At 42.6% G+C, this 288,358-nt stretch overlaps 14 protein-coding genes and 1 pseudogene across 39 annotated transcripts in view; 11 read left to right on the top strand and 4 right to left on the bottom strand.

Moving 5' to 3' along the window:
• LOC110537608 (zinc finger and BTB domain-containing protein 16-A) overlaps positions 1-7,743 on the top strand; it is a 121,812-nt gene extending 114,069 nt beyond the window's left edge. The window contains exons 6-7 of one of the 2 annotated variants that reach the window (XM_036937566.2): positions 113-283; positions 2,763-7,743. In XM_036937566.2, the coding sequence (XP_036793461.1) occupies positions 113-283; positions 2,763-2,992 (401 nt within the window). In that variant the 3' untranslated portion in view covers positions 2,993-7,743. The remainder of the gene's footprint in view (positions 1-112; positions 284-2,762) is intronic. The other variant, XM_036937568.2, reaches the window with a different exon arrangement.
• A 4,739-nt stretch (positions 7,744-12,482) lies between these two features.
• htr3a (5-hydroxytryptamine receptor 3A) lies at positions 12,483-19,932 on the bottom strand. The gene is made up of 9 exons (XM_021625871.3): positions 19,758-19,932; positions 19,434-19,597; positions 19,283-19,327; positions 18,894-19,003; positions 18,463-18,632; positions 17,523-17,683; positions 16,426-16,636; positions 14,263-14,499; positions 12,483-13,835 (listed from the first exon to the last, which is right to left on the bottom strand). Exons 1-9 carry the CDS (start codon positions 19,825-19,827, stop codon positions 13,522-13,524), a joined length of 1,482 nt encoding a protein of 493 aa, XP_021481546.3. The 5' UTR covers positions 19,828-19,932; the 3' UTR covers positions 12,483-13,521.
• A 911-nt stretch (positions 19,933-20,843) lies between these two features.
• Positions 20,844-28,710, bottom strand: LOC110538895 (5-hydroxytryptamine receptor 3B). Its single transcript, XM_036937565.2, has 8 exons — positions 28,516-28,710; positions 28,197-28,241; positions 27,069-27,178; positions 26,116-26,285; positions 24,082-24,239; positions 22,913-23,123; positions 22,411-22,620; positions 20,844-22,010 (listed from the first exon to the last, which is right to left on the bottom strand). Exons 1-8 carry the CDS (start codon positions 28,708-28,710, stop codon positions 21,745-21,747), a joined length of 1,365 nt encoding a protein of 454 aa, XP_036793460.2. The 3' UTR covers positions 20,844-21,744.
• Positions 28,711-29,930: 1,220 nt separating this feature from the next.
• Positions 29,931-57,676, top strand: LOC110537607 (ubiquitin carboxyl-terminal hydrolase 28). Of its 16 annotated transcripts, none has more exons than XM_021623763.3 (25): positions 29,931-30,450; positions 36,783-36,897; positions 37,049-37,130; positions 37,508-37,658; positions 39,477-39,563; positions 39,948-40,085; positions 40,195-40,265; positions 40,503-40,579; positions 40,850-40,998; positions 42,485-42,612; positions 45,812-45,907; positions 46,249-46,434; positions 46,814-47,037; positions 47,466-47,536; positions 47,823-48,051; positions 49,414-49,728; positions 49,989-50,152; positions 51,771-52,073; positions 53,718-53,813; positions 54,651-54,829; positions 55,056-55,134; positions 55,924-56,003; positions 56,150-56,273; positions 56,619-56,817; positions 57,095-57,676. In XM_021623763.3, the coding sequence occupies exons 1-25, from the start codon at positions 30,430-30,432 to the stop codon at positions 57,268-57,270; spliced, it is 3,540 nt and encodes a 1,179-aa protein (XP_021479438.3). In that variant the 5' UTR covers positions 29,931-30,429; the 3' UTR covers positions 57,271-57,676. The 16 variants fall into 16 exon arrangements, 12 of the variants coding, with proteins under 12 accessions (XP_021479438.3, XP_090048616.1, XP_090048611.1 ...); XR_016485081.1 differs by having other exon boundaries at positions 30,220-30,450; positions 40,506-40,579; positions 49,989-50,161; positions 54,651-54,864; XM_090192490.1 differs by having other exon boundaries at positions 30,220-30,450; positions 40,506-40,579.
• A 10,959-nt stretch (positions 57,677-68,635) lies between these two features.
• Positions 68,636-72,745, top strand: LOC110537606 (G protein-activated inward rectifier potassium channel 4-like). The gene is made up of 3 exons (XM_021623760.3): positions 68,636-68,940; positions 69,117-70,332; positions 70,484-72,745. Exons 1-3 carry the CDS (start codon positions 68,752-68,754, stop codon positions 70,678-70,680), a joined length of 1,602 nt encoding a protein of 533 aa, XP_021479435.1. The 5' UTR covers positions 68,636-68,751; the 3' UTR covers positions 70,681-72,745.
• Positions 72,746-73,988: 1,243 nt separating this feature from the next.
• zw10 (zw10 kinetochore protein) lies at positions 73,989-82,117 on the top strand. The gene is made up of 15 exons (XM_036937558.2): positions 73,989-74,231; positions 76,044-76,178; positions 76,282-76,383; positions 76,599-76,836; positions 77,494-77,646; positions 77,912-78,106; positions 78,400-78,551; positions 79,081-79,263; positions 79,531-79,760; positions 79,892-79,963; positions 80,048-80,217; positions 80,444-80,574; positions 81,069-81,200; positions 81,330-81,532; positions 81,701-82,117. The coding sequence occupies exons 1-15, from the start codon at positions 74,127-74,129 to the stop codon at positions 81,825-81,827; spliced, it is 2,328 nt and encodes a 775-aa protein (XP_036793453.1). The 5' UTR covers positions 73,989-74,126; the 3' UTR covers positions 81,828-82,117.
• A 641-nt stretch (positions 82,118-82,758) lies between these two features.
• On the top strand, positions 82,759-151,576 carry ddx10 (DEAD-box helicase 10). Of its 2 annotated transcripts, none has more exons than XM_036937557.2 (18): positions 82,759-83,139; positions 83,985-84,045; positions 84,144-84,274; positions 84,409-84,567; positions 84,714-84,834; positions 85,057-85,246; positions 88,754-88,880; positions 88,992-89,154; positions 92,810-92,894; positions 96,490-96,591; positions 108,460-108,547; positions 109,989-110,077; positions 110,437-110,797; positions 125,436-125,555; positions 126,393-126,563; positions 132,724-132,780; positions 147,069-147,202; positions 151,081-151,576. In XM_036937557.2, the coding sequence occupies exons 1-18, from the start codon at positions 82,924-82,926 to the stop codon at positions 151,292-151,294; spliced, it is 2,589 nt and encodes an 862-aa protein (XP_036793452.2). In that variant the 5' UTR covers positions 82,759-82,923; the 3' UTR covers positions 151,295-151,576. The 2 variants fall into 2 exon arrangements, with proteins under 2 accessions (XP_036793452.2, XP_036793451.2); XM_036937556.2 differs by having other exon boundaries at positions 147,063-147,202.
• Positions 151,577-167,278: 15,702 nt separating this feature from the next.
• On the top strand, positions 167,279-169,974 carry si:dkey-183i3.9 (uncharacterized protein C11orf87 homolog). The gene is made up of 2 exons (XM_021623754.3): positions 167,279-167,393; positions 167,864-169,974. The coding sequence occupies exon 2, from the start codon at positions 167,975-167,977 to the stop codon at positions 168,458-168,460; it is 486 nt and encodes a 161-aa protein (XP_021479429.1). The 5' UTR covers positions 167,279-167,393; positions 167,864-167,974; the 3' UTR covers positions 168,461-169,974.
• A 1,165-nt stretch (positions 169,975-171,139) lies between these two features.
• si:dkey-183i3.5 (thread biopolymer filament subunit alpha) lies at positions 171,140-177,799 on the top strand. Of its 3 annotated transcripts, XM_090192482.1 has the most exons (11): positions 171,140-171,959; positions 173,182-173,393; positions 173,901-173,961; positions 174,073-174,168; positions 174,916-175,092; positions 175,716-175,841; positions 176,006-176,119; positions 176,241-176,347; positions 176,470-176,552; positions 176,601-176,858; positions 177,624-177,799. In XM_090192482.1, exons 1-11 carry the CDS (start codon positions 171,324-171,326, stop codon positions 177,641-177,643), a joined length of 1,890 nt encoding a protein of 629 aa, XP_090048608.1. In that variant the 5' UTR covers positions 171,140-171,323; the 3' UTR covers positions 177,644-177,799. The 3 variants fall into 3 exon arrangements, with proteins under 3 accessions (XP_090048608.1, XP_090048607.1, XP_090048609.1); XM_090192481.1 differs by having other exon boundaries at positions 176,470-176,858; XM_090192483.1 differs by lacking the exons at positions 175,716-175,841; positions 176,006-176,119; positions 176,241-176,347; ... (1 more) ...; positions 176,601-176,858; positions 177,624-177,799 and adding an exon at positions 175,473-175,583.
• Positions 177,800-178,062: 263 nt separating this feature from the next.
• On the bottom strand, positions 178,063-194,614 carry LOC110537603 (myb-binding protein 1A-like protein). Its single transcript, XM_090191379.1, is given in 27 exon segments — positions 178,063-178,499; positions 179,271-179,395; positions 179,484-179,588; positions 180,115-180,228; positions 180,453-180,521; positions 180,713-180,844; positions 180,989-181,390; positions 183,699-183,872; positions 184,133-184,264; positions 185,920-185,949; positions 185,951-186,040; positions 186,201-186,367; positions 187,380-187,473; positions 187,603-187,711; positions 187,812-188,018; positions 190,118-190,243; positions 190,489-190,599; positions 190,702-190,991; positions 191,172-191,289; positions 192,042-192,209; positions 192,331-192,521; positions 192,651-192,758; positions 192,963-193,037; positions 193,410-193,493; positions 193,636-193,701; positions 193,703-193,732; positions 194,151-194,614. Coding segments are annotated over 27 exon segments (3,798 nt in total). The 5' UTR covers positions 194,322-194,614; the 3' UTR covers positions 178,063-178,189.
• A 4,048-nt stretch (positions 194,615-198,662) lies between these two features.
• si:dkey-183i3.6 (LAT2 domain-containing protein) lies at positions 198,663-204,426 on the top strand. Its single transcript, XM_021623753.3, has 12 exons — positions 198,663-198,859; positions 200,083-200,187; positions 200,436-200,478; positions 200,748-200,791; positions 201,053-201,098; positions 201,583-201,599; positions 202,310-202,351; positions 202,520-202,550; positions 202,666-202,739; positions 203,180-203,236; positions 203,395-203,463; positions 203,601-204,426. Exons 2-12 carry the CDS (start codon positions 200,085-200,087, stop codon positions 203,630-203,632), a joined length of 558 nt encoding a protein of 185 aa, XP_021479428.2. The 5' UTR covers positions 198,663-198,859; positions 200,083-200,084; the 3' UTR covers positions 203,633-204,426.
• Positions 204,427-204,434: 8 nt separating this feature from the next.
• On the bottom strand, positions 204,435-216,509 carry LOC110538893 (replication factor C subunit 2-like; annotated as a pseudogene). Its single transcript, XR_016485079.1, has 11 exons — positions 216,400-216,509; positions 212,131-212,208; positions 212,003-212,044; positions 211,768-211,867; positions 209,130-209,231; positions 208,942-209,042; positions 208,090-208,250; positions 206,087-206,152; positions 205,917-205,995; positions 205,619-205,732; positions 204,435-204,928 (listed from the first exon to the last, which is right to left on the bottom strand). The product of XR_016485079.1 is annotated as a replication factor C subunit 2-like (transcript).
• A 62-nt stretch (positions 216,510-216,571) lies between these two features.
• zgc:171740 (RING-HC_CARP domain-containing protein) lies at positions 216,572-231,900 on the top strand. 4 transcript variants are annotated; one of them, XM_090192479.1, is made up of 8 exons: positions 216,572-216,781; positions 219,525-219,703; positions 223,140-223,210; positions 225,672-225,809; positions 226,148-226,453; positions 226,754-226,964; positions 227,203-227,226; positions 227,496-231,900. In XM_090192479.1, the coding sequence occupies exons 3-8, from the start codon at positions 223,205-223,207 to the stop codon at positions 227,675-227,677; spliced, it is 867 nt and encodes a 288-aa protein (XP_090048605.1). In that variant the 5' UTR covers positions 216,572-216,781; positions 219,525-219,703; positions 223,140-223,204; the 3' UTR covers positions 227,678-231,900. The 4 variants fall into 4 exon arrangements, with proteins under 4 accessions (XP_090048605.1, XP_021479424.1, XP_021479422.1 ...); XM_090192478.1 differs by lacking the exon at positions 216,572-216,781 and adding an exon at positions 217,745-217,916; XM_021623749.3 differs by lacking the exon at positions 223,140-223,210 and having other exon boundaries at positions 216,580-216,781.
• Positions 231,901-232,323: 423 nt separating this feature from the next.
• fkbp6 (FKBP prolyl isomerase 6) lies at positions 232,324-239,180 on the top strand. Of its 3 annotated transcripts, none has more exons than XM_021623752.3 (9): positions 232,324-232,509; positions 232,998-233,115; positions 234,390-234,479; positions 234,561-234,763; positions 235,038-235,157; positions 236,626-236,823; positions 237,330-237,439; positions 237,522-237,596; positions 238,909-239,180. In XM_021623752.3, the coding sequence occupies exons 1-8, from the start codon at positions 232,438-232,440 to the stop codon at positions 237,592-237,594; spliced, it is 984 nt and encodes a 327-aa protein (XP_021479427.3). In that variant the 5' UTR covers positions 232,324-232,437; the 3' UTR covers positions 237,595-237,596; positions 238,909-239,180. The 3 variants fall into 3 exon arrangements, with proteins under 3 accessions (XP_021479427.3, XP_021479426.3, XP_090048606.1); XM_021623751.3 differs by having other exon boundaries at positions 237,303-237,439; XM_090192480.1 differs by lacking the exon at positions 237,330-237,439.
• Positions 239,181-264,933: 25,753 nt separating this feature from the next.
• On the top strand, positions 264,934-267,975 carry LOC110537598 (frizzled-9-like). Its single transcript, XM_021623746.3, has one exon. It carries the CDS (start codon positions 265,678-265,680, stop codon positions 267,430-267,432), a length of 1,755 nt encoding a protein of 584 aa, XP_021479421.3. The 5' UTR covers positions 264,934-265,677; the 3' UTR covers positions 267,433-267,975.
• Positions 267,976-288,358: the final 20,383 nt, after the last annotated feature.

Here is a 288,358-nt window from a genome sequence, read left to right as displayed (position 1 = left end):
GTTGTCTATTTATTTTTTTGCATTTACATTTTGTCTATTTGCAGCCATAACACAAAGATATGAGTGGACTCCAATAGTTTTTTTTCCCCCTTCCCTTATCCCCCGTGTTCAGCAGGTGACCATCCATATGAGTGCGAGTTCTGCGGGAGCTGCTTCCGTGACGAGAGCACTCTGAAGGGCCACAAGCGCATCCACACCGGGGAAAAGCCCTACGAATGTAACGGCTGTGGGAAGAAGTTCAGCCTCAAGCACCAGCTGGAGACCCACTACCGTGTGCACACAGGTACTGTATGCATTGTTAGGTTCACAATGGACAGGAAAATCCACTCCATTTACACTGGAAATATGCCAATAGAATGTCAGCTTCCTAACACGGATAAAAATGTCGGCTCTGTTGCAGTGGGAAAATGTCAGCTATGATACACAGAAGAGCTTTCAACGAATAGAGTTAGTGTACTATACTAATAGTTTCTACCAGTAGTTCCCACTGGACACTAAGTCAAGACACTAGAGATCCGCCTCGGCTCCATAACTGATTGAGTTCACAGAAGGAGGGGAAGTGTATGTAAAATTGGCAATCTAATGTATGTGTTCGATAGTGTTATACTGGGCATTAAGAAGGGCTGGGATCAGTGTGTGTAGTAGAATGCGTACAGTAGATTGCTACAAGGCATGCTTTAAGCAGACTGTTTTTATGAATGATTCCAAGGGCCAGTAAACAGAACCTTGGTGAGGATCCTCTAAATTGACACCAGGTCTTTACAGCTTCATAAAGGTGTCAACCAGGTGTCAGTCAGTCTCAGGGACTTGTCACTCTTGTGTTGGCTGAATTTACATCCCCAAACATTAGGATTAGGGACATGTGCTGTTACTCTGGATTACTCAGGTTGCCTCGATGGGGGCACGCACACACACACAAACACACACACACACACACACACACACACACACACACACACACATACACCACCTAGCCTCCAAGGGCTGCTGTTGAGCCAAGGCTTTACCCGCTCCAACCCCCCACCAAAACTCACCCCCGTCTTCCATTCAATAAGCCAGCTGTTAAGCCGCACTATCAAGGCAGCCTGTCAAATAATTGGCTTTTTCTCTCCCACCCCCCTTTTCCCTTTTGTGGGGGCCAGGGGCCTTCTTTTGCGGTGAGCCGGAGCGCACTGGAGATAACAAGAGCTAGTGACAAGCTCACAGTCAAAGGCCACCGCGCACAAAAGGGAGCCGCTTGATGAATCATCGACATTGGCAACCTCCCACCCTCCTTCCCCCTTCCCCCTTCCCGAGTCCCACCTGTCAATTGCAGATCAATACCAAGCCTCATTTGCAATTCATTATTGCCCGGTTATCTGAGGCGACCCTGTTTACAGTGTGGTTATTGTCAACACTGCTGACGTGTGAGGCCTCTGCAGGCAGCACGCCCCGTAATGACAGTCTTTTTGGCGTGGCTATTTGCATAGGCGGGTAAACACAACCTTGACCCCCTTTTCCTACGGGGGTCAGGTCCAATGCGTCGAAAAAATCAAACTATAAGAGTAGATGCAGCGACACACATATCCATCGGCAAGAAGCCTCTCTCTCTGTAACGTGGCACGAGCGTTGGCATCGTTCACGGCCCGATCACATGCGACACCTCATTTCAAATGCCGTTGGTAAAGGTCGGCATTTACATGTCTAATTTGCGCCTGTCGGATTCAGCGCTGGGGATTATTCCTCGCCATCACTCTAGTCATTTGCACGTTTAGGAGTTCTGGTCCTGAATATCACATGCACAGGAATGTAGAGGTTTTGGAACCGCCGAGAATCAAATGTAATCAAATTGAAGTTGTGATTTGGTGTTTAAAAATGGCATAGGTCCTTTTGTAATTGAAGTGTTAGCCATGTAGACGTGACAAAATGTACATCTGTATAATTGAATGCAGGGTTTGTAAAGGGTTTGGTTTGTAAAGCACATTATAGGGGCAGTTGAGAGATTTGATTTTAAAGCCATTTCTGCACAGCACCACTATATGAAATACCATTATCTACGATGACATACACTTTTCAATTTGGTCGTGGGGATTTTATAGACATGATAGTCATTGCTAATTGAGACCACTAGATATTTTTTATCTTCCTGCTAGCAAAAGTGTAGGAAGCTCTAAAAGAAAGTTGATACTTCAAGTCTGCCTTGTAAATGTATACTAAACAGTATACCCCCCTTTGCCCTCAGAACAGCCTCAATTCGTTGGGGTATGGATTCTACAAGGTGTTGAAAGCGTTCCACAGGGATGCTGGCCCATGTTGACTCCAATGCTTCCCACAGTTGTGTCAAGTTGGCTGGATGTCCTTTGGGTGGTGGACCATTCTTAATACCCACCGGAAACTGTTGTGCGTGAAAAACCCAGCAGCGTTGCAGTTCTTGGCACACTCAAACTGGTGCGCCTGGCACCTACAGTACTACCATACCCCGTTAAAAAGCTCGTACATTTTTTTGTCTTGCCCATTCACCCTCTGAATTGCACACATACACAATCCATGTCTCAAAAATCCTATTTTAATGTGTCCTCCCCTTCATCTACACTGATTGAAGTGGATTTAACAAGTGACATCAATAAGGGATCATAGTTTTCACCTGGATTCACCTGGTCAGTCTGTCATAGATAAAGCAGGTGTTCTTAATGTTTTGTACACTCAGTGTACATCGTCATATAGAGTTCCCTTCCTCAGCCTGACGTTGTTCTTGTTGTTGTTGTTGTCGTCACCCTCCCCAGGTGAGAAGCCGTTTGAGTGCAAGCTGTGCCACCAGCGATCTAGGGACTACTCGGCCATGATCAAACACCTGCGCACCCACAACGGAGCGTCGCCCTACCAATGCACCATCTGCCTTGAGTACTGCCCCAGCCTCTCGGCCATGCAGAAGCACATGAAGGGCCACAAGCCCGAAGATGTCCCCCCAGACTGGAGGATAGAGAAGACCTACCTGTACCTCTGCTATGTCTGAGACCTCCAGACGACAGCCCGGGGGAAGGAAGACAGGCAGAGGAGGAGGATGGGGCTGAGGAAGGAAGGGGCTGAGGAAGGAAGGGGAGGATGAGGAGAAGGAGGAGGAGGACGAGGCCTGTGGCGAAGAAGTCAAGCGAGATAATCCATGAGATGGAAGCACAGGCGGTTTTTGAATGCGAAGAGAGCGAATGAGCAGAGGGCAAAGGTGGACACAGTGAGGAAAAGGGCTGGGCTAGGCGCAGGAAAACTGAGGTTCTGACCGAGAGGACATTTCCCCTTAAAATTCATGTCGTTCAGTACATCTATCTATGTTTTGTTTGGAGTTGTCAAATTGCCTAACACAGAACCCGTCGGTATGTCGATGGAGTTGTCCTTAAGTCTACCCACAGACTTAAGAGATGTCACCCAAGCCACACTTGTAACTGAACTGATTCTCAAAGGCTATCTGAACCCACACCTCCCCATCATTTTGACCACTGGCTCTCCCTAAATGTAGTTTTGACATGGAATGGAATTGTATCCTACTGTAACTTGGGTGGGTCATTGCTCTCGTTCCATGACACAGTACTACAGATCCCCTCCTGATTTGATTGGATTAAACTGGACACCAAGTCATGTTCTGCTTGAGGAACATGTTGCAGTTGGCCACTACCCAAGCCATTGTTTACCAGAGTGCTCCAAAATGGAGTCTTCAGACCTGGTGGAGAGCACTGGGGGAGAGCACACAGAGCACTTAGGACCCTATAGTGGAGTAGTGCCATTCAGATAGCCCCCGAGAATCAGAGCCTACGGGCCAGACCATGTGGCACATTTCAGCCAGCCCTATGGAAAAATAGCACCATTTATTGTACTGCATTAGCCGAAGCGAAGTTGAATTTGATTGGGGCACAACACCTTCGTACCCACGCAGAGGGTTGTCTTTTGTACAGCAAGGGAGATGAACAGAGGATGATATTCCCATATCGGTCAGGTTTCACCGGGAACCTCTTGAGAGTCAAACCATGACTGTCAATTTTTTCATCTCTGTATCTTTGGCTCCGCATCATAGTTTATCATAGCTTCATTGCACAGGTAAAGACACATTACGACGACAGTCTCTGTTTGATGTTTATATCAGATCTATTTTTGAGGGGTTTGCTCGCTGCGAAGCCGCTGTTCTTTTATCTCTTAAACCATAAATCTCTATACAGCATTAACTGGAGATGTTAATTTTTTCCCCGTTATAGATACTGGACTGATATTAATATACGTTTAACCAGATTATCATCAATTACACTAAGATTTAGTACATGGACTGACTCATAACATTTAACGATTTTCTCACATTAATAATCTCATAATCTCTATATGCCATTGTGATGGAGACCAAAATGACAAAGGCTGCTGTGGATTGCTCCAAGGGGTGGTCGTAATGCCTTCATAATGCAATTATAAGGAGATATGGCACCTGTTACAACAGGACATATATACTGTTATGTCGCGTGAAACCATAAATGTGACACCAGGTGGAAAATTGTGTTTCATGCGCAATTGTAACAGTGCTATATCAGTTGTCATAAGTGTCAAATATGTTGTCATAAGTTGTCGTAACCTGTTACGACAAGCATTATATCTGTTCATATGGCAGCATAATGAAGACATTATGAGCACCACTGTCAGTTCAGTGTTACCATGGTAATCACATATCTGAATGATTAGCGGGAGAGGGGGGTGGGTGGCTTCACTGATTGGAAGAGACATGGCCTGCCCAGCCCAGGGGGCGACCAGTAAGAAGACAGAATAAATCAACTCTTTATATATGGTTTTGTTCCTTCGCTTTGTCTGTGTTTCCTATTATGTCTTGATTTAGCTCAGCACATTGTACTTGAATTACCTCGTTTTTTTGTGACCTCATGTGCTTGTGTTTTTATTTCTTGTATTGTTTTTTGTGTGTGTGTGTGTGTGTGTGTGTGTGTGTGTGTGTGTGTGTGTGTGTGTGTGTCCGAAAGCTGCGTTGTTGCGCGAGGGAGATGTGACAAAGCAATGTGTACGCGAAAATTAAGTGCCACGGTGAAAAGAGATTTTTATTGTTGTGTATTTTTGTGCATTATTGTTACCAAACTTGGTATTTTTTTATGAACCTTGCTTGTTGAAAAGCTGGTGGGATCGGTCATTGTTTAAAAGCTACCTCTAAGTTGTTTTGTTTGAATTTTTGCAAAAGCACATTTGTTTTCTGTGTGTTTTGCATTATTGCATCATTGCAACTTCATCTCATGCTTTCAAGTGTTGATTTATTGTCTTTTCACATCTGTAAGTGACATTTATATAAAGGGTAAGAGATGGTAGATATTGTTAGAAAAAAATTAAAATTAAACAAGTGTTTATTCTTCTCTTACAGTCTGCGTCCGTCCTCCCCTTACAGTAACCTTAAGAGCAGAGAAGAGATTTTAAGGCCTTAAGTATGGGGTAAGAGGGATGAACGCAGTAGAAGAAGAAATAGTACTTATAAGAGTTTAAAAAAGCATTAAACTTGAAAATATGTGAATAGAATTGTAGTTTTGTAATGTGAAAAAAAGAAGGTCATGTACACAGCGATGTAGTGTGCCCTGGACAATTGGGACTGCAAGTGGTAATCAAAGAAGAAAGGAAGGTTAGGAAAAAAAGAGATCCTCTTGGTCGACAATTTCTCTCAAAGGAGTGTATTCCTGAACAAGAGCCAACAGAGGCAGTTTGATATATAAAAATGGTGATATTTTTGTATTCGGTGTCAGTCCCTTCCCATTTGTCGAGTTTCAGCAGGGCAAATATTTGTATTTCTTCTTTTTTTTACCTCGTTTTTTTTCCTCTGGTTTTGAATCTTTTGCCTTGCTCCTCTTTGGTAATGTTGGACGTATGTATGTGTGTGTGTGTGTGTGTGTGTGTGAACATGTTGTATGTAGTAAGTGTTGCTTTCTGGATGTCAATGCATTGTAGGTGAAGGACTAAATCTGCCAAAAAAAATAAAAGAGATCATTCAAAATGGATGGCTGGGAGGCTGCCGTCGATCAATTAGTACACGTCATTCACAGTTTTATTGTCAACATTTAGTTTTTGTACTTGAAGTGACAAAAAAAGGATGACATGGTCATAGTGGCCCATGGTTGTCTCGTCACTGATTCTCCAACACTGTGAGCTGAGGGCTTTCCCTCGTCCAATTTTCACCAGAATAATAACTTCAGTCACCATTCAGTGTGGCAGGCCAGAGAGCCCGAAACGATCACATCACACTTCAATGACTAGAGGTATTCAATCACATGCTCTTATTGTTGTCTGAATGTTTTATACTTTTTGGTGTGTGTGTGTGTGTGTGTGTGTGCATAAATGAAAGTGCGTGTGCGTGTATTAATGAAAAATGCACTAATCAGATACAAAATAAAAAACAATGCTCTATGCTACTTTTCTCTCGACATGTTGAAAGAAAACACATTGGTATTGATATAGTTCTTCCCTCAATGTTACTCTGTTTCTGTAATATCTTTGTGCCTAAAATGGAAATTGTTCAACAAAAATGTCCATCTATATCTGCTTAGTTTCTGTACTTTCAGAAGATAATAAATGGTGTCTCCAGCACTCTAGGGATGTCATGACGATTTGAGATGACCTGATTTTCTGATTTAGAATCAAAAAGGAGCTGTCATCTAGGACTGCTTTAGCCTAAAATTGGTAGTGGGCAAAACCACCTTTTGATGTTTAGTTTTTTGTTCTTCGTCTGTAATTGACACCCAAAAGCAATGTAATTCATTTACGCACAAACAGCAAGGAAGAAAAATGTCAATTTAAAGATGATAGAACAGTCCCGGGCCATGGAAATAGTATGCATTTTTTGTTTTCAATCTGTTCTGAAGGACATTTGCCTGTTCATTTTGGAAATCAAAGTCAAAGTTTGTTTTTCATTTGATAATATTTTGTTGTCAGCAACAGGTTTGCTGAGCAGTTAATGTCCTTCCAACCACTTTGGCAGCTTGTCAAAACCATAGTGTTGCCCCAGCTTAACATTAGGACTTTTCTGTTAAGTACTTGTTTCCAAATTGCATTAAAAAAATATATTTTTTAAAGCTGTACGAAATCATGGCATCCCTGGAGTAGGCACTCTGTGTTTCAGTGTGGTGTTCTAGAACGAGTAGCCATTTTATGCAGTGTTGCCATGCATGTGCCATTTGAGGTCTAAACTAAACTGTTTGAGTAACAAAGCACCAAGACATTGTCTTTTTTATATTGGCACTGAGGACCAATTGCCCTGTCGGACCAAGCATTACAAAGCTTTTTATGTAACAAAGCTTTCTCTCTCTTTCTCTGGCTTGTCTGTGATTTTGTTTCTTTCTTCCTTGTTGTGACAGCACAAGTGCCAGTCGAGTTGCTCTGTATTAAGAAAATAGTGTTTTTATGATTTGAATTGTTATAGTTTTCGTCTACCTCAGCACCTAATCTTAGCCTAATCTTAGAAGGTGCCCAATTATTATTTTATTTTTCTCTTTTTTTTGTTGTCATTTGTATAAAAATGATTTTGTTTTGCATTAGAGCTTTGCCAAGGTCCTCTGTCTTTTCCAGCGACGTGCTGTGTCTGTGATCCTGCTTCCCATGTGCGAGTTGTGCCACGGATCCCAGCATCTGTCTGTTGATTTAGAGTGGTTTTTCTTTCAGTTTAGGATCAGACACATCTCTTTGTAACATTTCAGTGTTCTCTGATGGAGTGTAAAAAAAAAAAAAATAAATAAAAGAGATTAAATGCTGCAGGTTTTCTTCTCCATGTTGTCACTAAGTACATTTTGTGCCTTCGATAGTGAAAGATAATATTTTTTACATCCTAACAGTAGATTGTTTTGTAGTGAACATTTTTTGTATTTTTATTTATGAGTCTCATATGGAAAATAACAATGTTCAGTTGTATACCTTCAATCTGCAGTTAGAAAATAAATAAAAAATCGACTTGAGTTTGTCTGCCTGTTTTCTAATGTGGTGCTTCCCTTCTCGTTCTGGGTGACCCATTCCTGATATGCTATGTGGACTCTTCAGGTGCCTACCATACGTTGTTGATGCTAAGAATAATGACAGGTTTACAGAATACACAGCATCTTGGAGAGCCATACTGCAGGTATGTTTTGTTATGCAGAACTGTGAGTGTCTGTCTGGCTGTCTACATGTGTGCTCTTTTGTGCGTTTGTGAGAGTGTGTGTGTGTGTGTGTGTGTTGCTTTGGAGTGTACGTCATCCCTTTCACTGTTTTCCATTCCAGAGAGTTTCAAGAGCGTCTGCCGCCGGGCTTTCAAAAGCATCTCTGTAAACAGGGGTAACAACCATGAAGTCTCTTGGAAGACTGATGCTGCGGCTGAAAAATGAAGATGCATAGACCTTCCCCCGTGAGATTCTGCCCAGCTTCACCACCTCTCACATCTGAAGGCAGCAGCTTTTCTAATTCAACACTTCTCTCCTCATCTACCATCCCACTTTTTTCTGCACACCCAAAAAATATTGGTCTTGATCCTCACCCCTCTTGTCAATAGTGGAGTTCTTTCACCCCTTTAGTCAATTTCTTTAAGAGCACCAGAGGAACTGGAATTACGGTGATTTGAATAAGTCAGTTGGTCTACGGAGGTAGTTCCATATTACACTGGTGTTGGGGAAGACACATATTGTACTCACTGCCCAGGTCTTATATGCCTTTAGTCACTTAAGTCCCCTAATGCCAGAAAAGCCATGCGAAGCAGAAGGTATTAAATCAAGTCCAATAAATTGAGTAATATGCTGCAGCTGCCACTTCTTTGACTAGTGTCCCTATATTCCCTGTGGCTGCTTTGAAATGGCTCTCCACTACCGGAGCTCTGTTGGATATGGTGTGAGTGGGCTGTTAAGTGCAGCACTGACTAGATGATCCACTACAGGAGGCTGATGCAAAGCCATGTTACACTGCATCTGAAGAGGTCATTTGTGTTGGTCACAGCAGCATCCCCTGCTGTTGAGCTGTAGCGAAAAGCCTCTTGAGTAAGAACATGGCCAGTGTTGTGTCTGGAATACATCTACCAGTTAGCAGACAGTAGTGCCATGGGTGGATGTGTTCCGCATGTTGAATGACCAGATCGGTATTTTCTAACCGAGACAGTAGTCTGTTAAAATGGAACCGAACGTGTCGGTGCTTGACTCACCAACCATGTCTGTCCTATATTCCTCTCCCATTATGAGGTCATAAATGCTATCATTAGATATGCAGGGCGCAAGCCATTATTGCTGCCGCCCTGATCGTTGCTAGAGGGGAAACGAGGCGAGACACAAATGGTTCTGCTTTTCTGTGCTTGTATGAAGAGATACAAACATTAACCAAACTGAGCTGCCTCTTTCTGCTGGGCTTTAGTTGTCCTTATGACGCAGCTCACTTTCTATCCATCTTCCTCTCTCTCGAATATATAATATTCTTCTTTATGTATATGCCGTTTATCGGACGGTTTTATCCAAAGCGTCTAACAGTCATGCGCATATACATTTTACGTATGGGTGGCCCCGGGAATCAAACCAACAATCCTGACATTTGCAAGCGCCATGCTTTACCAACTGAGCCATACAGGATCATCTCGCTCTATTTTCCTCTTTCTATCATTCTTCCTTCCCCAACTGTCTCACTCTGTTTATTTGGAACCATGTTGCTTTGAAAGGTCTGTCCAGTTGGCCCAGCCAAACAACATTACACCTCAGAGCAGCACCCCAACAGACTGATGAGCAACTTGTCTAGACACTCCAAACACCACAGAACAGACTTAGACATCCTTATTTTCCAAACCACTACCATCACATTCACTTCAACATTATTATTTCAAAGTGCTGTGCTCATTAGACAGGTATTATAATATATAGTATTACAGTATTATAGCAACCTGCATAATAGGGGTCACCATTGTTTCTCCTCCCAGAGATGTGAGCGCTTTCAACTCCCTTATAGCTGACCTAACCAGGTTAATAAAGCCAGGAGAACTCGCCGTCTGTTTTGGCGCAAACAAGAGACCAGAGGTTCTCCTTCGACTCCCCATTATAGCTGGCAGCCCTCTCCCTTCCCAGCATGCTTTGAGGAATATGGGCAGCATATGCAGGCCCTGACCTTTCCCTTCAGAAGGATCAGCTAATGAGGTACCTCTCTTTTGCTATCCACTCCCTCCTCCAACGACCTCTGCATATCAAACCCAATGTGGCGAGTTGGCCTATCTTGGTTGTTTTAAGAGTATTTGGCAATTTAGGGAAAGAGTGGGAAATGATCAGCTGTTGCTGATTATGTTCCTTCATGAACAGGACACCATGAGTTTGGTTTGATCCCAGGTCACATGGGCCCAATCAACCAACATCCCCACTCTGCTCTGTATTAGAAACAGAGCAGAGTGGGGATGTTGGTTCATTGGGCCCATGTGACCCTGAGAGGGCGCGGGGCTTTGTGTGTGTGTGTGTGTGGGGCCAGGGGGTCCCATATTTATGTGCTCTTTGACACCAGTATGATCGAATGGATAGAGAAGGGTTCAGACAGTAGGTCTGTTGAATGGAGGGCAAACAGTCTTGTCCAAATCACTGGGATTGTTTTCTCAGCTAAGCCTGGCCTGTAGGCGTGAACCTCCCCCTACCCCAGGCATTGATCCAGCCTCGGAGAGGAGAGAGCCAAACAATATGACTACCGCTGTAAATTTACTGTACTACAGCAAGCGACCTGAGCAACATGGAACTGAACTGTTCTGTGTTGTTCATGTTGTTGCTGTTGTGGTAGATCTAGTTTTGCATGGTTTTTGTAATCACTGAACTGGTTGGTGAATGTGTTGGATGAGGATTAAAAAGTTACATTCAATGGCCACAATATGAAGTTATAATGCATGACAAAAAAGTTGTGAGGCTTCAATTTTTTATTTGTAGTTTATTTAAAGATGTTCTTTATGGAGATGATAACAGAACAAGAGGTCTATAGCTTCATTGCAATTTGGAGTTGTCTTATGAACTAACTTACCTGTTGCATTGTTTTAGTAACACTGGTGTGAAAATGACTTGTCCCTCTATGTGTTCCTGCACTCCTTCGGGGTAGTACTGGTTAATGCTGGTAATAGGTCCCTCTAGTGTTGATTTGGTGTACTATCGTATATTTGTATAGATGGTAGGCTAAAGTCAGATGTAGGGATAAAACATTTGGTTAACTTTCTAAAAAAAAAAATGTAAAAGGTTTGAAAGATTTCCCAGTTGGAAGATTCCCGGAATCAGGAGGGAATAATCAGGAAATCTGGAATTCTTCAAACAGGATTTGTGTAAAATTGATAGTTACCAGAATTGTGCAGCCCCAGTCCACCCTATTTGGTTTTAACTGAATTATTTTCCCAAAAATAGACAAGCTATTAAACGTTTGGGACCATGCTTATTTATGGCAATACTCATAAGATTTTCTGTGTTGTTTTTTATTACCATTTCGGAATGTTTACTGTCATTTGTTTTAGAATTGCAGAATAAGAACAGTGATAGCAGGAGTCATTAAAACACAATTTATACATATCAGACATTTCAGAGATGTTCTTATCCAAGCTTCACACTGATAAACTTCTTTATAGCTAAAAATCAACCCCCAGGGGAAATAAAACAGTCAACTGTATCCCTAAACCATTTTATGAGTACATCTTTAACTGTCTATTGAGTGACAAGCACATAGTCTTTTTCCTCTGTCTGTATCAGCCAGCCAGGCAGAGTACTGAACTAAAAGGCCCAGACCCAGTGCCCGCTTCAGCCTGGATCCTCATTGATTGTATTGGGATCGATGCTCCCATTAACTGTGGAACAGTTTTAGGCTTTAATTATGTAGGGTGTCAATGGCATTTATCCTATCAGGGCACACCCGCCGAGTGTATTTTCCAGTAAGGCCAAAATCTTTACGATTAGTACATTAGTGTCAGTCTGCGGGCTAGGGCCATCCCTGGGAGGGATTAATAATACCCATACCACAGCTGGACTAGAGCATGAGGGGGGGGGGGGGGGTAGTGCTGGGCAGAGAACTACTGTGCCACCCTGTGGTTAGTGTGGTGTATTGTAGTCACTTCTCTGGCGCCTTAAACCCTAACCGACAATGTCCACATAAGGTGGACAATTACTTTATTTTCACCTCCCACTTAAATGTGGACATTGGCCATATTAAGGAAATTCAGACCTTCAACGGAAAAGCTTAAAACAAACAAACTGTGTCCAGGATTCAATTCAAAACCACGCTATAGACCACTTGACATTTAAAGGCAATTTCCAATTGAGCCGACATCTGCAGCATTTTCCTTGAATGCGTTCTCCGCAAGGGGGGGAACGTGGTAACATTGCCTTTAAAAACTGCTTGGCCTACAAGGGCGATTGGATTGAATCCCGTCTGTCATCATTGTATCCCGATATAATGATGAGACAGACAGGATTCAATCCAATCGTGCTTGGAGACCAAGCAGCTTTTAAAGGCAATGTTACATATAAGGAACATAATGCATATAAGGAACATAACTCACTTTAATAGTTACACTTTTCATAATGTCAGAGTGAACACCAGGTGAACGAGTATTGCAGTTACTTTAGCACAAGTTAATATTCGCTATCTATTTAAATGTGATGTTATATGTTTCGTATATTTTATTAACAATATTAACACTTTAACTGAAGGAGTGAAGTTGATCTTGGAATATACAGACTATGCAATTTAAAAGCAAATGCAAGCAAATCGCAAAACCTCTCCTCCATAAGTAAATAAAGCTTGAAGAGATATAAAAAAACAGGAAATATGCAGGGGAGCTCATTGCTCCCCAACTATATTAAACATTATTGGACATACAAAATCTAAGGTATGGCATATTTATTCATTTTATGTGCATGGTACCATGTCGACTATTATAAAGATATGGTTTCCTTCACATCAATACAGCTGTTGGTACACATTAGTAGATGATTTTGAAAAAAAGTGAATAATGCATGAAATATTGTGCCATTATCAAGTAGCATACTTTATTTTGTAGTTGTACTGTGAGTATTTCGTTGTATTTTAAATGTGTGTGACTGTCCTTGTCTATCAGTGTTTTGTCACTTGTCATGTGTTGTGTTTTTCTGGACTCCTGGAAGAGTAGCTGTGTCTGCAAAAGCTAATGGGGATCCAAATAAACAAATATAAATACACCTGTATGCTGACAAAGGATACAATATCTGAACTTTTTCAACAGTTCTTTAGGCCATTCCTAGGTAATCAAGACCTGAACAATACACAGAGCAGTAAGATAGACAGTGTTAGAAAGGGGCAACTGGCTAAGGGAAATGAGTGTAAACTATACCAACATCCAATCTATCATCTTCCCCCTCGTTCCTCTACTCCCGAGAATTACCCCAGACTCAAACGACCCCCTACTTTATCTCCACCATGAGGCTCAACTAAATAGATCGACCTCAATAAAACGCTTTTGTATCAGGCACGCTTTAGCCCTCTGTCCCCTTCTCCACAGTGAGGCCCTCCACCTTCACCGTCAGGCCCTCCTCCACTGTGAGGCCCTCAGGCGTACTGCCACACGGACCAGAGGGTCCCCAGGGTGATGCTGTAGGCCAGCATGGCCACCAGGTAGACCCTGAAGAGCAGGACGTCCAGCACGTAGCCCACCTGCAGCCACTCCTTGGCGATGTCCCGGGACTCGTCCCTCTTCTCCAGGAAGCCACGGATAGATGAGATTTCCTGCAGGATGTTGTCCATGACGGGCGGCGTGTTGTCACGCACCACAGACAGGCCCCCCAGACCCCGCTCCATGATGTCCCCGCCACCACGGCCACTCTCGCAGGTGTGGTGAAGGTGGTGGTGGTGATTGCATCGAGCTGCAAGATGTCACACAGGGAGAGAGTGTGTGGGGGGGGGGGGGGGGTCATATAACATTATTTATTTGTATGTTGAGTATCCAATGTTGTGTTGAGCTTGTGGAGCTAAATGTATATATTGGCTCAAAACGAGAGACATTGTACCGTATATTGACTATTTCCAAAGTGGGAAAACAAAACTGTAAATTTGTATCCTTTTCTCTCTCTCGCTCTACGATAGGTGTCGTAATGCTGCTGTATTTTTTTCAATCAATGAATACAGCTGAGAGAGAGAATTCTATAGTGCCTTAGATCCTTCAGCTCACCATGATCTACTGCCCAGGTCTTTCTTGTCCCTCTCCCTCCCTTCCTTTCTCCTTCCCTTCCTTCCTTCCTGCCCCTTCTTTCATACCCTTCTTCCTACCCAACCCTCCTGTAGATGTATTACCTGGACTGATGTTGTTCTCTTTGTAGTGGCCCAGACGGTCAGAGTCCCTGGACAGCATGGAGCACAGGCTGTGTTTGTTGCGGATGCAGAGGAGGACTGTGGCCCGCTCCAGCACCAAGTGTTTGAGCCACTGGGGTACGTGGGGCTGCAGGTCCTGCTTATGCACCAGTCGCACTATCAACACTGTCTCTGTCAGGCTGATCACCAACAGGGCCATGCACACTACAAAGTATACACCTGGAGAGAGAAGGAAAGATCGATATTACCTCTGCACACTGCAAGGTACAGCCTAAAAAAGCAATGTGCATCCCAAATGGCATCCTAATCCCTATGTAGTACACTACTTTTGATGAGGGCCTTTTGACCAGGGCCCCAACAAACATTAGTCCTTCACCACTTACTCAAGCTTGCAATCCCAACCTTAATGACAAATCTGAGCCACAAATGCACCAGCTGCATTTCCAATGGTGTAAAAATTATTCCAAGTACTACTCACGTATTTTTTGGGAGATATCTGTACTTTACTAGTTATATATTTTTTTACTTTTACTCCAATACTTTTCTAAAGAAAATATGTACTTTTTGCTCCCATATATTTTCCCTGACACCCAAAAGTACTTTCATTTCAAATGCTTAGCAGGAGAGGAAATTATCAAATTCATGAATTTATCAGGAGAACATGTGGTCATCCCTACTGCCTCTGATCTGACGACACTAAACACATGCTTCATTTGTAAATTATGTTGGAGTGTGCCCCTGGCTATCTGTAAACAACAACAAAACAACCATCTGGTTTGCTTAATATATTTGAAATGATTTATAGCGTTTGCGTTTGATACTTTAGTATATTTAAAACCAAATAATTTGACACTTTTACTCAAGTTGTATTTTATTGGGTGGCTTTCACTTGAGTCATTTTCTATTAAAGTTCTAACCACGTTTCCATCTGCAGTTTTTATGCTAGCAAAGTCATACGGTAAAAAAAAATTAAAAATCAGGACAGCTGTGATGGAAACCGGAAGTTTCGGTACAATTTTATAAATACAGACAGATAATTTGTTTGTCCGACATGGTGGACTCTTTTTGTCTGTAAAAAATTACTTATGCGAGAAATGGTGGTGGAAATACCTTTATGCGCAAATATTGACGTAATAACCATTATATCAAAGTAAACTTGGAGTCACGAGACGATATGTTGTGTGGTCCTCCAACTATGGCTCGGGGAAACCATGCAGTTTATTAGTCTACAGATTTAAATAAGTGATGAACTTCACAAGGTGGTGAAAGTGCATGGTGATGAGCTTGATGCTCATTTCCAATAAATATCAAGGGTCTTATTCTGGTGACATGAAGATTGATGCTTTACTGCCATTTGACAAATATTCTCACTATTATCCATAATCATGTATACTAGCCTACCCGCACAACCTAATCGCACTGTATCTGCGAACTGTTGCCTAGAGCGTACGTAACACCAAAGTAGGCACATTTGCTATTATTTGTGACAAAACTATCAGTTGAGTTGAAAAGGCGATGGAAACACATTGAACTTTCGATTTTTATTCGGTACAAGACAACGGAAAATTACATTTTGTGTGCTCCACGTTATCACGCACTGATTTATCCACAACAAGTTTGTTTGGTGGAAACACCACTGGCGGGAAAATGTGCATATTTTATTTATGCATATTTTAGAATATTTGCATGGAAGTCGATCGCCAACTGGATGGAATAGCTACTGTGATTGTTTCAATTAAAATTGTAAAAAATAAACAAATAGCTTCTTAGCTAAGAGCAATTTCTCAAGCAAGAATTTGAGTGGGGAATACAGAAAATGTGCCGTTATTGGGCAGAGAGGTTTGGAACTCTTTCGTATTGGTCTAATAACTCATTTACCGCATGGTGATATCATCGTGGAAGGCCAAAATGTCCTCCCACCAAAACAGGTTGACATTTCAGGCTTTTCAAACAGCTCTTACACTAAAAGAGCATTATCATCTTTTTACAATTTCAGGGTATTATTCCAACCTCATAGTATGAAAATGTATATAAAACACAGGTAAATCATGTTTTTGACTGCACTGAGTCTTTAAGATATCTTTGCTTTTACTCAAGTATGACAATTGGGTACTTTTCCAACCACTGTGCATTTCTCTATCTGACCTATGAGCGGCGTCCCGATGGCGGTGGCGGGCAGCGTGTCAGAGACGATGATGAGGAAGACGGAGTATCCCAGAAGCAGGGTGATCTTGAAGGACACCCTCTCTCCACTGTCCGGAGGGAGATAGAAGCCCACCAGGTCCATCACCATCAGGAAGATGCTGGGCAGCAGCAGGTTCACAGTGTAGAACAGAGGTCTGCGTCGGATCACCACCTGATCACGTTCATCATGATCATCATCATCAATAGAGCAGTAATTAACATAAATGAGTCATGAACAGGTAGGTACGCACTTCCACATCTATAGTAGTTACAGATATCTGGCAGAACAATGTTTTGATGGTAGACTACAATATACCCACAGATTCTAGCAATGACCCTGAAAGTGAGGTGGGAGTGCACACTCTATAGATCACCTATAGATCCTCAGTCATATGCTTTTGTTAATTTTCAGAAAAGTAAGCCTGTTTTCTTTTTGACACATAAGAAAAACAGCCATTCTCAATACATATTTAATGCAGCTCAAGATGTTCTAATAAAGCCTCTTGCAGTAGAGGTCAAAGTTAATATCTCATATAGTTCTATATTTTTATATTATAGTATCTAGTATATCTCCTTACTGAAGGTCTTGCCTTTCTGTCATGTTCAGTTGGCTTTGAATAAATGGATTAAGCGAAGATATTGTGTATATGCAGGTGTTGAGGGGGTTTTGAATAATTGAAAAGTATACCATACTGCATATAATTTGAACAGGTGTAGATACTTGCTAAATTGATGTGGTGATCTTTGCCAACCCAATATTGTGCTCTTTTAACTATTGACATTTATTTAATCATCACACACAGGGTTGCAAGATAACTTTCTGCAAATTCTCAGGTTTTCCAGAAACTCTGGTTGGAAGATTCCTGGAATCAGGAGGGAATAAGCACAAAAACCAGGATTTCTGGGAAACCTGGGAATTTGGCGATACTTTTTTCAACAAAAATTTTGCAACCCTAACCATTCTTCTACTTGACTAGGTCAGTCTTTGCCAAATAATATATTTCCATAACCTGTCTTGAATACATAAATACAAGGTAATGAATATTATGCATACTCACATTGAACTTCATCTCTGCATAGGAGTCAATGTTGTCCAGACTGAAGCGCTTGTATTTAGACAGGACGTGAAGAAGCTCCCACTCCCCCTGGTTCATGAATACACTCTTGTCCACCTTGAGTTCCTCTGCGCTCCTCATCAGCTTGAGATCGATGTCATTAACTACAGACACAGAGGAGAAAGAGACCAGTGGGCTATGTAATGGACATTATCAACTGTACCCTGCCACAGATTATTTTTTAGTTTTTCAGCGGGGTGAAAATGGTGAAGCATGTAGCATCTGGCACTGATGACATAGAATACATTTATATTGAGGTTACTTTGAAACAAAAGGAAAAGACAAATTACATCTGTACTTCCTAATTCCAGAAACTATCAAGATGGAAGTAACAAAACAATAGAGGACTAAGACTGAGTGAGGGCATGAAAGGGCATTCTTACTTTAAAGTACTACTTAAGTAGTTTTGGGGGGTATCTGTACTTTACTATTTATATTTTTGACAACTTTTACTTTTACTTCACTACATGAAAATAATGTAGTTTTTACTCCATACATTTTCCTTGACTTCCAAAAGTGTTGGCGTGGGCCGCTGGCTATCTGTAAACTTTTTTTAAAAACAAGAGAATTGTGCCGTCTGGTTTGCTTAATATAAGGAATTTGAAACGATTTATACTTTTACTTTTGATACATTAAGTCTATTTTTTGCAATTCAATTTACTTGTGGTACTTATGTATATTTAAAACCAAATGCTTTGTATTTTACTCAAGTAGTATTTTACTGGGTGACATTCACTTTTACTTGGAGTCATTTTCTATTAAGGTATCTTTACTTTTACTCAAGTATGACAATCGGGTACTTTTTCCACCACTGCTGTATGTGCAGTTGAAAAGCCTTACCTCACATGCAAATTACTATACAACTAAATAACACATGTCTTACGGGTATGGAGCCAGCTCTGAAAGGTCAGGCTGCAGTTCTGGACGTCGAATGGGAAGTTGTAGATGTTGAGAGTGCAGGCGGTCACCACCTGGATAGGCTTGTAGTTGCGCACTAGTCCATAATGGGTCACGTACACATAGGGAATGTCCGGAGACTTCCCCACATCCACACTGAGAGATTACGAAACACAACAACTCAAAGCAAAAAGATGTTTGTGGCTGATTCAGACAACTAATATTTTAGCGTAGGCTAAGTCACACTTTACATGTTACTTTAGTAATGCTTTATCAAAGTATCCAATTTTGTCAGTTTACATCAGAAGATAAATTATGTATAAAAAAATATAATTTTACTTGACTAAAATTATGTTATCTGTATGGCCTCATGCGTTGTCCTACCCCCACAATAACAAAACACTGCAGGCTACTTACAACTCGTTGATTAGTATGTCAGGCACCCACACATTCGCAGTCGGTATGGACATTTGATTCACATCATCAAAATCCTCTGGGTTCCATACCAAGAATTCGTCTGTCCATTCCTGATAAAGACTTGTAGCATTATTTCCTGATACAGAGTTATAGCATAAGCGCAATAAGCATGGTCTAGTATTAATCATGAATTAATGAATGAATAAGTATTGTATAAAGGCTTATAACTAACTAGTTCCTCTGATAAGATGTTTGATACATGTCCAAAGGTGAGGATATCCAATGTTCTGCTGTACTTTTAGGAATGTTTTAAATGCTTGGAAACGTTTATTCAACAAAATCCATTAGTTGAAATAGTTATTATACTGTTACAAATAGTTATGTCTTACCTGCCTGTACCATATATATGTTGTCAGAACCTGGTTCTTCTCATCCTGTTGTAAAACACAGCAGCACACAGAGGAAATAGTGAAGATCTACATAGGCTACACACTATCTCAGTATACTGAACTCTTCTACTATGTGATTTATACGGCATACCACACTGAGGATAGAGTACACCATAAGGTCGATGGCCACCATTGTGCAATTTCGCCAGTTGCGCACGGGTCGCACACCCTTCTTGTACCCAGCACTCAAGTATTCGGAGAGGCGTACCAAGGTGGCATTGGCAAAGCGTCCGGTATTATTGCTCAGTTTCTTGACTAAAACAAGTAAAACACATTGTTACAGCATATGGATTTAAACATAATGCTATCCACTAAAATGCAACATCTTAAGGGTTGTACAATTATTATGTTGTGTTAGCCTATAGAAAATAGCAACCTCCGTCAAAAACGCCACAGCCTATATGGAATGATTTACCTGTGCAGGCTCTCGCGGTGCCTTGAATCAGAAGCAAGACCAGCGCTGTCCAGAGTGCTGAAACTCTCATTGTGACCAAAGTTTCACTTCACTGCCTTAAGCTTGCCAAGAATGAGCAGCGCTCAGCTTTGAGATGTAGCGGTCAACTGGCGCCGCCCGAGACCCATATTCAGGATTGTTGACTGTAGCCCAATGTCTACTGTATCATATATTAGTTAAATTAGGTTTCCTGCATTCTGGATAAGGCTGGCTTAGCCAGCTGATGCAACTATGAATATGAGGGTGTGTTCATCGTTAATTTGATGATGGGGATTGGAAGCAGTGGAGGTTATGTCACCACCTGCCCTGAGCAGATAACTCAGAGCAATCATACTATTTACAGTATCTGATCGTGTAGCCAGATGTCTCTGTCTGGATCAAGTTTCATGTGGGATATTGGCATTTTTCCTTCAACGCAATCCTCAATATATCTTTCATACCGTGGGGAAATTATTGATCTCTATAAAATTCCAAACATAGTATGATGTAGGCCAAGTCTATGATCTAGTTGTATGTAACCTACAACTGTGTTAAGACATTGATTTCCTGAACATACAGAAGAGCATAGGCCTATTTTCTCTTGAGCTTGCTTTTCAACATTGGCATATGAGGGTGGTCAAATGCAGATTGGTTTTCTATTCTCTCACTAACAAGACCGAACTGACATTTGATACTGATGTTAGACATCCTTTTGTTCATTTTGTTCTCTAGGTTAGCCTATCATTTAAATCAGTTGATATCTTAAACTGTGTATGTTGGGGAAATACATACTGTAAGCAATAAGAAATAGAGTCGCATCATTATATTTAACTCCCAGTAATTTATTTGGTAAAACGCCAACATTTCGGCATCACTGTGCCTTCTTCAGGGTAATGACATTACACTAAATAATTTTCTCTGGGTGTGCGCCAGCTCATGCTTTTAATTAGGGGAAACACGTACTGAAATCTACAACAACATTGAATTTATGACTTTTATTGTGTGATTGGACGAGATAATACGATTGAAAAATAATGTCCATTTATGACACACACAAAAACACTTGAAAAGATGTAGTCTCTTTTATTAAGGATTAACATTGCAGGCTATGTTAAAAGCGTACAGGTGTATTAAGAGCAAACCAGCCATTTTCTTGGATAGAAACTTTTACTCACTGTACTGGCTGGAGGCTTTGATATGATTCCAAAACATCTATATCCCTGTATAACACCAGCTAAAAACAGGATAAACAATCAAACCAAGAGCCACAGTTGATTTAAAAAAAAACTTGCAACAGGACTTGCTTGATATGATGGGGAATAAAAAGTTACATCACAAGTATGAATGTACAACATAACATACAACATAACATCACAACATAACATTACAGCAAACAATAACCATTATTAATTTCTCTCCTCAACTCAGAGGTGTCCATACAACCGGTTGTAATGTGATCTGCTCAAAGAAAAATGTCTGCTGTTCAAGTGAAAATTCTATTTACAAAGATTGTTCCCAGCCAAGGGTTTTATGAGTAGCTCATGTGTCTTTTTATGACTATCAGTGAACCAACAGGGAATGCAGTTGCCTAAGCTTTGAATGTGCTTTATTGATTTGGTACGAGTTTCAGGGGAGCATGGTGATTCAAGTTAATGTGGAATAACATCACATTGACGTTGCGGAATGTGCCCGGAGAATAGGAGTAAGATATCTTTTTATGAAGATCTTCAGTTGAAGGAATATGTTAATAAATCAGCCCATATTGATTTATGGGCACCATCTTCCAATTGTAAATGGGAATACAGTGTTCACTCAATAGCTTCTAGCTACAGTATCAAAAGAAAGGGGGAGAAAAGGGATTAAGTCGCCCTCATCAATAACCCTAAAAAGACTTAAAAATATGTATTTTTCTGCAATAAAATGTTTTCTCCTCATGCCGATAACATTTGAACAACAATTCCTCCTCTCCTCATGCAGAGCTCCAGCTGGCCCACAGTAGCAGCAGAGTGCTGGCGTAGACAACCAGGATGAACAGGTAGACTCGGAAAAGAAGGATGTCCACCTTGCAGCAGAGGGCCACCCAGTCGGCCTGGGCCAAATCGTCACTCTCCCCTTCTTGCAGGTAGAGCCGCAGGGCCACCACCTCCTGGAGCAGCCTCTCCAGCCGTGGAGCACTCTCCTGGAGCTCGCTCAGGGACAGTAGGTCCTCCTCTGGAGCCAGGTCAAACTCATAGCCTGGTAGGACAACATGAACGGTAAGTGGGGGGATAAAGGGTGATGATGGGGTTGGACAAATTAATGTCCAAAGAGAACATATCTATTTTTACCCCAAAGACAAGATTTTGTTGCTACATCGCAATCAATGTAAATGATTAGGTGTATGTGTAGACATACTGTAAAGATGTATAATTTATATGATTCATTTGATGTTAACACAGAGGAAGCTAGAGATGTTGTCAACATGCAAATGAAAGGGAATCAGAAATCTGAGGTAAGTAAATCTGTGTTAAGTTAGGAAAACAACCACCTGCTAAGTGTTTGTTTCTCATACCCTAGTCACTCTCTTATGTCCTATGACCTAGAAATACAAAGCTTCTCAACAACACATCCTCCCTCTCACCCCTCTCCCTCTCACCCCCACACTGATCCACGTCAACCAGCGTTTTGACAGAGGTGAAGTTGCTCTCGAGGAAGGTCTGGCTGGAAGAGCCGTACTTGTCGAGGAGGCAGGCGGACACTGACATCTCCTTGACCTCCTTCTCGTTGTGGTGGAGGAGCTTCACCACAAAGATGGAGATGGATAAATTCAGCACAAGCAGCGCCATGCAGACCGCAAAGAACACACCTGTAGGATGGAGAACACCAAACAACAACACCTCAACAACACCTGTTAGAAAAGGAAGACATGTCTCAAGATGTCTTCATAAATATGTCTCAAGACATTTCACAAAGCATTGGCCATGGCTGGGTATGAATGGCATGCTTGGTGTGTCAAACCATATTAGAGAAAGTTCAAAACAAAGATGAGGAAAGGAGCTGGTGTAGGATACCTCAAATCAAATCAAATCAAATTTTATTTGTCACATACACATGGTTAGCAGATGTTAATGCGAGTGTAGCGAAATGCTTGTGCTTACCTATGAGTGGTGTTCTGATGGCGGTGGCAGGCATCTCGTTCATCAGGTTGACCCTGAAGACAGTGTAGCCCAGGAGGATGCTGGTCTTAAAGGTGATACGGGTGCCACTGTTGGGCGGCAGATAGAAGCTGATGACGTCCACCACCATTAGGAAGATGCTGGGGATGAGCAGACTCACCACGTACAGCAGGGGGCGCCGGCGGATCAACACCTGACCAGTGGGGGGGAGCAAGATGGAGAGAGAGAGCGGGAAAGAGTGAGAGCGGGAAAGAGTGGGAAAGAGTGAGAGTGGGAAAGAGTGAGAGCGGGAAAGAGTGAGAGCAGGAAAGAGTGAGAGCGGGAAAGAGTGAGAGCGGGAAAGAGTGAGAGCGGGAAAGAGTGAGAGCGGGAAAGAGTGAGCGAATTTGACTTTGATTGATTTCAACTCACTTTCCTCAACTGAACCCACAAGAAAACTCTATTCGATAGTATTACCCTCCTATTCTCCTCCGGTGCCCAAAAACACACAAATCCCCTCAACAAACACTTTTACAATGAGTCATAGTGTAAATGTAACCCAAGAAGTCCTGCTGGATAGACAATCCATCATTAAGTGCCCTTCTGAGCTGAATGTAGAACAGCAGCCCTGCCTAGCCTATCTTCTCAGACCCACCTGTGCCGGGCCAAGAGCCCATTTCTCTGGCAGAACAAGACGGCCATTGATCAGCTGCCACAGAGACAGCCTCATTATGGTGCCTCTCTCTCTCTCAGCATGCTGGACGCGCCTCAGCCTCATCTATTAGCATTAGCGCTTAATCCCGTCTGTGAAGCCCTGGCTGATCCCTTTAACTTCCTCACAGCAGGAGGACAAGGAGGATGGGATGGCAAAAAAACTACTGTCGCTACTCAATCTGCTTTAGTTGTCATTGTACAGTCACATTCTCCCTACAAGAGAAGTGTGTACTTTTTTTGTTGCATAGACATCAAGCCATTTAGAAAATCCCACTATCACACCTATTCACATATTCTATATTTACCGACTGGCTGGATATGCATTGCTGTGTAAGTCGATACAGATGGCACTAGACGCATAGGTCATATTTGTATTCCTTAAATGACTTTCATTCAAATCGAGTATCTAAAGTATCTAAAGGGAAACAAAAGAGATCTGGTAAACGGTAGGTACACACGTTGAACTGGATGTGGGCGTAGTCTCTGTCGTCCAGGCGGAGATGCCAGTAGCGGGAGGGCACAGACAACAGTTCCCACTCGCCATCGTCCATAAATGACTTCTGATCATTTGCGATCTCCTCCGCACTCCTCCACAGTGTCAGGTTCACCTCAGTCACTGCATACACGATGGTAAAGGTCAAGGGACGGAGTTTAATGACACAAGCCTTAATGACACTCAGTCAATATGACCTGCTATTGATTTGATACTACACTGCTCAAAAAAATAAAGGGAACACTAAAATAACACATCCTAGATCTGAATGAATGAAATATTCTTATTAAATACTTTTTTCTTTACATAGTTGAATGTGCTGACAACAAAATCACATAAATTTGATTTCCATTGATAATTTTTATCAACCCATGGAGGTCTGGATTTGGAGTCACACTCAAAATTAAAGTGGAAAACCACACTACAGGCTGATCCAACTTTGATGTAATGTCCTTAAAAAAAAGTCAAAATGAGGCTCAGTAGTGAGTGTGGCCTCCACGTGCCTGTATGACTTCCCTACAACACCTGGGCATGCTCCTGATGAGGTGGCAGATGGTCTCCTGAGGGATCTCCTCCCAGACCTGGACTAAAGCATCCGCCAACTCCTGGACAGTCTGTGGTACAACGTGGCGTTGGTGGATGGAGCGAGACATGATGTCCCAGATGTGTTCAATTGGATTCAGGTCTAGGGAACGGGCGGGCCAGTCCATAGCATCAATGCCTTCCTCTTGCAGGAACTGCTGACACACTCCAGCCACATGAGGTCTAGCATTGTCTTGCATTAGGAGGAACCCAGGGCCAACCGCACCAGCATATGGTCTCACAAGGGGTCTGAGGATCTCATCTCGGTACCTAATGGCAGTCAGGCTACCTCTGGTGAGCACATGGAGGGCTGTGCGGCCCCCAAAAGAAATGCCACCCCACACCATGACTGACCCACCGCCAAACCGGTCATGCTGGAGGATGTTGCAGGCAGCAGAACGTTCTCCACGGCGTCTCCAGACTGTCACGTCTGTCACGTGCTCAGTGTGAACCTGCTTTCATCTGTGAAGAGCACAGGGCGCCAGTGGCGAATTTGCCAATCTTGGTGTTCTCTGGCAAATGCCAAACGTCCTGCACGGTGTTGGGCTGTAAGCACAACCCCCACCTGTGGACGTCGGGCCCTCATACCACCCTAATGGAGACTGTTGCTGACCGTTTGAGCAGACACATGCACATTTGTGGCCTGCTGGAGGTCATTTTGCAGGGCTCTGGCAGTACTCCTCCTGCTCCTCCTTGCACAAAGGCGGAGGTAGCGGTCCTGCTGCTGGGTTGTTGCCCTCCTACGGCCTCCTCCACGTCTCTTGATGTACTGGCCTGTCTCCTGGTAGCGCCTCCATGCTCTGGACACTACGCTGACAGACACAGCAAACCTTCTTGCCACAGCTCGCATTGATGTACCATCCTGGATGAGCTGCACTACCTGAGCCACTTGTGTGGGTTGTAGACTCCGTCTCATGCTACCACTAGAGTGAAAAAAACGCCAGCATTCAAAAGTGATCAAAACATCAGCCAGGAAGCATAGGAACTGAGAAGTGGTCTGTGGTCACCACCTGCAGAACCACTCCTTTATTGGGGGTGTCTTGCTAATTGCCTGTAATTTCCACCTGTTGTCTATTCCATTTGCACAGCAGCATGTGAAATTTATTGTCAATCTGTTTTGCTTCCTAAGTGGACAGTTTGTTTTCACAGAAGTGTGATTGACTTGGAGTTACATTGTGTTGTTTAAGTGTTCCCTTTATTTTTTTGAGCCGTGTACATCAAATGACTAACTACTGTAATTTACTAAATACTGTATGCATGATAGCCTAATGCATGCATTTTGTCTATGAAAATATATTCCATTATTATTTTGCACTTCTAATTGTGTGTTACTGCCACGTCATCCATCTGTGCAGATCCAGATGTGTAGTCATTTGACTGGGTAGCTACATGTTTACATCTCTCTCTCTAGGCTAACCTGAGTGAAGCCAGCTGCGGAAGGTCAGAGTGCAGTTCTGCTTATCGAAAGGGAAGGCGTACAGCTCCAGGTCACATGCAGACACCACCTGGATGGGTTTGTTGTTCTTCACCATCCCGGACGAGTTGACATACACATAGGGGATGGCAGGGGACTCCCCTACATCCACACTAACAGGGGGAAGACCACAGACTTATGGGTAAGATGGGAGTTCCAGCTGCTTACAGTATGTTGAACATGAGACACGGACCCCAACATGCTGACCAGACCGCGTGTGTGCCATTGTGTGCATGTTAATTTTGTCCATCCACACCAGACGCGATCAGGACACGCAGGTTGAAATATGAAAACAAACTCTGAATCAACTATATTAATTTGGGGACAGGTCGAAAAGCAAACATTTATGGCAATTTAGCGAACTAGCTTGCTGTTGATAGCTAATTTGTCCTGGGATATAAACATTGTGTTGTTATTTTGCCTGAAATGCACTAGGTCCTCTACTCCGACAATTAATCCACAGATAAAAGGGTAAACCGAGTTTGTTTCTAGTAATCTCTCCTCCTTCAGGTTTCTTCTTCTTCATTGGACTTTATATGGTGGTTGGCAACCAACTCTAAGGTGCATTACCACCACCGACTGGAGTGTGGACCTCAGTTCATCTTTCAATAACCCACATGGGTGAGGAGATGGGAGAGGTGGGACTTGCAGTGCATCAAGCATCACAAATAGAACCAAGTTCTACTTTAGCGCCTGAATGCAATGATTTAATAACATGTATGTGTAAATGTATTTTTCAACGCACGAGTGGTCAGCATGTTAGGGTCAGCACACTTGTCTGTCATTTTAAAGTAAAAGGCCAAATATTTAACATTTCTGAGAAGAGTGAGGGTATTGAGTAATCCAATGACATGTTATGCAATTTGAACAGGAATACATATGGTGTCAAATCTTACAATTCACTGATGATGAGATCGGGCACCCATATAGCATCAGAGGACAGGGAGATCTCAGTGATCCCGTCAAACTCCTCGGGGTCCCACACCAGGAACTCATCGGTCCAGATCTGACATCACAAACGGGAAACGCATCACAAGACCATTCATATGAAGTACAGTACATGCCAGATGGGTACATGACTGTTTTGGCATTCAACAACGCAATTGTTGCATGCCAAACAAGGTTGAAGTTGCATTTGCTGAAGCAGGCTCCCTGTTTTCCAGACATGTTATACAGTGCCTTCAGAAAGTATTCATACCCATTGACTTATTTTGTGTTATAGCCTGAATTCAAAATGGATTACATCTTTTTTTTTCTCTCACCCATCTTCACACTACCCCATAATAGCAAACTGAAATCATGTGTTTAGAAATGTTTGCAAATTTATTGAAAATGAAATACAGAAATATCTCATTTACGTAAGTATTCAAATACATGTTAGAATAATATTTGGCAGTGATTACAACAGCTGTGAGTCTTTCTGGGTAAGTCTCTAAGAGCTTTGCACACCTGGATTGTACAATATTTGCCTGTTATTGTTTTCAAAATTCTTCAAGCTCTGTCAAATTGGTTGTTGGTCATTGCTAGACAACCATTTTCAAGTTTTTACATATATTTTCAATCAAATTTAAGTCAAAACTGTGACTCAGCCACTTGAGAATATTTGCTGTTTTCTTGGTAAGCAACTCAAGTGTAGATTTGGCCTTGTGTTTTAGGTTATTGTCCTGCTGAAAGGTGAATTCATCTCTGTGTCTGATGGAAAGCAGACTGAACCAGGTTTTCCTCTAGGACTGCCTATGCTTAGCTCCATTCCGTTTCTTTTTTTATCCTGAAAAACTCCCCAGTACTTAAAGGAAAATTCCACCCAAAAACTACCTTTTGGTATTTGTTTCATTTGTCCATTGTTGACATAGTCCCAAACGGTTTTGCTTCTCAGCAATCAAGTTTTCAATATATGTAACTTTCAAAATGCGTATTTAGATGTTTTGAAAGTTACATACAGTATATTGAAGACTTGATTGCTGACAAGCAAAACCATTTGGGACTATCATTAACACCAATAGAAGAAGACAATTCATACCAACCTGCCGGTACCAAATGCTTGTGGTTACTTGCTGGGTCTTTCCATCCTGTAAAAAGTAGATTTGTATTATATTTTTGTGTGTAAATTGTTTGGGCAGATTATTGAAATGTTTAAATACAAATGGTCAAAATGTATTTATTGAAACAAGATTAACATTTCATACAAATTGTATGAAATGTTAATCTTTTAAATGATCATTTTGACAATGTTTTCATTTCTTGTGTTACATATTACCAGAAGCATGGCAGGTAATTGTATTGTATTTTATATTTAAATAATGAAGGATTTAGATGAGGCCATATAGAGTTATTTTTCTTTACCACATCAAGGACCGACTGCAGTATGAGGTCTATGTGGATTAGCGTGGGTCTGGTCCAGTTCTGAACAGGTCTCACTCCACAGTCGTATTTACGCAGGAGGGTCCTGGTGAGCTGGTTCAGAGCAGACCTCTTGGGTTTATCTGCTACCTGTTCAGCTAGAGGGGCTGAATGGAAGTCAAGTAGTAAATCAATCATCTGAAATTCAACTCATTGATATATAGGGTTACTGTCCAGGTTTTCCAGAAATCCTGGTTGGAGCATTCAGAATTTCCTGCTTATTCCCTCCTGTTTCCAGGAATCTTCCAACTGGGATTTCTGGAAAACCTGGGAAAGTTAACTGAATTGAGCAACTCTATCTCTATCAAATAAAATGCAAACCCTGCCCGTCTTGTATATGACTACCTGATAATTTACAGTATAATCTATTCTCAACATGATTATTGTGTCACAAATGTTAATGTAAGACCATTAATTCAATGTGCTACGTTTACAGACATTGTGACATGTCTCCACAATGATTAACTCCACTACTAAGAATGAAAAACATGTATATTAAACATAATGAAGAAACAGATTATTATTAAATAAAATATATTTTACCATCCATGCATTAAATCTTTATTTTTCTGTCTCACATGAAAAATAATTGTCTGTTTCAGATTGGGTTGCAAAATTCCAGTAACTTTCCCCAAATTCCCAGGTTTTCCAGAAATCCCAGTTGGAATATTCCTGGAATCAGGAAGGAATAAACAGGAAATCCAGGAATCCTCCAGCCAGGATTTCTGGGAATTTTGAGGAAATTATCGGAATTTTGCAACCCTAGTTTCAGAGTTAGTTAAAACACTGAGATTCAAAGGGATGGACTGCCTGTGATCATCTAATTGGATTTACAGGATAGGAAGCTCAAAGAAGGGTTCCATTAAGTCATACATTTGCAATAACATGTCAATCATCTTTAAATGTAAAGTTGCTTGTTTCATGTAGACAATTCTTAATAGCACTGACTGGTAAACTGGTATTTAATGTTTTATTTAATTCATATTTATGGATATTTAATCCAAAACTGATTGTAGAAGAGGAAAACTGTGAGTAAATCTTACCTGAGCTTAGTAGAAGCCAGAGAATAGATATCATGTTGAGCAACCAGTTGCAGATCCCCAATCAGTTTTATACACCTAAGTCTCCCCTTCAAAATGTTGTAATGTCAGATGATCTTCAAAGTAATTTTCCTTTCTTTCTGTTTCTTTTCGTTCTGAAATGTATTCTGGATAGTTTGATGTCTCTTCTTTACTCGCTTTCAACAGTAAATGGACCTGTGTGGGAAAGTTTGAGTGGCATCTGTATTGATTTTCTATTAACATGGTAAGATGATACTTGTTTTAAGGAGTGAGGCAGACCCACTCCTTTGGTATTGTGGCAGTGCAGAGGTGAAAGATGGCTGTAGATGGCTAGTTACATAACTGCTGATTGATTTACTAAAGTAGAGTTTGTAGAATGTTATGTTCCTTGTCGACTGAGGTGAAGGAAGCTGGGGTCATTTTTGCTTGTTTTTTCTCTTCTCCAAAAACCAGTTTAGAGTTTTTAAATTGAGTAGAAATGCAGTAAATGAGCTTGAACTAAAGATTCCTTGCACATATTTCAAAACAGTTTAGGCTAACGTTTATTTATCCTTAATAATGATAATGATGTATCAATAATTTGCCTGAACGTTATTTGTCCATTGCCGTGACCGCGCGCATCCACGTTGGTTGCGCGCGTCCGTTTTTTGGACAGGCGAAAACGCTCTTCTCAGCTCTGCTTGGGTGTGGCTGTTTGAGAGATGAACTTTTTTTCAAATCCGAAGTGTAGGCGTCTGGGGGAAATAAACAAGACATTCGGCCTTTTCTGCCATGAGAGTTGAACAACAGAGTGAACATGGGGAAAACAACGAATTCGGTGAGCACTAAGTAACGGAGTGGAATGAAAATGCAACAAGTGACATTTCAAAAAAACTTCAACCTTCCATGAGATCGGTAACAACTAACCAAAAGAGATACATCCTACATTTTCTGTGTGGATAGCCACTAAATAATTTCACAACACGACCTTCCTTATTCCTTTGTGAAACAGTGAATGACACATTTGTTTCAATGTATCTCAAGTGTGGGAGATTATATTTGTTTCTAAACTGTTGTCACGAAGTATTCTGTTTGACCTACAAATATGTTTGAAATGGCGTCTCGTTCAACGTATCACAACAACCAGGTGGAAAAATAGTTATGTTATTGTCATAAATCTTTGCAATAACTGTAATTAGCTAAAGGTAGTCTGTCAAAAGCACTAACAACATGCATAGCCTACCCATAGTTTTGGAATATACCTGTATCCTACTAGTGTACTAAACTCCACTCCATGGTGAAGAAAGTTTATGATGAACTTCACCATGGAGTGGAGTTTAGTCCGCTAGTATTCTACAAACTGGACAAAACCCGACTAGCTTCAACTCATTATGCTTCATCATAAACAATTCCCATTTGTTGTGTTTCACACTAATTTGCTCACTGTATCTATTGGTTATTTATTCTATTTTGTAACAGTGGAATGCAAGACAAGGCAAATTACACATTACGTATCGCACAGTACAAAGTAAGTACATGATCAGATTTATGGCATTTGGGATAGAGTTTTAGTGAGTTCGTCCACTATTTGGCTAGTAATTAATCAACATGTCTCTAGCCCATTTATAGCTTGACATAACTGTGTTCATGTCCTATCTACAGTAATATGGGTCAGGGTTCAAGTGGCTTTTTGTGTATGTCAGAAAAACATCCACTGCCTTTTTCACTTAAACCCTGGTAGCGTTGTAAATTGAATAATAAACAGAGGCACCAGCTATCATTTCAGGGCCCAAAATAGGGGCTGACCAAGACCACAGCTCTCCATATATGTCTTCCACACTGTTACCCTGACATTTCCACCTGCTGCTTCTATTGGGGGGGACTTTATATAGCCTCATGCCTCTCAGCTGACACACACACACACACACACATATACATATATATATATTATTTGAACTGTTTGGCCACTACTGTTCTGGTGTATCATTTCAAAACCTTAAGGATACTTTAAGGTATATTGTATTAAGGAAAAATGGATCATGACTCCTGTACACTATGAGTGAGTGATGTTGAACATATTTGCCAGGCTGGGGACTTACGTGAGACTTATCTGAGCTTGCAAACTGGCAAACAATGTGCATAGCAAAGTTTTAGTTGGTTCCATCCCATTCATGTAGTACCATTGTAATTGTTTTGGGCAATGTTTCCCGAACTGATTCTTGTGACCCTCAGCCTTTCTACATATTTGATCTAATCCACTAGCACACCTGATTCAACTAGACAACTAATCAGGTGTTTTAGTGTTGGAATAGATCAAATATGTGCAGGGCCAGGACCGGTTCAGGAAACATTGGGTTAGAGTACCCACGTGGTGGAACATATAGCCTCACATAGACTCCTATTTACTTCCAATGACACTACTCCAGTTAAAAATTGACCTCGAAATATGGACTAGAAATGAAATCCGCACAAATCATATTTCTTTGTTCCCTCATCCTGGCCCTGCCCATATGGAAAATAATCATACAAATCAAATAAAAAAAATTGTATGGCCGAAGAACATTATTTGTACAAAATCTAATAAGGATCTGGATAAGAAGCGAAATTGGAGTGAAGGCCATTCTGCTCCAGCTCCACTCCGCTCACTTTCTCTGCATACCATCCCATCAAATCCACATTGACATTATCCCACACCTAATATCCGTAATTGGCTTAAAAAGCCAAAGGTAACATTATCTACCAATTAATTCCCAGCAATATTGCCTCTGTATGTCTGTGTGGCACATGCGTTTGTCTATCATTCTCTTCGAGGAGCCAGTTAGCGATCATGATAACTATCTTCTGGGTTGACAGAAAGACTACCCAAAACCTTCTGTTTGAGACAATCAGTTGTGTTGTGACAATGTAGGGATGGTATACAGAAGATAATATGGACTTGGTCTTTTACCAAATAGGGTTATGTCAAGAACAGCTCAAATAAGCAAAGAGAGATGGCAGTCCATCATTACTTTAAGACATGAAGGTCAGTCAATATGGAACATTTTAAGATCTTTAAAAGTTTCTTCAAGTGGAGTCTCAAAAACCATCAAGCGCTATGATGAAACTGGCTCTCATGAGGACCGCCACAGGAATGGAAAACCCAGAGTTACCTCTACTGAAGAGGATAAGTTCATTAGAGTTACCAGCCTCAGAAATTGCAGCCCAAATAAATGCTTCACAGAGTTCAAGTAACAGACACATCTCAACATCAACTGTTCATAAATCAGGCCTTCATTGTCAGATTGCTGAAAAGAAACCACTACTAAAGTCCACCAATAACAAGATACTTGCTTGGGCCAAGAAACACAAGAAATGGACATTAGACAGGTGGAAATCTGTCCTTTTGTCTGATGTGTCAAAATTGGAGATTTTTGGATCACTTCGCCATGTCTTTGAGAGACGCAGAGTAGGTGAATGGATGATCTTTGCATGTGTGGTTCCCAGTGTGAATCATGGAGGCGGAGGTGTAATGGTGTGGGGGTGCTTTGCTGGTGACACTGTCTATGATTTATTTAGAATTCAAGGCACTCTTAACCAGCATGGCTATCACAGCATTCTGAAGCGATATGCCATCCCATCTGGTTTGCGCTTAGTGGGGCAATCATTTGTTTTTCAACAGGACAATAACCCAACACACCAGGCTATTTTCCAGGCTATTTGACCAAGAAGGAGAGTGATAGAGTGCTGCATCAGATGACCTGACCTCTACAATCACCTGACCTCAACTCAATTGAGATGGTTTGGGATGAGTTGGATCGCAGAGTGAAGGAAAAGCAGCCAACAAGTGCTCATCTTATGTGGGAACTCCTTCAAGACTGTTGGAAGAGCATTCCATGTGAAGCTGGTTAAGAGAATGCCAAGAGTGTGCAAAGCTGTTAAGGCAAAAGGTGGCTACTTTGAAGAATCTAAAATATATTTTGATTTGTTTAACACTTTTTTGGTTACTACATGATTCAATATGTGTTATTTCATAGTTCTGATGTCTTAACTAATATTCTACAATGTAGAAAATAGTAAAAGTAAAGAAAAACCCTTGAATGAGTAGGTGTGTCCAAACTTTTGACGGTACTGTATACAGTGCATTCGGAAATGATTCAGATCCCTTGATTTTTTTCCACATTTTGTTACGTTACAGTTTTATACCAAAATCTATTAAATTGCTTTTTTTTTATAAACACAAAACCTCAATGACAAAACAAAAAATGTTTTTTATATTTTTTGTCAATGTGTGTGTGTGTATGTATCTCTATCTATCTACATACATACAGTGGGGCAAAAAAAATATTTAGTCAGCCACCAATTGTGCAAGTTCTCCCACTTAAAAAGATGAGAGGCCTGTAATTTTCATCATAGGTATACTTCAACTATGACAGACAAAATGAGAAAAAAAATCCAGAAAATCACATTGTAGGATTTTTTTGCAAATTATAGTGGAAAATAAGTATTTGGTCACCTACAAACAAGCAAGATTTCTTCTTCTTTAAGAGGCTCCTCTGTCCTCCACTCGTTACCTGTATTAATGGCACCTGTTTGAACTTGTTATCAGTATAAAAGACCTGTCCACAACCTCAAACAGTCACACTCCAAACTCCACTATGGCCAAGACCAAAGAGCTGTCAAAGTACACCAGAAACAAAATTGTAGACCTGCACCAGGCTGGGAAGACTGAACCTGCAATAGGTAAGCAGCTTGGTTGGAAGAAATCAACTGTAGGAGCAACTATTAGGAAATGGAAGACATACAAGACCACTGATAATCTCCCTCGATCTGGGGCTCCACGCAAGATCTCACCCCGTGGGGTCAAAATGATCACAAGAACGGTGAGCAAAAATCCCAGAACCACACGGGGGGGACCTAGTGATTGACCTGCAGAGCGCTGGGACCAAAGTAACAAAGCCTACCATCAGTAACACACTACGCTGCCAGGGACTCAAAACCTGCAGTGCCAGACGTGTCCCCCTGCTTAAGCCAGTACATGTCCAGGCCCATCTGAAGTTTGCTAGAGAGCATTTTGATGATCCAGAAGAAGATTGGGAGAATGTCATATGGTCAGATGAAACCAAAATATAAATTGTGGTCGTGTTTGGGGGACAAAGAATGTTGAGTTGCATCCAAAGAACCATACCTACTGTGAAGCATAGGGGTGGAAACATCATGCTTTGGGGCTGTTTTTCTGCAAAGGGACCAGGACGACTGATCCGTGTAAAGGAAAGAATGAATGGGGCCATGTATCGTGAGATTTTGAGTGAAAACCTCCTTCCATCAGCAAGGGCATTGAAGATGAAACGTTGCTGGGTCTTTCAGCATGACAATGATCCCAAACACACCGCCCGGGCAACGAAGGAGTGGCTTCGTAAGAAGCATTTCAATGTCCTGGAGTGGCCTAGCCAGTCTCCAGATCTCAACCCCATAGAAAATCTTTGGAGGGAGTTGAAAGTCCGTGTTGCCCAGCAACAGCCCCAAAACATCACTGCTTTAGAGGAGATCTGCATGGAGGAATGGGCCAAAATACCAGCAACAGTGTGTGAACCTTGTGAAGACTTACAGAAAACGTTTGACCTCTGTCATTGCCAACAAAGGGTATATAACAAAGTATTGAGAAACTTTAGTTATTGACCAAATACTTATTTTCCACCATAATTTACAAATAAATTCATAAAAAATCCTACAATGTGATTTTCTGGATTTTTCTTCTCATTTTGTCTGTCATAGTTGAAGTGTACTATGATATAAATTACAGACCTCATCTTTTTAAGTGGGAGAACTTGCACAATTGGTGGCTGACTAAATACTTTGTTTGCCCCAGTGTATATAGTACAGAGCAAAGTGTCTGAATACTTATGTAAATGTGACATATATATATCACATTTACATAAGTATTCAGACACTTTGCTCTGTACTTTGTTGAAGCACCTTTGGCAGCGGTTACTGCCTCGAGTCTTCTTGGGTATGACGTTAAGGTTGGCACACCTGTATTTGGGGAGTTTCTCACATTCTTCGCTGCAGATCCTCTCAAGCTCTGTCAGGTTGGATGGGGAGCGTCACTGCACAGATGTTTTCAGGTCTCTCCAGGGATGTTAGATCGGGTTCAAGTCCGGGCTCTGGCTGGGCCACTCAAGGACATTCAGAGACTTGTCCTAAAGCCACTCCTGCATTGTCTTGGCTGTGTGCTTAGGGTCATTGTCCTGTTAGAAGGTGAAGCTTCACCCCAGTCTGAGGTCCTGAGTGCTCTGAAGCAGGTTTTCATCAAGGATCTCTCTGTACTTTGTTCTGTTCATCTTTCTCTCGATCCTGACTAGTCTCCCAGTCCCTGCTGCTGCCACCACCATGCTTCACCGTAGGGATGGTCCCAGGTTTCCTCCGTCCCTTTTGATTTAAAAATAACTTTCCATACTAGTTTGCACATGGAAGATGTAGTCAGAAAGTGACTTTTTTGACCTGAATGCCAATACATTCAGGAGATAAAGGTGCTCATAGTTTACCCATTTTGCATACCATACCATGATACATCCATGTCTTCGTCACTGGAAAAGATAGTTGTTTGTTATCATTTAAAAGCTTATGAACAGGTTTGTCAAACTATTTGATCATTTCTTGCCTTAAACGTCAATTATCTAAAAACACTTGTGTTGTGCCCTCCATCAGTTGAAACTCATGCTCTTGAATACACTCTTTGTTTACCATATGTTTGACACCCCAGAATTAGTGTCTAAGATTACAACTGTGAGATGTCATGCTTACACCATTAGTCAATGAGTATGAACTAGTTGAAGGGAAAACCTGCATATTGTACATATGAGCTATGAAGATTTCAGGTCGTTATTGCTAATGAGTTCTCAGTGACTTACCTGCTTAAATGGTCAAATAAAGTCCCTTGTCCCGGACATCTTTGTCAGCTGGCTCCCTCACCAGGCTTATGACTCTTTAGATAATATATTTATCTCTCTCCCCATTGGAACAGATCCTTTAGAAGGACTCAGTCACGTAGGGGTGAAACTTAAGGTGCAGGTTTATCTCTGCTTGAGCTGCCATGTCTTTAGTCAGAGTTATCAGAAACAGACTGGCACAAGGCCAGGGTAGAGCTATAGTTCTTGGAAAGGTCCCATTGTAATGTCCACTCTCTGATACCAGGTCAGCCAGGGGGACATCAGCCATGCTGTTGGACTGCTGACCACACAGCCTCCAGAGGAGGGCCAGGGGACTGAGGAGACCGCAGACACAGAAGCCAACAGGGAGACCCAGAAAAGTAGGCCGGAAGTTGGGAAGGAAAGGAGAAAAATGCTGAGGGTCTGGTGATAAACAAAGACGATTATTTGTTTCCCAATGCAAACTGATATCTGATGTTGAATACATAAAATCTGTGCTTTGTATTGTGACTCATTCTAAAATGTTCTCAGGGGCTCCACCTAAAGATGACCTTCAGACAGCCATCGAGCTCAGCTTGCAAAAATCCCAGGCAGAGGAGATAGAGCTCAACAGGTATTGTAGTCCAGTACCTCACCATCGCCCCTTAGCTTGCTGTTTTCTTGCTGAACAAAGTCACCAATTAAGTAATCTCTCAATTAAAAAGTGATAATATCTGAAGTGAACACAGTGGTATGAGCAATAAATAACGTAAACAAAAATGGATGACTGTGAAATACCAGGGTCTTGTTCATAGGGGCACGCAACAGAAAATGTTTTGAAACATTTCGCAACAGAACTAAAATTAGCATTTCTCATTGGACAAGTTCATGTACTCCCTCCCCATTTGAGTCAGTTTTCTTCCATTTGGTGCCCAATGAACACAACCCAGGTGTAACTCATTGTAGACCATTGCCTACAGTTGATGAGTGACATGTGTTGGTGTGTACCAGAGCACAGGAGGACAGGGCTGCACGAGTGAAGAGGAAGAGCTGCGAGGCCCAGGGAGAGAGCTGCAGCCCTGCAGACTGGATCCGCCAGGATGGGTGGCCTGTGGGCATCCACAACATGGGCAACACCTGCTGGTTCAGTGCCGTTATACAGGTGAGATAACACACACAGTATTCACAAAAAGTTATTAAGAGAGTCTGTTCTAGAGCTTGCACTGCAAAATATACACAAAATATATGCACAGTAAAAGAGAATTGTGCCAGTGAGATGAGAACCCCAATATGAACAGGATAAAAAGTTTAGTGGAAAATTCTGGGTTTGTGCTGTGTATCTTAATGCTGTGCCATTTAGGCCCACCTGTTATCACCAGTCAGGCCCTGGCTGTGACTCTCTCTTTCAGTCTGTCTCAGTGTCTCACACACCTGTTTTTTTTCCCCTATGAGCTTCTTCCCTTGGCTGTTAACAAGCATTTGCATTATGTAAAGGTTATATGGTTATCAAGTTTGGAACTTTGGGGAGTTGGTAATTGCAAACCTTAATTTGAAGCCTCTGGAGACAATTACCAAAGTTGATATCATACAGTAAAGGTTGTATTTGAATTTTGTGTTGGTCTGCAGAATCCCTAGGACTCCTCTGGTCTCTGTAATACGACCTTGACTTTCTACACCACCTCCTAAGTGGTGCATATGTGGTGGCCATGTGTACAACTTCTCTCTGTTTTCTGAAACCTTTCAAGACTTTTCGTGTGACTTGGTTCAAAATATTACAACTAGGAGAGAAGGCCCCTAACACGTTTGTTTGTGTCCAATTCGCTGAACGATGTCGACTTCTGTCGAGATATTACCTGACTTCTCCCCTGCTCTCTCAACTGAAACCAAACATTTCAGGAAAAAAAAATCAACCAGTTTTCACACAATCAAGCCATATTGTACTAATTGAGTTATCGGTAATACCAGGAGGATGGGGAAAGATGAGGTGCGGTGGTGGGGTTTTTACTTTCCTAACGCAAAAGCTTCTTGCTACTCTAATACTATTAAGTGTCCATTCCAGACTGAATTTAGCTGGGCCTATCAGGTGGCCCCGCTGAAATTCAAGCCTTCATTGATATTGATAGACTGCAAGGGTAATTAAATAGTGCAGTGTTGTGATGATAGAGCAGGCGATGAACTCTGTAGCCTGGACTGAAATTAGTTTATATCGGTAGATTAGGCCGAATGGGAACGCTCATTTGTCTTAATTTCATTCAGATATGGGTCACATCGAAAAAGCACTAAAATCCCAGAGGAATATCATCAGGGGATTGGAAGGAATGCACACATTTTGAGTGGCTGGGAAGTTGTTTGAAATAGTTGCATTCTAAATCCAACCTTTTCTTTAGCTAACCCTGATGACATATTCTGTTGATTGTACTTGTTTGTGCTTTAAAAAAAAAAAAAACATCACAATTTGCTCATAGAAAGTTTGATTGAGACCTCCATGTGGCTGTGTACTCATATTTCTGTGGTATCTGATGTGGTACGCTTTCCAGTAAGATTGTGATAAGCTGTAATTGGGTTTCTGGGAAACAAGAAAGTTGAGAAGACACATGGGCATAATGCGATCAAAAACTCTGGTATATTGTTGTCGCTTCGAAACTGCACGTAAGGCTCCATTATTTTGTGTTGTATATGTTACACAGAGTTAAGACTTAGCAATAAAACATACTACAGCTCGCCAGCATCAATGAAGCATCATGTCACTCATTTGTATAAATAGAAAACAATCACATTGGTTTGGCTTGTTATGAGAGGAAAATCACCATCTCCCCGTATCACACAAAAAAGTTATATTATTTTCAGTGGCATTTTCTTTTGTTTGCTTAACTGTGACTCTTGTGTGTTAAACCCTCCTTAAGTATCCTCGACAGTTACATTTTACAAATGAAAAGACGGTGTTAAGGAAAGGTGACCAATCTCATCTTTGTTATTTCAGTCCCTTTTCCACCTGCCCGTGTTCCGCAGATTGGTACTCAACTACTGCCTGTCTGAGCGAATCCTGGAGAAGTGTAAGAGCCACTCGGTGAGTGTCCAATGGAGGGCCAGGAGCCCTGAGGAATAGAGTAGGGAACCTTTGGATCCCAGAGACTGAAGAGTCAGTGGAAGGCTGGCTGGTGTTAGAGAGGAAACTAGACTAGAGGGTTATAGAGTGTGCATAAAGATAAAGTTAACACTCTATGCTAACTTCCTTGAATAAGCATTGATAAACCATTTATAAACGGTGTACATGTTATAAGCAAATGTTATACAAATGTAAATACATTTTATATTTATATTTGCTCGTGAAAGTTGGGCTGAACAACTCCTTTGCATATAGAAATATTGTTGAAAACTGTAAAGGGTTATGCAGGTTTTCCATTGCAGCTCTGTGAAGTGAGAGAAGCCTAACATATGCCTGTGTTCTCAGGACAAGAGGAACATAGCCTTCTTGCAGGAGCTGCGCTGTCTCTTTGCTCTCATGGTGGGCTCCACTCGCAGGTTTGTGGACCCGTCTGCTGCCGTCGAGCTTTTGAGAGAGGCTTTCAGATCCAGTGAGGCCCAACAGGTACACACTGAGGCCCAACCGGTACACACAAACTCCTGTCAATGCGTACACACACTTGGGTCATTGCCACGACTTTACAACAACTACTGTGTATACGTGTTAATTCTAGGATGTGAGTGAGTGCACCCACAAACTCCTTGACTGGCTTGAAGATGCCTTTCAGCTGGCTGCCAATGGAAAGTAAGTCAAGGATTTGATCATTAACAGACAGCGCTGTACGAGAGCACTTAAAGTACATATTGTCATAGCTAACTAAGATGCCATAGCTACAGTATTTTTTTGTTGTTGTAGTTGGTTCAACTAGTGTATGTGACATTGACATTCCATAAAATCCTGTTCCAGTATTATCTCTGTATTGAAGTACAGTACGTCAGATACTGAGTTGCTTGAGGTATGAACGTGACATCTTATCTTCAGCAGCCTAGAAGATAAAAAAGAAAATCCAATGGTTCAGCTTTTCTATGGGACGTTTGTGGCAGAGAGAACACATGAGGGTAAGTATAGAATGAACATTTTAATTTTGGTTATACATACTGAGGGGCCTCAAGTATTTCCTGATCACATGAGCTGATCAGGAAAAACTCTAGTTATTAGGCTATGACTCTTCACTATCAAGGGCTGTGACTTTTGTCATAACCTGATATAGCCTTTAACTAGGCCCCAGAGATTTTCCTGGAGGTCCCATCATGAAGAAAAACTCCTGACCCTTCTTATTCCATCAGTATTTCTTCTATCAATTTATATTGATGTTTGACCATGTTTAGGCAAGACCTTATCCAACATCGAGCAGTTTGGCCAGTACCCCTTACAAGTCAACGGTTTCAACAACTTGGAGGAATGTCTGGAAGGTGCCATGGTAGAGGGGGAGATTGAAGCCCTCCATCCGGATCAAACCATTTCATCTGGCAGCAAGGTGAGCATACCAAATTCCTAGCTTTATGTTTACTTTGTATGTTGTTGTGAATGTTAAGCCAAATCTAAATGTTAATGTAATATACACTACCGTTCAAAAGTTTGGGGTCACTTAGAAATGTCCTTGTTTTTGAAAGAAAAGCTAATTTTTTGCCCATTAAAATAACATAAAATGTATCATAAATACAGTGTAGACATTGTTAATGTTGTAAATGACTATTGTAGCTGGAAATGGCAGATTTTTTTTTATGGAATATCTACATAGACGTACAGAGGCCCATTATCAGCAACCATCACTCCTGTGTTCCAATGGCACATTGTGTTAGCTAATCCAAGTTTATCATTTAAAAAGGCTAATTGATCATTAGAAAACGCTTTTGCAATTATGTTAGCACAGCTGAAAACTGTTGATCTGATTAAAGAAGCAATACAACTGGCCTTCTTTAGACCAGTTGAGTATCTGGAGCATCAGCATTTGTGGGTTTGATTACAGGCTCAAAATGGCCAGAAGCAAATAACTTTCTTCTGAAACTCGTCAGTCCATTCTTGTTCTGAGAAATGAAGGCTATTCCATGCGAGAAATTGCCAAGAAACTAAAGATCTCGTACAACGCTGTGTACTACTCCCTTCACAGAACAGCGCAAACTGGCTCTAACAGAATAGAAAGAGGAGTGGGAGGCCCCAGTGCACAAATTAGCAAGAGGACAAATATATTAGAGTGTCTAGTTTGAGAAACAAACACCTCACCTGTCCTCAACTGGCAGCTTCATTAAATAGTACCCGCAAAACACCAGTCTCAACGTCAACAGTGAAGAGGCGACTCCGCGATGCTGGCCTTCTAGGTAGAGTTGCAAAGAAAAAGCTGTATCTCAGACTGGCCAATAAAAGGAAAAGAAAATATTAAAATGGGCAAAAGAACACAGACACTGGACAGAGGAACTTTGCCTAGAAGGCCAGCATCCCAGAGTTGCATGGAATAGCTTTCATTTCTCAGAACAAGAATAGACTGAGTTTCTTGCCATTTTGAGCCTGTAATCAAACCCACAAATGCTGATGCTCAAGATACTAGTTTAAAGAAGGCCAGTTTTATTGCTTCAGCACAACAATTTTCAGCTGTGCTAACATCATTGCAAAAGGGTTTTCTAATGATCAATTAGCCTTTTAAAATGATAAACTTGGATTAGCTAACACAACGTGCCATTGGAACACAGGAGTGATGGTTGCTGATAATGGGCCTCTGTACGCCTATGTTGATATTCCATAAACAATCTGCCGTTTCCAGCTACAATAGTCATTTACAGCATTAACAATGTCTACACTGTATTTCTGATCAATTTGATGTGATTTTAATGGACAAAAAAAATATATTTTCTTTCAAAAACAAAGACATTTCTAAGTGACCCCAAACTTTTGAACGGTAGTGTAGATATACATAGAAATGTACAGTATATGGGAATATTCATGTGGGTGGGAATTCTATGTTTCAGAGATGGTTCTCAAAGTTACCACCAGTGTTGACCTTTGAACTGTCCAGGTTTGAGTTCAACCAGTCGTTAGGACGCCCAGAGAAGATTCACAAGAAACTGGAGTTCCCACAAATCATTTATATGGACAGGTGAGCTGCTTGATATTAATTTGTGGAAAAGCTAAAACTGTGTACACGACCAGTCAAAAGTATTAGAACATCTCACAAAGACACTGCGGTTTGAACCAAAAAATCTCAAATTGGACTCATCAGACCAAATTCCCACCGGTCTAATGTCCATTGCTCGTCTTTCTTGGCCCAAGCAAGTCTCTTCTAATTATCGGTTTACTTTAGTAGTGGTTTCTTTGCAGCAATTCGACCATGGAAGCCTGATTCACGCAGTGTCCTCTGAACAGTTGATTTTGAGATGTCTGTTACTTGAACTCTGTGAAGCATTTATTTGGGCTGCAATTTCTGAGGCTGGTAACTCTAATGAACTTATCCTCTGCAGCAGAGGTAACTCTGGGTCTTCCATTCCTGTGGTGGTCCTCATGAGACAGTTTCATCATAGCGCTTTATGTTTTTTGTGACTACACTTGAAGAAACTTACAAAGTTCGTGAAATTTTCCGTATTGACTGACCTTCATGTCTTAAAGTAATGATAGACTGTCGTTTCTTTTTGCTTATTTGAGGTGTTCTTGCCAAAATATGGACTTGGTCTTTTTCCAAATAGGGCTTTCTTCTGTATATCACCCCTACCTTGTCACAACACAGGCTCAAACTATTGTAGATTGGCTCAAACGCATTAAGAAGGAAAGAAATTACACAAATTAACTTTAAACAAGGCACTGTTCATTGAAATGCATTCCAGGTAACTACCTCATGAAGCTGGTTGAGAGAATGCCAAGAGTGTGCAAAGCTGTCATCAAGGCAAAGGATGGATATATATTGACACTTTTTTTTTTTTTTTTTTTTGGTTACTACATTATTCCATATATTTAATAGTTTTAATGTCTTCACTATTTTTCTACAATGTAGAAAATAGTAAATATAAAGAAACCCTTGAATGAGTAGGTGTTCTAAAACTTTTGACCGGTAGTGCATGTGTTATAATATGTATCTAAACATATACACTGCTCAAAAAAAACACTAAAATAACACATCCTAGATCTGAATGAATGAAATATTCTTATTAAATACTTTTTTCTTTACATAATTGAATGTGCTGACAACAAAATCACACACAAATTATCAATGGAAATCAAATTTATCAACCCATGGAGGTCTGGATTTGGAGTCACACTCAAAATTAAAGTGGAAAACCACACTACAGGCTGATCCAACTTTGATGTAATGTCCTTAAAACAAGTCAAAATTAGGCTCAGTAGTGTGTGTGGCCTCAACGTGCCTGTATGACCTCCCTACAACGCCTGGGCATGCTCCTGATGAGGTGGCGGATGGTCTCCTGAGGGATCTCCTCCCAGACCTGGACTAAAGCATCCGCCAACTCCTGGACAGTCTGTGGTGCAACGTGGCGTTGGTGGATGGAGCGAGACATGATGTCCCAGATGTGCTCAATTGGATTAAGGTCTGGGGAACGGGCGGGCCAGTCCATAGCATCAATGCCTTCCTCTTGCAGGAACTGCTGACCGACTCCAGCCACATGAGGTCTAGCATTGTCTTGCATTAGGAGGAACCCAGGGCCAACCGCACCAGCATATGGTCTCACAAGGGGTCTGAGGATCTCATCTCGGTACCTAATGGCAGTCAGGCTACCTCTGGCGAGCACATGGAGGGCTGTGCGGCCCCCCAAACAAAAAATGCCACCCCACACCATGACTGACCCACCGCCAAACCGGTCATGCTGGAGGATGTTGCAGGCAGCAGAACGTTCTCCACGGCGTCTCCAGACTCTGTCACGTCTGTCACATGTGCTCAGTGTGAACCTGCTTTCATCTGTGAAGAGCACAGGGCGCTATTGGCGAATTTGCCAATCTTGGTGTTCTCTGGCAAATGCCAAACGTCCTGCACGGTGTTGGGCTGTAAGCAAACCCCCACCTGTGGACGTCGGGCCCTCATACCACCCTCATGGAGTCTGTTTCTGACCGTTTGAGCAGACACATGCACATTTGTGGCCTGCTGGAGGTCATTTTGCAGGGCTCTGGCAGTGCTCCTCCTGATCCTCCTTGCACAAAGGTGAAGGTAGTGGTCCTGCTGCTGGGTTGTTGCCCTCCTACGGCCTCCTCCACGTCTCTTGATGTACTGGCCTGTCTCCTGGTAGCGCCTCCATGCTCTGGACACTACGCTGACAGACACAGCAAACCTTCTTGCCACAGCTCGCATTGATGTACCATCCTGGATGAGCTGCACTACCTGAACCACTTGTGTGGGTTGTAGACTCCGTCTCATGCTACCACTAGAGTGAAAGCACCGCCAGCATTCAAAAGTGACCAAAACATCAGCCAGGAAACATAGGAACTGAGAAGTGCTCTGTGGTCACCACCTGCAGAACCACTCCTTTATTGGGGGTGTCTTGCTAATTGCCTATAATTTCCACCTGTTGTCTATTCCATTTGCACAGCAGCATGTGAAATGTATTGTCAATCAGTGTTGCTTCCTAAGTGGACAGTTTGATTTCACAGAAGTGTGATTGACTTGGAGTTACATTGTGTTGTTTAAGTGTTCCCTTTATTTTTTTGAGCAGTGTATATTCATATGAAGAGTATATTCCCAAACGCTACGGTATGTGATATACTGTATGAGGTTGTTTCACTTAGCTATCTGAAGATGAATGCACTAACTGTAAGTCACTCTGAATAAGAGCATCTGCTAAATGACTAAAATGTCAGTGTTTCACAAACAGATCTCATATTACTATATTGATTATTATTTTATTTGTTTAATTGTTGATGTCACAAATGTGTCATTTATACCGTTCTTTATATATTTAATATAATATATAAGTAGTTATTTGTTACATTTGACTGTGTAAAACCTAGCAGTACTACTTTATTTTTTCTCAAAAAACACATGTTTCTCTGAAATTAAACCTTCAAGTGATTATTATTTTTATTTTTTTCACCTTGTCATTTGAACAACCTCATGCCTTGATTAGTTAGTGAAAAAACACACCAATCTCTTTCATAAATCCTTTAAATAAAAGCTCATTTACCATGGTTTCTGAAAATGGAAATATAGCTTTTTGGATAGAAACTCTTCAAAGATATTGAGTACCAGCATGCATTTACAGTAGACTGAGCATTGTATTGCATTGTAATGATGATACTGTAATTGGGGAATCAGAGTCAAACTCTTATTGTGGTAAACTAAGTTTACTGTATGCAAACAGATACCTTCACAAGAACAATGAGCAGACCCACAACAGGAGAGGAGAGGTGAAGCGACTGAAGGAGCATCTTACGGTCCTGCAGCAGAAACTGGAATGGTGAGTTCACTATTGAGTTTACTGTTTGTAAAAGCAGTGTGGCACATCAGGTACACGCCAATACACATTTTGGAGGACAACTGTGCTCTTTTAGCTAATCATTTTTGATTGAAGAATTCACTGACTGCACCAGGATGGGTACCTCCAAGTGTGTCCACTGAGAGTGAATAAACCATGAGTTAGTAGAAAAACTGACGTACACACAGTGTTTCTCTAATATGAGTATTTTGATTCACGTAGGAAATGTCCTGCTCGTGAATCACGACTGACATTTTTTTAAATGAAATCTGTTTGTCACCAATTTACCACGAGTTCAACCTTTTGTCTCCTTCTTTTTCCAGCTACAGAAGCTATGGCTCCGGACCGACAAACTATCCCCTGGCAGACATGTTACAGTACATGTTGGAGTTCGCCTGCACTAAGCCCACCAGTGTGTCCCCTGCTGAAGACCCGAGGCTGGCTGCCTCTTCCCCCACTCCCCCCAGCAGCAACCCCCAGCACACAGACGCCAACCCTGACGATACCAGGCAATGACCTCTGGGACAACTATGTGTACATGTAGAAGTTTCTAGTGCTTACACGATATCTAGTCCTGTCACGACTTATTAGTCAATGTGACAGCAGTGACAGCTGCAGTCACAGAGTAAACACTTTGATGTGTTCCTACCTAGAATGTCAGTGTGAAGTCAGTCAATTCAGGGGATAATTGAAAATCAAAGAATACAATTTGAAAATCCTAGTAAAAAATGATGGGTAATATTAAAATGATTTCAGATATGAGATTTACCAAATCGCCCCTGTAATGTTTTACCTGTTAGCCTATGTATAGTACATCACCCACTCTGTCTTCAATGTATGCCAACCCCATTTGTTGACATCTTGCCTTTCCTCTGTGGGTCTCCTCAGTCAGTGTCATGAGCCAGGAGACGCAGGCCCGTCCGACAGCTCCACCTGTCAGCAGAAGCACTCCTCGAGCCAGAGGATGCCCGTCTACAAGCCCTTCACCCAGTGCAGACCCCCCATGGACGCCCCACCTCATCCCGCCCCCCACAGTGTGACGGAGGAGGAGCTGCGATTCGTCAAGACCTGCCTGCAGCGCTGGAGGACAGAGATGGAGAACAACATGGACGGTACGGTCACTTACACCTGGATTCACTAATGATAACCTCTCTGCAATTGTGTTCAAGTTTAAATGTATTGTTGTCCATTACAGCTATGCATAGCACAGGCAAAGTGTGAACAATGGATCTTCTACATCCTGTGACATTTTCACATGCAAATAGCCCTTCATTTCTGTGATAGCTCTGTAGTGATTGCGAGATTCTCTTCCATTAGAGCATGTTGACCTGTTTAAACATGATTAGATGCATTATGTGATAATACTCATTTACTGTACATATCTAGTGATAATTCTTCATTTGGATGTATATTATGAGCAGACAGCCTACCCTAGCTGTCAGTCAGTTATCCCAGAGAGAGAGAGTGTGTGTGTGTGTGTGTGTCTGGCCCGGCCCCAGGTGCACTGCATTGATCTGTGTGTCTGTGTCTCGGTGCTCAGAGCTAAAGGCCAGCATCGACAGGGTCAGCCAAGCGCTGGAGGGCGTGTACTCGGATAACCGTCTGTGTCAGGTAAGATCCCATCTATCTGACAGTCCATGTCAGGTTAAAGCATGTGATACACTAATAGAACTTTGTTAGATTGAACATGTGTCACAAGCATTGCATAATGATTCATCTCGGAACCCAGAACCAAATCTTGTCAGGTACTCGATTTGGCATTATGTTACCGCTCTGTCACAAGAGACTATAATGATTCATGGTTTGTGCTAAAACTTTACTTTTCTAGTCCTAATCTCTTGTTTGATGTGTGCACATGCCAATACAGAAAGTTTCTCTTGTTTTGATGTGTGTGAAGGTTCCGTACAGGCTTCACGCTGTCCTCGTCCACGAGGGCCAAGCCTTGGCTGGCCACTACTGGGCCTATATCTACGACCACAGCAACCAGTGCTGGATGAAGTACAACGACGTCATCGTCAGCGAGTCCTCCTGGGAGGAGCTGGTCAGGGACTCGTACGGAGGCATGACCAACGCCAGCGCCTATTGTCTCATGTATATCGACAACAGGCTGCCTCACCTAATTGCAGGTACCTGTATCCCTCCTCCCCATTCTCCTGAGAAACGAGTTATGTTTGCAAGGTGAACATTTTTATGTACAATATATTGTGAAGTGAGCACTCAGTCCGTTTGACCTGAAGGAGATCCGTGTTGGATCGAAACGTTGTCAATAAAGGTGGTAATTGGGAGCAAATTCAGTGTGCAGGCCTTTCTGTTCTCTTCAGGTATCCTTCCTTAGGCCAGCACCTTCATTTTTGAAGGATGTGTGTATGACCACAAACTGAACTAGCGATGTATGCCAGGGACCAAAAACATGAAGCCAGTCGTGCTCTGCAACGTCGGAAATGTTTTTGTGTCAACATGTGCAAGTTGACATGTCACAGTGCTGTTTATATATGGTGCATTGGAAAGTATTCAGACCCCTTGACTTTTCACACATTTTGTTTCAGCCTTATTCTAAAATTGATTAAATAAATAAATATTCAGCAATCTACACACAATACCCCATAATGACAAAGCAAAAACAGGTTTAGAAATGTTTGCAAATGTATAAAAAAGGCAAAGATGAACATAGCAAAGTACAGAGAGGAATCTTGATGAAAACCTGTTCAGGACCTCTGACTGGGGTGAAGGTTCACCTTCCAACAGGACTACAACTAAGCACACAGCCAAGACAATGCAGGTGTGGCTTCGGGACAAGTCTCTGAATGTCCTTGAGTGGCCCAGACAGAGCCCGATCTTGAACCCGATCGAACATCTCTGGAGAGACCTGAAAAGTGCTGTGCAGCGATGCTCCCCATCCAACCTGACAGAGCTTGAGAGGATCTGCAGAGAAGAATGTGTAACTCCCCAAATACAGGTGTGCCAACCTTGTAACGTCATACCCAAGAAGACTCGAGGCTGTAACCACCTGCCAAAGGTGCTTCAACAAAGTATTGAGCAAAGGGTCTGAATACTTATGTGATGTTTTTTTTATATATACATTTACAAAAAAATCTAAACATTTTTTTCTTTGTCATTATCGGTTGTTGTGTGTAGATTTATGAAGATTTTTATATTTTTTTATTATAATTTTTAGAATAAGGCTGTAATGTAACAAAATTTGGAAAACGTGCAGGGATCTGAATACTGTCTGAATGGCCTGTATATCTGGCCACACCTATACTGTATACCTGCTATATATGTGCACACTGTAACTGTTGCTCAGGATGTATACATAAATACATTCATGATTATCCAAATCATAGCCTGAACAGGTGTTTTTTTCCATAATGTTTTTTAGTGTGTTTTGCTTGTCTTTTCAGGGTATGCTGCTTAGTTTATGTTACTATTGAATGTGATCAGTTAGCTCATTGTGATGTTGTTTATATTTATGATATTTCTGTCCACAGAAGACACAGATGACGAGACGGGCCAGGTCATGCAGGGCATGGACTCTCTGCCACCCATCCTCGGGCGCTACGTGCGCGAGGACAACCACTGGTTCCAGCAAGAGCTCAGGGAGTGGGAAGAGCAGTTATACCAGCCGCCACAGGAGGAGCCGGCCGCTCCCACAGCAGCCTCCACCTCCACTCGTGTTCCCAGTAAAAAAAAAGACGAGGCAGCAGAACCAGTCCCCCAACCTGGACCTGCCCAGGAACCCACTGGGGAGCAGGGACAGGAACCAGAGGCAGAGTTTGCTGTTAAACCGGCAGTGGAATCTGAAAGTCAGTCTGGACATCAATTTATATGGCAGGGTTACATGATAATGCTCTTTGAGGGTGGCGGTGTTTGTTGGTTTTTGTCCTTGTCTTTTAGTCAGATACTGAATGATATGGTCACCACATTTGGCCAAGCCCTATTGTCCCTGTCTGTCTACCGATGGGGACAAATCAATTTCCCTCTTCATAAAATGTATTAAATTCAATTGTTCAATTAAGCACTAGCAAATATTTCAGATCTGAAACAGGTCCTTGTCCTGTTTCAGAGCCTGTCCCAACAAGCCAGCCCCAGTCCCCAGTACCTGTGTCCCCAGTACCTGTGTCCCTGGAGAACGCTGGCAGCAGCCCAGAGGAGAGCGACCACCAGACTGTCACGCCAGAGCCCTGCCAACATACCAGCGAGGACAAGGAGGGGCAGCAACACAGTCAAGTGGGCAGGGTGAAAAGAGGGGTCTGGGGTTGTCATCTGAGCACCAATTGAATATCGGTCACATACTCTTATCTAGGCCACGGTACACATATAGACCTAGGCCTATATCTCTTACTGTTGCATAGTGATAGCTTCTGCTACTAGATGTTTTGGGAGCGAGTCATTCAGTTTTATATAAACAACATATAAGAAAGGAGTGTGTTATTCTCAGAGTTATTGTTTATCTTTTAGACAGTGGCTAAAGGCAGCTGTGTTTACCACTGGGCTAACCTACCTATCTTGTCTGAGTTTTAACCAAGTCTTTTGTGAGATTGTACTGGTGAGTTTAATTTTTGTTTTAGTATGCCATTTTCATGCTAGATGTGTTGTGACTAAACAGATTCTGTAGTTAGTATACCCCAAGTGTTTGGCCAAAGTCCTTCCCACCCACATCCCACCCCCTCCCTGGAGGCGATACGGCCTTAGCAGTCAGTCACTGCACACCCTCCCCCGGTCATCCCAGCAGCATTCCACACAGTCAGTTGGTTTACCACTGGGGGTTCTTGCGGACACTGTCAGGAGGACACAGGAGCTGTGGCCAGTCTTTAAGTAGAACAGGAGCTTTTTATTCCTCTTACTGTACTTTACGGTCGGTTAGTTGGAGAGATTCTGGCGTATTAAAAGGGGGATGTTGTACATTCAACTGAAATGTGTCTACCGCATTTAACCCAACCCCTCTGAATCTGAGAGGTGCGGGGGGCTGCCTTAATCGACATCCACGTCTCTGGTGCCCGGGGAACAGTGGGCCAAAACACTCAGGGGCAGAAGGACAGATTTTTACCTTGTCAGCTCTGGGATTCGATCCAGCAACCTTTCGGTTACTGGCCCAACACTCTAACCACTAGGCAACCTGCCAAGCCGTAGGTTGATTGATTGGACCGATGCTCTTTTTCAGGCCTGTGAAATGTTATGAGAATGTTTCTGATGTGGCTGTTGTCAACATTGCGTAACAGCAGAATTTTGTGATTGTGTATGAAACAGAATGGGTGTATTCCTGGTTGCTCTTTGTTGTCTAATTTTTGGTAGAAAGTTGTCCAAGTAGTATCAGTAGTATCTGAATGTTATGTCTAGATTTTACCCACCTTATGTTAAATATAACTGTAATCCGCTTGGCGTGTGTCACATTCCATTACTTGCCAGACAGACTACCTGCCTGTGCAAACGTCAAACGTATTCATAAATGGTGTACATACGACCTCTAGTGGTGATATATGGTATACAGTCCTGAATGAATCCCAATGTAGTGAAGTGCTTTTGGTTTTGTTTATGGTCATTCCATTATTTTAATAATCCAGCTATGTTAATGCACAGTAAATGTACATTTTACGACTCAGTTTGTCAATCAAAAGGGGATCCAGTCAGAAAAATCATTCTATTTTCTTTAAATTATATATGCTGCAATTAAGCTTTTTATTGTGTAAGCATAATAAAACAAATTGTTTGGGAGAGGTGACAACTTTTTTTATTATCAGACAAGTACCAGACAAGAATGCATGTTAGGTCTCTATATGCCTTAGACTTGGCATTAACCAGCTAACTTGATCTATCTAACTTAATGTCAACTTCATATGCCCAGCAGCTCCCCCCACCACAGTCTCCCAGCCCTGCAGCAGAGATGAATGGCCAGGCCCAGACTGCAGCTGTGACCCATGACCCCTCCACAGAGTTCACCACTGAGACCGACAGCGAGACTGGAGTCAGAGAGGCAGGGGCGGAAGCTGCGGCAGCGCCCGACACCCAGGCAGACAGCGAGGATGGTCAGGACGCCCTGCCGGCACCTTGTCGCCAGCAGCAGCAACCAGAGAACGTGGTGTTGGAGGTGGAGATCCCCAACGTGGGCAGGATCCTGGTGCAGGCTGACAATGACGGCTACAATGAAGAGGTAGAGATTCGCCCCATACATAATTTAAATAAATACACTGCCTTCAGATAGTATTCAGATCCCTTGAATTTTCCACATTCCTCTCGTCAATCTACACACTATACCTCATAATGAAAAGCAAAAACAGTTAAACATTTTTTTGAAATATTAAATTTACGTAAGTATTCAGACCTTTTACATAGTACTTTGTTGAAACACCTTTGGCAATGATTACAGCATCAAGTCTTCTTGGGTATGACGCTACAAGCTTGGCGCACCTGTATTTGGGGAGTTTCTCCCATTCTCCTCTGCAGATCCTCTCAAGCTCTGTCAGATTGGATGGGGAGCGTTGCTGCACAGCTGTTTTCAGGTCTCTCCATAGATGTTCGATCGGGTTCAAGTCCGGGCTCTGGATGGGCCATTCAAGGACATTCAAAAACTTGTCCCGAAGCTACTCCTGCGTTGTTTTGTCACTTGTAGGGTCGTTGTCCCGTTGGAAGGTGACCCGTCTCCCCAGTCTGAGGTTGTGAGCACTCTGGAGCATGTTTTCGTCAAGATTCCTCTCTGTACTTTGCTCCGTTCATCTTTGCCTTGATCCTGACCAGTCTCCCAGTCCCTGCAGCTGAAAAACCTCCCAACAGCATGATACTGCCACCACCATGCTTCACAGTGGGGATGATGCCAGGTTTCCTCCAGATGTGACACTTCGAATTCAGGCCAAGTAGTTCACTCTTAGTTTCATCAGACCAGAGAATCTTGTTTCTCATGGTCTGAGTCTTTAGGTGCCTTTTGGCAAACTCCAAGTGGGCTGTCATGTGCCTTTTACTGAGGAGTGGCTTCCGTCTGGCCGCTCTACCATAACGGTCTGATTGGTGGAGTGCTGCAGAGATGGTTGTCCTTCTGGACAACCATAAAGGCCCTTCTCCCCTGTCTGCTCAGTTTGACCTGGCGGCCAGCTCTCGGAAGAGTCTTGGTGGTTCCAAACGTCTTCCATTTAAGAATGATGGAGGCCACTTTGTTCTTGGGGACCTTCAATGCTGCAGAAATGTTTTGTTGCCCATCATCAGATTTGTGCCTCCACACAATCCTGTCTCAGAGCTCTATGGACAATTTCTTCGACCTCATGACTTGGTTTTTGCTCAGGATGTACCTGAGCTAAATTAAGAGTCTCATAGCAAAGGGTCTGAATACTTATGTAAATAATGTATTTCTGTTTTTTATATTTAAGACCGTTTTTAAAAATATATAAAAACCTGTTTTCGCTTTGTCATTATGGGGTATTGTGTGTAGATTGCTGAGGAACATTGTTTTATTTAATCCATTTTAGAACAAAGCTGTAATGTAACAATGTTCAAAAAGTCAAGGGGGTCTGAATACTTTCCGAAGGCACATATATAAATCCAACTCCAATACTTTGAAAGCATGCTGTTCCTTGGTCGATGACTTCTATTGATTATTGGTTAGAAAATCATTTGGATACATTTTGGGCAATGCCACTCTTTTGACTGTGGCTTCAATTTATAATACGATCGTTTGCATCAATCCAATGAATGGATACAGCATACATGACTCCCTGAAAGGTGCATCATTGCTATAGTAGTTTATTTGTGCATGGCCTCGCCCTAATGCCCATTCTTTGTACTTCTCTGTGGTTCTGTGTTTCAGATGATGCTCACTCCAGCTATGCAGGGAATCATTATGGCCATAGCCAAAGCCAGACAGGCATTCGACAATGAAGGCCCTGAGGCTGGCCTCATCAAGGTAAAGTTGTTTGTGCAATCTCACTAGTCTATGTCCTTCTACCATGCTATACTTGTAAATATTCTGTCAGTCTCCTCTTGTAGAGACAGATGTATGTACATTAAGGGGAGAGGTAGAGTCTTGGCAGACATAATTTCATGGACAGTATATTTTACAGTTCATAAACCATGTGCCATGGAATCGGTACATCAAAAATCTCCTCCCAACTATTTTGCAACCTGTATGGCACAGCTGTCAATTGTTTGGTCCTTAAATGAAACTGGTATACTTTTTTTATTTCTCACAATTTTCTTTAGCCAATTATGGCCTTTAATGCAGGGGCCAACAGACAAGTTCCTTACCTTCTCCCCTTTCCACTTGCCTGCCTTCTCCATTTTTGCGGTAATGCTGCAATTAGTTGTTTGTAATTTTGGATAGAGCAGACATTTATTTGTTAACTGCATGTGTGACATAACTCCACCAGTCCTATTTATGATATAATTTACGAAGATTATACAATTTTTATAAATGTTTTTCAAAAATAATGTTTTTTTAATCAATTTATATATTTCTGTTTAACCATAATATTTGTTGTAATATTTGTTCTGTCTCTTTCTGGTGGATTAAACTGAAAATGAAACCAACTTTCTATTGCTTGTTATAAAAATAGCGATATTTTGGAGATTATTTCATTTTCAAATAACCAAAAGTGAGAGGTAGTAATCTGAATGGAGGGAAAAAATGACATTATTGAACACTGGGTGAGTTGACAACTCAACCAAATTTAAATCAAAACTGTACGTTGAGATGACGTCTATGCCCAGTGGGCTCTAACATCTCTCACACCCCTCTCCTCAGGCGTTCCAGGAGGAGTACTCCCGTCTGTTTGAGTTGTCCCAGGAGGAGACCACTGCCCAGCAGGACCCACGCCTGCACCACGCCCTGGTCTACTTCTTCCAGAACAAGGCGCCCAATCGCGTCATCGAGAGGACCCTGCTGGATGGCTTCACCGACCGCAACCTCAGCTTCGACGACATGTCAGTCAGCACCACTCTCTGACATGCGATGAAATGTATATTTAAAAACTTTTAAATGTGTTCATGTTTTGTCATTTCATTGTAAATTGTACATGCAATTCAGCTTGTTGCTGCTATTTTTACAATTATTTGTTGAACAATTAAAAAGCATTTCATCAACATTATCAAGTTGACAGTATTATTCATACGTTTATTTCTGTGGGGCAAATCATCACTTCCTGTGTAGGTCCATCAGTATCATGAGAGAGGCCCGCGCCAAACTACGCCTCATCAAGCCAGAGGATATGGATATGGAGGAATATATGGTATGTGTCAATAGCTAGGTTTCCCTTAGCTATGCCCCTGGAGGCTGGATTTAGATTGACTAACTTTCAACCAACCTTTACTGCTGATACTTTCTTTATTCTTGATTTTGAAGGCATTTGTCTTATAAATACCTGTTTTCAGTTGCAGGTGGAACTCGGGTAACGGGAGAATATTCCCAAAAAATATTAAATCCACTTTTTGTTCCGAGTAAGAAATGCCTCTGGCATGTGTATAGATCTTTGTTTGTGTTGTTTGAGTTATACTGTGTGACACGCTGTCATTCTTCTACATGTGGCTGTGGAGCTTAGAAATGACTACTTCAAGCAAAATTTTGGGAAATGCAAGATGTCCGGCAGCTAGAATGGCGCGGGAACCTCTCACTCTGTGCAAAAAGTAGATTTAATATTTTTCTGGTTATTGGAGTTCATTTTTAGTTGAAAATTGGCAGCCAGGCAACCGATCATCATGTCGCCAGCATACACATTTTTACTGGCATAAAAATGGTTGGAGTATGAATGATCCATTACCTGTGATGTTCCAAAATGTTGTCCCCACTGTTAAGCAGTTTGTTCCAACAATCATAAATAATCTAAGATCAGTGATTACTGGTCCTTTGTGTCATTACACATGTGGACAAGCTAAACACTATAAAATGCTTAATTGAGCATAAACCTACATTACACAGGCCTTGATGGATGGATTTATACCAAGACTCTAGGTAGGCTTTTTTCTCCATTGGAAATCAGACCAAACTTGCATTGATTGTGTCTGTGTGCTCTTCTCCTCAGCAATGGCATGACGACTACAGCCTGTTCCGGACAGTGTTTGTCTACCTGCTGACGGGCTTGGAACAGTACCAGCATGGAAAGTAGGTGTTGTCATGGCGACCGGGGTTCTACCCCTACGTGATCAGCCTGTATGGTGGTTTGAGTGAATGAGTGGGCTGACTGTCTGATGTGATGTCATCAGTGGGCTGACTGGCTGACGTGGCGTGATATCATTGTGTTCCACCAGGGTGAGAGAGGCGCTGAATTACCTCAACCACGCCTACAAAGACAACACCATGCTACTGAGAAGAGGGGAGAAGAGAGGGGTGGAGCAGTCACTTATTGCACTTTACAGGAGGAGATGTCTCAAAGTGAGTGCTACTGATGATGCAGATGCATCACTGTAAAAGACCTGGTTGTGAAGATTTGGGACATGAGACTGATATTGTCAGTTGGGAATATAAAAATCAAGATGTATTAAAGGTTAATAAAATGGAGAATAAGAAGGCTAAACTTCAGTGTGAGTGAAAGTTTCACAGGGCTGAAGTTAATAGCCCTGCTATATAGTATATTAACACTTTGTCTGTGTATAGACCACTTATCTCTATACATTTTATTTGGCTACAGATTGGTCATTTTGCATATGCTCTTATCCAAAAAGACTCCATAGTGACACTGCATATGCATATCCCCTCCCCCTTCTACCCTCTTCCTAGGAATTGAATGACAATGCGGCCACCCTGTTCCGGAGCAGCGAGGTGAGCGGCGCAGAGGAGGGCGTGATCATCATGAACGAGGCGGTTATCCCCTGCATGCACCTGATGAGCCGGCCGGACATGATCAGCCAGGAGGACCTGGACACCATGGAGGCTATCCGCAGCCACTGGTGCTCCTACCTGGAAGTGGACCTGGATGGTGAGGACAGAGGGAGGGGAAGAGGTTCTTACTGGGCTTTATCCAAGCGGTGCTAAATGTTTATCTACATCAACACTGCTGTCATTTGCAGAATTCAGTAACACCTTACTTAAAGCTGAGAGGTATAATTGCGTTATTATAAGGCTTATAATTAAAATAAATTCTCTCTGTAGCACATTTTCCTCTCATCTAATTTATCACACATCTTAACTGTATTTTACTCCTCTTATGGAAGCTCTGTTTTTCTCTTCCTCTCCCCCCTTCCTCTCATTCTCAGACTCCCTACAGTTAAAGCTGGGTGAGTTTCTGCCCAGGGTTCTGGACTGCTCAACAGAGAGGGTGTTCTTAAAAGATCCACCAACGGTGCTCTCCAAAGTGCCCCACGACTTGTGCAGCCGCCTGGCCGCCATCATGGAGTCTATCACCAACACCTCTGTGGTCGCTGTCAAGTAAGACCAAGGGGTCACAGAACATTAAGTAGATTCTGAGTGACTTGAGGCAGAGTTTATATGGTCATATGATACTCGCAGACACATCAAGAGGAGAGAGAGAAATGTCTTTATTATACATTAATAAGGTATTATTGCTTTGAACCTATTTACGTATGTTTTAAGAAAGTGAAAACACAAGAAATAAGAGTTTGTTATTGTTTGTTAGATATTTTACATGTACCATGATACATTAGGATTGCAGTGAACAACAGGCTCTTGAAGATTTAGGTGTTTAGAAATTCAGCTTCCTTTGTCTTGTTTTGTATTTTCCTGTTTATATATGTAAGCCTTTCCTTCCACTCCTGTTTTCCACTTCTTGAAAACTGTGTTGACGCTCAATAAACTTTCTGTTCTTCTTTTCTCCTTGATTTGCGCTCAAGGCTTCTTTTGTGCCTGACCCATTTTTCAATCTATATTTCTGTCTCACCTTATCACACCCCTCGTCACCCCTCCACACACAGAGAAAACACGATCAATAATTGAATGAACACTGTACATTGGATCTAGCATCCAATTTAAAACTTACAGTATGTATTGTACAGTGCATTCGGAAAGTAGACCTCAGACCTCTTGACTTTTTCCACATTTTGGAAATCGTTTCTTTTCCTCATCAATTTACACACAATAGCCCATAATGGCAATGCAAAAACAGTTTTTTTTTTTTTTTTTTCGTAAATGTATTACAAATAAAAACTGATATCACATTTACATAAGTATTCAGACCCTTTACGCAGTACTTTGTTGAAGGACCTTTGGCAGCGATTACAGCCTCGAGTCTTCTTGGGTATGACGCTACAAGCTGGGCACACCTTTATTTGGGAGTTTCTTCCATTCTTCTCTGCAGATCTTCTCAAGCTCTGTCAGGTTGGATGGGGAGAGTTGCTGCAGCTATTTTCAGATCTCTCCAGAGATGTTTGATTAGATTCAAATCCGGGCTCTGGCTGGGCCACTCAATGACATTCAGAGACTTGTCCTGAAGCCACTCCCTGTTATCTTGGCTGTGAGCTTAGGGTCATGGTCCTGTTGGAAGGTGAACGTTCGCCCCAGTCTGAGGTCCTGAGTGCTCTGGAGCAGGTTTTCGTCAAGGATCTCTCTGTACTTTGCTCCGTTCATCTTTCCCTCGATCCTGACTAGTCTCCCAGTCCCTGCCGCTGAAAAACATCTCAACAGCATGATGCTGCCACCCCCATTCTTCACTGTAGGGATGGTGCCAGGTTTCTTCCAGACATTATGTGGGGCATTCAGGCCAGAGAGTTCAGTCTTGGTTTCATCAGACCAGAGAATCTTGTTTTTCATGGTCTGAGTGTCTTTTGGCAAACTCCAAGCGGGCTGTCATATGCCTTTTACTGAGGAGTGGCTTCCCTCTGGCCTTTCTACCATAAAGGCCTGATTGGTGGAAGGCTCTCACATCTCCACAGAGGAACTCTGGAGCTCTGTCAGAGTGACCATCAGGTTCTTGGTCACCTCGCTGACCAAGGCCCTTCTCCCCCGATTGCTCAGTTTGGCCAGGCGGCCAGCTCTAGGAAGAGTCTTGGTGGTTCCAAATTTCTTCCATTTAAGAATGATGGAGGCCACTGTGTTCTTGGGGACATTTAATGCTGTAGAATTTTTATGTTACCCTTCACCAGATCTGTGCCTCGACACAATCCTGTATTGGAGCTCTACGGACAATGACCTCATGGCTTGGTTTTTGCTCTTACATGCACTGTCAACTGTGGGACCTTATATAGACAGGTGTGTGCTTTTCCAAGTCATGTCCAGTCAAGTTGTAGAAACTTCTCAAGGATGATCAGTTGAAACAGTATGCACCTGAGCTCAATTTCGAGTCTCATAGCAAAGGGTCTGAATACGTAAATAAGGTACTTCTGTTTTTTATTTTTTATTATGAACAAACATTTCAAAAAACCTGTTTACACTTTGTCATTATGGGGTACTGTCTGTAGATTGATGAGGGGAAAACATTATTTAATCCATTTTAGAATAAGGCTGTATCCAGGGTTAGGCAGGTTACTTTCTAAATGTAATCTGTTACAGGTACTAGTTATCTGTCAAATTGTAATCAAATTAAAATAACATTTTATTGGTCACATGCGCCGAATAAAATGGGTAATACAACCTTAGTGAAATGCTTACTTACAAGCCCCTAACCAACAATGCAGTTTAAAAAATACGAATAAGAAATTAAATGAACAAGTAATTGAAGAGCAGCAGTAAAATAACAATGGTGAGACTATATACAGGGGGTGAGTTTTGAGGGCACAATGGTGTTGAACGCTGAGCTGTAGTCAAGGAATAGCATTCTTACATAGGTGTTCCTTTTGTCCGGGTGGTTAAGGGCAGTGTGGAGTGCAATAGAGATTGCATCATCTGTGGAACTATTAGGGTGGTATGCAAATTGTAGTGGGTCTAGGGTTTTTGGGATAATGGTGTTGATGTGAGCCATGACCAACCTTTCAAAGCACTTCATGGCTACAGATGTGTGTGCTACGGGTCAGTAGTCATTTAGGCAGATTACCTTAGTGTTCTTGGGCACAGGGACTAGGGTGGTCTGGTCGAAACATGTTGGTATTACAGACTTGGACAGGGAGAGGTTGAAAATGTCAGTGAAGACACTTGCCAATTGGTCAGCGCATGCTCGCAGTACACGTCCTGGTAATCCATCTGGCCCTGCAGCCTTGTGAATGTTGGCCTGTTTAAAGGTCTTACTCACATCGGCTGCGGAGAGTGTGATCACACAGTCATCCGGAACAGCTGATGCGCTCATGCATGTTTCAATGTTACTTGCCTCAAAGCGAGCATAGAAATTATTTAGCTCGTCTGGCAGGCTTGTGTCACTGCGGCTGTACTTCCCTTTTGTAGTCTGTAATAGCTTGCAAGCCCCGCCACATCCGACGAGCGTCGGATCACGATTCGATCTTAGTCCTGCATTGACGCTTTGCCTGTTTGATGGTTCGTCGGCGGGCATAGCGGAATTTCGTATAAGCTTCCGAGTTATAGTCCCGCTCCTCGGCAGCTGTACCCTTTAGCTCAGTGCGGATGTTGCTTTTAATCCATGGCTTCTGGTTGGGGTATGTACGTACTAGAGGTCGACCGATTTTAATTAGGGCCGATTTTTACGTTTTCATAACAATCGGTAATCTGAATTTTTGGATGCTGATTACATGAGGAAACTGCGTGGCAGGCTGACCACCTGTTACACGAGTGCAGCAAGGAGCCAAGGTAAGTTGCTAGCTAGCATTAAACTTATCCTATAAAAAAACAATCAATCAATCTTCACATAATTTCTAGTTAACTACACATGGTTGATGATATTACTAGGTTAACTAGCTTATCCTGCGTTGCATATAATCAATGCGGTGCCTGTTAATTTATCATCGAATCACAGCCTACTTGCCAAATGGGTGATGATTTAACAAAAGCACAATCGCTACACATATGTACCTAACTATAAACATTAATGCCTTTCTTAAAAATAATACATAGAAGTATAGTTTTTAAAACCTGTATATTTAGTTAAAGGAAATTCATGTTAGCAGGCAATATTAACTATGGAAATTGTCACTTCTCTTGCGTTCATTGCACGCAGAGTCAGGGTATATGCAACAATTTGGGCCGCCTGGCTCGTCGCAAACTAATTGTCTAGAATTGTACATAATTATGACATAACATTGAAGGTTGTGCAATGTAACAGTAATATTTAGACTTAGGGTTGCCACCCGTTCGATAAAATACGGAACGGTTCCGTATTTCACTGAAAGAATAAACGTTTTGTTTTCGAAATGGGTTTCCAGATTTGACCATATTAATGACCAAAGGCTCATATTTCTGTGTTTGTTATATTATAATTAAGTCTATGATTTGATAGAGCAGTCTGACTGAGCAGTAGCAGGCTCGTAATCATTCATTCAAACTTTACTCTGTTTGCCAGCAGCTCTTAGCAATGCTTGATGCACAGTGCTGTTTATGACTTCAAGCCTATCAACTCCTGAGATTAGGCTGGCAATACTAAAGTGCCTATTTAGACTTCCAATAGTCAAAGGTGTATGAAATACAAATGGTATAGAGCGAAATAGTCGGCGTGTCATAATAATAACTACAACTTAAAACTTTTTAACTGGGAATATTGAAGAATTGCGAATATTGAACCACCAGCTTTCATATGTTCTGAGCAAGGAACTTAAACGTTAGCTTTTTTACATGGCACATATTGCACTTTTTTTGCATTATTTAAACCAAATTGACATGTTTCATTATTTATTTGAGACTAAATAGATTTCATTTATGTATTAAGTTAAAATAAAAATGTAAATTCAGTATTGTTGTAATTGTCATTATTACAAATCCTCTTTTTCTCCGTCTTCTCTTCACGTAAACGACGGGGATTTGGGCCTGTTCCCAGGAAAGCAGTATGTCCTTCACATCGGGCTCGTCTGATTTATTAAAGGAAAAAAAAAACTTCTGCCAGTTCGTGTTGAGTAATCGCTGTTCTGATGTCCAGGAGTTATTTTCGGTCATAAGAGACGGTAGCAGCAACATTATGTACAGAATAAGTAAAAAAATGATTGACAAACAATGCAAAAAAATGATTGAAAAAACAGTTGCTTAGGAGCACGTAAAACATCAGCGGTCTTCACCGGTGCCATGATGACATCAGTAACACAATTTTTGGATTACCCAAACTCAGTAATGTAATCTGATTACATTCAGTTACTTTTAGATTACGTTCCCCTTAAGAGACATTAGAGGACAACAAAAATGTATGTTACCACTTGAATGACATATATTGCAAGATAAATCAATGTTAAAGTTTAAATAGCTGGCCATATATAGATGTTAATTTTTACTTTATGGGTTGGTTATGTAGGCTTCTTCTAACCCATCGCTTTCTACTACATACAATTAATTATACGATTCAATTATATGTTTACATTAACCAAAGTCTATCAGAATTCCAGGCATTCCAATATATGTAATAACCCTTGATCTTCAGTAATAGGACTTGGGAATATGGAAGTATTGGTTAGGCAAATTGTTTTTCCTGAGCATAACCACACAACTAAGGATGTATTAGCCAGCTCTACACTGTTGTTTATGAAACAATAACAAAAACGGCCACCCCGCCTCTGTTTCATCTTTGGATTTGCCATTTAAACAGCTGCATATTCTCAAAATATCTGTGTCACCAACAAAAAGTAAACAATTGGCCTATAGCAAATGCTGCATATGGAATTCATTTTTCACATGTAAATAGCACTTTTCAGTAGCGCTCAAAGCATGCCATTCCATGAGAGCGGCATTTATTTTTCAACTCGAATCAATGAGTCCAATCAGTCCTCCATGACAACAAAAAGTAATACCTTTTTTGCACTATTGGTTAGAGCCTGTAAGTAAGCATTTCACCTGTTGTATTTGGCGCACATGACAAATAAACTTTGATTTGAAAATCATATACAGAGTAGGGCTGGCTAATAAATCCTTAATTTTGTGGTTATGCTCAGGTAAAGCAATTTGGCTAGCCTAAACTTCCATATTTCCAAGTCATATTATTGAAAATCAAGGGGGGTGGACCTGGAGAAATGTATCCACTCTCAGATTAATAGACAGCTATGGAGGTAAGAACTGACCATCCATGATATCAAAATTATTGTTTTAACCATGTTATGAGGCAGTGTTTTGTTTACATTTATAATGTTTACAAACATTGAAGAAAAACAAGCATATATTTTGGGTTCTCGTGGAGTGTGAAAGTTTAACTAAACTCATGAGGCAATTATAAATGTTATTCTTCCAGAATCAATGGATATATATATATATATATATATATATATATATATATATATATATAATTTAGAAGTCAAAAAATGGATGTAGCAACTACAAATTGCCCCTTTACTTCTATCAAAAGGGTGTGAGTTTGAGCATTTGTCCATTAGGCCTATGGATTTATTTTAATTTTAAATCAGCATGAATTAGATGAGCAATAAAAGCCCCACTTTTATTCCATAGGCTGGGATCTTCACTATGCAGCTGCTGCAAGAGCACATTTTTCACTGGCTGTCCACTGGTTTCAAAAACAATGATTGATAGGCAGCTTAACTTCTTGAATTCAACCATTATTGGGTTCAAATACACATTTACTTTTGTGAACAGCCATCCACAACAGCCACAATCCGAAAAGCGCAAATAGCTAAATGAGAGCAGCAGTGCAATTCACATCAATGACCTATGTTGATATCAATAATAAGTGATATCCGTATCCCCGTAGACTACACCACTGCTGTCATCCTTACCGCCAAGCATTTATTCAAGTTGGATAATCTTTTGGAAGACATAGCTTGGACTGTAGCCTACAAGTCTATTCATGCTCTTTTGCCATGATCCATCTAACACATTTGGTGTGTCATCATAGTGGTCTCTGACTTGTGGTCAGACTCTCAGTTGGAACAAACTTAAAAGTTGTGCCTTTTTTCAATGCTGATTTGAATGTTATTGAGAAAACAGAGAAGTGTCAGATTTTTTTCCACAAATATCCTTTCTGATTTTAAAAGTGATCTAGTTTTTCAAAAGTATTTATAATCTGATTACAATATTTTAGCTGGTAAAAGACTACAGTTGCCGTTTTTTTGTCATCCCTTCATTGTAACTGATTACATGTAACCATTATTTTAGGGATGCAGATATATTGGTGTTATAATATTCTGTTATAATCTCCACCCGGCACAGCCAGAAGAGGACTGGCCATCCCACATATGCTCTCTCTAATTCTCTCTTTCTTTCTCTCTCTCGGAGGACCTGAGCCCTAGGACCATGCCCCAGGAATACCTGACATGATGACTCCTTGCTGTCCCCAGTCCACCTGACTGTGCTGCTGCTCCAGTTTCAACTATTCTGCCTTATTATTATTCGACCATGCTGGTCATTTATGAACATTTGAACATCTTGACCATGTTTTGTTATAATCTCCACCCGGCACAGCCAGAAGAGGACTGGCCACCCCACATAGCCTGGTTCCTCTCTAGGTTTCTTCCTAGGTTTTGGCCTTTCTAGGGAGTTTTTCCTAGCCACCGTGCTTCTTCACCTGCATTGCTTGCTGTTTGGGGTTTTAGGCTGGGTTTCTGTACAGCACTTTGAGATATCAGCTGATGTACGAAGGGCTATATAAAATAAATTTGATTGATTGATTGATTGAACATATCGGAATCTGCGATATTAGCTGAAAATCGGTATCGGCCTGATGTCTACTTTAACCAATGTGCAAAACCTATTTCAAAGCTGACATGCATACCTATATAAGGTGCAACACAGCATTCCTAACTTAGCCCACAATGTATCCTGTGTGGATCAAGCAGTCTTTTGAAAGAGTAAGAACATTTCAGCAAGACAACTGCAAAGGCGAAATCCATTAAGGCCAAGATAATGGAATTCATTGCCCTTGACAGTCAACCATACTCTGTAGTGGGTAATATTGGCTTTCGTGACTGGTCGAGTACCAGTACACACTACCAAGTGGCTATTTTTCCAGATGTTGCCCTACCGGAGTTGCACAGTAGTCACTGCTATTAGCTTTACAACATATTATGGAACGGTCTTTGCGTGTCAAAAAATGATACACGTCAAATAACACTATTTGATGTGCCGAAAAAGCTTTTAATATGAACGTCAAATAACACCGTTGTATTATAGAATGTTGTGTTCTGAATTTGCACTTGCAAGCCAAGCGCCACCACTACTATTAGTACTATCAAAGCTGTACAAAAACGTCTGCAAACAAGCAAACACTGGCCTCGAACGATGCGTTACAATACCGCGTTGGTAAAAAAGCCTTATTTGTTCGACAGCAACTTTTGGGGTAGCTCCAATACAACCAGCCTGAAAACAATGACCAGTAGAAACTGCAGTCATTAACATTACTCTTAGCAATGATTTAGGAATCCTTGAGTAAGTATCGCCTATTGAAAATTAACTTCAGTTCATGAAAATAAATAGCTGGCCAGCTACTTAACCCGGTTACCCAAAGCTATAAGCAGTCAGCTAGCTTCATCTGGCTAGTGAGGCTCCACCGGACCGGGTTATGTGTTGTAAAGCTAGCCACAATAAGGATTAGGCACAATAGTGGAATTTGCGGTTTGCCTTCAAAATAAAAGTAGCTATTTGAAAGTGGAGGTTACAATTGGTGGATTCATACCATATTTAGACTAGGTAATGTTAAACAATGAAAATGGGTATCAAGTCTACTCTGTGACACACACAGAACACAACTGTGAAGAGTTTATGCAAATATTAGCGTTGTAGCTCTTATCACGGGACTGACTGTGAAATCCCCTCCCAGTCAGTCAATTGTGTGTATTGACATTCAAATTGCACTGTACAGCTTTACCTAACAATTGGGTATCAATGAAATGGGATATCAGTCTACTCAATACCCAATATATTTTTCCCCAATGTCCTCCTCAGTTATCAGACTCCAAAACATCCACTCAGTATTGTTTTTCCTCGGGAATAGTGTTCAATACACATAGGTTGACAATAAACGTGGCTCAATTCACAGTTGTTTCAGAGTTCCGCAATAAGAGTTACGACGCTAATGTTTTCTTGGTGTCACTGAGTAGACTGATACCTTCATTGATCAACAATCCATAGGTAAGGCTGTACAGTGGAATAAGAATGCTGCCAATGCAATTCTAAAGTATATTGCATCCAGTGTGATTTCAACAGATTTGTGAAATTAACAAATGGTCTTTTGTTGATTTTTATATAACATTCCAACCTCGTTTAGCATGATCTATGGCATAATTCTATTTGTATTAATTTGCATCACTTTCAATGACACTTTGATTTTGAAGGCTAACCGCAAATTCCACTCTTGTGGCTCATCCTTATTGTTGCTAGCTACACATAGATGGGTCCGACCACCATTAATGAAATAATAAATGTTATAAATTAGGGTTGTTTTAGATGATGACACCTACTGAATCAATTTGTCGTTTTTCTATCTTTTTGGAGAACAATGTTTGCATCCATGAGCTAGCTAGCTTTTTTTATGACCAGCACTGTAGGCGCGCGAGACAACTTTACCTGCATCATAGCATACATATCGATGAATCGTTGTGACATATGAAATACGAGTGATAGTGTAATCAATGTGTAATAACTACGTAAAACAAATTAAGTAAGGCGTTAAATTATGTGATGTGCAGTCATATTCAGGTCCTGATTGGTCAACAAGTTTATTTGACACGTCAAATACGTCTATCTTTTTTGACATGCAAAGACTCAGACGGCGTTCCATAGAAATCCTGGTTGAGAATGAAACAACAGAACAAATGAACACCAAAACAGCACTGCAAGTTAGTGAAATAAATAGGTTTTGATTGTTTTTTTACTGGTAATGGAGACATACGTGAATGCCAACAAAATAACTTTTTGGTCAGTGTGGTGTGTGTGTAACCTTTATTTAACTAGGCAAAATAAAGTATATAGCTAGGTATCATCATCTAACAATTACATTTTGGGCTGATACCAATATTTTCCTTGCCCCAAAAAAAACGATACCTATAACTGATATTTAAAATTTTAGCAGCCTTTAAAGCATTCTAGTAGTTAAATAGTTAACACACACATGGGCGCAGCGGTCTACGGCACTGCATCTCGGTGCAAGAGGCATCACTACAGTTCCTGGTTCGAGTCCAGGATGTATCACATCCGCCCGTGATTGTGCCCAGCGTCGTCCGGGTTTGGCCAGGGTAGGCCGTCATTGTAAATAAGAATTTGTTCTTAATCGACTTGCCTAGTTAAATAAAGGTTAAATAAAATAATAAACATGTAATCCGTTACTCCCCAACCCTGGCTGTAACGTAACAAAATGTGGAAAAGGTCAAGGGGTCTGAATACTTTCCGAATGCACTGTACATTGTGTTTGTTTATTTCTCACTTCCCATGGTGTTGCACTACTTCCTGGCTGCACAGTTTACCAGCCCTGCTGACCTCACGAGCAGATTAACAGCTGACCTCCCTGTGTGATCAGACCAATGGCTGGGGGGACTGTGGGGGTGGGTGGGGGGGCCTCTGGTCCGCAGCTGGACAGCAGGCGCCCTGCCAGTTCGCCTTGACATCACCGGAGAGGCACCACAGCACCAGCTTTACCACTCAAAAAGCTATCCTGCTTCTTTTTTTTTGTTGATAGCTGCTCGTTATATCTCATGTGGAAGATGATCTGAAACTGAGAACAAATACTAGCATCTCTATTCAGGTATGGTTTAGTTTCTTTCTTTCTTTTGGCAGTTAGTTGTGATGACTCTCCTTAATGTACAGACATACATACCTCCATCCTCTACTTTCCTCCTCTGTTTGTATTTTTATAGTTTCCCTGGTTGTTCTAGCTAATTCCTTCTCGTGTTGGTCTGGTTATATGGAGGTTGTTGTAAGGTTACAACTGAAAAAGGGACTTTTTATTTTTTTTACAGTTATGTAACTTTTAGTAATGGGCCACACATCTCAGAATTGGTGAAGCCCCATCTGTGTAAAATCAACACATTTATGAAGATGTTGTTAAACATTAGCGACACATCATAAATGTCGCATCTCAACTATTCTACAGATAAGGGTTTATTATACATCTCTAGATTTTCCTCTACATCATTCGGAGTGCAAGCCTTAATTAGCGCTGTTGATTACAATGCCTTGGGCAGTTCATGGTCTACTGCACTCTGGAGTCAGAGTCGATATTGACGTGTTCCAAAATCCTACACGCAGCACGTCTGCTGCTACGAGCTGCTGCTACGAGCTGTTTGGCGGACCAGTAGAGGATAGAGTGACAACACAAACAGTAACAGTGACCGCAATAAATAATAGAGACTTGCCCAGGGTTTATTTGACCACATCTGGGAAAAAACAATTACCTAAACCCTCGTAACTAAGAGAAAGACCGTAATCTCCTCAAAATCCATCACCGTGCTCCTTGGTTGTTCCCAGATTAATTTAAAGGGATTAGTCATAATCCTGGATGTTTAATTAGATCCAGCAGAGACCGATGATATCACACGACACACGTCACATTAGAATGATCTGAAAGGTCATCGGGTTGGGATGAGAGGGGGGGGATGATGTAAGAAATTATACTGAGGGAGAGGTAACCATCTGGTGGAAGAAGTCCCTCCGTATCAGAGATCTGTCATACACCCACTGACACACAGCTGGATTTAACGTTCTAGCAATCCCTACAGCGTATGACTAAATTATCAGGACAAAAGGAAGTAAGTTCAACCAGTATTGCCTGGTGGAAGAGTTTCATTTAGTCTCCTCTTTCCTCTGTGGTGGTGGTTGTTAATTGTGTGACAACTCTCAATCAGATTCTATTGCTTCAACAGGAACACGAAATCAACTTCCTGAGCCCTCGGCAGCTCAGCTGCCACACAGAGCACAGGAATCTACAGTAGTCTCTGTGATGGTTTCCACCATGATGTGCAGCAGGGTGACATTACACGAGCCCCATAATGGAGACTACAGGAGTCCTATGAGAATTGTCCCTCGCAGGAACTCTATTCCCCCAACAAAGGCTCTCACAGCCAAACATCTCCTGGCATACCCTAGACCACCCCCAGAGTCAACGCGCTTTACCCCATATCCAAAGAAGGTAACTATTGCAGAGTCAATTTCATTCATTTGTGTTTTGGGATATTGTTCAGTGGGTTGTGTTTACACTGGACACTCTGTTTCCATCACAAATACATTGTAGATCATGTATGTAATGTACAAGTCAGTCAATTGATATATTTATATATATATATATATGTATATAATTTTTTTTAGGTTGCAGCAAAAACCAACATGGCCGTGATGATGCTCCACTCCAGAAGAGCCTCTCTCTTCACCAGCACAAATAACAACTTCCCAGCTCTCCCACCCCAGCTAGTCCCCTCTGCATCCCCCCAGTCACATCCCAAGAGCCCAGCCCCCCATAGGGTTGTTGCAGGATTGATCAGCCGGGAGGTAGACACCGGCCAGTACATCATTCCCACTGAGGAGCCAGAGGAGCCTGTCACTGCTCATCATGCTCACCGCAGACGCCACCTCAAGCGCTTCAGCTCCAGGTGGTACTCAGGCGCTCCTTCTGGTGGCCCCTTTGATAGCACCCATAGCCCCAACCAAGGCACAAGTGGTGAGAACAAGCCCCACAAGCCGCGCTGCAAACTTCTAGGTGAAGGGAGGCCAAATTACGGTACCGCCAACAAGCAGCGTCAACGCTACGTCACCAAAGACGGGAAGTGCCAGGTGAACCTGGGCCCCATCGAGGACAAGAGCCGTTTCCTCTCGGACATCTTCACCACTTTGGTGGACCTGAAGTACCGCTGGTTCCTCTTTGTCTTTACCATGTGCTACATTGTTACGTGGGTGGCCTTCGCAGAGATCTACTTCCTAGACGCCTGGCTGAGGGATGACGTGGCCCACGTCCATGACCCGCAATGGCAGCCGTGCTTCGAGAACGTGGACAGTTTCATCTCCGCCCTGCTTCTGTCGGTGGAGAGCCAGAGGACCATTGGCTACGGCTCCAGATTGGTGACGGCCAACTGCATGGAGGGAGTGGTTCTCCTCATGGCCCAGTCTATCATTGGCTCAATCATTGACGCCCTCATGGTCGGCTGTATGTTCGTCAAAATCTCCAGGCCTCAGAAAAGGGCCCAGACTCTGATCTTCAGCAAACACTGTGTCATATCGGAGCGTGACGAGAAACTCTGCCTTCTCTTCCGCATTGGAGACCTGAGGGCGAGTCACATGGTGGACGCCAAGATTCGAGCCAAGCTTATTAAGTCCAGACAGACCAAGGAAGGGGAGTTCATACCACTGGAGCAGTCAGAGATCAACCTGGGCTACGATACCGGAGGAGACAGGCTTCTGTTGGTTGAGCCTCAGACCATCACCCATGTCATCAATGAAAGCAGTCCCTTCTGGGAAATAGGGGCTGAGCGTCTGACAAGGGAGAGATTTGAGATCATCATCATTCTGGAGGGAATCGTGGAGGCATCAGGTTGGTTGGCTTTGAATGTTAGAATGTGATATGTCAAATCATTTGAACAAGTTTTAATGTCTTCATGTCTGTGACTGTAGCATAAGAGCTAGATGTGTAAAGATGAAACATTTCATAATTGCCTTGCTGTGCTGTCTCCTTTGTGTTGTAGGTATGACATGCCAAGCCAGAACTTCCTATACTGAGGAGGAGATTCTGTGGGGCCACAGATTTGAATCCTGCATGTCTCTGGAGAAAGGGTCTTACCGGGTGGACAATGGTGCATTTGATAAAACCTTCCCAGTACATACCCTCACCCTTAGTGCTAAAGAGAAGAGTGATGAAAAAGAAGACGAGGTCCTCTTTTAGATCAGTACTATACACACTGAGCAAACAGCCCTTGTATTAATGGAATTTCAAGGCCAATACTTGTGAATGACTAGGTTTCTCTCCTTAAAATTAACTTTCCTGTTGTCTCTAATATTGTGGACAAACATTCTCCAAGAATTACACATTGACATGCTAATCTACAGTGCATTCGGAAAGTATTCAGACCCCTTGACTTTTTCCACATTTTGTTACATAACAGCCTTATTCTAAAATGTATTAAATTGTTTTTTTCCCCTCAATCTACACACAATACCCCATAAGGACAAAGCAAAAGTTTTTTTTGTCAATTTGTAAATATCACATTTACATAAGTATTTAGACCCTTTATTAAGTACTTTGTTGAAGTACCTTTGACAAAGATTACAGACTAGAGTCTTCTTGGGTATGACGCTACAAGCTTGGCACACCTGTATTTGGGAGTTTCTCCCATTCTCCTCTGCGGATCCTCTCAAGCTCTCAGGTTGGATGGGGACCATCGCGGCATAGCTATTTTCAGGTATCTCCAGAGATGTTTGATCGGTTTCAAGTTCGGGCTCTGGCTGCGCCATTCAAAGACATTCAGAGACTTGTCCCGACGCCACTCCTGAGTTGTCTTGGCTGTGTGCTTAGGGTCGTTGTCCTGTTGGAAGGTGAACCTTCACCCCAGTCTGAGGTCCTGAGAGCTATGGAGCAGGTTTTCATCAAGGATCTCTCTGTACTTTGCACCGTTCATCTTTCCCTCGATCCTGACTAGTCTCCCAGTCCCTGCTGCTGAAAAACATCCCCACAGCATGATGCTGCCACCACCATGCTTCACTGTAGGGATGGTGCCAGGTTTACTCCAGATGTGACGCTTGGCATTCAGGCCAAAGAGTTCAATCTTTGTTTTCAAGGCCCTTCTCCCCTGATTGCTCAGTTTGGCCGGGCGGCCAGCTCCAGGAAGAGTTTTAGTGTTATCCAATTCTTAACTTTAAGAAGGATGGAGGCCACTGTGTTCTTGGGGACCTTCAATTCTGCAGAAAGGTTTTGGTACCCTTCCCTAGATCTGTGCCTTCGACACAATCCTGTCTCGGAGCTCTATGCACAATTCCTTTGATTTCATGGCTTGGTTTTTGCTCTGACATGCAATGTCAACTGTGGGAACTTATATAGACAGGTGTGTGCCTTTCCAAATCATGTCGCGGGTGGACTCCAACCAAGTTATAGAAATATCAAGGATGATCAATGGAAACAGGATGCAATTTTGAGTCTCATAGCAAAGGGTCTGAATATCTATGTAAATAAGGTATTTATGTGTTTTATTTTTAATACATTTGCAAAAATGTCTACAACCATGTTTTCTCTCTGTCATGGGGTATTGTGTGTAGATTGATGATTTATTTTTATTTATTCACTTTTAGAATAATGCTTTAACGTAACAAAATGTAGTGAAAGGGAAGGGGTCTGAATACTCACCGAATACACTGTACACTCTTAACCATAATTTGAACTTTGTTGACAGTGACAGCATTCATGTGGGTGATTTACAAAGAAGTTATCCAATCCTGGTTAAGTGTAGAAATGAGTATGCAGCCATGACTCCATGCGTTGTTACTTTACAATACTGTTTATTTATCTGTGTGTCTAGTTTATGGTTTATAATGGATAGTTGTAGTTATGTGTTAACTGCTACCTCCTAAATCATAGAATTATGTCTCCTGCTCCCCTCTTGTTTTTGTCAGTTTTGTTGTTGTTTTGAAGACTTGTTACATCTTAAGTCTGTTTGTTTTGAAATCATAATGTGCTAAGTACTGCACAAATATTGTTCCTTATTTGTAGTCACTTGTATTTTCATGGTGATCATGAATGCATGATGATGTAGTGATACGGCCATTATGATTCAAAATGTGATACATTTTGAAGGATGTCAGTGTCGTTAATCTGTTTCTATATTATATGTACTCTATCCTAATACGCAAATGTATTACACATATCAGTCCTATGCAGTGCCTTGAATGTGTCCTCCCACAGTTTTCAAATGTGCCTTTTGACACATTAAACTTGGATTTTTGTCCTTTCACATAAAGGGACTCATGATTTATAGTTTATAATAGGTTCCAGCTCTGTATATCCAAGAAAAAGTTGTGAAATACACCAAATGCTGCTTTTATCACATAAATGGCCCTCCGCTTGAGAGTACAACTCTACTCCAATTATCTACTGTAGTTGCTGATTTATCAATAGATTAGAATAGATAAATTATTGTCAATTTGATTCGAACATAGAAATAAAAAGAGTAACACTCCCAGTCCAGACATGCACAGGGTCAGTCAGTCATGGTGCAGCACCCCTGGTAGGAGAGCCATTTGCCTTGCTCAAGGGCACAACAGTAGTGATTCATAGCTGGGATCAGACCAGCAGCCCTCCAATTTCCTATTTTTCTTGCACGTAGCAACATTATTTGTTGGGCCATTGTGTCTTATCAGGTTTCTAACCTGTCCACAGGTAAGACAACTGAACAATACCATGATGTTGGGGCGGCAGGTAGCCTAGTGGTTTGAGCGTTGGACTAGTAACCGATAGGTTGCCAGATCGAATCCCCGAGCTGACAAGGTAAAAATCTGTTGTTCTGCCCCTGAACAAGGTCCTAGGCTGTCATTGAAAATAAGAATTTGTTTGTAAATGATACTTGACATGTTATGGACCATGGTATTGTTCATTATTGCTTTTTTGGTTCAGTATAACTTCTACTGAAAATGCATTTCCACACTCAAGTCATGATATTAGTCCTTTCACATTATTTGGTAGTTGAAGTTTTGGAAATATTTCTGCCCTAGTCTAGACAAGGGGTTCCTAAACTTTTTCACTCAGGCCCCCCTTCCAGCATTGAGGAATCTCGTGTGTGTCTATTTCTATGGGCACAAGCACTGTTCATGACACAAACTGTTCACACCCTTCTTGTTGGAGACATTTTTGCAGTTTAAAGCTCTTTCTTGCAATTTTATACATTTTGCCATGTCTGTGTATTCGAGTAAATGAAACATTACAACAAAATCTAGGTAAAAAAAACAATCGCTGACATGGGCTAGTCGATCTGGACATGTCTGCAAGTTATCGATGGCTCTCTAAGGTATGCAATGACTAACACATGACAACAGGAAAACTGAAGATGCACTACCCAATTTCGAAATTGCACCTTGTGCATTTTACTAAGCCCTTTTTGCCCTCAGAACAGCCTTTAAAAAAAATTATAATCCAAACTTGATAATGAGTTGGTTATTTCAGTCGGCTGTGGAGTGCTAGGGCAAAAAAAACAAGGGGACAGGACCGAGTTTGGCAAACCCTCCTCTAGGCTGGGCGTATAACGAAGTGGAACGCAGATTTGATTGGTTATTGTGAGCGGGCTTCTTCAACCTGCACACAGCCCTGAAGGATTTTGGTGCTAGCCAGCTAGCTGTTCTTCAACTATGGCATCTTTCGTGACAGAAGTCCTTGCTAGTTCTGGTAAACTTGAAAAAGAAGATCTCAATTGTAAAATAAGCAAGCTGTCACGGAAAGTAGAAGAAACTAAGGTAAGCAAGCGATTTAGCTAACGTTACCTAGCCCGCGAAATAATCAAAACATTCGGCTAACTTTTACACAAAGCTATCTAGCTCATTGTATATAACGTGATTTTATCGTTCGAACTCGTTTAAAATATTTGGTTTCATCGTTCGAAACAGTCTTGCTAAATTGTTATGCTAACTACCCCGATTGGCTGTCTTAAGTAATTGTTAGCTGCTAACTATGGTTAGCTAGATGCTGTTAGCTAGATGCAACAGCCTTGTTGGTGGCAGCTAGGTGTCCCATTGTGTGGTGAACAACATTACATTAGCTCGAGCATAGTGGAAATTCTGGAATCGGCGGGTTGTCTTCAAAATAAAAGTCCCCATTGAAACAGATGCAAACGTATAATAAAGAATCGAATCATGCCACAATTGACCCTTCGCTAAGCCCCGCCCCAGAATATTTGGAAACCAATCGCAGCTGTGACAAACTGTCATCCAGTCCAACATTTCCGTAGTCGTGCACAGTCAACTCCGACTACTGTGGTTGCTGTCAACTCTTGCTCGACTCCCAAAACACGCTAAAATGAATGCGCGCACACAAACTCCACGTCATTATTGCCGAATACTACTCGTAAGACTACGTTTGCGTTTTAGAGTACTGACATGAGCAACCTGCGATTGGCATGATGTTGCTCATTAACTTAGCCTATAAAATGCCTATTTTGACTATAGGTGATGTGTAGGAACTATAACGTAAATTCGTACATCTCCTTGGTCTGTACAATTGCCCCTATTTAAAATAAAATAAACAATTGCCCTTATTTTAGCGCACCAAAAACGTAATACTTCCAGATCAACTGTAATGTCAATACCATTGTAAAGCACAATTTCTCCCCTTTCCAACAGAATCAATTACATGACCTAAACGCTGCCCGTTTTTGCATAATTCAAGCAGGCAATGAGCCCCGTCAGGTCTTTTTAAAAATGGCGGGTGGGGAAGCGAAACTAATGGTGCTAGTGAGAAGGAGAGATGATGTGTGGGAAAATTGCTTTTTTTCACTCGATCTGTCCACCTTATCGCAGAGCAAGTGACGTCACCGATTGAAACGCCACTAGCTCGCACCACCACTAACTAGCTAGCCATTTCACATCGGCTACATCTCTGGCAACCGAACTGAAAGAACCAACGACCAGCCGGCTTGGGTAGCAACCCTAGATTTGTGTCGGGACTATATCTTGTGGAAAGATGAAATATTATGGATAAATTAATAAAAATAAAGTTTTCAATGAAAATGTAAATTATTATTTGTCTTGGGCGTAACACCCGTGCCAATATATCCTCAACACCAGCTTTTATTTTTAAGGCGAACCACCAATTCCACTGTTGCTCATACTCTTGTTCACGACACACACGTCTAGTTGACTACACTAAAGTTGCTAGCTAGTTACAAACTAGTAGCTATAACGTTACAGATGAGGATCGTGTCAGAAGTAGCTGTACCTACCTAGCTAGCCACGCTAGCGCCTTACTAAGCACTTGTCTAGCAATGTGTTCTGAACAAGTTAGCTTAGTAAGAAGCTAGGTTACTAGTTTACTCTCGCACACTATACAACTTTTGATCACTCGTGACCATTCTACCTAGACACCACTGTTCACTGTTCAATGACGTGTCATGGTAGTGCCTACGTACTCTGCCCAAATTGAAAAATACTGTATTGTGCCTCTTTTTTTACCAGGGGTATATTTATGCAATGTTGTATAGCTTTGACTCTTCTCGTCTTTGCCTCACACTTTGATTCTTTCCCTCAATCTCACCATCTGCGTTTCTTCCATAGGAAGAGGTATGTGACATTATTAACAAGAGGTACAATGAGTTCCTACCTAGCATGCAGGGGGCAGAGGCACTTATGGGACAGGCCGAAGAGGTCTCTAAAGAAATTGACATCCTCAAAAGCTGCATTGAGACAGAGGTAAGCTTCACTAACTACTCATGGGTCATGGTTCGCTTTGTGTTTTTGACAGTTGGCAGAGATCTACTGTTGACTGTGTGTGTGTGTGTGTGTGTGTATACAGGTGCAGCATAATCTACATACAGCTGTGACAGAACATGCCAAGCTGAAGCAGCAGCTGGAGAGAAACACTACTGTCATTGCCATGCTCAGGCACCTAGAAGAGGTAGCCTACATCCCTCCTAACTGTAGCTCTAATCTGGTCTCCACTGATATCTACACATGGCCCTGTTTCAACTGAATGTAATTTATAATAATGCACAGATTTAGCGCTTGAGTTCGGTCCCTGTGTACCTGGCCCGAGACACGAATTTGGGATGATCGTCAATAATATTGGTACATGTCAAAGCATATTTATATGTCTTTCTGTTGTCGATTTAGTTTCACATTGCTATGGAGGAGTTTCACAAAGCCCTACTGGAGAAGAAGTATGTCATTTCGGCCACGCAGTTAGAAAAGGCCCGGCACAGTGCAGACGCTCTGAAGGCGTGGAAAGGCTCTGACCTGCCCCTGCTGAGAGCCCTCAGCTCAGAGCTCACTGTCCAGAGGGAGAACCTCATCTACCATCTGGGGGATGAGTGGAAGAGACTGGCTGTCTGGAAACTGCCTCCTTCCAAAGGTAAAAAGACTCTCCGAGGCATTGTGGGGGGGACCCTGGTCTGATGCTTGGGCTCCTAAGCACACGGCTTAATTTATTGACCATGCGATGTTAGTAAGTAGTAGGTAGCCATTCTAGGGCACTTGTATTGAGGATAAGTAAGTTTCCTGAGGGGTATCAGTTGGGGATATAGCATGGAATCCCCTGATATAAATGTATTATTTAAAACATTTTATTTGACTTATTGTGGTAAATTGCACTCTTCTAGTGATTGGGGGGGGGGGGTAATCAATTGTTACGTGTTTGGATATTATATAATATCGTTTCGACAATATCCAATATGATTTTTTCACTAGTTGGCTATACCTGCATAGCTTGTTATCTTCTTTTTAAATAAGAAGCCAATCATTTATTTCCATGACTGATCAAAACTGGTTTCTCATGGCTCTCTTGTCCCTATACAGCAGACATATGGTGAGCAATATGTTTGGAACATCGAATCGCAATAAAATCACAATATCGAAATACATATCGTATCGGCACCTAACTTATTGTGATAATATCGTGTCTTGAGGTCCCTGGCAATTCCCAGCCCTGCTTGATTCATGTTAACTCAGGTGAACAGTGGTACTGTGTTATGCCACCACAGACACTGATTGTGTGTCCATCTGTCCTCAGAGTCGACGGGGATGAAGTCGTTCCTGAAGATGGAGCTAAAGCTGACCCTAGGCGGGACCAAGGAGCCCCAGCAGAGCCCTCCCCCTCTGCTTTCCTGTATCCTCCAGGCCCTGGCCATCCAAGGGGAACTCCAACACAAGATCAAACTCTTCAGTAAGACCCAGTGTCCAGTCAATTAAAACATTTAAAATAAATGTTTTACTCTAAAGCTGACTACATTTTATTGAAGTTGAACTTGTTGAAACCACCTTGTGAAATACCCCCTTATTATTTGAATAAGGATGATTTTCTGTTTGTTAAAACTCAATAGTCTGATTAATACAATGTGGACCGCCTCTGTTCTGTACATACACTGCGAGGCTGCTTCCATAGCATCCTGTTAGTCCATCATGAGACAGCCAGCCTCTCCCTGCTCTAGGCCAGGTGCTGCTGAAGTACCTGCTGAAGCCCCTGATTACGTACCCCTCTCTGAACGTGGATGTGTCGGAGCAGCAAGGCGAGGGCATCCTACTCTCTCTCCAGTGTGCCGAGACCCCCGAGGAGCACCCAAGTCCCTCGCAGGTCTACACCAAAGTCCTGGTGGTACTCAAGACCCTACACACACACCTGCTAGGTAGGCACTCCTGGTTCCCCACACACAGATTAAGCCTAGTCCGAGACTAAAAAGCTACAGTATTTTAATGGAGAATCTCCATTGGTCATGCTTTTTAGTCCCAAGACTAGGCTTTATCTGTATCTGGGAAACTGGCCCCATGGTCTCCTGTTTAGAAGGATTATTGAGTTTCAATTGAACTAAAAAATATCCTTTGGTCACAGCAAATATGAAAGGAGTTGATATGCCAGCCGCCATTTTAGAGCTGTGCCATTGGCACTATAACGATGCATCTCTTTTGTTTTGCTTTGCAGACGTATCCGTTGCAGATGTATCAGTTGGCAGGAGAAAAGTGTCTGTCATACTGGGAGACCTGGTATGGCAGGAGATGTCTCACTGCATCATCCATGAGTGCCTCCTGCACTCCATCCCAACCAATAGCAGTCAGCTTGAACAGTACAGTGTGGTATGTATCAAAGGCTAACCACGTACTCTGAATACACCCTTATCAGTCCCTCCAGGATTCTGAGATCAGAATTTTTGTCTCAAAATCAACAATTCCCCGCATATTATGCAAAGGCTTGTAAATTTGACCAATGACCACACTATTTCCGAATCAAATAGCAAAATTCTCACTATTATTGCATATAACTGACTCATCACAGCAGTACAAAAAGAGGGCTCCCCATTTCAACCAATCTCCACATTTACTGCATAAAATGGCTCAATCAAGCCACACGTCAACCAACTTTTTTCCCCTCGTCAGCAGATATGTGACAAATTAGACAATCTTTGCATTTTGCCATGCAAAAGGTCAGAATTGATGAAGCAATGCAGTTTGTTCCTGTTGGTTTTATTGAAGAGATACAAATAACTATATTTTTCAAATGAATAACTTGATATAGACTGTGTAAAGAACATTAGCTGCAAAGATGTGCTCGAAAGGAGACTTTTCATTTTGTCATTCATACCACCCTGTATGTTCTCACCCCCAGGTGATCAAAGAGACTGAGGAGTTTGAGAAGTCCCTGAAGGAGATGCAGTACCTCAGGGGAGACGCCACCGAGCTGCTCAAGTACGCCCGGGACATCAACTGCCACTTTGCCAGCAAGAAATGCAAAGACGTGATTGTGGCGGCACGCAAGCTGATGACCTCTGAGATGCACAACACCGTCAAAGTGTGTGATGTTCTCCTACAGTCTATCCATGGTCTTATATGTGTGGTTTCTATTTATTAGGTACACAGTCACACAGATGACTCCCGATGTACAGTATGTGGTTTCTTGCCACTGCAACATGTGAATGCATGCACTAAATCAGAACCTACAGATACCCAGAGAAAATGAACACAACTAGGACAGGTGAACTGCTTTGTATCTTGCACTGCAGGTAAATGCACAGAGGTTGGACTTGATTGTAATTCTAACATCACTTCCTGACAACAGATCACACCAGATTCTAAGCTCTCAGTCCCCAAGCTACCCAGCCCAGGCTCTGGAGACAACAAGGGCAAGCAGAAGGCCAAGAAGCTTGAGGCGCCCCGGTTGGAGAACGAGAAGCAGCTGGGTGCACTGACGCTGTGTCTGCCTGTGTGTCGCATCAGCGAGTCGGTGCAGCAGCTGATGGAGCTGGCCCTGCACACGCTGTCCGAGGCCGTGGGCAGCTCCAGCCAATGGTACGCTCTCATGTTACCCACTGCACATGATGACATAATATTAATAACTCTTCAGCTTTAGCCCAGTGTTTCCCTGAAGTTTTTAGTTTTGCTAAAAAAGTCCCCCCCCCCCTCTCATTTGTCCCTCGAAGTGCTACCCAACTGTTCTTCACGGTGCGGAATATATTCCAGCTGTTCTATGATGTTGTGCCTACATACCATAAGTGAGTATAGTTAATTTATACTATATTAACGTTTCCCCCCGAGACCGTCTGTCTCACTGACTTCTCTCTGTGTCTGCTCTCCAGAGGGAACCTACTCAAGTTCCCCCACCTGGCAGCCATCCAGCACAACAACTGCATGTACATCGCCCACCACCTGCTCACCCTCGGCCACCAGTTCAGGCCACACCTGCCCGACCCCCTCAGCGAGGGCGCTGCCACCTTCGTGGACCTGGTGCCCGGCTTCAGGAAACTGGGTAAGGGAATGAGCGTGTCCCATGGCTTGCCGAGCATTAGAATGGCTACACTCCTGATGGGCTTTTGTGGGGGTTGAACTGCTGTTGTTTTTATTTCCAAAAAGGATGAGGATGAGGATGAGACCAGGGAGATTTGAGACAAATCATCTTCTAGAGACATCCCAACTCCAGTTTTGGTGAAAGGAGAATACATTTCTAGCTATCTGACTGTAGCTGTGTTCCCCAGGCGCTCAGTGTTTCCTGGCCCAGCTGAACGTCCAGAGAGCAGAGATGCTGGAGCGTCTCTCCACGGCACGCAACTTCTCCAACCTGGATGACGAGGAGAACTACTCCGCAGCCAGCAAGGCTGTCAGGCAGGTCGGTGTTCAAGTGAACCAGCAGTATAGCTGAAAGATCTACAATTGTTCATATGATGACTGTTGCCACAAATATGGCATTAGATATCCAGTATTTTCAAAGAAGTTGTCTCAAATGGCAACTATCAAAGATTCTAGAATGGTGAGTTAAGCATCAGTTAAAGGGATAGTTCAGGGGAAATGTATGTTTTGGTCAAACTTTGAAGGAAGCGTGATTAGCATAGCAGGAGGCCATCAATTGTTGGGACGATGCTAATTATACTAACTCGTGCCTGTGGCAAAAGTAAAAAACGGATGATTGTGGATGTTGTCCCTACTGGCCTACAAGACAACTCAAGGTAAGAGGAATTTGCCCCAAACAACTTTTGGCTGAACTATCTCTTTAAGCTTCAGATCAAAAGTTAGAAATGCTTGGCTTGTATCAAATGCACAGTTAGAATTCTTACAGGATGTGGTCACTGTTCCATTACTGAAAATGACTTGTTTCATTTGCAGGTCATCCATCAGCTGAAGAGGCTGGGCACAGTCTGGCAAGATGTTCTACCAGTCAACATATACTGTAAAGCCATAGGGACTCTACTCAACACTGCCATCTCAGAGCTGATTGCCAAAATCATGATGCTGGAGGTGAGGACAGGTTCTTATTTGATCATGTGACTTGTTTTCTCCATGATTTTAGAGGGCACATTATTGTTAATCTTGGTTGAATGAGTGGTCTTCCTCATCCTATGGTTTCTATGCAATTTGCTCCTCTAGGATATCTCCACTGAAGATGGGGAGCACCTACACATCCTCTGTCAGACTATTATCGAGGAAGGACCCCTGGTGTTCATTCCTCTGCCTGAGGAGAGCAAGAACAAGAAGTACCAGGAGGAGGTATCCGTGTACGTGACAAAGTGGATCACCTTCAAGGAGCTGGTCATAGTGCTGCGAGCTAACCTGCAGGAGATAGTTGACAGGTACAAAAAAAGGGAGCTTCTCAAATCACCATTAAAGCGATTTTATTTTCATCATCATAAAAAAGTAAATGTATCTATAGTAGTCGTGTGTACACTTTTGGAATTGTGGTTGTTGTTTTATTGGTATACCACTGAGTACTCTGATTTGTCTTTGTTTCCTGTCTGAAGGTGGGCGGAGGGCAAAGGACCTCTGGCACTGGAGTTCTGTAGTTCCGAGATGAAGAGCCTGATTCGAGCTTTGTTCCAGAACACTGAGAGGCGGGCGGTGGCTCTCAGCAAAATCAAAGACTCTTGATTCCAACAAACAACCCTAATATGCGCAGCACTTTCCTTCACTGCTGTGGAAAAGTGTTCATTAATATCTTAATGCCTAGTTGTGAACTTAAATGCAATATGCCATTGTATACGATAACTGTGGCATATAAACTGCTGTTTTAAAATCCCAATAACGCTTCTACTTTCAGCAAAGCCATTAATGCAATGAGGACAAGCTCTACCACATTACTGCAAAAGGCTCGGGCTATTGCCTTTCATGAAACTGTGTTTTCTTTCTCCAATATTTCATAAAGTTATTTGTACCTGAAACTGCATTCTGAATGAGCACTATGTGAACTGAAACGTTCAGATGGGACATTTCTACATGTCTCTTCTACCATGATAATCCAAATGCTTTACTATTTTTCTTAATGTTTCGTGCTTGGATTTTTTTTGTTGTGTACTTAGAAATTACATTGTGAATTGATAATGCAGGAATATGGTTGAAGAAGTGCTGGTAGCTACATGGAGCAACCGGTACATCTATCAGTTAATGTATATTTTAGTTATGCGATAAATTATAATTTCCTATCAAATTCAACAAGCTAGGGTAGTATTCATTAAGTTGAAAAACTTTTCGTCTGTTGCAAAAATGTTGCAACAAATAATTTACGCAACCCTCATCAGCGTGACAAACTGTTGTGTTGGTCAATGGAAGTTGTAGTAAATTTACATTTTATGGTTTCTACTCATTGTAATTTCAATCCATATAGTCTGCGACGTGTTTGGCGTGAAGTTCACATCTATAAATGATTGATTCTTCCATGCTAAGAAGTGGAGTGAAGTCTGCGTTTCTTTCAACTTATTCCACTCTTTTTTCCTGAAGAACAACGACTGAACTACTACAACTTCCGCTTAAGAAAAAAACGGAATTCAACAGCGTTTGGAGTAAACTGTTTCCGGAGTAATAGCTCATTTGATCAGTTTTCGTTGAACTACGTCCCATGTGGAAATTTCCGGGTTGCGTTGACGTCATATTTATGCGTCTACATGCTTGTGCGCCAGCGTTTACATGCGGTTTAGCTGAATCACCAAATATTTATTTTTAAAACATTCTTGAATTGGTTTATTTAACCATGGAGAAGGGCAAACGACCAAACGTGTCCCTCAATAAAAAAACAAGAAAGAAAAACCCAACCGACACTATTGATCCGGTGAAGAACTTCGAGCGATGGAAGAAGAAATACAACAAGACGAAAACACGAGTTAAACAAGAGAAAAGACAGAAAAGGAGACCTGAATGGCAGGTGGAGAAAGAAGCTATTCAAAGGCTTGTCAACAAATATAACGAGGTAAGCAACGTTTGTTTTAGCCTACGAAGTTGGGCGAGGCTAGATGGCTAGATAATTGCCTAATAAATCAGACCGATACCAATTCATGGTATAACATTAGTCTGAAACAAAACAATGCAAAAACGTAAGTTTCTTCACAGGTCAGAATGTTGAGTAAAATACACTTTAGTGGTTGTCTGTGCGATTGGTCCTTCAGCTGTTCAAAATTTGAGGTAAAATATCCACAGGAAATGATTTGCCCGATTTGAGTGCCAGTAACGTTACCAAAGATATGTACTGCCTGTACTGTTATTTCTATCACATGCGCAAAACCTTCCATGTAAACACATGCTAGACTAACGTTATGAATCGCGTGCATGTACTTCTGTGCACATTCCTTAAGTTATTTATTTAACTAGGCAAGTCAGTTAATTAAGAACAATTTCTTATGTACAATGACGGCCTACCTCCGTAACTGCCTTGTTCAGGGGCAGAACGACAGATTCTTTTTTTTTACCTTGTCAGCTCGGAGATTTGATCTACCCACTTGGCTACCTGCCGCCCAAATAATTGTATTCAATATTGATGACTGACAAGTGACGTTTAGGTTTTTGCTATGTAAATCTGCATGGCTATGCTGTACATGCAATGGAAAGCATCGCCACAAACGGCACAAGAACTGCAAATAGGCTATCACGTTTTCAGTTTTATCAAAGCAATCTCCTGTCCTGTACATTTCACGATTTCCTAGGCTAGGTAACGTTTATATTGTAATGTTAGCTAAATTATTTATTTTGACAATGATTTCATTATATTACTCTTCAGTGTGTGTGAGAGAGAGAGAAACTAACACCTTTGTCATCTAGATAAATGCCAAGGATGCTGAGAGGTTTTCAGATTTCCCCATCTCAAAGAATACCCTGCGAGGTAAATATCAATTGGTTATGAAATTACCTTGACTGTGCCATGCAATATGGACCAACATGCCACTGTTATGCCATTGACAGTTTTGTTGTTTACTCCAGGTCTGATGGAAGCACAGTATCGTCAGCCCACAGAAATACAGAGACAGACCATTGGCTTTGCGTTGCAAGGTAAAGATGTTCTGGGTGCTGCAAAGACGGGCTCTGGAAAAACACTGGCCTTTCTCATTCCTGTGAGTACCCAATTGTTTTCTACTGTATAGCTGTGCAATATTGCTAGCTGATATGAAGGCAGATGCAGTGTGCATCCATTATTTGAGGCTATTGATGTGTCATTGCTGTTCACACGTGTTGGTGTTATTTCCAGGTTTTGGAGTGTTTGTATCGTCAGCAGTGGACAGCCATGGATGGCCTGGGGGCCCTCATCATCTCCCCGACACGAGAGCTGGCCTATCAGACCTTCGAAGTACTCCGTAAAGTGGGCAAGAACCACGAGTTCTCTGCCGGCCTCATCATTGGCGGAAAGGTACTTTATTTACTTTCAAGTGCCGGTATTGGCAGTTAATTTCATGTTGGTTTTGACACCTGTTGGTGTTGTTTGAAATTAAAGGTTTGTGCCTGGTTATTTTGTTGGAATCCAGAGTGTAACCTCTGTGGTATGGTTTTTTGTAGGACCTGAAAAATGAGTCTGAGAAGATCCACCGCACCAACATCATCATCTGCACGCCAGGACGCCTGCTCCAGCACATGGACGAGACTGCTGCGTTCCATGCCTCCGATCTGCACATGCTAGGTACATGCGGTAGAGTTACCCCTTAGCTACTAGGCCATCATAAAAATAGTTTCACTGTGGTATGAGCTCAAAGTTGTTTATGGGCATTTTACATTCTTACTGTTAATGTTAAGCAACTTTCATTTAGTAGCTCTGTTTGTTTTGATCTGTAGTCAGATCATTGGTTAAAAAAAAGATGGATTTCTGACATGGTTGACATCATGTGATTTTAATTATTTTTAGTTTTGGATGAGGCGGATCGTATCCTGGACATGGGTTTTGCCGACACTATCAACGCCATAGTGGAGAACCTCCCCAAGACCCGTCAGACACTGCTGTTCTCAGCCACACAGACCAAGTCAGTGAAAGACCTGGCCCGCCTCAGCCTCAAAGACCCAGAGTACGTCTGGGTGCACGAGAAGGCCAAGTTCAGGTAGGGGCTCTATTATATCACACACCACAACAACGCCACTATAGTCCTGTGTCTGTAGACTCTTAGTCTTAGCGTTTACAAATCTGTCAGTTGGTGTTAACGTCACTTGGATTTCTATGAACTCTGGAAATGAAACATGATATCACAGTTAAAAATGATTGTGCAGGGTGATGTTTGAATTCTGTTGGGATTTCAGTGAGTCTCCTAAGCCACTGTTAGGTCATGTGAATGTTATTACTCAGCAATTGCAGGGAGCTTACATTGATTGCTTATACTTTTGTATATACAGTGCCTTGCGAAAGTATTCGGCCCCCTTGAACTTTGCGACCTTTTGCCACATTTCAGGCTTCAAACATAAAGATATAAAACTGTATTTTTTTTGTGAAGAATCAACAACAAGTGGGACACAATCATATATATTTTAAACTTTTTTAACAAATCAAAAACTGAAAAATTGGGCGTGCAAAATTATTCAGCCCCCTTAAGTTAATACTTTGTAGCGCCACCTTTTGCTGCAATTACAGCTGTAAGTCGCTTGGGGTATGTCTCTATCAGTTCTGCACATCGAGAGACTGAAATTTTTTCCCATTCCTCCTTGCAAAACAGCTCGAGCTCAGTGAGGTTGGATGGAGAGCATTTGTGAACAGCAGTTTTCAGTTCTTTCCACAGATTCTCGATTGGATTCAGGTCTGGACTTTGACTTGGCCATTCTAACACCTGGATATGTTTATTTGTTAACCATTCCATTGTAGATTTTGCTTTATGTTTTGAATCATTGTCTTGTTGGAAGACAAATCTCCGTCCCAGTCTCAGGTCTTTTGCAGACTCCATCAGGTTTTCTTCCAGAATGGTCTTGTATTTGGCTCCATCCATCTTCCCATCAATTTTAACCATCTTCCCTGTCCCTGCTGAAGAAAAGCAGGCCCAAACCATGATGCTGCCACCACCATGTTTGACAGTGGGGATGGTGTGTTCAGCTGTGTTGCTTTTACGCCAAACATAACGTTTTGCATTGTTGCCAAAAAGTTCAATTTTGGTTTCATGTGACCAGAGCACCTTCTTCCACATGTTTGGTGTGTCTCCCAGGTGGCTTGTGGCAAACTTTAAACAACACTTTTTATGGATATGTTTAAGAAATGGCTTTCTTCTTGCCACTCTTCCATAAAGGCCAGATTTGTGCAATATACGACTGATTGTTGTCCTATGGACAGAGTCTCCCACCTCAGCTGTAGATCTCTGCAGTTCATCCAGAGTGATCATGGGCCTCTTGACTGCATCTCTGATCAGTCTTCTCCTTGTATGAGCTGAAAGTTTAGAGGGACGGCCAGGTCTTGGTAGATTTGCAGTGGTCTGATACTCCTTCCATTTCAATATTATCGCTTGCACAGTGCTCCTTGGGATGTTTAAAGCTTGGGAAATATTTTTGTATCGAAATCCGGCTTTAAACTTCTTCACAACAGTATCTCGGACCTGCCTGGTGTGTTCCTTGTTCTTCATGATGCTCTCTGCGCTTTTAACGGACCTCTGAGACTATCACAGTGCAGGTGCATTTATACGGAGACTTGATTACACACAGGTGGATTGTATTTATCATCATTAGTCATTTAGGTCAACATTGGATCATTCAGAGATCCTCACTGAACTTCTGGAGAGAGTTTGCTGCACTGAAAGTAAAGGGGCTGAATAATTTTGCACGCCCAATTTTTCAGTTTTTGATTTGTTAAAAAAGTTTGAAATATCCAATAAATGTCGTTCCACTTCATGATTGTGTCCCACTTGTTGTTGATTCTTCACAAAAAAATATGTTTTATATGTTTATGTTTGAAGCCTGAAATGTGGCAAAAGGTCGCAAAGTTCAAGGGGGCCGAATACTTTCACAAGGCACTGTATAGTGTATGTGGACACGCCTTCAAATTAGTGGATTTTGCTATTTCAGCCACACCCGTTGCTGACAGTTTTGTACAATTAATCACACAGCCATGCAATCTCCATAGAAAAATGTTGGCAGTAGAATGGCCTTAAGCTCTGTGACTTTCAACGAGGCACTGTCATAGGATGCCGCCTTTCCAGCAAGGCAGTTCATCAAATTTCTGCGGAGGAGAAATAACGGTCTGGGGCTGTTTTTATGGTTCGGGCTAGGACTGAAGGGAAATATTAACTCTACACCATAGAATTATGTTCTAGACGATTCTGTGCTTCCAACTTTGTGGCAACAGTTTGGCCATTTTACTGTTTCAGTGTGACAATGCCCCCGTGCACAAATCGAGGTCCATACAGAAATGGTTTGTCGAGATCAGTGTGGAAGAACTTGACTGGCCTAAGCAGAGACCTAACCGCAACCCCATCAAACACCTTTTGGATAAATTGGAATGCCGACTTCGAGCCAGACCTAATCGCCCAACATCAGTGCCCGACCTCACTAATGCTTGTGGCTGAATGGAAGCGAGTCCCTGCAGCAATGTTCCAACATCTAGTGGAAAGCCTTCCCAGATGAGTGGAGGCTGTTATAGCAAGAAAGGGGGGATCAACTCCATATTAATGCCCATGATTTTGGAATGAGATGTTCATCGAGCAGGTGTCCACAAACGTTTGGTCATGTAGTGTGTTTGGACAAACTGACATCCAGTATGTGGTATGAATTCAGGGGAGGTAAAAGTGGGCCGGGACATGCAACAAATACGAGTGCTGTCATGGAGGCTCTGTGAAGTCCCTTGCTCTACTAAATAATGACATGTCACTGTGCAGCCAGGTGCTGATTTAATAGGGCGGATTCTCTCCCACTTTCAGGACCGCATGCTAATTGGGTCGACCGTTAACATAGACTGTTTTTATCTGAATGTCAGCTACTTCAATTCAGGTTTAGAGGCACCAGCTGACACTTTCTTTTTATCATACTACTCTTGTTTTATGCTCCTTCTTTTTGCTCCAGCTGTACTTCTTTTTCGATGAGTCTTTGCTGATAGGCTGGTTTAGAGTTTATGCTTTTATAGCTTTGTCCTCGACTTTGAAGCTGTTTTGTTATATGGGAGAGATGAAAGAGAACTCTTTGCTTCCTCTGATTCAGCCTTATCAGGGCTCCTCAGTGCACGTCAGTGTTTTAAACCACATTTGACCTGAAACCTGTTAGGAGCAAAGCAGGAGCACTGCACAACAGACATGCCTTGGATATAGCCTACTATTTGAAATTTCAAATACTTGTGAGTTTGCTTTAGCCTGCCTGGAGTGCCAGGTCGCCGTGGATGAGGTTTGCACTTTTGGGACTTTCCCATTGGCTCGTTGCAAAAGGCAAGTTCAGTCAAGCTCAACTCAAGTTTTTGAAATTATTTAAATTCTTGCCTTTTTGAACCCAGGTCTGCTGTACAATCAAATGCAACCCCAGCTTTAAACATTCTTTTAAGGCACACAATTCCTTAGTTCTCTGTCCTCAGTAGCAACAAGTTCAAGTACAACACAAACGACCTGAAAGAGACCAATTAAAAGACTACATGTTTCTGTGTCCCCATGCAGCACGCCGGCCACGCTGGAGCAGAACTACGTGGTGTGTGAGCTGCACCAGAAAGTCAACATGCTCTTCTCCTTCATCAGGAGCCACCTGCAGAAGAAAGTCATTGTCTTCTTTGCCTGTTGCAAAGAGGTGAGGCTTCGCTAGTTTGTGCAAACGTTCCTCCATTAGGCTTATCGCTTCACGGTCTAGTCGTAGTCTTGGCTGCAAACATGAAGCCTCTTTTTCTCTCTCCCTCCGTAGGTGCAATACCTGTTCCGGGTGTTCTGTCGGCTGCGTCCGGGCATGCCCATCCTGGCCCTGCATGGGAAGCAACAGCAGATGAAGAGGGTGGAGGTCTACAATGACTTCATCAAGAAGAAGAATGCTGTGCTCTTCGCCACAGACATTGCAGCCAGAGGCCTAGGTACTAACACATCAGCAGCCTACTCTACAGACTATCTGGATGTCTCTAGTCAGTAGGGACAGATGCTACTCTACAGACTGTCTGGATGTCTCTAGTCAGTAGGGACAGATTCTACTCTACAGACTGTCTGGATGTCTCTAGTCAGTAGGGACAGATGCTACTCTACAGACTGTCTGGATGTCTCTAGTCAGTAGGGACAGAGATGCTACTCTACAGACTGTCTAGATGTCTCTAGTCAGTAGGGACAGAGATGCTACTCTACAGACTATCTGGATGTCTCTAGTCAGTAGGGACAGATGCTACTCTACAGACTATCTGGATGTCTCTAGTCAGTAGGGACAGATGCTACTCTACAGACTGTCTGGATGTCTCTAGTCAGTAGGGACAGATGCTACTCTACAGACTGTCTGGATGTCTCTAGTCAGTAGGGACAGAGCTGCTACTCTACAGACTGTCTAGATGTCTCTAGTCAGTAGGGACAGAGATGCTACTCTACAGACTGTCTGGATGTCTCTAGTCAGTAGGGACAGATGCTACTCTACAGACTATCTGGATGTCTCTAGTCAGTAGGGACAGAGATGCTACTCTACAGACTGTCTGGATGTCTCTAGTCAGTAGGGACAGATGCTACTCTACAGACTGTCTGGATGTCTCTAGTCAGTAGGGACAGATGCTACTCTACAGACTGTCTGGATGTCTCTAGTCAGTAGGGACAGATGCTACTCTACAGACTGTCTGGATGTCTCTAGTCAGTAGGGACAGATGCTACTCTACAGACTGTCTGGATGTCTCTAGTCAGTAGGGACAGATGCTACTCTACAGACTGTCTGGATGTCTCTAGTCAGTAGGGACAGATTCTACTCTACAGACTGTCTGGATGTCTCTAGTCAGTAGGGACAGAGATGCTACTCTAAGGACTGTCTGGATGTCTCCAGTCAGTAGGGACAGAGATGCTACTCTAAGGACTGTCTGGATGTCTCTAGTCAGTAGGGACAGAGATGCTACTCTAAGGACTGTCTGGATGTCTCTAGTCAGTAGGGACAGATGCTACTCTACAGACTGTCTGGATGTCTCTAGTCAGTAGGGACAGAGATGCTACTCTACAGACTGTCTGGATGTCTAGTCAGTAGGGACAGATGCTACTCTACAGACTGTATGGATGTCTCTAGTCAGTAGGGACAGAGATGCTACTCTAAGGACTGTCTGGATGTCTCTAGTCAGTAGGGACAGATGCTACTCTACAGACTGTCTGGATGTCTCTAGTCAGTAGGGACAGAGATGATACTCTACAGACTGTCTGGATGTCTAGTCAGTAGGGACAGATGCTACTCTACAGACTGTATGGATGTCTCTAGTCAGTAGGGACAGAGATGCTACTCTACAGACTGTCTGGATGTCTCTAGTCAGTAGGGACAGAGATGCTACTCTACAGACTGTCTGGATGTCTCTAGTCAGTAGGGACAGATGCTACTCTACAGACTGTCTGGATGTCTCTAGTCAGTAGGGACAGATGCTACTCTACAGACTGTCTGGATGTCTCTAGTCAGTAGGGACAGATGCTACTCTACAGACTGTCTGGATGTCTCTAGTCAGTAGGGACAGATGCTACTCTACAGACTGTCTGGATGTCTCTAGTCAGTAGGGACAGATGCTACTCTACAGACTGTCTGGATGTCTCTAGTCAGTAGGGACAGATTCTACTCTACAGACTGTCTGGATGTCTCTAGTCAGTAGGGACAGAGATGCTACTCTAAGGACTGTCTGGATGTCTCCAGTCAGTAGGGACAGAGATGCTACTCTAAGGACTGTCTGGATGTCTCTAGTCAGTAGGGACAGAGATGCTACTCTAAGGACTGTCTGGATGTCTCTAGTCAGTAGGGACAGATGCTACTCTACAGACTGTCTGGATGTCTCTAGTCAGTAGGGACAGAGATGCTACTCTACAGACTGTCTGGATGTCTAGTCAGTAGGGACAGATGCTACTCTACAGACTGTATGGATGTCTCTAGTCAGTAGGGACAGAGATGCTACTCTAAGGACTGTCTGGATGTCTCTAGTCAGTAGGGACAGATGCTACTCTACAGACTGTCTGGATGTCTCTAGTCAGTAGGGACAGAGATGATACTCTACAGACTGTCTGGATGTCTAGTCAGTAGGGACAGATGCTACTCTACAGACTGTATGGATGTCTCTAGTCAGTAGGGACAGAGATGCTACTCTACAGACTGTCTGGATGTCTCTAGTCAGTAGGGACAGAGATGCTACTCTACAGACTGTCTGGATGTCTCTAGTCAGTAGGGACAGATGCTACTCTACAGACTGTCTGGATGTCTCTAGTCAGTAGGGACAGATGCTACTCTACAGACTGTCTGGATGTCTCTAGTCAGTAGGGACAGATGCTACTCTACAGACTGTCTGGATGTCTCTAGTCAGTAGGGACAGATGCTACTCTACAGACTGTCTGGATGTCTCTAGTCAGTAGGGACAGATGCTACTCTACAGACTGTCTGGATGTCTCTAGTCAGTAGGGACAGATTCTACTCTACAGACTGTCTGGATGTCTCTAGTCAGTAGGGACAGAGATGCTACTCTAAGGACTGTCTGGATGTCTCCAGTCAGTAGGGACAGAGATGCTACTCTAAGGACTGTCTGGATGTCTCTAGTCAGTAGGGACAGAGATGCTACTCTAAGGACTGTCTGGATGTCTCTAGTCAGTAGGGACAGATGCTACTCTACAGACTGTCTGGATGTCTCTAGTCAGTAGGGACAGAGATGCTACTCTACAGACTGTCTGGATGTCTAGTCAGTAGGGACAGATGCTACTCTACAGACTGTATGGATGTCTCTAGTCAGTAGGGACAGAGATGCTACTCTAAGGACTGTCTGGATGTCTCTAGTCAGTAGGGACAGATGCTACTCTACAGACTGTCTGGATGTCTCTAGTCAGTAGGGACAGAGATGATACTCTACAGACTGTCTGGATGTCTAGTCAGTAGGGACAGATGCTACTCTACAGACTGTATGGATGTCTCTAGTCAGTAGGGACAGAGATGCTACTCTACAGACTGTCTGGATGTCTCTAGTCAGTAGGGACAGAGATGCTACTCTACAGACTGTCTAGATGTCTCTAGTCAGTAGGGACAGAGATGCTACTCTACAGACTGTCTGGATGTCTAGTCAGTAGGGACAGAGATGCTACTCTACAGACTGTCTGGATGTCTCTAGTCAGTAGGGACAGAGATGCTACTCTACAGACTGTCTGGATGTCTAGTCAGTAGGGACAGATGCTACTCTACAGACTGTCTGGATGTCTCTAGTCAGTAGGGACAGAGATGCTACTCTACAGACTGTCTGGATGTCTCTAGTCAGTAGGGACAGAGATGCTACTCTACAGACTGTCTGGATGTCTCTAGTCAATAGGGACAGAGATGCTACTCTACAGACTGTCTGGATGTCTCCAGTCAGTAGGGACAGAGATGCTACTCTACAGACTGCCTGGATGTCTCTAGTCAGTAGTGACAAAGATTACATTTTGGGGCACAGCTCAAACACGAACCCTAAAATTAAATAAATATGTACTGCTCTGACACTAGAGCCAAAAGGTTGTTGCTTGTGGTGAATAATAATAATTCCGTTTTCTCCTCCCACTTTGCAGACTTCCCTGCCGTGAACTGGGTGTTGCAGTTTGACTGTCCAGAGGATGCCAACACATACATCCACAGAGTGGGACGAACCGCCAGGTAATAAACCCTCTTAACTGGACCTAGAGCGAAAGGAAAGACATTGACTGTGTTTGCAGTCTATGCATCGTCTCCTTTAAGGGCATGTTTTCATTGTATATGCAGAGTGAGTCTATACATACCTCCTGAAAATACTATGTTTCTCCAACAGTAGTATTAAAGTGAAGTTATCACCGTGTAGTACTACTGAATCTTACAGGGACACTGCCATTTACACATGTACCCACAACAAGCCACCATTATAGTTATTGTACGGTGTGCAACAGTTGAAGGTTCCTTCAAAGTCGAGCCATTATCCTATCGCTTCATCTCACAATCTCTCCTCTCAACAGTTGGTTGACCTACTCACTAGATGGCAGTGTTGTTGTATGTTCCACCTCTCACGCTATCTCTCCCCGAAGCCTACAGCCTCACACAGTCATTATAGACACACATTTTATCAGCCTGGCTTTCAAATGTGTTCCAAAATCCAGAGCTACCTACTATGATGCTGTGGGGTATTGTTCTCTGCTAGTACAATGGTGAGTTGGTACCATTTGCAGTGCTGATAGAGAGAAAAAATAGCTTAAGCAGAGAACTTGCGTCCAGCTATGTTGATTCTGAACATGCAGTTCATTGGCCACGTGGTACAAACCATGTTTACCTCCGGTTGGTAGTGTTGTGTAAACTGAACTTCCTTTGGATAACACTTGGGAGCAGTAGTGTAGTGGGGGGAATATCTCTCAGCTTTGGCCATGTTTGCCAACTGCAGTGCTGACTCATGGGGCTGTGTGTGATCTCTCACCGGTAGCACCCGGTAATTGCATCAGTGTGAAAATGAGAGGGAGTGTGTGTCTGAGACAGGAAAACAACGGATATTAGTGTGCTTTGCTTCTATGGCGCTCTGTGCAGCACACTTTCCGACAGCCGCAATGTGCATCTTAAGCAGACAGGATGTGCTTCGAGTCGCTGCGCTGCCACAGTGATTAGTGAGCTGCTAAAACCTCTGTGCTGCTCTTCTCTCAATTTCTTTTGCTTTTGTGTTGCCGTACCCCTTGACAAACCTCTTGCGTGTCGGTTCTTTTGTGTGGCGTGACAGGACTGAAGGGTAATCCTTTCTGGGCTTATTGCAATCAGCCATTTGTATATGTTGGGAGGCTTTCAGCATCCTGCTGCTGTTGGAGTGAGATGTCCCCTAGCTGCCTGGTGTTATTCCATTTTGGGAGTCAGTGAGTTTGAAGGAAGGCCAAGTGCTCATCATGTGCACTCTACCAACCAGGACTGTAGTCTCGCCCGCCCTCTCGCTCGCTCTCCTGCTTGCTCTCGCTCGCTCTCCTGCTTGCTCTCGCTCGCTCTCCTGCTTGCTCTCGCTCGCTCTCCTGCTTGCTCTCGCTCGCTCTCCTGCTTGCGCTCGCTCGCTCTCCTGCTTGCTCTCGCTCGCTCGCTCTCCTGCTTGCTCTCGCTCGCTCGCTCTCCTGCTTGCTCTCGCTCGCTCGCTCTCCTGCTTGCTCTCGCTCGCTCGCTCTCCTGCTTGCTCTCGCTCGCTCGCTCTCCTGCTTGCTCTCGCTCGCTCGCTCTCCTGCTTGCTCTCGCTCGCTCGCTCTCCTGCTTGCTCTCGCTCGCTCTCCTGCTTGCTCTCGCTCGCTCGCTCTCCTGCTTGCTCTCGCTCGCTCGCTCTCCTGCTTGCTCTCGCTCGCTCGCTCTCCTGCTTGCTCTCGCTCGCTCGCTCTCCTGCTTGCTCTCGCTCGCTCGCTCTCCTGCTTGCTCTCGCTCTCGCTCCTGCTTGCTCTCGCTCTCGCTCCTGCTTGCTCTCGCCCGCTCTCTCCTGCTTGCTCTCGCCCGCTCTCTCTTGCTTGCTCTCTCTTGCTTGCTCTCTCTTGCTTGCTCTCTCTCCTGCTTGCTCTCTCTTGCTTGCTCGCTCTCGCCCTCTTGCTCTCGCCCGCGCTCTCTCGCCCTCTTGCTCTCGCCCGCTCGCTCTCCCTCTCGCCCGCTCGCTCTCGCCCGCTCGCTCTCCTGCTCGCTCTCGCCCGCTCGCTCTCCTGCTTGCTCTCGCCCGCTCGCTCTCCTGCTTGCTCTCGCCCGCTCGCTCTCCTGCTTGCTCTCGCCCGCTCGCTCTCCTGCTTGCTCTCGCCTGCTCGCTCTCCTGCTTGCTCTCGCCCGCTCGCTCTCTTGCTTGCTCTCTCTCCTGCTTGCTCTCTCCTGCTTGCTCTCTCCTGCTTGCTCTCTCCTGCTTGCTCTCTCCTGCTTGCTCTCTCCTGCTTGCTCTCTCTCCTGCTTGCTCTCTTGCTTGCTCTCTCTCTTGCTTGCTCGCTCTCTCCTGCTCGCTCTCTCTTGCTCGTGCTCTCTTGCTCGCGCTCTCTCTTGCTTGCGCTCTCTCTTGCTCGCGCTCTCTCTTGCTTGCGCTCTCTCTTGCTTGCGCTCTCTCTTGCTTGCGCTCTCTCTTGCTTGCGCTCTCTCTTGCTTGCGCTCTCTTGCTTGCGCTCTCTCTTGCTTGCGCTCTCTCTTGCTTGCGCTCTCTCTTGCTTGCTCTCTCTCTTGCTTGCTCTCTCTCTTGCTCGCTCTCTCTCTTGCTCGCTCTCTCTCTTGCTCGCTCTCTTGCTCGCTCTCTTGCTCGCTCTCTCTTGCTCGCTCTCTTGCTCGCTCGCTCTCTCTTGCTCGCTCTCTCTTGCTCGCTCTCTCTTGCTCGCTCTCTCTTGCTCGCTCTCTCTTGCTCGCTCTCTCTTGCTCGCTCTCTCTTGCTCGCTCTCTCTTGCTCGCTCTCTCTTGCTCGCTCTCTCTCCTGCTCGCTCTCTCTCCTGCTCGCTCTCTCTTTCTCTCGTGTGCTTGCGCTCTCTCGCACGCGCTCTCACTTGTGTGTTTGCTCTCTCTCTCGAAATTGAAAATAAAAGTATCAAATTAATTAAACAGCAGCAGTAAAATATCCACCGAGGCTATATAAAGGGGGTTCCTTAGTTGAGGTAATATCTCTCTCTCTGTCTGACTGCATGTATTTCACAGCTCCTCTTGGTGTGAGGAGGAACATAGCTCTCTGCCACCTCTCTCTCTTCCTCTTGCACCCCATCTGTCTCCCTGTGCCTCTAACTTGTTCACGAAACCATACAAAGGAGTCGTTCATGATCGTAAGAAGCGAACCATTAACTGTGCAGATTTTGCAGATTGATTGCACAAGTTATGTACGCATTTGAGTTTGAGCCGTATCATTATTTTACATTATTACACCCACTCCTCTGCACTATTGGCCAATTGCAACGTATTCATACATTTAGGAAATAAAATAAGAATTAGGGATGTGACGATTATGGAATTTGGGGTAACGATTAATTGTCTTGCACATGGCCACGGTTATTGTCATAATTGGCATTTTTCGCCTTTAATGCATTTTTTAAAATTACCTACGACATACCTAATGAATACCACACAGCTTTGGTGACACGCCTGTCCCCCCCCAAAAAAGTGCTGACCGCTTGGAACTTCTGGAAATGAACCTTCTCATCCCAAGTGCCGCTCTGCTCGTAAAATGAGTGCCAACTTTACCCACTTCATGTAAATATGAAAAGCTGGTTACACAATAATTGCGCCAGCCCAAATAAGAATGCAATTGTTTTTTCCCGACTAGGTATAAGGAGGGAGGAGAGGCTCTGCTTGTCCTGCTGCCCTCAGAAGAGAAGGACATGGTATCTCAGCTCCAGGAGAAGAAAGTCCCCATCAACAGAATTCAGTGAGTTCACCTACAACCTCTTGTATTTCACTGGGACTGGGAAGGCTGTTGGCTGTGGAGATCTTCTGTATGTGAGGAATTAATACAGAACAGGTGGTGGTCTTGTAGTTTGTTTTGTCTCTTACTGTTTTAGAGCTTTATTCCCTTAACTCCATCTTCCCACCTGCTCTTTCATCTCCCCCCCCAAAAAAAAAACAACAACAACAAATAAACAAACAGAGGCCCTGTGAGAATGTTCTACATAATACCATATGCTTCAAAATAATATTTCACCTTACCAGATGCATTGGACAGATGGGGGGAGATTTCACAAAGCAGGCATGGCCATCAAGTGAGCCAGCTGATTTTCCTCACATTTCTGATTCTGAAACAATCTCATATTGTGTCTGGTAGTTCTAATATGTTGTAGATGCGTGCTATATAGATGCTATATAGATGTCGAACCTGTCCCCTTGTCCTGTCCGCTGTGTGTGCCTGACACCATCAGTTACTTGTTGTCACAGTAAGTTGTAATAACGAGGGGCCTGATGTCCTGTTTGTTGGAGTTGTGTGTGTGAGACGGGGAGAGACTGAGTGGATTTGGGGGGAGCTGAGGGGCTGTGAGCGATGCAGTAAATAGGCCAATTGTGTGTATGGTGTGTGTGAGAGAGAGAGACTGGCTCTGCCATCACAGAGGACACCAGGCCTAAGCCCCTCTGGCTAAATGCTGATAAGCAGCAGACCCAGCTTGATGCCCCCACAGCACATATACACACACACTCTCTCTTCCACATGCACAAATTTGTTTACAAACACACACACACACACACACATCACTCTTTTTCACACTTGCGTATTACACACTTGTGTAATATTGGCTCGCTTGCGCTGAGGTGGGAGGGGAGGCAATATTTGAGGTGCACCCTTGAAAACAGGCGCAAAAGTCACAATTTCTCGCAGCACATATCGGAAGATTTAAGACCGACGAAAAGCAGGTCTCAGCGGTAACACTGGTCATGGGATGGATGTGACGCAAGCTATCCAGCCACAACACACTGCCCTTATGCTGCTGGAATCCTTGTATTAATAAACATGAACAAATCAACACCCTGTGTTGTAATAAAATCAATCGGCTTTATGCACTGAGCTTGTCTGGTGCTTTAAGCGCGCTGTTTGATGAAATTAAGAGACACAAATGACACGCGGAGGAGCCAGAGATCAAGATTTTTATTTAAAAAAATGTAATAACATATTTTTTGTTCTATTGCCAACTAGGTAAAAATAGCATACATAAAGCCAACAAATACAAACTCTGCAGGTAGAAAATATCCTGTAAATCACATGGCTTTGCATGGAGGTTTGTTCATGTTCTTTCAGTCACATTTGTCTCTCTACTTGCCTGTCTGCAACAAACTTAAAACACTGAGTTTCCCGCTCCAGTGAGCTCTGGACCACTAGTGTTACGTGGGTAAAATCACCGGGGAAGCCAATCCAGGGGGGGAAAAAACGTGTTGTGATAATTTAGTCGTTTGCTCGATAACCTGTTGGTTCATATGCTTTGACACTGATATATACAGTGGGGAGAACAAGTATTTGATACACTGCCGATTTTGCAGGTTTTTTGCATGTTATTGGTCTGTAATTTTCATCATAGGTACACTTCAACTGTGAGAGACGGAATCTAAAACAAAAATCCAGAAAATCACATCATATGATTTTTAAGTAATTAATTTGCATTGTATTGCATGACAAGTATTTGATACATCAGAAAAGCAGAACTTAATATTTGGTACAGAAACCTTTGTTTGCAATTACAGAGATCATACGTTTCCTGTAGTTCTTGACCAGGGTTGCACACACTGCAGCAGGGATTTTGGCCCACTCCTCCATACAGACCTTCTCCAGATCCTTCAGGTTTCGGGGCTGTCGCTGGGCAATACGGACTTTCCGCTCCCTCCAAAGATTTTCTATTGGGTTCAGGTCTGGAGACTGGCTAGGCCACTCCAGGACCTTGAGATGCTTCTTACAGAGCCGCTCCTTAGTTGCCCTGGCTGTGTTTTTCGGGTCGTTGTCATGCTGGAAGACACAACCACGACCCATCTTCAATGCTCTTACTGAGGGAAGGAGGTTGTTGGCCAAGATCTCGTGATACCTGGCCCCATCCATCCTCCCCTCAATACGATGCAGTCGTCCTGTCCCCTTTGCAGAAAAGCATCCCCAAAGAATGATGTTTCCACCTCCATGCTTCACGGTTGGGATGGTGTTCTTGGGGTTGTACTCATCCTTCTTCCTCCACCAACACGGTGAGTGGAGTTTAGACCAAAAAGCTCTATTTTTGTCTCGTCAGACCACATGACCTTCTCTCATTCCTCCTCTGGATCATCCAGATGGTCATTGGCAAACTTCAGACGGGCCTGGACATGCGCTGGCTTGAGCAGGGGGACCTTGCGTGCGCTGCAGGATTTTAATCCATGACGGCGTAGTGTGTTACTAATGGTTTTCTTTGAGACTGTGGTCCCAGCTCTCTTCAGGTCATTGACCAGGTCCTGCCGTGTAGTTCTGGGCTGATTCCTCACCTTCCTCATGATCATTGATGCCCCACGAGGTGAGATCTTGCATGGAGCCCCAGACCGAGGGTGATTGACCGTCATCTTGAACTTCTTCCATTTTCTAATAATTGCGCCAACAGTTGTTGCCTTTTCACCAAGCTGCTTGCCTATTGTCCTGTAGCCCATCCCAGCCTTGTGCACGTCTACAATTGTATCCCTGATGTCCTTACACAGCTCTCTGGTCTTGGCCATTGTGGAGAGGTTGGAGTCTGTTTGATTGAGGGTGTGGACAGGTGTCTTTTATACAGGTAACGAGTTCAAACGGGTGCAGTTAATACAGGTAATGAGTGGAGAGCAGGAGGGCTTCTTAACTTGTTATGGCTGCAATCCCACTAACGGGATAAGTGTCATCAACAACCGCTGAATAGCATAGCGCTACATTCAATAAATATTACTAAAAAAAATTATATTCATGAAATCAAATCAAATTTTATTTGTCACATACACATGGTTAGCAGATGTTAATGCGAGTGTAGCGAAATGCTTGTGCTTCTAGTTCCGACAATGCAGTAATAACCAACAAGTAATCTAGCTAACAATTCCAAAACTACTACCTTATAGACACAAGTGTAAGGGGATAAAGAATATGTACATAAAGATATATGAATGAGTGATGGTACAGAGCGGCATAGGCAAGATACAGTAGATGGTATTGAGTGAAATATATACATATGAGATGAGTATGTAAACAAAGTGGCATAGTTAGTGGCTAGTGATACATGTATTACATAAAGATGCAGTAGATGATATAGAGTACAGTATATACATATGAGATGAATAATGTAGGGTATGTAAACATTATATTAGGTAGCATTGTTTAAAGTGGCTAGTGATATATTTTACATAATTTCCCATCAATTCCCATTATTAAAGTGGCTGGAGTTGAGTCAGTGTGTTGGCAGCAGCCACTCAATGTTAGTGGTGGCTGTTTAACAGTCTGATGGCCTTGAGATAGAAGCTGTTTTTCAGTCTCTCGGTCCCAGCTTTGATGCACCTGTACTGACCTCACCTTCTGGATGATAGCGGGGTGAACAGGCAGTGGCTCGGGTGGTTGTTGTCCTTGATGATCTTTATGGCCTTCCTTTAACATCGGGTGGTGTAGGTGTCCTGGAGGGCAGGTAGTTTGCCCCCGGTGATGCGTTGTGCAGACCTCACTACCCTCTGGAGAGCCTTACGGTTGTGGGCGGAGCAGTTGCCGTACCAGGCGGTGATACAGCCCGCCAGGATGCTCTCGATTGTGCATCTGTAGAAGTTTGTGAGTGCTTTTGGTGACAAGCCGAATTTCTTCAGCCTCCTGAGGTTGAAGAGGCGCTGCTGCGCCTTCTTCACGATGCTGTCTGTGTGGGTGGACCAATTCAGTTTGTCTGTGATGTGTACGCCGAGGAACTTAACTTACTACCCTCTCCACTACTGTTCCATCGACGTGGATAGGGGGGTGTTCCCTCCGCTGTTTCCTGAAGTCCACAATCATCTCCTTAGTTTTGTTGACGTTGAGTGTGAGGTTATTTTCCTGACACCACACTCCGAGGGCCCTCACCTCCTCCCTGTAGGCCGTCTCGTCGTTGTTGGTAATCAAGCCTACCACTGTTGTGTCGTCCGCAAACTTGATGATTGAGTTGGAGGCGTGCGTGGCCACGCAGTCGTGGGTGAACAGGGAGTACAGGAGAGGGCTCAGAACGTACCCTTGTGGGGCCCCAGTGTTGAGGATCAGCGGGGTGGAGATGTTGTTGCCTACCCTCACCACCTGGGGGTGGCCCGTCAGGAAGTCCAGTACCCAGTTGCACAGGGCGGGGTCGAGACCCAGGGTCTCGAGCTTGATGACGAGCTTGGAGTGCACTATGGTGTTAAATGCCGAGCTGTAGTCGATGAACAGCATTCTCACATAGGTATTCCTCTTGTCCAGATGGGTTAGGGCAGTGTGCAGTGTGGTTGAGATTGCATCGTCTGTGGACCTATTTGGGCGGTAAGCAAATTGGAGTGGGTCTAGGGTGTCAGGTAGGGTGGAGGTGATATGGTCCTTGACTAGTCTCTCAAAGCACTTCATGATGACGGAAGTGAGTGCTACTCACTGGGAACAGGAACAATGGTGGCCCTCTTGAAGCATGTGGGAACAACAGACTGGGATAGGGATTGATTGAATATGTCCGTAAACACACCAGCCAGCTGGTCTGCGCATGCTCTGAGGGCGCGGCTGGGGATGCCGTCTGGGCCTGCAGCCTTGCGAGGGTTGACACGTTTAAATGTTTTCCTCACGTCGGCTGCAGTGAAGGATAGTCCGCATGTTTTAGTTGCGGGCTGTGTCAGTGGCACTGTATTGTCCTCAAAGCGGGCAAAAAAGTTATTTAGTCTGCCTGGGAACAAGACATCCTGGTCCGTGACGGGGCTGGTTTTCTTTTTGTAATCCGTGATTGACTGTAGACCCTGCCACATACCTCTTGTGTCTGAGCCGTTGAATTGAGATTCTACTTTGTCTCTATACTGACGCTTAGCTTGTTTGATTGCCTTGCGGAGGGAATAGTTACACTGTTTGTATTCGGTCATGTTTCCGGTCACCTTGCCCTGATTAAAAGCAGTGGTTCGCGCTTTCAGTTTCACGCGAATGCTGCCATCAATCCACGGTTTCTGGTTTGGGAATGTTTTAATCGTTGCTATGGGAATGACATCTTCAACGCACGTTCTAATGAACTCGCTCACCGAATCAGCGTATTCGTCAATGTTGTTGTCTGACGCAATACGAAACATATCCCAGTCCACGTGATGGAAGCAGTCTTGGAGTGTGGAAACAGATTGGTCGGACCAGCGTTGAACAGACCTCAGCGCGGGAGCTTCTCGTTTTAGTTTCTGTCTGTAGGCAGGGATCAACAAAATGGAGTCGTGGTCAGCTTTTCCGAAAGGAGAGCGGAGCAGGGCCTTATATGCGTCACGGAAGTTAGAATAGCAATGATCCAAGGTTTTTCCAGCCCTGGTTGCACAATCGATATGCTGATACAATTTAGGGAGTCTTGTTTTCAGATTAGCCTTGTTAAAATCCCCAGCTACAATGAATGCAGCCTCCGGATATATGGATTCCAGTTTGCAAAGAGTCAAATAAAGTTCGTTCAGAGCCATCGATGTGTCTGCTTGGGGGGGGGGGGAATATATACGGCTGTGATTATAATCAAAGAGAATTCCCTTGGTAGATAATGCAGTCAACATTTGATTGTGAGGAATTCTAAATCTGGTGAACAGAAGGACTTGAGTTCCTGTATGTTGTTGTGGCCACACCACATCACGTTAACCATGAAGCATACGCCCCCACCCCTCTTCTTACCAGAAAGATGTTTGTTTCTGTCGGCGCGATGCGTGGAGAAACCAGCTGGCTGCACCGACTCCGATAGCGTCTCTCCAGTGAGCCATGTTTCCGTGAAGCAAAGAAAGTTACAGTCTCTGATGTCCCTCTGTAATGCTACCCTTGCTCGGATTTCATCAACCTTGTTGTCAAGAGACTGGACATTGGCGAGAAGAATGCTAGGGAGTGGTGCACGATGTGCCCGTCTCCGGAGTCTGACCAGAAGACCGCTTCGTTTCCCCCTTTTACGAAGTCGTTTTTTTCGGTCGCCGGCTGGGATCCATTCCGTTGTCCTGGGTGAAAGGCAGAACACAGGATCCGCTTCGCGAAAGTCATATTCTTGGTCGTACTGATGGTGAGTTGACGCTGCTCTTATGTTCAGTAGTTCTTCTCGACTGTATGTAATGAAACCTAAGATGACCTGGGGTACCAATGTAAGAAATAACACGTAAAAAAAACAAAAAACTGCATAGTTTCCTAGGAACGCGAAGCGAGGCGGCCATCTCTGTCGGCGCCGGAAGTTAGAATTACAAGTGCATTATAGGAAAACACATTTGAGCCTTTTGTAAATCCACCTTTCGTGTCTGATTTTGAAATTATGCTTTACAGCGAAAGCAATCCAAGCGTTTGTGTAAGTTTATCGATCGCACGACAAAACATTAAGTACACTTAGCATCAGGTAGCTTGGTCACGAAAATCAGAAAAGCAATCAAATTAATCGTTTACCTTTGATCTTCGGATGTTTTCACTCACGAGACTCTGTTACACAACAAATGTTCCTTTTGTTCCATTAAGATTATTTTTATATCCAAAATACCAGTTTGTTTGGCGCGTTATGTTCAGAAATCCGCAGGAAAGAGCGGTCATGAAAACATAGACAAAAATTCCAAATAGTTTCCATAATGTCCACAGAAACATGTTAAACTTTTTTTTATAATCAATCCTCAGGTTGTTTTAAAAATATATAATCGATAATATATCAACCGCAAATGTCTTTCACAGTAGGAGAGGGAAAAGCAATACCTATCCAAACTCTATTGCGTGAGCAAAACTCATGTGACCACTTGATGCGATGTTATCGTTCTGGCTCATTTTTCAAAATAAAAGCCTTTAACTGTGTCTGAAGACTGTTGACACCTTGAGGAAGCGATAGGAAAAGGAATCTGGTTCATATCCCTTTAAATCCAGCAACGGGAGGCTATGGAACATGGAGTTTTCAAAATAGAAGCCACTTCCTGTTTTGATTTTCCTCAGGGTTTCGCCTCTAATGTTCTGTTATACTCACATACAATATTTTGACAGTTTTGGAAACTTCAGAGTGTTTTCTATCCAATACTACTACTAATATGCATATATTAGCAACTGAGACTGAGGAGCTGGCTGTTTACAATGGGCACCTTTTCATCCAAGCTACTCAATACTGCCCCTGCAGCCATAAAAAGTTAAAGAAAAACGAACAGGTCTGTGAGAGCCGGAATTCTTACTGATTGGTAGGTGATCAAATACTTATGTCATGCAATAAAAGGCAAATTAATTACTTAATCATACAATGTGATTTTCTTGATTTTTGTTTTAGATTCCGTCTCTCACAGTTGAAGTGTACCTATGATAAAAATGACAGACCGTACATGCTTTGTAAGTAGGAAACACTGCCGATTTTGCAGGTTATCAAATACTTGTTCTCCGCACTGTATATGCAAAGGCCGAGAAAATAATATGTTCAACCACACCTTTGTTTCATCACAAAACTGGAGAGCAACATCTGTCCGTGGGAGTCCACAAATCATATTGCATGTAACAAACAGTTACAAGACCTACAGCATGGTCAAGCAAAGTAATGTTTCCAATGTTTTTTTTTAGACAACTAAACAACTATTGATTTCAAACCACGGAGAGTTACTGCAGGTCACATAGAAAACAGGAGCTGCCTCCACTATTCCAGCACCATTTCAACATCATCTTAAACATCTATGCTTAGTCTAATACAGTGACAACTAAAAGATGGCAAAAACTATTTAGTCCAATCAACATAAGCTAAATATGATGTGGCTGTCCATGGTACTGATTTCTGTAGTAGAAAAATACATGTTGACTCACCCTACTTGTAGAGAAACGCCAGTGCCATCCTCCCCTGTTTTAATTGATTTTTTTATTCAACCTTTTTTTTAACTAGGCAAGTCGGTTGTGAGCTGTCAGAGCAGATCACAGATCATTGCACCTGTACATAGCCCATCTATAAATACCCCACCAAACTACCTCATCCCCATACTGTATTTATTTATTTTGCTCCTTTGCACCACAGTATCTTTACTTGCACATTCTTCTTCTGGACATCAATCTCTCCAGTGTTTAATTGCTATATCGTTATTACCTCGCCACCATGGCCTATTTATTGCCTTACCTCATTTGCACACACTGTATATAAACTTTTTCTACTGTATTATTAACTGCATATTTGTTTATTCCATGTGTAACTTTGTGCTGTTGTATGTGTTTCGAACTGCTTTGCTTTATCTTGGCTAGGTCGCAGTTGTAAATGAGAACTTGTTCTCAACTAGCCTACCCGGTTAAATAAAGTTGAAATAAAAAAAATAAAAGTTACTAACAAATTCTTATTTACAAAGACGGCCTACCCCGGCCAAACCCTAACCCAAACGACGCTGGGCCTATTTTGCGCTGCCCTATGGGACTCCCGATCACGGCCAGCTGTGATACAGCCTGGAATTGGTGCCTTAGATCGCTGCACCACTCGGAAGCCCAAGCGGTTTCTGACTGTCATACAGTACGCGCTTTTAGTTTTTGTTGTCCTAGTTTATCTGTCTAAAATACTTTCTCTAGTTTAACTTCCTTTCAGGGGCAACAATACACCAGGCCAGCTAGTTAACATTATCATGCTACACATTGAACCTCCATCCTCTCAGGCCAGGGGTACAATGTATGAATTTATAATCATTGGCCAGTACGTAAAACCTCAAGTCCAAATCCCTATCTCCATCCATGGCTAATTTATGAAAGGGATGATTCTAGCCACTGGAGGACAACAACACTATGAGACTCAACAATTTGTTTTTTTCCGTCAATAATGACGTTTGGCTTGTGATGTAATTGGTCTGAAGCCAAATCCAAACGGGTTTCCTTTGACTTTTATGTTGTTGTTGGTGAGCCAGGACCATTCATAGCTGAGCTCACTCAGTTTAGCGCAAAGCTGATTGAACTCGATAATTGAAAGAAAATAATAGCCAATCTTGGTTTCATCATAATCTTGTTTCTCGTGGTCTGAGAGTCCTTTAATTTCCTTTTGGCCAACCTCAAGCGGTTTGTTGTGCCTTTTACTGAGGAGTGGCTTCTGCCTGGTGTGCTGCAGAGATGGTTGTCCGTCTGGAAGGTTCTCCCATCCCAACAGAGGAACTCTGAAGCTCTGTCAGTGACCTTTTGGTCACCTGCCAAAGGAACCTAAAGATCTCTGATCATGAGAATCAAGACCTTTTCTCACAAGTGTAACACAGGTTGTGAGCTCTGTGAACAACGTGTCCACTCCGACAATGAGAACGACTGTAATAATACATGTAATGCATTAACATAAGTAAGCATAACCAAAGAAACATTGTAGATTAGAAATGATGGGAATGAATGGTAAATTTACTACTGGAGATTTACTACTGAATGCGCACCAATTGGCGGGAGAGAACGCATTCCTGAACCGCGTGACTTGTGCATCTAAGCCACACTCCCCTTCTTGACTCAACATTTAACATTTATACCCAAGACACATTATCTTCACACATTACTGTAGGCCTAAGAAATACTCTCACAACCAGTGTTGGGTCCAAAGCAGTAGCCGTTTATGAAAAACCAACAGCCTATCGACCAAACATTTAGTCAACTAAATGGAGGGGGGTCAACCCGAAGTTAGGCCTACATCATTTTAGCCGTCTAAAAAATGTCAGTTTAGGCTACATGTCCGTATGCTCATCATCGAGAGATGAGATGATGCTGGTAAACCTTGTATTTAGAACTTATTTTCCTGTAAAAATTGCTTGGTTTCTGTTTCATATTATTACAAACCAAGCCTTCTGTAGGTTTCCTGTAACCTAGCCCTATAGCAGTGTTTTCCACCAGCCAAATAGAAAAAGTAGCCAGCGAGGGAGTTCCGGGCTGAGGGGTTTGAGAATTTTGTTTGTTTGTTGACGAACAAGCTCTATTTTGGTGGCCTCTAGTACATTATTATGCCTTGATGCCATCCAAAAGACAAAGCTAAATTATTGAGGACTTGACTGACTTTACCTCCCAGATTGGTACTGAGTTGTGGTATTGAGTAGAAAGTCATGACCTTTGAATTCATGCATTTTCAGTCATTCAAATTCTGTTTGTTTCTTGAAATGATGTATTTAATTGTCTCAGCTGCTGTGGACAGTTAGGTAAGGAAAACAGCGTCATTTTGTAATTTGGGTGAACCATCCCTTTAACAGTTTGACCTGTCAATCAATCACTGTGGAGGGGGCAGGATGTTTGTGTCAAAGCGTTGGTAGGATTTCAGACGTCAATCAATCACTGTGGGTGGGACTTTGAGGGAAGGCGGTAGATTAGTATTCTAGTCAGAAAAACTGGATCTCCAGACCCCCCCAACAGTGTGTGAACCACCACTTTTATTCAAAGTCAGGCACCCATGACATACAGGTATGATTAAAGAATTAAGCAGGTGTTAAACTTGGTCTTAGCTACACAGAAAACAGCATTGACTACTCCATTGTCGACACTGTAGTCAAACCTATATCAATATCTTTAATAATGCCATAATAAGTATCATGACATTGTCCACTCTGACAATGAGAACGATAAAAGACTGGAATAATATTATATTGAACGCATTAACACATTACCGTAACCAAACAAACATTTTGTAGATTAGAATTTATAGGAATTAACAGTAAATGTACTACTGGTGATATATGTAATAGGGAATTGATAGACACTAACAATCAAACAACTTACACAATGAAGTTACGAAACAATGAATGTGCACAAAATGGCTGGAGAGAGTGCATTCTGGAGAGGGAAGTGCATTGTGCAGCCGTACTCTGAAAGATGGACAATAGTGAGTGCCCCCCAATTAACCTACGAGTGTCTTTTTTATGAACTCTCCCTGACTTCCAAAAGACCTGACAGCTAATATGCTCTAGACGGGTTGATTTAATTTTCCCCGAAGTTGGCACTCATTCACTCCCCCTCATTGATGGACTGGTGTAATAAATATTGTGGGAACTCACTCTGGTTTATGCTAACACCCAACCAATGGCTTCTAAATCTATTAGGGGAGGGAACAAGTGTAGTGAGCAAGTACACACTTTTAGCTAAGGGGTAGGGAATTGGAATGCAGCCCTGGTTTTTACCTCAAAACAAAGAACATCCTTATTTCAGCCTGACTGGTTGTTAATGTTGTCATTGGACAGTTAGGGGGACAGTTGCTCATTTCCATGTCATCCCCACTATACGATTCCCCTTCAGTCTCCTGTTGCCTCTGTGACACTGAGGTGGGCAATGGAGAGGAAAATTGACATTTTAGATGTGCCCCTTCTCTCACGCAAAGCTGCCTGGCACAGAGGGCCACTAGACCTTGACAGAGAAGAAGTCCATCCATCACAGTGCTACAAATGGACTTAGCTGGGCTAGCTTTTTCAACGAAGGAGATAATGCTAGATATGACATGCTGTGACCTAAATAGCTTTGACTGTTTTTGGGGGGCTGAAATGATCTCTTGTCCAATATGATAATGATGATAGGGCAACTGTTTTCAGGCTCATCACGTGTGCAAATATATGACCTTTTGATATGAATGGCAAGTTTTGTTACGGACCACTAATAACCTGTGTGGGGAGGGGGGGTTTAAAAAATAGTTTTTTCCATGAGCGTGTCCATGCATCTGTGACCTTTTTTTGAATTTCTTGTTGCCAGGGTGAACCCAGAGAAGCTGACGAGCGTGCAGCAGAAGCTGGAGGCTTTCCTGGCCCAGGAGAAGGAACAGAAGGAGCGAGCTCAGAGGGTCAGTATCCTGGGAGGGGGTTAAGGGCAGGGGGGGCGAGACCATTACAGGATTGGGATGGATCAGGGGTCAAGCCATTAGCTTTCCAGGACAGGAGTTATTTTCAGCCATAGTGCTTACACCCATAACATCCAGAGTTGTCACCGGGATGATAATGCAGGGTCCGACATTAACGATGGCCCACTGGCCCGGGGACAGTAAAAACATGTCGTGCCAGTGGATCTTGTCAACTTCTGTGTGCGTTTTTGCATTCCAGTTCAACGTTTGCCTCCTCTGTTTTAGTCTACCATTTTGAAGACTACGCACGGAAATGTATTTACATTTGAGTAATATGATTGGCCTTTCATTTAAGCACCACCACGCGCCCACGCGTCGCAGCTACTCGAGCAGTACATGAGTTGATGCCTTCACATAGCACACGCTGTCAGGAGCAAAAAGAAGCTACTCACTCACTGAGCTGATTGTATTTTGAGCTAGGGAAAGCGATTTACAGAAGTAAACCTTCAATAGTGAACATACTAGAAATATGCTGGCTACTGTTGATAATCTGCACAAAGAAAGCTACAAAAAGACATCTAGCGTTTGTCTTGGCTAGCCAACTGTAGCCAGGTCAACATCTCTTTTGGAACACAATTGTCTTAAAGGGGCGCAGCGTCTGATTTTGAGATTGTTTTTCCTTCTTAAAATGACATAATTTACAAACAAAAAATGAATGCAATTAATAAAAATGCTATTCTAAAGAATAAAGACTAATTTCTAAATTATTCGTTTTTTTAATACATATCATAGGAATCAAATGTAGCTTAATAGCTGAATATAGAGAGGGCGCATGCCAACCTATAGGCCCTGGATGACCCCAATGCATTTAAAAAGGACACCATGTCCGGGCCAGTAGAAATTTTGTTAGGCCGGTAGATTTTTGGACAACATGCCCAACCTGTAATGGACTGCATTTACATACTGCATTATTTACACTTCTGACTAAGTAACTAAAATGTGATTGAAAATGGAAATTACACATGTTATTTTTGTGTGTTTTTGGCTCTGTCATTAACACCCTCGTTGCCTAGACGGTGCAATTGTTATACCCACTTTTTGCCATTTCATGCGTCAACAGATTGTTTAATCATAATTTCACGTTTGTAATGTATGTGCACAAGTACCGCAGTATTAATTTCTTGCCAGCTCCAAACCCAGCAGTGCTGTAATCAATATCAATGTAGCACTAAAAACAAGAGGAAAAAAAGAACAAATAATTTGAAACAGGCAACACATTTCTCCTGAGGAGAGAGCCCACTTGAAGAGGGTCCCTTATCACCATCTTGCACCATCCCATGTGATTCATCGCCTCCCTCGGCTGGCTGTTCAAGGAGATGGCAGTTGTCGATATCGCTCACCCCCCCCCCCCCCCCCACCACTCTCTCCCTCTTTCTCTGTGCAGTGTTTCGTCTCCTACCTGCGCTCCGTCTACCTCATGAAAAACAAAGACGTCTTTGATGTGTTCCAGCTCAAGCTCCAGGAGTATGCAGCGTGAGTAGAAGGGACACGGGCCATTTTGACCACTAATCTGTCTCCTAGCGGTGGAGCGTTTTCCTTAGATCTGCTCCAGTTGTTTAGGGCTTCCCAATCCCGAAAGAATGTCAACCAGGCCACAATATGCCTGTTTGTTGTGCATGTGAGGGGACTTGGACATCATTATCCACAAGGCCTTAACAGAGAATATGGTGTGGGGCATCATTAGAAGAAGCTGTGTCATCCCCTCATTCAAGCATAGAGTAGCTTAGCTTTAGCCACTGCTAGCTATTTTAGCCTTTTTAGACCATGATGAACCATACATTTCAGTAAAATTCCAACTTGATGTCATTCTTCCCTTTTGGTACTTTTGCTAGTTCTCTGGGCCTCGCTGTTGCTCCAAGGGTGCGTTTTCTCAACAAAGTCCAGAAGCAGAGAGCAGACCCTGGACAGAGTGGCGGGCTGGGAGATGTGGCCCCGCATGAGGAGGAGAAGGAACTAAAGAGCTTCAAGGCTCAGCTCAGAGGAGACGGGCTCAAGTCCGAAGCTCAAGAATCCCAAAGCTCAGATGAGGAAGATGATGAGGAGGAGGATGAGGAAAAGGTACAGCCCGGTCCTAAGGGTCTCATCTTCGGGGAAGATGAAACCGAGGAGGATGAAGATATGAGGGACTTGGACCTGCTCACAGTGAAGAGAAAAGATGTCTTCAGTCTGGAGGAAGTTGACCAGGATGATGAGGTGAGGTGCTCCTGCCTGTGGTGGTGCCAGTTCTGTGGACACCAGTGTCTCTTAATTCTGGACCTGGGGACCCAAAGGGGTGCAGGTTCTTGCCATGGCTCTACACACCTGATTCCACTAATCAACTCATCAAACCTTTTGATTAGTGGAATCAGGTGTGTAGTGCTTGGGCACAAAAAACTAAATATGAATCCCTTTGGATTTCCAGGACCATGATTAGGAAACACTGGTGTCCACTTAACGCATTACGCAAGTTGCATTTACTTATTTAAAGGTCCAATGCAGCAGTTTTTATCTCAATATTAAATCAAATATAGCTTTTTAGCAAAGAGCAATTTCTCAAGCAGGGAGGGGAAAACTAGCTCTTATTGGCAGAGGTTTGGAACTCTTTCTTATTGATCTATTGACTCATTTACTGCCTGGGGATGTCAGGCAAAAACTCTTAAGTTGGAATACTGTGAAATTTCAGATTTTCTTTTCAAACAGCACTTACACTAAAAGTGCCTTATCATTTTCACAGTATTCCAACTTAGACTGTATATATCCACACTTCGATCTCATGAAAATCATGTTTTTGACTGCACTGTGCCTTTAATTTTTTTTTGCTAAATGCAATTACTCCATGTTGTTCAACATAGTATATATAAACCCTCCATAGATGTTAAACAAGCCATTGGGGCTTTTGTTCGACTTAGATGTGTTGCTGTGTGTGCTTTTCTGCCTAATTCTGGAAAAGCAGCGGCGTCTGTGTGTGTGAACAATGCAAGCGGGAAAAGGTAGAATTAGCATGCCCAAATAAGTGAGCAACCACAATCAAAGCTGTCGGAGCTCAGTCAGGAGCCACGCTGCCAACAGAGACATATTCGTCTCTACAGTCAAGCACAACAAGCATCTGTTTACAGTCACGGCCAATTTCAGGTAGAAAAATGGTTCTGGAAACTGCCAAAATGGCCAATTTGTGGAAACCCAGATGGCTATATACATGCCTAGCCTAGGTGCACTTTGTTTACATGCATATGTTTCGTCTCCAGTTGGACAAGCGGTTCAGTTCCATCTCCAACCATCTGTTTTCTACTGAGTTGCCAACTTGCAATGCCTTTGTCTCATATACAGTTATGACCGAAATTACTGGCACCCTTGATAAAGATGAGCAAAAAAAGACTATACAAATGTAAATATAATCCTGCGCTTTAGCCTGGCTTTGCTCTGTGTTTCTGTAGAGTTCACTTTGTTTCTATAAAAGTTGGGAACAACATGTTCCAGGAGCCTCAATCACTACACGCATACCTGGCATACTCATCGATGTCAGATTTCATTTAGGGCAGATGGTTCCTCTCTGCTGGAGAGAGAACCTCTAAATCACTGTTTGCGCCCCGTTCCCACCTACGTGTACGTTCCTTAACAGGGGATGTAGATGCTGAAGTGGTGACCTCATCACAGTAATAACGCTGGTTTGGGTGATGAGCTTCTAATCTAATTCAATGGCTGAGACAAATCTGTCTGTTGCACTCGTCTTTATTGTTAAGTGAGGAGTCAGGCAGCTACAGCTCTTAAACCCCTGCACACAACTAGTGTGACTCAGTGTAAACTTTCTGCTCCTTTCTCTGGAATTGGTGTCAACTGATTCGAAATAGGTCCTTCCAAGCTTTTTCTCGTCTTATATTTAGTTTCTGTGCACCTTGGGACAAACAAATTGGGCTAGCTCCCATGTGAAGTTGAAAATAAAACATCCTAGTTTTCCCTTAAAAAAAGGCCGCTGTAGGGTAGAAACGGTTTGGAGAAGAGGTGTTTGAACAGAGGTCAGGGTGAGTTTAGCTAGCCCAGGCTAGCTATTTCATTGACTCCTCTGCAGTGGGCTATGAATATGCTGTAGGTGGCTGGGGTCACATCTACTGTGCCTTCAGCTGGAGTGTGGGAGGCTGCGGAGTGCTGGCTTTCCATCTAGTCCGACATGAATCACTCTCTTTAAATGGGGTGAGAATCCTTTATTTTTATTTTTTGCCCTTCAAAACATTATGAACACCTTCCTAATATTGAGTTGCAGCCCCCCTCTTTGCCCTCAGAACAGCCTTAGTTTGTCAGAGGATAGACTCTACAAGGTGTTGAACGTGTTCTACAGGGATGCTGGCCCGTGTTGACTCCAATACTTCCCACAGTTGTGTCAAGTTGCCTTGGATGTCCTTTGGGTGGTGGACCATTCTTGATACACATGGGAAACTGTTGAGTGTGAAAAACCCAGCAGGCTTGCAGTTCTTGACACAACTGGTGCGCCTGGCACCTACTACCAAACCCTGTTCAAAGACACTTAAATCTTTTCTTTCCCATTCACCCTCTGAATGGCACACACACAATCCATGTCTCAATTGTCTCTAGGCTTAAAAATCCTTCTTTAAACCTTCTCCTCCCCTTCATCTACAGGGCTTGAAGTAGATTTAACAAGTGACATCAATAAGGGCTTATCATTCACCTGGTCAGTCTATATCATGGAGCGAGCAGGTGTTAATGTTTTGTACACTGTCTATTGAGTGAAATGGCCACATTTACGTTAGATCATTAACAGTAAAACAATTATTTTTGGGCCATTTTTATATGAAATGAATGGTTTATAGTATAGGGATTTCTTGACCTGAATAAGTTACCGTTCCACATAAGAGTTGATGAATATCAAAGAGACTGGGAAACTTTCAGAGTTAACACAAACTCTGAGAAAGACCATATACTTTACCCCCAGCATGTGACAGTAATTAAGTTGTCCCACTGTCACGATCGCTGTCTGGACTCTATTTTGGGAGTGCTTTTATCGCCTTCTCTATAGAGATCCGGATGACCTCACCCTTGTCACCCCAGCTTTTCAATCCGGCCGGCAGGGTCTGTTCCGCTCTGTTACCTCTGAGATTGTCATTTTACCCAGTGAAACAGAAAGACCCCTCACTACTGTCTTCTGGCCTGATCCTGTCCTAGTGGGGTTGGGAAGCTCCTTCAGGTAGAGATGTTTTCAATAATTATTGGTTGAATTGACATTGTCACTTGACACGTTTTAAAGCTGCAATATGGCGCTTTTTGGGCGACCTGACCAAATTCACATGGAAATATTTCATATCTGTCATTTACCATTGAAAGCAAGTCGAAGAAGCGGTAGATCTGTTCTATATGTACTATTTCTATGCTCCCAGTTCTTAAGTTTTGTTTTTGCGTCTTTTACTTTCGGTTTTGTTCTACAGCTTCAAACAGCTGTAAATACTATATTTTTGGTTTGGATAGATATTTCACAGTGGTTTACATGGTACAATGATTCTTTACACTATAGTTTTTTTCGTCACACAAACTAAAATTAGGAGAACAATTAGAATTTTAGCAACCAGGAAATGACGGAATGATTCCTACATAGTGCATCTTTTAAAAGATCAATAATGTAAATGACTCAAATGTCTGCGATATTCTGGCACAAGGTATAGAGCATATTAATACGCTACTAATTTATGCCTTACCCCAACCAGCAATTCACTTCCTCAACCTTCTTTGCACATTATGGCAGTTCTGAAAAAACATGAACACATGCTCCAACAACACCCAAATAGGTCCTTCAGAAACAGAAACACTCTCAGTATAGTGGTGCAGGTCTTAGATGTTGTGCACATGAAATTGTCATTCCGAAATATATCCGCAACATATTCCATGTTGTTCAACTCAGCCCGTTTCCTCTATACAGCTGTTCCATTCTCCGTGTAGCCTGCTGCTAAAATGGACGGAGAGATATTGCTCTAGCTGCAACAAAATGGAATATACAGTACATTCGTAAAGTATTCAGACCCCTTCACCTTTTCCACATTTTGTTACATTACAGCCTTATTCTAAAATGCATTTTTTTTATTTTTTTTTATTTTTATAAACAATACCCCATAATGACAAAGTGAAAACAGGTTTTTAGAATATTTTGCAAATGTATTAAAACTAAAAAACATTCTTTATTTACATAAGAATTCAGACCGTTTGCTATGAGACTCGAAATTGAGCTACGGTGTATCCTGTTTCCATTGATCATCCTTGAGATGTTTCTACAACTTCATTGGGGTCCAGCTGTGATAAATTAAATTGATTGGACATGGTATGGAAAGGCACACACCTGTCTATATAAGATTCCACAGTTGACAGTGCATGTCATAGCAAAAATCAAGCCATGAGTTCGAAGGAATTGTCTGTAGAGCTCCAAGACAGGATTTTCTCGAGGCACAGATCTGGTGAAGGGTATTAAAAAAAATCTGAGGCATTGAAGGTCCCCAAGAACACCGTGGCCTACATCATTCTTAAATGGAAGAAGTTTGGCACCAGCAAGAACCTTCCTAGAGCTGACCGGCCTGGTCAAACTGAGCAATTGGGGGAGAAGGGCCTTGGTCAGTGAGGTGACCAAGAACTTGATGGTCACTCTGACAGAGCTCCAGAGTTCCTCTGTGGCGATAGGAGGACCTTCCAGAAGGACAACCATCTCTGCAACACTCCACCAATCAGGCCTTTATGGTAGAGTGGCCAGATGAAAGCCACTCCTCAGTAAAAGGCGCATGACAGCCCACTTGGTGTTTGCAAAAATGCACCTAAAAGACTCTCACATCTGGAGGAAACCTGCACCATCATCCCTACGGTGAAGCATGGTGTTTTTCAGCGGCAGGGACTGTAGCTAAGGTTCACCTTCAAACAGGACAACAACCCTAAGCATACAGCCAAGACAACGAAGGAGTGGCTTTGGGTCTGAATGTCCTTGAGTGGCAAAGCGAGTAGTGTCATACCCAAGAAGACTTGAGGCTGTAATCACTACCAAAGGTCCCTCAACAAATTACTGAGTAAAGGGTCTGAATGCTAGTGTGTGTGTGTGTGTGTGTGTGTGTGTGTGTGTGTGTGTGTGTGTGTGTGTGTGTGTGTGTGTGTGTGTGTGTGTAAATGTGCAAACATTTCTAAGAACCTGTTTTTGCTTTTTTCATTATGGGGTATTGTGTGTAGATGATGGGGGGAAAACAATTTCATCCATTTTTGAATAAAGGCTGTAACGTAACAAAGTGGAAAAGGTGAAGCGGCCTGAATACTTTCCGAATGCACTGTAACGTTGTGGATATACACAGAATTTAATTTGTATAATATCTAAAGACCTGCATCACTATACTGAGACGTATTTGGGTTTTTTCTGAGCCTTTGTTCATGATTTTTCAGAGCCCGCATTCTCCACAACGAGGATTAGGAAGTGAATTGCTGATTATGGTGTGTTTCTCAAAAACAAGAGAAATAGGTCCCTTCTATAACACCCCATTTACATAAAGAAAATACAAATGATGTAAAAAATTAAATAATAAATAAATAAAAAGTAAAATTCTCCAACTAAAAACATTAGGGTCAATCGGTGTTTGTTTTTTTTGTCCGTTCTATCATCGGATAACGTAATATGAATACAAAAAATTAGGAATCACTAAACGTTAATAAGGCTTCCCGTTAATGCCATCGTTAATCTTCAGTTTCTGTCTTTGAGGTGGTGCTAGCCGTTCATAATAACACATCCCTCATTCCCAGGAGATGTCCTTTAAAATGCAGCTTTGTTAGGATGAGATTGATTGAAGCAATCGTGAGAGCAACCCGCAATAACAATCTCAGGAGAGGACAGGAGCTTGTCGACAGTCCTCTGTGTCAAATGACACCTTTCATTGGGAACGCAAAGCACCGCAATTCCATTATCCTAATTGCATCCTTGTCGTCCCCTCTCCCTCATTTTGAAGACTGTTGAAACTGTCTCCTGACAAAAACAAATCCGTTGGACATCCCTTTAAGGTTATTAAGGCCTATCGTACAGATGGTATGCTAAAAGCTTATGATATAATAGAGAATGCTAGAATTTCTCTTTTTCAAAGCCTATAGGTGTTTTTTCAGACACTATAGCTTAATTTATTCTGCCTATAGAAGTTTTATATACACTATATATACAAAAGTATGTGGACACCCCTATTTCAGCCGCTATCATTGCTGACAGGTGTATTACATTTGAGCACACAGCCATGCAATCTCCAGAGACAAACACTGGCAGTAGAATAGCCTTAAGAGCTCAGTGATTTTCAAAGTGGCACCGTCATAGGATGCCATCTTTCCAACAATTCAGTTTGTCAAATTGATTGCAACACTCACTACCAAGTTCCAAACTGCTTCTGGAAGCAATGCCAGCACAAGAACTGTTCATCTGGATCTTCATGAAATGGGTTTCCATGGCTCAGCAGCCGCATACAAGCCTAAGATCACCATCCGCAATCCCAAGCGTTGGCTGGTGTGGTGTAAAGCTCTCCGCCATTGGACTTTGGAGCAATGGAAATACCTTCTCTTGAGTGATGAATCACGCTTCACCATCTGGCAGTCCGACTGACAAATCTGGGTTTGGTGGATGCCAGGAGACCGCTACCTGCCTGAATGCATAGTGCCAACTGTAAAGTTTGTTGGAGGAGGAATTATGGTCTGGGGCTGTTTTTCATGGTTCCGGCTAGGCCCCTTAGTTCCAGTGAAGGGAAATCTTAACACTACACCATAGAATGATGTTCTAGATGATTCTGTGCTTCCAACAGTTTGGGTTAGGCCCTTTCCTGTTTCAGCATGACAATGCCCCCATGCACAAAGCAAGGTCCATACAGAAATAGTTTGTCGAGATCGGTGTGGAAGAGCTTGACTGGCCTGTACAGAGCCCTGACCTCGACCGCATCAAACACCTTTGGGATGAATTGGAATGCCGACTGCGAGCCGGGCCTAATCGCCCAACATCATTGCCCGACCTCACTAATGCTCGTGGCTGAATGGAAGCAAGTCCCAGCAGCAGTGTTTCAAAATCTAGTGGAAAGCCTTCCCAGAGTGGAGGTTGTTATGGCAGCAAAGGAGGGACCAACTCCATATTAATGCCCATGATTTTAGAGTGAGGTGTTTGGGGGCGTCCACATACTTTTAGTCATATAGTGTACCTTGACTGTCAACCTTAGATGCCTTAAGGCTGGTTGGTGCATGCTGCGTTTTGTTTTCCGAGTAAGTGCTGTAGAGTTATGACTGTCAATTTGGCAAATGTGATGAAATAGTTTGACACTGAGCCGCAGGGAACTTTGTTTCTATTCAGAGGAATGCTAGAGTTAGATTAGGTTGCACCTCAGTTGTGTTAGTTCAATGCTGTCTTCCTCTCCGTTACTTTTAAATCAATACTGAACAACAATATAAACGCAACACTTTCAAAGATTTTACTGAGTTACAGATGGAAATCAGTCAATTGAAGTAGCCATTATTCCCTAAGTGATGGCGCAGCCAAGGGTGAGCTTGGGAGGTCTTAGGCCTACCCACTTGGGCGCCATGTCCACCCACCGGGGAGCCAGACCCAGCCAATCAGAATTACTTTTTCCCCACGAAAGGGATTTACTAAAGACAGATATCCTCCTCAGTCCCCCCCCCCCATCCCCAGACGATCCCACAGGTGAAGAAGCAAGGATGTGGAGGTCCTGGGCCGGCGTGGTTGTGAGGCCGGTTGGACATACTGCCAAATTTTCTAAACGACATTGGACGTGGCTTATGGTAGAGAAACTAACATTCAATTCTCTGGCAACAGCCGTATTGAACATTGCTGTCCACATTTTAGTAGCATTTATTTTCCCCAGCACAAGGTGCACCTGTGTAATGATCATGCTGTTTAACCAGCTTCTTAATATTTCACACCTGTCAAGTGGATGTATTATTTTGGCTAAGGAGAAATGCTCACTAACAGGGTTGTAAAGAAATTTGTGCATAAACAAAAATAGAGAAATACGCTTTTTGTGCGCGTGGAACATTTTTGGGATCTTTTATTTCAGATGATGAAAAATGGGACCAACACTTCAGTATACTAATGGGTAAAAGTAATAATTTAAACGATCAGACTATAGAGACTCCATTCATTGCATAATGCTAAGTCCTTACAGGTTGTTTTGATGTCCCCGTTCCCCCCTGTATACAGTGGTGTTTGATCCGGCTCATTGATTGAAGGATTGTTTGGTTAATTGATTGATGAGCGTCTGATTCACACTCTAGTTGATTCATTTGCCCTCAGCCATTCATGTCAGAATGGGCAGCCTCGGCTGACAGTGAGAGGAATGCTCCTCAACGCACAACTGTCCAGTGATGAAACAAGCAATAAATCACCCCTCTGTGAGATTTAACTTACCCTCTGCTTATGATATACTGTGTGTCTAAGCATCACATTTCATTATGAGTCTTGTGGTTTCACCTGAATCATTGTTGAAGTTTGTTTGTCCTTGCCTAACGAAATTGCTAAATACGTACAAACATGCTAATTATATTTTTTTTAATTAAGATTTTGTTCAACTTTGAAAGGTAGGACCTTTTTTAGATTAGCGAGTTCCTTCGCTGCGAAAACAGCTTGCCGACTCTGGCTGCTAAGCTCACATATTGCAAATTTCCATTGTCGCTCCCATTCAAGAGGCCAACCTGCCAGCTACCTAACCCTGAGAACATTTTAACATTTAAGATAAGAGCAGCATGCACTGGGAAGTCCAAAGGTTGAGGAGAGCAAAGCAAATTGGTAAGACTTGCTCTTAAATTGGGATGAAAATGCATGGAATATAGATGGGGTAAGAATTGACTCTGTGGCCCCCCATCTTCTTAAGTCTTTTCAAATGCATACAGAAAGCCACGAGCCTTTGTGCAAACTGCTGGTATTGGATTCCTCCTCAATAGTTTTTTTTTCCTCAAGAATTTATTTTTGACGGGGCCCATCATTTTTCCATAAATGCAGTGCAATAACTTCACACCCAAAGATATTTAATTGATTCAGAATCGCGGCGAGACTCTGCCTCCTGTGGGAAACGCTTATTAAACTGGGAGGGTTAAGAAATGAGGTCCTGAGGTGAGAATCCCAACGCCGGCGCCTTCCAATTAGATTCTCAGTGGGGAGATAGAAACTGGGGATGGAGAGGGAGTGACATTTACTGATTCGGTTTTGACAAGGGAGGTGGGACGGTGGAGGGGTGTTGTCTTGTACTGCTAATGATGTGCTGACCTCATTATGTTTACGAAGTGAATTTTGCAACAGGTTGAATGTTGAAGTCTAATTCAGTAGTTGGCTGAATGAATGAAACCCCCCCACCCCCCAAACATATTTTCCTCTGCCACACATTATTGCATTGCTCCAGTAGTCTCCTAGTGTTCGTTGTTGTGCAAAGAAGTTCATTTTGTTCAGAACACTTGATGTGTTTTTTGAATAGGGCTCTCGAAATTGATGGCACTACCTTCTGATGGCAGACTCTGGGTTTGTCAGCAGAACAAACTATAGAAATGTAATGGTTTGCTGTCCTTTTTTTCCGAGATGACTCTAAAAAGAACCTTCAATAGATGAATAGTGTGAGTCATAGAAATATAATTAATAGAACTGGCTTGGAAGCGCTAACCCTGGCAATTTGACTGGGAAACTCATGGGTACACTCGCAATGGCTGCCTGGTATTGTGATGAAATGATTTTCATGCTAATTTGGAATATTCTATCAACTAATGCTGGATTGCCATGGTAATGTAGGATGTCCATTCAAATTATGCTAACTGATGTGGTTCATGCAATGGAATGTATTTGTTGTTGTAATGTCAGTTGAGTTGACTCAACTGATTGAAAGGTACAATTTCTGCTTTTAATTCCTTGCATGCGTACACTCAAAATGGCTGACAGTCCACCCATTATCGCGTCGTTGACTTGTGTTGGGACGTCCGTTCTATTCATTCTTTCATTCTATTTCTATTGAGAAAATGAACAATTCTCCTTCATTTGGCTGGGGGAAATCTAATGTCTTTCGGTATGACAAAGTATCCCAGCATAATAGCCAACAATTTCATGGGCTGTTATTTAGTTTTTACCGCCACATGTTTTTTAAACACGTTTTTCTCTCTATCAAAAGCTCACATCAGTTATTCCTAATTGAAGATGGCGATCAATGTCCCCAAGGGAGGAATTTCATCATTTATTGAACCATAAAATGCACCACCTTGCCAATTGGACCCCAAATACATCAACATATGGTTTAGTGAGAACGCCTACATAAACTGTGTGGTAGAAATTCTGAAAGCCGGCCATTGAGGCAGCGCCTTGTAGCCCTAGGTCATTCTGAAGTGAAAAAGAGTTTCTTAATAATCTGGCATGCAATATTTATCTTCTGAGTGCCAGCTCAGCAGAGTCTAGTGCTGGTTAGTCAAGTCATATTCCAAGGGCTTGTTTGATTAAGACCCTAGGCAAATTGCTCTATTGCTCTGGATATGGAGCACATTGTTTGGGATGTGTCAAGGAAAGTTGATTTATCCTCCTGCTTTGACTACATCGACAACATCGTTTGTTCGCACAGAATCATTCCTAGGGGATAATCACTGTCGCGAAACGCCAATTCGGGACTGAAAGATGTTCATCAGATTCCCTTTGTTTATGTTATGCCTAGTGTCCTTGTCAACCTCTTAACCAGAGATCTAAATCTGGGCAAACATTGGAGCACTATAAAGCCTACAGGTTGTATTTAGGCCAGATTCTAATTAAAGGAGCAATTGAAATTGTGTTAATTTCTTGAATAATAATGAACGAGTTGAGGCACGGACCTTATATTGAGTTGTATTATTTTCCAGAGCCCAGAGTTAATTATCCCTTTTATACCATGGCTATAATTTAACACATTTGCAGGTAGAAATGTTTTCAACATCCACTGAAGTAGCTAGCAAGTTTAATAGTGACAGTAGTTGCCTTGGTAACCAAACAAGACTTACTAGTTTTAAAGTTAATATCCTGCAATTCTACACAATTTTCCATGATTCATGCCATGGGGAGGAGAGAAGATGTTGTAGCAATTTTTATAGCAAATTTCTTGCAATTATACACATTTTTTCCATGATTAATGCCATGTTAATATATCTGATTGAGAGTGACTAACAAAATCACAAGGGTTCCTGAATGGGGACCCCTGGAAGTCAGGGCCCCTGGGCGCACATTCGGACATGATGACAGGCTAGAATAACTTAACAATCAAATCATATTTTTGCTGACATGGCTAATTGAGCTACTGTCAGGGACTGACATAACAAGAGAGAAACTGCCGATGCGCAATCAAATATGGCACTATTCACTATTAGAATCCACTATTCTAATTCTCAACAGGAAGTTAAGACCCCGACTGATGGATAATTATTTATCTACAGTGCATTCTTTTTACACATTCTGTTACGTTACACCATTATTCTAAAATTGATTCAATGTTTTTTTTCTCATCAATCTACACACAATACCTCATAATGACAGTGAAATATTTGCACATTTATTAAAGATTAAAACATTTATTTACATAAGTATTCAGACCCTTTGCTATGAGACTCGAAATTGAGCTCAGGTACATCCTGTTTCCATTGATCATCCTTGATGTCTCTACAACTTGATTAGAGTTCACCTGTGGTAAATTCAATTGATTAGGAAAGGCACACCTGTCTATATAGGTTCCCACAGTTGACATTGCATGTCAGAGCAAAAACCAAGCTATGAGGTTGAAGGAATTGTCCTTAGAGCTGCGAGACAGAATTATGTAGAGGCACAGATCTGGGGAAGGGTATCTAACGTTTCTGCAGCATTGAAGGTCCCCAAGAACACGGTGGCCTCCATCATTCTTAAGTAAAAGAAGTTTGACACCACCAAGACTCTTCCTAGAGCTGGCCTCCCTGCCAAACTGAGCAATCTGGGGAGAAGGGCCTTGGTCAGGGAGGTGACCAAGAACCTGATGGTCACTTTGACAGAGCTCCAGAGTTCCTCTGTGGAGATGTGTGTCCTTCTGGAAGGTTCTCCCATCTCTGCAGCACTCCAATCAGGCCTTTGTGGCCAGATGGAAGCCACTCTTCAGTAAAAGGCTCATGGCAGCCCGCTTTGAGTTTGCCAAAAGGAACCTAAAGGACTCTGGACTGATGAAACCAAGATTGAACTCTTTGGCCTGAATGCCAAGCGTCACATCTGGAGGAAACCTCTCACAATCCCTACGGTGAAGCATGGTGGTGGCAGCGTCATGCTGTGGGGATGTTTTTCAGCAGCAGGGACTGGGAGACTAGTCAGGATCGAGGGAAAGATTAATGGAGCAAAGTACAGATATCCTTGATGAAAACATGCTCCAGAGCTCTCAAGACCTCAGCCTGGAGGCGAAGGTTCACCTTCCAACAGGACAACGACCCTAAGCACACAGCCAAGACAACACAGGAGCGGCTTCGGTACAGGTCTCTGAATGTCCTTGATTGGCCCAGCCAGAGCCTGGATTTGAACCCGATCGATCATCTCTGGAGAGACCTGAAAATAGTTGTGCAGCGATGCCCACCATCCAACCTGACAGCGCTTGAGAGGATCTGCAGAGGACAATGTGAGAAACTCGCCAAATACAGGTGTGCCAAGCTTGTAGCGTCATACTCAAGAAGACTTGAGTCTGTAATCGCTGTCAAAGGTGCTTCAACAAAGTACTGAGTAAAGGGTCTGAATACTTATGTTAATGTCATATTTCAGTTGTATTTTGTTTTATAAATTTGCTGAAAATTCAATTGTGTGTAGATTGAGGGGGGGAGACCATTTTATCTGTTTTAGAATAAGGCTGTGTCTGAATGCTTTCTGAATGCACTGCATATGCAGTACCAGTCAAGTTTGGACACCTATTTTTACAATTTTCTACATTGTAGAGTAATAGTGTAGACATCAAAACTATGAATAACACATGGAGTCATGTTGTAACAAAGTGTTCAACAAATCAAAATATAATTTGAGATTCTTTAAAGTAGCCACCCTTGGCCTCTGACAGATTTGCACACTCTCAGCATTCTCTCAACCAACTTCATGAGGTAGTCAACTGGAATGCTTTTCCAACAGTCTTAAAGGAGTTCCCACATATGCAGCATATGATAGTCCCACTAAGGGCAAACCAGATGGGATGGTGTATTGCTGCAGAATGCTGTGGTAGCCATGCTGGTTAAGGGTGCCTTGAATTCTAAATACATCACAGACCGTGTCACCAGCAAAGCACCATCACACCACCACCTCCATGCTTCACGGTGGGAACCACACATGCGTCTCACAAAGACACATTGTTTGGATCCAAAAATATCAAATTTGGACTCATCAGACAAAATAACAGATTTCCATCGGTCTAATGTCCATTGCTCGTGTTTCTTGGCTCAAGCAAGTCTCTTCTTCTTACAGTTGATGTTGAGATGTGTCTGTTACTTGAACTCTGAAGGATTTATTTGGGCTGCAATCTGAGGTGCAGTTATTTGCCGGTTTTTGAGGCTGGTAATTCTAATGAACGTATCCTCTGCAGCAGCGGTAACTGTGTCTTCCTTTCCTGTGGCGGTCCTCATGAGCCTATTTTATCCTAGGCTTGATGGTTTTTGTGACTGCACTTGAAGAAACGTTCAAATTTCTGACCTTTGTGTTAAAGTAACTGTTGGTCTTTGCTTATTTGAGCAGTTCTTGCCATAATATGGACTTGGTCTTTACCCCATATAGGGCTATCAACTGTATACCAACCCTTCCTTGTCACAGCACAACCAATTTTCTCAAACGCATTAAGAAGTAAAGAAATTCAAAAAATGTACTTTTAACAAGGCACACCTATTAATTGAAATGCATTCCAGTGACTACCTCATGAAGCTGGTTGAGAGAATGCCAAGTGTGCAAAGCTGTCAAGGCAAAGGGTGGCTACTTTGAAGAATCTCATCTAAAATATATTTAGATTTGTTTAACACTTTTTTGGTTACTACATGATTCCATATTTTATTTCATAGTTTGTCTTCTATTATCCTACAAAGTAGAACATCGTAAAAAAATATATTTTAAAACCCTTGAATGAGGTGTTTTCAAACTTTTGACTCATACTGTATATACTCTTTTTACTCTGACATGTCCGAGGCTCACTTTGAGAGAGTAGGCTGCTGCTGTAGTGTACTACTGACCTTTGTCTTGATTCCTACATCAGAAGATAGGCCAGTTGCCCTGTAAATTGTTTGACATTAATTTAAGAATTAAACTATTTACTACCAATAGAGATCGCAAAACTGCACTCCGTCAGGGGCTGGGAAATGCATTTCTTTTTGCAAAAAAATCAGCTGAGGCAATGTGTGGGCACTCCTAATGGCTCTCTGTAAAGATGCTTAGTTTGTCTTGGTCAGCATCCCTGAGTCTCCGGTCTTAACCTGTTGACATAATGGCAAAGTTGTCTAGCTACCTGTAGCAGGGACTGACCGTTTCAGGCAAGGAAGTCAACATGATCAATATTATGAGGTGTTACATTAGCGGTTTGATTGTGTTAGGTTTATTTAAGCTATAAGGCCCGATGGGTGGTGGTATATAACCAGTATACCACAGCTAAGGGCTGTGTCCAGGCACTCTGCATTGCGTCGTGCTTAAGAAGAGCCCTTAGCACTGGTATTGGCCGTACATCACAAACCCATGGTCCCTTATTGCTATTATAAAGTGGTTACCAATGTAATTAGTGCAGTAAAAATGTGTTTTTTGTCATAGGCCAATCAGCATTCAGGGCTCGAACCACCCAGTTTATAAATGTAAATATATGCAGCATTGTTATCATTTCCTCTCTCATTACAGGAAACTGACAGTAACACCATTAAGAAAACAGAAAAAGAGACCAAGTTCAAAGAGGCCAAGAAAGTCCTGAAGAGAAACTTCCAAGTCAACACCAAATTAGTCTTCACTGAAGAGGGACAGGTTTGTGCAAACATTTATCTACATTCCATTTTATTTTGAGTCAGATCCAGTGATACCATTTTTTTGGCTTCAGGCTCTGCATCAGCTAAATAAGAGAACCCGTTTGTTTACGGGCAATTCCACGCTAACAGATTTACGCTTAGATTTTTCACTTTAAAATATCTGCCAAACAAAAACCATGGATTTTAAAGTTGAACAAAACAAACAACTCTATGCACAATGACTTTGAATAATTTGCGCAATCATTTGTATAAATAAAGCATGTGCAGATATATTGGTAACAATATATTGGTAACAATAAAACTGCGGGAGATTTTACTGTAATTCTGTTACCAAATGTTGCATCTGCACAGTTTGTTTAATGTATGTATTAATTACGGTAACATCTTCCTCAGTTTTATTCTGTTACCAATCTTTGTATCTGTACAGTTCTTCCTATAAATGTGTTTTTGTAAAATTCTGTGGAACATAAAAAGTAGTCCTTGTGCCTAGAGTTTTGTTGAACTTTGAAATCAATGTTTTTTTCTTTGGTATACATTTTAAAGTTACAATTCTGAGTCTCAGCGTAATTGCTTTGCCATTACAACCATCATTGTAAGAAAATTAGATGGCACCTGTGATGTTTAGTTGTGTTGGCTGCATTGAATCCCAGCCAGCTGCACATGTAATTAAGGAGACTAAACGTGTGTTGTATGCCCACTTCTATGTGTGCGTTTGTGTGTGGATAAATGTTTTTGTGTGTGCATATGTGTTGATTCCTATCCAGCTGAAAATGAGATGGCACCATTGCAGTGTTGTGATTTAACTCTGTGTTGGTCTATGCCCCTCGCTCTCCAGATGGTGCAGCAGTGGCCCCCGCTCCAGAGGACGGCCGTGCCAGCCACAGAGGGGGAGGAGGATGACTGCACGTCGGGCATCAATGTGGAGGAGGCCAGAGAGAGGCTGCGCCGAGAGGACCAGGAGTTTGACAAGCTGGAGTACAGGCGTAAAGTCAAAGAGAAACACAGGGTAAGACTGTAGTACAATCATTAAGTTAAACAAACACACGGGTGAAGACTGCCGCACAGCCGTCAAAGGTCAGCCAAAAAAATGCATCAAATCAAGCAGAAAAAGCAGGCAAGACTGTAGACAGAAGCAAAAACACAGGGTAAGACTGTAGTTCAGTCAGTGTCAAACGGTTGCTTTACTAGCCCATACAGCAGCCTCGGGCAGGAGGTTAGTCTATTATTTCCCTGCATCATTTGGGAACGTAGCATTTGATCCTAATGGTGATCCTCCTGCGCTGAAGGGGGGGGGGTGACAATGAAGTAGTACAAACTGCATAATCATAATGTACATGACATAATATATTCCTGTATTGTTACTGCTGCAAGGTCCCTTATGGTACCTTAGCACCTGGTTGGATGTTTATACGAATCGCTGTCAACGGAGCCAGTTAAATGCTCCAACTTAATCTCCCCCACTCTGCACCCAGCAGGTACTGTATGAAAAATAAATGTCACAGCTGTGACACGTGCACGCTCACACATATGCATAGATATACACACACACACACACACACACACACACTGAGGTTATAACCTCAGTGATTGAGGACAGGCATGGGCCAGATGGGTCTCTGGAATGACTTGAAGCAGCTGTTGGAGCTGCACAGTATCAGTGGGGACCAGATGAAAGGGAAGGCAAGGCCAAGGGAAGGCAAGACCAAGCATTCAATGTGCTTCGAAATGGGCTCTGCACATTAAATTCAATAACCTGTTAGATTAGGGCAGAAAAATTTATCAGAAACTAGGTGATCTTTATAGGCCTTGTATTGTGTGTGTGTATATATATATATATATATATATATATATATATATATATATCTCAATAAACATGATTGATATCTAATTGCCTTTTTTTTAATTTTTTTTTTAGCTTTTATGTATAACAAGGTCAAAATGTAAGCTATTAAAAGAACGTCTCAGTTCTACTGCAGTAAAAGCTCAAAAATGTGGGCTAGTACAGTTCTGGGGCTGAAACTCTGTTTTGGATATGAGTGTTCTAGATTTGCCCAGAAGAGAAGGCAAAGCCTGTCGTGCTGCACCCGTCCCTCCCACTCCAGGTTCTATTTTTAATCCCATATATAGTATATCGCAGGTTGAAACCCAAATGACAATAACAGACATGTCTGAGTCTGGCACACAGCTTGGGAGCCCACAGGCAGACGGGGAGATTAGGTTCAGTTAATATTTTCGAGAGCGAGCTTCGTTTCTCCACTAAAATAACTGCAGAAAGTTTGCTCAGCTTATCTGATTTGCAGAGAAAGTACTTTCCTTGCCAGTGGATAAATATTGACTGCTGGGATAAATATTGACTGCTGGATGCTATTGTCTCACCCACTCGTTGCTACCTTATTTTTATTTTATGAGATTATTATCTTATGATTTGATTGGAAGTAGTAATGACTGGCCTTTGAAAGGCATGTGTTGTGTTGAGGGAATATATACATTGCACAATGTGTAGAAAACTCATATAGAACCGAATAAAGTCATTTTTAGCAGTGTAGTCAATGTCAGGGATTTCTTTTTCACACTTATACAATTACCTTCTACTCAATTAACCCAAAGCTAAATAACCCACTAGTATTTCACTTTACTAGCAAAGGTTACAGTTCATCAAAATTGAATTGAAAAATGTTATGGTTGAGAGGGATGAAGCAGAAGGAATTGCAAATAAGTCTGGCTGCACAACCGATTGGCAAACGTACTGCAAATGTATAAATAAAGTGATTCAACTGAATAAAAAGACGAAGCTACACTTTAAAACAAAGAATGATAGTAAAAAGCTTTGGAGCGCCTTCAATGACATTTTGGGGGAAATGCAAACTCCGTTCCATCATTCATTGAATCAGATTCATTACAAAACCCACTGATACTACTTAAAATATTTTTTAATTGGCAAGATTAGCAAACTTATGCATGACATGCCAGCAACTAGTGTGTGTGTAAGAGGAAGTTTTTTTGTTGTCTATCAACAATGACAAGCCACCGGGGTCTGACAACTTGGATGGAAAATGACTGAGGATAATAGCAGACGATATTGCCACTCCTATTTGCCATGAAAGTGTGTGCCCTCAGGCCTGGAGGAAGCTAAAGTCATTCCTCTACCTAAGAATAGTAAAGCCCCCTTTACTGGTTCAAATAGCTGACCAATCAACCTGTTACCAACCTTTTAGTAAAGTTTTGGATTTTTTTTTTGACCAGATACAATGCTATTTTACAGTAAACAAATTGACAACAGACTTTCAGCACGCTTATAAGGAAGGACATTCAACAAGCACAGCACTTACACAAATGACTGATTTACTTGAGAGATTTATGGTAAAAAGTTTGATTTTCATCTGAATATTCTGAAATTAACAAAGACAATTTGCGCATTTTCCCACCAGTGGTGTTTCTCCACCATTCGGACTTGTTGCGGATAAAAGTCAGTGCGTGATGACATAGTGCACTCAATGTACGTTTTTGCTTAAGTTTTCATGTACCAAATACAAATCTAAAGTTCAATGTGTTTCTATCGCATTTTCAACTCTACCGATTAGTTTTGTCACAAACTATTGAGTTAAATAGAAGTGTACCTACTCTGGTTTTGGCACATGCGCTCTAGCCAACAGCTCACAGATACAGTGCGAGTAGGCTAGTCTACATAATTATTATGGATAAGAGCGGTAATATTTGTTTTTGTCAAACGGCAGTCAAGCATCAATCATCATGTCACCAGAGTAAGACCCTCTATTTATTTGGAAGGAGCATCAAGATGTGCACTCTCACCACCCTGTTAAGTTCATCATAACGTATTTCATCTGTAGCCTAATAAACTGCATGGTTTCCCGAGTCACCTTGGCAAGACAACACCATGTCATAGCACGACTCCAAGTTTACTTCGATATGATGGTTATTATATCAATGTTTGCGCACAAAGGCATTTGTACCACCATTTCTCACATACTTCATTTTACAGACACAAAAAGATCCCCCCGTGTCGAACGAACAAATTCTGTTGCCATTTATAAAATTGTACCGAAGCTACCTGTTTCCACCATCTGTCGTGATTAAAAAAACATGACGTTACTCAAACTGTGGATGAAAATGTGGTTAATGTCAAGCATGCATTAGCTCTGCTGAAGTGTTGTGTAGGTGAGCCACCTCCCCCGTAAAGGGCGGCCCTCGAGTGGCTCATCTCATGGTCTCGACAATTAAGTTATGCCGCAGGCACTCCCCCCGCACGTCTATTAGGCATGGCTGTTGTGATTAACGCCTTGTCCCGTTCATTTGTCGTGCTCGCCGAGCATTGGCAAGAATGGTTGTTGTGATGACGGCTGACGCGTGAAGGGAAAAACAGACACTTTAAAAATCCATTTAAATTTCTGTGCAGCACGCTGCCTCCGACACTCAGACGCGTGTCCAGAAATCAATTAGCAGCATTCACCAACATGAATCATTCCTGGCTGGCTGGCGTGCTAAATATCCCTCATGTAGCTAACTCTGTCTCTGGCTGTACTAAGGCCCTACTCAAACACTGTTGTGATCGTTTTAGTTTGACGTTCTAACTGAACTTGCCCCCTATACTTCTACAGTAGAGAGCCAACCGCTCTGGACCACTGTAGCTACTGTAACTGCACACAGCATGCTGACTGAGGGACCGGAGGCATGCTGACAGACTGCCAACTAGATGGGCAGTTACTAGTCTGGTGGCCGTGGCCCATACTAATGGAAGGCAGCTCAGTGGGGAAAATGTATTACTCTCCCCAGACCGTCCTAATAGATCCATAACTTATTTGTTAGTCACGACTCCCTCTGGTGTTTGCTCTCTCTTCTCCCACTTCCTTTCTTATGCTCTTGCTATCGCTCTCCCTCCACCACTTTTCTGCATCGTTTGGAGGCCGGGCCAGAGTAGATTCTCATATTTTCATTCGGTCACGGCCCTGTGCTCCTCACTAGCTCTGTAAAATGCTTTAGAAACCCTCCCCCCTGCTCATGAACCTTGTGGCCTGAAAACCAATGAGAGTCAGGTGAAAACCAATGAGAGTCAGGTGAAAACCAATGAGAGTCAGGTGAAAACCAATGAGAGTCAGGTGAAAACCAATGAGAGTCAGGTGAAAACCAATGAGAGTCAGGTGAAAACCAATGAGAGCCTGGTTCTAGCCTTCCTCCCATATCACAGACAAATGAGGAGGGAGTGGATGGCTGTAGGACAGCAGCCATTCCCCTCCTCCCCACTACACACACACCCACTAGTGGCGGTCGGTTCTGTTTTAAGATTAGGGAGGACCATTCTTTTTGTTGCTTGGCCTTATTTCCGAGGTAGGATGTCATTGTAAAATAATTTGTCCTTCACTGACATGCCTAGTTAAATAAAGGATAAATAAAAATTAAATTACAGCATATTGGATGAATCATTCATATTCCATTCACCCAGCTCAATGTAACATCGATAGATTTAGGCTACTACATGATACTCGAATTTGCCCTATACCCATCATAAGGTTGCTACAACCTAGTCTACAAATGAAAGTTTATAACGTAGGTGCACAGGGCGAAAGACACATTGGAGTATTCAAGGTGACAGAGAGTGACTCATTCAATACCGCCTTGCACACTCCGCCTTGCACACCTGCATCTAGCTGATCTAGGGTGTAATCATTAGTCCCAACAGCAGTTGCAAACAAGTTTCGATTAGACAAATTCAGCTATATTTATCCCTGTTTCATTCCATTTGCTTCCTTTTCAGAAATGTTTTTCAACAGAATCGGCAGAATGAATACACCCTTGATCACCTGCACACACAGTTCACTTTCATAGCAGCCACATACAAACAGCTTCATCACTTTGGGTTATGTGTAACTCTGTTGTTGTATGTGTCAAACTGCTTTGCTTTCTCTCGGCCAGGTCGCAGTTGTAAATGAGAACTTGGTCTCAACTAGCCTACCTGGTTAAGTAAAGGTGAAATTTTAAAAATTATTAAAACATGTTTTTTTAAGGGTCATGTTAAGGGAGAAAAAAGTTTATGGCACGTATCACTTAGTTTTCTGCCTAGCAATAAAGAAACAATGTTTGTTCAGATGTGTAGGAGGAGACTCAGCCTAGGAGAAATGGTTAAATATCGGTGCTTGTGTGAACAATGTTTTTGTCTAATGCAGCTGTATTGATCCTCTAAGAAGAATAAACTTGGTTTGAGCTTTCATAGTATCCGTGGAGTTTTTACTCTGAAAATTAGAACCTAACAATAGTCTCTATGTATTGGATAATGGCACAATCATTTGGCCTTGGGCTCATAAAATGTATTTAATGTATGGCTCATAACATGTATTTTAATGTAGGGCTCATCAGGCTTTCATTTTAATGCCGATCAAAGCTTTAATCAAAGCTATATGCTTTAGAATGACACTTCCGTTTTGGGCGGGAAATACTGGATTACTTATTTATTCTCTGGATGGAACATTTTGTAAAATACCGGGAAAATATTCAACCCTAATACACACACACATTCTAATGCAAAAGGTGGTATTCACTGAGTGACATTTGGAGCAGACATTAAGAACTCATGTATCAGCTGCTGACATTTCCTAATGCATTCTCCCGCCGCATATAAATAGGCTTCTGTTTTCACACACTATCATTATTTTTCCCCTCTGGTGAGGGTTTCACTCCCGTGTCAAGTCGTTTACTGTGGTCAGTTCTCCCTGAATATGCCGTGTTGGCCAAATGATAATGGTGGAGGTCTGCTTTCTTTTGGACTGTGTTTTGCAAGTCAGCCATTTTGTTTAGATTTGTTTGGTGTTTTTTTCCCACCTGAAGGATGTGGCTGCCTCTCGATACTCTATTGTGACCTGTCTAACCTCCACTCCTGTCTGCTTTCTTTCCTCCCATCCCCTCTCTTCTATGACCCATGGAAAATGTCTTAGCTTAGAGGCAGTAACCAGAGAATCTTATCATTAAAAAAAACTACATAGAACAAAAAAGAGAAAGCATATCCTCTCATGGAATCTCTGACAATCTAACGAAATACAGCCATTTCACCCCAAAACAACCTGCCCTGAAAGGCATGGATTGTCAGAGATATACGACACCTAAATCTGGTCAGACTGACATTGCTCCAAACTCAGTCTCCCTCTTCTCTCCCACAGGAGAAGAGACTGAAGGAAAACGCTGCCAGAAGAGAAGCCAGCAAGCAGTACGCTGAGGTAAGTCTCTCTCCTCCATTTTACATTAGAATTTCTCCCCCCAAACCCCTCTTAAAATCCATCACATCCTGAATGGGTTTGACTCCAGTCACTAGCTCCCCTTCACTCGTGTTACGTTAAACCGTGGCTGTTTAAAGTGATACTTCTGTCAGGATGCTGCTATTGAACTCCAGTCTAGCTTCAAAAGGAGAGGCAGTCTCTAAAAGTGAGGGCCACACTCTACCCCTTCGTCTTTGTAACAAAGGCAGAAAGGAGCCTTCTCTCTTCTTCAGCCAATGTCAGACGAAGAACACAGAGTCCCCTGATGCCGATGTAGCACTTAGCTTTTAGATTGGAACAGAATTCATTGAGGAGAGAATGGGACAAGCACAATGGTACTTTACAGGGTCATTAATGTCAGCCCCTCTAGTGAGTCATGTGAAGTGTTATCTTCACAAAAGGGGACATGCTTTTCTGCAGACAAATACCAAACGCTCCATAGAGCTTCTTTATCGCCAGTTGAATTCGCTCCACTCCTGCCACGTGATGATGAGACAGAGAGTAGTTCCTTGTCTTACGCAAGATCCCGGTCACAAAGCATCTGGGGTGTCTTCAGCAGAGGCGAGCCCCTCTTCCTCTCCGTGTAATATTAAATCCCCCTCTGCTCAGCTTGTGTCAGTCTGCCCGCCTGCTGAATTCGTCTTGCGTAATGTGGAAATGAAAAATCTTGTCTTCAACCTCAGCATAATTACCATGCCAGCACTCTTTCTTTCTCTCCTGTCAATCAAACACACCCAGTGTCATTACATTAATGCTGGCTTGCAGTGATAGATACTCCGGAGGTGTTAGGGTGGCATTTCTCTAATCCCCCTTCCGGCAGCTCTTCTGATGCCTCCTAGCACTCTGGTGTATAGCCTACCTCACGTCTCCTGCTCTGTTTAGCACTCCTATTTGGCCTCTTCAGTGACGCGGGAGACTAATAAGGGGAAAATGAATGCAACATCTGAATGCGGCGTCATGGGTGGGATTATCATACACCTCCTATCCCCCTGATCTCGTTCGACGCTGACTCCACTCCTACACCATAGACTTCCGATTTAGTTAAATCAGACATTGATGAATACTTCACAATTATCCCTTATTTCATTGGGTTCAGAATCCACGTTTCCCATCTTTCTTTAAATAAATACTATGTAGAAATAGCTCCTGCATTTCCTGGCTGCTAAAATTCTAATATTTCGCCTAATATCAGTTTGTGACAAAACAAGCAACAATCGTGTCGCGCAGTGTTCACCAATCGGTCGATCTCCAAGCCATTCCTAGTTGCTCACCAAACGTTTCTGTAAAAAAAAAAAAAATACGATAAAGCCTTGCTATTTATTTTTTTCATTTTGCACTGTTGGTGGTAGGTGCACTTGATTCAGCAGCCCTAGCGCCGGGAAGGCAAGGTGTTCCCATTTTTTTTAAGCTCTTCATGTGTCTGAAAGTAGAACTCCGCCTATTCGGCAGGCCCAGAGGGAAAATCAAGTGCACCTATAGGCCTACCACTAGCCAATCAGATTACCGTGTCTGCACAGTTTCCTCGAGCCATAGACTGATAAAAGAAGCTTCGACCGCACAGCAAAGTTGATAATGTGAGATTTCAACACTTTTAAAACCATGACTAGAGAAAGACTCAACGAATACAGCGAAGAGCTGCTGTTATTATGAGTTAGCTTATAATTAAGTTATTCAGCACTGTCGACACTTTGCTCAACAGTTTTATAAGCCATAAAATATGCGTTCTCTCTAATTCCACTCACGCTACAAGCAGCCTGCAGCTACAATGAATGAATATAGCGACGTGTTTTGATAAGCTTACGTTATTATTTGCTGCTTGTCTTTTTTAATATATAGAGGTATTTTTCTTTCTCTGGTCATAGGAGTAACACCATTAATTTGCGCATGAGGCATAAATAATGCAGTTTGACTTAAGTTTCGCCATCAGCTGGGGGAGGGAGCCTCACATCCGACATTCGAGGTAATGCATCAAATGATCTAGCAGTGTGGTCATATACCTAAAATGTTTAAATATAATTTTGAAAATGGTCTGAGCCACACAAAATTGGTGGGGCAGTTCAAGTGTGGCCAATATGCAGTGCTAATGTATTGGGCCTACAGCACAGACCTCATGTTAAACAAATTCTAATAATCTGAGCAGTAGAGGTCGGCTTGCATTTTGACTTGGTGATCTTGACTTAGAAAAGGTTGGTAGGCATCCCAAATGGCGCAGTGGTCTAAGGCAGTGCTACCTGGGCCACTATAGATCCTGGTTCGAGTCCAGGCTCTGTTGCAGCAGGCTGCAACCAGAAGACCTAAGGGGGCGGCGCACAATTGGCCCAGCGTCGTCCGGGTTAGGAGAGCGTTTGGCCGGCAGGGATGTTCTTGTCCCATCGCGCACTAGTGACTCCTGTGGTGGGCTGGGTGCATGCACACTGACACGATTGCCAGGTGTACAACACATTGGTGCGGCTGGCTTCCGGGTTAAGCGGGCATTGTGTGAAGAAGCAGTGCGGCTTGGCTGGGTTGTGTTTTGACCTTCGCCTCTCCCGAGTCCGTACGGGAATTTCAGCGACGGGACTAGACTCGAACTACTGTTTGGATACCACGAAATTGGGGAGATAAAGGGGTATAATCAAAAATAAAAGGTTGGTGTAGAGAATTTTTGTACCATCTAAACATCTAAACGCTGTGAAATACATTTTCCATAACTAAAAATATTGTATTTTCAGCTGTTTGAAGCTGGTGGACAAAACCTAAAGTAAGATGCAGAAGACCGGGAATCATAGAAATAGAGCACATAGAACATATCTACAACTTCTTAGACTTGCTTTCAATGACACATTTCTGTGAATTTGGTTGGGTATCACAAAAACCTACACATTGCAGCTTTAAATCTGCCCATTTTAGCTTTTTTTCTCAATTCGTTAAGCTTCTGTTGCCCCTGAAGTCTGCTCTTATGTTTTACCAGCTGCATGGTAAACCAGGCTGCTTCCTCCTGGTATTGATGGGGGCTGTGTGTTGAACTATGCTCCGCCATACTGAACACTTCTCACTCTGCCATACTCCCACTCACACAGAGACAATTAGAGCATTACAGGCTGTCTCCACTGGGCAACGTGCCTTCAGCCCTCCACTGTTGTCTCATTTATCATCGCTAACACTTTTCCCCAAAGCCTGCGAGCGCAACCATGGTGCCCTCAATAAAGCAGCAGGCCAGACTTATCCAGGCTAACGCTTGGGGAGACTTCGTGCTTGTTTGTTAAGGATTTGGAAGGAATTGGGAAAGTCTTAGGTCAGATATAGCTTGTTAACAAAATGAAGTGCCTTCTACACTGTCCTTGAGTTTAACGTTTTTTTTGTCATTTGAAGTTTTGCTTTTGTGTGGTTTTGTGATCCTGGCGTATTTATTTAGTCTTCAAGGTCTTATTTAATCTTCAAGTTCTCTGGGCAAGATAAAGATGCAGCATCTTGTTTCTAAGGGTGCTATTGATCATATAAGCACAATGTCCAGTAGTTGGATACCTTAAGGCAGGTATTCCCAAACTGGGTTGCCGTCGTGGGTACGCCAAATAAAAATGTGATTAATAAATTATTATTTTTTCACATTTTCAAGCAGTCCATTTATAGTTTCCAACAGGGCTATACATTTGGGCGGGTACATTTGTGAATCTCATGCAGCCGAAAGAGCTACTGCCCCCTTACCCGGGAAAGCACCGAACAGACAATGACGTTGGACCATCGAAGAGGCGCAAATATGACCCCTACATTGATTTGGGGTTCACTTCTATTGGGAGTAGTGCCTTTCCTCAGCCACAGTGTGTTTAATGTGCAAAGTACCATCTCACAACACAATGAAACCTTCACTTTTGCGCACACATTTAGAAACAAAACATGCCAATTTAAAAAAAATAAGCCACAGGAGTTTTTTGAGCGAGAATGAAAGACTTTCGAGTAGTAAGACATGTATAAAAGCAACCGATACCATTAATAAGAAGGGGTTAGAATCGTCTTATATGGTGAGCTACGGAGTAGTTAGCACAGGCAACCCCCAGACTATTGTGGAGGACTTTAATTCTTCCTGCTGCCGCAGATATGGCTGGGACCATGCTGGGGGAATAGGCCCAAAAAATGCCTTCATCAAACAACACTGTTTCACGATGCATCAGTGACATGGCAGGAGATGTTTTGAAACAATTACTGCTTCACATACAAGCCTGTGATTTCTATGCGTTACAGCTGGATGAGTCAACAGACGTGGCGGGCCTGGCACAGCTCCTAGTATATGTCAGTTACATTTATGGAGGTTCAATTAAGGAAGACATCCTCTTCTGCAAACCACTGTGTATTTTCTGAACTATGCAATGATATGGGCAGCAACCATGTAACACTTTTACAACATACATGCACTGGTTATCAAGGGGCAAAGTATTGACACATTGTTTTAAAATTGAGAGACAAAAACTTTAAGCTCTTCACTGACCATAATTTTCACTTGAAGAGTTTCTCACATGACTGGCCTATCTGGGTGATGTTTTTTCTCGCCTTAATGATCTGAATCTAGATTTACAGGGACTCTCCGCGGCTATATTCAATGTGCGGGACAAAATTGAGGCTATGATTAAGAATTTGGAGCTCTTCTCTGTCTGCACTAACAAGGTCACTAACACTAACCTTCCTCCAGTCCACTTACCAATATCTGAATTAAAGAGTACAATTATTTATTATAATTGTTATTTGTGCCCTGGTCCTGTAAGAGCTCTTTGTCACTTCCCACAAGCCAGGTTGTAACAAAACATGAATTAAACATAAGAATGAGCGTATCATATAGTGTGTGCGTGGCAGGCTTACAATGATAGAAAAAAAAAAAAAATCTACTCTCAAATTTGACATTGCGCTGACCCTGGTGCTAGAAGGGGGTACGCAGCTGGAGGTTGAACGTTTGAAGGGTACGGGACTTTAAAAAGTTTGGGAACCACTGCCTTAAGGATATTATAAAGATGAGATTTGTCTCTGGCGAATGACCGGGCTCCTAGGCTGTGCGTGAGATTCAAATTTGGGGAAGCATTTAATGCATCCATCTTAGCAGTTTCAGACTAATGTAAGAGCCTACTATTCCTAATTTGATGAGTAGATTGGATGGTAATGAATTAAGATTCTAATAGTTCACTCACTGTTTGCAAAAAAAAATTGGCTGCCGTTCTGAAATATGCGTTTCTTGTCCATTCTTTGCACTTGTTTGGAGCTCAGCACCAGCTATAGGAAAAACATTTTTGAAGTGTACGCTATTTATAATAAGTTTCAAATTTTACATTTTATTAGTTGTATGTATTGTATATACGTGGTATTGTCCAACGAAATGCGTACAAGTTTTTTCTGAACAATGCAACAATAAGAAATAATAAAATATAAAAATTGAATAAAATGTTTAGCATAAGTATAATACAGGAAGGCACAATTTATAGTACAATATTTACACATGTATCAGGGAAGGGGGTATTGGTGGGCAAGTGTTTTTAAAATGTGCACTATTAGCAGTAATAAATAAAGAGCCTAGTGTGTGTGGACTACATGACCAAAAGTATGTGGACACCTGCTTTTTGAACATCTCATTCCAAAATCATGGGCATTAATATGGAGTTGGTACTCCCTTTTGCTGCTATAACAGCCTGCACTCTTCTGGGAAGGCTTTCCAATAGATGTTGGAACATTTGCTGTAGCCATGACCATTAGTGAGGTTGGGTACTAATGTTGAGCGATTAGGCCTGGCCAGCAGTTGGCGTTGCAATTCATCCCAAATCTGTTTGATGGGGTTGATATCAGGGCTCTGTGCAGTCCAGTCAGGTTCTTCTACACCGATCTCTGCAAACCATTTACGTATGGGCCTCGCTTTGTGCACAGGGGCATTGTTATGCTGAACATGGGCCTTCCCCAAACTGTTGCCACAAAGTTGAAAGCACAGAATCGTCTAGAATGGCATTGCATGCTGTAGCGTTAAGATTTCCCTTCACTGGAACTAAGGGGCCTAGCCCAAACTATGAAAAACAGCCCCAGAGCATTATTCCTCCTCCACCAAACCTTACAAGTTGACACGATGCATTCGGGCAGGTAGCGTTTTCCTGGCATCTACCAGAGTTCAATCTTGGTTTCATCAGACCATAGAATCTTGTTTGAGTCCTTTAGTTGCCTTTTGGCAAACTTCCTAGTGGGCTGTCATGTGCCTTTTACTGAGGAGTGGCTTCCATCTGGCCACTCTACCATAAAGGCCTGATTTGGCGGAGTGCTGCAGAGATGGTTGTCCTTTCTGGAAGGTTCTCCCGTCTCCACAGAGGAATTCTGGAGCTCTGTACGAGGGGCCATCGGGTTCTTGGTCAACTCACTGACCAAGTCCCTTCTCCCCCGATTGCTCAGTTTGGCCAGGCAGCCAGCTCAAGGAAAAGTCTTGGTGGTTTCAAACTTCTTCCATTTGGAGCCCACTGTGTTCTTGGGGACCTTCAATGCTGCAGAAATGTTTTGTAGCCCTTCCCCAGATCTGTGCCTTGACACAATCCTGTCTCGAAGCTCTATGGACAATTCCTTCGACCTCGTTGCTTGGTCTTTGCTCTGACATTGCACTGTCAACTGTGGGACCTTATATAGACAGATGTGTGCCTTTCCAAGTTATATCCAATCAATTGAATGTGCCACAGGTGGACACGAATCAAATTGTAGCAGCATCTCAAATTTGATCAATGGAAACAGGATGCACCGGAGCTCAATTTCGAGTCTCATAGCAAAGGCTCTGAATATTTATGTAAATAAGATATTTCTGTTTTTGTTTTTTTTAGCCTGTTTTAGCTTTCTCACTATGGTGTATTGTTTGTAGATTCATGATTAAAACATTTAATACATTTTAGAAGAAGGCTGTAACTTAACAAAATGTGGATAAAGTGAAAGGGGCTGAATTGACACGCTCTACTGTCACTCGCAAATTTCAACAGCGTCCCTCCATGTGTTTTCGGCTTAAGGCTGCATGATGCGACAAATTATTATTTGAAAAAAGTTTAATGAAAGGCAGTCGCGCTACTCTGTTTTTTGCGCAGGCTGCACACACTTCATCAGTCTCTCATTCACAAGTTGACAAGCATATGATATTCTCACCCATCAGACTATTCTCAATTGAATCTGGTCTTTACATAGAGCCTGTAATATGTGCAGAATTTTTATTTTATTTAGAATGGCCATTAAAAAAAAGTTATCTATAGCCTGCACTTGAATAGCGAATGTAAAAATAAGTGTGGTTTGTAAAGCAGATGAATGTGCTTAATTTGAAGAATGTAGTAATCAACAGAGCAGCACGAGAAAGCTGTCTCTTTTAAATAGGGGCCAGTCAGAACAAGGTTTTCACACACGGTTGCTCATTGACTGGGCTTATAATAACACATGTATCACTAAGATATGGGCTCTCCAACAGTGTTTCTGGGATCTTGGGCCTAAAGGCTATGTTTAGAGTTATTTGGCCACTTTAGTTGTTACAAACCTTTTCAAAACGTATAAGCATAGGGCCTCCCGAGTGGTGCAGCGGTCTAACGCACTGCATCGCATTGCTAGATCTGCCACACCCTTTGACCTAGACAAACATTGGCAGTAGAATGGCTTTACTGAAGAGCTCATTAACTAGGGTGCCACCTTTTCAACAAGTCAGTTCACCAAATTTCTGTCCTGCTAGAGCTGCCCCAGGTCAACTGTAAGTGCCGTTATGTGAAGTGGAAACTTCTAGGAGCAACAACGGCTCAGCTGCGAAGTGGTAGGCCACACAAGCTCACAGAACGGGACCCCCGAGTGCTGAAAATCATAGCGCATCTGTCCTCAATTTCAGCATTCACTACTGACTTCCAAACTGCCTGTGGAAGCAACTTCAGGACAAAAAAATTGTCAGGAGCTTCATGAAATGTGTTTTCATGACCAAGCAGCCGCACACAAACATAAGATCGCAATGCCAAGTGTCGACTAGAGTGGTGTAAAGTTCACCGCCATTGGACTCTGGAGTAATGAATCACGCTTCACCATCTGGCAGTCCGACGGACGAATCTGGGTTTGGTGGCTGACAGGAGAACGCTTACTGCCCGAATGTATAGTGCCAACTGTAATGTTTGGTGGAGGAGGAATAATTGTCTGGTGCTGGTTTTTCATGGTTCGGGTTAGGCCCCTTAGTTCCAGTGAAGGGAAATCTTAAAACTACAGCATAGAAGGACATTCTAGACGATTCTGTGCTTCCAACTTTGTGGCAACAGTTTAGGGAAGGTCCTTTCCTGTTTCAGCGAGGTCCACACAGAAATAGTTTGAGATCGGTGTGGAAGAACTTGACTAGCCTGCACAGAGACCTGACCACATCCACATCGAATACCTTTGGAGTGAATTGGAACGCCAACTGCGAGTCAAGCCTAGTCGCCCAACATCAATGCCCGACGTCACCAATGCTCTTGTGGCTGAATGGAAGCAATCCCTGCAGCAATGTTCCAACATCTACTGGAAAACCTTCCCAAAAGAGTAGAGGCTGTTATAGCAGCAAAGGGGGGACCAACTCCATATTATTACCCATGATTTTGCACTAATCATTAATCTTGACTGCCGGTTCACCGTAACAGCTGTACACAAGGTAAGGTATTGAAAACAGGGGTACCAATAATTTTGACATCCATCTAGTCGAGAGAAAATAATAGTACTTGTTAAACAAAATCTCTATCTGAGCAATTGTATTAGTATAATATACCTCAGTATTTGTATTCATTTTATCAAGGCTACCAATAGTTTTGGACCTGACTGTATATGTTGATTTTATGTGATGTGCTTCCCGATGTGACACAGTTCAGTCATGTAAAGAACATTTCATGTACAAAGCTGTTAGGCTTTGGAGTCCCTTATCATCCTCGCACAGACCAGTACACAAACATGAACATTTTGATGCTGGCCCTACCAAGCCCACTGAGCTCGCTGAAGTTTGAGTGAAGCTGATTTAACCACCACTCACTCCAACTCTTTTAAATAGAGATCTCCCAAGACTAAGATTTATCAAACAAAGCCCCCACTTCGGACAGATGGCATTTTGCTTGACTCATTTCCAAACCCAGGGTAAGTGTATTGCTGTGATGGCATGCCAGGAGAACCACAATGCCCGGACTCTCTGCATCAGAAGTTGACGTTAGAAGGGGTAACCGCCCTTTGTTGGTATTTTAAAAGTAATCTTTGCAGAGAACTTGGCAGCAACCTGATGGCCAATCCAGTGTTTCTCTGCTCCTCCTGGAATAATTCTATCCGGCAGAGTCCGACATAACTGGAAAGCAGCCGTTGTCATCCGTTTCAGGAGGCCGTCCACAGTTTCTAGATGGCAGCTGTCATGTCTATTCTTTTCCCACTCTCTCTGGGGGATACCTCGTATAACAAGCATATGCAAATGCAGGTGTTGGGAAGAGGTATCCATACCACCCTTTGACAACCGATTCTCAATGGACCTGGTGGTGCTCTTGTGCTCAGTTACCACATCTACAGTGTTTTGTACCTGAACCGGGGGTATCATTTATTGCTTTCAATTGATACCTAAAAGCTAAAGAACCTAGAGAATATTATCTAATGAGCCGTATCAATGTTGAGCTCAAGGCTTTTCGGGTTTGTTCATTTCCTTGTCTCATAACCTTCACTATATTATCTATAAACCCTCTTAGATTTAGCATCTGTGCGTTTTCGAATCCTGGCAAGCCTTTTAGGTCTTACTTTTATGTAATCCTGATGAGAAATGCCGGTGGTAGCTCTGCATGCGCCAATGAGTTCAGACAGCCTAATGTCTGACAGGTTAGTAATAAATGTTCCCTCCATGCTGCCTGAAACTGCTTTCCACTTTTCCCAGAGTTAGACTTTCAAGAGATGAAGCTCTAAATGAGAATCCATCACCAGGGGCCTGAAGAGATTTGATTAAAGTCCACCAGGGAGCGTGAGCTGTGGTGGCATGTCAGAATTTCTCCTAAAATACTTCTGTGTTCTCATCAATCTGTCCTCCCTTCTCTTTTATTGCTCCCACACTGGGATTTCTGTCTGTGTTCGTGTTTTGTGCCTAGTTGTTGGCCCAATGTTGATACAGAGCCCATGCTTTAATCAGTAAACTCCTAAATTGAATGAATAGGTGGAAATACGGCTTCCTGGATGATCTAGATGAGCGTGTCCTGAAAAATGAATGCCTAGTATTCCAGCGTTTAAAGCGTCACATACATTTGATGGTCTCCTAAATGCTAAGTGATTACAGCATTTATTTAAATATTCATTGGCTAAAGTGCTGGCTGGAGCCATTCTAAGCTGGCACGAGGCATGGATTTTGCCTGTGTGTGTAGATTGAGACACCTTAATCGACGTGACATCCCAGGTGGTGCCTCTGAAGATGTGTGTTAAACTAGCTGACACAGTGAAGGCGTGTAAAAGAAGGCTGTGCTCACACACAAGGGAAATAAACATTGCATGATGTTGAATGTCAGCTTTTTACTTTGACCTTAAAATAATGGTGGTGCCTTTAAAGCTTTGAGATAATAATATATTTATTTATTTTATATAGAGCTTTTCATTACAAACAAGAATGTCAGTCGCATTGAAAACAAAAACTAATGTACGGATCTTGCAGTTCATGGTTGGTCTTCCACAGCTTCCGATGTCCAGGCAGTTGGTCTTCCACAGCTTCCGATGTCTAGGCAGTTGGGATAGGCAGTCAGTAGCAGTAGCTTGAGGGGAGGGAGCCAAGCCAAGCTGAATAAACTGGCTTGCCGTCATCATTCCTGTAACTCTGTGGGTTACCACCAGTTATTTCAGATCAACCCTCATTAAGTTAAAAACCAAAGAAGTTGATTGAAAAAATGCAGTTAAAAAACACTTAAAATAACGAACATATGCACAACATTTAGAGCTTTCTGCCTAGACGATCCCACGGCGCCATGGCAACCACTGAACTTGACGTTATTGATGTATAATATGACATCCTGTTTCAATCAATACATGGCATGCCATATACTGTGGAATTTACAACTAAAAGTGCTCTGAGTATTGTATTGCTATTTTCCAGACAGTATCTGTAATATGTCTAAAGGGTTTTCAGTTTCTACGGTAACACTGGCTCCTCTCTCAGCTCAATATGGCATTCTTGTTTTGATGAGTACATAAGTCTCCCTAGAGGGAGCTGAGATTGCACTAACTTGAACATCTGAGACTGTACTGAAGATAATGAGATGAGACCACGCACAGGTCTGCTTGGTGGTATGGAATTATGCTGCCAGTTCTTCAGTATATTTAGTTTATGATACTGTCAGCCTTGTTTTTTGTTGTTATAATTACTAATATATTGGTCAAAGTAAGAAAGAGACTCATTGTTGCTGTTAATCTGTACATAATGATCAGGTTAGAAAAAAATACAGTTCTCATCTATAGTGCTGGGCAGTATACCATATTTTACTATACTGAACAGAAATATAAACGTAACATGTCACAATTTCAATGATTTTACTGAGTTACAGTTCAGATAAGGAAATACGTCAATTGAAATTCTTTAGGGCCTAATCTATGGATTTCACATGACTGGGCAGGGGTGAAGTCAGGCACAACCAATCAGAATGTGTTTTCCCCCACAAAAGGGCTTTATTAAAAACGTAAATACTCCTCGGGTACCAGTGATGATGTAGGCCTAGATAGGCATGTTTGTGCAATGGTAAGAAACCATGTAATGTAACATCTAATTAGTCCCCTGGAAACACTGACCAACACTTTGGTTCCTACCCTGTCAATAATTCCTCCTTGGCGTAGTCATTCATTGTCATGTCAAACAATATATTCAAGGTGCTGCCCACTATATTCCAACCATAGAATTAGATGAATCATTCTATTTCCATGATCCCAACAGTTAACCAATTAACTAGGCATATATTTTTTTCCCCCATATTATGCAGCTCTGTGGGGAACAGTGTGGTAATGATAACAAAAATGCAGAAATTGATGAAAATGCTGATAATTTTAGTTTGAAGTTCGAACGGTATAAAATGTTCAGAATGGTAGTTTCCAACCTAGGGTCATGAACTACCCATAAAGCATATTTAGAAAGTTTTTTTATTATTGAAAAACGTAAAATACCGTCATACCATACATCAAATATTGTGATATGATATTTTGGCCAAATTGCCCTACTCATCTGATTTCAAGTTTGTTGGGACACTGGTGTACTGTGTGTTTCTCCCTGCTCTGTTTCATGGGTCTGATTTGTAACTGTCCCTGACGTCAGCATGAGGCAGGGCGAACTCTTGTTTTTATTCTGTTCAAGTGGATATGACAGGACTGTTCTTGCCCCAGGTCTTGCTAGCAGAATTTCAAATGAATCGTACAAAAGCCAGGTCTCCATACAGGATTTGTTTACAGCCTGCACAGACACTGAATCTGGGTCCACTCAAAAAAGTCTGTCATTGTGTTTAGTCTTCTCCCTAGTTAGTATGTCATCGTGTTTAGTCTTCTCCCTGGTTAGTCTGTCATCGTGTTCGGTGTACTTTTATATACTTACTTATTTCTATGGGATTTTATTGCTTTTCATCCTGCTGCATGTAAAGTAATTTGGGGTGTCTTGAAAAGCGTTTAGAATGAAATGTATTATTACTATATCCATATTAAGCCTACATATGCGGCATGGCTATTGCTTCAGTGTCATCCACTAAGCTTAGAACTCTTTTATTCCATTTCATGTGGATATCTCTTCATTTAAATCAGCAAAGTGCATTGAACTATTGACTTACCAGCGCTTTAGTCTGTAGTCACAAGAATGTAGGAAAATCCATACCGCAGGTTATGTTTGGAAAGTTCTGAAAGGGGTAGAGTGTAGTGCTGTAGCTAACTCAGTCTCCCATAACATTTCATGCTCATGACCCTTTGTTTTCCACGGTAGCCTTTTTAAAAAAAACATTTTTTTTAACCTTTTTCAAACAATCCGTGGGGGAGGTCTTTCACACATATCAGGTGGCCTGATAAAAAAAAAACATTCTGGATAGAGCTGTTGGTTTAGAAAGCGGAGCTTTGAAGACTGTTTTCAAAGCCAGTTGAAATTGAGCATTTTCATAGTCATGAAAATCAGCTTAGGTCTTAACGTTCCATCGAGTTGCTAAAACCAGCAATATTGTCCTCTCTTTCAAGGCTTTCTAGAAGCTATTAATAGTCTGGGACGGGCAAATAAGGCTTGTTGAACACTGAGGTTAGCAACACGGACTCAGATATGTGGAACAAACAGGGCCCTCTCATTATAGCTGTCCATAGAGAAATCTACCACAGATGCGTTTGTCCCAAATTCTTTCATAAAATGGCGTCCCTGTGGGTCTGCGAACCCGAGCTCATTAACAAGTGCGTTCCACTGGGCAGTTTCATCCATTTTAAGTAGATCAATTATTTCCCTCTTTTCCCTCTCCCTCCCTCAGTACCTCCCCTCTCATTCCCTGCTTAGATTAAAGAGCACCCAGTGAAACGCCTTAAAACTTCCACTTGTTTTATTTGTAGCTTTTTATTGCCCTCCGAATATGTAGGTTACATTGTGTGAGGGAGATCCACGGGTTATTAGTGAAACACACAGAAGCAGAGTGGTTTGGTGCCCCCGATTCGGTGTTTACACTGCTCACATAGAGGCTTACCCCTCTGCCTGTCTCTGTAAACCTTTTTATTGGGCTGCGTTTATCTTGCCCCTCTTCTTTTAACCTGCTCTTGATTCAGACCGAGTTTGTTTGACTCATCCTATACTGCTTTAACCTTCTAGATATTTGTATCCGTCAGGCTTTCACTGTGAATATATTTTCATACTATTATTTTGGTCCGCCACTGCAGTATTTCCACTTGCCAGCGTCAGACTTGCAGCATTATCGCCGAGTTCATTTAGGGGTGTGATTTAGTGTGGCTTGGCAATCTTTCGCTTTGTGGAAAATGACGTTCATTAATTGGGCACACAAACATTGGCACATATACATTACTGTTTATGGGTGACGTTTTCTCCCTCTAACCATGTCAATTCATTGATTGCATTGCTAATGCCAACTGCTAATTTCCTGTCTTCCCCTCACTCACAGTTACACCTGTACCTTTTTAAATGTGTCTGTTTCGGTCAGTAAGAACCTTTTCAAGACATTCGGTGGAACATTCATAGGGTTTCATATAGTCTTCATGCAATTAGTTGATTTGCTTACTGGATCCAGCACCTGAGGTATTTGTAGTAATGGTGTATTTTGTCCCAGGAGCAGAAGTCCGGTGAGGAGGATGAAGAGGAGGTGGTAGCGTACCTGGGCGGTTCTGATGGAGAAGAGTTTGACCCCAGCACACTGCCCGACCCGGACAAACTACACTACGACTCAGAGGAAGAAGATGACCAGATCAGGTAAAAAAAGTGCTACTTTACCATCTAGTCTTTAGGCTGAAACTAGATGCATGATAGACTAAAGGTTCCATACAGGGCTTTTACCTGTACGGATTTTGTGATGAGTAAATCTAAAAGAACAGGCATCAACTCGACCAAGCATAGATTAGATGTCTGGATATCACTGATGCATTCCAATCCTTTCAAAACTACCAGACAGAGTCGAGAAGCCATGGTTTGACATTTCTCAAGGAATCCATATTGGGGAAAAGGAGGTGCTCAGCATTTTAGGCCTGGTGGTCTGTCGTAGAGGGGTTGTTTCTATTGAGCATTAATAGATTCATTAGATTTGCAATGTTGTATCACTGCTTGGCTGCCTGGGGTTATTGGGATTTGTGGTGTAATTGCCTCCGGAGCAGAATTATACCCTTTCCAGGAGGGAGGACTCACTCTGTAGCTTGCCGAGGCATTGATCGCGGGTCGGACAGCAGATAGGCCATAAAGTGTGTAATTAGAGGCAGATTTAAAGTGGCAGCCGAGGGTGAAGGGCAACGCGGCCTCTCGCTACAGGGTAATGCACCAAGGATTTAAAGGCGGAGAGGCAGGCAGGACGAGGCTTCTGGTTTTCTGCTCCACGTCTCCCTCTCTCTTCTCAATGTTTTCTCTACTACGGCAGTGGTTCCCATTCAGGGGTACTAGGTACTTGAGGAGACTCATGAGACCATAGTCTTACTGGTAAAATGCACATGAGGGGGTACTCCGGGCAGAGCAAAATTCAGTTGGTGGATAGAGCAACTGGAAAAGGTTGGGAACCACTGTACTACGGACTATTGTCTTTGTGCTCTGACTTGTTTCTACTTATCTCCCTTTCAATTCCTCATGCTTCTCTCTCTCTGCCTGTCTTTCGCTCCCTTCGCCTGCATTTATTCCTCCCTTCGGCTTCCCGTGTGTGGAGGATCAGCAGATGTTCCTTCGTCCTCCTCCTCCGTGAGCCCAGGGGGCTGCAGGCGAGAGCAGATTTACAGTCCGCTCCACTTCCCCGCGTTCACTGCATGACTACGATGGCCCTTTACCACGCAGATCTACCGCCAGCCTGCCTCTCTCTCTCCCCAGGATGCTGGTTTATACTAGGGAGGGATTTCTCAGAACACCACCACTTATATATCACCCTCTCCTTGACACCTTCTACTGCACCTCCTCCTCTCTCTTTCCATCTCTCTCTTTCCTCCTAGTGTCTTCTTCTGGCAGATTTCCACACACCACTATCTGTAAGAGAAACCTCCCTGTGCTGCTTGTATAAGGCCTGGCCATTGTTACAGCACACCAAGAATATACTGTCCATCCATGCCTGTACTGGCCAGTTCTTCTGTCTGACTCCATTGCTCACATCCTGTGGTGATGATGAATGGAAGTGTAATTGAGTCTCCCTGTCTGACTTAACCACTGAGCTGTTTGACCATGATCTCCAGGGCAACAGATGGTGGTATGATGCATGGTGGTAGGATTATGGAGTAGCGGATGGATGGATGTCCCCAAGACAGCTCTAAGGCCAATTGGCTGTACCTGGATATAGACATTCATAAGCATGTTACTTGCTAACCTGTAAGGGAGCTATTGATCAATGCACAGCCTTGAGCAGCCCATATTTCTCTTGTTTCTAGCACAATGTTAATTATGTATAACCACCACTAGGGGGACAGCAACCCAACTCAAGCCATGATTGACATGAGGGCCATGACATGTGAAACGTTCCCTCATATCAGTTGTTAACCCCATTCCAGTCTATACTTTATACACTAGCACATGCAGTTCTGTTGGCTAAAAGCCTTAAATAATTCAACAGAGACTTAGATTTGACAGTGATTGAACCAAACAATACAGGCAGAAATTGTTTGGTGAAATCATCTTCAACACTACACAGTACATTGAGCCTTCCTAAGCTTTGGAACTTGTGTAAAGATGAATTCATTTATTTAAGACACAGTAGTAATTATTCCATCATAGACATGTATCTATATAGGGTATGTTATTGTCACTCGGTTGTTTATTTTCCACTGGTCAGGTTCTTGTTCTCAGCCAAGTGTAAAATACAGCTTGGCTGGTGTGTTATGGCGCCCAGGAGTATATTAAACACAAAACTATATGAGACCTGCTGGCCTGAGGAATTAAATTGAGTCTAAGCAAAAACACTTAGGATAAGAGCAATGAGACAGAGGCACAGAAATCCGACTAAGGGGTAAATTAGGAACTCGTCAGAATGAGTCCCATTTCTGTTCTTTGAAATGTACTGTTGCTGCCCTTTTAGCTATTACAGATGATAATTGCAAATATAAGTTCTGATCAGTTGGGACCATTCCCCAACTCCTCATGTCTCATAACCTGTACCAAACAGATGTGCTGCTCACTATGTTCTTCATTTGGGCTCAGGTTGTGTTCACCATGGGCTACGGTTAGCGAGAACCACCCTGTCAGCACTAACGAAACAGCAAAGCAAGACAAATGTACCACTGGTATTCCCCTTTCCTTTTTACTTTAGCTGAAATCACTCCTCCTTATGGCTAGCGGAAAGACTGTCAACAAAATGCGCTTGCCTACATGTTTGTGGTTGGCAAGATTAATGTGAAAGTAACCTTTCTCATGTACACACCTGGGTCCTGATTCGTTAGACATGAAATGGAAGAAAATGGGCCGAAACGAGAAGAGGCCATCTGAACTTACTCATTCTAACAAAAAAAAACACGCTTGTTTTAGTTTTCCATTGCACACCGTTTCGTTAGTGTGTGCTAGAGCTGGGACGATAAACCGAATGTGGGCATTTTGCTGATGCATGTATCGTTCATTATGATAAGTTGCCTATACTAGAGAAATGTGACGTTTGAAATGAAATAGGTTTGGTTATATGTTGTCGTTAATGGGACAATTGATGGCTACAACAATCAAAATAGTAGTAGTTTAAAGGATTAATTCAGTTCATTTATTGTGATATGGATTTTTGGCCATATCTCACAGCTCTATGGTGTGCCCTAATGAATATGACCCCAATGGGGTTCTGCATGCACGGCAGCCATTTTGTTTTACCTAGTGCTCGCCACCCAGTCCTAGAGCTGTGGAGTGTCAAAAATCAGAGACATGGCTAATAGGAGCGATGGCTCGACTCATGGTTTCATTCTGCTTCCCGTTGACATGATAAAGCATTCCCATCTCCCTTTATCCACACCATTTGACTTCATGAAAGACTTAGACTTGCTTTGTTCGGCTCATTTGTTCGATTAATTCCATTATGCCATCGCTGGTGTCTGATCATCTTGACACTGAAGGAGTCCTGGAGATCTCTATAGAACTGCTTCTTTCCGCACCATCTCACAACTTTTGAATAAAGAGAGTCAGTTTTGTGACGGATGCCTCTTTCCATCCCTCAATTACAAAGAAAACCAACAGTGGGCTACCGCAAGCAACCACACAGCTAGCAACCTTGGAAGACTTTTAACCAAATTTCCTCTGTTGCATTCCTCTACGCCCTTCTTACACAGATTCCCATAATCCACGGTATGGCTCAACTAAGGCCCTGTGTTTTGGACAATCATGTCACATGACCTGGATTTGAACCTTTTTAGTTAAAGCTTTTTCATCAAACAGTCCCATTTTCTTTTTATGTCAGATGGTCCAGCACTATCCCCAATTGCTTTAAATTTTTTGGTGTAATTCTAATTTCTGGAAAAGGCTTAAAATAAAGGTTCTTAACAAGGTCATGTGACATTATAGCGCAACACACAGGGTACCCTCCCTGCTCATAACCCCTTTCAAACCCATCTCCATAGATTGGCCCTCAATATAAACCCAACTCCCCTTGATATGCTCTGAACTGATTGTTGAACCCTTTCTCCTATCTCTGTTTAAAGCCCTGCTGCTGGGACGAGGAAGCGCATCCACAGTGACCACATCGATGACTCGGGTGAAGAAGAAGAAGAAGAAGAAGAAGAAGAAGAGGAGGAGGCGGCAGCGGGGAGCAGGAAGAGACCCAGGCAACAAGCAACCGCCAAGCCCCTGGACACCGGCCTCTCTCTGGCCGAGGACGAAGCACTGGTCCTGCATCTGCTGGGGAACCGGAGCTAGGGCTAACAAATTACCCAACACTGTCTTATGGCGGATCCTCTCCAATGTCTTGTCATAATTTGGGGATGTTCCCCAATATTTTGGGAACATAAAACAAATAAAGTGTATGTTAGTTACAAGTGACCTGTTATTGTTTTACTGTGATTACGTGTGCTTGTTTGGTACATAAAATGTAATTCAACCAGAAAAACAAGTGCTTTAGCTAGTACCCATCCACATACTATTTATTTGTTTTTTTTAAATGTCCTCAAGTGTTTATTTGAAATACAGTAATTTGCTCTACCTTGTGTTTTTTGTTTCTCATTGTTCTAAAATACCCTTTCAAGTACCCATCTATTTCATGACAAAGTAATCACACAGCCATTTCCTTGGCATGTGTGTTTCTCTGCATCTCGTTCCAAGTGATGTTTCTTGTAATATGATTAGATTCTAGCTTGATGCAGGTGCAACACGACCACCTTTCACTCACTTGGTTAAAGCCTGAAGCCCACTTTCAGCTTTTTCGTTTCACAGATGTAAATGACTTTGGCACATTCTAGAAGGAAATGAATGTATAATTCGTTCAGCCCCTTGTGACCTCACCAGAGGAGATCTGATGCACACTACAAGGGGGGACTGGCAGGCTGACCGATGTACATTATGCAGACATGCTTTTCCCAGCTCCCGAAACCTCTCTCTGTTTTCTGTCCCTTTGACAATTTTGTCTTAAATTCCCTCTCTTGCTGTTCCGGTAGTATTTTTTTACTCTTGTTGATCTCCATCACACTGTTATCCCACATTACATCTCACTCCTCTTTCAGTTTTGTTCTCTCCATCTCTCACTGGCTCTTTCTGGTTCAGCACGTATACATCATTTTTCTCTCTCCCCTCACTGCAGTTCTATGTTTTGAAAGCTGCTCTGCCAATGCAGCCTCCGATGACTTCAAACCACTGCCTTCTTTGGTGAAGCATAACTTGCATCACTTGTGCCAAAAACAACAGTAATGGTATACCTTCATGTCTCAGTCGCCATCTGCGTCCTATCACCTGTTATTGCGGTATTTGACTTGATAGAAAGGAAAGATCCATTGACTAATATTAAAATACACACCTTCAAATGAGTGAATTTGGCTATTTCAGCCACGCCCGTTGCTGACAGGTGTATAAAATGGAGCACAGCCATGTAACCTACACAGGACATTCTACTGCCAATGTTTGTCAAACTGAAAAGTTAAGTGACTTTCAATCCTGCACCGTCATAGGATTTCCAACAAGTCAGTAAGTCAAATTTCTTCCCTGCTAGAGCTTCCCCGGTCAATTGTAAGTGCTGTTATTGTGAAGTGGAAACATCTAGGAGCAACAATGGGTCAGCCGGGAAGTGGTAGGCCACACAAGCTCATAGAATGTGATCGTCGAGTGCTGAAGCACAATAACTTCGTCGGGAGCTTCATGAAATGGGTTTCCATGGCCGGGCAGCCGCACACAAGTCTAAGATCAACATGCCAAGCGTCTGCTGGAGTGCTGTAAAGCTCGGCGCCTTTGGACTCTGGAGCAGTGGAAACACGTTCTCTGGAGTGATGAATCGAGCTTCACCATCTGGCAGTCCGGCGAATACATCTGGGTTTGGCGGATGCCAGGAGAACACCACCTGCCCCAATGCATAATGCCAACTATTAACGTTTGGTGGAGGAGGAATAATGGTCTGGGGTTGTTTTTCATGGTTTGGGCCCCTTAGTTCCAATGAAGGGAAGTGTTATTGCTACAGCAAACAATGACATTCTAGATGATACTGCACTTCCAAATTTGTGGCAACTGTTTGGGGAAGGCCCTTTCCTGTTTCAGCATGACAATGCCCCTGTGCACAAAGTGAGGTTTGGTTTGTCAAGATCGGTGTGGACCAACTTGACTGACCTGCCCTGAACTCAACCCCATCAAACACCTTTGAGATGAATTGGAACGCTGACTGCGAGCCAAGCCTAAAACCCCCAACATGGAAGTAAATACGCGCAGCAATGTTCCAACATCTAGGGGAAAGCCTTCCCAGAAGAGTGGAGGCTGTTATTGCAGCAAAGGGGAGACCAACTCCATATTAATGTCCATGATTTTGGAATTAGATGTTTGACGAGCAGGTGTCCACATACTTTTGGTCATGTAGTGTGGGTATGTCTAGGATTGCAGAAGTCCCTTTACGGTAATACTCTCAGGTTTTCCAAAAAACCTGGACGAAGGAGTCCCGGATTTCCTTATTCCTGATTACAGGAATATTCTAACCGGGATTTCTAGTTTTTTTTTAGAAAATTACTGGAATTTTGTTGTCCTAGTTTGACAAAACCCATTGGAAATTTTGGGACGTCACAACATTCAACTTCTGTGTGACATGTCGTAATATTATACCTCCGCTTCTACACTTTGATCTCAGCCCTCTTCTGTATCTGTAGTGCACTTATCCCACTCACTCCCTCCAGAGATACCCTACTCATTTGTTCAGAATAATGGGGCACAGTTGGCGACAGGGAATACCTCCATTACTGTTATTGGCATCGGTGGTGCAGCTTATTATGCCTCTCACAGAGTGGTTTGATGTTGTCGGAGGCTCACCTGGATTGGAGCCAAAGGGGCAGCTTTCAGACCTCCAGCCCCCAGCACTTTATGTTCAAAGATTACATGGGCGTAGGCCTTGCTCACGACTCCCCTGTGATTGACTTAACTTAATTTAGCAGACCCCGAATGCTGTAGAATGCCAGGATAGGCTTTTTCATAATCTGTCCACCCCAGAGTTTTTTTTGTTTTTTACATTTGTCTCATCCTGTTACAGATTTGTGTTGTCACCATGACAGAACCTGATCGCTTCAAAATATGTTTGGGACATATTTTCCTTCCTGAAATCCAATGGTTTCCCATTTAGTTCTATTAGTAGTTATGTCTGAAAGATGTCCTTAAACCCACTTAGTGCGCCTGAACGGTCACCTTCCACTGCAGTACTTGTTTTTCCTTTCTGTACACTCATCTCACTCCCCATTTAACACATCGGTAGTCAGTGGGGTGCCTCAGTTAACCAGGGGAGCTGCATTATCTTCACAGCAATTTTACAGTAATGCACTCTCAAAATAGAAAGGCAGCAAATCACTATTGTTGCTTCACTACTTAAATTGCCTCCTTTTGCCATTGTAATCATCTTTGTGGAAAAGCTACACAAAAATGTATGGTAGTGTGAAACAATCTTGAGTCTGAATATAAGCAAGGTTGGGTAGGTTACTTACTAAATGTAATCCGTTACAGTTACTAGTTACGGTACAAAATTGTAATCAGTAATACCCAGTAACGTAGTCTGGTTACATTCCGTTACTTTTGGATTACTTTCCCCTTAACTACAATGTTTTTAAAGAAAGTAAAAGAAAGTAAAAAGGATAGCTAAATATTTACCAGGAAAAATTATTCAGCATATAACACAAGCATTAATTGAGAGTCGGGTGAACTACTGTTCGGTGGTCTGGGGAAATGCATCATCAAGTGAAGTTAGGAGGCTGCAGAATGCACAGAATAAAGCAGCAAGGATTGTTTTAAGGTGGAGATATGGTTCTTCTGTTGCAGTCATGCGCAGTGTTCTTGGTTGGTCATCAATCGACCAGATAATTGAAAAAAACATGCTTATTTTATAATATACACTGCTCAAAAAAATAAAGGGAACACTAAAATAACACATCCTAGAATGAATGAAATATTCTTATTAAATACTTTTTTCTTTACATAGTTGAATTTGCTGACAACAAAATCACAAAAATTATCAATAGAAATCAAATGTATCAACCCATGGAGGTCTGGATTTGGAGTCACACTCAAAATTAAAGTGGAAAACCACACTACAGGCTGATCCAACTTTGATGTAATGTCCTTAAAACAAGTCAAAATTAGGCTCAGTAGTGAGTGTGGCCTCCACGTGCCTGTATGACCTCCCTACAACGCCTGGGCATGCTCCTGATGAGGTGGCGGATGGTCTCCTGAGGGATCTCCTCCCAGACCTGGACTAAAGCATCCTCCAACTCCTGGACAGTCTGTGGTGCAACGTGGCGTTGGTGGATGGAGCGAGACATGATGTCCCAGATGTGCTCAATTGGATTCAGGTCTGGGGAACGGGCGGGCCAGTCCATAGCATCAATGCCTTCCTCTTGCAGGAACTGCTGTGGCACTCCAGCCACATGAGGTCTAGCATTGTCTTGCATTAGGAGGAACCCAGGGCCAACCACACCAGCATATGGTCTCACAAGGGGTCTGAGGATCTCATCTCGGTACCAAATGGCAGTCAGGCTACCTCTGGCGAGCACATGGAGGGCTGTGCGGCCCCCCAAAGAAATGCCACCCCACACCATGACTGACCCACCGCCAAACAGTTGCAGGCAGCAGAACGTTCTCCACGGCGTCTCCAGACTGTCACGTCTGTCACGTGCTCAGTGTGAACCTGCTTTCATCTGTGAAGAGCACAGGGCGCCAGTGGCGAATTTGCCAATCTTGGTGTTCTCTGGCAAATGCCAAACGTCCTGCACGGTGTTGGGCTGTAAGCACAACCCCCACAACTCCTCATGGAGTCTGTTTCTGACTGTTTGAGCAGACACATGCACACTTGTGGCCTGCTGGAGGTCATTTTGCAGGGCTCTGGCAGTGCTCCTCCTTGCACAAAGGTGGAGGTAGCGGTCCTGCTGCTGGGTTGTTGCCCTCCTACGGCCCCCTCCACGTCTCCTGATGTACTGGCCTGTCTCCTAGTAGCGCCTCCATGCTCTGGACACTACGCTGACAGACACAGCAAACCTTCTTGCCACAGCTCGCATTGATGTGCCATCCTGGATGAGCTGCACTACCTGAGCCACTTGTGTGGGTTGTAGACTCCGTCTCATGCTACCACTAGAGTGAAAGCATCGCCAGCATTCAAAAGTGACCAAAACATCAGCCAGGAAGCATAGGAACTGAGAAGTGGTCTGTGGTTATCACCTGCAGAACCACTCCTTTATTGGGGGTGTCTTGCTAATTGCCTATAATTTCCACCTGTTGTCTATACCATTTGCACAACAGCATGTGAAATTTATTGTCAATCAGTGTTGCTTCCTAAGTGGACAGTTTGATTTCACAGAAGTGTGATTGACTTGGAGTTACATTGTGTTGTTTAAGTGTTCCCTTTATTTGTTTGAGCAGTGTACATCATTTAAAACGGCCAAGTTCTATACACAATGGTATTCAGTTGGTAAGAGACAGACATTCCGTAAATACTAGGAATAGATTGTCCACCATCTATGTGTTGTCCAGACAGAAAAGAGAAATAGGCAAAAGAACATTTCGATTTAGAGCAATAAAGAAATTGAATAAATTAACTGAGCAAACTAGAAACCTTTCAATATATACATTTAAACATTATTTTAAAACAATTTAAATATAGTATATAAAAATGTTGTGGGACTATAGTAGATGAAGAATCAATATTTTTTAGATTGAGTATTTATTGGGTCATTATGCTAGAATATTATGTATGTTTGTAATAGTGTGTTATATGTGAAAGTGTGTTTGTATTTTAATGTTAAGGACTTGGAAGATTAGTCCAAATGGGGACTAAAAGAGATCCAAATCAAATGTAAACAAACACTATAAAGGTGGGAGACGCCTTGTTATTATTTCAACTGCTGATTGCCATATATTCAGGGTTGGGGAGTAACGGATTATATCATGGGTGGATTACAAGTAATCCGTTACATGTAAGTGATTACAACAACAAAAAAGGTACCTGTTAATCCGTTACCAGCTAAAAACTAGATGATTACCTTAAGGATTACTTTTAAATACAGAAAGGATTTTGCAACCAAAAAAACGGGCACTTCTGTTTTCTCAATGACATCCAAATCAGCATTGAACAAGGGCACAACTTTAAGTTTGTTCCACGTGAGCGAGTCTGACCACAAGTCAGAGACCACTATGATGACACACCAAATGTGTTTGATGGATCGCGGGAAAAGAGCATGAATAAACTTTCGTAGGCTACAGTCCAAGCTGTCTTCCAATGGTGTGACTGCTGTCGGCATCCAAAGATTATCCAACTTGAATAAACGCTTGGAGGTAAGGATGACAGCAGTGTTGTAGTCTACTTGCAACAGCTGCATAGTAAAGATCCCAGCCTATGGAATAAAAGTGGGGCCTTTTATTGTGCAATCTAATTCATGTAGATACAATTTTTTTTCCATAGGCCTAATGGAAACATGCTCAAACTCGCACACTTTTGATAGACTTAAAGGGGCAATTTGTAGTTGCTACATCCATTTTTTTACTTCTAAATTATATATATATATATATCTCCATTGATTCTGGAAGAATATAATTTATAAATGCCTCATGAGTTTAGTTCAACTTTCACACTCCATGAGAACCCAAAATATAAGATTTGTTTTTCTCCAATGTTTGTAAACATTATAAATGTAAACAAAACACTGCCTCACAACATGGTTAAAACAATTTTGATATCATGGATGGTCAGTCTATTCATCTGAGAGTGGTTCCATTTCTCCAGGCCCATCCCTCAGCTTTTTACCGAAACAGAGGCGGAACGACCGTATTGTTATTGTTTCATCTGTGGATTTGCACTTTAAACAGCTGCATATTATCAAGATATCAAAGTGTCACCAACCAAATTCTTAATTTGGCCTATAAGAAATGCTGCATATGGAATTCATTTTTCACATGTAAATAGCAAATTTCAGTAGCGCTCAAAGCATGCCATTCCATGAGCGCAACATTTATTTTTCAACTCGAATCAATGAGCCCGATCAGTCCTCCAATAACAACAAAATCATAAACAGAGTAGGGCTGGCTAATAAGTCCTTAGTTTTGTGGATATGCTCAGGTAAAACCATTTGGCTAATCTATACTTCCATATTTCCAAGTCCTATTCGTAAAGATCAATGGGTATTACATTTATTAGAATGACTGGAATTCTGATAGACTATTTGGTTAATGTAAAGATCATTTAATCGCATAATCTTATGTAGTAGAAAGCGATGGGTTAGAAGAAGCCTACATAACCAACCCATAAAGTACAATTTAACACCTATATATGGCCAGCTATGTAAACTTTAACATTGCTTTATCCTGCAATAGATGTCATTAAATTGGTAACATTCATGTTTGTTTTCTTCCAATGCCTCTTAAACAGGCTTATATATTGGGTTCTGATGGGGTATGACAGTTGAGCGAAGTTCTTGAGGCATTTATACCTTATATTCAAGAATCAGTGGGTACGTATCATTAATGTATACAGTGCCTTCAGAAAGTATTCATACCCCTTGACTTATTCCACATTACAGGCTGAATTTCAATTGGATTACATTCGTTTTTTTCTCACCCATCTACACACAACACCCCATAATGACAAAGTGGAAACACGTTTTTAGACATTTTTGCAAATGTATTGGAAAATGAAATACAGTTATCTCACTCATTTACATAAGTATTCACACCCCTGGGGTCAATACTTTGTAAAATGTAATTTGGATGTGTTGTGGAAATTCTTACACAGGGACACTCAAAGTCAATCTTAAATGAATCATTGTTCATTTGTCAGCGTGCTGGAGAGGTTCCAACAAACTTCATGCACCATAGTGAGTCAGAAGCTCTGCCTGGGCAGTCCCAGCAGTTGTCTTATATACAGCTATGCACAGACAAGTTATATTTGCATCATTTAACATAATTCATTAATCATTACCATTTTGCTTCATTCATGTGACAGACCAATACTGGTTCATAACATGTGACAGACCAATACCTCACGAGGCTTCTTCTCTCTAAACTGAGACCTTCAAACTGAGATATCTTTCGTTCAAAACAAAGGTCTGGGCGTACTGCCAAATTGCAGCTACTGATAGTGAGGATTTGTTCAGTCAGTCACTTGCATGAACACAGAAATTGGTTTATAGAACAGCACGTATAACATAACAGAGGGGATTACAGCTTTGAGTTGTCTTGGGTATGCCTATCAGCTGTGCACTTCTGGATTTAGTGATATTTTCTCCCATTCTTCCTTGCAGATTTTCTCAAACTCTTAAGTTAGATGGGGAGCGGTGGTGAACAGCAATCTTCAAGTCTTTCTGCAGATTTTCAATGGGATTCAAGTCTGGGCTTTGGCTGGGCCACTGAAGGATTTTCACATTTTTGTTCTGAAGCCATTCCAGCGCTGCTTTGGCTGTATGCTTGGGATCATTGTCCTGTTGGGATGTAAAATCTTCACCCCAGTCTAAGGTCGTTTGCACTCTGAAGCAGATTCTCATCAAGGATTTGCCTGCATTTGGCTCCATTCTGTGTTCCCTTACCAGTCTACCAGTCCCTGCTGCTGAAAATCAACCCCATTTTATGATGCTGCCACCACCAGCCTTCACGATAGGGATGGTGTTAGACAGGTGATGAGCTGTTGCTGGTTTTCTCCAGACATAGTACTTTGCATTCAGACCCAAAATTAACATTTTTGTCTCATCAGACCACAGAATCTTTTGCATTTTCACGTGCCTTTTTGCAAAGTTCAGGTGTGCTGTCGTGAGCTTTTTTTCTCAGGAGTGGCTTCTGTCTGGTCACTCTCCCATCAAGCCTAGATTGGTGAAGTGCTGTAGAGACTGTTGTCCTTCTGGCAGGTTCTCCCATCTCAGCCAAGGAACTCTGTAGTTCTGTCAGAGTGGTCCTTGGGTTCTTGGTCACCTCCCTGATCAAGGTCCTTCTTGCCCGATTGCTCAGCTCTAGGCAGTCTGGCTGTCCATTTCCCAATGGAGACCACTGTGCTCTTGCAAACTTTCAAAACTCTAGAAATGGTTTAATACCCTTCCCCAGATAGATGCCTCATCACCAATGTTCCCTCTAAATTGCACACCCAGGCAGTAGACCGAGACTGCCACACAGAAATATCAGCCCACAGAGAGAAACACGAGATTGAACTTCACTCAACTTTCTAGAGCAGTGGTCACAGACTGGTCAATCTCCAAACGTTTATTTTTTAAAACTCAACGATAAAGCCTGGTGTAACACTTTTGTTTTATTTGTCTTGGACGGTAGGTGCACCCGATTCAGCTGCCCAGAACGCCGGGTAGGCGAACTGTTGCCATTTTTAACCATTTCATGTATCTGAAAGTACAAACTCTGCCTTCCCGACAGGCCCAGAGAGCAAATCAAGTGCACTATAGGCCTACCGCTGACCAATCGGATGGCTCAGATGCCCGTGTCTGCAGTAACGTAGCTGGCATAAAAGAAAGCTACAGCAAAGTTGATACTGTGAATTTTCTAAAAGTTTAAAACAATGACGAGAAAGAAACTTAACGAATACAGAAAAGATATGCTGTAGAAATATCTAAGAATATTTTGCTTTCTCTGTTCCTATGAGTAACAACATAAACTTGTGCACGAGGCAAAAATAATGTGGCGCGACTCGAGTTTCGCCATCAGCAGGAAGACGGTGTCCCTTTTTGTTCATGGTCAGTGGAGGAAAGGGAGAGAGGAGGGATGCAGAGGCGGACTTTGTCTGCTGTTGTCTTCCTCCGCTGAGACTGACCATCAGATGCAGGCACCATTAGCGCAGTAAAATAAAAACGTATGATTTTAAATGTATGCTCACTCAGCTGTGCTTCACAAGTAATAAAACAATGGATATATTACAGGTGTGATCATACAGCCTACCTCAAATTCTGAAATATATATATTTTTAAATGGCCTGATCAACAATGCATTGGCAGGGCAATTCAAGCAAAGCCAATATGCGGTGATAATGGTCGTGGCTAGCATTTTGTCTCAATGTGATCTTGACTCAAAAGGTTGGTGACCACTGTTCTAGAGTTTTCCCTATTAACACTATCAAAGTTTCCCTTTACTGTGGCAATTGTGATTGAATCAACCTAATATTTGCCACTTTCAATGCAGCATACTGAAACAAAACAAACTATGCAAGAGACTTTGTTGTAGGCAGAATGCATCGGAGTAGGATTCTATTGCATTGACATGCACGAATCAGCCCGTACTCTACACAGACCTGTGCGGCATAAACAAACAGAACTGCAGGAGGCCTATATGTATATAGACCATTGCCATATATGGATCTGTGCCATTTACTTTGACCTGGACTGTGTTTACAGCATGAGTGGTCGTGAGTAGGTGCGCTTGTTTTGAGATCAATGCAAGATCTGCATGTAGCCACATGTGCATATTTTGTTCATATCCTTTAATAGTTAGTGAGTTTTTAGCCCAGTTATAGATAATTAGTATTCAGCAATAGGTGACTGATTGCTTCCATCAAGAGCACAAAATGTGTACATTTCCAGACATCTTTGAAAAGCAAGTCAGGTAAAGAGCTTATTTTTTTTACTTTAAAGGGGCAGTGTTGTATTTTGAGACAGGCTTGAATAAGCTAAGTAACCAATAGGCAGAGGGTAGCATAATTTGTCTTATTCTCTAAAAATGGTATGGGAATAATAATGCATTTTATTTTGTGAAGTGGTCTCTTGCATCAAACAACACAACATTTTTAGCCTTGGATTTCATGGTATAGTTTATTCACTGTCAACTGTGGGACCTTATATAGACAGGTGTGTTTCTTTCTAAATCATGTCCAATCAATTGAGTTGGCCACAGGTGGACTCCAATCAGTTTATAGTGACATCTCAAGGATGATCAAAGGAAATTGGATGCACCGGAGCTCAATTTGGAGTGTCATAGCAAAGGGAGTGTGAATACTTATGTAAATGAGATTTCTGTATATAATTTTCAATGAATGTGCTAAAAGGTCTAAAAACAAGTTTTCACTTTGTCATTATTCAGGCTGTAACACAACAAAATGTAGAATAAGTCAAGGGGTATGAATACTTTCGGAAGGCACTGTAAATCCACAAATTGATGCAGCAACTGCAGATTGCAGAGACCTAGATATTGCAAAGCCGTAAATCCTCATTTCAATGCAGTCTGAGGGATTTCTACAGCAAAAGACTAGAAGGCGTAACGTTTTGATGCCACCCACTTATTAGAAGCGTATCTGGCTCTTGCCCTTAGAAAAATCTGGCTTGAAGTCTGTCCCGAACTTTGGAAATGAAGCAGATGGCCTTTTTGCGGCGTTGTCGTTGACTCCCCGTTTTGCCGTGCTCAGAGTGAGTGAGTGATCCAGGGAAGACTGCATTACCGGATTTTAGCGCAGAGTCCTCTGCCTGTCCTTTCCAACTAAATCTACATAATTAGAGAGAGGGAAATTGAGACTGAAGAAGACGGAGCAGCGAAGTGAGTTTCTCCCGCAATGACCTTATCAAACTTAGCGGGAGCAGCAAACAGTCGGGGCCCCGCTCACTGCAGTGACAAATGGAGCTGATGAAGTTTGTGTGCGAGGGGGATGGAGGGAACCAGTTCCTTAAATTTGCGGCTGTCTGTGCCCACAGTCATCCATCAGTGCTGTGGTGTTTGCTTATGAAGTGCCCTCTCCACTCACCTAACCAGCCAGCCACAGCCAACTGCCTCTTGGACGGACCTTTTGATTACTGTAAAACCGTTGCCCCATTTTGTTCAACTTTTTCCATCCTCATCTTACTTCCTTTATGAACAAAGTACATACTTTATCCACTGATATGGCCGACAGACAATAGCCCTCAAGCTCCTCTTTGGTCACTTACAGTGCCTTCAGAAAGTATTCATACCCCTTGACTTATTCCACATTTTGTTGCATTACAGCATGAATTCAAAATGGATAAAATATTTTTTGTATCACCCATCTACACACAGTACACCATAATGACAAAGTGAAAACATGTTTTTATACATTTTTGCAAATTGATTGAAAATGAAATACAGATATCTAATTTACCTAGGTATTCACACCCCCTACTTTGTAGAAGCACCTTTGGCAGTGATTACAGCTTTGTGTCATCTCGGGTGTGTCTGTATCAGCTTTGCGTCATCTCGGGTGTGTCTGTATCAGCTTTGCGTCATCTCGGGTGTGTCTGTATCAGCTTTGCGTCATCTCGGGTGTGTCTGTATCAGCTTTGCGTCGTCTCGGGTGTGTCTGTATCAGCTTTGCGTCGTCTCGGGTGTGTCTGTATCAGCTTTGTGTCGTCTCGGGTGTGTCTGTATCAGCTTTGTGTCGTCTCGGGTGTGTCTGTATCAGCTTTGTGTCGTCTCGGGTGTGTCTGTATCAGCTTTGTGTCATCTCGGGTGTGTCTGTATCAGCTTTGTGTCATCTTGGGTGTGTCTGAATCAGCTTTGCACATTTGGATTTGAGGATTTTCTCCCATTCTTCCTTGTAGATTTCTTAAATTTAGATGGGGAGCGGTGGTGAAGAAGACTTTCCACAGATTTTCATTGGGATTCAGGTCTGGGTTTTAGCTGGGCCACTCAAGGACTTTCACATTCTTGTCCTGAAGCCATTACAGAGTGGCTTTGGCTGTATACTTGGGATCATTGACCTGTTGGAACATGAATCTTCGCCCCCCAGTCAGGTCATTTTCACTCTGAAGCAGATTCTCATCAATGATTTGCCTGTATTTGGCTCCATTCATTGTTCCCTCTATCCTTACCAGTTTCCCAGTCCCTGCAGCATCCCCATAGCAAGATGCTTCACGGTAGGGATGGTGTTAGACGGGTGATGAGCTGTGCCTGGTTTTCTCCAGACATAGCGCTTTGCATTCAGGGCAAATAGTTACATTTTTGTCTCATCAGACCACAGCATCTTTTGCCTTATGTTCTCAGAGTCTTTCACAATGCCTTTTTGCAAACTCCAGGCATGCTGTCGTTCCTTTTTCTCAGGAGTGGCTTCCGTCTGGCCACTTTCCCATCAAGCCCAGATTGGTGAAGTGCTCTAGAGACTTGTCTTTCTGGCAGGTTCTCCCATCTCAGCCAAGGAACTCTGTAGTTCTGTCAGATTGGTCATTGGGTTCTTGGTCACCTCCCTGACCAAGGTCCTTCTTGCCCAGTTGCTCAGTTTGGTCAGACAACGAGCTTTAGGCAGTCTGGGTAGTTCCATATTTTTCCCATTGTGCTCTTGAAAACTTTCAACACTCTCTATAAATGGTTTGATACCCTTCCCCAGATATGTGCCTCATAGTTTCTGCTCTGGCATGCATTGTCAACTGTGGGACCTTCAAATCAAGAATGCGAGGCGACCATCTCTGTCGGCGCCATTGCATGAGGGAATCTGTAACTCCTTATATAGACATGCGTGTTTCTTTCTAAATCATGTCCAAGCAATCCAAGTTGTCGTGACGACTCAAGGATGATCAAAGGAAGTTGGATGCACCTGAGCTCAATTTGGCATGTCATAGCAAAGGGGTGTGAATACTAATGTATAAATTAGATTTCATTTGAAATAAATTAGCAAACATTTCTAAAAACACGTTTTCACTGTCATTATGGGGTATTGTGTGTAGATGGGTGAAAACTGTTTTAACATGTTTTCACTGTCATTATGGGGTATTGTGTGTAGATGGGTGAAAACTGTATTAACATGTTTTCACTGTCATTATGGGGTATTGTGTGTAGATGGGTGAAAACTGTATTAACATGTTTTCACTGTCATTATGGGGTATTGTGTGTAGATGGGTGAAAACTGTATTAACATGTTTTCACTGTCATTATGGGGTATTGTGTGTAGATGGGTGAACTGTATTAACATGTTTTCACTGTCATTATGGGGTATTGTGTGTAGATGGGTGAAGTCTGTATTAACATGTTTTCACTGTCATTATGGGGTATTGTGTGTAGATGGGTGAAAACTGTATTAACATGTTTTCACTGTCATTATGGGGTATTGTGTGTAGATGGGTGAAAACTGTATTAACATGTTTTCACTGTCATTATGGGGTATTGTGTGTAGATGGGTGAACTGTATTAACATGTTTTCACTGTCATTATGGGGTATTGTGTGTAGATGGGTGAAAACTGTATTAACATGTTTTCACTGTCATTATGGGGTATTGTGTGTAGATGGGTGAAAACTGTATTAACATGTTTTCACTGTCATTATGGGGTATTGTGTGTAGATGGGTGAAAACTGTATTAACATGTTTTCACTGTCATTATGGGGTATTGTGTGTAAACTGTATTAACATGTTTTCACTGTCATTATGGGGTATTGTGTGTAGATGGGTGAACTGTATTAACATGTTTTCCACCATTTTGAATTCAGGCTGTCACACAAAATGTGGAATAAGTAAAGGGGTATGAGTAACTTTCTGAAGACACTGTATCATCAACGTCTCTTTGTCTCAGTATAACCATTGCATCTCAACTGGCCTTTGTAATAGCGTGGAGCGGTAGAAAATAACCGTGCCTCCATATATCATTGCCATAGCATATCATCACATTGGCATAGCATTGAGTAGACGGTTCCATTTGTAGACTTTTGTTTTCCTAATTACCTTGTTGATGTTATTATGAGGTCTGGTTTGTTATCCTGAGGGTGCACAGTAATGACATTTACAGCTCATGTTAATGTAATGTTGTTCTCTGTGGCTTCTCTAGAGTGTATTCATAGGAGTAAAGGGGCAATCCACAGCTAAAACAAAGTGTATCCTTGCCACTGTTTAGGTAAATAGATGAGGGATGGACAAATGTAACCACTATTTCTATTTTGACCTCAGAACATGGTTTAGGGAGTATACTCTTGTTCTAATGTCTGCCTTTGCTGTTGGCCAAGTCTAGCATTTTGCAATGGGTCATGTAGGACTACCTACCGATGTACCTGGCTGTGTCAAATTGAGCCAGTCACCTCTCTTGACAAGGAAATGCTGCTTTAGCCTACTACAAATACAGTCCAGTGATTACTGTATTGTCACACAATAGGATACTTCATGTTGATTTATGATGTGAAGGGATTGATTTAGAGGTTGTCCAGCTTTCTCCCTCATTATGAATGTCAATAATCTCGTATCAATACCTTTGACACCAGCTTTGTTTTTAGCCAACCTGCATCACCGCGGCAGTCCGAATGCATTTAAATAAGGTCACCTTATAGGGGCAATCAAAAGTTGAAACAATAACAAAGGCAATTCCCTGCCCTAGTTTTGACAAAAAGCAGAGGGATGGGGCTGGAGAAATGCAACTACTCTCAAATTCATAGACAGAGCTATGGATGTAAGGACTGACCATCCATGATATCACAATTATAGTTTTAACCATGTTTTGAGGTTGTATAGTGTTTTTGTTTAGATTAACTTTAACATTGAAGTAATATGTTAACATGTTAATATATATATATATATTTATTTATTTCTTTTTTTTTTTACCAGGTAGGCCAGTTGAGAACAATTCTCATTTACAACTGCGACCTGGCTGAGAGAAAGCAAAAACAACTGCGTCAAAAACAACAACACAGAGTTACACATGGGATGAACAAAAGGAAAGTCAATAACACAATATATCTGTATATATATGTGTGGTTCTGATGGGGTTAGACAGTTAAACTAAGCTCATGATGCATTTATGTTCTATTCTTCAAGAATCAATACACTATCTTCTATTTATAACTCCAAAAAATAAATGTAGCAACTGCAGATTGCTCAAAAGCATTATTTGAGCAATTGAAGCGCATGATCATGTGAACTAAAAGTGCGCGAAATTAAATGACAGGTAGTCCTAAATCGACTGACTATGGTCATGACGCTGTGCAGATGATTTCAGCACCACGAGCGCAGGAAGAGCTCCACACTATTTTACATGCTAGTGCTTAAGTGCGTGCACGCATGTGATGACTAATAGAAAGTAAGTAGGGGTTCAAGGCGCATGGCGGACTCAGTTTTTCGCCTAAATATATTATCCAAAATTGTTCCGTTTATTGTTCGCGTATCTGTTGGTATACCCTTTATGTTCTACTGTAGACGTTTTAATTTCCTCTACGCCTTTCAGAAGCAGAGGAGCCTGTAGGAGGCGATGTAGACTCCAGTGAGGAATGTGGAACACAGATGTGCATCCAGTGTGTGTGTGTGTGAGAGAGAACCATAGACTGTAAAAAGAACAGAGTACAGCTTTTGCATTGTGTGCTAGGCTACGTCATTGTGATCCCCGAGAATTCTCTCTGCTCCCCACATCGTCACTCCGACCGGTCCTCGACTCTGAAACGGCTTCGACAAGATAGTATCACCAGGTAAGAGATTAAAACATATATTTCCCCCTCAAACAGTCTGAAATAGATACGTTCATATTGTTCTCTTAAATGTCTGTCTCTTGAAATTACCCTACATCAAGGAAATGCTATAAGTATTGTAGTATTCTATGATATAAGCCAATCTCAATGATCTCATATTGATACTATTCACATGGGAACTTTTGCGGTAAATTTATTGGAATTGAATGATGTCTCTATCGTTCAAATACAATAATAATCCTGATTTCTGTTCATTGGAGCCATGAATGTGTTATCTCAAAACTGAAGCGCAATTACGCACGGCTAATAGTCCTTTCAATTATTTAAATAATTTAATCGGGCGTGCCATGAATGGTGAGCCTATACACGGAGGGCATATATGCTACTGTATCCCCCCTGCTCAATGTCATTGGCGTATTGTATAGTAACATTTTGCTACTGATCTCAAAGGGGTTTTAATTTCCATTTAGGTCAATCTAATGGGACAATCGAGGCGTTTGATTCCATTTGCCTCGTCGCACTGAGGTTGGAGAGAAGGACATTAGCCTACCACCCTGAAGTGAAAATCAAACCCCAACGAAATGACAACCAAGGAGTCAGAGAATGTGGGTCTCTCCATACCACTGTGCATCTACAACGGGGCTTCCCAAACCAACGGCACCTGCATGGACCAAATGGACCGCTTCTTCCAGCCGTTCTCCTCTACCTTTGCGCTCATGGTGCTGGTGGCCATGATCATTGGGATAATATTGGTTTCCCTGGCAGCATTTCACTTTAACAAGAGGAGGATGAAGAAGAGGAAGATCCAGCGTGCCCAGGAGGAATACGAGCGTGACAACCGCAGCCCGTCCACCAAGACGAAGAGAGAACCCACGAGACCATCCATTATTGTCCGACCGTCGCCTCCAGATAGTGAACACCGGCCACACTCCGTTGTCCAAAATACCAGTTATCACATTCAGGAGGACCCTGGTACCTTACCCATTGCAAATAATGAGTCAGAATTGGATATGGCACACATTGAGAAAGGAAATGGACAAGTCCTGGAAACGGTCATCTTGTCTTGATAACGCTGCAGTTGAAAATGTTGGGACTTTGTAAATAGACAACATATCCACGTTATAGTTCAGGTGTAACTGACTGAAATAAACTCTTACCATCAATTTGGGATTAACTGGGATAAGCAATATGGCACAAAAACAAACACTCTGACCTCAAGGAACTATGGTTGCCATTTCATCATAAATCACACTGAGTGGATTAATATCTGTGCCACGTGCATAAAAGTAGAATAATTCAGTATATTATAATTCATTTGTGGGATAATTTCAGCAAAGGACCATTTGGTAAAGTATTCTACATTGAAGACAGGCTATGCGTGAAGGATAATGATGCCCACTTGAAAGAGCGCTGTCCATGGTGCTGAAATGTATATTCATGTGCCGCTAGCACATTTCCTTGTGTAGATGTAAATTGCTAGTCGTCCTTAAAGTATTCTAAAGTATTTATTTCTACAACTACTATTCTACTCCTGGACTTGTACATTTTAGAATTAGATTTCTAACTAAAGGCATTTTCACTAAAAGTTCATTCAACCTTTTTAAAAGTAACTGTCCAGTGAAAATCTCACTTTTAAAAGTTCATATTCTGTTATCTCATACCCAAATAATGTTGTTGACTCATCCTATACACGTATGCAACCAAAGCATAAAAATAAACCTCAAACTTGTTTCTCAAACAGCATTTCGAAAATGCTTGTTATTTCCTCACAGAGGATTATGTCATCCTCCTGAGGAGAATGAGCTGGCCAATCAAGTCTACCCGCATTCATATTTTTCAGTGATATGCGCACAATTATGTTGTTGGGATACACCCACACCATTCCAACATATAAAAACATAGTATTCCTTCCAAAAAAGGTTAATTAACTATTTCAATCATATATAATAGAAATCTGGAAACACTGGACAGTTACTTTAAAACCAGTACCACATAACACGATTGACTTTATACATCATTCAGTAGCTACTGTCAGGCTTGAAATGGATGACATAGCACATTTGATGTAATATGCTCTGGTGACCATGCATTCCTCTTAGTGTTAATCCATTTTATTTTATTTCGACAACGCTTTCAAAAGAAGAGCAAGTAGATGTCGGAAGATGCCTTGAGAGGAACTAGACTTGGTATGTGCTATGTATGGCACCCTTTTCCAAAGTTTTACAGGAGCTATCAAATAAAGCTTTTAAGTCATGTTTGAAAAGGTTTTTCACAATCCTACTTCAGACTTTTGGCTTTGTTAAAAGTGCGGCAAGAGGCTTAAGTTGTAATTTGTTGCAATTAGTTAGTGCAGACTGCATTTAAAAAATAGACTCAAATCATTATTTTCAGAGTTACATAGTTTCATTTAAATGATGTATTTTTATTGGTAGTTGATCATCTGCATTTAGTTTGTAGTAATGCACTCTTACAGATGTCATGAACTTTCATGTGCCAGGTGGTAGCTGTGGGTCTTAATATAGCACTTTCACTATTTATAATGTATCCTCTGAAATGTAATAAATCGGGAATCATAAACAAATATTTCTTAGCGCTTTTTGTCTTTAATGCAAGTGACATTTAGTCTATTTTTCTACCTCAAAACAAACCGAATATTTTTAAATATGTAGTCTGTAACAATTTAACACTGTGACGCTGGAAAACCCCTATGTGTTCTGAGCTTCACTTTTGAGTGAATCCTCTCAAAAAACCTTGGTTCTACCCATAACGACAGACCTACCCTTGACTTAAAGCCACGTCCACCTCTCTTCTGATTGGCTGGCTCATTGGGGAGTTGAGTGCTTTGACAGGTTCTCCTCTAAGAGGGGTCTATGGCGGCGGGCCAGGAGCAGTCACTCCCAGTGAGACTTGGGCCCATGGCCAGGTGCCAGGAGAGCATGTTCCTAATTGTCTCCTCAAAGACAAGCCCTGGGTCTCTCATCCCTGGCTGGGCTCCAGCTCCTATTGGACATACTGCTGCTGGGAGTCTCTCAGCGGAGCTGTCCCCAGACTAATCTCCTTGGGGAGTGTGGGGACAAATAGATCCCTGCTATTTACTCTTTGTGATTGAATTTGCATTACAAGGATATAAGGAAAGCGAAAACTCAAAACGAGCTGCATATTTAGTTAATGACTTTTTAGGGCTGATATGTGTATGGACAAGTTTGAGCTCAATGGATTGGACAAAGGAGATTACCTCAATTTTACATGAAGAAAGATGATCGGTTTAAAAATGCACTTTTCTAGGTGTTTAAAGCATACTGTACATTGTCTGGAGTGGGTGGGTTGAATGCTAAAGTTTCTATATAGTCTGTTCCAGCATGTTGCATACCATATTCCTCTGTCGAAAGCCCTGCTGCTCATCCTTAGGGGGTGCTCATTCAAGAATGTTCAGTGATATACTATTCACCTGCCCTTCACAGGCAAAGCCCAGGGAATGATTTATGAGCGAAGCCCTCAGTGAAGCGGTAAAATAAAAAATAAAAAAGAGGGCTCGATAGCACGACACTCAAAGATAAAACTGAGATCAGTCCTTGCCAGGCAATTTAACAGCCGTGCTAAGTGAAGCCTTGGTGTGGAGAAAAACATCCATCCAGTGTCAAGGCAACATGAGTCAGGTAGGCTGAGATTCTGGAAAGACATTGCCTGGGGGACAGAGGTATCACTCCTGACACTTGTGGGAGTAGAGTGCCTGTCGGGCAGACGCTGTCCTGCCTGTGAGCCCAGCTACCTGCAGTGACGTGAGCCGCCTCCCCAGCGAATGGGTAGCCAGGGAGGGCAGCTGCCCCCTTACAGGGCCCAATGTATATAAAACCCTGGGAGTCTGTATGCCTGTGACTATAGCACTCTGAGCTTGGACACCCCAGCTTTGAGGCTGCTGCTGCTGCTAAAATGTCTGAGACGAACCTGAGAATCAGTGGGGGGGCGGTGAGGTTTGGGGCGACCTATGGGGGCAACAGGCTCTTCTCTGGGGGCAGGAGCGGTGGAGGTGGCGGCGGAGGGGCCGGAATGGCCCTCTCCAGGTCTTTTGGAATGGGCGGGGGTGGAAGAGCGGGACTCGGTATGAGAGGAGGGATGGGGCTAGGCATGGGGATGGGAATGGGTGGAGGCCTTGGGATGGGAGGAGGCCTGGGGATGGGAATGGGGGGAGGCCTGGGGATGGGGGGAGGCCTGGGGATGGGGCTAGGAATGGGGGGCGGAGGAGGTGGAGGCGGTCTTGGGATGGGAATGGGTGGACGTGCCCTGGCTCTAGGAGCCGGCGGTGGAGGGGTCAGTGCAGCAGGGTTCAGGGCTGGCGTGGCCCCACTCAGGGCTCGCTTGGGCGGCCGGGTCTTCAAGATCGGAGGCTATGGCTTCAACCCGTCTTTCCTGAGCTCCACCACTGCAGTGGGTGGTGACGTGGGTGTCAGCCCTGTGCCAAGCATCGACCCCTCGCTACCCTCGCTCGACACAGTCCAGGTGACCCGCCTAAAGGAGAAGGAGGAGCTGCAGGTCCTCAATGACAAGTTTGCCACCTTCATTGACAAGGTATGTAATGAAAATATTACACTCTTCATACAGGCAGTATCTTTAATGTCTATAATCAATAATAATTTATGTTGGTATTTAGCCACTATGCTTCATTCATTTTAATCCATCTCAGTAATATTTTAAGTGCACTTTAAGAATACAGTAATTAGCTATGCTTCTTATTCATGCATAAATATGGTCCCATGTGTAAACTCAATATTTGTACAGGTGCTTGAACAACCAAATTAATTAAACTATGTACTACTGCTTGAACAAATTAATTAACATTATGTTGATCAGTATCCTCTATCCATCAACATCCTACACATCCTCTGAGGGTGTGACATTTTATAGCCTAGGTGGATTTCGATTACAGATGTGGATTGACCAATGCATAATTTATGTTTGTGCTTAAACCAGTTGAGGATAGTCTTAGATTGTGCTGGTTTTGAAATTGATAGCAATGCTCATGTAGGCAGTCAACATTGCTATCATGCAAAAACATTATGCATGTATTGGTTCTACACTGAGTGTACAAAACATTAGGAACACCTTCGTAATATTGAGTTGCACCCCCTTTGCCCTCAGAACACCCTCAATTCGTTAGGGCATGGACTCTACAAGGTGTCGAAAGCGTTCCACCGGGATGCTGGCCCATGTTAAACCCAATGCTTCCCACAGTTGTGTCAAATTTGCAGGAGGTTCTTTGGGCGGTGGACCATTCTTGATTCGGATGGGAAACTGTTGAGCGTGAAAAACCCAGCAACGTTGCAGTTCTTGACACACTCAAACCGGTGCGCAGGGCACCTACTACCGTACCCCATTCAAAGGCACAGAAATATTTTGTCTTGGCCATTCACCCTCTGAATGACACACACACAATTAGTGTCTCAATTGTCTTAAGGCTTAAAAATAATTATTTACCCGTCTCCTCCCTTTCATCTACACTGATTGAAATGGATTTAACAAGCGACATCAATAAGGGATCATAGCTTTCACCTGGTCAGTCTGTCATGGAAAGATCAGTGTTCCTAATGTTTTGATCTAAATAAAAAAAAAAGAACAGGCCATTAGAATGTTCTGAACATCAATATCCAAAATCAATCAAGCTCATTGAAATTCAGACCCATTCTTGGAGAGGAACAACAGACTGTATTTCTATGTTGTAAACCCAATAGAAATCTATTTGTGTAGTGTATTCATCGATCTGGCCTCTCTCGTTCTCTCTCATGGTCCCCAGGCTCGCTCTCTGGAGCAGACCAACGCTGTGTTGAGGGCCAAGATCGCCATGTTCACCAACCCGGACCAGAGCGGCCCTGCCAACACCTCCATCCTGCTCACCTCTGCCATCGGTACCTACAAGATCCAGATTGATGGCCTGTCTGCCACCAAGGAGGCCATTGTTGCTGAGATTGAGCACTACAAGAGCATCATCGAAGATGTCCAGAGCAGGTGGGTGGGGTTAGGGTAGATTACCTCACAAAAGTGGTGCCATAATGAAATAAACATTGACCCTATAATACACAATACAGTAAAGTTAAGTGTCCCCACATTACAGTGAATCCACAACACAGTATCATAAAGTGTGGGTCTAGTGTTAGTCACTAATCTGTCTGCTGCACCAGGCCTGAAGAGAGAAAGCTCTCAGCCTCATGTAGATGTGGTGACTTTGCGTTATAATTACCTCAGCAGATCAATGCATTTAATGCTCAATTGGAGCAAAATCCAGCAGCAGATTCTTGAGCCTTTTGATCTGAAGAGAATCTGCATCCTACCAACACACAGCTTGACATTCAATTGATGCTGCGAAAAAATAACAACAAATACTCACATTTGTTTCAGCCGAGTACACAATATATGACCCTTTAAACTCACGAAGCAGAATTGTAGACGTCGATGATATATGAAAGCTAATGCATACATTTGACATAAAACCTTCTATTGGTTTTATATTGAAAGGTTTGAGGAGGAAACCGTCCAAACCAAGTCATTAGAGATGGACTGGACCACATTAAAAGAGGTATGGATACATCAAGGTGTTATCAAACTACTAAAGGATTATTCAAACTATTGAAATAATGAATAACATTCTGTTATGGCTACTAAAACCACTACTCCCATGCTTTAACAGGAGGTAGACAATCTCTACATGAGCATTTTTGAGCTTCAAACCAACATTGGCGGACTGGAAGATCAGATTGGTCTCTCAAAGCAGGTGTATGATGCTGTGAGTACATGATGACAAAGTCTTTTACTGGAAAAGTCTTGCTGAACTTGCTAGGGGAGGGGTGTTCAGTGCACATTTAGGCTCTATAAAATGAGCAAACATGAAACATTGTAAACGTTCCCCCCCCCCTCTTGGTTCACATTTGTATTAGAATTGTCCATATGCACTGTTCCTTGTCTGCTCCTGTACTCCACCAGTAAAAGCATTCCTCCCTGAGCCCTCTGGAGATGATCCCTTGCCCAGGCGCTGCATTAAAATGTCTCCCCATCAATTATGGAGATTCAGACAAGCTGACAGTCAGCACTCAACACTAAGCACTACTGCTTCTCTCTCTCTCGCTCACTAAAATCACCCAGATGATCACTGCTGCAGAACCAGACCTTTCATAAGTGTTCACAACATTATGGATTCACATTACACATCCTGTGACTCTCTCGGTATCGTAAATGGCATAATTGGTACACAGGAGGGACAATGTGGGCCTATTATTCTAACAACACGGTTGCAGTAGATTATAGTATATATGGGGATCAACAAAGAGTAGGGTACATTTACCAAAGCGATATTGGAAAGTGTTCAAATAAAGGCAACATGCCCAACAGATGTTGTGCAGTGTGTTTTCAGAGTTCAATTGTGAGTCTCAACACAGTACTACGCATATTTTAAAAGCTGTATTATGTTGCCATAGCCACAAGGAAGACTAAAACAATTGCACATTAGACATAACACATTTGCTTTGTGTTGTAGAAAGTGAAGGAGGTGAGGAACATCATGACGGGCAGTGTGAGGTCAGCCTTCTCCATCTCGGTGGACAACGCAGCCCAAGCCCAGGACCTGACCTCTGCCCTGTCGGACGTCAAGTCCCACTATGAAGCCCTGGCCCAGCGCAGCAAGCAGGACGCCCTTGTTTCTGTGCAGGACAGTGTATGTTCCCTTCAGCGACCGACAGTATCTAGTCTGCATTTTGTCAACCAGTCTATTGGCCCATCAACTTTACATTGTATTAACATAATCATCTCAAGTCTGTCAGGCATTATCTAACGATAACTAGTTGCAAAAATGATTACTTGTTTTGCAAACACCATTGGAACCAGTACAACATTCATTATCTCTCATTCTTATCTGTGGTGCAGTCTCCCCCAAGTGGATGTTCTTAGCATTGCACTCAGAATACACTATTTTAGCCTACATTGCCTTCCAGCATCCAACCCCAAATCTTATGTTTATTTCTCAAGTTTGCGTAGACTAAGACTAGTGAAGGCACCATGAAAATGTAACCTCCTTTTTCTTATTTCAAACCCCAGCTCTCCATGATGTCCATGACGTCCTGGAACCAGTACAACATTCATTATCTCTCATTCTTATCTGTGTTGCAGTCTCCCCCAAGTGGATGTTCTTAGCATTGCACTCAGAATACACTATTTTAGCCTACATTGCCTTCCAGCATCCAACCCCAAATCTTATGTTTATTTCTCAAGTTTGCGTAGACTAAGACTAGTGAAGGCACCATGAAAATGTAACCTCCTTTTTCTTATTTCAAACCCCAGCTCTCCATGATGTCCATGACATCCCAGCCCAGTACCCAGACTCTGACCCAAACCAAAGAGGAGCTGCGCATGTACAAACTGCAGATCGACTCAGTACAGAGGGAGATCGACAGACTCAAGACCCTGGTAGGAACATGACCTTGTCTACCCTGAAATTATACAGCCTCAAAGAAAATGTTTCATTGATTTCATAAATGACAGTATGAGGGTAAGTATCCCACTCCTATCTCCTGACAACCTAATGCTCGCCACAGTATTTTAATACGCAGGACTGATCTCTCCCGTTGTAGAACATCCAGATGGAATCTCAGGTGGATGAGGCAGAGTCCCACTCCAGCTCCCACACAGAGACCTATCAGGAGCAGGTGCTGACCCTCAAGTTGCAGCTGGATGACATCAGAAAGGTAAGGATGGGGTACAGAGTCCTCCACAAGTATACACCAGTAAAAAATACAACTCCTATGAGCCACTTTCACGTGCAGTTTCTAGGTGCAGCATAACCCATGAATCATGCTCTTCTTACAGCAAATAACACACTATGGTCAAGAGTACCAGGAACTCCTGGCCAGTAAAATGTCTCTAGATGTTGAGATCACTGCATACAAGAAGCTTCTGGACAGCGAGGAGAGCAGGTAAGAGAGTAGGGTCTCATACATCATCCAGATGTTCACCCATATAAGTGCTGATTGATGCTCTCTGAAGTTCTACGCCCGTCTCTATGATAGTCATGTATTTGTGATGAATATGGTTTCAGACTGAGGTCAGGAGGCGGCGTGACCGTGCACATGTCTAAGACTGCCATTGGAGGAGGGGGAGGTGGGGCTGGCCTGGCCCTGGCCCTGGGAGGAGGAGGCGGCGGCGGCGGCGGCGGCATGGGTCTGGGAGGAGGAGGAGGCGGCGGCGGCATGGGTCTGGGAGGAGGAGGAGGCGGCGGCGGCATGGGTCTGGGCGGTGGCTACAGAATAGGCGGAGGCCTAGGAGGAGGCTTTGGAGGGGGTCTGGGCAGTGGCTTTGGAGGTTTTGGAGGAGGTCTGGGGTTAGGAGGAGGTGGAGGGTCTTTCGGAGGCGGGGGATCCTTCGGAGGCGGGGGGTCCTTCGGAGGCGGGAGCAGCTACATGTCCTCCAGCCTGAGCAGCAGTGGACGTGAGTACAGCTCCCATCTCTATGAACTAGTTTTACTTTTATCTGTAATGCCTCCTTTAAAACGACACTATTACTGGCGCCATCTTAAAGGAATATCACACTCCAAAATATCACAATGTCAAGATAAGTCCATGTCACAGGCCATCCACAAGCTAAAATGAATGGAAAAGCACCATGGTATTTCCAGATTTGTTGTACGTGTCTTTGAATTTATTTGGGTTGGGGCGGCAGGTAGCCTAGTGGTTTGAGCGTTGGACGAGTAACCGAAAGGTGGCAAGATAAAAATCTGTCGTTCTGCCCCTGAACAAGGCCCATCATTGAAAATAAGAATTTATTCTTAACTGACTTGCCTAGTTTAATAAAGGTTGAAATAATAAATTAAATGGCAGGGTCTACACAACTTATTGCTTGGGACATGGACTCATCATAGAGGTCTAAAAATAAGTTAAATTTGGGAGTGTATTGTCCCTTTACCTTCTGAGATTCAACCATAGATAATGGGACTTCCAACTTCATTGGCGGAGGGCTCAGCCAATCGTGCTATTTTAAAATGGATTGCCTCAATGGTGTTGGCAGTTGCCTTAGGTCATGTATTTTTAATCCCGTGGCCTTTTGGTAGGCTGTCATTGTAAATAAGAATTTGTTCTTAACCGGCTTGCCAAGGTAAAGGTTAAATTTAAAAAAGACTAATGGGACAGATAAAGATGAGTTTCTCTATGGGTGCAACGCAGACAATTCCTCATTGGACCACTCTTTCCCTTCCAGTCTCTTCAACAGTGTACTGAGGACAAACAGGACCGACCAGAGAATCTCCATCTGCCTACATTGAGATGGAACCCTGTTTTAGCAGAATTACTAAGAAAGATCAACAGTCTCAGATTCTGTTGTGTGACTTGCCATAATGTAACATGTTTAATATCAATAAAAGCAGTGTTATTTCACCATGTGCAACACATTCAATCGGCTTGAGGTCTACTAGCATAATCCCCAAGGCCTGGATTCAAGCTGACTATGCTCCCTTGTTCGCAGAGAACGCATGCAAGGAAAATGGCGCATAGACAACGCAATGACCAATTATTATTTGAATACTTATCAGTTCAGAGGCTTATGAACACTCCAGAATTTTGCATAAGATTCACACTGGTGTGTTGGGATGGAGTAGGGACGCAAAGGGAACATACAGCCTAAGGCCACAAACAAACCTCGCCCTTCCTTTGTATGAAAAGGATATCAATAGCTCTTCGTAGAGCAAAGTTACAAAACCAGAGCATGAGACCCCATCTTCACAACCACAGGCTCTCTCTGGCCTAAGTACACACATATAGTCCACTTTATTCTCCTCTGCCTCCCTTCTTCTGTTTGCCTTCAGGCTATGTTGTCTTGGCCTTCTTGGTCGGACCCTGTACAGGTGTCTCTCCTCCTCCTGGTAGTTTCCTCTTGATTTTGTTTCTTTTCTTCTTTCCTCCCTCTGGTTTCCCCGAGGGGACTGTGTTGGCATCTGCTGCCCCCTGCTCAGAGACAGGCAGTTGCTTCTTGCGGTTCTTTCTCTTCTTGGTCTCCGGCAGGAATCCTTTCTTCTTCTTGGGAGCGGTCGGCTCAGCCTGGTCTTTGGTTTTCCTGGTTCTGTCCCTTTTGGGCTTTCTGTTAAAGGTGGAGCCACAAAACATGGTATTAAAGCAGGTATTTTCAAAGTGGTGTCCACCTCTAAATATATAGAATGTAATCTCTTTAATGAATATTACTAACAGATTAAACATTGTCTGTGGATCTGTGGAATAGAGTACAATATTATTAATATACAGTTTGTGTTCCTAACTATGGTCTGCCTGGGAGGCACACAGGGATATTGGTATCAATAGGCCTGTATTCCCCCAAAATGTTTATTTTTTAACATAAATCACAGTGCATTTAAAATGGCAAAGTTCTCTCGCTGCCTCATGGCAGGATATTTGCTTTAAAGCTGAACAGAATCTCTTCCCCATGACAAAACATGTAGAACTGCAGGAAATTAGCTCAATCTGCAACATTCTCTCCGATGCCAAGAGGCAGGCTTTTAAAATGTTTCTTCCCAGGGCCCGAGACTTGGTTCGTCTGACCATGCACTGCCGAAGTAGTACAACTCCTTGTATCTCACTCCAGTTGTGTTTTAATTATGAGGGAGTCCCTTATGAATTGGGTCTCCGGACCCAAACAGTTTGAGAACCACTAGCCAAGCTGCTCTGTTGGCATACTGGCACAGCAGTTCTCTTACCAATTATCTGAAATAGTGGAAATGCTCAAAGTTTCAACAGTACTCATCCCCCCCAAAATAGCTGACATATTCAGTAAGTCTCAATGATATGAGTATTGTTGGTACAATTATTTCCCAATGACATGGCACTGTAACAGTAAACATGTGGCAGAGTTACTCACATGACTCCAAAATGTTTCATAACAGCCCAGTAGGTGTCCTCCATCTGTCCAGTCTTCCTGAAGCCCAGAACCTCTCTCATGGACTGAATAACCTTTTTGAGGGGCTCCAGATCCACAGACAGCTTCTGTAAAACACAGGAGACAAAAGTAGGTTAAAGAATCTGGAAAGACAAATGATGGGTGGGGGGGTATTAAAGGGATAAGTTGCTTTACCTGCTCGTTGACAGTTTTAACCAGGAAGAGACTGAGCTCCAGGGCTTTGACCAACTTCTCCTGGACCACCTTGTTCTTACCAGTCTCAACTACAGTCTCCAGACTCTGAGGAGAACATCCACAACCATATCAGTAACAAATCAGCAGCTCCAGGGAGAGATGGGTAATGTACAGTATCATCCAAGTCAAACCTAGAGATTAAACTGGATGAAAAACATTGTTAAAGTTGATCAGTTTTTAATGTAACATGCTTTTGAAGAAAGTTTGGGGTCGTACGCACATCCCAGGCGGCACCTTAATTGGGGAGGACGGGCTCATAGTAATGGCTGGATCGGAATCAATGGAATGGTATCAAACATGTTTTCAATGTGTTTGATAGCACGCCATTATTATGAGCTGTCCTCCCCTCAGCAGCCTGCTGTGATGCACATCCTTAAATACGTAGGGGCTGGACTAAAATAATAATGGAAAAGAACAGGGAGGGCCCCACACACTATGGTCCCAATTTACCACAATATGATTTTTCCCATGCTTTGAAGTAATGATGTGATATAGAGATTGATTCCTGTGGTGTTTCACACAGTGACATGTTCTCTGATGTCTAAGCTTGGGTGAGGTGTTTGATGCCTACCGCTGCCACACGGCCCACCGCCTGCTGAAGCAGCCCTGCCCAGGGGTTGCCTGCTAACAGCTGCTGTACCTCCCTGCTCTGCAGCCCCCGCAGCACCATGGCACTGGCCTGGCTCTGTGGAACACACACGCATACAAAATGAAACACTCAATGGGAAGATGATTTTGTGCAGATCAGTGGTATTTACCGTCAGTCTGAAAGGATCATTGGCTGGGAAGAGTGTGGTCCGTCATCACTGTATTAAAACTAGAGTTGGTAGAAGTTGAACCTAACTACTGGTCCAGGGTCAGATGCCTCTTTTTACTGGTAATTGTTGATGTGGAGCCTGCTAGTCTTACCTGTTGGTGTTCTCTGACTCCTGTTGTGATGTGTTCCACTGCGGTCACCAACAGGTTCACACACAGAACCTACACACAACACAAGATAATCAACCTCCAACAGCATCACGTTACAACAAGCCAACAGACGTCTTGACACTAGTTGTGGGGATTCTAGAAAGCACAGAGCAACAAGAGGAAACAACAACGCATCTTCAAGTGTTTATGCAGTCATTTGAATCAATAGAGAGCAGTGTGGATGCGGTTGGTTGTTGACTCACAGGGAAGCGGGTGAAGAGGTCGACAAACATTAGGCCTGACAGAGGGCTTTTCCTGCGCGTCATGAAGGAGCAGAGCGCCCCTTTAAAGATGGCCGACACCCTCTCCACGTCCACGTTACCCATGAACCTCAGCTGCAACACCGAGATTTCAGCAGGTTGGTTTCATATAAATGATGCACTAATAGTAAATACTCGGCATACATTAAGGTTGAACGCTAAAGGTTGGTTAAGGAACAATTGTCACTGTAGTCAACTCTGAAAGGTAAAGAGGCTTACCTCAGTAGAAGGTGTTGTCTTGCCATCTGCTGAGGCCCCGGGCACCCCCCCTCTCAGCACCTTGACCAGGTACAGAGATGCACTGAAGAAGTAGAGTGACACTGAGGAGTCAGACAGCTTCTGGGTTTTGGTCATGAGTTTCTCCAGCAGGTCGTGGAGCTCCCCCTGTCTGTTGCCTACGGTCTTACAGTACTGCTTGGCACGGCACAGCTGGTTCCTGGGGGTAGGAGAGGACGAGGGTGACGTTGACTGATCAGTGTGGCAGAATAATACTGGAAACTGTTGACATAACATGATAATCTGTCTCCGCAGACAGAATACATCGGTCTTCAATGCACCTGCATATGACAAGTTGTTCTTTCGAGGTGCAGAAAAGTAAAGCACAAATCCTGTCCCACATCTCTAATACATTGCGAGGTGTTTTCAGTATTAAAGGAAAACTCCATCCCAAAATGTTTTTCTTGTCAGTAATCAAGTTTTCAAGCGTACATGTGTTCCTAAATTGAAAAATGTGGAACAAAACACATTTGGGAGCACAATGGAAGTATTTGAGGAAGGAGGTTGCCGTGGCAACAGCGGAGAGCTCCCCCAATGTTTTTGGCATGGAGAGATGATAGAGCCGACATGACACATTGGGCTGGGCGATATCGTCTTTTAAGGTATTCCGTTATGGCTCCACGTACCGGTATGGATTTTTACAATACCGTTGAGAAAAAGGTATTTTGATGCAGTGCTACATAAATAAAAAGTTTTACAAATTTCCCTACTTCACTGTCAGTTTTGTCCTAGTATGGTTGAATATAAATTAAATAAGAATGGAGAAAGCCCATTCAAACCACTTAGAATGTATTTGTTGCCATCCTAGGGTCATGGCCTACTCATAAAACATACCAGTCAAAAGTTTGGACACACCTACTCATTTAAGGGTTTTTCTTTATTTTCTACATTGTAGAATAATAGTGAAGACATCAAAACTATGAAATAGCACATATGGAATCATGTAGTAACCAAAAAAAGTGTTAAAATCAAAATATATTTGCGATTATTCAAAGTAGCCACCCTTTCCCTTGATAGCTTTGTTGGTTTGTCACTGGCCTACACACAATATCCCATAATGTCAAAGTGGAATAATTATGTTTTCCAAAATGTTTACAAATTAATAAAAAGCTGAAATGTCTTGAGTAATCAACCCCTTTGTTATGGCAAGCCTAAAGTTCAGGAGTGCAAACCACATGGACTTACTCTGTATGCAATAAGTGTTTAACCTGTTATGGATGATGCGAATTTTCGCAGCTTTTTGTTAAAAATCGCGCAACATTTCAAAGTCCTGCTACTCATGCCAGGAATATAGTATATGCATATGATAAGTATGTGTGGATAGAAAACACTCTGAAGTTTCTAAAACTGGTTAAATCGGGTCTGTGGCTATAACAGAACGTGTTTAGGAGTAAAAATCCCTGGTAAAACTGTTTACCAAAAACAAAACAAAAAATATTCGTCCGCCATTCAATGAATTGTTTAAGACGAGAGAAAATATATGCGAACCCCCTGTAAACGCCTACAGCTTCCACACTCATTTATCCCTGGTTACAACACGAATAGACCCCTCCCTTCTTCTGGCGCACCACAGTATGTTGTGAAACTGAAAAAATGGACGATGTTTTCCAGACTTGCTGCTATCGAATACAGATCGCCCCGTGATCAATTTGATACATCATTTACGTTTATTAATACCTAAAGTTGGTTTAGAAACGTTGTTTGAAGTGATTTGTAAAAGTTTATAGGCGACTTTTGTAATTTTAAAAAGTGACGTTGCGTCTTGTAAATGGACTTTTTGCAGCATCAGACTGGCCTTCAGCAAATGACATTTTGGGTATACAATGACGGATTTAATCGGGAAAAAGGCCCAATTGTGATGTTTATGGGACATATAGGAGTGCCAACAAAGAAGCTCGTCCAAGGTAATGAATGTTTTATATTTTATTTCTGCGTTTTGGGTAGCGCCGGCTACCGCAAAATCTGTTGTTTACGTGTCGTGCTGGTATTTTGGGGGGTGCATGCTATCAGATAATAGCTTCTCATGCTTTCGCCGAAAAGCATTTTACAAATCTGACTTGGTGGCTAGATTCACAACGAGTGTAGCTTTAATTCATTACCTTGCATGTGTGTTTTAATGAAAGTTTGAGATTTAACGAGTACTAAGTAAAGTACTATAGGTGGCGCTCTGAAATTTCCGCTGAGCTATCCCTGTGCAGGGACCACCTCCATAAGAAGTTTTTAATTGTCTTTTTTTTGTTGTCAACAATCTACACAAAAAACTCTGTCAAAGTGGAAGAAAAATGTGAACGTTTGTTAAAACATTTATGAAAAATAACACACTAATATATCTTGATTAGATCAGTATTCACCCCCTGAGTCAATACGTTTGAATACGTTAGAATCACCTTTGGCAGCGACTACACAGCTTTCCAGACCCTTTGAACAGTTACACAGACATTACACTCTCTAACTGTTTTAAAATCACCATTGGCCTCATGGTGAAATCCCTGTCACTCAGATAGCATAACAACACAGCATAAGCCATGGCAAAATGTGCTTTAAAACAGCAACAAGAACATTTTGGGTTGGCCACGCCGACTACCACACCTTTCACACTTACAACTCTATCCAAACAGGCGAAACGGAAATAGTCATCTTGTCATGTGAATACCTTGATCTTGAAGTCTCTGACGAGGGTCTTTTCCTTTTTTAGCTTGTCCTTCTCATCCTTCTTGGCCTGCATCTTCTTCTTCTGTTCAAGGAACAGTCCTGCGATGCTGCCGTCCAGCTTCATCATGGCTTCATCGTCCAGCTCGTCATCATCGCTGCCGTCCTCTTCAGTGGCCTGTGACATGCAGCAAGAAAGACCCGGTCCAGTTAAAATGTCTAGAACAGCGCTGTGTATTAATGTCTCTGCTTTTGAACCCCCTCCTCAGAGAGTGAGGATTTCAATGAAACCTGAAACCGCTAGAATCTTATCCAGAGCGACTTAACACAAAATGCATTTAAAACATTTTTTATTGAGCACTATAAGTGAAACCTTCAAAAATAAGAGTAAAGTACAATCCCAGAGCTAGAACAAAAGACCAATCACAAGACACCTACCAGAGCACCCTGGTTCTGTAGGACCTTCATCAGCTCAATGCGGAAGTTCTGATCCACCTCGCTCCCCTCCTCCACGGCCTCATCTTCACCCTCATCAGAGTCGTCGTCTGATGCATCCGACTCATCCTCATTCTGGAGAAGCAAGTAATACATATATTTACGAAGAGTAAAAATATAAGCAATAGCTGTTACTGGACACTAAACAATACCAAACAAAAATATATAGGCAACAATTTTTGGGCTCTTTCTAATTATTATTACATTCTAAATGGGAGAATAATGTGGACTTGCCTGACTAAATAAACTGGATGCGTGCATGGTGATAATGAAGCCATGAATAGCGGTAGCTTCACTCTCACCATTTGAATCTCTCCATCACTGTTTTTATCATGAGAAAGCGTGCAAAAACCAGGTTCCTTTTGTAATGGGAGGATTTGTATAGAAAGCCAAGTTGATGCCAGCATTAGATGCTGTCGTCCTCAATAACCGCACATGGTTTTACCGCAACATCTTTCAATTGAAGTGGCAGAGAATAAATGAAAGTGGGCACGTCTCACAAAAACGGAAATCGTGGATAATAAGGGGAGCAGGAGAACTTCTAGATTGGCTACAATAATTGCAAGGTAGGCCTATTCCAGTACTTGAATTTCTGAGCTCCAAATTCAAGTAGGCTACTTCAAGCCCCTTGTATTGTTTAAAATTGCAGGTGTAACATTGAAACCAAAATGTATTTGTCATGTTATTTCATTACTATATCATATTGAGAAGAAGCACACTAGGCAATGTCATTTGTTGTCATCATATCCAGAATAATTCCTAGGAATAGAGTTGGGTGTTACGCAATAGTCTATCCTACACAATTGCGCACAGTAGACTTGGTGTACAATCCGAGGCACAAAAACATGAACTCATTTGATGGTTTCCATCAAATGATGGAGACCCTGCTGTAAAACATGCAGACAACAACTGATGATCAACATCAACTCGCTAGGGTTATTAGATCCAACGTGGATCCTGACAACTGTCTTCACAAACACCTTTTTTCCAGCACTTGGGCGGTTGCGTCGCATACGCCATCACAACAGCTGTTTGTCACTTGACTGTCATTCAAAAAATTCCTTCCTGGATCAGATGATTACATGTGAAAATATCACGGTGTAATTAAACAGCTTGACACCAAATGCACATCCAACCGTGTTATGCATAATTATTGAAGCACGTTACCGACAATATCGATTTAGGTTTTAAGTATCAAGGTAAGGTGGCTCAGAAGCCTTCCATTTTGCAATAGCATACATTTTGGGGGATTTGTGTGCCCATGAAAACTGTTTCACCTCTTAACATAAGCAGACATGAAATGTTAGGTAGTTACACTGCATTTCTGAGATCTCTATACAAAAAACAGTGACGGCTAGATACAGGTTTCTTACAGGGCTCAAGTTCAATGTCTGATTTAACTGATTAATGCTTAATATATAATATGACGACAACTTACACTGCCACAAATGCAAGGACAGAAAAGTAATGTTTTATGTCACACGATTTTGGACAAATCCGTCAAGACACCAACCAAGAGAAGGGGTCGTCTAGCTATATTCAATAAAATGTCAAACCCTTATATATCTTAATGTAATGACATGGGGGAAAAATGGCTAACTATTATCAATGAGTTCTCAATAGCTGTAACATGTTGTCCAGCATAGGAAATCCTCGCTGGTACCCTAGTTTATAGAAAAACCCTGGTGTAGATTTGTGAACGTGACCAGGTGTGAAAGAACTGAACTGACCATCTCTTCGTCGTCTTCATCCTCGCCTTTCTTTTTTTTGTCTTTCTTCTTTATTTTGTCAGTCTTTATCATCCGTCACCACGATGGAACTGTTCTCCTCATCTTTATCTGGGTCCAGAACCTAAAAGACACAATGAGTCAAATTAATGGACATTCCTGTAATATATCAACATTTACTTTCGCAAATCAACAGAAGTTTTACCTTCAGTGAACACTTTTATGCAACATTTAAAAACCACAGCTCTGTAAGAGTACAGTATTCTCTAGGCTGGGAGACTTACATCCAAGATGGCGGTGAGGGCTCTGGCGGTGACGTGGGGACAGATGTTGGAGAAGACAGTCCTGCAGACGTGGCGGATGTGTCTACTGGGCTGGGACAGGAGTGAGAGCAGGATGTCCACCACCACCTCAGCCCAGTGGGGCTCCTCCTCTCCTGCTGCTGCAGAACCTGGATTAACAGGACATGTAGTTACAGAGACATCCCACCAAAGGCTACCATACTGAACATAGAGGCTGGTATTTATACTAACCTTAAGCCAGGTGTACACTACACGACTTTCAAAACCCTGACATCGCTAAACCTCACAATAAACAACCATCTTCCCTGTAGTTTTTTTGTCACGCAAATGTAGTGGTGCGCACACTAAATGATCTGGCAGACGGGGGTCACACACTACAAGATTCTTCACTTGGTGTTGAGGATTGTCGATACCAACCACGCTGTCCGGCGAAAACAATGACGTGATAAGACGACCTGTGGCTCAAAGCAGCCTCAAACGTTTTCAGTCAGACATTCACGCTTTCCCTACAGTTGAAATATCTAGCCACCATTTTTAACATTGCTCAGAGCTGTAACGATTTGGCACTTTGGCTTTGATTAAGGTACAAACGCATTCTAGTAGTAGTCATCGCTCCTTCTTGAGTCTACACATTATGGGTAATGCGAAACAACATCATCTCACTGGCTTCTTCTCTGGCAAGCTCTCATTGGCTATTGCTCATCACCGTTCTAAAAACTTGTCGTTGCATTTCTCACACTACAAGAGCATTGCAGATTGTGCCGGAAAAAAAAACATACTTGAAATTTTTGGGACGTCTGCTCAAAAACAAGATCGGTATCCCTCAGATTTGAGTCTCTGACCCTCTCACATTTAACAAGCGGCAGTGACGGCCGCACGCCTGAGTAGGCAACGATATTGGGATTTTGTCTCCGATTTCAAAAACTTGTCTGGGACAGCTAAATCGGGGCCAAAATCGTGTAACGTACACCCGGCTTTACTGTCACTGTACAACTGTGAACCAGTATGGATGGGAAATAACTAAATATATGGTTTTCAATATATGGAGAATGAGTACTTCTTTCCTTGTCACGGATTAAGACTGGGGTGGTTTTGGCAAACTCAACTCTTCAGTAAGATTCGGTTGGCTCCGACACATTCTCTATGGTCATGTGATCTTACCGGTTACCGCCTTCTTCTTCTTGGACTTCTTCTCTTGGGCTTTTTCCATGCAGTTCTGCAGATCCTGCATCAGGTCTACCAAATCCTCTGGAGCCTTTACGGTACAAGCAAACATGTATACATAAACGTGGGATAAAAAGGACAAAGTAAAATGATGTATCTAAGAAATCTTACCATACTACGACAATCATTTTCATCCCTCATTTGTTTATCAATTGCGTACCTTGAAGAGGTGAATGCCAACCAGCAGGAAGAGTTGTTGGAAAGCAGAGGTCTCTGGAGTCTGGCCTTTCTTAGATTTCTTCATTAGAGTCCCCACTGACGCCAGCATACTACATCAGAACAGGTTCACTATTGGCTTACATTTTTCTTAAACCAACCTTTAACCCCCCCCCCTCCATATGGTCCATTTACAGTCAGTGTGGTCCGTACCTGTCCCAGGCCTGTCTCTGCTCAGGACTGAAGGGCTGGGTGCTCTTAACGTACTTAGGCTGGTTGAGCAGGGTGTCAGCGTACCGCACCAGACAGAAGATCCACATGGAGCCGTCAGCCATCACACCCTGCATGTGCCTCTGGTTGCGGGCTGCCACCTCAGGGGAGTCGCCCAGCAAAGGCAGGTGGTTGATGTGCTGCAGCAATCTGGAGGGGTTGGGAGGTTAGAGAGATGTGTTAATCGGATGTGTAGTGTAGGGCAGGGGTCGACAACCGGTGACCCCTGCCCTAAAATCATATCTTTTTTTGGACTTCAGTTTTTGGGAAAAACAAATACTAAAATCACCAGGAATTCAGCTAAAATATGTTTAATTTAGGAAATTTGTTCCCAAATATTCCCACAAATAGAAATATGTGATCATGTCTCAATGTAATCAAGGTATGAAAAGATTGAATTTGAAAATAATCTATTTTGGGGTTTAGTTGTGGTCAATGTGCAGTAGGGCTGGGTGATATATCAAAGTCATTTGAGTAATATGAATGTATGTTCTAGCGCAATGTGTCTTTTTGGTCTCGTCTCCGTCGCTGCTCCTGTGCACACCTTCCCACTTACAGACAGACACCAAGCCCCTCCCGCTGCTACACAACAATGTCCTCTCTGGACAACAAGCAGTTTAAACTTGCTATTTGCATTGGAGGTTTGGTCCAACAGAATCGGACATACGGACACCGAAACGCTTAAGATAAATTATTTTACTGTAATAGACGAGAACTTAACCATCCAACGATACCCTGTTTATGTCTCAACTCCCAAAATGTAGAACAAAGCAGATCCTAATAAAAACCAGAGTATCAATGTTGTAGAAAATGAATGCTCCATTTGTCACGCGCAGCATTTTAGCCACAGACTTATGTGCTAGTCTGTATAAATGTGCAATGAGCCTAAAAAGACTCATGTATATAAGGAATTGGCAACTCATTCTCACTCTGAGAAATAATATTTTTATTATCTAGGTTGGCCACTTGATTTCAGCATCTAAACAAAGTGGACAGGCTGTTATTCAAACAGTTGGAGACGGACAGGAGGGTCTATTCATAACAGATGAACCATTCTCTACCTTGTTAGCAGGCAAATAGATCCAAGTTGGCTAGACTTGAAATACAGTATAAAGACTCATTAGCACGTGGGCTTGTGTTAATGAGACCCATGTTCATTCTGATGTGGTCATCCTGTCTGGGTTGGCGTCATCCTGTCTGGGTTGGCGCCCCCCCCCTCTATCCCTCTAGTGGTGTGGGGGCTGTGCTTTGGCAAAGTGGGTGGGGTTATATCCTTCCTGTTTGGCCCTGTCCGGGGGTGTCCTCGGATGGGGCCACAGTGTCTCCTGACCCCTCCTGTCTCAGCCTCCAGTATTTATGCTGCAGTAGTTTATGTGTCGGGGGGCTAGGGTCAGTTTGTTATATCTGGAGTACTTCTCCTGTCCTATTCGGTGTCCTGTGTGAATCTAAGTGTGCGTTCTCTAATTCTCTCCTTCTTTCTCTCTCTCTCTCGGAGGACCTGAGCCCTAGAACCATGCCCCAGGACTACCTGACATGATGACTCCTTGCTGTCCCCAGTCCACCTGGCCGTGCTGCTGCTCCAGTTTCAACTGACCTGAGCCCTAGGACCATGCCCCAGGACTACCTGACATGATGACTCCTTGCTGTCCCCAGTCCACCTGACCGTGCTGCTGCTCCAGTTTCAACTGTTCTGCCTTATTATTATTCGACCATGCTGGTCATTTATGAACATTTGAACATCTTGGCCATGTTCTGTTATAATCTCCACCCGGCACAGCCAGAAGAGGACTGGCCACCCCACATAGCCTGGTTCCTCTCTAGGTTTCTTCCTAGGTTTTGGCCTTTCTAGGGAGTTTTTCCAAGCCACCGTGCTTCTACACCTGCATTGCTTGCTGTTTGGGGTTTTAGGCAGGGTTTCTGTACAGCACTTTGAGATATCAGCTGATGTACGAAGGGCTATATAAATAAATTTGATTTGATTTGATTATAATTCCAGGCCATCCACTCCAACAAATATCGGCCAGTGGCTTTAATCTAGTTACCTACCCCTGGTGTAGGGCATCTAGAGTGTAACGTAAAAGAACACTCACGCTATGGAGTTTCATGCAATTACCCCTTTAAAACCATACATGTTTAAAACTTAACTGACTATTCCAGCCACCTACCATTGTAGCCATGCTCTTCATCTTTGACTACCCCACAGCTTGTTTTTGAAAAATGATAAAGAGTGTAAAGTAGTCTTATCTCACCCAAAGAAGGAGTTTATGATGATGGCTCTGGTCTTCTCATCCAGGGGCACTGACAGGGTGGCTTCTGTCTCAAGTATGTCTGGGGTGGCCTTCTTAGAATTGAAGAACGCATGGAAAAAGACAAACCTGGCACGATGGAGGACAAAACAATGAGTTAATATCTATGCTACATTATGACTATAAAGTGCCCTTCAGAATACAATAGTTATAGAAATGTTGGGAAGATTACTACGCACATCCAACTTGGCACAGGAAAAATATCACCCTTTGCTGCTCCCAAAAGTGATATCACCAAGGCATAATCTAAAATCACTTGGGGGAGCAGCAAACAGTGAGAGACATGACATTTTCCCTGCAGTGAGATCGCTCACCTGGCTACATCCATCACTAGAGCCTCCTCTCTCTTCACCTGGTTGTTCTCGGCGATGGAGGTTAGGCGTGGAATGATCCACTTCCTCAGGCGGAATATACAGTTCTCTCTCCTAAGGATAGAGAGAGTCAACAATTCAATGGGATACTTTTAGTTTAGAAGCCAGAAGGCATATATTAGTCATTCTAGGACTTGCTCCAAGAGTTCTACTCACTGGATTCCGCCCTCCTGGTTCTCCTTCTGCCTGCGGGTGCTGAAGTCCAGGCAGCTGTCCAGCCGGGGGTTGAGGAACATGTCTTTGAGCCAGTCCACGTAGCTCTGCAGTGCGGTCGGCTGCAGGTGCTGCACAACCCTCCAGAAGGAGGGCACCACAGGGTAGCCCTGGTTTGTGAGCAGGGAGAAGGCCACCATCACCGCCAGCTGCTTCTCCGGGTCATCGCAGCCCTGCAGGAAGTCGCCAACGTACGTCTCCATCTCGGGGGCAAACTTAAAGCGGTCTGGGAGCTGAGGGGGCGAGATGAGTGCATACTTGTAAGTCAATATATTTTAAAACATTTCCTTTTTGGATAAGTGAGCATCTTACTATATATTTTCTGTGACCAACTAAGATGCCAGCAGCTTCACTATGTATTTTTTATCATCTGGTGCAGTCATGAGTCGACAGACATTTGTAGGGAGACTGACCTGGGCAGAGACCACGTGTTCCCCGTAGGTCCTCATCACCTCTCCATTTAACACCTGTTTCAGCTGGGCCAGGGTCAACAAGGGCAGGGCACTACCCAACAGCCGGTAGCTCAGGTAACTGGGGCACAGAGAGAAGACAGCCCGATGTCACAGGAAGGCCAAAAAGATAATCAAGGACAACAACCACCCGAGCCACTGCCTGTTCACCCCGCTATCACCCAGAAGGTGAGGTCAGTACAGGTGCATCAAAGCTGGGACCGAGAGACTGAAAAACAGCTCCTATCTCAAGGCCATCAGACTGTTAAATAGCCAGCACTAGCACACAGAGGCAGCTGCCAATATACATTGACTTGAAATCACTGGCCACTTTAATAAATGGAACACTAGTCACTTTAATAATGTTTACATATCTTGCATTACTCGTCTCATATGTATATACTGTATTCCATACTATTCTACTGTATCTTAGTCTATGCAGCTCGGACATTGCTCGTCCATATACTTATATATTCTTACTTCCTTTGCTTAGATTTGTGTGTATTGGGTATATGTTGTGAAATTGTTAGATATTACTGCACTGTCGGAGCTAGAAACACTAGCATTTCACTACACCTGCAATAACATCTGCTAAACATGTGTGTGACCAATAAAATTAGGTTTGTTAGAACAGCTATGTAAATTTACAGCACAGGAAGGAAAACAGGAACATACATGGGGGGAAATGCTTGCATTAAGTTAGAAAACTGACAGGGGTAAAAATTGTATTACAGGGGTCTAGGCTACAGAACTTAGTTCAATCATCTAATATTCGGGTTCAGGGTCCAAATGTGAGTGAGGAGCCAACAGTCTTAACCCCAATGCTGTGCTTACTGTGTGGGCCCCGGCTGGTCTTTCAGCATGCCGTTAATGATGGTCTCCCTCCAGAAGAGCTCAAAGTTGTCCTCCCTCAGAGAGATCTGCAGCAGGTCCAGAGCCACCGCAGGCAGCAGGCGGTCCTTCTTGACTGAGCGGGCCGCCATCTTCAGTACATCTGTCAACCTAGGGGAGAGGATGGACAGGAGACACAGGTTTGATTTTACATTTAGTAAGTGTGTGTGTGTGTGTGTGTCATCCTGACCATGGAAAAAAAACATAGCCCTAGTCGTAAAAAGCTGCTCACTTAGGGATATTGTCCATGGTTATGATGGTGGAGGTGCCCAGCAGCTTCTTCAGCGCCTTGGGCTTGAGCACCTGGGGGAACTTCTGCATGGCCACCAGGAGGAGCTGCAGCTGCTCAGGGGTGCTGAAGGCAGAGGACAGGTCTGTCTGCAGGGCTCCCAGCAGCACCTCCTCAAACACCTCCTCTGACGTCTGGAGAACCACACAGACCAAACAATACACAGGTCATACCGACTGCACCCTTCAACACAAGGATTTAGCACATTGAGACACCATTAGAAGAGTGCTACACTATGAAGTAGAGCTGGCTGAGTCACTCACCTCAGACAGGATGTCCACCATGGTCTTCCTGGGCAGGTCCCGCAGGTGTTCTCTATACTGCGATAGGCTCTGGAGGAGCTGGACACACTCCAGCACCACCTGAGGCTCCTGTCACACACACACACACACACAAACACACACACACACGGGTGAGTAAGAAAACCAAACACACACTGAAGTCTGAAAAGTAGAAACCGAGCTATGTCTGGCAGTAACAATAAGGGGGGCATATGTGCACTTCAATTCTCTGTGCAAAACATGGTATACTAGTCTTCTCTGCCAAGCCCATGGGTGATCTGGTGTCATTCTTACCTTTGGAAGGCGTGTGGACTGAGACAGGGCGAGCACACCAAAGAAGTTCCCAAAAGCAGCATTTCTGAAGAGTTTCTGTCAACATGAATATAAACGTCAACATAAGATACTGTGCAATATAGAGACCTTCATTGGCTGATTACATTAAGTATATGGATGTTAGTGAAACACTCCCGAGCGGCGCAGCAGACTAAGGCACTGCATCTCAGTGCAGGAGGCGTCACTACAGTCCCTGGTTTGAATCCAGGCTGTATCACATCCGGCCGTGATTGGGAGTGCCATAGGGTGGCGCACAATTGGCCCAGCGTAGTCCAGGTTTGGCCAGGGTAGGCCGTCATTGTAAATAAGAATTTGTTCTTAACTTACTTACCTAGTTAAATAACGGTTAAATAAAAAAAAATATTATAAATTTACCACACCATCTAACTTGTCACATCACATGCTTACCTTTTTCACTTTCGCCAAGTTGTGCTTCTCTTTGATTTGATCAAAGGCTGTACGCAGAGGTATCTCCTCAAACACGCTCAGTACCTGACAACCAAAACAATGACAGAAATGATGCATCAGTAACAACCTCTTATATGTTATGTAGCAACACCTTCATAACGCCTTCGTAAGACATGTACAAAGAAATAGGATGTTGGTGAGCCATTAGATGTACTATTAACATTACCTGTCCCAAAGCCAAACTGAAGCCTGGCCGGGCAGCCTCTCTAGTGTGTGCCAAGCCATCCACCAGACCTCTTCAGGGTGTATGTCAACTCATCTGTCTAGAAAGGAAAGAGAAGAGAACACATACATTATAGCAAAATGTCAAGAACTCTATGGACCCATATATGTAACATGTATATGTGTGGTGGAACATACACCTTCTAAACAGACAGTATGACAGCAACTCAAATGCATATAAGTAGAGTAGCATTCCAGCAATCAAAACTCTCAACTCAACACACGTTGCCAGGTGTGAAATAAGTTTCGTTTACATCTGTGCCAAACTTGATATGGATTACGTTAATGTTATTGCCAGTTTCTCTAAAGTCCAACACCCACCAATAGCATAAAAGTGACAATATGCCTAGCTAACCAGCTACTGTAGTTGGTTTAGCAAGATAAGTAGGCTATGTTAGCTAACAAGCTAACTCCGTAGCAGCTAACTTAGCAACTGAGAGCTGTCCCAAACACACCAACCTTTTCACTAGTCTTCAGATATTGTATGAGATTTTCAATGGCCTTCAGCCGTATCTCTTGTTCAGGTTTAGCGATATCCCAGAAGAAGTCCAGGAACTCGCGGTTCTGTTGGAGAATACCCTTGGCATCAGTAATTTTCGGTCGCACTGGTTCATTTTCTATCTCCCCCATGTCTACATGCATCTTATTCATGCCATGTGACAGTAGGGAGATAAGGGTTTTGAGTAGACGTAACAGGTTAACGTTGGGGAAACGAATGGAGTTACCTAAAATATATATATATTTTTTAGTTAATTTGACAAAAGCTGTATCGCTTTTTATAAGAGGAAAAGGCCAAGCAAGAGGCATAACTGGGGCCAAAATCTGTCTTCTCCAGCAGGTGGCTTTTTAAAAATTGTATTCGGTCGTCAAGCGATGGGTTTTTATATGGAGGTCGTGGAGTGTCGAAATTCGTTCATAACAATATAATGACGTATTTGCTACGTGTTACTTATTTGATTGAATCGAAGTTTCGTAATGATTCGGTTGTTACGATTGTATTGATATAAGTAGGACACGTGACATCCCGGTAACTTTGAGAAAAAGCACGTTATAAAATCACTAGTTACCACAGTTACAAAGTCATAAACCTTCTTAAAATGTTACTTTAAACCTAACCTTAACCACACTGATAACCGTATGCCTAACGCGAAATTAAGACCCAAACCATGTTTGTATATATATACGATATAGTAAATGTTGACTTTGTGGCTGCACACATATCTGTCCTCTGTCCTCTCATTGGCTAGAATGGCCCCACCTGATCTAGCTTCCTCCTGATTGTCTTCCATTTTTGAAGACTTTTCTTTTCACTTTTAGAGCGCCAACTAGAGTATCCGATGGATATTTTGGATCAATGGTTCCTAAAATTTGTATAGTTCCGTACCCCTTCAAACATTCAACCTCCAGCTTCGTACGCCCTCTTGCACCATGGTCAGCGCACTCTCAAATTATGTTTTTTTGCCATCATTGTATGCCTGCCAAAATACGATTTTTTTTCCCCTTCACAACCCGGCTCGTGGGAAGTGACAAAGAGCTCTTATAGGACCAGGGCACAAATAATAATATTATAATAATCAATTATTTTGCTCTTTATTTAGCCATCTTACATATAAAACGTATTTGTTCATTGAAAATTATGAATAACTCACCACAGGTTAATGAGAAGAGTGTGCTTGAAAGGACGCACATAACAATGTGGGGTTGTATTGGAGAGAGTCACACTCCTTAAATTATTTTCCACACACAGTCTGTGCCTGTATTTAGTTTTCATGCTAGTGAGGGCCGAGAATCCACTCTCACATACTTTCGGGAGACCAAGATCCCCCCCAGTCGGGACAGCCCTAGATATAAGTACAGTAATAACAAGCAAATAAACACGTGGCTGTTGTTTACTTTGCAGGTGAGATTGTGTGTGGCAACTGGCAGGCAAACATGTCAGGAGGGCAAGGCCTGTTGGACGAGAAAAACCCAACCTATACTACCGTTCAAAAGTTTGGGGTCACTTAGAAATGTCCTTGTTTTTGAAAGAAAAGCCAACAAAAATTGTCCATTAAAAATAACATCAAATTGATCAGAAATACAGTATAGACATTGTTAATGTTGTTTATGACTATTGTAGCTGGAAACGGCAGATTTTTAATGGTATATCGACATAGGCGTACGGAGGCCCATTATCAGCAACCATCACTCATGTGTTCCAATGGCACGTTGTGTTAGCTAATCCAAGTTTATCATTTTAAAAGTCTAATTGATCATAAGAAAACCCTTTTGCGATTATGTTAGCGCAGCTGAAAACTGTTGTTCTGCTTAAAGAAAACAGAAAACTGGCCTTCTTTAGACTAGTTGAGTATCTGGAGCATCAGCATTTGTGGGTTCGATTACAGGCTCAAAATGGCCAAAAACAAAGACCTTTCTTCTGAAACTCGTCAGTCTATTCTATTGTTCTATTCTTGGCTATTCCATGCGAGAAATTGCCAAGAAACTGAAGTTCTCGTACAGCGCTGTGTACAACTCCCTTCACAGAATGGCGCAAACTGTCTCTAACCAGAATAGAAAGAGGAGTGGGAGGCCCAAGTGCACAACTGAGCAAGGGGACAAGTACATTAGTGTCTAGTTTGAGAAACAGACGCCTCCACAAGTCCTCAACTGGAAGCTTCATTAAATAGTACCCACAAAACGCCAGTCTCAATGTCAAGAGCGAAGAAGCAACTCCGGGATGCTGGCCTTATAGGCATAGTTGCAAAGAAAAAGCCATATCTCAGACAGGCCAATAAAAATAAAAGGTTAAGATGGGCAAAATAACACAGACACTGGACAGAGGAACTCTGCCTAGAAGGCCAGCATCCCAGAGTCGCCTCTTCACTGTTAATGTTGAGACTTGTGTTTTGCGAGTAACGGTTTACTCAAGTAGTATTTTACTGGGTGACTTTCACTTTTACTTGAGTCATTTTGTATTAAGGTACACTATATATACAAAGGTATGTGGACACCCCTTCAAATTAGTGGATTTGGCTATCTCAGCCACATCTGTTACTGACAGGTGTACACAATTTGAGCACACAGCCATGCAATATCCATAGACAAATATTGAAAGAAGAATGGCCTTACTGAAGAGCTCAGTGACTTTCAACGTGGCACTGTCATAGGATGCCACCTTTCCAACAAGTCAGTTCATCAAATATCTTCCCTGCTAGAGCTGCCCCGGTCAACTGTAAGTGCTGCTATTGTGAAGTGGTAAAGTCTAGGATCAACAAAGGCTCAGCCGCAAAGTGCTAGGCCACACAAGCTCAGATAACGACAGACAAGTGCTGAAGCACGAAGCGCATAGAAATCATCTGGTTCTGCAACATTTACTACCAAGTTCCAAACTGCTTCTGGAAGCAACGTCAGCGTTGGGAGCTTCATGAAATTAGTTTCCATGGCCGAGCAGCCGCTCACAAGCCTAAGATCACCATGTGCAATGCTAAATGTCGGCTGGAGTGGTGTAAAGCTCGCCACAATTGGACTCTGGAGTAGTGGTTCTGCTAGTCACATTCTGTTAAAGATCCCCAAAGCACACACATCCCTGGGTTGCTCGTCTTTTCAGTTCGCCGCAGCTCGCAACTGGAATGCCCTACAACGAACACTCAAACTGGACAGTTTTATCTCAATCTCTTTATTCAAAGACTCAATCATCATCATCGACACTTACTGACAGTTGTGGCTGCTTTGTGTGATGTATTGTTGTCTCTACCTTCTTGCCATTTGTGCTGTTGTCTGTGCCCAATAATGTTTGTACCCTGTTTTGTAATGCTACCATGTTGTGTTGCTGCCATGTTGTGTTGCTGCAATGTGTTGTCATGTTGTATTGCTACCATGTTATGTTGTCTTAGGTCTCTATTTAGTGTTGTGTTGTCTCTCTTTTCGTGATGTGTGTTTTGTCCTATATTTTTATTTGATTTATTTATATTTTTAATCCAAGCCCCCAACCCCGCAGGAGGCCTTTTGCCTTTGGTAGGCCGTCATTGTAAATACGAATTTGTTCTTAACTGACTTGCCTAGTTAAATAAAGGTTCAATTTTAAAAAATAAAGTGGGGGGCACAAAAGCGAGGTCCATACAGAAATGGTGGAAACACTGTACTCCTGGCAACCATGTCAGAGATCATGCACCCAGCCCACCACAGGAGTCACTAGAGTGTGATGGGACAAGGACATCCCTGCTGGTCAAACCCTCCCCTAATCTGGACGACGCTGGGCCATTTGTGCGCCGCCCCCATGGGTCTCCTGGTTGCAGCCGGTTGCGACAGAGCCTGGACTCGAATCAGGATTTCTAGTGGCCCAGGTAGCACTGCAATGCAGTGCCTTAGACCACTGCGCCACTCGGGAGGCCTTGACTTTTAGTCTTACCCTGTGATGTCACAGAGAAGCCGTTTTAGGAATTTTCTTCTTATCTTTTTTAAAACACAGATCACAGAAATGGGCTGTTTTCACATATGTAAACACTGGTTTGGTACTGGAGACAATAATGAGGTTATGGGGTTAAAAAGGTTAAAAAGTGGCAGAATAGCCTTTTAATTAAGAAAGAGCCAGGGCAGAATTTCCCGAACTTATTGGAGTAGGTATAGCCTATACCAGCTGGCTTACACCTGTGTAATAATAACCTAATCACATTATAACGGCATCCATTTGGAAACATTTCTCTTTATAAAATGATGTTTTCTCCACAGACTTCTTCATACGCTACAGCAACAGGGGTTTCTCATGCTGTATGGCATTGTATAGTGTTTTTCGTCCCTGGTCCCGGAAGGCCACACAAGAGCACCTACAATGTGAGGACCCCCTAGGATCAGTATTGAAGAACACTGAAATATGTTTACAATTACAACAAAGCAAATTACAAAGTCCATTTAAAAACCATGTTCTATGTGCATGGGAACTGTCCCTAAAGCAGCCACTGAACGGTGTCATTTCATGCACCCTTGTTAAACCACAGTGATGTAGGGAACCTTTTAGAGGTGGTCCACTAGACTCTCCGTCCGGCCCGCGGATCGTGGCGGATGTGGTAAGGAGTTCAGTTAGAAACAGGAAGCTCTTTCTGCTCTCCCCCTTCACAGTTCTGTTACGGGTAACCTGTCTGTAAGTGGAGCAGTCAGTGAGATGGTGGTGGCCTGAAGGGGCTTTACTAAAGGTGAGAACAACACAATACATGTATTTCTATTGTCTCATGTTCAAGAGTGTAGGAGCAGCTTGGTTGGGGATAGATAGACTATTTGAAGAGGTTCAATTTCAGAGACGCATCATGTTGTGTTATTGTCATCCTCATACCAAGGTGAAGACTTAATTGGAATTAATTTGGCTTTCAATAATGTACCACTTCAGGAGTCTGCTTTGAAATGTCAAAAAGATCAACCAGCAAACATGGAGTCCCCTTGTTCAGTCCGCCAGTTTATTTGGTATGAAGTTCAGCTGAGTGTGTAAAAAATGATGCTACGGTTTGAGTTTGATGCTCAGGTTTTTTACAATTAAAACAATGTAACTAATGCTGTTGAACTGTATACTCATATATATTTCAAATCTCTTCTATTTGGTATATCAATTATAGACCATTCATTAATCCTTTATTAGTCTTTATTAGTATTAGTGATGTAGATCAAAGTCACTATTTTGTTCAAGGTAAATAAACATACAAAATGTATTCCTAAGTGTATTGTGAAGTTTGATCAATACCACATGTTATACCTCTACCCTATCTCTATGCATTTGGCTTTTATCTACCTTTAATCACAAAATCGGTTATCATTTGCCCTAACCAAACTTTGTTTTATAAAAGCGAAAGTGTTCTTATCTTCTGATGCAGATACTGTATCCCTGAACCAACAGGGGTATTCAATACAATACCAACGTCATTTTCCTTTGGACATTTCAAGTTAATAGCATAAGAACATGTCACTCCTCACTGAGTGGGATCAAGGCATTACACAATGGTGTTGGCTATAGAGATGTGATGACCACACACATCCTGTGGGTAGCTGTGGGCTCAGGTTGTTTACAGGAACACATGACCAATTTCTACCAAGTGAGGGGTTTATTTCCAACAGTTTAGTCTTTCATTCCACTTAGTTTTGGTGCCTATAGAGATGATATGTAAGTAATCATTACACCCTTGGTCAGTATCTGATGAACTTGAGATCTTTTCATGACAACATTGGGTGAGCAGGAGATTTGTACTGTTACAGCTAAATACGGAACAAGTTTGGCCAACACCTGTCAAAGAGAGAAGTTATTTTTAGTAAAAGTGAAAAACAGCAGTAAGCAACTATTGTTGGTGAATTAATTATACAGAAGAAAACTATGGAGGATAAGATTAGATCATTCCAAAGGCAAATGCATTGTTGTTTAATTTTCCCATAGGCATGATAGCCATCTTCAGCCTACAAGGAGCTGTCTTGGCCATTGTGTCTGCGGCATCTCTCAGTGTCTTCTCTGCTTTCTGTCTGTGGTGCAGGAGGAAAACCAGTGAGTGGCACTGCATTACAAATTATGACATTTATTACATATTTACTAGGCTACATGTCCCACTAATCAACCTGTAAATCTATTCCAATATCATGAAATCTTCTTAAAGTAAAAATATATTTGTCACGTAGCACTAAAGCTAAATTAAAATACTTATTTTTTTACATTGACTCGTGAAATAATTTTCTAAAATCAATCCGTAGTGTGTGCCATTCAATTAGTGTTCCTCCTCTTTTCCTTGTCTGTAGAAATAATACATGAAGAGAATCAAATTTATGACCCTCAAATATTGTAAGTATAACATTAACATAGATATTAAATAACTGATGCACTGTAAGACCAAGCATGATCTATCTAATCGATATAGTGTAGATTATTATAGATAAATAGTATCATGTAATTCCTAATGTACAATTGAAATGTTCTATAATTCATATAATAGCCATTTCTATCTTAACATCATTTTTTAAAACTCATGTTGTAAAACAATTTAACCTCACTATTGTCAAATCTACTATATGACAACATAATTTTTCATCACGTAACTCTGCCCAACTCAGCCAACGCGAAGGAAGCAGATTTGCAGTAATGCGATCTAAAACAGGTAAAATGACATTGTGATTCATCATACCCTTTGGGGCAGATTTCCGGACAGAACAAGCCTTATTCTACTTAAATTAATACAGAATAAAAAAATATCTAAAAGGATTTCACAAGTGGCTTCATTATTGTGAATTCCCTTCTCATAGTGAATGACTGAATGCATCTATTTAATATGGTGATGGTTGTTATGGCTATCGCGTGCTGATCAACAGTAAATGATATGTTCTCACTGAATCCTGCTTGAATCTCTTGTTTTTTTTAGTCACACGACCCAACCAGATTATAAGAGAGCTGCCTCCAACACCAGCGTAAGTAAACTACACATACATTTAGGTATTATGCCCGTCATGCTCTTGTCTTGTTCCAACATGACAGCTGAAATGTAAAATTTTTAGTTCCTTAAAACGGGATGGGTAACAAAATATATACTTGTTTTAATATTTTACACACACGAACAAGAGTTTCTACAGTTGGAGAAAATCAAAAAAAACATTTAGTTTTTAGCTTCCAGCTCACACCTGTTTGTTGGTTGTCACGTGTGATGTAATGACCACAGACCCACTGGGCACACACTGGTTGAATCGACGTTGTTTCCACTAATTACAACAAAATTACGTTGAACCAACGTGGAATAGACGTTGAATTGAAGCCTAAGCCTATATTGGCTATGGTCTGTATTTATTTACCTTAGGTGGCCCCTCAGCACTTTATCTTTGTCTCTAGATATACTAATAACAGACAGCAGATATGCAACACTCACAATAAATACTTTAAATGTAATTTATTTTACAGGGAACAAACACCACAAGGTAGGTTTTATTTAATTCTTAATGTCCAGCAGACCTTCTCATTCACTTACATGGGGTCAGTGCCTAAAGAGTCTGTTGATTAAGCTTATAAACAAAACTGAACCAACTGGACCCAGAATTTGAACAGATTACAAACATTACAGATGTTTCAACATACAGGTAACTGCCAAAAAAAGGAAACACTAACATAAAGCGTCTCAATAGGGAGTTGGGCCCCCAGGAGCCAGATCAGCTTCAATGCACCTTGTCATAGACACAAGTGTCAGGAACTGATTGGAGGGATGCGACACTATTCTTCCACAAGAAATTCCATAATTTGGTGTTTTGTTGATGGTGGTAGAAAATGCTGTCTCAGGTGCCGCTCCAGAATCTCCCATAAGTGTTTGATTGGGTTGAGATCTGGTGACTGAGACACGCCATGGCATATGGTTTACATCGTTTTCATGCATTGCTCATCAAACCATTCAGTGACCACTCGTGCCCTGTGGATGGGGGCATTGTCATCCTATGGGGGCATTGTCATCCCATAGCCATGATAGCTAAAATAATGGCCTGCCCAGCATTTTTATCCACCCTAAGCATGATGGGATGTTAATTGCTGAATTAACTTTGGAAGCACCTGCTTTCAATACACTTTGTATCCCTCATTTAATTGTGTTTCCATTATTTTGTTAGTTACCTGAAGGTGTTGTATGTGTGTATCTTTACAGTTGTGAATGAGGAGCAAGCGAAGTATCAAAATGTTGCAACAGGTAAATATTAACTGTTAGTAATTGTATTAGGTATATATGAATGCCAAACGTTTCCATTTTGGAAACACAGACCTTTCAATGTGGAAACAGTATCACTAATTCACTACAGTTTTATCCTGCACCAAATTCCTCAGCACTAACTAAGACTTTTCAATTGTGTTATATTAGCTCAGATGGGAAGCGTTGAACCAACATATGTGTAAGTATCTATCAATGCTTGGTTGCCATTGAAAACGTAATATACTGTATAGTCTACTTACAGTTAATCGGAATTTTAGTTTCAAAAATAATACATTTGCTTATTGTCTTTACAGAGATCCAATCCCAGTGTTAGTGTACCAGAATGTTAATGAGGGTGCTAATGCAGACACTAGAGAATCAGAAACGGGTAAGTATGATTTATCAAGTGACGTAAATACAGTATGTCTATGGTTTTATCAGATGGAATAAAATAAAAAAAAATAAAAACGAACCGATAAACAACCCCCGTCCCTCTCACCGGGCCTTTTTATTAATCCAAAACATAAAGAAAAGAAAGATGGGAGGCCCCACCATTGATGCATTTTGTAGAGCCCGTTACTGTAGGGTGAAATCTTCTCAGATAATGTAATCTGCTGCTGTTGAAAGTAATGTCAAGCTTCAGCTCAAACCACAACCATCAAAAAGGACAGGCGACACAGCACATGGCAGTCTACATACAGTAACACAATCTAACATCCTCTCAAGACAAGTGTGATCATTTATTCGTATGTGTTCGGATTGTCACTTGCCTTATTTGGATGTCAGAAATGTTAAGTATCGTTTGATAAACATATTTCTACTTTCTAGATGGTGATCAATATGAGAATGTTTTTCCATCTATTGATACAATCAGCTGGGGCTCTGGTATGTACTTTAGAATGACTCAATGTAGGCCTATCCCTCCTTTGAAATTAGACATATTTACGAAGATCATGTTTTTTTAGCAAAGTTCATTATCTATTTGGAGTATATTTCTTAGATTTTATGTTGAACTAAGATTATTTCCCACCACCTCACAACAGATGGCTCAGATTACGAGAACTCTGAATTCCTGGAGCAAATGAAGATGGGGTTAGAACCGTTAGAGGATGGTAAGTCACCATAGTGCCTTATAACGAAGACAACACTTCTGCTATGAACGTAGGATGAATGCACTAATTGTAAGTCGCTATGGATAAATTACTACAATGTAATGAACTAAGACTTAAGACTTCCAATTTTGTCACAGATGAACCGGATTACGTGAACGACACTGACTGATATGGAATCTACATGCTATACGAGTGGATATCTATGGAAATGGACTTTTCTCTCTTTGTTGAGCTGCTTGAATAAATATTAAGTTATGATACGTATGTCAATGTGCTATACCAGAGCAATGCCATTTTAGGGTTAATGCCCAAAGTTGTACTACTTCATCAGGAATTCCCTTGAGTCAAAAAAATGTGAGGAACCATGTGCAGCAGGGATGGGCAACTGGCAGCCCATGGATCAATTTCCAAAACTCAGTCAGGGTCTCAGTTTACTGTTGAGAGAGAATAGTAGAATACACAAGGTGCACTTTTGAAATGTGCAGTTGTGCATCAGCAGTTATGTCAGCCACTCAATTAGCCCATGCCAGCAAAATTATTTTAGATTGGTAAATTAGACTAGTGGCCAGCTATCTAAACTTGTAATCATGTTCAAATTATGGGGCCACCATTGATCATCAAAGATCATATTAACTGCTGTTTGTCTCTACCCTATGGTACAATGTGTATAATTACAGAAAATCCACTTAACTGCTGCTACTTTCCCCCCTGTTCGAACTGCATGTATGGATGTGGGTATGCAGACCCGCAAACCACTGTGGCCCCTCATGAGGAGTTCTGATTTGTGGCCCCCACCCCATCAATGTTGCCCATCCCTGATGTTCAGTATGTTTGATTGTTTGAGTGTTACTGTGTAACTGTCACCATCTAGTGGTACAAAATGAATACGAGTCAGCTCCAAATGTAAAAGAAAAAGAAAAAAGATTGTCAATGTGTATTAATAAATAAATCCTTACTACAAAACCTTTAAATGTACAACCTCTTTATAGACCAATGTGTTCTGTCAAGTCATAAAAAACATTGATTTATTACAGAAGTGATATTCAATAGTATTTACATTAACATGCTTGTATAAAATACAAAATGTATTTAACCCAAAAATGTTACAACATTAAACAACTCCCCAGGACTCCTTGTCAGTCATTTAAGGGTGTCACGCAGATTGGTGGAATAGGGTTGTGTTCATTAGGAACGAAAGGCAAGAAACTGCACTGAAACAGTGAAGGACAACTTGGACATGCTCAATACGTAACTCTTATGTTTTCTGTTGTAAAATGTTTTGTTTTCGTAATGAACACAACCCAGGAGAGAAAGAGACAGGTGGGGAGAGACAGTGCTGAGATGATGGGTGGGTGCGGTGTTAGCTGAGATCAGGGGCGGCCATCTTGCTGCACAGTCGACCCAGGAGGCCTGCCATCTGCAGTAGGGAGTTTACGCCCTCCACCACCTTCATGTATCCTATCTCCTGAGAAAAAGGACAATACCAAGTAAACAAGGAGAGCGATGCTGAGGCGAAGTTGATTAATACTATGGTGTGGCTTACTTTCCTATGCCAAGTTTGGCACTTTTCTGGCATTTTGTTTCACCCAACCAAGATGAGGAAAACAACCAGAGATGTACATAATGTACAGTGAGCAACAAAAGTATTGGGACAGTGACACGTTTTGTTGGTTTTGGCTCTATACGCCATCACTTTGGATTTGAAATGATACGAGGTTAAAGTGGAGTCTGTCAGCTTTAATTGTAGGGTATTTTCATCCATACTGGGTGAACCGTTTAGAAATTACAGCATAGTCCCCTCCATTTTAGGGGACAAATTCACTAGTAGTAAAAAGTTATGTATTTGGTCCCATATTCCTAGCACGCAATGACTACATCAAGCTAGTGACTACAAACTTGTTGGATGCATTTGCAGTTTGGTTTGGTTTCAGATTATTTCTATTGTAAATAAGAACAGAATGTGCCTAAACACTTCTACATTAACGTGGATGCTACCACGATTACGGATAATCCTGAATTGTGAATGCTGAGTGAGAAAGACGCACAAATATCATACCCCCAAGACATGCTAACCTCTCACCATTACTAAAACAGGGGAGATTAGCATTTTTTTGAGCTCACTGTACAACTGCAAATGTTTTACCATGTCTCTTACCTTGATGAACTCCAACTTGAGATACTCGGACATCTGGAAAGTCTTACACACTCTGAAGATGTTGCCGATTATGTCCTCAGGGGAGTAACCCAGGGCCCACAGCTGCTCAATAATCTAAGGGAGAGGAACACATGAATATTAATCAGCTATATGGTCCTACTATATATTATAAACTGAGCAGTTATTGATCACTTTAATTAAGAACCATACTTAACGGCTAGAGAAATAAGGGTTATTCATCGAGAAGAATATTATACACATTCTGTTTTGATTGTTATTGAAAAGTGGATCGCAATACCTTGTAAGCCTCATCAATGCTGGAATTGACAGTGTTCCAGCATGCTTTTCACCAACAATGGGTGTGGCTTATCACACACCTGAACAAAAAACAACACATTTACTTGTCTTTCCTTTGAAACCCTACGCATTGTCAATTTTTCCTTCTAAAATGACAAAAAAAGACAGTACCTTGAACACATTTTCACTATTGATGTAGCCAAAACCAGAATTTGTGGATTGTAGGTTATTCAGCGCCTGATGATGCAAAAAAAAAAAAAAAGCTAAAGTTATTATAGTTTCTCATGTCTCAGCCAAACTTTAATTGGCCCCCCAAAAAGTATGGCCACTACGAGGAGCCATGGATCAGGGTTTCCGTGGCGCAGGACAGCGTTACCGGAAAGATTTGAATTTACCAACCCATTAGGGTGTGTCCACCCACAGTGTTCAGAATGACAGAAATCACATTTACATTACGGTAATTCATCTTAACAGAACATGCAACTCCTGCAATGAAGCAGACAATAAAACATCCCTTTTTAAACACTTCCCAAAATGCAATTTGCAGGAAAACACCATTCTAAACAGTGAACCTGATGCAAGCGGTTGTGATAGAGATGAAAATCTCTGTTAGAAACTTAGAAAGAGGGGGACTCTAAAGATACAACAACTATGATGGGTTGTTAATATGACTACCGTACGATTGTACCTTTGGGCTCCTGGACCACGAAAGAAAGTTATGAAAACCAAATAGAACAGGAGAGAAATGCTGGTTTCAAGTCTGTAAAATAATTGCCTCCATGTTTCTATGGTCGGATTGAAGCACGGTAAGACATGCCTCATAATATGAAGTATACTGCCTACAGCTCAACTTACAAAGTGGTGTGTGACGCGCTGATAGCCTGCATGTTTCCTATGCACTTGAATGGTGAATGGGAGGCGTGCTTCAATTACCAGTTGGGAAAGAAAAAGAGAACATCAAAATTGTTCTCAACACGCGATTGCATTTAGAATTGTTGCTGGCCTGGAGTTTCACTCCAGCAGCAAGGAGCTGCAGCAGCGCTGTCTGGCAAGTGATATTCAAATCAAATCAAATTTTATTTGTCACATACACATGGTTAGCAGATGTTAATGCGAGTGTAGCGAAATGCTTGTGCTTCTAGTTCCGACAATGCAGTAATAACAAGTAATCTAACTAACAATTCCAAAACTACTGTCTTGTACACAGTGTAAGGGGATAAAGAATATGTACATAAGGATATATGAACGAGTGATGGTACAGAGCAGCATAGGCAAGATACAGTAGATGGTATCGAGTACAGTATATACATATGAGATGAGTATGTAAACAAAGTGGCATAGTTAAAGTGGCTAGTGATACATGTATTACATAAGAATACAGTCGATGATATAGAGTACAGTATATACGTATGCATATGAGATGAATAATGTAGGGTAAGTAACATTATATAAGGTAGCTTTGTTTAAAGTGGCTAGTGATATATTTACATCATTTCCCATCAATTCCCATTATTAAAGTGGCTGGAGTTGAGTCAGTGTCAGTGTGTTGGCAGCAGCCACTCAATGTTAGTGGTGGCTGTTTAACAGTCTGATGGCCTTGAGATAGAAGCTGTTTTTCAGTCTCTCGGTCCCAGCTTTGATGCACCTGTACTGACCTCGCCTTCTGGATGATAGCGGGGTGAACAGGCAGTGGCTCGGCTGGTTGATGTCCTTGATGATCTTTAAGGCCTTCCTGTGACATCGGGTGGTAGTATTAGTGGTAGTAGTGTCCTGGTATTCTGCTCTGTATGCTGTGCGTGTGATAAATGAGATACATGACAACTAACGGAAATACACACGCCCCAATTCTATTCCCCCAAATGTTGCTCATTAATCGAGAGACCAATAAGCTTGACGGTCATAAGTATTTCCATTTACTGATATTTCCATCAATGAATGAAAAGCATTATTTTGCAATGGGATTGTTTTTTCTCCCGGTCAATTTGTCCGGCAAAAAGCCGCAAACCCTCCAATGGATAGATACAGTGTTCAACAAACTTGATATTTTAAAATGGGTAACTTGTTGACACCAAAACTTCCTAAGACATTTCCAATCTAGTTGGAATGGTAACAAGAAGGCTATTGTCATGGAACCCTTGGTGTCAACATGGAGGACAGTTGGCCCTTTCCCCCACCTGTCTCATGTCTCCCTGGGCGGTGAAGATGATGGCCTCCAGGCCGTCATTGCTGGTGACCAGGTTCTCCCTCTCCACCACCTCCAGCAGCAGACGCGTCATGACCCACTCGTCCCTCAGCTTGGTGTAGCGCAGGACTGCGCAGCGTGACTAGATGGGCTCTGAGGAGGAAGGGGCAGAGCAACACGGAGGACCATCAGAACAGAGAAAAGACAACGTGACTGGATGGGCTCTGAGGAGGAAGGGACAGAGCAACACGGAGGACCATCAGGACAGAGAAAAGACAACGTGACTGGATGGGCTCTGAGGAGGAAGGGGCAGAGCAACACGGAGGACCATCAGGACAGAGAAAAGATAACGTAACTGGATGGGCTCTGAGGAGGAAGGGTCAGAGCAACACGGACGACCATCAGGACAGAGAAAAGACAACGTGACTGGATGGGCTCTGAGGAGTAAGGGGCAGAGCAACACGGAGGACCATCAGAACAGAGAAAAGACAACGTGACTGGATGGGCTCTGAGGAGGAAGGGGCAGAGCAACACGGAGGACCATCAGAACAGAGAAAAGACAACGTGACTGGATGGGCTCTGAGGAGGAAGGGGCAGAGCAACACGGAGGACCATCAGAACAGAGAAAAGACAACGTGACTGGATGGGCTCTGAGGAGGAAGGGGCAGAGCAACACAGAGGACCATCAGAACAGAGAAAAGACAACGTGACTGGATGGGCTCTGAGGAGGAAGGGGCAGAGCAACACGGAGGACCATCAGGACAGAGAAAAGACAACGTGACCTTACACTTGGGTCCCTATTCAATACTATAGCATCATTGTATCGTACGGTTAGGACCCTCACCGATGATCTTGTCGGAGGCGGTGCACGCCAGAGCGAAGCGTGTGGTTTTAGAGTAGATCTCCATGGTCCTCCTCAAGGTCTGCTGGGCTCCGTCTGTCATGCTGGAGACACAAGAACAGCCTTTACAGACACAGGAATTATAGGTACACTAGATCAGCTTAGCTGTCGTGACCCTCAGGGGGTCTTACCTGTCAGCCTCATCCAGGATGATGATCTTGTGTCTCCCTTTAGGGAGGGTGACTTTCTGCTGGGCAAACATCTTGATCTTGTTTCGAACTACATCGAAGCCTCTGAGGAAGATGCATGACAATGTGGTGGTTTAGGCTTCACTTTCTAAAGCAACATGATTTTAACCCGAAATGCAGCTCCTGGACTCACTGGTTGTGCAGTTAAAGGAAAGACTCACCCATTTTTGATTTGTTATCGTATTTGTGCATCTCTATGTAAGAATGCTGTTCATCAACTATAGCTCAGCCTTCAACACCATAGTGCCCTCCAAGCTCATCACTAAACTTTGGGTCTGAAACCCGCCCTGTGCAACTGAGTCCTGGACTTCCTAACGGACGGGCCGGGCCCAAGTGGTGAAGGTAGGCAACAACACTTCCACCAAGCTGATCCTCAACACGGGGCCGCGTGCTCAGCCCTCTCCTATACTCCCTGACCACCCATGACTGCGTGGCTACACGCACGTCTCCAACTCAATCATCAAGTTTGCTGACAACACAACAGTGCTAGGCCTGCCTGATTACAAGACAGCATACAGGGAGGTGAGGGCCTTGGCGGAGTGGTGCCAGTAAAATAACCTCTCCCTCAACGACAACAAAAGGGACAGAGCTGAATGTGGACTGCAGGAGAAAGGAGAGGGTGTTCCCCCATCCACGGTCAAAAGCTTAAAGTTCATCAGTGTGCACATCACTAACGACCTGAAATGGTCCCTTCACACAGATAGTGGTGACGGCACAACAGCACCTATTCGGCTTGGCACCTAAGACCCTCGCGAACCTCTAGCGGGGCACTATTGAGAGCATCCTGTCGGGATGCATCACCGCCTGGTACGGCAAATGCACCTTCAGCAACTGCAGGGCTCTCCAGAGGGGGGTGCGGTCAGCCCAAGGCATCATCAGGGGCACACTGCCTGCCCTCCAGGACATCTACAGCACCCGGTGTCACAGGCCAAGAAGGCCAAGAAGATCATCAAGGACCTCAGCCACCCAAGTCAAAGCCTGTTCACCCCACTACCATCTAGAAAGTAGAGCGACTACAGGTGACCGAGAGGTTGATAAACAGCTTCTAACTCCAGGCCATCAGATTGTTAAACAGTCACCACTAGCCAGCAGGTACTCTACCCTGCACCTTAGAGACTGCAGCCCTATGTACATAATCATTGAACACTGGTCACATTAATAATGTTTACATACTGTTCTACCCACTTTATTTGTATACTGTATTCTAGTCATGGCTCATCCTATATAACTATTGCTATGCACACACCTTTTCTATTCACATACTGTCCATACACAACATTCACATACATATACACCGAGTGCATAAAACATTAGGAACACGTTCCTAATATTGAGTTACATCCCCCTTTGCCATTCAGAACAGCCTCAATGTGACAGGGCATGGACACTACAAGGCGTCAAAAGCGTTCCGCAGGGATGCTGGCCCATGTTAAACCCAATGCTTCCCACAGCTGGATGTCCTTTGGGTGGTGGACCATTCTTGATACACAGGGTTAACTGTTGAGTGTGAAAAACCCAGCAGTGTTGCAGTTCTTGACACCCTCAAACCAGTGCGCCTGGCACCTACTACCGTACCCCATTCAAAGACACAGAAATATTTTGTCTTGCTCATTCACCCTCTGAATGGCACACACACAATTCATGTCTCAATTGTCTTAAGGCTTAAAAATAATTATTTAACCTGTCTCCTCCCCTTCATCAACACTGATTGAAGTGGATTTATCAAGTGACATCAATAAGGGATCATAGCTTTCACAAGGTAAGTCTGTCATGGAAAGAGCAGGTGTTCCTTACATTTTGTACACTCAGGACCGGAATCTAATTTCCTGCAATTCTATCCATTTTGCTATGGGGTTTTGTACTGTGTATTTATATACGGTATTCTCGACATAACTCCTAATATTTCTACTACTGTACATTGCATTTTAGCTACAGCGTTTATGCACACTGCATATTTATTGATATAGAGCAGATGTCAAGAATCCAGTATATCTACTGCAGTACATAATATTCCTACTATATCTTGTGTAAATTCATTTGGTGTAGATACGTATAGATTGCATTTGGATTACTGTTACAGTGCTATTTGTGTTGTTAATTGGATTCGTTCAGACGTTTAAAAAAATACCTTTTGGATTATGTGTGTATCGTTTTCTATTGCTGGGTATTTGATTTTTGATTTATTTAAAGCCCATATGGGCTTACAAGACACTACTAGAACCAGTATTACTACTACACTGTTGGAACTAGAAACAAGCATTTCACTGCACCTGAGAAACATCTGCAAATCTGTGTATGCAACCAATAAACTTTTATTTGACCTCTGAGCGATGTTCTATAGATTCCCGGGGTCATTTTATGGATTCACGTGTATCTAAGCTATTCAAGCAGCCAGAAATACCGCTAGTATTATGATGAAAAAATGCAGCATACCAGCTGTATTTATGCCTGCTTGAACAGAGAATAGCTCAGATACACGTGAAAACATGAAACAAATACGATATAACATTCAAAATGGGTGAATCTTTCCTTTAAGTATGCCAGTGTGACATTTTTCATGACAGACATCACTTGCTCTCACCTGTCATTGGAAGCCTTCAGTTCCAGGACAGAATCTTTCATGGCTGGGCCTAGAAGAGCTTGCGCCAAATACTAGTGGTCTTTCCTGTACCGGGGGGACCCTATAATAATGATACTTATGTTTAAAAAAAGAGGTCCCACATAAAAGACGGCATAACATTACTCCGCTGCACCAACATGTCAGTATGTAATATCAAATCGTTATGATGAAAGAATGAATCGGGTCAGTCACTCACTGCAATAATGATGTTGGGTACATTTCCCTCTCTGGCAAACACCTATAAGAGAGAAGGGAACAAAAAAATCATAGTTAGCTATTATTTATCAAAAAATATTGAAACTTAAAATATTGAGGATACTTTACCTCCAATCTGCTAACAGTCTCCTCGTTGCCTACTATTTCATTATTTCATTCAACTTTAATGGTCTGTATTTTTCAACCCTGTGAGATATTCAGAACAAGCATAACTATCAGCAACTAGCTTGGATGGCAACTAAGAGAGTCTGTTGGGACTCACTTCATTGCCACCAAAGCTAATCAAGCAATTCATAGTGATTTACACAATTACTTGGACTAGTAGCACTAGCTGTTGCTCCAATGAGATGCTTAGAACGTAACATTACATAGCTAACGCTAGCCAACTGGTTACTTTTTGAGAGGCATGCATAATGGCTGTTTTCATAGCTAATATTCATTTTAGTGCTATTAGCTAGCTAGCTACAATGCTAGGATCTTACGTGGTGGAACTAAGACTTGAAACGTGGAGGGAGGAGCTTATTTTTTGTCTATTACATTTTTTTAATGACTATAACATTTGTTGGCACCTTCAATTCTTGTACTTTTTCATATTTCAACACGGCTGCACAGGCAAATTTGCGGAACTACTAAACTTGGAACCAATCAGAACTCCCCTACATACCCCTTGTGATGAAGGCAGCCAATGGCCTGCTTCTATCGACAATGTTAGCTCGCTCCCAGACTGAAATAAGATTATTTTTTTTTTAATTCAGCTGCACTTGAAATATGCAGCATGCAATACGAATTGTCTTGATCATATGAAGAGGTAACTCTGTTGACGATTTAGCCAATTTAATGAAAGCTAGTCAATGTTACAGACGAGCCTAGCCAGCTACTGTACATGTCAATGTGTTTCATTAGCTAACGCTCTATCAGTGAATTTAAATGTTTAAATCGTGTTTTGGCATGATTATATGTCTCGTTTCAAGTAAACAGCTGCAGGCTTAAAGAAACATTCAATCATATACTTTGCATAGAAACACAAATAAAAGCATGTAGATAGATGTGCGTGTCATGCATACTAGAATGGAGGTTTTAAAACGACAGCTGCATTTGCTTATTAGTCAATACATATGGCATATCCTACAAATATAGCATATATTGTAATACAATATGCAAAAAAACAACACCTGAACCACAGTTTGATTTCTAAACCAGATGAATTCTCAAATAGCAGTTGCCCAATACCATGGTGAGCATGCGTAATGTTGGATGCATTGGAATATAAGGTATGGAGAATGATAAAGAGGCTGTAGGATTATATACTATAAAAGCAGTTGTGAAATAAATGTTTGAGTTTCAAATACTAAATGTTCAGTGAAATGTGAGTATATTTAGGTAGTTTAGATCAGGGTCACACAAACTTGGTCCTGCTCCACCCGTGCTTTTTTAAAAAAAAATTTATTTGCCCGAGCATTACACAGCTGATTCAAATAATCAAAGTGTGATGGTGAGTTGGTTATTTGAGTCAATCTATCTGACTGATGTAGAGACATTAACATTTGAGTAATTTAGCAGATGCTCTTATCCAGAACGACTTACAGGTGGCACTAAGGCACAGACCGTCTTCACCTAGTTGGCTCAGGGATTCGAAACAGGCAAATGTGGTCTAAATGGTGACAGACTGCAGTAGGATGGTTCTCCTGACAGGTGAATTAATCAGCCCATGGTTGATATCTGGGAGTAGGACACAGGAGAGCTGAATAGATCATCATGTAAGACAATAATTAATGAAATAAATCATCACAGCAAAGGAATGTAGTTTGTGAGCTTGAAAATGAACATCCTGACAGTCTTGAGTCAGGGTGCTCTGCAATCAACCTACTATTGACAAGGATAGTGTGGCATTTCTTATTTGTCAGAATGAAATGTGTGGGTCCTGCCTTGGTGACTGTAGTAGATTTACACTACTTGTCCTATAGGTTTTTGTAGTCTTCAATTATTACTTGGAATAAACTGAAAGCTAAAACACTCCTTGTCCCAGAATGACATGCTAGCTAGTGATAAATCTATCTGCTCCCGCTAGCTAGCAACACATCTGCTTGTTGTAACTAGCAAGCTAGCTACATTACTAAAAGGTTGCTGTGTTCTAAGTTGGGAGTCATTTTACAGCTTGCATTGATGGTATCACATTTATATATCTATATTGAACAAAAATATAAAACACAACAATTTCAAAGATTTTACTGAGTTACAGTTCATATAAAAACAAATCAGTCAATTGAAATAAATTAGGCCCTAATCTATGGATTTCATATGACTGATAATACAGATATGGATCTGTTGGTCACAGATACCTTTAAAAAAAAAAAAAGGTAGGAACATGGATCACAAAACCAGTTAGTATCTGGTGTGACCACCATTTGCCTCACGCAGCGCAACACATCTCCTTTGCATAGAGTTGATCAGCCTGTTGATTGTGGCCTGTGGAACGCTGTCCCACTCTTCCATGGCTGTGCGAAGTTGCTGGATATTGGCGGGAACTGGAATATGCTGTCGTACACGTTGATCCAGAGCATCCCAACCATGCTCAATGGGTGACGTGTCTGGTGAGTATGCAGGCCATGGAAGAACTGGGACATTGTCAGCTTCCAGGAATTGCATACAGATCCTTGCGACATGGGGCCGTGCATTAACATGAAACATGAGGTGATAGCTGAATGGCACGATAATGGGCCTCGGGATCTCGTCACGGTATCTCTGTGCAATCAAATTGCTATCAATAAAATGAAATTGTGTTCTTTATCCGTAGCTTATGCCTGCCCATACCATAACCCCACCATGGGGCACTCTCTTCACAACGTTGACATCAGCAAACCGCTTGCCGACACGTCGTCGTAGTACACGCGTCTGCATTCTGCCCGGTACAGTTGAAACCTGGGATTCATCCGTGAAGAGCACACTTCTCCAGCGTGTCAGCGGCCATCGAAGGTGAGCATTTGCCCACTGAAGAAGGCGGTTTAGTCGCCTAACTGCAGTCAGGACGATGAGCTCCCCAAAGCGGTTTCTGACAAATTTTGCAGAAATTCTTCAGTTGAGCTAACCCACAGTTTCATCAGCTGTCAGGGTGGCTGGTTTCAGACAATTTTTTTATTTTACCTTTATTTAACTAGGCAAGTCAGTTAAAGAACAAATTCTTATTTTCAATGACGGCCTAGGAACAGTGGGTTAACTTGTTACTGCCTCCTACCTTCTCAGATCAGGGATTTGATCTTGCAACCTTTAGGTTACTAGTCCAATGCTTTAACCACTAGGCTACCTGCCACCACAATCCCACAGGTGAAGAATCCAGATGTGGAGGTCCTGGGTTGGCGTGGTTACACGTGGTCTGCGGTTGTGAGACCAGTTGTGGACATACTGACAAATTCTCTCAAACGACATTGGAGGTAGCTTATGGTAGAAAAATGAACATTCAATCCTCTGGCAACAGCTAGGGTGGACATTCCCACAGTCAGCATGGCAATTGCACGCTCCTTCAAACTTGAGACACCTGTGACATTGTGCTGTGTTCAACTGCACATTTTAGAGTGGCTTTTATTGCCCCCAACACAAGGTGCACCTGTGTAATGATCATGCTGTTTAATCAGCTTCTTGATATGCCACACCGGTCAGGTGGGTGGATTATTTTGGCAAAGGAGAAATAATAACAGGGATGTAAACACATTTGTGCACAACATTTTAGAGAAATAAGCTTTTTGTACATATGGAACATTTCTGGGATCTTTTATTTCAGCTCATGAAACATGGGACCAACAATTTACATGCTACGTTTATATTTGTGTTCAGTGTAAATAGTTAGATTACAAATAAATAAAAATGACTTATCTAATAGCAGTTTCTCGAGATGCCACCAGCTGTCTACTACCTTCGATTTGGATAACGTAATTGGCAAGACGTGATCAGCAGATAATACCGTGGATATTACACGAGTTTTGATTGGTTTACCGTTTAGTATTCGGTGGCGTTTGTCTGTCCAACTAGCGAACATAAATGTTAAGCATTTTGAAAAAAAATGCAAGAATTTACATTGCCAACAAACAGATGTGTTCAGAAGAAATAAATATACACAATATGTAAAAAACAGCTCTTCCCTCGACACAGCTCGATCATCTCGAAAACGAAAGAAGCTAGCTTGATACGGCTCACCACCTATCTACTCAAATGATCCATTACCACTGCTAGCTAGCCATGATGAGCCATTGAAGTCCTCTAATAAATACAAAAATACTGCAACTAACTAGCTTGTAAATCTTACCATGGCAGATCACATCCATTGCTATTTGAGTCCGCTAATAAATACAAAAATACTGCAACTAACTAGCTTGTAAACGTTACCATGGCAGCTCATATCCAATGCTAGACACTTTCGCAGTGGCCTCATATTTCTTCCGTTGAACTTCTTTTTGAATTTGCTCAGAATCTGCCTCATTCATCGTCACGTCCATGTTTTCGGCTGCAGTTCTTCCCGCCACAGCAGGAACCAAACAACTGTCGCTAAACTGACGTCATTTCCTTGAAGATGCTAGCTGTCCTCCATCAGTAGATTTTTAACCAACCGGTTGTATGGCCAGACATCGAACAACACAGTGGACCAAGGCTACGCCAAAAACCTGGCTTTGAGACATCGCATGTGTGTGATTGATTCAACATTGATGCCAAACTGAACTCAGCAATACGAGATGGCTGTTACAAAGAGGATTTGCTCCGGGTCACCCAGGTAAGATTGCTTGCGCATCACTACGATCTGTCAAGCCAGTTAGAGTGAGGAATGTCAAAATCTCAGTTAGTTGTTGCATGATGTCAAATCATCACAAAATGGAGGCATACCCCCTATATTGTTCAAAGATGCCACCCCTAATTTTTGTCCCATGCTTTTGGCAATGATCTGGGATATCCCATTCGAAATGGCTAGGTGGAATGAAACATCATGCAGCATCAGGACCATTCCTAAAGAGACGATCACACGCCCTTGCGTCATACACAGGGATAGTTCAATGTAGACGACGTATCTCTCTATATTGTGTACGCACGTATCTATTATTTTGGAGGAAAAAAAATCAACTGATGATGGTTTGATTTCCATTTTGCAATGTGCGCTTTAGGAGGGCTATGCCTACTCACCACTGTCCAAGTTATTGTAGGCGTCACCACTACGCAGGCACATTGTAGTATAATTAAAACAGCAATTGTTATAGATTGTATTAAATCAACACCCATTGTACAGTACATTTAGCCTACATCGATCCTAAGTGGGAGAGAAGTAGCCTATTGTATTTAGAAAATAGGCTAGGGAAGACAGCCAATAGGCCTGCCTATTCATTGTTGTGTTTTTAGAATATTTAATTTGAGTTTCTCTCAATAAGATGCCATGTACAACAGAATACCCCGCATTATTCATTACGTGAATGTATGACGATTTCAATACAAAATGACGCATTAATTGCCTTAAAATAATGATCTACAAAAATAAAAATTCTGAGCATGAAAAATGTTTATTTAATTGACTAGTTTATTTTTTGCCCTGATACACCATGACACCAATCAGAGACGAGACCACCATTTCACAATTCCTAAGCACTACTAGACAGACTAGTTTGTGACTCACAGGTGCGCTGCTACTGTACTTTTTTTGGGTACAATTTCAAATACGGGGCGTGTGCTTCTTGCGAGGTTGGCAACAGGAGGCGATGATAGGCTAGGCGGGGAGTGGAAGCGCTGGGGAATGTTGCTGTGTCGGGTTCTTCCTGGAGTTTGCTGTTACAGAAAAGTCTCTTGGTAGCCTGCATTTCTCGTAGACTTTTCTAAATAGGCCACACAAAAAAAATTCTGTGCGTAGGCCTACCTGTCGACAGGTAAGACTTTTCATGTAATAAACTTGTCGACAGGTTTCTTTTAGAGAGCCACGGAGTTGATACATTGTTACAGTTCAGTTGGTAAGCAACATGCAGCATTTTCATATCAGGAATAGAACTTCAAACTATTGCCAGAAACAGAAACTGCAGGCGCATCACCGTAACTTCTACCGACGTTTTAGCGTTACAATCAAATACGGCTAGTAAGGGTTGTAAATAAAATCCAGGAAGTGGAATTAAGTTAACACAATATCAATAGTATGATCTATGATTAAGTTAGAGGCATGGACCAAAGTTTTTTTAAATGACAACATACTGTAGGATTAAACTACAATAGCTATCGAAAACCCTTCTCCGTGTGTAGGGTTTTCAGCGGTTACATTCGCCAACTGTTGGCTTCATCTGAACTACAATTCTGATAGTGTTTTAATGTTTAGAACGATAATCATCGCGTTCAAATCGGTTTTCGAAACATGCTGATATGCCCCGTATCTTTCATATCAGCAAGAAATAATCTTTAAAAATAAAAATATACTTATTGTAGCAGTTTTGCACAGATCCACAAGCTATATGTGCCTCCATTTGTAGAACTACTCTTCCTTCCCAGTTACCCTTACACGCAGGTGTTCAGAGCAAACTAGATAGCTAATTAACACCGGTGGCTGCCTAGGCCTTCGGTCTGTCTTTCGTAAACAAGTGAAATGACATGGAGATATGGCCTTGTGGGAATCCTAACCCTATAAAGATGTGTAGTAATTTAACCTTAAAAAACATTTGATTTCTCACTAATATGAAAGATACATTTGTTATTTTTCCAAGCCTATACAGACAGTATAAAATGTAGCTATCAGCATTCACTCTCCTCACACATACGTTTTAACAGTTAAGAAGTCTCGATTTTCTAACTTCCCCATTTGGCCCCTTTTAACTGAGGGAGAGTATCAGGCATGCATAATTCTAGCCCTGATAACAATGACACACAGCACTCTCATTGTTCCTGAACTCAGTTCGCCACCGATCTGATCATACATTTGTTCCTGTTTGCTCCTACTGTGATTCAGTCCGAGCGTAGGAGCAAATTATAGGCCATAATGGAAACAGCTCTGAATGTAGCTAAGAGTTGTTGAAATTGTGAGTTTTTTCAGTGAATTAAAGTCCAAACACTATCAGTTGTTTTCATTTAATTCATTTCAGGTTGTGCTTTACTTAACAATTTGAAATGATGGCTGAAGGTTTCTTGGCTCTGTCCTATTTGAGTAGAATCATTCCCCTGTGCACCACTGATAGAATCCCCGGCACTTGATTGCAGCAAAAGGAATGTAATACAAAGTCTTTATAATCTTGGGTTTGATTATATTATTTATTTAGAGCGTGAAATATTGCCCTTTCAATGTTGATTGTTCCAAATAAAAACATTTCAGGTAATACAGAATGGGATTACAGTACGTACACATCTACATAATTAATCTGAAAGCAATGCTACACTATTCTGCAATTCAATTTCCCTACTAGGCATCCTTTGTGATGTAAGTCGGTAGAATTAGAATTAAGATTTTAATTCCATGAGAAAGTGATGTAATTTCCTGGGTATGTATTTTGTGTGAACAGGCAGGAGCATGTGGACATCCTGTTGTAGCTGGTCCTGTTTGGAACCAACCGCCACAGTGGAAGAAAACGGCAGCTCATGGCGCCAGGCCTACACAAACTCGGGCAACAGCCAATCCCAGATCTCTCCCGAACTTTTGTGCAAGGCCTGCGGAGGCCATTTTGACACCATCGCTATAAAGGTAAGAGGCACTGAACCAATGGGTAACAGCTTGATTAATATTGTAAAGGAGGGCCTGCTGGCCAGCTCTCATCTGAAATGTGGGTAGCAGAGTGTGACTTGAAACTCTGGAACAGCATAGACCCAAGAGGATTTGATACAGATAAGCTGCTACAGACTCCAAAGTAACAGATTTGCTTGTCAACAGAATTACTAGAATTTAGACTTTTATGATTCACAGATTCACTATATCAGTAACTGGGCCTGTATTAGTCAGTCTTAGAACACAGTGATGCTCACATTCTGGATTGTCAAATACAGCACTAGTCGACACTTCTACAATAGTGGCTGTATTTCTGAATCAATCAAAGCAGGAAGTTAAGGGCTGTTTAAATCACTAACAGATGTACACTAAAGTTCAAAAGTTTGGGCTCACTTAGAAATATCCTTATTTTTGAAAGAAAATTTTTAAAAAATTGTCCATTTAACATAACATCAGATTGATCAGAAGTACAGTGTAGACATTGTTAATGTTGCAAATTACTTTTGTAGCTGGAAACGGCTGATATTTTGTTCATGGAATATCTACATAGGCGTGCAGAGGCCCATTATCAGCAACCATCACTCCTGTGTTCCAATGGCACGTTGTGTTAGTTAATCCAAGTTTATAATTTTAAAAGGCTCATTGATCATTAGAAAACCCTTTTGCAATTGTGTGAGCACAGCTGAAAACTGTTGATCTGATTTAAAGAAGCAATAAAACTGGCCTTCTTTAGACCAGTTGAGTATCTGGAGCATCAGCATTTGTGGGTTTGATTACAGGCTAAAAATGGCCAGAAACAAATAACTTTCTTCTGAAACTCGTCAGTCTATTCTTGTTCTGAGAAATTAATAGTACCCGCAAAACACCAGTCTCAACGTCAACAGTGAAGAGGCGACTCCGGGATGCTGGCCTCGGCAGAGTTGCAAAGAAAAAGCCATATCTCAGACTGGCCAATAAAAGATTAAGATGATCAAAATAACACAGACACTGGACAGAGGAACTCTGCCTAGAAGGCCAGCATCCCAGAGTCGCCTCTTCACTGTTGACGTTGAGACTGGTGTTTTTTGCGGGTACTATTTAATGAAGCTGCCAGTTGAGGACTTGTGAGGCGTCTGTTTCTCAAACTAGACACTCTAATATATTTGTCCTCTTGCTCAGTTGTGCACCGGGGCCTCCCACTCCTCTTTCTATACTGGTTAGAGCCAGTTTGCGCTGCTCTGTGAAGGGAGTAGTTCACAGTGTTGTACAAGATCTTCAGTTTCTTGGCAATTTCTCACATGGAATAGCCTTCTTTTCTCAGAACAAGAATGGACTGACGAGTTTCAGAAGAAAGGTCTTTGTTTCTGGCCATTTTGAGCCTGTAATCAAACCCACAAATGCTGATGCTCCAGATACTCAACTGGTCTAAAGAAGGCCAGTTTTATTGCTTCTTTAATCAGAACAACAGTTTTCAGCTGTGCTAACATAATTGCAAAAGGGTTTTCTAATGATCAATTAGCCTTTTAAAATGATAAACTTGGATTAGCTAACACAACATACCATTGGAACACAGGAGTGATGGTTCAGCCATTTCCAGCTACAATAGTAATTTACAACATTAACAATGTCTACACTGTATTTATGATCAATTTGATGTGATTTTAATGGACAAAAAATGTGCTTTTCTTTAAAAAACAAGGACATTTCTAAGTGACCCCAAACTTTTGAACGGTAGTATAGGTTGGGTTTTTCTCGTCCAACAGGCCTTGCCCTTCTGACATGTTTGCCTGCCAGTTGCCACACACGATCTCATCTGCAAAGTAAACAACAGCCACGTGTTTATTTGCTTGTTATTACTGTACTTATATCTAGGGCTGTCCTGACTGGGGGGGATCTTGGTCTCCCAAAAGTCTTCTGTTCTTTCGACCAATCAAGTGGTCGACATTTTGGAACGTGCATTTTTATATATATATATACACACCCTATGTTTTTTAATAAAATCAACTATATTCTTGTCTGATGCTGTTTGATGAAATAAGACACAAATTACTCAAGAGGGAGCCAGAGATGAAGAGAAAAATGACTATCCTCCTCCTGCTGGCTTTCGTAGATTCTGCCATTACTATCTTCAAGTTGCCGGTAATAGGCTACACGAGGAGTCGGCAACCTTAATCATGTGGAATGCCAATTTATCTTACCATTTCTACCGAACTGCTTGCCACTTATGTTTTTCATATGCACATTTTTGTGGAACAGTTTCATTAATTTATAACGCCTTTGAATCTCAAAATCATTGTCATGTGGTTAATCAAAGTTCTAAATGACAATGATACAAACCTAAAAGTATTGCCAATGCCAACTATGTAAAAATAGCCTACATAAAGCCAACAAATAAAAACATTGCAGCCTGCAGGTAGAAAATATCTTGATAAAAATAAATATCCTATAAATCACATTGGCTACACATGGCCTGTCTGCAACGAACTTGAAACATTGTATCAACTAGTTGTGTCCAGCCTGAAGCTCTTGCTAGCAAACTTGGAACATTGTATAAAATATTTTGGGCACTCAGAATTTACTGCACCAGTGAGCTCGGGACAGACAGCTGTATAAGATCTCACCAGGCAGATCTGTTTTATGACGTTTCCACTCGATCAGGTTATCGAAAGATTTTTCTAATACATTGAGGAAATATTGTCATTCTCAATGGATGTAAAAATAGACTTTGTTTGCTTGCTGTTTGAGGGGAAGAAAGCTCCACAGCTCATTAGTTGTGGTGCGTTAAGCCAATCAGAAATACTATCAGATCCTCTAATGAGAACATTTATATGCCTATATTTGTGCGCAGGCCAGGTAGCCTATAGGCCTACTTCTATGCGTAATCAGGTGCGTGTCCTTACTCAACATTTGACTGTAGTGCTTCAAACAAAAGACAATGGACTAAATTGACAAAACTCGTAAATGGAAGGAAATAAACAAACTTGTTTCTCACAAGTGTAGCATAGGTTGTGGGCTCTGCAAACAACTCTGACAATGAGAATGGTAAAAGACTGGACTAATAATATATTGAATGCATTAACAGAAATTACCATAACCATACAAACATTGTAAATTAGGAATTGTTGGTAAATGTAGGCTACTACTGGTTATATGTAATGGGGAATTGATAGACACTAACAATCAAGGCAAACGATTCACACAATGAGGTTATGAAACAATGAACGTGCACAAATTGGCGGGTGAGATACTTGTGTTGTGCATCTTAGCTACACTCCCCTTCCTCTTGGACTGTGCCATTCCTGCGGCCTCCGCAATGGATTAGTTCACTGAGATGGGCGCGAATCCGACAGGTGTCTCGTGCCATAAAATGTTTTATATATATATATATATATATATTTGCTACTGCTTGACAAAAACAATCTCGGTCGACCAACAGCCTATCGACCAAACGATCTACCAGTCGACTAATTGGGGTCAGCCCTACTTACATCACCAGTTTACATGGAGGTAAGATCTCATCTTTGCTATAAATTTGCCAAGAGCTGTGGGCCAGAGGTGACAGTTATTTTTGCGATAAGTTTTTGAATAGTTTTTAGTACAGTATAGATGCGGTAAAGATGTAATGGAACGCAGACCGTGGGGGACAGGAGGACGCCGGATTGGCACACAGTCGACAAATCTCATCTAACAAAGTGAATATTCGTCAAATCCGTCATGATTGATGTATTGTAACAGGCCCACAATGTGGTTACTACATTTTATTTGGATATACAGTGCCTTGCGAAAGTATTCGGCCCCCTTGAACTTTGCGACCTTTTGCCACATTTCAGGCTTCAAACATAAAGATATAAAACTGTATTTTTTTGTGAAGAATCAACAACAAGTGGGACACAATCATGAAGTGGAACGACATTTATTGGATATTTCAAACTTTTTTAACAATTCAAAAACTGAAAAATTGGGCGTGCAAAATTATTCAGCCCCCTTAAGTTAATACTTTGTAGCGCCACCTTTTGCTGCGATTACAGCTGTAAGTCGCTTGGGGTATGTCTCTATCAGTTTTGCACATCGAGAGACTGACATTTTTTCCCATTCCTCCTTGCAAAACAGCTCGAGCTCAGTGAGGTTGGATGGAGAGCATTTGTGAACAGCAGTTTTCAGTTCTTTCCACAGATTCTCGATTGGATTCAGGTCTGGACTTTGACTTGGCCATTCTAACACCTGGATATGTTTATTTTTGAACCATTCCATTGTAGATTTTGCTTTATGTTTTGGATCATTGTCTTGTTGGAAGACAAATCTCCGTCCCAGTCTCAGGTCTTTTGCAGACTCCATCAGGTTTTCTTCCAGAATGGTCCTGTATTTGGCTCCATCCATCTTCCCATACATTTTAACCATCTTCCCTGTCCCTGCTGAAGAAAAGCAGGCCCAAACCATGATGCTGCCACCACCATGTTTGACAGTGGGGATGGTGTGTTCAACTGTGTTGCTTTTACGCCAAACATAACGTTTTGCATTGTTGCCAAAAAGTTCAATTTTGGTTTCATCTGACCAGAGCACCTTCTTCCACATGTTTGGTGTGTCTCCCAGGTGGCTTGTGGCAAACTTTAAACGGCACTTTTTATGGATATCTTTAAGAAATGGCTTTCTTCTTGCCACTCTTCCATAAAGGCCAGATTTGTGCAATATACGACTGATTGTTGTCCTATGGACAGAGTCTCCCACCTCAGCTGTAGATCTCTGCAGTTCATCCAGAGTGATCATGGGCCTCTTGGCTGCATCTCTGATCAGTCTTCTCCTTGTATGAGCTGAAAGTTTAGAGGTACGGCCAGGTCTTGGTAGATTTGCAGTGGTCTGATACTCCTTCCATTTCAATATTATCGCTTGCACAGTGCTCCTAGGGATGTTTAAAGCTTGGGAAATCTTTTTGTATCCAAATCCGGCTTTAAACTTCTTCACAACAGTATCTCGGACCTGCCTGGTGTGTTCCTTGTTCTTCATGATGCTCTCTGCGCTTTTAACGGACCTCTGAGACTATCACAGTGCAGGTGCATTTATACGGAGACTTGATTACACACAGGTGGATTGTATTTATCATCATTAGTCATTTAGATCAACATTGGATCATTCAGAGATCCTCACTGAACTTCTGGAGAGAGTTTGCTGCACTGAAAGTAAAGGGGCTGAATAATTTTGCACGCCCAATTTTTTTTTTTTCCAAGTTTTTGATTTGTTAAAGTTTGAAATATCCAATAAATGTCGTTCCACTTCATGATTGTGTCCCACTTGTTGTTGATTCTTCACAAAAAAATACAGTTTTATATCTTTATGTTTGAAGCCTGAAATGTGGCAAAAGGTCGCAAAGTTCAAGGGGGGCGAATACTTTCGCAAGGCATTGTATTGGCTGTTTTCGCTGCATAACATTTTGAAGTAGTCCATTTTCAGGTTTAGAAGAAGTGACTGCTAAATGCTAAGTCCCGTTCGAATAAGCTGGTAGCATAGCTAGCATAGAGAAATTGGTGGTGGTAGTCAAAGTTGTATTTAACGGCAATGCAGTTGATTGGTGACGATGACATGACATGTATTGGTTTTGACAAGCATTGTACTTAGATTTTTACATCAACGTAGTATGTGTAATTCACACTGTATAACAATAGCCTAAATGTTGGCTAATTTTGTTGGAGGGGACAATCAGAAGTTTCGGGATCTTTTCCCCCCATGGCATCTTTCCTCCATGCGTTTCCATGTCATTTCTATTGTTTTGGTCAAGGTCCATTGACCTCTTTACCGCATCTTTGGCGAACACTTTTGATTCAACTTCTCAACAATAAGGTTCTAGTCTAGTGCTCAGCTGGAACAAAAGGCTGTGTGGCGCACACACACACGGAGTGTTATTCTTTCAGTGACCGTTCATTTCTTGGTAAGAGTTTCACCCTCACCCTCTTGTCCTCCTTTCTCCCTACCCCAGCATGTCTGTGTGGACTGCAAGAAGAACTTCTGTGGCCGCTGCTCGGTGCAGCTGGAGCCGCCACGCCCGCGCCTCTGCCACACATGTCAGCGATTTCACGGAACCCTCTTCGACCGCGCCCAGTTGATGAGACTCAAGGTGTGTTGCTTTTCTTTTTGTATTTTTAAAAAATTTGAATGGGAAATAAACAAGGACACATGCAATAGGTTAAGCTACATATCAAACTACATATATTGTAGCTAAGTCAGGTGAAAGCTAAAGCAGTAACACTTTTCATTCTATTACTCTTATTTGTGTAATAACACTTTAATTACAATTACCAAATTGTATTAAGTTGTTGTCATGTTACATGAGTACATTAGTAACTGCATTATAAACATGGTAATGTAGTTGAGTTTATTTTATTACACAAGAGGAGTAGGAAAAATATAAATAGTGTGTGTCAGATGAAATTCAACAATAACCCCAAAAACTAGGTGCGGGAGCTGCGTGACTACCTCCACCTGCACGAGGTGCCCACCCAGACATGCCGGGAAAAGGAGGAGCTGGTTGAGCTGGTCTTGGGCCAGCAGACCCCGAGCACCAGCAGTGAGACTGTGTCCTCCCAGCCCGGGGCTCACAACAATGTCCCCTCCCCAGACACACCGTCCCCTCCCCAGACACAGGGCCCTACCAGCCCCGACACATTGAGCCCAGAGCAGCCAGAACAATCAGCCCCTGAGGCAGAATCAGAGCAGATCTCTGATGAGGAAGAAGAAGAGGAGGAGGATGAGGATGAAGAGGTAAACACTAAGTTCAAGGTTTTGGGATTGATGAATCAGTAGCTGTTAGATGGAGGGATGCCTACGACCACCAAGAGGATAATCGATGTCAGACAGCAGCAGAGACATCCAGAGACCACACAAAATGCAATGTTATTATGATTTTTTTTTTAATTCCCTGTTTTAAAATGTAGCATACCACTGTTGTTGACAAACTCAAAGATGTGGAAAAATATACACGGGCCAGACAAAAGTAAAAGAGACCAGACAAAATACACATTACTATTCTGACCCACCTCCATGGTTGTCCTGTTCCTGCAGTCATCGGACAGCGAGGAGACCCTGATGCCCGGCCGCAGAGCCTCTCTGTCTGACCTGAGCCGCGTGGAGGATATCGAGGGCCTGAGCGTGCGCCAGCTCAAGGAGATCTTGGCCCGCAACTTTGTCAACTACAAAGGCTGCTGCGAGAAGTGGGAGCTGATGGAGAGGGTCACCCGCCTCTACAACGACCAGAAGGACCTCCAGAACCTAGGTGAGCATTTCCAGGATGTGGTCATGTGAGGCTCATTTGGTAAAAGTGCTAGCAATCCCAGGGATGTGGATGCCATTTCCCGCTGCGGTCACATGTATTAAAAAATATGCACTCACTATAGGCTACTGTAAGTGTCTGCTAAATGGCATATACTGTATTATATCTGGGGATGATGTGGAATTTTATCCTGGATTTTTAAAAATTAATATCAGTTCAATTCTTTGTTTCTTTTTTCCAGTTTCAAATACAAAAAATGAAGAAGGTAAGGGTCTTGTTTCAAGTTCAAAAGACAAGAGAATCGGTGATGAAAACCATTTTACTGCCAAAGGGCTGGAACACAATTTGAGGAACACTTGAAGTTTATGTAAATCATACCATTGATCCCTAGTAACAATTTGGTCCCACACTGCTTAAATGTAACCTGTTATGGGCAACCTGCCAAATATAAAACTGTGAAAGATGACCCAAATAGAGTTATTTAGACCACACTCAATAGAGACCTCTCCTCTTTTCCATGTCGTTGTGCCATAGACCCTGCAGCTCCCAAGAGCCAGGAGGAGAACCTCTGTCGGATCTGCATGGACTCTCCCATTGACTGTGTGCTGCTGGAGTGTGGCCACATGGTCACCTGCAGCAAGTGTGGCAAGCGCATGAGCGAGTGCCCCATCTGCAGACAGTACGTGGTACGGGCGGTGCACGTCTTCAGGTCCTGATGCATGGCCACAACGAGGGACACAGTGGATACCAAGGACAACATGGCATTGCTGCCACCACTGCTCAGAGATGGCATATTTTACAAGAATACACTCCTCTGTAATGCACACTCTCACTCATTCAATCAGTCTTCCTCTTGCTGGCATTCCAGAGAAATAACCTGCCTCCACTTTTCTGGGTTCTCTGTTTTTCTACTCCACCTGAACCTATTGTTTCTACACTTTCAGCATTTTACAAGACCTCAATATTTCAGTACTATAACTTTGTTGTTCAAAAGAGTTAGGTATCATGTATTCACATTGGTGCCAGTCAGACACCAAACTATATTGGCACTTTGCATGGGAGGGCAGCAGTACCTTTTCAAATTCTGAGGTTATTGGGTAGAGATCATGTTTATTTCAACCCCACACACAGGCAAGGTTATATTGCATTTTTCTGTCTTTGCATTTGTGTGCACGGGGAAACAACTGCGTTCCATAGCTGAGAAACACAGGGCCTTACTAGAGAGGGCATCGACTAACAAGCAATGAATATAAAAAAACGTATTTGTTCTAGCAATGAATGAAATGCTGAATCTTGGTAAGAGAGGGAACATATTAGGCTACTCTGTTATGCATATCAATAGCAAAACAGAGTGGCCAGAATGGTGCTATTTGACTAGTGATTAACAACACTCGTAACAAAACAGAATGGCCAAAATGGTGCTATTTGACCAATGGAAGCAACACTCAGGGCCCCATTTTGACAGTGCAAGTAAGCGGTGTGTGTCGAGACCAAAATATCCAAAACCGTTTATTTCAAACCATATCGCCCCAAGCAAGGCTTGGATATGAACGTGCTAATATTTGATGCATGCAATGCAGTAGTTGTGAAATTGGTGCATTAAGTGCAGCATGGAGTACTTGAAGTGGTAAGGTCTGTTTTGCGCCCTCCAATTGTCACACTTAAAGTTCAGTACCTGCAAACCAGCTGTTCTGTTAATTGGTTTTGTGGTCCAGAGAGCTATCTTTAGGTTGCAGTGCACTTGCTAAGCATAGAACCCAGGCCTTATCTGTCTTATTGGCGATCCTTCAGACACATCTGTGTGGTGGTTGAACATAGCATCTTAGGAGTGGAAACAGCCCTTTAAACACAAGAGTCTGCTGGTAGCTCACTGAAAGTACTTGAGGAGGGTCAAGGAGGGGATAATGCTTGGCTTCATTCGCCCTTTTATGGTCAAATTACCCTTTTAACTTGCAGATATTGTATCAAAACTGGAACAGAACACGCATTGACTTGACGGTAGTAGTTAATAGTTCTTTAAATGAGCCACAATGGGGATTTTTTTCTGAAATGTAAACCCTACACAGTAGATATGCAGTTTCTTTTTTATTCTCTGCGGGTCATAAATTGTTTGAAGTTGGTTCCATGACCTTACCCCAAATGAGTTTTGGGGTAAAGAGAACTGACCTCGTTAGCAGAATGTCTCCATTCCAAGGCTCTCACCACCTCTCTCTTATCAGCAAGTGCCCCATAACAGAGTGCTCATTAACTTAGCGTACGTTGTGCACTGAATACACTCATTTCCTAATGACGAGTTGATTAAATGTATCTACTAGTTAAAAACAAATCAGTTTTCTGCAAATTTACTTTGTTTGTGGGGGTGTTTTTAAAAGCTAGAATTGATAATTGAAACAATAACAAAGAGCCACCCCGCCTCTTTCAGTATAAAGCTGAGGGATGGACATGGAGAAATAGAACCACTCTCAGATTCATAGACAGAGCTAAGGACTGACCATCCATGATATCAAAGTTATAGTTTTAACCATGTTTTAAGGCTATACAGTGTTTGTTTAGATTTACATTGTTTATACAAATTAAAGTAAAACAAGCTTATATTTTGGATTCTCATGGGGTATGACAAGTTAAACTAAGCTCATGAGGTATTTATACATTATAATCTTCAAGAATCAATGGGTATATATCATTCATTAAATGGATGTAGCAACTAAGGATTCTAGCTTTAAGGAGGATCTTGGTTAATTCTATTCCAACTCTAGGCAATTTGGTAAATGGATTGAGATTGAATTTATATGAAATTAGAGGCAATTTTATTACAGTGCATTTCTCAAATTGCCTGGAATTGAAATGGTTTGGCAGCCCTCGCAACTTTTTATGGAACATGTTTTAAAATTATAGAGAAACATAATGGTTTGCATTTAAATGGACTTTCTACTGTATATCTTGTTTTATAGCTAATGAATGTACCATAAAACGGATCATGAGGAAAATGCACTTATACTAATTAATGTGTCTGTTTTAGGGAATGCGTATCCACTGGGATAGACTCCGTTTATCCCAGATACTTGGTCTGCCTGAACTGAATGTAACTGGTTTAAGTTGTTTACAATAACAAAACCATTTCTTACTGTGACTGCCAAATTGCCAATATCGCAAATAGATTTTACACTAGTCCGTTTGATATGTCTTTTGTCAATAACTATGCTAATATCATGCAAGAACAATATGAATCATCTCATGTAGTTTGTGGAGAGCAGGTGAAACAAGATATGTCAGTGTCGTGAGACTAGCTCTGGATCTTTTCACAAACATCTCGTCACCCATCTTGTTTTTATCCTGGACATCAGTTTATACAAGCCAGGCCGTCAGTCAAGTCAGTTCTCTCTGAGGAGTGTTTTCTGTGCATGTGAAAACGTGTGTATACATTTAGCGAAACCCAACCCAAGATCTAAACATTCCAAACAGTAGAATGTACCTTAACAGAACACTCTTCAACCAAGAAAGCTAATATTTTCCACATATACTATAGCCCATGAACATGTGTAATGCTCCTTGAGTACCTGATTTAAAGGCAAGGTCTGATAGAGGTTCAGTGTAGATGTGTTCTCTATCAAATCATTTCCGGGTGATTGTTTTCATTTAAAATTGTCTAAAATAAATAAAAATAGCTTCTTAGCAAAGAGCAATTTCTCAAGCAATAATTTTGCTAGGACTCTGGGAGAGGTATGAGTGGGGAGGGGAAAATTGAAAATGTTATTATTGGCAGAGGTTTGGAACTTAACTAATTTACCCCATGGTGATGACACCATGGAAGGCCAAAACTCCCACCAAAACAGGCTAAAACTTCAGCCGTTTTTTTCAGACAGCTCTTACACTAAAAGGGTTATAATTTTCACACAGTATTATTCCAACCTCATTGTGGAAATGCGTATATATAAAACAAAGGAATATCATGTTTTTGACTGCACTGGGCCTTTAATAACAGTATATGAACTGTGTAGCAGATGACTAATTAGAATATTTAAAGAACTGTCTTCTAAATATTGCCTTCTCCCTGATGGTATTTCAATGGCCTTAAAAGGCACAAGATAAAACCTTAATGTCATGCGTGTGTGGGATGTTGGTGTCCCTAGTCTGCAACGAGAGTCCTGTAGTTCTTATTGCTGTCTGAGGACCTAGATATTAATATCAATTTGTTATTGGTGACTTTAAAATGGAGGTGTTTTGGTATTTGGAAGACTAATCAATCTACTATTGTGAAATGTTGGACGTGTTTAGAAAAATCAGACAATCTATCATATCTGTGATTCTTTAACAGTGAGTTATAATTTTGGCAAATGCCTTGCTATGGAGAGTTGTGCTAAAGGTGATTAACAACACCTCCACTAGTTATTAGATAAGAACACGGAAATTAGTCTGCACTATCCCACCCCAGGGGGGAAAAGGGTCATTATTAGCATATGAAGTTCAACTTTAATGGAAATATTTGCATGTGTTTTTTTTGGGGGGGGGGAAAGGAAGACTGCTCTGACAAAAGGCAGTTTGAAAACACTTGGAATGACTCATAACTGTATGTGTGGAGAAGTATTTGTGTTTCGTATACTCTGATGATTTAACTTTGTTCAACAACTGTGAAATTGTATATAATAATCCCATGCGACAGTATCATTTAAAATATTATTGAGCGTGTTGTACATTTGTCAAATTACTAGCATGGACTATTGCCTTTGTTGTAGTTTAAATATGTATTCAGTAGTATTGGCTAAATGAGCTAAATGCTGGATCAGTTCTTAACTACAATGGAAGCTAATAGGATTTATAAATCAGAAAAACCTATATTTTTGAAAATGTATTAAACATATTGATGTTCTTGTGCATATATTTTGTTGGACATTTTTTATATTGATAAAGATATAATAAAGTACCCCAACAGACTTATAAACTCCATTGGTACATTGGGATTTTCTATGACCATAGACTATAATTAAGCCTATGAAAAACCTCTAAAAAGAAAAATTGTGCAAAAGGAGATGTCAACCGCTTAATAGGTTTCTGGTTGTGATTGAATAATGTCAAAAGGTCAGTGATCCTTGGGATGTCCCTCCCTGCACTAAATCTGTCAACTTCAATGAGGTGACATCCCAATGATTCCGTATAGCAATGCATCAGTGCACCCAAAGAGGAAATCCAGAACAAAGACAGTAAAGTTTGAAGAAATCCCAGATCACACTTGTAGGCGAATCACGGCGACGTTGGCAAGCTAAATTTATGCGTAGAACCACGTCATCTGGTCTAAAAGTCTCGCACCGAACTGTACATATGCAGGCCATCAAATCAACGTCACTCCATTATAAAGTTGTTTTTGACGACAACGCAAACGTGTCAGTTTGTAATTTCACCAGGTTGGAGTAAAACCACGTTCAACTAAATGTGTGTAATTACACAGTGTAATTGAAATTTGCAATCATCTTTCGATGAAATGATGTCAGCGAACGGACTGTCGACCAGAATTCAGCAGTTTTTGGATCCCCACGCGCTGGCACATACTCCGGTAAAGAGATGAATGGGAGGCTAGCCAGTGTCAAAATATGGCTATGGCTAGTTATCGCCAGCGAGTTAGCTACATCATGTGATCTCAACATGTTAACAGTTATTTGCTAAACTTCACACCTTCATATCAATAGGGAGGTTTCATATACCAATCTATTGAGGATTGGCTACACTTTAAGTTGTATTAAATAAATGTATAGAAATCTGTGTGCGTAGTTTTCTCGCTAGCAAGCTAACTAGCAAAGACTAGCCACATATATTGTGCTGCTGCAGCAGCCTTGCGAGCTTGATCTCTGTCACGTAAATTATTTTTGCTCCATGTGCCACCTTGCAGAATTTATTTTCAACTAGCTATTTATCTAATATATAAAACGGTGTTTTGACAACTCGTTTTTTTGTGCCCTTTGTGTTCAACCCTTCAAACAAACAAAAAATCAACAAAGGGTCAGGGATGGTGTTAACTTTAAAACTTGTGTCTATTGTTGTCAGAGCCCTTTCCACCGCCTCGGCCAGCAGATGCAGGACATCTTGGGCGATGGAGGGATCCTGAAGGAAGTGGTCCAACCTGGAGAAGGCCCACCAGTGCCAAGAGATTCATCTGTGTCAAGTACCTTCATATAATACTCCTTTCTTTAGGTTCCCTTACCACAGGGGTCTCCAAGAGGTCAATCGTGAGCTACCAGTAGCTCACAGCCCACCTATGAGTAGCTTGCCAAACAATTCTGAAAGTATATGCAATTTGACCAGTATCAGACACTTCAAGCTCCCAGCTACTATCTAATCCAGGGGGTTTGCCCTAGCGCTACACAGTTGATTCAAATAATCAAAGCTGGGGGGGGGGGGGGGGCATGACCGTGTTTGGGAAACCCTGATCTGATCAATGCAACATTGACATTATCCCACCCCGGTTAGCCACTATTGGCTTAAAAAGCCAAACCTAACCCAATATCTGACAATTTCCAGCAATTATGCCCCCTTCTGTCTGTGTGGTGCACACATTTCTCTGTCACTCTGTGTGTATCCTTTTGATGTGATAACCATCTTGTGGGTTGACAGAAATACTATCTCCAAAACCTTCTCAATTAAATGCATGCTAACCTGGCAGAAGTACACTACCATTCAAAAGTTTGGGGTCACTTAGAAATGTCCTTGTTTTTGAAAGAAAAGCAATTTTTTTGTCCATTAAAGTAACATCACATTCATCAGAAATACAGTGTAGACATTGTTTCTTTCAAAAACAAGGACATTCTAAGTGACTCCAAACTTTTGAACAGGAGTGTACATCATGAGGAAGTATATAATTTGTATCTATTATTAACTTTGCCATGAAATGAGCAGCAGCAGTACAGAACCTTCTCTAGACCGGCACATTTCTCACTTGCTTGATGCACAATTAAAGGGGAATTACACTGAGAAATATATTTGTTAGTTTTATTCCAGACCTAAAAAAAGTAGTATTCTGATGTGATTTAGCAATTGACACGGACTCAGAACATTTCATGTTGTTGTTTCTCTATGAAAATGTTAAATTTTGAGAGTAAAAATCGAAGTATCTAAAACCTGGAAAGATACAACTGAGAGAACATAATTTGGGAAAACAGTGCAGTACATTCTCATGTCAACTGCTGACCTGGGGAAGAGTTGCAGGGGAGAAAAGAACAATGTGCTTCTTTGACAGCTAGAATTATTTTTCTGGCTCGCAACATGTTTAATTTTTTCAATGAAGGCCTCATGCTAGAAAAGGTTGTAAACCCCTACGTTACAATGTAGCCTAAAGCATATGTATTGCATATTTATTGGGACAAAATGCAATCAATCACACCTTAGGGACACACCACATGTTTTTTGTGCCGATTTGAACCCCTGCTAATATTCCTTCAGTCCATTTCTCTGGATTTTTGGAGTACTCTGACCGACCATTTGAGACCACCAGCCATCTGAAGTACCCTCGAATGATGAAGCTTGGAAGAGGTGAGCTGTAGCCTATGGCACTCGGAGATAACTGGTTTTCATATGTGGCTTCATAAACAATTAATACGCCTTACCTTACAGATGTGACTCTGTGTGGCCTTGAGCTTGGTATTCTGACCATGAGGAAGGGAGAGTTCTCTCGCTTTCTCTTCCTGCCTGAGTACGCCTATGGAGCGATGGGCTGCCCTCCACTCATTCCTCCTGTAGCCACTGTGCTCTACGAGGTGCAGGTCCTTGACTTCCTCGACTCGGCCGAAGTGGATGAGTTCTTCGCAATGAGTCCGGTGAGGACACTAGGAGCCTTTTATTTAGTCAGGGCGGTATCTCTCAAAGTTGGTGGCGATAACCTCCAGGACCAGGGGATTTTTTTGTAACAGATAAGGTCAACCTACCTCGTGGAAGGAGCTAAGATATGTTATTGGGTTAAATAGAGATGCAGAAACATGTTGCGGTTGTACAATTTTACTGAAGGGACTATTTCAGGTCATGCATCTCTGCTTACTGGGGATTAGTTGTGACTTTGTTGGCTGCCGCTCCCAAACCCCTCTCTTCCGCCAGGAGGAGCAGAACACGGCTCCTCTGTCCATGCTCCTCAACGTGGTCGACACAGAGCGCAGCTTTGGCAACCGCTGCTTCAACCACAGTCGCTTCGAGGACGCCAAAGATCGCTACAAGCAGGTAGCGTCAGAAAAACGCATCAGTCACGTCCTAAATATTATGTCCTCGAATGAGCCCCTTCATTTTAGTTTCAGCATTATTTTATGATGAAGCATCACTTCAACTTTCCATGTATGTGAATGAATGAGAGGGGTGATGGTGATGCTTAAGTTTTGGTTCCCTGTCACAAGTGTTGAGTTTCATAAGCACACTGCCGTGTGTGTGAAATTTGACAAGCACACTGTTGTGTGTATGAGTGCGTTTAGTGTGTACACGCACTACTGTGTCTACGTAGAAGTGTACGTGTGAATAACTTTCTACGTATTGATGTATATGTACAGTTAAAGTTGGAAGTTTACGTACACCTTAGCCAAATACATTTAAACTCAGTTTTTCACAATTCCTGGCATTTAATCCTAGTAAAAATTCCATGTCTTAGGTCAGTTAGGATCACCACTTTATTTTAAGAATGAAATGTCAGAATAATAGTAGAGTGATTTATTTCAGCATTTATTTCTTTCATCACATTCCCAGTGGGTCAGAAGTTTGCATATATTAGTATTTAGTAGCATTGCCTTTAAATTGTTTAACTTGGGTCAAATGTTTCAGGTAGCCTTCCACAAGCTTCCCACAATAAGTTGGGTGAATTTTGGCCCATTCCTCCTGACAGAGCTGGTGTAACTGAGTCAGGTTTGTTGGCCTCCTTGCTCGCACACGCTTTTTCAGTTCTGCCCACAAATTTTCTATAGGATTGAGGTCAGGGCTTTGTGATGGCCAATCCAATACCTTGACTTTGTTGCCCTTATGCCTTTTTGCCACAACTTTGGAAGTAAGCTTGGGGTCATTGTCCATTTGGAAGACCCATTTGCAACCAAGCTGTAACTTCCTGACTGATGTCTTGAGATGTTACTTCAATATATCCACATCATTTTCCTCCCTCATGATGCCATCTATTTTCTGAGGTGCACCAGTACCTACTGTAGCAAAGCACCCCCACAAATTATGCTGCCACCCCCGTGCTTCACGGTTGGGATGGTGTTCTTCGGCTTGCAAGCCTCCCCTTTTTCCTCCAAACATAACGATGGTCATTATGGCCAAACAATTCTATTTTTGTTTCATCAGACCAGAGGAAATTTCACCAAAAAGAACAATCTATGTCAAATGATGTCAATTAGCCTATCAGAAGCTTCTAAAGCCATGTCATAGTTTTCTGGAATTTTCGTAGCTGTTTAAAGGCACAGTCAACTTGGTGTATGTAAACTTCTGACCCACTGGAATTGTGATACAGTGAAATAATCTGTCTGTAAACAATTGTTGGAAAAATTACTATTGTCATGCACACAGTAGATGTCCTAACCGACTTGCCAAAACCTATAGTTTGTTAACAAGAAATATGTGGAGGGGTTGAAAAATGAGTTTTAATGACTCCAACTTAAGTGTATGTAAACTTACGACTTCAACTGTATAACCTCTCCATATGTCTGGCCAGGCCGTCACTCTGCTGGGGAATCGGAAGGCGGAGGGTGAGGAGGAGAAGAGGAGCATTGTGGCGGGGCAGCTGCCCATCTACCTCAACCTGTCGTTGACCCAGCTCCGCCTGGACAGGCCCCTGAAAGCCCTGGAGTATGGCCTCAAGGCCCTGAAGATCGACCCCAACAACACCAAGGCCCTGTTCCGCTGTGGTCAGGTCAGACCCTCAGTGCGGGGTGAATTTATATTCATGTGTGTGCCTACCATATATGTGATTGTTTTTGGCATCATGGTTTGGCCTTTGGATATGAAATATAGGTGAGCTGAAGGGGATCCACACAAATGTTATCTTTATTTAGTAAGAAAATAAATCTTTCAGGTGGTGCATTTAGTATGACCATATGTTTAATGGATAACCATTGCATTAATGGCGTCTCATAATGATCCTAAAACGTATATGTTCCTTTTTTCACACATTTGAGTTTTGCATGTTTGGCGAAAGCTCACTTGTGGAAAGAATCAGTCACAAGGAAGATCTCAATTGTATTCTCCTAGCGTCCTCTCTCCTTGTCTCATTCTCAAAACCCATTGGAGGAGAAAGCCAGAGGTCCCGCCCCTCTTACCTTCTCCTCCAATGGGTTTTTGAGGAGACAAGGAGAGAGTACGATGGTGTATGCAATTGAGATCTTCCTGCAGATGTTTCAACCAGAGGGTTTTCCTCAGGCCTATTTGGAGTTGTTTGACTTTGAGAAAGCCCAGGATTACCTCACGATGGCTCAGGCCAACAAACCTTTTGACGTCGACATCAACAATCTCCTGAGGAAGCTTGCCATGTAAGATAATAGTCCTGACATTCATTGTTTTTTCCCCCCTTGCGACACATATGACTCAACTAAAATATTGTTATTTTTGCAGACACTACAAGGACTGTTTGGACAAAGAGAAAGAGCTGTGCTCCAAGATGTTTGCTGACTTTGTGAAGAAGTGAAGGTGACATGTTTGTTAGCGAGTGTGTCCTTTGTCATGTAAATGCATCCATCCGTTTCCACTCTGTGGTAGTTATTCCTGTGCTAGCCGCAGGAGGGCGCTGTAGGAACAATGCAATCCAAAAGCATTGATTGATTGATTCCTACATACAGTACATATCTTACTATTGGTATCCAGTTCACATAGTTGCCCCTTTTCACTCCGTTTTAGTGAGAGATAATGTTCCATATGTGCACATCTAAGACAACCCAATCTAGTGGGTTTTAATGTCATATTTGTATTGTGATATTTCCATGTTCCTGACTGTATACAGTTTGTCTATTTTTAATGAAAGTAGGTGACCATTATTACAGGCTTTAGGGCAATATATTTGAATTTGATTTGTATCATTTTGAGTGATTTTCAGTAGCGTGTGTTGGTTGGTAGAAATGCCTTGGACATGCCCTGTATTGCATTGGAATCCTATCCTGATTTAGTATCTGATCATGTATCTGATCATGCACGATAGATATTCACTGTGCGTCCAAGCTGAATTACCCCCACCACAACATGAAACCCAGAAACAAAAACTAAAACCCTAATATATATATATATATGATCAATTTGATGTCTTTCAAAAACAAGCACATTTCTAAGTGACCCCAACCTTTTGAACAGTGTGTGTATTTATGTATGTGTGTGTGTGTGTGTGTGTGTATATAAACACAATGTCAGATTTAGTATTTTATAGCTCAGTGTTGTAGACGACTACTAAGACATCCTTTTAGGGTATGGATATTTACAGCGATAACTTCTAGTGAGAAGTGAGTTAAGGGTGCTAAGAAGCGTAATGGCCATGATAGTGTGCTATGGGCTTAGAGAGCTCATGTGGAATTGGAAGATGCAACATGAGATCCACTGGCAGCTCACATAAAGAGACATTTCAGTTATCTATACTCAACACGATGACAGACTGAATCTCGAGTGTGATTTGTCGGGAACATGTTTTTTTCCAGAGGTACATAAATATGCATATGTTCCAGACACTTGTACATAAAATGCCCGGCGCAGCAGAAAATGGCAGCAGTGCAGAAAGGCCTCTGCTTGCTCTTTCAGCTTCAAGTGGCAGCGCTCTCTTAAGATCAAAGGCTTCAGAGGGTAATTCGGGAATCATGTTAACTACATGCTCTGGGTGCTCTTCAAAGAGCTTGAGCACACTCCAGTTCAGCTGAGGTATCCTCCCTGTATCACATGGTGGGATCTGCCCTGCTTGTGTTCCAGAAGTGTGTGAAAAGAGAGGTGTCTGGAGCTAAATTTTGGACTCATTCTGTTGCAGGTGATGGTGTATGTGGAACTTAAAGTCAACACCAAAGACTCTCACAAGCCTCACTACAATATGTAGATATATTAACTTTGATTTCAAGTTTTTTTTGTTCATAATGTACCAAAATGTAGAAAGCTATTCTGTACACCAAATCCAACTGCAGCTGGACACCGAGTGAAATTATAGAGTGAAAACATTTATTTTTGTGTTCATCTTACAATATTTTCAGGGGCCATGGTTGTTTATTGAGATATATTCAAGAAGTAAAGCCTCTTTCCAAAACATACCGTTATCTTGTCTTACTTGTCCGAATCAACATATTCTCCGAGTGATTCAAGCAATTCTCAGAAAAACGATGAATACAATGTATTCCTGGGGAAAGCTGAATTGGAGGACGTTGTTCATGGAATCCAGTTGGAATCGCATGCTGGTTTTACAAGGCAGATTTCTTCATACCATTGACAAACTCTTCAGGAGGAGTAGCTTTCAGGCATTCTTGTTCAACAAATTAAATGTTACAATTATTGATTTAGCTGTTTCATTATGCAGACAGCGGCATTAAATCACCTTGGTTTTGACACTCGTAGCCAAACTCATAAAATCATACTTGGATCTTATGCCTGATTGTATTCGGCTCTCAATCATAACTCTCATGTACTCGCACAAGTTAATGATGTATTTAGTGTTGGGGCAACAAAATGTACTTCTAGAAGCTCCCATAAAGCCAGACACACTTCCATATATTTGTATTAAATGAAAAGGTTCTACTATTGGTAGAACTTGCTTGCCATGGTGGCCAGTGAGTCTGTTCACTCCGCTCTGTCGGTTAACATCCAGTGTTCCCAGTATGTAAGGACTGGAAAGAATGACAACTCTTGGCATTCACCATGGCTGAGCATCATCACTTCATCTACCAAATTAACCTGGCGGTTTCAGAAACCATAGATGAGGAATTTCTTTAACCGGACTACAGTTTACATGTGGCCCTTTTTCTAAGATCGGAGGAGGTTTTGGAAAGAGCTGTGGCGCTTGAGTTGATGGTGGTCTGGTCGTCAAGTGTCTCATTTTGTTTCCTTAATTTACACTGGTGTGAAAGAACTGGACAAGTGCATGCACATTCCTTTAGGGTATCCACTCTATTGCTTTAACCTGTGTTTTCAGATCTGTGTAGTTGGGAGTAGGGGGGAAAAAGGGAGGAAGCCACATGAGACCTGAGATTTATCCTAGATGTTGACCTGTTCCGCTAGGCTGGGCGTGGGGCGGGATTGTCCGCAGAGCGCCCGGGCAATGTGGCTTCCGTCTACCGTTGTCGTCCAAGAGCGAGCGTGCCATGTGTGTTTAGCGAGTGTGCCTCAGCAAGGATCTTTGTCGGAGACCTTCAGCAAAAAAAAGTGTTTGGCTTTTTAACCACGTGTTGAGCAGAGAAACTCTCCCACCCAGTGTTTGTTTAAAGTGGTCGCTGTTCGTGAGATGGCTCCATCATTACAGTGGACCCAGAGCCATTCCAATTACTCTGTAATATGATTGGAAGGGAAACCATGATGTTTTTACTGCTGAAGGAGTCAAGTCAATGAAGTCTTGTCTAAAAGGCTAGAGCTGCTCATTTATTAATGTCTAGGTCTATAGTCATTGGTGCAGGTTGAAGACAACCCGTTTTATAATGTGATCAGGCATTTGAAATGGGGTGGAAAGAGCTTGTGGAGAGTCGCTCCTCTGTGGGTTAGATTGTCAACAACACTAACTAGGATGACATCATTTAAATGCTTTGTAAATTGTGCTTGGAAAAACCTTCAGGCTAAATGTGGAATAGGTGTTGCCAGTTACATTTTCACCTTTCAACAATAGACTTCCAGCACTTTCAAATTCAATGTTTTTCTGTTGCGTAGCAGTATCATACGCAGATGGAAGACCGAGACAATGCACATCTGTCCACAATACTGTTCAGCTCATGCACAGGTATGGGCCTATCTGGGAGGACAGAAGGCCAGGGTTCAGTGCTATGCTGTTGGTTTGGTCCACGTCTCAGGCCCCCCCTTGTGTCTGTCCTATTGACTTTAAAAGGATGAGTGCAGGCTTATTTGAATCAGGACTCATCCAAATTCACTTTAGTATGACTTTCAAAAGTCTGTCCAATTGCAAAGTTATGCTACTTTAAGATGTATTTATGTTAGAGGGTGAGCAACCACACGTGTTTATAATCCATGAATGCTGTTGAGTAATGTTTACAGAATAGACTTTAATAAAAGAAATGACTGAGCGTTCTGAGCGTGATTCAATCAGCGTCTGAAATGCAGTGGAGTGAATCTGTCCATTTACCTTGTATGGAAAGTGCAATACTTCTAATGTACTGTATAATCCTATCAAATAATATAGCTTTGAGTAATTATTTTGGGTTGGTCAATACTTTCTGTTTGGTGAGAATAGTCGGAGTAATGGCCGGTGGAGGAGGAGTGTTGTTGAGGTAGGATTCTGGGGATTAGTTAGGTTTTGGGAAGTATAACCACTAAAATGACCCCTGAAGTGTCTGAAAGCGCTTGTCTTTGTGTGATCAAGGAGGAACACTAGGCTTTGTACTCGGTCTTTTGGACTTAAGGCTTTGGATGTGAGTATTTTGTGCGTGGTGGTGTTTTTGTTCTTGTCTGTTGTGAATTTTTTTGCATCCATGACATTAACCTGTGGTGGTGTGAACCCACTCTCATTTAGGTTGCTCTACAGTCACGCATAGGTTGTGACGGTGTCCGTTCTGACAAGTTCAGCAAGAGGTCAGACCATATAAGGCTGCCTTTATGAACTGTGGACACTCTTACTCACACCAGAATTGGAGGTGATCGTCAGACAAGCCCCTTTTCAGTTCCTAAAAGGCTGTTTTGCAGAGGGCTGAATGGAAAGTTTGTCTTACTTAGGGTTCTGAAGCTGAGTTGAACCAAACCCTGTTTTCCTTGGGTCGTAATTGCATTTGATTTGAAATTAAATACTGGGTATTTTAGGCTTGTTGAATGAATGGAGGGGTTTTGTTTTCTTTGTTGGCATCCTAAGAAGGTAACAAGTGTACCCCTCCACTTTCTGTGCCCTCTCAACCTGTCCACATTAAAGGCATAAATAAACACCCACTATTATATCAGCAACATTCCATGTGTTCCTTTTCAGATGGTTTAACTACTGATACGCTATGTCCTTAGGTATATTTTCCTGTAAATACACATTCTAATTTCAGCCACACCCGTTGCTGACCGGTAAATAAAATCGAGCACACAGCCATGCAATCGCCATAGACAAAGATTGGCAGTAGAATGGCCTTACCGACGAGCTCACTGACTTTCAACGTGGCACCGTCATAGGATACCACCTTTCCAACAAGTCAGTTTGTCAAATTTCTGCCCTGCTAGAGCTGTCCCGGTCAACTGTAAGTGCTGTTATTGTGAAGTGGAAAAGTCTAGGAGCAACAACGGCTCAGCCGTGAAGTGGTAGGCCACACAAGCTCACATAACAGGACCGCTGAAGCACGTAGCGCGTAAAAATAGTCTGTCCTTGGTTGTAACACTCATTACCGAGTTCCAAACTGCCTCTGGAAGCAACGTTAGCACAATAACTGTTCGTCGGGAGCTTCATGAAATGGGTTTCCATGGCCGAGCAGCAGTACACAAGCCTAAGGCCATCTTGTGCAATGCCAAGCGTCGGCTGGAGGGGTGTAAAGCTCGCCGTCATTGGACTCTGGAGCAGTGTAAACGCATTCTCTGGAGTAATGAATCACGCTTCACCCTCTGGCAGTCCGACAGGCGAATCTGGGTTTGGCGGATGCCAGGAGAACACTACCTACACCAATGCATAGTTCATACAGAAATGGTTTGTCTAGATTGGTGTGGAAGAACTTGACGGGCCTGCACAAAGCCCTGACCTCAACCCCATCAAACACCTTTGGGATAAATTGGAATGCAAACTGCGAGCCGGGCCTAATCGCCCAACATCAGTGCCCAACCTCACTAATGCTCTTGTGGCTGAATGGAAGCAAGTCCCCGCAGCAATGTTCCAACATCTAGTGGAAAGCCTTCCCAGAAGATTGGAGGCTGTTATAGCAGCAAAGGGGGGAACAACTCTATATCAATGCCCATGATTCTGGAATGAGATGTTTGACAAGCAGGTGTCCACATACTTTTGGTTATGTAGTGTATATCTAACCACTGACTAGATTCCCTTTCAAACTTTTGAGACGCTCCATCAAGTTACTAACCTATCATCCAAGAATTGTCAAAGTCAATAACTCCCCTAACAAGTTCCCCCTTTAAGATGAGGAACAGACTGCCATTCATATGAGTTAGATTCACAGAGGTTTTGTATGTAAAGCCCCCCTGAAAAGCTGGAGAATGCGCTGGAACTCTCACCCCATCCACATCTATCTAACTCGGCCCCAATGAGTTTTTTTTTTTTTTTTTGCTGCCAATGGTTGGCAGCATAGAGCAGTGTGTTTTTGGCTTGATACAGTTATTCTCTCCAGGCAAACACCTTGTCAAAAAGTTGGTCTGTATATCAAGCATGTTTTATCCACTGAGTGTGCTTACATTTACTTCTAAGTTATACACTAATTACACAGGTTAGTGTGCAACTGAAGGTGCGTCTCAGTTGTCTAACTTGGATGTGTCCTAGGTGAGTGTTAGATAGCAGTCTCAAGGTATAATATTAATGTGATAATCATCATTTATACGTATGGTGATGTAACTGAAACACTGTATTGGTAATGAATATCAAAAGCCTTAAGTTTTTGGACCTACCACAACGCAAGTCCCTTTCATGTCTAGTAGGTGGCATTGCGGAAACAAGAGGGCCCGATCAGTTTGTGTTCACAGGCCTTCGTGCAAACTCGGAGCCGATAGCGCCTTCAGATGGAACAAGCCGATAAGGTCGACACAAAGGGATCAGCACGAGCTCTAGTTTGTTCCTGAGGAGACAATTGAACCCAATGAGCGTCCATAGAGGAAGGCCAGCCAGATAAGTTAGCGCTGCCATGGAGTCCGCAGAGAGGCGGAGCCAGCCAACAACATTGAAGACGCTATCAGAGACTGGGATACCATTCACTCTCTGGGTGAGGTAGACGAGCTGAGACGTGGCGTTAGGGACTTGACGCACTTGACAGTTTGTATGTGCTTCAAGATGAAAAGGATTACAGTGAGTTAAAAACACGGTCACACTTTATTTGGACAGTCTGGATTTTCCATCTGTATATGGTATGACCATCTGTATATGGTATGACCATCTGTTGATAAGCAACTACTTGCTACGGTTAGGGTAAGGGTTAAGGTTAGGGTTAGGATAAGGGTAAGGTTAGGGTAAGGGTTAAGTTAGGGTAAGGGTTAAGTTTAGGGTAAGGGTTAGGATAAGGATTAGGGTTAGTAGATTGTCTGTAGAGCATCAGTAACATTTCAACTATCCAAATAAAGGGTTAGCAAAAACACCCCCAAACCTACAGCAGCAGAAGTGATTGATGACCTATGCATTTCATGACATCCCATGGGTGCCGATGTTCTCCTGGGGTACGTAGAGATAAGGTCAAAATCTCTCCGGTGACGATGGCACATGAAACGTCTAAGATTAGCTGTGTCTTGGGAGTTGGACGACCAGAGGGGCACAGGCACACTACCGCCCCTGTTCTGCTGGGTCTACTTTAATATACCAGTGGTGCTGACAGAAACGTGGCCTTTGAGATGTGTGAACTCTCACTGTTGTGTGTGTCAACCCTCACTCCCCTGGAGTGTATGAGCCAGAGAGAGCATTAGGGTTTGCGGCACTCACAGGGTGAGAGAATCAGCCAAGTCAACCCCAGCCAGTATCAGGGCCAAGAAGACAGCCACGCTATAGAGAAGCCTCCAAAACATGTCTAACCAGGCGCATAGAGAACAAGCTGATGAGAAAGTAGAAACACACCCATCTCTTATATCAACTCTGCCTGGCATTATGATTTGCGAGTAATAATTTATGAAAACACTCCTAGGCCATTTGCGTATATTCGACCACATCCTCTCAACCCCTTTTGGCGGATCAATGTCCTATTCATAACATCTGGTGGTGCCTCAATTCCCCCCCCCCCCCCATTTTTTTCAGGTTTAGGAAAAAGGTTGTTTTTCTTTTCCTCTCGCTGCTCTCCCACCTCTGATTTAAACACACTCCCTGCCACTTGGAATAGCAGAGCTCTAAATATAGAGAGGAGAGAGTGAGAAGGAGGATGGGGGTAAAAGGCGGATGTTGCCTTTCTCTTCCCCTCCAATACAGCAGCGGCTTTGTCAAGGAGCCGATTGCTTATCGCCATATCTCAGAGAATCAGTTCCTGCCACTGCTAGCAGGGAATGAGGGCTCCTCTCTGTTGGGGTTCAGGTATATGTTGGTCTATGCGTCGAGGGCCAGAGAAACCTACAGGGGGACGTCATAAAAACAGTGCTGTTTTTGTTCAGGCCTTTTTCCTCGCATATAAAGCGGAGGGCTTTTTTTTCTCGGACTTGATAATTACTTGCAGATTTGACAGCTCAGCCCCCCCCCCCAATGTTATTCTTTAAAGATTTAAAATGGAGCTGAAGCGAGTTCTTCCAAAGTCTGCAACATTTTCACCTTGAACTCTCTATTTTTCAAATGGGTGATTGGTTTTTGGGCAGAATTCTAAAATGGGCATCTTGTTGGCCACAGAGGGCCTTTGAAAATGATGCTGCCGGCTCTATGGTTTGATGAGCTGTTTGTTCTGGTATAGCAGGGTTGGGTTGCGCAGGCAAGAAGTGATACAGTAGGAGGAGAGGGTTAATGAGATGGACAGAACAAAGAAAGTTTGATGGGCCTATCTGCAATCCCACTGTCAATTTAGAATATCACCAATAGTATCAAGGAGTTTCATAGTTTTTTTGTTGTAAAATTGCAAACAGTGATACAATATTGTTGCTTGGGCATGTACAGTATCTTTGTCCTAAGGCTAAGTGTACTAGGTTTTAAGCAAAACAATTAATAGGGGGGATAAATGTAATCCTCGGCAGTAAAATACCATAGATGGTCCTCATCTCAACCTCCTGATTGGCCTACTGAGAGGTCATTATTCCACTTGCCAAAGCTACCCCGCACAGCTTTCCTTGGCCATCTGAGATCACTTGATGCAGCTTTTGCCTCAGTGTGGACATCTCAAAATGCAACATTTTCTCATTTGGATATGTAGCAAGCAGCATGGCGAAATATAGCCCCAGGTCTGTTTCCAATGTTTGCGGCTCAATTCTCTCTTAAATGCCCACTCTAGTCCCCAGCATTTAGGACAATTACCAGAGAAACACACGTTTCTGTTTTTACATGCCCCCTGCAGTATATATGCCCCATTTCTGCTGGCTCCAACTGAATACATGCTTTGTATTCAATAAACCTGTAAAAAGGGGCCACTTAATAAAAAGAGAAATAGTTGTTCCAATCACGTGTCCAGTTGTAGTGACCTGCAAGGCTGTGGTTTTATTTCAAATTACCTTTCTTGGCATCAGTATTTTTTAAACCTCCACACAAAGGATGACTCGTCGGTCAGAGCTGTGTAAGATTTGAACTATACACAATACCTGCAGGCAAAAGAATCTGATTAGGTGTTACAGTAAATACGTTTTAGATCTTTGTACAGTGTGTAGCTCGAAGCTACAATTGGATGAAACCAAGGGGGCATATTGTACTGTACCTCCTGAATTCCAATATGCATGACACTGTTGTCCATGAAGGTGCCCAATAATGGGGCCAGCGATGTTGGCAATGTTTGGGAAGGGAAAGGATCTGGGTATGAGATGCCATCTTTTCTTTGATCTGAAGCAGGCTGTTATCAGTGTCATCACAGGCATGTTCAGACATGATGGCCTAGCATAGTTTAGCCAAGCCAGAACTGAGGAAGGACCTATGCAGTGCTTGGGTGTGTGTCCTCAAAGCCATGTTGCCTTTGGTGTTTCTGACTGGCAATCCAGTGTGAATTAATTGATAAACTAAGGAAGGAGGATTTTTATTTGGCAAATGAAATGACATTTTATTGGTCACATGCGCCGAATACAACGGGTGTAGACTTTACAGTGAAATGCTTAGTTTCAAGCCCATTCCCAACAATGTAGAGTTAAAAAGTAAGACCAAAATAATAATAACAAGGTTATATACAAGGAGTACCAGTACCGAGTCAATGTGCAAGGGTACGAGGTAATAACCAAGGGTACAAGGCATCGATAATGGCTTGTAATAGTTTCACAGTTTTAAGTAATTTGGTGGAATTCACATTAAACTTGCTTAACAAGTTCCCAAGTTAAACCAAATACTGTAGGTATGGCCTCAATTTCAACATAACCCCCTATTTTTCTACTGCTTGTCCCACACACCCACCATGAAAATAGCATAATATCTGTTTCAGGCACAGCTGCCCTCAAGGTGTTCAGAAAGTCTCCAAATGTGTGTCTCGCTCTAAAACAAATGAGAAGCAAAACAATTATACTGTTAACATTATATAGGTTTAGGCCATGTAGACTCCATCCCACCACTTCATAATTCTACAGAAAGTATGGCAACAATTCCCAGGAACAAGGGGTGACATTGTATGGCCCCACAGTCCCATGCCAAAAATGGCCATAAGTTTATTTTTCTCGTTCTTCCCCCTCTTTCCAACACGGAGGAGAAGAATCAAAGGTTTCTGCAAGCGAGGGCCCGGTGTTTATGCAAGAGCACCGGTAGAGGGGGAACAAGGGGGAACAGCGCATTAGGAGAGGAAGGATGGTGAGAAGAATGGACAGAGCGTTTAAGAAGGGAGAAAAGGGTATGGAAAATGAGAGAGGAGGTGGGGGAGAGAAATACTTCTTTGAGTGACAGGACATTTAGAACCTGGAGCAGTGTGTTGGAGCCTTCAGCTCCAAGGTAAACACCATGAGAGCAGGGGGGATTGTGCCGAGGCTCAAGTCAAAGACATCATTGAGAGGAGTACTGTAGTAGGAGTGAGAAACTACTGGCCACCGCCACTGGTTCCTTGCTCGCACATGCTTTTTCAGTTCTGCCCACAAATTTTCTATAGGATTGAGGTCAGGGCTTTATGATGGCCACTCCAATACCTTGACTTTGTTGTCCTTAAGCCATTTTGCCACAACTTTGGAAGTATGCTTGGGGTCATTGTCCATTTGGAAGACCCATTTGCAACCAAGCTTTAACTGATGTCTTGAGATGTTGCTTCAATATATCCACATCATTTTCCATCATCTTTTGTGAAGTGCACAAGTCCCTCCTGCAGCCAAGCACCCCCACAACATGATGCTGCCACCCCTGTGCTTCACGGTTGGGATGGTGTTCTTCGGCTTGCAAGCCTCCCCTTTTTCCTCCAAACATAACGATGGTCATTATGGCCAAAGAGTTCTATTTTTGTTTCATCAAACCACAGGACATTTCTCCAAAAAGTACGATCTTTGTCCCATGTGCAGTTGCAAACTGTAGTCTGGCTTTTTTATGGTGGTTTTGGAGCACTTGCTTCTTCCTTGCTGAGCGGCCTTTCAGGTTATGTCGATATAGGACTCGTTTGCCTGTGGATATACAGTGCCTTGCGAAAGTATTCGGCCCCCTTGAACTTTGCAACCTTTTGCCACATTTCAGGCTTCAAACATAAAGATATAAAACTGTATTTTTTTGTGAAGAATCAACAACAAGTGGGACACAATCATGAAGTGGAACGACATTTATTGGATATTTCAAACTTTTTTAACAAATCAAAAACTGAAAAATTGGGCGTACAAAATTATTCAGCCCCTTTACTTTCAGTGCAGCAAACTCTCTCCAGAAGTTCAGTGAGGATCTCTGAATGATCCAATGTTGACCTAAATGACTAATGATGATAAATACAATCCACCTGTGTGTAATCAAGTCTCCGTATAAATGCACCTGCCCTGTGATAGTCTCAGAGGTCCGTCAAAAGCATCATGAAGAACAAGGAACACACCAGGCAGGTCCGAGATACTGTTGTGAAGAAGTTTAAAGCCGGATTTGGATACAAAAAGATTTCCCAAGCTTTAAACATCCCAAGGAGCACTGTGCAAGCGATAATATTGAAATGGAAGGAGTATCAGACCACTGCAAATCTACCAAGACCTGGCTGTCCCTCTAAACTTTCAGCTCATACAAGGAGAAGACTGATCAGAGATGCAGCCAAGAGGCCCATGATCACTCTGGATGAACTGCAGAGATCTACAGCTGAGGTGGGAGACTCTGTCCATAGGACAACAATCAGTCGTATATTGCACAAATCTGGCCTTTATGGAAGAGTGGCAAGAAGAAAGCCATTTCTTAAAGATATCCATAAAAAGTGTCGTTTAAAGTTTGCCACAAGCCACCTGGGAGACACACCAAACATGTGGAAGAAGGTGCTCTGGTCAGATGAAACCAAAATTGAACTTTTTGGCAACAATGCAAAACGTTATGTTTGGCGTAAAAGCAACACAGCTAAACACACCATCCCCACTGTCAAACATGGTGGTGGCAGCATCATGGTTTGGGCCTGCTTTTCTTCAGCAGGGACAGGGAAGATGGTTAAAATTGATGGGAAGATGGATGGAGCCAAATACAGGACCATTCTGGAAGAAAACCTGATGGAGTCTGCAAAAGACCTGAGACTGGGACGGAGATTTGTCTTCCAAAAAGACAATGATCCAAAACATAAAGCAAAATCTACAATGGAATGGTTCAAAAATAAACATATCCAGGTGTTAGAATGGCCAAGTCAAAGTCCAGACCTGAATCCAATCGAGAATCTGTGGAAAGAACTGAAAACTGCTGTTCACAAATGCTCTCCATCCAACCTCACTGAGCTCGAGCTGTTTTGCAAGGAGGAATGGGAAAAAATGTCAGTCTCTCGATGTGCAAAACTGATAGAGACATACCCCAAGCGACTTACAGCTGTAATCGCAGCAAGAGGTGGCGCTACAAAGTATTAACTTAAGGGGGCTGAATAATTTTGCACGCCCAATTTTTCAGTTTTTGATTTGTTAAAAAAGTTTGAAATATCCAATAAATGTCGTTCCACTTCATGATTGTGTCCCACTTGTTGTTGATTCTTCACAAAAAAATACAGTTTTATATCTTTATGTTTGAAGCCTGAAATGTGGCAAAAGGTCGCAAAGTTCAAGGGGGCCGAATACTTTCGCAAGGCACTGTAAATACTTTCGTAACGGTTTCATCCAGCATCTTCACAAGGTCCTTTGCTGTTGTTCTGTGATTGATTTGCACTTTTCGCACCAAAGTACGTTCATCTCTAGGAGACCGAACGCGTCTACTTCCTGAGTTGTATGACGGCTGCGTGGCCCCATGGTGTTTATACTTGCGTACTATTGTTTGTACAAATGGATGTGGTACCTTCAGGTGTTTGGAAATTGCTCCCAAGGATGAACCAGACTTGTGGAGGTCTGCAATTGTTTTCTGAAATCTTGGCTGATTTCTTTTGATTTTCCTATGATGTCAAGCAACGAGGCACTGAGTTTGAAGGTAGGCCTTGAAATGCATCCATAGGTACACCTCCAATTGACTCAAATGATGTCAATTAGCCTATCAGAAGCTTCTTAAGCCATGACATAATTTTCTGGAATTTTCCAAGCTGTTTAAAGGCACAGTCAACTTAATGTATGTAAACTTCTGACCCACTGAAATTGTGATACAGTGAATTATAAGTGAAATATTCTGTCTGTAAACAATTGTTGGAAAAATTACGTGTCATGCACATGCCGAAACTATAGTTTGTTAACAAGAAATTTGTGGAGTGGTTGAAAAACGAGTTTTAATGACTTCTGACTTTAGATGTATTTATGTTTAGCCTTTTAATTTGAATGACTGTTAGCTTGGACAACATTTTGAGATTGAGTTGATATTGGAGTATGGACTCTCTATATTGTATATGTCTCTCCCCTCTTCGTGAGAGTCTAGGTATCTACCCAGTTACCCCTCTCTCTTTCATAAATGTCAGATCCCAGTGACTGTGCGACGGGCCTGTACTTAGCCTGGCCTCAGTGACATATCTGTCCCCCGTCACCATTCACCCCCTCAGTGGGCCCTGCTGCCTGCCACGCCTTGGCCTAGCCACACTGCTAGCCACGGAGATGCCACCTGACCCCTCTGTCCGTCCACACTGTATTAATAGGACTTGTTTGGCGTGCCTGCTTTGCTGGTAACCCAAGCTGGGGAGCGGGGTGATGAGGTTAGGAGGGGATTTAAGGGTAGAAAACGGGGGAGCCAGAGCAGAGGGGGAGGGAGAGGGATAGAGGAGGAGGAGGGCAATGTATTATAATATGCCAGTAAAAGATAGCTGCCGTACTGTCAGGCTTCTCTTTCCTTCAGCTGGGGCTAATATAGCCCCCCTGTCACCACAGCCCCTGTTTTCACATCTGCTCTCGTCTTTATCCCCCGCTGGGCGCAAGCTGAATAACACAATGGGACTAGTGCATAATATCAATTTAGGAGTAAGGAGTTTACAGCTCTGGTTTACCGATCGTCTCAACATTGATGTTGGGAAGTGGCTTATTGTTGATTATTATGGACAAGGTTACTCTTTAGATGTGATGATAATTATAATCTCTGTTCAGTGAACTTGCACGGGCATTCTCAGTCAGCTGATCTACACAGTTTAATTTCTTTCAGGTTATTCTCAAGAACATGTTGCCGTGTACACACCACTCCAGAGCTTACAGCTCACATGTCCAGTATCTGTAGCCCCCCTATGGAGTCGACAGGCCAGGCTCTAAATGTATTCCCGTGACTGTGATATAAATATCTGCTGTCTGTTCAGGCATGAGAGACGCGTGTGTGTGTGTGTGTGTGTGTGTGTGTGTGTGTGTGTGTGTGTGTGTGTGTGTGTGTGTGTGTGTGTGTGTGTGTGTGTGACTGTGTGTGTGTGTGACTGTGTGTGTGTGTGACTGTGTGTGTGTGTGTGTGTGTGTGTGTGTGTGTGTGACTGTGTGTGTGTGTGTGTGACTGTGTGTGTGTGACTGTGTGTGTGTGAGACACTGTGTGTGACTGTGTGTGTGTGTCCTGTAAAGACACTGCCTTTGAGTAAAGAGACAGCCCCAGAGGCGGTGACGGGCGAGGCGGAGGCACCCATTCTAGGTATTTTCCCATTAATTGGGCCGATTTGTCAGCTATTTATGGTTCTGACAGTGGGTGGGGGGAGGGGGTGATTTAACGACGGGCACGCTTGCTGGATTATTGCTTTTTGAGCCCTAGCCCGTTCTAGGCCCTGCATGTCAGGTCTCTTGCCTCTCAAGACAATGCTAGACATAGTCATCAATGGCTGCAGAGCTCCCCATAACTAAGATGTGTACTCTTAATGTAAGCTGCAAGGGCTACAGTATTCATATAATTGATCTGTTACTGGGATGTTCTTGTTTACTGTTAGGCCTACTTGTAAGCACTTGTGATGTCTTTAAAGCTACAGTTTATGGACTGTCTGAACCAGGTGACAAACTGTAGCTCTAAATACCTCACGTGTGCTTACAAGTAGGCCTAAGAGTAAACAATAACTTCTTGTAGGCATACAGTACCAGTCAAAAGTTTGGACACACCTAATCATTCAAGGGTTTTTCTTAATTTTTTCAAACTATTTTCTACATTGTAGAATAATAGTGAAGACATCAAAACTATGAAATAACACATATGGAATCATGTAGTAACCAAAAAAGTCTTAAACAAATCAAAATATATTTGATATTTGATATTCTGCAAAGTAGCCACCCTTTGCCTTGATGACAGCTTTGCACACTCTTGACATTCTCTCAACCAGCTTCACCTGGAATGCTTTTCCAACATTCTTGAAAGAGTTCCCACATATGCGAGCACTTGTTGACTCTGAAAGGTCAGAGTCACCATGCCCCAAGTCAATGAACACGGCTTCCCTGTGGAGCATGTACTATCTGGGAACATGTTTCTCCTCCCGGCCAAGAGGGCAGAGCGCGGGGGGCTAACCCATGGGAGCGTCTCCAAAGACTGCCAGGCATCTTCACTATGCACTCAGTGCTGCCTTGTGCCCTCTTTTCCTCCTCTCCTTTTCCCTCCTCCCAAACCTCCCCACTGTCTGGCTGACTGCTGCTGCCGCAGCTACATATGCTTGTGCGTTTCCATCCCTCAGGTCCCGGTAGGCGATGAGACTGAGTGTGTGTTTGCTTAGAAAGCTGGGCTTCTCTAAACCAAGAGTAGAGACCCCCCCCCCCCCCAACTGTGCTTGTAACAAAGCAGAAGAAGAGAAAGGCTGTATATTCCACACTGTGCTGGTAAAGATATCACATTTGAAGATTTTTCCCTCCCAAGTCTGATTTCTCCAGTAACAAGACGGGGACTATTTTATGGAGTCTGCTGCATCCAGACTCCTTCAGCCCATTTCTGTTTAAATTCCTCAATGTATTTGCTTTCCTTGGCATCCTGCATTCTGCTCATAGTTCTGAGGAGGCCAAAACGCATGCGGTCACTGCCAGAATGGCTCTGTTCCAGGGCAGAGGCCAGCAGAAGACCACAAGCACCATGTCGTCCTGGCCTGTGGTTGAAATAGGCACATTCATGAGTCACCCTCTCTCTAATCCATCTGCCCCCTAAAGCCATGCAGGTCACTGTGGTGCCACACCAAGTCTGATTGAGAAGGCAGGTGTGTTTTGGCAAGCTAAAGAATTGGACGCTTTTGTTGCCTGTCACTCATTAGGGAAATCGATGACTTATGTGCGAAGGGTTTGCGCGAGACGCTACACAAACTCGCTCTTAATGAAAACAAGGAGCAGGGGAAAGACACCACAAATGTTGTAAAAGGCAGGTCTGTCTGGAGACACCTTGTAAAAATATAAAGTAAGAATACCGGTATTGAGTTTTCTGAGCCAAGATGGAAACTGCCTTGTTGAAACGTGGTCTCTGTTGGGTGGACTGGCCTTCCTAAATAGGAGGGGTTCTGAACAGATTAATTAGCCATTGCCAAAGATTTCCCGTATGTCCCCTGCTTTAGTAAAAAAAAATAACTGTGCGAAACCTTAATCTTGTGAAACCTGGACAAAATGTGGTCAGGGCTAATTGTGCAACGCTGGCTTTGAATCTCCAACCAATTAGTTTAATTTCACTGAAATCAGTTAAATGACTGGGCTACTCTTGGAACTCTTAATTCATATTCATGTATGTACCCATAATCTCTCATACAACAATATAGCCTTGTTTCACCAAGCTTTGGTATAGAATAGTACACTGTTCTCATGTCCCTCAACCTCATGAATCTGACCAATTACCTGTCTTGTACGACTAGACAGCAGGTTCTTTGTGAGTACACTTGTGTTTTAGCGTTAGAGTGTATGACAGCTGGCAGATAGGTAACGGGGTGGTGAAGAGATTAACCCTTGAAATCCAAGTGGCTACCATGGGTGTTGACCAATTAGATTGTCACATTTCTCAAGCCTTAAAAAAAAGTTGTGGTGCCAACTGCCACTCCTCAGGTTTTTTTCTTCTTCCGACACTGGGTTTATGAAGTGTAGATGTAGGAATTATTTCATTTGCACTGAACAAAAATATAAACGCAACATGTAAAGTGTTGGTCCCATGTTTCATGAGCTGAAATAAAAAAATCCCAGAAATGTTCCATACGCACAAAAAGCTTATTTCGCTCAAAATGTGTGTTCAAATTTGTTACGTCCATGCTAGTGAGCATTTTTCCTTTGCCAAGATATTCCATCCATCTGACAGGTGTGGCCTATGACGAAGCTGATTAAACAGCATTGTCATTACATAAGTGCACCTTGTGCTGGGGACAATAAAAGGTCACTCTAAAATGTGCAGTTTTGTCAAACAACACAATGCCACAGATGTTTCATGTTTTGAGGGAGAGTGCAATTGGCATGCTGACTGCAGGAATGTCCACCAGAGCTGTTGCCAGAGAATTTAATGTTAATTTATCTACCATAAACCACCTCCAACATCATTTTAGAGTATTTGGCAGTACGTCCAACCGGCATCACAACTGCAGATGGCGTTGTGTGGGCGAGCGGTTTGCTGATGTCAACGTTATGAACATAGTGCCCCATGGTAGAAGTGGGGTTATGGTATGGGCAGGCATAATCTACGGACAATGAACACAATTGTATTTCATCGATGGCATTTCATGGATTTGAATGCACAGAGATACCATGACAAGATACTTGGGCCCATTGTCATGCCATTCATCCACCACCATAACCTCATGTTTCAGCATGATAATGCACGGCCCCATGTTGCAAGGATCTGTACACAATTCCTGGAAGCGGCAAATGTCCCAGTGCTTCCTTGGCCTGCATACTCACAAGACATGTCACCAATTGAGCATGTTTGGGATGCTCTGGATCAACGTTTATGACAGCATGTTCCAGTTCCCGCCAATATCCAGCAACTTCGCACAGCCATTGAAGAGGAGTGGGACAATATTCCACAGGCCACAATCAACAGCCTGATCAACTCTATGCAAAGGAGGTGTGTCGCGCTGCATGAGGCAAATAGTGGTCAGTCACAAAAGATACTGATTGGTTTTCTGACCAACAGATGCACATCTGTATTTCCAGTCATGTGAAATCCATAGATTATGGCCTAATGACTTTATTTCAATTGACTGATTTCTATATAGGAACTCTAACTCAGTCAAATCTTTGAAATTGTTGCATGTTGCGTTTATATTTTTGATCAGTATAAATTAAGCATGTCATGTAACATTGCATTTGGACATTATAAAAATAAAGAATCCTCACTTATGTATGGATTCTGTGTGTCATATTTCTTAACTCAACCACAATCTATAGGCAAACATACCAATTGTAACACTTCACCATAAGAATGATAGCAGTAATCACGAAACCCTGACAAACTTTTACAGATGCGCAATTGAGACCATCCTGTCGGGCTGTATCACAGCCTACCACAGGTACGGTAACTGCACCGCCCTCATCCGCAAGGCTCTCCAGAGGGTGGTGCAGTCTGCACAACGCATCACCGGGGTAAAACTACCTGCCCCCCATGACACCTACAGCACCCGATGTCACAGGAAGGCCAAAAAGATCATCAAGGACAACAACCACCGAGCCACTGCCTGTTCACACCGCTATCATCCAGAAGACAAGGTCAGTACAGGTGCATCAAAGCTGGGACGGAGAGATTGAGAAACAGCTTCTATCTCAAGGCCATCAGACTGTTTAACAGCGATCACTTACTCAGAGGCTGCTGCCCACATTGAGACCCAATCACTGGTCACTTTAATAAATGGATCACTAGTCACTTTAAACAATGCCACCTTAAATAACGCCACTTTAATAATGTTTACATATCTTACATTACTCATATCACATGTATATACTGTATTTTATACCATCAATTGCACCTTGCCTTTGCTGCTCGGCCATCGCTCTTCCATATATTTATATGTACATATTCTCATTCACCCCTTAAGATTTGTGTGTATTATGTAGTTGTTGGGGAATTGTTAGATTACTTGTTAGATATTACTGCACTGTTGGAACTAGAAGCACAAGCATTTCGCTACACTTGCATTAACATCTGCTAACCATGTGTATGTGAACAATAAAATTTGATTTGATTTTGACTATACCACATCAATATTGCTGTATGTCTTAGAACAGGATATTTTACAGCTCCAAAACTGAAAAATATACCCATAATATTAAAGTATGTACATCGGAGCATTGAGTGAGTGGGCCAACATTACTGTAGAAAATGATTAGGTTTTGTAATTGGATAAGTATGGATCAGAGATGAATACATAGTGTCTGGCTCTAGCATCACATCAAACATTTATTTTGCGTTCTCTGCATATATAACCCAAGCTTATCTTAAACTACGTAATCATTATCTGCCTCTGACTAGCATGGTAGATTAGTCCTCTGAAACACACACACACTCCCTTTGTGTCAGTGCAGCAGCCTGTTAGTTTAAATAAGTTAGCTAATGGTGAAGTTCGTGGAAAAGCTCTTCCCCATCCTGATGCCTGCAATTGTATCATTGACTGATTGCCCTTGTAGCTGCGGTTTCCCTTTATTTTCTACTCATTCATCGACCGCAAAGAATAGCACCTTTCATGGAAGGCTGAAGGAGATTTGCGGAGGACGTTGAAAGCGCTGCTTAAACAGCTCTCAGCCAAAACAAAAACAGCCGCCAAAAAGAATCCCATTTCGGGGGAAAAAACAAGAAGCGAGTGAGTGGGGAACATGACCCCGTAGTCTGTGGGAACGTGACAAGTGGGCCTGCTTCCTTCCCTAAGGGCCTTCTGGAACCGGGCAGTTTTTGGGGAGTCTCGCTCTGGCACTCAGAGTGCCCTCTCCTAAGCAAGCCTGCTTAGCATGACAATGGAGCTGGGGGATGGGCTCTGGGAAGCAGGTGCCGCTCTCGTCACTCCTCCGACCCACAGTTTGGCCAAGAAGGGAATCAATATGGGTTAGCTTAATAGAGGTACCCGGCCTCGTTTAGGCCTAGGCCCGGAGATAGAGGGAAAGGTTTCACAGGGGCGCAACTTTCACTGGGGACATGTCCCCCCCACATTCTGAAATAGCATTTTTGACCCCACCAGTTTTGTCATTGGAATGTGATACAAAATGAGGCAATGGTATGCTTCAGGACCATGCGGTCGCATCCTAGCATCATGTAGGCTGTTTGCAGTGTTTATCCAACTGGATTAAAAGGCCCGAATCATCTTTTATTGTGGCGGGCTGGTCGAAATAAAAAGAATTATAATCTGTAAAAAAAAAATATATATATATATATATATTTATACACACTTCTCAAAAAAATAAAGGGAACACTAAAATAACACATCCTAGATCTGAATGGATGAAATATTCTTATTAAATACTTTTTTCTTTACATAGTTGAATGTGCTGACAACAAAATCACACAAAAATGATCAATGGAAATCAAATTTATCAACCCATGGAGGTCTGGATTTGGAGTCCCACTCAAAATTAAAGTGGAAAACCACACTACAGGCTGATCCAACTTTGATGTAATGTCTTTAAAACAAGTCAAAATGAGGCTCAGTAGTGTGCGTGGCCTCCACGTGCCTGTATGACCTCCCTACAACGCCTGGGCATGCTCCTGATGAGGCGGCGGATGGTCTCCTGAGGGATCTCCTCCCAGACCTGGACTAAAGCATCCGCCAACACCTGGACAGTCTGTGGTGCAACGTGGCGTTGGTGGATGGAGCGAGACAGGATGTCCCAGATGTGCTCAATTGGATTCAGGTCTGGGGAACGGGCGGGCCAGTCCATAGCATCAATGCCTTCCTCTTGCAGGAACTGCTGACACACTCCAGCCACATGAGGTCTAGCATTGTCTTGCATTAGGAGGAACCCAGGACCAGCCGCACCAGCATATGGTCTCACAAGGGGTCTGAGGATCTCATCTCGGTACCTAATGGCAGTCAGGCTACCTCTGGCGAGCACATGGAGGGCTGTGCGGCCCCCCAAAGAAATGCCACCCCACACCATGACTGACCCACCGCCAAACCGGTCATGCTGGAGGATCTTGCAGGCAGCAGAATGTTCTCCACGGCGTCTCCAGACTGTCACGTCTGTCACATGTGCTCAGTGTTAACCTGCTTTCATCTGTGAAGAGCACAGGGCGCCAGTGGCGAATTTGCCAATCTTGGTGTTCTCTGGCAAATGCCAAACATCCTGCACGGTGTTGGGCTGTAAGCACAACCCCCACCTGTGGACGTCGGGCCCTCATACCACTCTCATGGAGTCTGTTTCTGACCGTTTGAGCAGACACATGCACATTTGTGGCCTGCTGGAGGTCATTTTGCAGGGCTCTGGCAGTGCTCCTCCTGCTCCTCCTTGCACAAAGGCGGAGGTAGCGGTCCTGCTACTGGGTTGTTGCCCTCCTACGGCCCCCTCCACGTCTCCTGATGTACTGGCCTGTCTCCTGTTAGCGCCTCCATGCTCTGGACACTACGCTGACAGACACAGCAAACCTTCTTGCCACAGCTCGCATTGATGTGCCATCCTGGATGAGCTTTACTACCTGAGCCACTTGTGTGGGTTGTAGACTCCGTCTCATGCTACCACTAGAGTGAAAGCACCGCCAGCATTCAAAAGTGACCAAAACATCAGCCAGGAAGCATAGGAACTGAGAAGTGGTCTGTGGTCCCACCTGCAGAACCACTCCTTTATTAGGGGTGTCTTGCTAAATGCCTATAATTTCCACCTGTTGTCTATTCCATTTGCACAACAGCATGTGAAATGTATTGTCAATCAGTGTTGCTTCCTAAGTGGACAGTTTGATTTCACAGAAGTGTGATTGACTTGGAGTTACATTGTGTTGTTTAAGTGTTCCCTTTATTTTTTGGAGCAGTGTATATATGACACGGCCAGGGCCCATGGGCCTGTTTTTGTATCAGTCAGAATAGAAAGGTGGTGCCGAAAAGTTAGAGACAAAAACAAGGGCTCTTGAGGCCTACGTTACTAAATGTGTGAAATTGATCACCTTATTTGTTAAAAATGATGGTTCTGCTGGTCCAAGTGCTATGTCTGCGTCTGAGAAATGATAGATCAGCTGCTGTCTGAAAACAGAGAAAGACACTCATGCACACTGACACCGATCATATAGCCTACTGCTGCCAGTTAGGCCTTATATTTGGCTGTATAGTAATTATATATATATATATATATATATATATATATATATATATATATATATATATATATATATATATATATATAGTAGGCTAATTAGGGAAGGGGGGATTCAGGGGAACATTGGGACACTAGGCTACTTGCAATGTAGTTAGATTAGTCGTTAGATTAGCTTTTCTAACACATATACAGTGCATTTGGAAAGTTTTCAGACCCCTTGACTTTTTCCTTATTCTAAAATGGATGTTAGGTAGCTTAGTTGTTAGAGCGTTGGGCCAGTAACCGAAAGGTTGTAAGATCGAATCCCCAAGATGACAAAATAAAAATGTGTCGTTTTACCCCTGAACAAGGCAGTTAACCCACTGTTCCTTGGCCGTCATTGTAAATAATAATTTGTTCTTAACTGGCTTGCCTTGTCAAATATATCTTTTTTTAATCCCTCATCAATCTTCACACACTACCCCATATTGACAAAGTGAAAACAGGTAAAAAAAAAATTACAAAAAAAGCTATTTACATAAGTATTCAGACCCTTTACTATGAGACTCAAAATTGAGCTCAGGTGCATCCTGTTTCCATTGTTTATCCTTGAGATGTTTCTACAACTTGATTGGAGTCCACCTATGGTAAATTCAATTGATTGGACATGATTTGGAAAGGTACACATCTGTTTACATCAGGTCCCATAATTGACAGTGCATGTCAGAGCAAAAACCAAGCTATGAGGTCGAAAGAATTCCCCGCAGTGCTCTGAGACAGGAATGTGTCGAGGCACAGATCTGGGGAAGAGTACCAAAACAATTCTGCAGCATTGAAGGTCCACAAGAAGATAGTGGCCTCCATCCTTCCAGACAGAAGCCACACCTCAGTAAAAGGCACATGGCAACCCGCTTGGAGTTTGCCTAAAGGACCCTCAGACCATGAGAAACAAGATTCTCTGGTCTGATGAAACAAAGATTAAACTCTTTGGCCTGAATGCCAAGCGTCACGTCTGGAGGAAATCTGGCACCATCCCTACGGTGAAGCATGGTGATGGCAGCATCATGCTGTGGGGAGGATTTTCAGAGGCAGGGACTGGGAGACTAGTCAGGAAGGAGGAAAAGATGAACGGAGCAAAGTACAGAGAGATCCTTGATGAAAACCTGCTCCGGAGTCCTCAGACTGGGCAAGGTTCACCTTCCAACAGGGCAACGACCCTAAGCACACAGCCAAGACAGCTGAGAAGTGGCTTCGGGACAAGTCTCTGAAGGTCCTTGAGTGGCACAGCCAGAGCCCAGACTTTAACCCCATCGAACATCTCTGCAGAGACCTGAAAATAGCTGTGCAGCGACGCTCCCCATCCAGCCTCACAGAGCTTGAGAGGATCTGCAGAGGAGAATGGGAGAAACTCCCCAAATACAGGTGTGCCAAGCTTGTAGCGTCATACCCAAGAATACTCAAGGCTGTTATCGCTGCCAAAGGTGCTTCAACAAAGTACTGAGTAAAGAGTCTGAATACTTATGTAAATATGATTATTTTTTGCTAACATTTCTAAAAACCTATTTTTGCTTTGTCGTTATAAGGTATTGTGTGTAGATTTAATACATTTAAGAATAAGGCTGTAATGTAACAAAATGTGGAAAAATTCAAGTGGTCTGAATACTTAGCGAATGCACTACTAGATATTTATACAGTGCTTTTTATTAAACACAAGTCATCATGTACAGTGGCGCAAAAAAGTATTTAGTCAGCCACCAATTGTGCAAGTTCTCCAACTTAAAATGATGAGAGAGGCCTGTAATTTTCATCATAGGTACACTTCAACTATGAATCCAGAAAATCACATTGTAGGATTTTTTATGAATTTATTTGCAAATTATGGTGGAAAATAAGTATTTGGTCCCCTGCAAACAAGCAAGATTTCTGGCTCTCACAGACCTGTAACTTCTTCTTTAAGAGGCTCCTCTGTCCTCCACTCGTTACCTGTATTAATGGCACCTGTTTGAACTTGTTATCAGTATATCATCATTTGCAAATAAATTCATAAAAAATCCTACAATGTGATTTTCTGGATTTTTTTTCTTTATTTTGTCTGTCATAGTTGATGTGTACCTATGATGAAAATTACAGGCCTCTCTCATCTTTTTAAGTGGGAGAACTTGCACAATTGGTGGCTGACTAAATACTTTTTTGCCCCACTGTATTACAATGAAGGTCAATTCAGGGACTGTCTGTAATTTTTATTGTTTTATCAATGTTTATTTGCTTCTGATTCTCTTCAGCCCAGCGAGTGGGTTTATGAGCTGTTGCAACAAGTGACTATGGTGTCAGATTACATTACATAGCCACCACCACTGAAGACTGGAAAGTCCCGCCTATATCCCACTTAATTTGCTGAAAGGGATGTCACTTCTTGGCAGAAAGGTATGCTTACGCGCACGGAACTCAAAACATTTATAAAGTATAAATAGCACTCACTTAAGATTAAGGACTGCAAAAATATTATTATTGATTAGTAAATGGTTTATTAATGTGTCAAACAAAGCACAACGCAAAAAATCTATCCACAGCCACATAAACTAGTCCTGGCGTCATTCTATGACAAACACAGAAGGGTGTACTGTTGAAGTCAGAAGTTTAAATACACTTAGGTTGGAGTCATTAAAACTTGTTTTTCAACCACTCCACAAATGTGGTGTTAACAAACTATAGTTTTGGCAAGTGGGTTAGGACATCTACTTTGTGCATGACACAATTAATTTCTCCAACAATTGTTTACAGACAGATTATTTCTCTCATCATTCACTGTATCACAATTCCAGTGGGTCAGAAGTTTACATACACTACATTGACTGTGCCTTTAAACAGCTTGGAAAATTCCAGAAAATGATGTCATGGCTTTAGAAGCTTCTGATAGGCAAATTGACATAATTTGAGTCAATTGGAGGTGTACCTGTGAATGTATTTCAAGGCCGACCTTCAAACTCAGTGCTTAACATCATGGGAAAATCAAAAGAAATCAGCCAAGACCTCAGACAAATAGTTGTAGACCTCCACAAGTCTGGTTCATCCTTGGGAGAAATTTCCTGACGGTACCACGTTCATCTGTACAAACAATTGTACGCAAGTATAAACACCATGGGACCATGCAGCCGTCATACCGCTCTCGCAGGAGACGCGTTCTGTCTCCTAGAGATGAACGTACTTTGGTGCGAAAAGTGCAAATTAACCTTGTGAAGATGCTGGAGGGAACGGGTACAAAAGTATCTATATCCACAGTAAAACGAGTCCTATGTCGACAACCTGAAAGGCCGCTCAGCAGGATGAAGCCACTGCTCTAGAACCGCCATAAAAAATCCAGACTTCGGTTTGCAAGTCGAAAGCCTTGGCCAGGTCAATGAAGACGGCTGCACAGTACTGTCTTTTATCGATGGCGGTTATGATATCGTTTAGTACCTTGAGCGTGGCTGAGGTGCACCCGTGACCGGCTCGGAAACCGGATTGCACAGCGGAGAAGGTAAGGTGGGATTCGAGATGGTCAGTGATCTGTTTGTTGACTTGGCTTTCGAAGACCTTAGATAGGCAGGGCAGGATGGATATAGGTCTGTAACAGTTTGGGTCCAGGGTGTCTCCCCCTTTGAAGAGGGGGATAACCGCGGCAGCTTTCCAATCCTTGGGGATCTCACATGGGGACAAAGATTGTACTTTTTGGAGAAATGTCCTCTGGTCTGATGAAACAAAAATAGAACTGTTTGGCCATAATGACCATTGTTATGTTTGGAGAAAGGGGAGGCTTGCAAGCTGAAGAACACCATCCCAACCGTGAAGCACGGGGGTGGCAGCATCATGTTGTGGGGGTGCTTTGCTGCAGGAGGGACTGGTGCACTTCACAAAATAAACGGAATCATGAGGAAGGAAAATTATGTGGATATACTGAAGCTCTGTCAGGAGGAATGGCCCAAAATTCACCAAGCTTATTGTTGGAAGCTTGTGGAAAGCTACCCGAAACGTTTGACCCAAGTTAAACAATGTAAAGGCAATGCTACCAAATACTAATTGAGTGCATGTAAACTTCTGACCCACTGGGAATGTGATGAAATAAATAAAAGCTGAAATAAATCATTCTCTCTACTATTAAAATAAAGTGGTGATCCTAACTGACCTAAGACAGGGAATTTTTACCAAGATTAAATGTCAGAAATTGTGAAAAACTGAGTTTAAATGTATTTGGCTAAGGTGTATGTAAACTTTCGACTTCAACTGTATGTATAAGCCAATGGTCATCTATAAGGCATTTATTCAGTGATTTTCTTCTTTGTCTAATATATATATATATGTATATATGTATGTGTGTGTGTGTGTGTGTGTTCTTTCATTCACCACTAGGATGGGTAACAGCGCATGCGTGAGGTGATGTGGGCTGGTGTGGCTAAAATGCCAGGGACTCATTTTTATCCCAGTCCGCCCCTGCTGTAGCCTCAGGGAGGAAAAGACATGAGGGAGTTCTGACTGACAACAACATTTGATTATATTTCAAGAAACAAAAAAAGCCATGGATTGTTCTCCATCCACCCTGATTCAGAATATACCATTTTCATTGTCATGGCATGCTTGGTACAATAGCTATTGAGCCGAAAGGAACTAATATCCGTCCGAATATCTAATATAATACTAATTTTACATGGTGTGTAACTCAATTACTGAGCAGTGACAGTATTATGGAAGGCCTGATAGGCTATTGTTCCCATCTAGTGGCCACTATCCACACAGCATCTATCCATGGTGCATTGCAGACAGGCTGTATCACATCCGGCCGTGTTTGGGAGTCACATAGGGCGGCGCGCAATTGGCCCAGCATCATCCGTGTTTGGCTGGGGTAGGCCGTCATTGTAAAAATAATTTGTTCTTAAATGACTTGCCTAGTTAAATAAAGGTTAAATAAATAAAAATAAGTAAAAGACCAAGAAGATTCTGGCTTCCACTAGTCATTCCTTAATGGCTTTAGTTAACCTAACTGTAGCATAAGAGCTCTTTTGTATGAATATGTAAACATTTTGTGCTTTATTGCCATCTATTCTCTTACTTTCTCAAATGAAATGTGCAGCGGTCTAAGGCACTGCATCTTAGTGCAAGAGGCATCACTACAGTCCCTGGTTCGATTCCAGGCTGTATCACATCTGTCCGTGATTGTAAGTCCCATAGGGCGGCGCACAATTGGGCAAGTGTCGTCCGGGTTTGGCCCGAGTTAGGCCGTCATTGTAAATAATAATTTGTTCTTAAGTTAACTGACTTGCTTAGTTAAATAAAGGTTCCATTTTTTTTTAATCTAATACTATGTGACTTGACAAACAAAAGTGTGGATTGTTCTCCATCCTCCCCTGATTCAAAATATATCATCTTCACAGTCATGGTTGGCATGCTTGGTTTAATAGCTATTGACTAGAGAACAGAATATCCAATATAAATACATTTTACCTCTAAGAAAAATACATTTGAGAATGAGTTAAAGGCGGGGCGAAGCAAGTTCGTCATCCAACTCCCGCCCCTTTATTGAAGAGGCAGAGAGCAGAGCACAGAGAATGTTAATGCACTCAAGCGATGGAGGGAGAAGAAGACAGACAGAGCTGGACGGCTTGAGTATTTTTAAACGACCCAGTATCCCCGCGTGTGGTGCACTGGTGTGGTTACAAACAGGAGCCTACTAAAATGTGATTTTGAACAGCATATCAACTTAAAATAATTTCGGAAAAGAAGGACTTTATTACGGTTCAACGCAACTGCCTGGCTTGAGATTTTAATATGCGTGATATCGATGATATAGAGACTAATTGTTCACCATTCGAACGTTCACAGCATGTTGCCGTCACTTTGCTAAACATGTGAAGCGTATCGTGCTTTAACATATCAGACTGGATTTGGAACTAATTCAGATACTGTTTTCAGGGAAAACGACGTTTTGCGAAGGTGTGCAATTTTGACCATAGGAGAGCCATATGGTCGGGTATTAAATGAACTCACCTTGGAACTAACATATGCTTCATCAGAATTGACAGTGGGGAAATGGACACATTTTGGGCACCATCTCATCAGTCTGGAATTGTTACAATCACTGTTCCTTTCTATTTTACTTTTCTATTCTAAAACAAGTAGTTTGTGATATATTAACTTTCCTGATATCAACATGTATATTTTTCATTTGAGGATTGCCATTTTACTCTGGTGCCAACTTGTTATTGCTGCATCCAGTTTGGATATCGGAGCATATGATATAGAGAGGGGCAGACCTGCAAAATGTGAACCCATCACCATTCCCATGTGCCAGGGCATTGGCTACAATATGACAAGAATGCCCAACTTCATGAAATACGAAAGCCAAGCAGAGGCCAGCATCAAACTGAATGAGTTTGCCCCTCTAGTGGAATATGGCTGTGACGTGCACCTGCGCTTTTTCCTCTGCTCCCTCTACGTCCCCATGTGCACTGACAAAGTGTCCACCACCATCCCTGCCTGCCGACCAATGTGTGAGCAGGCCAGGCAGAAGTGCTCTCCCATCATGGAGAAATTCAGCTTCGGCTGGCCTGACTCACTGGACTGCTCCAAGCTGCCCACTAAAAACAACCCCAACTCGCTGTGCATGGAGGCGCCTGAAAATGACACCAAGCAGGAGACCAAGAAGGGGGAGGGCATGCTACCGGTGCCCCCCAGACCCAGGCAGCCCGGGCCGGGTACCAGCGGGCGCTCAGGCAACAGCCTGGGCTCCTGCGAGAACCCAGAGAAGTTCCAGTATGTGGAGAAGAGCCAGTCGTGTGCCCCGCGCTGCTCCTCGGTGGTGGACGTGTTCTGGTCGCGGCAGGACAAGGACTTTGCCTTCATCTGGATGGCAGTGTGGTCCACACTCTGCTTCATCTCCACCGCCTTCACTGTCCTCACCTTCCTGCTGGACCCGCAGCGCTTTCAGTACCCGGAGCGGCCCATCATCTTCCTCTCCATGTGTTACAACGTCTACTCGGTGGCCTTTGTCATCCGCTCGGTGGCCGGGGCCGAGAACATAGCCTGCGACCGGGAGAATGGCGAGCTCTACATCATCCAGGAGGGGCTGGAGTCTACGGGCTGCACCATCGTCTTCCTCATCCTCTACTACTTTGGTATGGCTTCATCTATCTGGTGGGTCATCCTCACACTCACCTGGTTCCTGGCCGCTGGCAAGAAGTGGGGCCACGAGGCCATCGAGGCCCACAGCAGCTATTTCCACATGGCCGCCTGGGGCATCCCAGCCATGAAGACCATCGTCATCCTAACTATGAGGAAGGTGGCAGGGGACGAGCTGACGGGGCTGTGTTATGTGGGCAGCATGGACGTTAATGCACTGACCGGCTTCGTGCTCATCCCTCTGTCCTGCTACCTGGTCATTGGTACCTCTTTCATCCTCACGGGCTTCGTGGCGCTCTTCCACATCCGGAAGATAATGAAGACGGGCGGCACCAACACAGAGAAGCTGGAGAAACTAATGGTGAAGATCGGTGTGTTCTCCATCCTGTACACGGTGCCCGCCACCTGCGTCATCATCTGCTACTTCTACGAGAGGCTCAACATGGGGTACTGGAAGTTCCAGGCGCTGGAGAACAAGTGTGTGTCGTTCCCCGGGCGCCGGCATGAGGACTGCTCCCTGGAGGAGTCGGTGCCCACCGTGGCAGTGTTCATGCTGAAGATCTTCATGTCTCTGGTGGTGGGCATCACCAGCGGTGTGTGGGTTTGGAGTTCCAAGACCCTGCAGACCTGGCAGGGCCTGTGCAACAGGAAGCTGTCGGTGCGGACTAGCAGGAAGCCTTGTAGCAGCGTCAGCTGCAGCACCTCCCATTGTCACTACAAATCCCCAGCCGTGGTGCTCCACATGGCCAAAACAGACTCTTACCTAGAGAGCCCCACACACGTCTAACATTTCAAGTGACACTTCTCACAGTGTCTTGTATTGACAATGCCAAAGGATGCTATTTTGTTATATGATCATTTGAAAAGCTCAGGTTGGTTTGCATCTAATGCTCGATCAGTAGCAATACCTGAACGTAACAGTGGTTGTGCTTTCGTTTTGGTAACAGATGATCCACATTGCTTTCAGTTAAACCACACAGTTCGGTGCACATGCAGAATCAGATATGCTTCCAAAGGAAACATTTCTTGTATTGTATGCCATAGAGTTAGTTGGCTGTTTCTGGTTAACCAACTGAACATGAATGCAAAATAGAACTTGCATGGATGTATCAACATTTGGTTTAGTGTTCTCTCCCTGTAAATGTATTTATTGTGTTGTGTATTTAATTGCAAGTTCTTCATGGTGTTTCCTAAGGTTTTGTATATTGTATATAAAAGCACATGTACTAAAGAGTTATGAATATAGGGCCTGTTGAGATGTATAAGTGCCTTTGCAAATGCATATTTTTCAAAACAATGGACATTAATAAAACATATTTATATATTTTCACTGATGACTTTACTCTATTGATTACTTTACAATGCATGTCAAATTAAGTGTAGTGGTTATTAACATAAGCAAAGCAAAGACACCTTAACTATTTTTTTTGGTTTAAGAAAATATTCATTTGTATCTGAAACATTTTGCTACAGCGCCTCTTCAAATTGACAGTTGTCATTAACTTGATGCAAGAATATATTGTATAAATTAAATGGACATCATTAGTATCGGCGACATTTTTAAAAGTATTCATTTTAGTTTCTTTTTCATTAGACTGATGACCTTGTGGACCCACCTACAGTATGAAGCTCTCACTGGCAAATCTAGTCATATTTTTCCAAGTGACATCAGCTGTTTGTATATGCTCTTTCATGTATAACTCTGTCCTCGCATTGCATCAGTGTTCTGTCACATTTGAGGAATTCAAACTGCTTGAGTAAACTGCAAACAAAAAGCTGCTTGTTCCACGCAGTTGAGCCTCGCGCCAACTTTCTGGTTGGTTGACAAAAGTGTTAATATTTTTCTAAACTGCAGCCTCAGTTGAGGTGGAAAACGGTCAGGGCCTCCAGGCCTCTCTGACTGCCCATGTTTGTGAAGCTATGCTGAACTTTCTGTTTTCCATTGAAACATCAGCTCCAGCAATAATAACTTACATGGGGTGACAGCATTCCATGGTGAGAGAAAGAGACCGAGTTTTAATAATAAGTCATGACACTGCCTTTAAGAAAAAAATGGATCTGTGTTTCCCAAATATAACACAGGCAATCAAAATGTCAGGCTTTTCATAAGTTCAGTCTCTCCAAAGCTAAAGCCTACATGACTTTATCCCATTTGAATAGGTCTATCATATTTCTGCTACTGTGTTGTAGACCTATGTTATACCATTTCATATTAGACCTTTGACAATGCTGAGATTTTGGGCTGGTCCTGCCCACCAGCCTATCCTTCACTTTTTATATCCTCTCTTCCAAGTTGCTGGTGCCTGCATCCTGCCTGTGCAGACATTGTCCATAGCTTGGCAGCACATCTCCCCCTGGAGCTGAAACCACTGTTACATTTCTCCATAAAAAGCTGTGTTTGTCTTGGAGCTGCTCTCTGGGACCCCACTGCGGTGCGTAAACCACATGTACCAGTCACAATAAAGCACAATTAATGCGCGCCAGCTTTCAAGTTTATACATGGGCGACATGCATAAACACTTGGTTCTCATAACAATAACAGTCTGCTCTGCATCAGCCATTGCAACTGATAAATCCCCTTGCTAAAGCCCCCTGGTCCTGGTAAGATGGTCAACTGGTTTTTAAGTCGTTATTTGAATTGAAATAAAAGGGGAAAGCAAAAGATCTGAATTATGTAAGAATTCATGTGATTCAAATTCACTGTAAATTGACAACAAGAATTGACAATGACATTGTAATTCACATACTCTATGTGGAGTCTTTCAAATGTTCAATAAGACATTTGAGAAATAGCATTTGGTAATGTTTAAACTACCTCCCCAGACATGAAGTCAAATTCTCAGACCATGAATGTGGAATTGCTCTTTCCGAGGATTTGTCAAGTCAAATGTGGGTGGTTCTTAACAGCAGTCTTTATTCAACCAATCAAAAATACTGAAATGTGCCACATTCACTACGACTTAGGCATATCTTAGCCAAATCATTCTCAAAGCCAGAAACCCTTTGGGAGACACCACTGTAATAGAGATTCCTAATGGCATTGTAGGAGAGCGGACAATATAGAGTATCTGTGTAATTGTGTGCACTCTGAAAGGAAAAGGCTATGTTAGCTCATACATTTGATTAAAGGAGATAATTAAAGCATCAGGGCTTCTCCCCCCTCTTAAAAAAAACACCAGAAGAATAGAGAAAGGGAGGTAAAAAGAGCTCCTCATTACCCCCCACCCCCAAGCAGTATCCCTTTCCTATGCTGGTTTTGATGTGGAAATGAGTCTATTGAAAAGCAGCAGCCCCTCCGAAAGGGTGTCCCCCCAAAATGTGTCCCCCTGAGCCTTCTGTGCCACTGGCTCGGCCATGTCCCACCTGCTGAGCTGAGCACCCCTTGTGTTACTTGTATATGCCAACACACAATGCACCAAGACTCAGGTTTTTGAATGCTGTAACATTGAACATCTCTTTAAACTTAGATTAGGTGAGTGGTGTAGTGAAGCATAGACTATAGTTCCTCTACGGAGTGATTAACCCACCTTTCAAACAAAACAGTTACCACCGTCATTAATTTTGTTAGTGTATTAAGATCGTTGCTGTGGCTTTGACACTCTGATTTCCTATGCCACCCCTTATTGTTACTAGATATCACAATCCCAGAAATTATCCATACGCACAAAAAGCTTATTTCTCTCAAATGTTGTGCACAAATTTGTTTAGATCCCTGATAGTAAGCATTTTTCCTTTGCCAAGATAATCCATCCACCTGACAGGTGTGGCTGATTATCCAGCATGATCATTTTCAGAAGATATCCTCCTCGCAATCTCCAAAATACAACAGTCAAAGAACAACTTTGTTTGGACGTTGTAAAGGACCATTGGCCGAAACTGAAGAGATATAGCTAGCTAACGCCCTCCTTTTTCATGTGAAAAAAAAACGGTGGACAGAGACTTGCTAGCTACGTTAGCTAGCTGGGATTTTCTACAAGGAATCTGCCTCCCAAAAAAAGCTTCTCCCAAGTGCTTGTTCAACCTACTCCTGTGCCTGCTGCACTGCTGCTTGGATTCCACCTGGCGATCTGTTCACCGGCTGCCCTGGCCTGTCTCCCCCTGTCTGGTACAGGTACCCCCACCACACTCCCCCCTCTGTCCTGAGCTTTCGCTCGCCCCAGGACACATGCACTGTTGGGGCAGGTGACTCTGAACTTACAATGGCTAGCCCCAAGTCATCATATATTTTTCTTGTGCATTATGCTATTTGCCTCATAACTACCTCATGCTTGGTTGACTATGAACATGCTTGTTTACCCGACAGTGGGACAGACTGTTTGTTCCCACACCAGACTATGTTTGTTCCCACACTCTGGACTCTGACTCTCTAATGGTTACACAGACTTTCCCATCCTATTCTAACCACCTCTTGCCGGCTTTGTATTCATGTTACCTGATGAAATTGCTGCACAATATGATGTTGTTGCCATTTGATGCACATTCAAATGTCATAAAAAAATCAACACTGCAGAGCTCTCCCTGTCCTCTGCCCTGCCCTGATTGTATTACTGCTGATGATATCTGGACATGTGCCTGTACACCCTGGCCCATCTACTGTTGCTAGCCCCAATTCTGACTTGTACTCTGATATCTGCTTCACTGATTCCTGCTCTTGTAAAAGCCTGGGTTTTCTGCACGTTAACACTAAAGCTTATTTAATTGAAAGTGTGGGTTCACAGCTCCAATCCATATGTGTTGGTCATTACTGAGACGTGGTTAAGAAAGTGTTTTGAACACTGATGTTAACTTTACTGGTTATAACTTTTTTCGGCAAGACAGATCTTTCAAAGGTGGTGGAGTGGCAATCTTTACCAAGGAACACCTTCAGTGCTCGGTTACCTCCACCAAGTCTCTCCACCATCAGCACCAGCCTGTACCCTAACTACCCTAAGCTCTTCTCCTGGCCCCTTACACTAAGTCTGAATGTGTCCTGCTAGGTGACCTAAACTGGGACATGCTTAAACCACCTGAGCAAGTCCTAAAGCAATGGGACTCCCTAAATCTTTCTCAGATTATTACCAGTCCCACAAGGTATGACTCCAAACACCCAGAAAAGGCTACTTTGCTTGATGTTATCCTAACAAATAATCCTGATATGTATCAGTCTGGTGTTTTCTGTAATGGCCTTAATAATCACTGTGTTTGCAATGGCTGCTCAGTGAAGCGACCTGTACTGATTTGTCATAGACACTTGCTAAAAAGCTTTAATGAGCAATCCTTCCTTCATGACCTGGCCTCTGTAAATTGTTATAGAATCAGCTTGATCCCCTCTGTCAAAGACTCTTGGACCTCAATATTTTCAGTGGTATTGTTAACAAACACGCCCCATAAAGAAAATGAGAATTAAAAACAGGTTCAGCCCCTGGTTCGACTGTGATCTGGCAGAGTTACTCCACCTCAAGAATTCCATTTGGCGAAAGGCTTGGCACATGCATACTCAGGCTGACTGGCTCTCGTTCATGCAAATGAGAAATAAGTGCACTCAGGCTATCTTGAAGGCCAAAGTTAGTTACTTTAAGGAGCAGTTCTCTCTCTGTAGGTCTAACCCCAAGAAGTTATGGAATATGGTTAAAGACCTGGAGAATAAACCCTCCTCCTCACAGCTACCATTGTCCCTTAATGTTGATGTGGTTGTTACTGACAAGGAGCACATGGCTGAGTTCTTTAATCACCACTTCATTAAGTCAGGATTCCTATTTGACTCCGCCATGCCTCCTTGCCCATCCAACATTTCCTCATCTCCCACCCCTTCTAATGCGACTAGCCCCGATGCTCCTCCCTCTTTTTCCCCCTGACCCGCTACAAAGTTTCTCCCTGCGGGCAGTCAGTAAGTCCTAGGTGCTAAAGGAGCTCCTTAAACCTGACCCCCCAAAAACTATCTGGGTCAGATGGTTTAGACCCTTGCAGCCCCTATCATTGCCAAGCCTATCTCTGACTTTTTTAACCTGTCTCTCCTCTCTGGGGAGGTTCCCATTGCTTGGAAGGCAGCCACGGTGCGTCCTTCATTTAAAGGGGGAGATCAAGCTGATCCTAACTGTTATAGGACAATTTATAATTTGTCCTGTTAATCAAAAGTGTTGGAAAAACCTGTCAATATTCAACTGCCTGGTTTTCTTGATGTCTATAGTATTGGTATGCAATCTGGTTTCCGCTCAGGTTATGTATGTGTCACTGCAACCTTAAAGGTCTGAAATGATGCCACCATTGCCCTTGATTCTAACCAATGTTGTGCTGCTATTTGTATTGACTTGGCCAAAGCGTTTGATACGGTAGACCATTCCATTCTTGTGGGCCGGCTAAGGAGTATAGGTGTCTCTGAGGGGTCTTTGGCCTGGTTTGCTTTCTACCTCTCTCAAAGAGTACAGTGTATAGTCAGAACATCTGCTGTCTCAGCCACTGCCTGTCACTAAGGGAGACCCCAAGGCTTGATCCTAGGCACCACACTCTTCTCAATTTACACCAACAACATAGCTCAGGCAATAGGAAGCGCTGTCATCCATTTATATGCAGATGATACGGTCTTATACTCAGCTTGCCCCTCCCCAGATTTTGTGTTAAACGCTCTACAACAAAGCTTTGTTATTGTCCAACAAGCTTTCTCTGCCCTTAGCCTTGTTCTGAACACGTCCAAAACAAAGGTCATGTGGTTTGGTAAGAAGAATGCCTTTTTCCCCACCAGTGTGATTACTACATCTGAGGGTTTAGAGCTTGAGGTAGTCACCTCATACAAGTACTTGGGAGTATAGCTAGATGGTACACTGTCCTTCTCTCAGCACATATCAAAGCTGCAGGCTAAGGTTAAATCTAGACTACCCTGATTCAGATAACCATCCTACCCATGCTAGATCACGGAGATGTAATTTATAGATCGGCAGGTAATGGTGTTCTTAAGCGGCTAGATGTTCTTTACCATTTGGCCATCAGATTTGCCACCAATGCTCCTTATAGGACACATCACTGCACTCTATACTCCTCTGTAAACTGGTCATCTCTGTATACCTGTCACAAGACCCACTGGTTGATGCTTATTTATAAAATCCTCTTAGGGCTCACTCCCCCTTATCTGAGATACCTACTGCAGCCCTCATCCTGGACAACAAACACAATTGCATTTTATCAATGGTAATTTGAATGCACAAAGATACCGTGATGAGATCCTGAGGCCCATTGTCCTGCCATTCATCCGCCAACATCGCCTCATGTTTCAGCATGATAATGCACGGCCTCAAGTCGCAAGGATCTGTAAATAATTCCTGGAAGCTGCAAATGTCCCAGTGCTTCCTTGGCCTGCATACTCACCAGACATGTCACCAATTGAGCATGTTTGGGATGCTCTGGATCGACGTGTACAACAGCATGTTCCTGTTCCTGCCAATATCCAGCAACTTCGCATAGACATTGAAGAGGAGTGGGACAACATTCCACAGGCCACAATAAACAGCCTGATCAACTCCATGCGAAGGTGTGTCGCGCTGCATGAGGCAAATGGTGGTCACACCAGACACAGACTGGTTTTCTGATCCACGCCCAACCTTTTTTTTTAAGGTATCTGTGACCAACAGATGCATATCTATATTCTCAGTCATGTGAAATCCATAGATTAGGGTCTAATGAATGTATTTCAATTGACTGATTTTCTTATATGAACTGTCATTGTTGCATGTTGCCTTCATATTTTTGTTCAGTGTACATTTTGCCTTTGTTTTATTTTTACCTGCTGTTTGAAGTGTTTTGTCTCCAGCAGAAGGTGGATCAGATTGACATTGATTGTATCACATACACCCACACACTCACACACACTACAGGTGGAGTCATTGGACCTGTACATGTACAGTTGAAGTCAGAAGTTTACATACACCTTAGCCAAATACATTTAAACTCAGTTCTTAAAATAAAGTGGTGATCCTAACTGACGTAAAACAGGGAATTTTTTACTTGGATTAAATGTCAGGAATTGTGAGAAACTTAGTTTAAATGTATTTGGCTAAGGTGTTTGTAAACTACCGACTTCAACTGTATTGGTAGATTTATTAAAAACATTGAACATCCCTTTGAGCACGGTAAAGTTATTAATTACAATTGGAGGTATATCAAAACACCCAGTCACTACAAAGATACAGACATCCTTTCTAACTCAGTTGCTGGAAAGGAAGGGAACCGCTCAAGGATTTCACCATGACGCCAATGGTGACTTTAAAACAGTTACAGAGTTTAATGGCTGTGATGGGAGAAAACAGAGGATGATCAGCAACATTGAAGTTACTCCAAGATACTCATCTAATTAACTGAGTTAAAATAAGGAAGACTGTACAGAATCAAAATATTCCAAAACATGCATCCAGTTTGCAACAAGGCACTAAAGTAATACTGCAAAAAATGTGGCTAAGCATTTTACTTTTTGCCCTGAATACACAGTGTTATGTTTGGGGCAAATCTGTATATATCCTCGTTATTGTTATGTACATTTCTTGTGTTAATTTTAGATTATAATTTGTATTTATTTGTTAAATGTAGTTTATTTAGTAAATATTTTCTTCACTCTATTTCTTGAACTGCCTTGTTGGTAAAGGGCTTGTAAGTAAGCATTTCACAGTAAGGCCTACACCTGTTGTGTTCGTCGCATGTGTCAAATACAATTGGATTTGATATCAATGTCTGCTTTTATGTATGGAGTTTTCTCTTCATGTAGTGTATCATTATCACTTTCTATGTTTAGCCTTTGAAATAGGCGACCCTGTGAGCAAACACTGTTGTCCTTCAACAGCCCTAGATAACACCCTCGTATCCATTTTTCTGTTTGTCCTCCCTGAAGTCGGACCAAATAAAACAAACAGAATTTATTCAGGCTAACCAAGGAGCACACATACAGTATTTAAGGAATCAACCAACTGAAACTTATTTGGAATAAAGACTGAATTCTCACTGAGTTTGTTTTGGGTCGGCCCCAAACAGTCTTTTTTGACTCACTTGCATTGCTGAGTTGGCCTAAGTATTAATAGACAGTTATTGTATTCGTGCCCCTCTTGGCATTCTCCCCTCTTGGTGTGCAAAATGACATTCTCATTGTAAGATATGTTTTAGATTTAGGGAGAGTTGGATTTCACCAACGAGTTGTGCAATGTATAGTACAGGTAGTATACTGTACTATAGTACAGTGCTATGTACAATGGACACTGTGTAGGCATAGACCTAATGAGTGGACTGATCACTGACATGAAGTGATCAGTTGAGAGTCTGTTAGACAAGAAAGCCTGCTGCCACTGGCCCTCCAAGTCTAGGAATGATGGCTGTAGATCCATTAGATACCATACAAGTTAGGTCTGCACCTGTTGAGTGACGTAGGAGGATGTCATATATAATTGCCATAGAGTTCAGAAATATCCAAGGTTGTGTCCAGTGGGCTTGCTCCTCTTAGAAAGGTACTTTGTGCTTGTGGCAGCTGCCACTGGGATGTTGTTTGTGCAAATTAAGACCAATTTCAGATCATGTAGGGGCCGAGACAAACATTGGGCTGCGCTGATAAGTTGACAGTGGTTGAGAGGCATGTATAATTTAGGCAACCCTCAAAACCCAGAGACATCGGCTGCCCTTAACAAAGGGCCATTGCTCTTGCCTGGCCTGAGATGGGTAGCACAGAGTGGGCTTTGTACTGAGAGGGAGAAAGAGGGAGAGTGAGAAAGAGGTCCACCCGGGGAGTGAAAACCTTGAAGCTGCCAGGTCCTGGCCCCTGCCCCCACTTCACTCTTTAATTACTGGGCACGTCAATGCAGAGGTGACATGTTCTAAAGGCCAGACAACAGGCCACTGATTATTACACGTACCAATCTGGCTCTGGTACACACAACACACCACACCCACAAATACATACACAACCTTTGTAAAAAAAAATAGGGTTACAATTTACAGGAGCTGTTGTCCATTTGGAGCTGAAGTATCAGAATACAGAAGAAGTTATCAGAAACCTATCAGCAGTTGATAACCTAACCGTGAGCCTCAGATGGGTCTTTCCCATCCACTTTAGACAGGAGCCAAATAAGGTCCTCTGTCAATATATTATTAGACCCTAACAACAGCATGGAAATCTCCAACCTCATTAGAGACCATATTATTGTGTGTGTTATGTCTGGGCCTGTGTACACAAAAACACAGAACCTCGTAAACACGACTTCCCATGGGGGGGTTGTGTCAGTGTTACTCTTATTAGTGAGTCCAGACCCACCGGTGTTGTAGTAAAAAAAAAAAAACCCTGCTAGGCCATATGTAGCCCATTGTCCATATGTAGCCCATTAGCCCTGCTCACGCAAAAGTGGGACCGGTTCCGCTGGCACCCAGCGTGGCATCCCCTCGAGCGCCAGGCCAGATGATGAGTCTGAGGTATGATTGTTTAAAGTGCTAACAATGTCCCGCGTGGTTTTAACTGCCCACCGCTTGGCCAGACAACTGGTTGGCTGGCATCGGTTCCAGGAAGAGGCACGTAAGGGAAATTATGGTGTCTGAACGTTAGAGCGGAAGCCATTTTGCGAGAGTTCGCCGCGGTGAGATTTTCCACAGTTAGAGATTAATGGGGCAGGTGATTAAATTGTGGATGATGTTGAGGTGTAGTCATTATCTATATTTTGTAATGTAACGGTTTCAGGGTGCTGGCTGAAAAATAGGTCCTTGAGTGTGAAAGTGGTCATAGTCAGTATAATGTTGAGTGAGGGTAAATTCCAGTGAGATGCCAGTTAACCTTTCTATAACTAGCGAGCTAATTGGTTTGTGGGAAAAATATCCCATTTTCCTTACAAAAGTAAGCGAAACTATCAAGTACCATTTCTAAAACAGTTAATAATGTGCATTTAAGCTGGAATTGGTACTTGGCAAAACGGCCACGTCTGTTTGGGATATTACAACAACTTAGACGTTACTACAATCAACTGACCCAGTTTTTTCCCCTTTGACATCATTGCACACGTGATATAACACCAGCATATGTATCACGATTATTAGTATTTTTTTCATGCTGCCAGACGCTCCTTTCATCCATTTCATCAACAAAACAAAAACAACAACAAAGGCGCTGGGGCGAGCAGTGGTGCTGTTTCACAAAATCCTGTTACTACTGCCTATTTAAGTTCCCTGTACTTTATAGGGACCACAGTCAAAACTAAAGTAGTAGTATTTTCTCAGTCAATCATTTGTTGTACAAAGTTTAGAACACATTTTATGGCTGTTTAATTAGATCCAGACCTGTGTTTCTTGCTTCCTGCCCTTGTGATACTGTGGGAAAGGAGGGAGGTTACAGGGGGAATACATTGAATAGAGCCCTTAATAGAGTGTTCTATTAAACATTTCCAAATGCATAAAAAATTGGAACAGAATCAAGATGTCTGACGAACAGGCTTTTGCACATTCCAGTCAAGTATTTTACTTTAGTGCATAATCCGAAGTTAAACGTGCGTTTGTGTACTGTAACATACACCTCCGTTTTCTCTACAAACACGGTGTCAATATAAAACCAATAATGCTCAGGCAGAGAAAACACGGGATGAAAATGAAAAGACGGAATGAAATTGACGCCGCCTGGCTGAGACTGGGAGTGAGAAAGAGGTTTTTGTTTCCCCGCAGCGGAGGGTAGAGTCGTGGGCAGAAAACGAGAGCCCCGGGGCCTTAATATAAGGGGCCACACCAGAGATGCTGATGGTGTGAAAAACTCTCCCTTGTTTTTGTTTGCGTTTCTTTTCCTTCTAGCACTCGCTTCTCTCCATCTGGAGCACCTTGGGTGATAGAATGTGGCTATTGTTTTCCTTGCCCAACCCCTTGGCTCACCGCGGTCCACTCGTCACTATTACAACGCAGCTTGTGGAGACAGCAGCTCCGACACTGGCCAAACCCACACGACATCTGTGGTCTGTCATTCTGCTTCTCCAAGCCATTGAGAAACGTTCTATGGACAAGCTCAGCATCTTAACTTTGTGTGGATCTGAAACCCCTAAAATCAGTCTTTATGGTGCTGTGTTATCGACCTGGATTTGCTCAACCAGACCGTGTGACAGCGTACTGTAAATTAAAGACTTGGCAATCAAAACAAAACTAAGTGACTTTTCTTTATTCAAATGGCGTTTTCAGTTCACATGAATCAGTATGGTCACAGACAGGTGTGCTATAATCAGCATCTGACTTTGGACAACTTCATGCCATCTCACTTTTGTACTTATTTGTATAAAAAGTCTCTGGATTCGCACATTAAAGTATTAATATACTGTGTGCAAAGGAAACCAGTCCTCACAGGCACCAAAATGGCCCATCAGGAAGCATAAAGTTTAACTGGAAGAATTCAGTGCTGCTCTCATTCTCCCAGACCCAATATCAGTTCCCATAAATAGACGAACACCTCACCATGTCTGCACATCACGTACATCCATACCTGTCTGACATACAGCCTGTACAGCAGAAACAAACCGCAACCAGACCATATCAGACACGAGAGCCAATCACATTGTCTGGAACCCAAACAATCCCAAACCTGGGGTGTGCGCCAACATTTGTGGCTTCTCCTGCTCGCTCTGGCTGGCCTGTGAAGGCCGTTCGCTCACCCCAGGAGCTAATCTTACAATGCCTCTCTCCCATCTGCGCTGCATTACCAGGCCTGACGCTCTGCCCGCCACTCAAAGGAGCCTATATGGATCTGTTTGACTGCGAGCTGCTCCCTCTCAGACTGTTTCCCATTAAGATTTCCATCGCCATCGAGGTTCTCTGTTGCATAGTTACGGACTCACACCTCCCAAAAAACCTGCCTTCCATTTACCTCCACTGACATAGCATGTTTTCTTTTCTATAAACTGCAACAGTGAGTTGATTGAAGGCGGTGGGGTGTTATGATGTGACTTTGGCGAGGGAACTTTTCCCCCTTCGTTTCCTGCTATCGAATCGTACTGAAAGCCGAACAGTCACCTCAATGTTATGAGAGAGACGTTGTTGGTTGGGATTAGTAGTTTGTCAGAGAAATCAGTCAGGAATAGTCTCATTCTCTCTTTTGGCCTGAGGCACATTTGGTGTCCTGCCCCCTGAGGCTTGTTTTGTCTCAAATGAGAGGGTACGGTATGATGCGGCTTTTCCAATCCCATTACAACGGCAAGCCCACTTCTAGTCTAGTTAATCATACATACTGTAAACGTGCACGTGTGTAAGTTGACACAAGCTTTTGTATGAGTGTGCTCTAATCATTGAGTAAGTATGTCTGACTAAGACAGTGAATGTGTTCATGTGCCTACAAGGGTATGTGTGACCGTGTTTATGTGTGCATACTGTACTATATGTTTTACAGTAAATTAATACATTTACTGTTCTTTTGTATTTGCACAAATAGCAGAAGGGAAAAGTATGTAACCAGTCTAGTCCAAGCCTTGCTGGCAGCCGTGCGGGCCGGTGGAGGGACAAAGGGGGAGAGGCGATAGGACTCCCTCCCAGGTGTTGGCTCCAGGAAGAGACCAGCCAAGAGGATGTGGTTTCCCCTCCAGTCCAGCCTGGCTCAACAAGAATGCTGAGTTATTGGGAAAAGTAGGACAAGGAAAAGATACAGCACGTACCCGACCAGGGCAGCAATATTTAGTGTTTTACCAGCTTAATTAGGCATACATGGTCTCAGCATATTCTGCAAAGCTGCTTTCAGGCGCTTTATACTGTTCTGCAATCAGTTTATAACTAGTGTTTATCAGGACTTACCGGCTGTTAGTTATGGCTGACAATCCTGAATCATTTAAGCCAAAGCATTAGGAAAACTGAGGTGGTCAAATGTCAGCAAGAATCTTTGATAATGATAAACACCAGGGTTTAATATGAGCTGAGCTTGAATCTAAACTTGCCTGACGACTCAAACTGAATTCTCAAGGCTGCTCAATGTTCACTACATACTTCAGTCTGAGACTGCCGTCGTTGAAGTTATTTGTGGCGACGTCAAGATGAGGGATGTCGTACAAAATAAGCTATCGTACACAACGGATCCAATCTTTACTTTTCGTACTCTAAAATGAGTTCTTTGGCCAAACTGCTTGTAACTTTGCAGTCAATGTAGCGTTCCCTGCTCACAGGCCTGTTGTTTTACAATTGACCGGATGACCTCATTAAGTCAGGTATCAGTTTGTTGATGCCGTCGGTGACCATAGAACAGACTCCGTTAATACGAGATGTCCCTCTCCGCTGCTATTTGACCTTCAACCTGCATGCTTGCACTCTTTCCAGCCTATGATCCAACTGCAGTAGGCCCTCTAGACCCCTAAGCATCCCCGCTCGCATTTCTACACAAAACAACCATCTCAATGTCAATACACACACCACCTCTCCACCCTCACCCTCTGCCCCCCACCCTGTATCAGTTCCACACAACAACTTCAGCTTTACAATGTGGGAGAGAGTACAATGTTTCCACTTGAGCCCCCTCTGCTTTATTGCATTACCCATAATCCCGCTCGCACGCTACTGTGGCGAGGGCTACTAAGAGTTGAGTTTCCCCAGAAGGCGGGCCCTCGCAGAGGTCCCCTCTGTCCTACAGTGAGGATGGGAGCAAATGGCACGTCTCTTGGCAGCGGAACACAGAGCCTTGGAGGGCAGCAGTCTCGCCTCTGGCATTCTGCTCATTTAGCACCACTGCGGATGGTGGCGGCTGAGGGAAGAGGGGGACATTGCTCTAGGCTGGGAGGTGGACATCTCACATCTCTTGTCTGATTTTGGTTTCTGTGCTAATGAAGTTGGCTCAAGAAGAAAATATGTCTAGAACGGGAATTTTGCGAAAGACTTGCACCCAGAAACTATCACATCCCCTTCTCATTGGAAGTGCCATGCAGTGTAAGTTTAGAACATATGCTAATGCGAGTTCCTCACTGTTTATTACGTGTGAGCATGTGTTGGGCCCCAGCAGGCGCGTCCCTGGGGCCTTTGGGGACCAGTCAAGAGGTTTGTGGTGGTAGCCCGACCCCCGGCCGCTTGCCTCAACACACACTCCCCGCCACCGACCCCAAGGAGATTACAAGCACACCCAGCGGGCAATAAAACGGGTTGGCGCCAGAGCCGGGGCCTGCAGTTTCACGTTATCGCATCTGTCAGCGGGAAACAGAGCTGGATTAAGGGGACGGGGCTGGGGGGGTTAAGGCGGCCATGTCTTTTTTGTTTCTCTGTCATGAACCCCCCCCGTCAGCTGTCACTGTTAAAGCAACTATTAATCCCCAAGTCGAGGCAGAGGAGGCCCTGAGGTCTTAATATCACCTCTTTATGAAGCCTTGATTGATATGTTAGGTTGATACTCTGAGGTGCTGTTGGCCCACAGTTGTGTGAGCCATATCAATTTTAGTGGCAACTTCTAGCTTGGAGGAAACTGTTTTAATACCCCCTCTAAAACTTGGCCATCCCAAATTTGTTATGTGGTCCTCGAAGTTGATAACATGGAAATCCGGTTTTGGGTACTGCACTTTCGGCGTGGTTTAAAATCATGTTAACCTGCTACATCATCACATATCATCAATATGACAACAGAACAAAATTCATGTTTGCTTAGAGAGCAGTCATTCAAGCTGCACTCCCTTTCTCAGTGGATGTTCTTTTGCCTCCTACAGTCACTGTGGGAGCTTTTTCGCTCTTCATCCGCCTCAATGGATGGCGTGTATGTGTGTGAGAGAGAGAGAGCAGAGGCCTGCTTTGCGTGGGGTGTTCAGTGAACTCTGCACACACATAATGGGACAAGCCTCCTGTTTGACCTTGTGTGACCTTTTTGATGTGTGTTTTGACATTCGTCTCACAACTCCTCTTGAGAAGTACATGTCAAAAAACCTTTGAGATGCACTGCCTCTTTACTATCCCATTTATAACACTTATGCATGATGTTAGATAAGATAAGAGCAACTATCATTGTTGTAACTTTCAAGATTTTCAGCAGAACACACACACAAACAGACCTACAAATCTGTCCATGGTGGGGGGGCCCCAATACCAGTGTGCGTGCATGGAAGTAGTGCCAGTAGTAGACTGTGACGATTGCCAGTCCCATGGTGATAAAGCAATCTGGAATCAGGAGGCTGATGCTGTTCTCTCCAGAGTCAGGAAGCAACTAGCGCACGAAGTGGCGGTGGTGAGATAAGCCACAACACTGTCCCAGCCAGCTGAGGGGTGCTGAGTAAGAAGCCCCAGCAGCCCATGGCTCTACCTCAGCAACAGATTCTAGGCATCCCCGGGGAATAGCCGGGAATGCTCGGACCAGCTGTTTGGGACTAGAGCGTGGGGAGCTAATGGGGTTGAAATGGGTTCAGCACATCCCAGGGGACCCCAAAACCAGTTTAAAATTTAATCAGCTGGCCATATCGTAGTAGGTAGACTGTTCCCTGCCAGTCGCTGTAGGACATTGCCTGGAGGGGGGTTGGGGGCCAGGGTGGGTGGGTGGCATTTCTGGCAGTGCCATCTCTCACAGAGCAGCCTTGTTCAGCAGACAGGCCCAGTTGTCACCAGGAAGGGAAAGCTCTGTCTGTCTCACTCTGCCTTCTTCCTCACCACATGGCCCCTCACTCAGACAGCTGCTCTACTATCTGCTATTACCGAGACCCCAAGAGGGCGTAGTTAGTCCGGATGTCTTAATGCCTTTAGGTGTCGACGCAGTCAGCCCAGCCAGTAATACACTCCCGTCTCCCATGGTCGACTCGTACATAAAACATCTTCCATTCAGGCTGTGTTGACGACAACGGGACACAAGTGTATTGTCGACTGGCCACATTAAATCCGGACGTAAGATGGCGAACAACGTCAAATTAATAATAGCGTCACCTTGTGGCCGTTTGGCCATTCCCCAGCCCACAGGACAGGAGAAACGGCTTTTGAAGTCAAGTAAATCAGAACAGGAGACAAATAGAGGGTATGTGATCCACCCCCCACATTTTTTTTAACCAGCACTTGCACTTGACCCCCCCTTCTAGCTCTGACTCTACTAATAGCTACGTTATTGAGGAAAATGTTACTTTCTATGCCTGTGATATGTGGTTGTCCCACCTAGCTATCTAAGATGAATGTAAGTTGTTCTGGATAAGAGCATCTGCTAAATGACTAAAATGTTAAATGTGATGTGGGCTGCCATATTGCCAGTACTGTTTATATGATATGTTATGTCATATCAAGTTCACTTATGAACAGTTCATATTGTATGACAAACTCTTATGTATGAAACTGTGAAACATTAAATCAAAGTTTGTATGGTTACCTATAGTAACAACAGTTATGCACAAATAAAGATAATGGTCATTTTTTGTCCATTTGATTTGAATATCTTATTTTGCAGCAGGGGAGAAACAGATGTTTCAGTTTATAGACATCAGTTTCTACCTTTAGCGACATGCATCCTTTTTGGCTTGCTGATTTGTTTTGATTCGATCTGCAGATTAGGTTTGTTATACGGGCTACATCGTTAGAATATCAAACTCCTTTCCACACAGTTGCCCACATACAGCGCGCGCGCGCACGCACACACACACATACATACACCCCCCCCCCCCCCCCCCCCCCCCCCCCCATGACAACTCCTCTATCTCTATTTTCATGTGACAAGTTGACCTGGGAGATGTCTGGAGTGGGCTGTTGGCATGTGGACAACATAGGTGACCTAAGAGACAAATAGCGAAGATACACACTGGGGAGGAAGGGATGATGTTTCAGGCATGGCAACCAGTTAGCGCCCTCTCAGACAGAGCCATAGAGCGGGATGTGTCGGGGGGGGGGGGGGGGGTCGAAGTCAGGCAATGGGATGAGGGCATTACCTGGCAGTGGGCCGCCACTAATCTAATCCCCCCATGTTGGCAGACATACAGCCCCACTCACACCATCACACACATTAGTAGGCTTGTAGGCCTCTGGGACTCAATAGTGTGTGTGTGTTGTCAAAAATAGCATTAAGTCCCTCTCAGGGTCGCATGGAGTTAGCCAGTGTTTTACAAAGCATGGATCAAGGCTGGCCTTGGGGCCCCAGATAAAGGCAGGGGCCCTGAGGTGTCACTGAGAGAGAGGAGGTAGGCACCAGCCCTAACACTAATGTAACACACATGCACAGATACCTGATGGACACACACAGAATGTGAGAGGAGTGAGGCACCAGCACTGACACTAATGTAACACACACACACACTTACATGCCTGACGCCAAGCCCCCGAAACACTCTCAGCCCCCAAGAACTCTTGCCAGAAAAAGCTGTCGTTATCTCTCCCAACATAGCCCCACTATCACCCCCACATCAATAATAAAGCCATACATATTTACACACTCGTCATTCCCAGTAAGAAAATATTGCAACAGAACGTTATACATACTGAACACATAACACATGCATAACCGCTCTGTCTTTGTCAGCCTGTGCCTGTCTATTCGTGTGAATGTTCCAGGGCCAGCTCCACTGTTATTTAGCTATAGCACCGGCTCTCTGGGGGTGATGAGGCCTGGTTGAAGTCATTCGATGACCGCAAGTTCCACTGATAAGCAGAGGGGGATGTTTGGAATGCCGACACTTCTAACGGCTGGGGGAGAGGGGGCACTAGAACTGTGGAAGCAGACATACAGACAGGAAGACTGGGGCTACTGATAGGGAGGGTGGCAAAACAGGGGACTAATGCACTACCTGATTGTATGTGATATAGATACTCTAGGTGCGTTTTGGCATGGAGAGGTACAATTGTAACTTTCATATGATAAGAATGTGGTCACCATGATCAATAAAAAAATACTGAAGTGTTCTTTATTGAACCCAAATAATTGCATGCCATTTTTGCTAATTGAGTTGAATTTCAATAAATCTCTGGATGTGACTATAAGCAGCCTTTCTCACAGTGTCAGATTGAAAGTGTTGTGCTTTTGAAAGAGACTTCTTTGGCTGTTTTCAAGTGGCTGTGTTAACAATACCTCTTCTACTGTAAAGCCATAATCAGAATGATCCAAAATATTTGAAAATTGTGAAAATGTGTTATCCATGAAGATAACCATAGAATACTTTCTGCAGTGGATCGGGGGAGGGGGCCCCACATGGCAGCTGGCGAGAGAGGACTGTGTGTGCGCGTGTCTATGTGTGTGTGTGTGTGTGTGTGCGTGCATGGAAGTGGTGCCAGCTGGCTCTTTGCAGAGAGGGGACTAATTAAGTGGAGGTTGTGTTCTAGCTGACCTTGACCTCTGGGTCGTTAAACACTGGGCAGGTGTCCAGGACGTAGACGGGGTGATTACACACACACCTCTGCTTACACTGCTCATTGAGGCCCATTTACGTAGAAAGTCACATTTGACTGAGAAGTTTCACTTTCACCAAACATTAATTGCAAACACAGGGCTTATCTTTCTATGATTGTGAGTTGGTGACATACTTTTTGACTATTGTTTTGGCCATTTGATTATCTAAATAGTCCGAAAATATCCTTTGTAGTCATAATTACATTTTTGGGTTGATTTTTTAAATGAATTGTTTTTTCTAATAACCCATGCAATAATGATTTTCAATCAATGGATAATTCGCTTGGATATAGATTATTTTAAAAGGCAGTATAAGGCAGTATGCCCATAAATCCATACACAACCTACGTTCTACAGTATAAATTCCTCCAAACCAAGAGTGACATCTACTGGTAGGCGAGAACTGATCAGCATATCTACAGAGAGGAGATGAATCATTGACCATCTTCATGCATGTATTACACCTGGCTGTCAAGAGCAGCACAGCTGAATTGTAGAGACATTAAAAGCTGATCATTAATGGCTTGTTGAAAAAGTTTGTTGAGTTAGAATAATGCTCTGGCAATTGTATTCTCATGGTTTTCCCCATGCTCTTGATCTGCAGTTCTACAAACGATTAATGAAATCTACTTCTATTCATTTTCACTGGTTAGTGTTTTCCGTCATGAATCTTGTTCTGGAGGAAGCTCTGCAGTGGTCATTTGATCTCATTTGAAACCTAACCTGCTACCCATAACCTTCAATTAAGACCAAAAATAACATTTTTGTTCTCATTAATTTTTACAATTTTGAAATGTTTGACTTTGCAGCTGGCCCGTCTAGCGGAAATCGCACAGTTCTGCCTCCAGGGCAAAATACATGACAAACGTCAACGTGCTTCATTTTCATGCCACTCAAATTAAGAACAAGAGAGAATTGACGTATGCGTTAGTCTTGTCACATTCTCGAAAGACAGCAGTAGCCACAGCTCGGTTGACTGGGCAGAGCTCCAGTGAGTTGCTGTAAAATAAAGTCTTCCCACAATCCCATCTGTCATTGCTGGGAAATGTCTCCTCTGGGGACTCCCTGAACACCACTTCGATACAAGTTGACGGTAGGTGCACCCGATTGGGGCTCCCGAGTGGCGCAGCGGTTTAAGGCACTGCATCTCAGTGCTAGAGGCGTCACTACAGACCCTGGTTCGATTCCAGGTTGTATCACAACCGGTCGTGATATGGGTGGCGCACAATTGGCCCAGCGTCGTCCAGGTTAGGATTTGGCCTGGGTAGGCCGTCATTGTAAATAAGAATTTGTTCTTACCTGACTTGCCTAGTTAAATAAATGCTCAATTTAAAAATTAATTAAAACACATCAGTGGCTCCTAAGGCACTGCATCTCAATGACAGAGGTGTCACTACAGACTATGGTTCAATTCCAGGCTGTATCCCAACCGGCTGTGATTGCGAGTCCCACAGGGTTTGGCCGGGCTAGGCCAACATTGTGAATACGAATTTGTTCTCAACTGATCTAAATAATGGTTAAATCAAATACAAATTCAGCGGTAGGTGAACTATTGCCATTTTGAACCATTTTGTGTTTCTGAAGGTAAAAAGTATGTCTTCCCGGCGGGCCCATAGAGCAAATCAAGTGCACCATTGGTTTACCGCTGGCCAATCGGATGGCTCCGATTACCTTGTCTGCAGTAACGTAGCAGGCGTAAAAGAAAGCTACAGCAAAGTTGATACTGTGAGATCTCAAAACATTTAAAACCATAACTAGAGGGAGACTGTCAACAAACACAGAAAATAAATGCTGGTAAGCCCCCATTATGATCAAAGTAGCCTTCTTGGCCACTGTTAAAACTGTAACTTAAAGCGGGTACAGCCTCAGTGTTCACAGTAAACGCGCGCTGAAGTTGTACAGAATTCGTTCAATTTTGCGCTCATCTACTCCGAACCCTCGTTCTCATTCAAAACATAAAATTCTTGAATATGGAAATGACAATCTGAATATTGAGTAGGCATGATTTATTGCTTATGACCAAGTTTCCACCTCTCTTCCTGGTAGGTGTTACTTTTGTGCCTACCAGCTATATAGTGTTTTGCAGAACATATAAAAACATGATATTGATTTCTGTGTTGTCAGTCAGTCGCCTGACCCTCAGCCAGAGGAGCCAGGGCTGGGTCGTCTCTTCCCCGTGGGCCCACGGGTCAGCCAGTAATCAGGAGACTAAGTTCAGCAGAGACTCTAATGAAGATGCCTGGCACATCTGACAGGCTGACCCCAGAGATGGAGTGTGTTTGTGTGTGCATGTGTGTTGAGAGGTGGTGGGGGAGGGGAGGGGGGGGATCTGTCAACGAGAGGGTCTGCGTGAGAGTCCATGGACTGATAAAAGCGCCTCTACACCTGTTGAAAAAGAGGGAGACAGGCAGGCACTGTCTGGCTTCTTTTGCTTTTGGACTACATACCTCCAATA

The sequence above is a fragment of the Oncorhynchus mykiss genome, chromosome 12 (assembly GCF_057628025.1).
Source record: "Oncorhynchus mykiss isolate SJ-2025 chromosome 12, ASM5762802v1, whole genome shotgun sequence".
In the NCBI taxonomy this organism is placed as follows: Eukaryota; Metazoa; Chordata; class Actinopteri; order Salmoniformes; family Salmonidae; genus Oncorhynchus; species Oncorhynchus mykiss.
The sequence above is the reverse complement of the archived record's forward strand: the minus strand, read 5'-3'. Positions and strand labels throughout refer to the sequence as shown.

Coding starts and splice junctions, on each gene's coding strand:
- htr3a (XM_021625871.3), bottom strand. CDS start 19,827: ATGAGAGTTTCAGCACTCTGGACAGCGCTGGTCTTGCTTCTGATTCAA. Junction 19,328..19,433: donor TGTACTCTATCCTCAGTGTG/GTATGCCGTATA, acceptor GTTTTACAACAG/GATGAGAAGAACCAGGTTCT. Junction 14,500..16,425: donor CATCGGGACGCCGCTCATAG/GTCAGATAGAGA, acceptor TTCTCTCTCCAG/GTGTATACTTTGTAGTGTGC.
- LOC110538895 (XM_036937565.2), bottom strand. CDS start 28,710: ATGATTGATTTACTACTTGACTTCCATTCAGCCCCTCTAGCTGAACAG. Junction 23,124..24,081: donor ACGCCCACATCCAGTTCAAC/GTGTGTACCTAC, acceptor CCCACTGGTCAG/GTGTTGATCCGCCGGCGCCC. Junction 22,011..22,410: donor TGACGTGGATCAGTGTGGGG/GTGAGAGGGAGA, acceptor TTGTCCTACCAG/GCTATGAGTTTGACCTGGCT.
- LOC110537607 (XM_036937559.2), top strand. CDS start 30,430: ATGGGGAAAACAACGAATTCG. Junction 45,908..46,248: donor CTGCAGCAGAAACTGGAATG/GTGAGTTCACTA, acceptor TTCTTTTTCCAG/CTACAGAAGCTATGGCTCCG. Junction 56,004..56,149: donor GAACAGTACCAGCATGGAAA/GTAGGTGTTGTC, acceptor GTGTTCCACCAG/GGTGAGAGAGGCGCTGAATT.
- LOC110537606 (XM_021623760.3), top strand. CDS start 68,752: ATGGTTTCCACCATGATGTGCAGCAGGGTGACATTACACGAGCCCCAT. Junction 68,941..69,116: donor TTACCCCATATCCAAAGAAG/GTAACTATTGCA, acceptor AATTTTTTTTAG/GTTGCAGCAAAAACCAACAT. Junction 70,333..70,483: donor GGGAATCGTGGAGGCATCAG/GTTGGTTGGCTT, acceptor TTTGTGTTGTAG/GTATGACATGCCAAGCCAGA.
- zw10 (XM_036937558.2), top strand. CDS start 74,127: ATGGCATCTTTCGTGACAGAAGTCCTTGCTAGTTCTGGTAAACTTGAA. Junction 76,384..76,598: donor TGCTCAGGCACCTAGAAGAG/GTAGCCTACATC, acceptor TTGTCGATTTAG/TTTCACATTGCTATGGAGGA. Junction 79,264..79,530: donor AGATGCACAACACCGTCAAA/GTGTGTGATGTT, acceptor TCCTGACAACAG/ATCACACCAGATTCTAAGCT.
- ddx10 (XM_036937556.2), top strand. CDS start 82,924: ATGGAGAAGGGCAAACGACCAAACGTGTCCCTCAATAAAAAAACAAGA. Junction 84,046..84,143: donor CTCAAAGAATACCCTGCGAG/GTAAATATCAAT, acceptor TGTTTACTCCAG/GTCTGATGGAAGCACAGTAT. Junction 110,798..125,435: donor AAGTTGACCAGGATGATGAG/GTGAGGTGCTCC, acceptor CTCTCATTACAG/GAAACTGACAGTAACACCAT.
- si:dkey-183i3.9 (XM_021623754.3), top strand. CDS start 167,975: ATGACAACCAAGGAGTCAGAGAATGTGGGTCTCTCCATACCACTGTGC.
- si:dkey-183i3.5 (XM_090192481.1), top strand. CDS start 171,324: ATGTCTGAGACGAACCTGAGAATCAGTGGGGGGGCGGTGAGGTTTGGG. Junction 175,093..175,715: donor TTGTTTCTGTGCAGGACAGT/GTATGTTCCCTT, acceptor TTCAAACCCCAG/CTCTCCATGATGTCCATGAC. Junction 176,348..176,469: donor CTGGACAGCGAGGAGAGCAG/GTAAGAGAGTAG, acceptor ATATGGTTTCAG/ACTGAGGTCAGGAGGCGGCG.
- si:dkey-183i3.6 (XM_021623753.3), top strand. CDS start 200,085: ATGATAGCCATCTTCAGCCTACAAGGAGCTGTCTTGGCCATTGTGTCT. Junction 202,352..202,519: donor GTATCAAAATGTTGCAACAG/GTAAATATTAAC, acceptor GTGTTATATTAG/CTCAGATGGGAAGCGTTGAA. Junction 202,740..203,179: donor CACTAGAGAATCAGAAACGG/GTAAGTATGATT, acceptor TCTACTTTCTAG/ATGGTGATCAATATGAGAAT.
- zgc:171740 (XM_021623749.3), top strand. CDS start 219,533: ATGTGGACATCCTGTTGTAGCTGGTCCTGTTTGGAACCAACCGCCACA. Junction 219,704..225,671: donor TTGACACCATCGCTATAAAG/GTAAGAGGCACT, acceptor TCCCTACCCCAG/CATGTCTGTGTGGACTGCAA. Junction 226,454..226,753: donor AGGAGGATGAGGATGAAGAG/GTAAACACTAAG, acceptor CTGTTCCTGCAG/TCATCGGACAGCGAGGAGAC.
- fkbp6 (XM_021623751.3), top strand. CDS start 232,438: ATGATGTCAGCGAACGGACTGTCGACCAGAATTCAGCAGTTTTTGGAT. Junction 234,764..235,037: donor AGTTCTTCGCAATGAGTCCG/GTGAGGACACTA, acceptor CTCTTCCGCCAG/GAGGAGCAGAACACGGCTCC. Junction 235,158..236,625: donor CCAAAGATCGCTACAAGCAG/GTAGCGTCAGAA, acceptor ATGTCTGGCCAG/GCCGTCACTCTGCTGGGGAA.
- LOC110537598 (XM_021623746.3), top strand. CDS start 265,678: ATGTATATTTTTCATTTGAGGATTGCCATTTTACTCTGGTGCCAACTT.